General features: G+C 41.7%; 3 protein-coding genes, 3 long non-coding RNA genes and 1 pseudogene across 6 annotated transcripts; 3 read left to right on the plus strand and 4 right to left on the minus strand.

Moving 5' to 3' along the window:
* The first annotated feature begins 39,814 nt into the window (after window positions 1-39,814).
* On the plus strand, window positions 39,815-103,479 carry Fbxo34 (F-box protein 34). The gene is made up of 2 exons (XM_048362039.1): window positions 39,815-39,946; window positions 100,308-103,479. Exon 2 carries the CDS (start codon window positions 100,318-100,320, stop codon window positions 102,448-102,450), a length of 2,133 nt encoding a protein of 710 aa, XP_048217996.1. The 5' UTR covers window positions 39,815-39,946; window positions 100,308-100,317; the 3' UTR covers window positions 102,451-103,479.
* A 5,505-nt stretch (window positions 103,480-108,984) lies between these two features.
* Window positions 108,985-144,524, minus strand: Atg14 (autophagy related 14). Its single transcript, XM_048362045.1, has 10 exons — window positions 144,287-144,524; window positions 128,890-128,952; window positions 128,258-128,300; window positions 125,232-125,313; window positions 121,843-122,080; window positions 118,981-119,210; window positions 117,380-117,497; window positions 116,495-116,585; window positions 116,330-116,415; window positions 108,985-111,163 (listed from the first exon to the last, which is right to left on the minus strand). Exons 1-10 carry the CDS (start codon window positions 144,505-144,507, stop codon window positions 110,857-110,859), a joined length of 1,479 nt encoding a protein of 492 aa, XP_048218002.1. The 5' UTR covers window positions 144,508-144,524; the 3' UTR covers window positions 108,985-110,856.
* LOC125363067 lies at window positions 139,606-140,294 on the minus strand. Its single transcript, XR_007213164.1, has 2 exons — window positions 139,978-140,294; window positions 139,606-139,749 (listed from the first exon to the last, which is right to left on the minus strand). It is a non-coding gene; the product is annotated as an uncharacterized LOC125363067 (long non-coding RNA).
* Window positions 144,525-148,933: 4,409 nt separating the features above from the next.
* Tbpl2 (TATA-box binding protein like 2) lies at window positions 148,934-171,064 on the minus strand. The gene is made up of 7 exons (XM_048362047.1): window positions 171,014-171,064; window positions 166,773-167,212; window positions 166,092-166,179; window positions 162,789-162,880; window positions 159,682-159,849; window positions 156,461-156,555; window positions 148,934-149,144 (listed from the first exon to the last, which is right to left on the minus strand). Exons 1-7 carry the CDS (start codon window positions 171,062-171,064, stop codon window positions 149,068-149,070), a joined length of 1,011 nt encoding a protein of 336 aa, XP_048218004.1. The 3' UTR covers window positions 148,934-149,067.
* Window positions 171,065-205,218: 34,154 nt separating this feature from the next.
* On the plus strand, window positions 205,219-206,137 carry LOC125363112 (annotated as a pseudogene).
* A 17,455-nt stretch (window positions 206,138-223,592) lies between these two features.
* On the minus strand, window positions 223,593-244,722 carry LOC125363398. The gene is made up of 5 exons (XR_007213223.1): window positions 244,584-244,722; window positions 242,786-242,793; window positions 240,593-240,598; window positions 237,740-237,743; window positions 223,593-223,603 (listed from the first exon to the last, which is right to left on the minus strand). It is a non-coding gene; the product is annotated as an uncharacterized LOC125363398 (long non-coding RNA).
* Window positions 244,723-245,400: 678 nt separating this feature from the next.
* Window positions 245,401-252,396, plus strand: LOC125363288. Its single transcript, XR_007213207.1, has 3 exons — window positions 245,401-245,640; window positions 250,507-250,513; window positions 252,384-252,396. It is a non-coding gene; the product is annotated as an uncharacterized LOC125363288 (long non-coding RNA).
* The last annotated feature ends 27,413 nt before the right edge of the window (window positions 252,397-279,809 follow it).

Consider the following 279,809-nt stretch of genomic DNA (forward strand, 5'->3'; position numbering starts at 1 on the left):
ACAAAATTAAGAAGATAAGGGAAGGGGTAGTAGGTGAGGAATGAGTAAGAATTTTGAAAAGGGTGACATTGATCAAGATGTATTGTGTTCATAAGCAGCTTTGTTAAATGGCAACTCCTTTGTACAACTACTAAAAGATAATAAAAGTAAAATATCTTAGGTAGCAGGAACTATACAGTTGTAAGACAGTTGTATTAAAAGAATGTGGAAATGTCTGATGGTTTTTTCTAGGTAAAGCTTGCTAAAAAAAATCAGGCTGGGGCTGGTAATGTGGCCATTGTAAACTTTGGCCTATTGTTGAACACAATAATGAAAGTTTTCAGAGTGAACTCAAGTATTAGCAGTTTTCTTGAACAGTATGAATCGTCATTTAGAATTGTTATTTAGCTTCTTTTAATACATTTAAATATATGGAAGAATAAATCATAAGCATAATTGTATATTGGAACATTATACAAAAGAGTAAAGGAACCACAGCTGTGTGTATTAACAGATATATGTCATAGACACAATGGCGAGTGGTAACTCACAAAGATAAGTGTTTTATTTATTTATTTATTTTATTTTGCCAGTCCTGGGGCTTGGACCCTGGGCCTGAGCACTGTCCCTGGCTTCTTTTTGCTCAAGGCTAGCACTCGGCCACTTTAGCCACAGCGCCACTTCTGGCCGTTTTCTGTATATGGCCGTTCCTGTTGTGGTGCTAGGGAATTGAACCCAGGGCTTCATGTATAAGAGGCACTAGGCCATATTCCCAGCCCAAGTTTTATTTTTTGTATAAAGTTAAAAACTAAGCCACAGCCAGGCATTGGTAGCTCACATCTGTAATCCTAGCTACTACTCAGGAAGCTGTGATTTTGGGATTACAGTTTGCATTTTTTTTTTTTTTTTTTTTGGCCAGTCCTGGGCCTTGAACTCAGGGCCTGAGCACTGTCCCTGGCTTCTTCCCGCTCAAGGCTAGCACTCTGCCACTTGAGCCACAGCGCCACTTCTGGCCGTTTTCTGTATATGTGGTGCTGGGGAATCGAACCTAGGGCCTCGTGTATCCGAGGCAGGCACTCTTGCCACTAGGCTATATCCCCAGCCCCTGGGATTACAGTTTGAAGCCAATTCCTGGCAGTAAAATCCTTGTATCTCCAATTAACCATCAGAAGTAGAATTGTGGCTCAAAGTGGTAGAGTGCTAACCTTGAGCAAAAAGCTCAGGGACAGTGCCCTGGTCCTGAGTTCAAGCCCCAAAACAACAAAAAAAGCCAGATCTCCTGCCTAGCAAGCACAAGGTCTGAGTTTAAATTCCTACCCATTGAACCACCAATCATCGTTGTCATCATTATTATCTCCTTCATCACCACCATCCAGTCATGGTGATACACACTTGTAAACCCAGCAATTAGAGACTGAATCAGGAGGATCAAGAGCACAAGTCATCTTGGGCTACCAAACCAAATAAACAGAGTAAAAATTAAACTAAGTATAAGACTGGTGACTAATCCTAGTTACTCAGGAGGCAATCCAGCAGAGCACAGTCTAAGGTTAGCATTGAAAAAAAAATACAACATCCTATCTGAAAATAAAGTAAACCAAGACTGAGGATGTGGCTCAAGTAGTATAGCACTAGTCTAGCAAATGTGAGGCCCTGTATTCCCGCATACCCCAAAATATGTTTATGAGTACATTCATAGACAGCAAGCCAAAAGAAAAGCTTACATAAATTGTGGAGACTGTCATCAAAGTCAAGTGATAACCACACCTTCCAGGGAAGAGAAACATGCCAGGTAAGGATTTGTAAGCCAACTAAAGTACTGGCATCATTCCACTATAGTACTTAACCTGCATAGTAGTTACACAGGGGTTTGCTTTTTAATTGTTCTTTAAGTATATAAAAAAGGAAGATTAAAAAGGAAAAAGCAGTCAAAAACTATTTTTTTTTTGGTCAGTCAAGGGGCTTGAACTCGGGCCTGGGCACTGTCCCTAAACATTTTTGCTCAACATTAGTGCTCTACCATTTGGAGCCACAGAACCACTTCCAGTTTTCAGGTGATTAATTTGAGATAAGAGTCTCATAGACTTAACTGCCCGGGTTGGCTTTGAACTGTGATCCTCAGATCTCAGCCTCCAGAGTAGCTAGGATTACAGGCGTGAGCCACTGGCTCCCAGCTAATCAGTCATTTTATATTCCAGAAAGCCCAGTGTTTTACCCTCTAGCAAACTAAAAGTAATCACAGGTACCTGGCATCATCTGTAAGATTGCCAGTATATTCAAATTCAGAACTACTGCAAATAATTTCTGAAAAAATGAACATTTTTTTAGGAAATCTTGATGCAATATCTGAGTCTATGCAACATTCAGGTTAATAATCAAAAACATATATCTGAAATTCACATAAAACTGAGTATGAACAGGGTACTGGTGACCCACACCTGTAATCCTAGCTACTCATGACTCTGAGATCTGATGATCATAGTTTGAAGCAAAAAACATAAAAAACTGGGCATGATATATTTTATCTGACAACCCTCATTATGGGTAAGTCACATAGACAGACCCAAGTTACAGTACTACTGGGAATCAGTACCCAGCCAATGCTCAAGGAAAGGGAAGAAGAAGAAGAACTAAACTAATAAATGAACCCAACCCTAGGCTCTTCTTTGAAGGCAGGGAACATGAAGTTTATGAGCTCAAATTATGTATTAACTCTGTGATGTATTGAATAATTTATATCTGCATCTTTTAAAATATAATTTTATTATTAAGGTATTGTACAGAGAAGTTACCATTTCATAAGTCAAGTAATGAGTACATATCTGTTTTTGGACAATGTCACCCCTTCCTTCACTTTACCTTAGCTTCCCTCCCTTCCCTGCCTACAAGTTACATAGATCATTTTCCAGAGTGTATACTGAATAGCATGATTGCATTTATTCACCCTTACTCCCTCTATTTCTGTGCCCCTCTTCCCCCCCTCAAAAAAACCAAAGCAAAAACAAACACTACCACCACCACCAATAACAAAAAAGAGCCATCTTTCCATTTTCTGGATTTCATTTCGATAAATAATATTTCAAATGTTCAGAGAAGTCACCATTGGGTTCCTCCCCTAATGGTATCCTCCTTTAATCTGATTGTGTGGGAAAGCCTGGAGTCCTATATATGTCATCATGTCCAGTTATATTTTATATCTGGTTTCCACATATGTAAGGAAACATGCATCGTTTGTCTCTCTGAGTTTGGCTTATCTCACAATATGATTTGTCCATTTCCCTGCAAATGACATAATCTTATTCTTTCTAATGGGTGAGTAAAATTCCATTGTGCATGTATACTACATTCTATTGATCTACTCATCAGTTGTAGGGCATCTAGGCTGTTTCCATAACTTGGCTATTGTGAATAGTGCAGCAATGAATGTAGATGCACCAGTATCTTTACCATGACTTGTAATGTCCTGACATCTGAATGGATGCCTAGGATTGATAGGACTGGCTTACAATGAAGTTCTAGGTGTTGTTGTTGTTGTTGTTGTTGTTTTGGCCAGTCCTGGGCCTTGGACTCAGGGCCTGAGCACTGTCCCTGACTTCTTCCCGCTCAAGGCTAGCCCTCTGCCACTTGAGCCACAGCGCCGCTTCTGGCCGTTTTCTGTATATGTGGTGCTGGGGAATCGAACCTAGGGCCTCGTGTATCCGAGGCAGGCACTCTTGCCACTAGGCTATATCCCCAGCCCGTAGGTGTTGTTTTTTAAGGAATCTCCAAACCACCTTCCACAGTGGTTTTACTTGCTTGCTTTCCCATCAAGAGTGTAATAGGGTTCCTTTCCTCCACATGACCACCAGGATTTGTTGCTGTTTGAATTTATGGTGTTGGCCAATCTAACAAGAGTGAGATGGAATCTCAAGATTGTTTGGATTTGCATTTCCTTTATGGCCAGGGATGTTGAGTATTTCCTTATATGTTTATTGGCCATTCTTATTTCTGAGAAGTGTCTCTCAAGCTCTTTGGTCAATTTATTGATTCTATCACCATTATTTATCAGCAATATCAGCAAATGTTTAAAAGAGTCATCAGTGTGTCTCCTAATCTATCTTCCACTGCCTTAGCCTTTCTTCCATTCACTTTGGATGATGAAACTGGTTTTCTTTCTTCCTCCCTCCCTTCTTACTTTCTTTCTTTCTGTTGGTCCTGGGTCTTGAACTCAGGCCTTGGGCACTGTCCCTGAGCTGCTTTTTGCTCAAGGATAGCACTTTACCACTTGAGACACAATGCCACTTCTGGCTTTTTCAAACCCAGAGCATCATGCATGCTAGTCAATCACTTTACCACTAAGCCACAAACCCAGCCCCTAACAATGTTCTTTCTACATATAATAATGATTTTCTGATTGAGAGCCAATGATATGGAGTGAAGTTGCAAGTAGCGTGTGTGTGTGTGTGTGTGTGTGTGTGTGTGTGTGTGTGTGTGTGTGTACCAGTACTGAGGCTTAAACTCGGGACCACATGCTTTTGCTTGGCATTTTCACTCAAGGGTGGATGCTCTATCACTTGAGCCATAACTCCGCTGCTAGCTTTCTGATGATTATTTGGAGATAAGAGCCTCACAGAGGCTGGGAATGAGGCTGTGTTTACTGGTAAGGTGCTTGCCTAGCATGCATGATGCCCTGGGTTTGATTCTTCAGTGCCATATAAACAGAAAAAGCTGGAAGTGATGCTGTGGCTCAAGTGGTGGAGTGCCAGCCTTGAGCAAAAGAAGCTCAAGGATAGTGCTCAAGCCAAAAAAAAAAAATCTCACAGACTTTATTGCCCAGACTAGCTTGAATCTCAACAGTTAGGATTAGTGTGAGCCATGATCACCAGGCTAAATAGATTGATTTTGCTGTGTCTTTTTCTTCTACAAATATTCTCTGACAATCTACCATATGCCAGGAACTGACCTAAGCCCCAAAGATAGCACAATGAATGACCCAGACATATAGACTCCTCTTATAGACCCATGGGGACTATAAATTTAGGACAATAGACATAGATACAGATATAGCACTTGAGAGCATTAGCTATCAGTAGTGGTGTCTGCTGTTTCCTGCCTAGGATCCCTCCTTTTGGGAAACTATCCACACCCCTTCTTTGTTAATGTGGTTAGAACTAACACAGAGGCCTATTACTACCATGATGATTGGTTCAAGATTGTTCATACAACCCAATTAGAACTGACAAACCAAAGTTGTTTCTGGGAAACAGAAGCATGCTGACTCAAGGTGACAAGGATTATGTAACCACTGTATTGCTAGAGGGAAGCCATCCAGAACACCAGGGCTGTCAAGCATCAGCATTTACTTGTTTGCAGGATGAAGGTAACACCCAGAAAGAGCATCCTTGTGATACTAGGGAGAGATTCGAGATGAACCTGAAACTACTCAGCTTTCTCAGTTAAATGGAGCCAATACACTCACTAATTTCTTGCATATTCCCAACCTCTAACTTCATTTCCCAAGAGATAACCACTATTATGTTTTTATTTTTTGCATTTTCTTGTCTCTGAGTTTTGAGCCAGGCACAGGTAGGGGGTAGGGGAAAGAGCTGGATGTTGGAGTTACTTATAATCCTAGCTACTCAGAAGGCTGAGATCTGGGGATCACAGTTCAAAGCCAGTCTGGGCAGGAAGTCTGTGAGACTCTTATCTCCAATTAACCACCAGAAAAACTGGAAGTGGTGCTGTGGCTCAAAGTGGTAGAGCCCTAGCCTTGAGCTGAAGAGCTCAGGGACAGCATCAAGGCCCAAAGTTCAAGCCCCAGGATCAACAAAAACAAAACAAAAACAAGAACAAAAAATGTATTGAGAGTGTGGATATATAATCCCCTTCTTTTCTGTGGTACTGGGGACCGAATTTAGAGCATGTTAGGCTGGTGCTCTACCACTTAAGATATTCCCCCAGCCCTGCTTTTTGCTGATTATTTTGAAGATGGATTCTAGACAACTTTTCTGCCTGGGCTGGTTTCTTTTTTTTTTTTGGCCAGTCCTGGGCCTTGGACTCAGGGCCTGAGCACTGTCCCTGGCTTCCTTTTGCTCAAGGCTAGCACTCTGCCACTTGAGCCACAGCGCCACTTCTGGCCGTTTTCTGTATATGTGGTGCTGGGGAATTGAACCCAGGGCCTCATGTATAGGAGGCAAGCTCTCTTGCCACTAGGCCATATCCCCAGCCCCACCTGGGCTGGTTTCAAACTGTGATCCTCTAAATCTCAGCCTCCTGAGTAGCTAGGATTATAGATAACTCTAGCATCCAGCTCTTCCTCCCACTCCTACCCCAGAACTAACTGTTACAAATACAATGGAAGTTTATTGCACACCCACTGATTACATTCATCTCTACTTCTCCCAGTTAACACTGCTACTTAAAGCCAATGTGAATGGGTTTTCCTAGGTCCTTCATATACTTCCTCCTATTTTTTAACTTCCTCCAAGTTTTAACTCTTTCCCTTCATGCTTCAAAAAATAACAACACAACAACAAAAAGAAACAATAATTGTGAACTTCTTTGTGATGTCATTCCAGGATCTACCAGCTTCTTTGAAAAACAGATTAATTTTCCACCATTACAACCACAAAGTTCCTGGGAGAAGCTGTTTACAAATTGTATCAGACTCCAGATTAATGCTGCTAAGAAACAACAGAGAAGGCCTGGGGATATGGCCTAGTGGCAAGAGTGCTTGCCTCCTATACGTGAGGCCCTGGGTTTAATTCCCCAGCACCACATATACAGAAAACGGCCAGAAGTGGCGCTGTGGCTCAAGTGGCAGAGTGCTAGCCTTGAGCAAAAAGAAGCCAGGGACAGTGCTCAGGCCCTGAGTCCAAGCCCCAGGACTGGCCAAAGAAAAAAAAAGAAAAAAGAAACAAAAGAGGAGGAACTGACCTTAAGTGAGGTCACTGATTTACTATTGGAAGGCATCATATAACGTGTTCTAGTCCCAGGAGCAGTTTTATTTTTAAAAGGTGGTATTCTATAACTTTGAAGCTGGTGTCAAAGCTCTCCACATCTGCATCTGCAAGAGGCAATGACAGTGGGGTCTTGGATCTTCAGGTCTGCTTGGACATAAGAATGAAGAAACTTGCCAGGCACTGGTGGCTCATGCCTGTAATACTAGCTACTCAGGAGATCTAAGAGTTGAAGTTTAAAGCCAGCCTAGTAGAAAAGTTGTGAGACCCTTATCTCCAATTAACCATCCAAAAGCCAAAAGTGGACCTGTGGTTTAAATGGTAGAACACTAGTCTTGAGCAAAAAAAGCCCAGAGACAGTGCTCATTCCCTGAGTTCAAGCTACAGGACTGACATACACACAACATTTCTAGAAATTGTACCATAATATGTATATCATCCTATATTTCACCACTGTGATTCAACATGGCTTCAAAGTTTACTCATGTTTATACATATATATGGAATATTCATCTTTACTGAATACTTTTCCACTCATGAATGCATTTTTTCTGCTCTAAAATTAGCAAACATTTAACTTATTTCTCTGGTTAAAAAAATAGTACTGCATTAAACACATATCCATACCTCTGAAATTGTCTCTGCATCTACCAAAGGGCAGCTTCTTAGTTTTCAGGCATGCATACCTCTTTATTGCTCTTCAAAATCATTGCATCATATAGTTTCTCTCTAGCCAGCAGTGAATGTGGTTCATACTTTCCTGACTCTGGGATTTTGTTAGCAGCATAAGTTATCATACTATATAGCTTTATGATTTCATGTTGTAGTGTGTTATCATATTCAGAGGGTTTGTTTTTGTTTTGTTTAGGGTTATAGTCAGTTTTGCTAGTACATGATTATTCCCTCTTAAGTTGCAAATTTTGTTTGGTTGTTTAATTTTACAATGGTGAATTAAAAGAAAATACTGCTAATGGTCCAGAAATTAGGTAATCTTGAAGCAGGATTCTGTGTGTGTGTGTGTGTGTGTGTGTGTGTGTGTGTGTGTGTGTTAGTACTAGGGCTTCATACTCTGGGTCTGTTAGCTTAAAGTGGTTAATTGGAGAAAAGAATCTCAGAGCCTTTCCTGACTAGACTAGCTTTGAAATGCAGTCCTCAGATCTCAGCTTACTGAATAGTGAGGATTACAGGCGTGAGTAACTGCCACTAGGCCAGGATTCTATTTAGATTATACAACATTGGCTGCCAAGTATTAAGAGGGGCCAAAAGCAAAGTCCAATTAAATTCAGAAAACATGTTTTGGAAACTGTGCTAAACAATATATGGGATTACCAGATATTGTTCATGGAAGTTTTTGCTCACTGCACAAAACTGAGTTATCCGAGGGAGCATTAATAACTGTATCAGGTCCAGGATACATAGTTAATGTGGCAGGTCAGATTGACGTTCCTTTCCTCCTATCTTCTTCCTCCTTCTTTGGAAAGTGTTGGCTTTCTCTTATCAGCTCAGTCTTAACAGTGTTAGGAAAATACTATCTGTAGTATAGTTCTGGCTGATTTATTTTTGTAGTGTAAACTTATCCAACACATTAAACTCTGTTATGCCATCCTCAGCTAAAAATAAAAATCCAAACCTGTAAGATAGCCAGATGTGGCATCTGCTGAGTTGTCCCATATAAATAAGGAGTAAATTACAGAGGGAGCAAGGAATGTGGCAGGTGTGATAAATCAGGAATGGCCTCTTGACAGAAGCTGATCATGGGGTTCTTTCTTTGGAAATAATCAAGGGTATTTTCTTATTTTACAAGTCTAACTTAAAAAACATTTTATAACAGTATAAGACCTAATAATAGTTTACTATAGTGTTTCTGGACCATCGGGTTTGCCTGAATAAATTTTTGCCTCAAGATGAGTATTTCTCTAATTCATATATGATATTTCCTTTGAACACAAAAGACAGTTCAGTCTAAATCTACAGAGGAGCAGTCTTCTTCTTCTTCTTCTTTTTTTTTTTTTTGCCAGTGCTGGGCTTGAACTCAGGGCCTGGGTACTGTCCTTCTTTTGCTCAAGGCTAGCACTCTACTACTTGAGCCACAGTGCCACTTCTGGCCACTTCTGGCCTTTTCTGTTTATGTGGTACTGAGGAATTGAACCCAGGACTTCATACATACTAGGCAAGCACTCTACCACTAAGCCACATTCCTAGCTGCCTCATTTTGTTTTTCACTAGCTCATGGTTCTTAGAAGGTGGTGACGTTTTTCAGTCCTTTTAGCTAGATTTTTTTTTTCTATTGTTGTTTTTGCCAGTCCTAGGGCTTGAACTCAGGGCCTGAGAACTGTCCCTGAGCTTCTTTGGCTCAAGGCTAGCACTCTACCACCAGAACCATAGTGCCATTTCTGCCTTTTTCTCTTTATGTGGTTCTGAGACTTGAACCCAGGGCTTCATGCATACTAGGCACACTACCATTAAGTCACATTCCCAGCCCATCAATTGTTTTTAATGCTAGCACTGGCATTTAAACTCTAGGCCTTACTCTTTCCCTTGGCTTTTTTTTTTTTTTTTTTTTTTTTGCTCAAGGCTGGTGCTCTACCATTTATGCCATACTTGCACTTCAGTTTTTTTTGTTTTTTTTTTGGCCAGTCCTGGGCCTTGGACTCAGGGCCCGAGCACCGTCCCTGGCTTCTTCCCGCTCAAGGCTAGCACTCTGCCACTTGAGCCACAGCGCCGCTTCTGGCCGTTTTCTGTATATGTGGTACTGGGGAATCGAACCTAGGGCCTCGTGTATCCGAGGCAGGCACTCTTGCCACTAGGCTATATCCCCAGTCCCCGATGCACTTCAGTTTTTTGCTTGTTAATTGGAAATAGGAGCATCATAGACTTTCCTGCCTGGGCTACTTCTAACCACAATTCTCAGATCTCAGCTTGCGAGTAGGGAGGATTACAGGTGTGAGCCACCAGCACACATTTTATATGCCATCTTTGTTAGCCCATCCACTTTTGAACAGACTGATAAAAGTTTGCAAATGAGTTTTTTAAAGAAGATATGATACCACATGTATCCATTTCGTGGCTGTGTTGACTGATTTTAGAAGGAATGACCTACAATGAGGTCTAAACCCAAAGATCTAGATATAATGAGTAATCAATGACAAAAATAATTTTGACAACAGATACATTAACAAGATCCAAGTATTAGGTAGTTATTCATGCTTATCTCAGCTATTACTCCAAATAAGTAGTGAGTACATACTATCTTTTGTTTTTGTTTGGGGTGGGTCCCTCCTGAGCATACTATCTTTTGAAGGAAAAGAAACCTAATATAGCTCCTCTTTCAGTCCTGAGAAGAGTAATTGCAGGCAATAAGCTTAATGCCTTAAATTGGTTCTATCATCATCTTTGATAGTATATAGAACTGTTAATGGATCTCTTTCACATCTGGAAACTATAAATTAATCTTGTTTAGCAAGATGCTATTTCCTTGCTCACTATTAAACACATAGCAGCTGCTGGTTGGTATTAATCTCTTCCTAATTAAAGAAGCACATGCTACAAAACCATCATTCTGAATGAAATAAATGGTAAGCAATCCATTTACATGATACTTGTCTTATTCTCCAATAAACAACAAATGATGACTTTACAGATGGTCATATAAAATATAACAACAAGTGGAAGAAGATGAGGTTTAGAGGTGGAAGAGTGTCTGGATTGGAGAGCAGCCTCCAACTAGCTGTATGATCTCACCATGTAACAATCTCTCTGACTCTCAGATCTTCATCTGTACACAGCAATTCTAGTTACTTCAGAAGACAGTGATGATGACTTAATGAGATAACATGGGAAATACAAGTGTGTGGTGTGTGTGTGTGTGTGTGTGTGCACTTGGGCTTGAACTCAGGGCTTCAAACACTCCGTTTTTTTCTTTAACCACAGCCAATGCTCTACCACTTGAACCACACCTCTACTTTCAGCTTTTTGCTGGTTAATTAGAAATAAGAGTCTCTTGTCTGCCTGGTCTGGCTTCAGGTTTCAATTCTCAGATCTGAGCCACCAGCACTTGGATTACAGATGTTTGAATCAGCAATATTGCCTTCAAAATATAGAGTTCAATGTGAATAAGTCTCACTGACTAAAGCTAGATATCATATCTGCCATACTCTTTTTTTGCCAGTTCTGGGACTTGAACTCAGGGCCTGGGCACTGTTCCTGAGCTTTTTTTGCTCAAGGCTAGCACTCTACCACTTGAGCCACAGTGACACTTCCTGCTTTTTTCTGTTTATGTGGTGGTAAGGAATCAAACCCAGGGCTTCATGCAGGCTAGGCAAGCACTGTACCACTAAGCCACATTCTCATTCCTGTCATACTGTTTATTCATAATAAATGTTATATTGCCTCCTTTCAATCTCTGATGTTTTATCCTTTATTCCTTATAATCTTCAAGTCAGAATTTGATGATGAGTGTTAGTTATTGACCTCTCAAAGACTCTAATATGACAATGGATAAATTTACAACATTTCAGTTGAAAAATACCCAGAGTAATGGCTAGAATCTTCGACTCTGGGGCTTGAACTCAGAACCTTGCACCCTCATTTGGCTTTTTTTTCACTCCAGACTGGCATTCTACCACTCAAGCCACAACTCCACTTCTTGCTTTTTGCTGGTTAATTTTTTAAAAAAGTTCACTGACTTTTCTCCTGCAAATTTCAAACCATGATCCCCAGATCTCAGTTTCCTTTGAGTAGCTAGGATTACAGGCATGAGCCACCAGTGTCGGCTAGAATCTTAGAGATTTTAAAGAGTCTCAAGGTGTTAAGGTTTGAATAAATTCCCCTCCCCACCTCTTCAAAGTCCATTCACTAAAGGCCTGTGTCGGGTGGCTCTATTAAGAGGTGGCCTTTAAGGCTGGGAATGTGGCTTAGTGGTAGAGTGTTTGCTTAGCATGCATAACCCTGGGTTTGATTCCTCAGCACCACATAAACAGGAAGCCAGAAGTGGTGCTGTGGTGCAAGTGGTTGAGTGCTAGCCTTGAGCAAAAGAAGCTCAGAGAGAGTGCCCAGGCCCTGAGTTCAAGCCCCAGGACTGGCATTTTTTTTTTAAAGTGGCCTTTGAGAGGTGCCTTGTGGGTCTTTGAGGAGGCATTCCCCTCATGGGGATTTGAGGATGGGCCCATCTAGTCTTATCCTTGCTTGCTGACCATGAAAAGTGAGCTGTTCTGCTCTGCCACTCATTCTACCCATAATATGCTACTTCATCCACGTCCCCAAACAAAAGGACAAATTAATTTATCATGAACTGGAACCGCCAAAACTGTGGATCAAAATAGTTCCCAAGTTAATTTCCCCAAGCATTTCATTATCATAAGGAAGCCAGTGCTGAAAAGGATTGTAGAGATCATCCAGCAGCTATACACTAACTCACAGAGTTAATGGGTCCAAAGTTACCTAGCTTTCTAGTGACATATCAAAAGCAGAATCGGCATTTTCCTTTAGCTCACTGCACTTTCCAACACACCCTGCTGCTTCCGTAATATGGTGAGACAAAGACAAGCAGGTTGTGTTGTGGTTTTTTCCCCTCATTTTATCTGATTCCCTGAGGACTAGGATTTTGTCATAATTGTAGACAGAAATAAAATGCAATGAACGGTAAATAATTTTCCCATGATCCTAGGGGCTTATCAGAAGTAGCACTGGAAATGAAATACAGTGCTCTAATTTTAGCTCAAGACGGTTCTCTCATGAGGTCTTTTTTCCCCCCCTGTCAAAATGCCAAACTGTGAACTAAGCAGAAGAGTGGACCCTGTGAAAGCAGAGTTGCTATGGTGGGGTTTCTGGTTCACATGTTAATTCAACCGACAATCTCTGGTTCCTTTTCTAGCATGATGTCACAGTATGTTGTGGAATTAAAATTTCCTCCAAAAGAATAGAAGGAAATAAGTAGAATGGGGTGTTCCTGCCTAAGTCCAAAGCCTGTAATGTTAATTAACTCCAGTGTTTTCACATCTCCCCAGATCTGGAAGGTGCAAAAGCAGATTTTTTGACAGTAAAATGAAAGTTTAGGCAGTTTTCTAAGAGCTGTTAATTTATACATCATTCAGTAGAGTAATAGAGTTTAGCACTTATATGTTCAAGATTTCTTTAAATAACCATTCCTGCCATTTTATTGCTAGAAATTCCTTAATGTGAAAGATACACATTGGACCGCATGGTAGCCAGGAGGTAGAACCCTAGGGAACTATTTTATAAACTTTGCATTTGTTCATGAGACCATTGCTCTTGCTTTCTACAGAGTTTATAGTTTAATTTTGATTCTCTGCCAAAGGTCATTAGTTCTATCTGCTTTCTGTGTTGAGAATAAAATCATTCATTCACTCATGGTCAAGCACTTAGCCAGTGTCAACTACTGTTTTAGGCAGAGTGCTAAATAAAACAATGTTTCCTATTATCATTGATCAGAGAGTGTTATTAAATGATAAATGAGTCAATTCCTAGTGACTCGTGCCTGTAATCCTAGCTACTCAGCAACCTCCCATCCCAGGTCAAGCCCCATTATTGGCACAAAAGTGGTAAATGTAACAGATTGATTCTTTCATTTGCTGCTGTTAGAGATAAACATTATTATTGTTGTTGTTGTTGCTGTTATAAACATTATTATTATTTCTGTGTCTTTAGGAAAGAAAAAATAAATGACGGTAATAGGCACTGGTGGCTCATGCCTATAATCCCAGCTACTCAAGAGGCTGAGATCTGAAGAAGGAAGTTTGAAGTCAACCCTGGCAAGAAAATCTGTGAGACTTTTATCTCCAATTAATCACCAAAAAGGTGAAGAGAAGCTTTTTTAGTTCAAGTGGTAGCAAGCTAGCCACAAAAAACCCTCATGGACCAGGCACACAGAGATTAATCTTAGGTAATGAGAAGCCTCAAATCTCACTTTTAATGTGTTTCTAAAATATGTACCAAATGAAATATTTATCATATTTTTGTAACATTTATTACTAATAACAGTAGCTCTCATCTGTATGTGCATAGTTGTTTACAAAGCACTTAACAACTGTCATCACTATTAATCTTTCCTAGTTCTGGGGAATAGAAGATATGCAAATCATTACAGGTTGTCCAACTATTATAAATGGGAGGCAAACAGAGTTCTTTTAACTCATAATTTATTGTTCCATTTTTATTATTTTATCCCTTTAAATTGGAACTTTACTCTCATTTCGTTTGCTAAATTATAAATGGTCGATCCATGTTCCCAGGTATTTCCCACATCACCTAGCCTGAATCATTCAATCAACTGTAACAGATCACATTTCTTTCTTTTTTTTTTTTTTGCCAGTCCTGGGGCTTGGGACTCAGGGCCTGAGCACTGTCCCTGGCTTCTTTTTGCTCAAGGCTAGCACTCTACCTCTTGAGCCACAGCGCCACTTCTGGCTTTTCCTATATATGTGGTGCTGGGGAATCGAACCCAGGGCTTCATGTATGCAAGGCAAGCACTCTACCACTAGGCCAAATTCCCAGCCTCCAGATCACATTTTTTTAGAGTAGCAGAAAGTGGCGGTTGGCTCCATAAAATTAATTTCTCTTTCATTCATAGTAATAGAATGTTTAGTCAGGAAATGGTCACCCAGGACAAAGTTTATTTCCTAGAATACTTAAGAGTGCAGGTGCGACCATGTGATAAGGATGGGATGTGCAATAGCTGCTGGGACCCTTCCTCCCAATGCTCCCTTCTTCCATGGCCCCTTCTCTAGCTACTTATTATCTGGGGCAGAGACTGTCTCCTGCATGATAGGAACCAGGGTTGTGCACTAAGACTGGACTAACTCAAAAGCCTGCTCATGTTATGGTCTTTTCAAGAAAGTGATCCAACAAGCATCCAGTAATATTTAAGCTCATGTAAACTGGCTTTTCTGTTACTTATATCCAAAGAGGTAATTTTTTAGATTTTGTGTCAGTATCTGGACCCTGTACTCTCTCTTGTTTATTGTTATTATTAATTTCTTTTTGTTCATGACTGGTGCTCTACAACTTAAGCCATACTTCCCATCCTCTAAAATTAGCTTAATTGAAGTACCTTCCAATGACTTCAGCATTATATCAGTGTTCAATAGTGTACGTAAGAGAGGTATAGTGGTACAGGCTTGTAGTCCCAGCTGCTCAGGAGACTGAAGCAGGAAGATAGGCTAAACTGCAAAATTAGAGAATAGTCTAAAAAAAAGGTAGATCAACATATTCAGGGAATATTTTTGACAGATGGTACCAACTTAACAACATTGTTAACACTATTTAACCTATTACTGTGTTGTTTTGCCTTATTTTCAAAACACAAAAGGGTGATTTTGCATAGGTGAAATGGAGGTGTTAAAATTCTAATGAGGTCAATTTTTCTGGAAAGTTGTTTTTTATTGGCCTTTTTTCTTTCCTTTCTCTTTCCTACTCTCTCTTTCTTCTCCTTTACCTTCCTTCTTCCTTACTCCCTTGCTTTCTTGGACAAAGAACATATAACTTCTATTAGGGAGTATTAGATTCCCTTTGTAGATTTCTTATGCCATATCACTTCTCTGACTTTTCTTAGCTTGATTCTGTAGCTACTCCTTCACAGTTCTTTCTTTTTTCTTTCTTTCTTTTTTTTTTCCTAGTCCTGGAGCTTGAACTCAAGGGCCTGGGCACTGTCCTCGCACTTCTTTTTTGCTCAAGGCTAGTGCTCTACCACTTGAGCTACAGGGCCACTTCTGTCTTTTTCTGTTTATGTGGTACTGAGGAATAGAACCCAGGGTTTCATGAATGCTCCTGCCACTAAGACACATTTCCAGTCCTTCACAGTTTTATGTTTTCCCTGGCTTGGGAAAAGTGAGCATGTATGAAAGCATGGCTTATTTTTCATCTTGTTTTTAAATTTTATTTAATTGACAGATAAAATTGTACATATTTCTAGTGTGCTAAATTGGGCTTATATAGATATCCATTTTTGTGATGAGAATACTGAAAATGTACTCTCAGTAATTTTAAAGTGCATAACACATTGTTACTAACTACAGCTACTGGGTTATACAATGGATCTCTGGATTTACTCCTATCTAACTAACATTTTGTTCCTTTTGACCAACATCTTCCCAACTCCCCTCCAGCCTCTACTCTTCACCACTCTACTCTCTGCTTCTATAAGTCTGACTTTTTTAGATCTTGTGTTTCAGTGAGATAGTGTGGCATTTGTCTGTCTGTGATGGCTTATTTCACTTACTGTCCTCCTGGTCCAGCCACATTGTCACAGATATGGACACTTAGCAGTTCATCCCCTGATTTAATCTGTAGTCCTTCTCAGAGGTGCTGCTCATAGTTAACTTTTCAGATTAGATCTCCAACCTCTTCGTGTTTTGGCCTCCATTTCTACCTGCACTAGAAGACACTGTGACCATCTATCTACATGCAGAAAGCCTAACTCCCCAAACCACGTCTCTCACAAGTGTCTATTCTTGACTAAAAGACCATTTCAGCCTCTACATTTCAAAACTTCAAAGTTATCCTTAACCAATATGTAGTTTGCTCTTTCCTTCCCTCTTTCCTTTCCCTCCCTTCCTTCCTTCCTTCCTTCCTTCCTTCCTTCCTTCCTTCCTTCCTTCCTTCCTTCCTTCCTTCCTTCCTTCCTTCTTTCCTTCCTTCCTCCCTCCCTTCCTTTCTTCCTTCCTTCCTTTCTAGCACTTTCTCGCTTTCAGTGCTGGTACTTGGGGCTAGAAATCAGGGCCTGGGTCCTGTCCCTTAGCTTTTTACTCAAGGCTGGTACGCTACCACTTGAGCCACATCTCCCCTTCTGGCTTTTTGTTGGTAAATTGAAGATAAGAGTCTCAGAGAGTTATCTGCCTGTGCTTGTTTCAAATTGTAATCCTCAGATCTCATCTTTCTGAAGACTAGGATTACAGGAGTGAGCCACTAGTGTCTACCTTAGTTTTTTCTTTTGTAATGTTTTCCTCAAGGCCTTTGATAAAACCATTCCTAAGCTTATGTCTGAATTGCCTTTGTTTTCTAACTCTTCTCTTTCTTCCCTTTCAGCTCACTTAATATGTGAATTCTGAAATGTTGCTGTGCTAAGAACTTTTAAAGATTCCTTTAAAACCCTTATCCTGGTGTGTATGGCCTCCCAAATTGGCATTTTACTCAGATCATTAAACCCATCTGTCGCTCCTTCTTGCATCAGCCAATGTACTGTACTAATTTTCCTCCCAAATGCCACATTCCCATCTTACCACACACTTTCACTTTCTAAAATGCTCTCTTTCTCCTCCCTTGTTTAATCTCCTTCACAGCTAAACTCAAGTCCTGTGTCCTCCAATTGGTAGAATCCCTCTCCAACTTCCTTCTCTTCACAGAATCAGATACACTGTTGGCAAACCCTTTAGCAAACCTTCCACCCAGCCAGGGACAGAAACACATACAGGTGTTTAATCTTTTCTGTGAGTGATCTGGTAATTCTACAGATCTCTTAGCTTGAAAGCAGACTGTCTAGAAGTCTCCTCTTTTTTTCCCTTTCCACAGTGACCTCTGCCTCCAGAGTTGGAAACTCCTATCCCATTTGCGGGAACCAAACTATAACAGTTGGCTCAAGAAGCATGGGTCTGCAGATTCTGGAGCAAGGGAGATTTTAAAAGAGACTGTTGGGCACTGGTGGCTCACACCTGTAATCCTAGCTACTCAGGAGGCTGAGATCTAAGGATTGAGGTTTGAAGCCAGGCTGGGCAGGGAAGTTTGTGTGTTATGGGGTTCAAGGGAGGGGATTCCACGTTCCTCCAAGAGTCCATCACTCAGAGACAGTCTCAAGCAAAAAGACAGATTTACTGGGCAAGCAAAAAGTGAACTGACTGGCCAGGAACGCAGCACAGATTTGGGAGTTGAACTGCGACAGTGAAAAGCGGGCTGACCAGCCAGGGACACAGTGTAGACTTGGGAGCTGACACCATGACCCCAAGCAGTCCTCAAATTGGGGTTTATAAAGGTAAAAGCATAGCACAGAGGTAGGGGCTTGACGTCCGGGGTAGAGCATGCAATAAGTTCACAGATGTAGGAAGTTGACACAGGGGGTAGAGCAAATAACAATTAAGCAAGCCATTTACAGAAGCAGAATTTTGGGGTCAGGTTGGTCTAATAATCAAGATGGAGTCAGCTCTACTCCCCCCAACATTTCCTAGCATGTTTCCCTAGTCAGGATTGAGTCAGCTCTACAACATGTGAAACTCTTATCTCCAATAAACTATCTCCCACTCCCGGCAAAAAAAGCGCCAGAATTGGAGCTGTAGTTTTACTAGTAGACCATTAGTCTTGAGAGAAAGAGAGAAAAAAAGACCAAGGACAGTGTCCAGACTCTAAGTCAAGCCCCAGGATCAGCACAAGAAAACAAGTAAGAGAGCTCAAGAGAAGAGAGGAGAGAAAGAGGGAGAGAAGGGAGAGGGGGGAGGGGAGAGACAGAGAGAGAGAGAGAGACAGAGACAGAGAGACAGAGAGACAGAGAGAGATTCTGGCTATAAGGAAGGAAGCTACTCCAGTAAGGGGATGGGGAAAGAGCTGTTGAGGCTTGACGCCAACAGGAGAATTTGGAGGAGTAGAAGTGTTAAAAGGAAACAAAGGAGTCACTCCTGCCTTTCTAGGGCCAAAAGCAAAAGGTTGCTTTGTATCTTCTAGGCCCCTGATCATGACCTACTTATAAGGTCAAGCCATAAGACTACTTGGGAACAACCAGGGAACCAGCTCCTCCTTGTTGAGGAAAGTAGAATGTATCAGTCAGAATGCTGGCTGGAAATGGGCAATGTGCTTTATGAGTTGCATGAGGAATTTAATAAAGGCATTATTTTCAGAGTTATGAGTACCATTAAGGGATCCAACAAAGTCTGCTGAAGTATAGGTCAAGCTAGTGCTACTGTGGGTCTAAAGAGACAATGAAGGAAGTGGTATCACAAGAGACTTATATAGCTGGCAACATGGAGAGACTCCTTGGCAGTAGCTGTGGCCATATTGTAACATAGCCTTGGCCAAAGGCTGCACAGGGTGGTAGGAATACATTTCTGTCTGTTTCCCTCTTCCCATTACCAGTAACAGTGCTTCTCTGGATATTCCCAGTGGGAATTCACAGGAAGGGCTTGTTGGGAACGAATGAAGTGCTTGGATGCAATCTTTCTATGGCACAGGGAATGTCAGAGAAAGAGAAGACCATGAAGCTAAGGTGAGGGGCTGGACTCAGAATACATATCACACTGGGATTGTAATAGGAATTATTCTGTTCTCTGGATCTTGTGGCACTGTGTGTATATGCTTTCATTTTAGTTTTCAACAAGCATCTCTTAAGTGATTTCTGTAAATACTAGATACTTTAGGATAATATACAAATTAGTTAGAAATGGTCCCTCTAAGAGCTTAACTCTAGTCTGCCACCTTTGAACACTTAGAACTGCCTACTCGATATTACTCTTTCCTCTTTTTACTCTCTCATATTATTTTGTTTTTGTAGTACTGGGCTTTGAGCCCTGGGCCTCATGCTTCCTAGGCAGGCAGTCTACTGCGGAGCCACACCAATCAGCCCTGTTTTTTTGCTGGTTATTTTTGAGATAAGGTATCAATTCCTGCCCAGACATGTGTCTGGGCCTGACCTTATGTTAGACTTCCTGTCATAGCTAGCACAACTGATGCATACCATCTTGTCCAGCTCTTAGTTGAGAAGGGATCTTAAGACCTTTTCTACTCAAGTTGGCCTTAAACTTTATTCTCTAGGACCTTGCTATGAGTCCAGATGTGAGCAACCAGTGCTTGGCTGGCATATTCTCTCTGTCTCTCTCTCTGTGTCTGTACCTGTCTGTCTCTGTCTCTCTGTCTCTCTCTTAGTGAATTGGGCATTTCTAGATTATAGGAGCAGATTGACATTCCTGTCATTTTATGTGATGGGAGTTCTGTGTCAGATCTTAGTCCAGATACTGTAGCAAGTCTACTAACACCCCTGGGTCTTATAAATACTGTCTCTAAATTAGATGAGGTTGGTTCTTTGCTGTCTATTCTTAGACTGTCTCCTATTCCTGTAACCCAGCTTTCTCTGCTAGCTGCTAACTCCCTTTATATGTCTCACTTTCAGATCCCTGAAAGGAAAGTAAATTGGGCCAATTTATCCTTCTCAATTCCTATGAGAGTTTTTCTACGAGCCATTTTGAAGGCTTATTTGGGTGTGTGTCAGCAAAAATGACTGGGATTTATATATTTATACTAACAAACACTTTCTCATCAACTTTAAATAAAAATAATCTCCATGATTTAATCTGGAGTTGCTATGGCATCAGGACTTTGCTCCCTGTTCCTCAGTCTTTAGATGTTCTTGCACTTATTCCCCAAGCTCTTGAGGCATGTGTCACACATGTTCTCCTCTGTTGGAAGTTCTGTGGCAATGTCAGGGCCTTGGATCCTATCCAGTACTTAGCCACTTTCAGTTTTTCATTGGCTGGAGGGATGTCCTTGTGAACATGAGAGGCATGTGCTGTTTCTAGCCCAAGTATCTTTATTATTTTATATTTTCCTTAATACCAATACCTTCTTGAGCTTGTATGTGTGTGTATGTGTGTCTGTGCTGGTACCTAGGACTTGAACTCAGGGCTTAGGTGCTGTCATTGAGCTTTTTTGCTCAAGGCTAGTATTCTACTACTTGAGCCACAGCTCCACTTCTTGCTTTTTGGTGGAAATAAGAGTCTCATGGATGTTCTTGCCCAGGCTGGCTTTGAATCTCTATCCTCAGATCCTCCTGAGTTGCTAGGATTACAGGCACCTGGCTTTTTGTGTTTTTCATTTTGGGAACAATATGCAATTTATGAGGGTGCTGTGAATCACAACTCCCCTCCCCCGTGAAGTGTAGGTGAAACCTGAAATATTTTATCTAGAATTCTTGGTTTGGCAAATTTGTGACAAATCCAGTCTGTACCAAGGAGAGACCCCATACTTTTGATCATAGAGTGTCTGGGTGCCTCTGAACACCTAAGCATAAAATCTCTGTCATGAGTGTAGTGACTGTTATCTTTAGAGGAAGTACCAGCCTAAATTTCCTACCTAAATGAAGCTTAGCAGAGTTCAAAACCCTGACAGGGTTGTGATTGTCTTTGTGTTCAATCTGTAGGTGCAAGTTCAGTCTTTAGTGGTCATACCACCTGAGACAATTACGATAGCTGTACATCTGCCTTTCTGCCAAATCTTCTGTACAGTCTTCTATTACTTACCATGGGTCCTCAAAGTAGAAATCCTGCATTCTCAGTATAGAAGAATAAAAGGAACAGTGCAGAGCACACATTTGCAGCAAAGATAGTGGGGTTGTGGAGTAGATGAACTGAAGCAGGAAACAAAAGAAGGAATGGACATCCACACCTGCTGTTGTTCTACATTGTAGGCCAGGCAATCTTTTCCCGACAATGAAGACTTCCAGGAGAGATGCAAACCCTGTGCTAAAATGAGAGACTGGGTGGCTGCCACTGGAGAAGAAATATGTACATGGTGGCCCACATTTGTATCCAGGACTAGTGAGGCCGAGGCAGGAGGATTCTGAGTTCAAGGCCAGCCTGTTCACACGGTGAGTTTGAAGCCAGTACAAGCTATATAGTAAGGCCCTGTTCAAAAAACAAAAATACACGGGGCTGGGGATATAGCCTAGTGGCAAGAGTGCCTGCCTCGGATACACGAGGCCCTAGGTTCGATTCCCCAGTACCACATATACAGAAAACGGCCAGAAGCGGCGCTGTGGCTCAAGTGGCAGAGTGCTAGCCTTGAGCGGGAAGAAGCCAGGGACAGTGCTCAGGCCCTGAGTCCAAGGCCCAGGACTGGCCAAAAAAAACCCAAAAAACAAAAATACAGCTGGGTGCTGGTGGTTCACGCCTGTAATTCTAGCTACTTAGGCTTATAGCTGAGGATTGTGTTTCAAAGCCAACTCAGACAGAAAAGTCCATGAGACTCTTATCTCCAGTTAACCACTAGAAAATTGGAAGTGGTGCTGTGGCTGGAGCTCAAAATGGTTAGCGAACTAGCCTTGAGTAAAAACAGCTCAGTCCCATAACCAAGAAAAAGAAAGTTAGAAAGAAAGAAAAACATAGATTAATAAACTAGGAGCCAGTGGTTCACACCTGTAACTCAAGCAACCAAGAGGTTGAGATCTGAGGATCACAGTTCAAAGCCAGCCTCATTCATGAGACTCTTACCTCTAATTACTCATCAAAAAGCTAAAAGTCGAGCTAAAAGTCGAGCTGAGGCTCAAGTGGTAGGCACCAGACTTGAGAAAAAAGCTAAGGAACAGTGGTCCAGACCCTGAGTTCAAGTCTCAATACCTGGAGGCTTGCATATGTGCATGCGGGCACACGCACGCTTGCACACACACATGCACTCACACAGCTTAATATAGCTGAGCTACTTCTTAAAGAAAAAATAAGCTAAACATATAGTAAATTAACTTATGATGGTACATTAATTGGCAGGCTTTTTTTCTTCTTTTCTCTGGTCCAGAGGCTTGAATTCTGGCCTGGGTGCTGTCGCTGAGTTCCTTTTGCTCAAGGCTATCACTCTACCACTTGACTCATAGCTCCACTTCTGGATTTTTTGGTGCTTACTTGGAGATAAAAGTCTCACAGACTGTCTTTGCCCTGGCTGGCTTCAAATCCCAGTCCTCAGATCTCAGCCTCCTGAGTAACTAGTATTATAGGCATGAGCCACTGGCGCCTGGCAATTGACATGCTTAATGTCTCTATTAGAAGTTTCCAAGTAAATATGACTGTTACTGCAATTATTAAACAAACCCAGGAAGGGAGAGGCCAAAGCTCTGGCAGAAACTTTGAGTTCTTTCAAAATTGCATCAAGGGAAAGAAATGAATTTTCACCAAAAAGCCAATTTAGAGGTAATTTACCCGATAAATATAGTGCAGGATCTTTCCAAAAGCAGACGTAAAGATCAGTCATGCATGTGAAGAACTGAACTTCAATAAAATAGAAACCAAAATTCTTTCAGAACAATTCAAGAGAACTGCTGGCTATTATTAAAACTAGTTTATTCCATGTAAAAGAAAGGCTCGTGGTAATCAGTCATGAATTCTTTTGGCTGAGGGAAATCTTGATAACTTAAGGAGAGAAAAATGCTTGGAAATGATCCTTACGTTCCTGACAATTCCTAGGGAACCCCTGGATGACAGATCCCCAAGGAAGAAGGAACATCCAGCCAAAATTCCATGGAAATCTCATATCCAGTATCCTGACTGGGTTATAGCTTCCTTTTCCCATGCTCCAATCTGCTCAGAGTCCCTGGAAAAGGATCTATCTCGCAGCTCAATCCCATCTTGATTTGGAGCCCCACAAGAGCAAGAGAAACTCTATCCTCATTTGTCACCTGAACTGGGAGCCACTGTTTCAGATCTTCCTTCCCACATCTTCAGTCAGGGGCCAGAGGGGGCAGAAAAGCCCTAAAGCACCGTCTATTTATTGTGTTCTAATCCTCATAAAAAATTTCTTACTGTGGTGTGCTGGAGTGAGCACAGGAGCTGATAAGAGTGGATTATGCGCTCCACTGATTATACACCTCCACTTTGAGCATCCTCATATTAGTAGTTTGAAATGCACCTTAGTGGGCGAGTTCATTACACCACAAACACTATACAAATCAGGGCTTCCCAGCAGAGCTCACAGCCACCAAGAGTCCCTTTACCAGCACACCTTGTCCCTGGGTAGAACAGAACAGAGACCTGTCTCTGGCATGCACTCATTTAAAACAGGTAATAGTGCTTTTCATTTTTGTTTTGTAAGACTTGAAAACCTTTTAGGAAAAAAAAAAGGTTTTGATGACTATTCAGTTCTTTATATAGAGGCTTCATTAATACTAGCAATATGCAATACATTGGTTTTGCAGTGAGGCTTACGGGTCAAGGATTGGAGCTTTGATGGGTGCCCACAGAAAGCACAAGATTGAATGGTATGGGGTTCTCCTTGGGTGTCATGGCTCCCCACATCCTCCTTTCTGGTTAACAAGTGACACTACTTTGTAACTGGTAAGCGTTGGGTTTCTGCACTTTATTTGCTGCAACTCTGTAAGATATGAATCTAACAGAAAAGGAAGATGATAGAAGGATGATTTAGAGGTGAAAAAAGAACTCTGAGGGCTGAGTGGCAGAGCACATGCAAAGCATGTCCAAGGCCCAGGGTTCAATCCTCAGCATGCTTACACAGGCATGTATACATGCCCCCCGCCCCCACTGGCACACATGAACTTTGATATTCTGCCACTTGGCTAATTTTATATATGTTCTTCATAGCATTACACAAGCATTTGCTCCTAGATTTCAAATTCCAGTTGACTTATGAATGCCTGGAATCAGTTATTGTCAATGCAATGGAAACAGAGCAATAATGCCAGGATCAGTGAACACAGAAACCTTGGCTTTGCTCCTTCTGCCTAACGAAATATTATCTGTTCCATACAGCATATTTTACATGTTCACTTAATATTCTGTTTCACAAATGCTTCGAAATAAGTGAAGAAAATAAGGATGAATTTAAGGTTGTTGTTTTTCTTCATATAATTTTTACTGGGTTATTGCTAAATAATTATGGGTAGTATAAAGTAATAATTCAATAACAACTCTTTTTATTAATAACCCAATTATTTAATGACATTAATATTCACAAATAACTTACTTTTTTCAATGATATTCACATCAAAACTCTTTTAAACCTTTCTCTTTTTTTTCTGGTCATGGGGCTTGAACTCAAGGCCTGGGTGCTGTATCTGAGCTCTTTTGCTCAAGACTAGCACTCTACTACCTTGAGACACAGCTCCACTTCCAGTTTTCTTGTGGTTAATCAGAGATAACAGTCTCACAGACTTTCCTGCCCTGGCTGGCTTTAAACCGCCACCCTCAAGTAAAAAATTTTCATTTACTCAGTACATTTATGAAATATATTAAAATTAAGAAATCTAAGTAATTTGGCAAATAACCATGCATTTTACCACTTACATTTTTAAAAAAAGTTAACAGTTTGTCAGCCATATTTGATTCAAATATTTTCTTGGTGTTGGTGGCTTACACCTGTAATCCTAGCTAGTCAGAAGACTGAGATCTGAGAAGAGGTTGGAAGCTAGCCTGGGTAGGAAAGCCCATGAGATTCTTCTCTCCAATTAACTACCAAAAAAGCCAGCAGTGGAGTTGTGGCTCAAGTGGTAGAGCACCAGCTTTGAGCAAAAAAAACCCTGAGGGACAACGTCTAGGCTGAGTTCAAGCCCCGGGAAAGTCACAAACTGAAATGAAAAGAAATAAAATGTATAGATCCTTGCTACACAGGAGGCAGAGATCAAAACTGTTTTGAAAAGCAATTTCAACAGAAAATATGGGGTAACATATGTCTCTCATTCCATCTATATGGGAAGCATAAATAGGGGGTTGAAGTCTAGGTCAAAAAGAGAAGCTATATTGAAAATAACTAGAGCAAAAAAGGGCTGGAGGCACAGCTCAAGCACTAGAGCCCCTACTTAGCAAATGTGAAGACCTGAATTTGATCCTCAGAAACACTAAAAAAAATTACAAACCTATTTGAAGTCTCCTTTGTGCTTCCAATTAAAGTTCTTCCCCCCTTTTGTCCCCTAGGGTAATTTTTATTCTAAAGTTCTTTTAGATCTTTCTCACCCATATCTTTATACTTCTATGCAATTGTAGCTTTGCTTAAATGATACCTAGCACTATGTGTGTTTATGTGTTTTGTTGTGTTTTGAAGATTTTATGTAAATGGTGACATATAATATGTATCATTATGCAATTTGTTTTTTATCACCTGACTCAAATGTTTTCCAAGAATTGTCCATGTTGATATAGTTTGCCCTAGATTATACAGTTTAATTGCTGTTTCCTGTTCCATTCTATAAGTATACTTTCATATAGACACCTTTGTGTGTGTGTGTGTGTGTGTGTGTGTTACTAGGACTTGATTCCAAGGTCATGTATGTGCTTGCCTAGCACCCTACCAGTTGAGTTATGACCCCAGCCCTTTTGCTTGAATTTTGTTTTTGAGAAAAGCCGGCTAACTTTGTCTGGGCTGGCCTTAAACATGATGTCCTCCTTCCTCTGCCTTCTGCATAGCTAGGATTATAGGCATGCACCTACCTTCTCATGTCTCATCTATTTCTGTTTGTCTAGATCTTCCTTTATCTGCTTTTTTCCCTAATAGGGGCACATGTAAGGCACAAAGGGAAATAATTTATATTTTCTTAAGTATAAAAATGACTTTAAAAAAATTTAGTTAGCTAGGCTCTGGTGGATCACTCTTATAATCTTAGCTATTCAGGAGCCTGAGATCTGAGGATCACTGTTCAGAGCCAGGTTAGGCAGGAAAGTCCGCGAGACTCTTATTTCTAGTTAACCACTAGAAAACCTGGATGTAGAGCTATGGCTCAAAATGGTGCTAGCCTTGAGCTGAAAAGCTCAGCGACAGTCTAGTCTGAGTTCAAGCCAAATAGCAAAAATAAAAATAAAAAAAATAAATTAGTTACTTGTCAATCCTCCTCTAGATTTCCATTTGACTGACAAATCTATGACAGGGAATAAACAAGAAGGAAGCTTACAGTGGAATTAAATTTAAAATTAGCATGTTCAATTGCTGCCTAAATGAATATTAAATTGTGCTCTTAAAACAAATAAGGAAACTCATTAAAATACAGCTTCATAATTTATCTTTGACAACAAACGTGAAAATTATATCTCATCCACAATAATAAGGTCTGCTGTGTTCACACATGCCATCAAACTCTCTTGAGAAAGTGGGTGGCTGCTGGTTCATACCTATAATCCCAGCTACTCAGGAGGATAAGATCTGAGGATTGTGGTTCAAAGCCAGCCTGTGCAGGAGAGCCTGTGAGACTCTTATCTCCAAATAACTACCAAAATCCAGAAGTGGGGCTGTGGCTTGAGTGGTAGAGTAGAGTGCTAGCTTTGGGAAAGCTTGGGGCCAGCACTTAAGCCCTGAGTTCAAGCTATAGGACTGACATAAAAAACCAAAAAGAAGCAAAACAAAACAAACGCTTTTCTCGGGAGAGAATTTATAAGTCCATTTACCTATGAAAAGTACCAAGAATACATGAGCCTGTGGAAAGGCCACCAAGAGATACTCTAGCCACAGTCTGGAGACAAGTCTCCTGGCTATGCAGGGAAGGATCATCGATGGTCTTTGGGAAGGGTCATACTCCTTCATTTTGTTTCATTTATGTGAAATCAACAAATGATTTAGTGAAATGGTATCTTCACCTCTGTAGTAAATGATGATGTAGTAAATGATATTGTTATCATGGATCATTCTTCTACTCACTGGGTCATCAAAGCTCACATTGGGAAAGCTGTAGCTCTTCCTGGAGATAAATCATACAGACACACTCTATGTGAAACAGCAAAAGTGGAAACTGAAATGGGGTTCGGGGGGGGGGGCATCCCTCCAAGAATCCACCACTCAAAGACAGTCTTAAGTAAAAAGATGAATTTATTGGGGAAGTTCCAGATGGACCAGCCCCAGGTTTCAGAAAAACATGTAACATAGAACAGGACAGTGGCACAGAGACTTACTTCTGGAGGATTCCCAAGTATCAACAAACCAATTCAGCTCCAATAGAGAGATGAATAGGGATGCCACAGGGGCGACAGACACCAGACTCGAACACGTGGCATGGCATAATGGCGCCTGAGCTGGCCTGCCCCTAAATAGGGTCAGGCCAGGGGGCCTGGTCACTGGAAGCTCTCAGTTCCAAGCATTTGACAGACAGGTTCAGTAACCTATAGGCCATATGCCCACCCCTGTCTCTTGGGATTCAGGAACACCCATTACTTGGGGATGGGGCTTCCCTTCCTGTAGGAATCCAGGCACGCCCATCAAGAATTGGCATGCTGATTCAGGGGGTGTGGGACACTATTGTTTGTAGAGTGAGGGAATCTTCTCAGGCCTCTGAGCTGGGGGGCTGGGGAGATAGTGGAGATGTAGTCAGCTTCTGCCCTCTTTCGCTGGACAGCTCTGACCTCCACATTACAGAAACAAAGCACCATGAACCCAGAGGTCTTAGGCATGACTGATTTGTTGAGGGAGTCAGGGGATAGTGACACAGCAGCAATGGATAAGAACCTATGGCTATAAACCAACCATCGTGCTGCTTTTACTCTGGGTACAACATGAAGAGTGGCCAGAAATGGAAGAGACAAGGAACACCACTTTTACTCACTTTATTCCTTGTATAGCTTCTTGATGGAAGATTAGCTCAGCCAATAATTTTGGAGCTTTCCTCTGTGATGTTCCAACATGGATTTGTTTTTAATCAATGCACAATTTCCTCCTGAAAGCAGAAAATTAAGGCCAGGGTGGGCTAACACTTATAATAGCACAGATGTGAAAGCATATTTAGAGCATTTTGGAGAAGTATTTAATGAACTTAAGAATGGAACTAGTAACCCTATGAATTAATCACACATTAATTTCATTCAGAGGACTAAGAACTAGAGCTTTGGCAGTACTAGAAATAAAACAAAAATGCATGCAACCATGCAAAAGCAGCCCCTATACAGCAGGAAAGGAAGAAACAACTGAGAGAAAGAGAGAAAGGATTCAAACATATGCTTGCTATTCAGACAACATAGTGGCATCATGTACAGACCAACGGGGGTCTTGTTTTTGGCTAATGATAACTATAAAATCAAGCCTATTGGCATAGAGGTAATTAAAAAAAATAAAAACATGGGTCAGGAGGCAATCGTTCATGCCTATAATTATAGCTTCTCAGGAGGCTGAGATCTGAGAATCTTAATTTGAACCAGCCTAGGCAGACAAATCCTTGAAAATACAATTAACCAATTAACCAATAAAAGCCAGAAGTGAAGGTGTGGCTCAAGTGACAGAACACCAGCCATGAGAGGAAAAAGACAAGCCAAGAGTAGGAAGCCTGGAGTTCAAGTTCCAATACTAGTACAAAAAAAACAAACCTAACATAGGAGTTACATTAGAGACACAGGCAGAAGAGAGAAGGAAATAGAAAGCTAGAGAAGTGCAACAGCAGTAAAAGCAGTGAATGGCAGAAGCTAGTGGAGCCACTGACATTAAGGAACACATAATCTGAGTGTGCAATTGTTAGTTCTGAGTCAAGTTCTGAACTCTGAACAAGTGGAAATTGGGGACCAAGCATCTAGTGAATGAACCTTCTGAGAACAAACTATATCAAAAGCATAGCAGGAATAATCAGATGCCTGTACCTGAACCTACATTCTAAGGTCCTCATTATGTACTTTATTTTGTGGGACCAGGGTTTAAATCCAGGGCTTGTGCTTGCCAGACAGGACCATTGTGCCCATGTACATGTAAGGTACATGTGCCTATGTAAGCCATGCCCCCCAGCCCTTTACGCTTTAGGGGGATATTTTTAAATTTTAGATAGGACCTTGGGCTTTTGCCCTCTTGGACTATGATTTTCTTATCTCTACCTCTTTTATAGCTGGGATTACAAATGTGCCTTACCATGCCTAGCCCAGTTATGTACCTTTGAAGGTATGCTTTGGCTTTGTTTGGAAGAAGTGGTGTTTGGAGATAGGCTGTCGGGGTCTCTAGCTGCCCCCCCGCCCCCCCGCCGTGCTCCCCTGACCCGCGGGAGAGACGGGGAAGGCACGCCCCGACCCAGATGAGCCAAGAAAGGAAGGGGTCGGCAGGCTGCCCGCACCCAGCCCTCCCTCACTGGAGGACAATCAGACAGCCTGGGAGTCAAGTCAGCACAAGATCTCATTTATTGGGGAAGCATGTGCCACTAATATAAGCCAAAGGAGCCAATCAGGTCTAAGATTGGCAGGAAGGGAAGGCATGAGCTGTCTGTCAAGGGCGGAAGAGCCGGGGCGTCACAGCCCACAGAACCGCCTCCGGGTTATAACCAAAGACACTTGTAGCAGCTGCGCATTCTTGTTAGGCGCTGCCATCTTAGCCACACATGGCCCCGAGACTGAGAAACAGGCGGGGCCAGCTAGTTGACTTCCGGTGTGCCCCACATCTTCCCCTTTTTGTTTTACTGGGGGGGGGGGGTGGGTAGAGATTGACACTCAAGAGGGAGTCCTGTTACTGTGTGGGGCAGCTGTCCTTGATGGAGCTCCTCAGCGCCCAGCAGCAGGTCGTGTCCTCGGTGTCCTCGGCATTCTTGGGGCGGCCATTTCTGCGCCACGCACTCCCACTGGGGCCCCACAGCCAGTTGACGAGCAGTTGCACATTGTCCTGCGCCAGTGCCCGCAGCACCATTCCGCACCATGCACGCCCTCGTGGGCGCGCTGGCCCCCTGTGGTGCCGCCACTAGCTGCTCACCTGCTGCCAGCATGTGGGAGGCCATGTCCCACACCAGGCCGCTCTTGTTCCAGGGGTGGATACCCTTGAGGCGCGTGAACTCCCTTGCGCTTGCTCCTGGGCCCAGCCGGCCCCCTTTCCTCTTGCCCTTCTGGCTGCTGCTTTTCCTCTTGGTGGCCTCCTCCTGGTCCTCCTCCCGTATCTGCTGGTTGGCAGTTCTGGTGCTGCTCAGGACGCGCAGCAGCTCCAGCTGGCTCTGCTTCTCGGCAGCTTCCGGGCTCTGGGGGCTTGGCCAGCGGCGCTGGGTGTGACAACAGAGGTGGTGGCCAAGAGCCGGCCGCTTCCACTGAGTCACCGCTTCACTGGTCTCCTCTCCTCAGGCCGGGTCGATTCTCCTCTCCATCTCGTTCCTCCGGCCGGCTCCGGTGGGCTCTGCAGCACTCCTCCAGGCAGCCAGGTTCAGCTTTCCACTCTGCTCCTCCAGTCCGTCTTGTTCCACTCTGTCTTCCGCTTCACTCTGCTTCACACCCCTCCTCTCTTCTTCCTTAAACAGTCTTTGTTCATTTTCCTGTCGTCTAAAGCTTAGTGTGAGATTGCCCCATCTTTTCGGGGATACCCTTACCTCAGAACTCGCTTGGCTTGGCTCGACGAATTTCACTTTTAGTGTGAGTTTGCCCCATCTTTTCGGGGATACCCTTACCTCAGGTCATCTAAAGCTTAAACCTATGCTTCCTCATGGCCCCATGTTGGGCGCCATTGTCAGGGTCTCTGGCCCCCCAGCGCTACACCGACCCGCAGGAGAGATGGGGAAAGCATGCCCGGACCCAGACAAGCCAAGATAGGAAAGGGTTGGCAGGCTGCCCGCACCCAGCCCCCCCTCACTGGAGGACAATCAGACGGCCTGGGAAACAAGTCAGTGCAAGATCTCATTTATTAGGGAAGTATGTGCCACTAATATAAGGCACAGGAGCCAATCAGGTCTAAGATTGGCAGGAAGGGGAGGGATGAGCTGTCCATCAAGGGCAGAAGAGCCAGGGCATCACAGCCCACAGAACTGTCTCCGGGTTATAACTAAAGACACTTGTAGCAGCTGTGCGTTGTTAGGTGCCGCCATCTTAGCCACACATGGCCCCAAGACTGAGAAACAGGCAGGCCAGCTAGTTGACTTCCAGGTGTGCCCCACAGCTAACACTTTTTCTTTTGGCAGTACTAAGGACTGAATGAACCCAGAGCCTTGTTCTGAGCACATTCTCTATTACTTGAGCCATGAACCCACCCCTTTTGATTGTATTTTGTTTTGGGAACAGGGTCTCACTCACTTTCCTCAGAACTCATGGTATCAAACTTGTGATCTGCCTGCCTCCACCTCCTTAGGGGTCACATTTCTTTAATAATGTACATAGTACTGTTAATGTCTTGTGCAAGCTCAGCCTTCTTAAGAAGGAGCAGAACATGAGGTATGAAAGATCAATGGAGATTCTCTGACAGATGCCAGATGGAGGTGTATTCAAAGCTAAACCACCATAAATGTGTCCAGGGAAAATACCTGAAGGAAACCCTAATTCTGGTCCAATACTAATTGACAAAAAAAAGTTGTTGGGTTTTTTTTTTTTTTAAGAAAATGCTAATATTTGAGTTCTGTACTTTCTTGAAATGGCTTTGTTATTTCAAAGTGAGACTTGGCATTACGAGCTTCACTATGCTTGGTAAGAAAATGTCAGCTAATCACAAAATTGCATAAGTTGCTGGCTTTTTCAAAGAACTTGATTCTGAGTGAAATCTATTTTTTGGACCATTTTAGCAAGCTGATATGACTAGGTTATTTTATCCAGGCAGCTTCTTTTGCTGGAGTAAATGCCAATGAATTAAGGTGTGTTTAATAACACATGAGAAGATTAAGAGTGGGCTGGCTGTCTCCTGCTAACTAATACTGCAGGGCTCCCCAAATCAAATTTCAATCACTGGAAACTCTAAAGATTTCAAAATGACACATGAGTTTATTCTCATCTATCTCTTTCCTTCCTCTCCCCTCATCCCCACCCCCTCTCTCTTTCTCTTTGGCAGTCCTGGGGCTTGAACTCAGTGCCTGAGCACTGTCCCTGAGCTTCTTTTGCTCAAGGCTAGCACTCTACAACTTGAGCCACAGGGCCACTTCTGGCCTTTTCTGTTTATATGGTACTGAAGAATCAAACTCAGAGCTTCATGCATACTAGGCAAGCACTCTACCGCTAGGCCACATTCCCAGCCCTCCTGCTCATTTATTTAAAAAACACAATGTGTTCATAGGTAAAGCTTCTGTTTTCCACGAGTCCTGTCAACCTCTGGTATCACTGATTCAAGATTATTCTAAAAGCACAGAAAAACAAACTCATTTTTATTAATAGACAATTGTAGAGATATTCCAAAGAAATAGGTCAGTATATATATATATATATATATATATATATATATATATATATATTTTTTTTTTTTTGCCAGTCCTGGGCCTTGAACTCAGGGCCTGAGCACTGTCCCTGGCTTCTTTTTGCTCAAGGCTAGCACTCTACCACTTGAGCCACAGTGCCACTTCTGGCTTTTTCTATATATGTGGTTCTGAGGAATCGAACCTAGGGCTTCATGTATACGAGGCAAGCACTATTGCCACTCAGCCATATTTCCAGCCCCTAGGTCAGTATTTTTCACCTCACGTTTTAATTTCTTCTCAACATATCAAGGTAAAAAGATAAAGTAGATATCACTCAGGGTGTTTTCAGCTACAAAAGATTTTAAGGCCCTAGAAATTATTTAAATAAGAGATTTTATGATTTTGTATGAAAAGAAGTCTCAAGGAATGGTTAGATCAGAATCAATGATGTCATCAAGGGTGTGAGTAACTTCCATCACTAGGCTCTGCCATCATCTTGTGCTTCTCTAGCTAACTCTGCACATGGACCCAAGATTACCGAAGGCTCTTGTTCTAGACATCACCAATTGTAGTCACAATGAAGTCTAATAGCAAAACAATGATTTCTTCCTACCAGTTTCTCTCTCTGTGATTGTTGGTGAATACGATTGTATTTAGGAAAGTTGGTAATATATTTCAATGGAAAATGAATGTCTCCTTTTAAGGGCAATCCTCCTCCCTCTATTATCTCAACAGACTTATTTAATGGCTAGAATTCTATTATGTATCCATGTCAGAGCTCATCATGTATAAGGAGATTTGACTTCACTGTTTACCTTGAGCCAGGTCTCAACTTTGCAATGTTGATATTTTTTGCCTTATTTATTTATTTATTTTTGCCCATCCTGGGCCTTGAACTCAGGGCTTGAGCACTGTCCCTGGCTTCTTTTTGCTCAAGGCTAGCACTCTGCCACTTGAGCCACAGCGCCACTTCTGGCCATTTTCTGTATATGTGGTGCTGGGGAATTGAACCCAGGGCTTCATGTATATGGGGCAAGCACTCTTTGCCACTAGGCCATATCCCCAGCACCTCCCAGCTCATTTTTGTTATTTTTCAGAAAGGGTCATTGAAACAGCCTCAGATCTCTTATCTTCCTACCTTAGGCCTACCTCACATCTGGGATGACAGGCACATACCTCCATGTTAAGCTGGTTCATTGAGATGGGGGTCTTATTAACTTTTTCTGACCTAGCCTTGAGCATCAGTTGTCCCAATCTCCATCCCCTAAGTAGCTGAGAGTTCAGGTGTGAAGTACTATAGCCTGAACAGGTTTCTAACTGGGACAAAAAAGGAAAGCTGCTGGTAGGCACCCAGTAGGCTGTAACACTCTCCACTGCTCCCATTTTATTTCTTGCTGTCTTTCATCAGACAGTCTAGGGATTTTTTTTAGGAGACTGTACTGGGAATTGAATTCAGGGCCTTTCACTCGCTAGGTTTTTTTTGTTTGTTTGTTTGTTTTTGCCAATCCTGGCACTTGAACTCAGGGCCTGAGCACTGTCCCTGGCTTCTTTTTGCTCAAGGCTAGCACTCTGCCAACTTGAGCCACAGTGCCACTTCTGGCCTTTCCTATATATGTGGTGCTGAAGAATCAAACCCAGGGCTTCGTGTATACAAGGCAAGCACTCTTGCCACTAGGCCATATTCCCAGCCTGCGAGGCTGCTTTTTGTATGGGTTATTTTCTAGATAAGGTTTTAGTTTATACCCAGGCTGGCCTGGACCACAATCCTCTTATTTGTACTTATCTACTTCACTGGGGATGACAGGAGCACATGCTATGTTGTTGTTGAGGAGGACTCTTATGAGGTTTGAAGCTCAATTTGGTCTCAAACTGTGATTCTCAACTCTATCTCCTAAGTAGCTAAGATCTAGCTATGAACTTGTTAAAACATATATAAATGTAAAAATGAGTTACCTGGCATTAAGGCAATCAGCAAGCAGAAGGTTTCTGGTTGGCAACAGATATGGTTCCTAGGATCCCTGATAAGATGGATCTGCCCACAAGATATGCTTTCCTGACCTTCAAAGAAAGGTCTGAGATTTATCAAATGACCTTTCAAGTAAGACCCATCAAAAGGGGGCCAATAAAGATGCTGATAAAATTCCTGGGGCAAGATGAGCTGGTAACAGGTCAATAACCAGGCAGTTCAGTCATCAAGCAGAACCCCAACTTAGTGCACACAATGAGGTAAAATGACCCTCTGATGACCTTTTGGCCTATGGTGCTCATGATCTTGGTTTGCTTATTTGCTCTCCATTAGAAGCCTTCACATTAGTGGTCACAGCAAATCTGGGCATGCAGAGATGCATCTCAAGTGTGTAAGCTGTATCTGCAAATCAACTTGTCCATCAAAGTTCTTACCAAACAGAACTACACCTAATTATGACTTGAAATGCCAGCCAAAGCAAGCATTGATGATCTGAAATCTTGCTTGATCTCTCTCTGCTCCCCTGTAGTGTATTTCACTTGCACTCTGATAAACTTTGGAATGTTCTCATTTTGGTTGAATTCATCTCACACAATGAGAAGTTGACTGTCTGGTAATGATACTACCCAATAAATGTCAATCTCTGTATGTGAAGTTATAATATAAATATCTTTGAGATCAGGTGGTGATTTAGAAAATTTAATCAAGGATATTTTGTGCTGAAGCACCAAATCATGATTGGCTGGTAGGCTGAGTTCAGATGTTCCTCCTTTTGGTCATTTCTTGAAAGCCACACCTTGGACTCTGACTTTATTCCTTTCTAATATACAAGACTTTCTACCCTTGTTACTTTTATCAGTCATCCATTGGAAAATAACATTTGTGTCCTGGATTAAATATTTTAATGAGTAAAAGCACCAACATTTTCATTAACTCAATAGTTTTTTTTACTGAGTGCCTATCATGTTCTGGAAATGGGTTTGATGCAGGAAAAATGACAAGGCTGATGTGCTGTACATTGGATAATCAGGGAAGGCTCTCTGAGATGATCTTATAGCTGAGATGGGGAAAATGGACAGAGGGAGAACCAGAAAGAGACATATCTGATAGGCCACCAGAAATAGCTTTGATTCTGAGGAGGTGGCTGAAGAATCAGTTTGGGGATGGTGTATATGTGAGAGGAAGGAGGGGGGTGGAGATATATCTTGTTGCATTTTTTTGTTGTATTTCTGTCCTTGGAATGAAATTGGATTTTATTCTTCCTGTACAATAGTAATTAGAAGGATCTGAGAACCTGTATCTCCCTGAGAATTTTTCCCTCTACTTCTTAAAGCTACATTGCTATTTTGGCTTTTAGTTTCCTAGGAATAATTCTTAGAGCTCTTGGCCCTTTAAGAAGCCCCAGCCTGGGCTGGGGATATGGCCTAGTGGCAAAGAGTGCTTGTATCCTATACATGAGGTCCTGGGTTCAATTCCCCAGCACCATATATACAGAAGTGGCGCTGTGGCTCAAGTGGCAGAGTGGTAGCCTTGAGCAAAAAGAAGCCAGGGACAGTGCTCAGGCCCTGAGTCCAAGCCCCAGGACTGGCAAAAAAAAAAAAAAAAAAAAAAAAAAAAAAAAAAAAAAAGCCCCAGCCTGGGGCTGGGAATATTGCCTAGTGGCAAGAGTGCTTGCCTCATATACATGAAGCCCTGGGTTTGATTCCTCAGCACCACATGTATGGAAAACGGCCAGAAGTGGCGCTGTGGCTCAAGTGGCAGTATGCTAGCCTTGAGCAAAAAGAAGCCAGGGACAGTGCTCCGGCCCTGAGTTTAAGGCCCAGGACTGGCAAAAAAAGAAAGAAAGAAAAAAAAAAAAGCCCCAGCCGGTGTCTCATGCCTGTAATCCTAGCTACTCAGGAGGGCTGAGATCTGAGGATCAGAGTTCAAAGCCAGCCTGGACAGGCAAGTGTGAAAGACTCTTTTCCAATCAACCACCAAAAAACTGGAAGTGGCACTGTGGCTCAAAAACTAGCTTAGAGAAAAAGCTTAGGGACAATTCAGCACATCCTTACTAGTGACAGTTGAATGTTGACATGCATGTTCTCCAGCTGTCACTGGGGACTGGCACTAAGACTGTGGAACCCATCACGAGACCTCCCTGCCAACACCTCCTCTCTCAGAGCTTCAGGTCAGCAAGGTCTGAATCTTGACCTCTGTGACCTTGGGTTAGTAATCTCTCAGGGCCTGTTTTTATCATCTGTTATGTAGGAAACCATCACCTACCTTGCCGGATTGTTGTGAGGGTCACAGTAAGCACTCAATAAGCATTAATATCCTTCACCTTGCCTTGGGATTGGCTCTTCCTCCAAGCCTTCGGACCTGAGACAAAGTACTACCCAGCAATCATATTTTGACGGAACACGATGATGATACCTGTCTTCTCATTGGTTCCCATATGGTCTAGTTGCTTTCTGGTCCTCTCCCTGCCAGCCCATGATGTTCCACACCAGTGTACTGATGTCATGATTCTATACATTCTTCATTTCTATACATTCTAACTCATCTTCCTCATTGCTCCCAGACTCCTAAATATGTGCTCCAAGATCCTTTCTTTCATCACAACTTGCTGTGTCTAACGATTGTCTAAAAACTCATTGCCTTGAGTCTCCTGCATGCAAATAAAGCTTTGTCTAAGTACAAAAAAACAAAAACAAAAGCAAAAAAAGTTTAGGGACAGTGTTCAAGCCAATCTCTGGCTTAAGATCATGTGACTGGTTTCAGGCTCCAGGGTCTATGTCCTTATCTGAAGCATCTCTTGTTCTTACTTTACTGGCTGTGGAGAAACATCAGGGGAAGAGACCTTACTAGGAAGACTGAGAGCAAGATGATCAATTTTTCCTGTCTTCCTTCTATCTCTTGTAACTGCAGGGCATTAGATAGTTCTAAGCATAGAAAATTTTTGGCTCTTGCAGAAAAACCTTTTATAGCAGTTAAAAATGCATCATTCAGCCACTACTCACTGTGTAGTTTTAGAATATCAAACACTGAATTTGGTTTTGGGATACAGGGATAAATAGAACTCAGTCCCCATCCTTTGGAGCTCCCATTCTGAAGGTTATTATAATAAACAATAGCTGATGGCTGGGCATGGTAGCTCATGTACACAATCCCAGCTACTTGGGAGCATCAGTGTTTGAGGCTAAGCAAAAATGAGCCTGAGACCCTATCATAAAGATAAAGGGCAATATCACAGGGCTAGGGGACCTGGAAGCTTCATTATGTTTGCCATGACCTTTTCATGGAGGAGGCTGTCAATCAGACCTGCACACGTTCTTTATTGCCCTTTATGGGAAATGATTACCATACAGCAAGTGGGTTTAAAAAAGAAATTTAAAAGTATTTTAAATACAGTGGTATGTACTTTTGATTTCTGAGGAGACTCTTGACTTTTTGCTTTTAGCAGATTTTCATAGAGGTACAATATATAAAAAACTCACCTAAGAATAACTTTTTCTGGCATTTTCTTGGTTTCAGTACTTACTCAACTTTACCTCCCTCACGATCTCACATTTCCATTATGAGATATGCCCATACTGGCTATGTGGTGGCTTGGTCCTTTGGTTCTTTTCCAGTTGTTCTATTTGTTGTGGTATTTTTACTCCTCAAGGCTGATTAGCTCCTGCCCCGGCTCCCATAGCATAGGGCAATACCCAAAGCTTGAAACATTGACTTTACAGTAGAATGACACCTTTTATTTTTGACACAAAATGTCCATATAGAACCCAGGTTGGCCTTGAACTCTCCATCCCTCTCTCTTTCCTCCACCTCCTAAGTAGCTGGCACACCTGGCTTCAAGGTTTATTCATTTATTGTTTTGTTAATACCGAGGCTTAAACTCAGGGCCTTCAGCTCTTGCTTAGCTGGCCCTCTATGACTTGAACCACATCTGTACTTCTGGCTCTTTGCTGGTTAAATTTGAAATAATAAGTCTCTTGATTTAGCTTACCAGGGCTAGCTTCCCACTACAGTCGTCCAGGTTTCAGCCTTCTGAGTAGTTAGGGTTACAAGTATGTACCACCCACACCAAACTACAGCCTTCTAATTTCTTTATACTAGCAAGAAAGGAGGAAATGTTATGTTCCAGAACAGGAGAATGCAGTAAAATTTCTGTGTCCACGTAAGGTAATTTCTTGGTGTCTTTGCAGTGATTATGAAGCTTATGTAGCAGTGTGAACATATTTAAAGCACATAAAAACAGGATGAAAAATTATGCGCACATAATGATTACATTATAAAATAAGAATCTATGGAGCAAAATGTCTGGAAGAAAATGCACTAAGTGCTAAGCATAGTTGTGTTAGGGCAAAGGATTAAAAAAAATTGTCCTCATGTGGATTTTATTGTCTACTATGGTTCAATTATTTATAATGAAAATGACGATTTTAAAGATAAAAGATAAGGCCCTCTCATTTGAATATATAGTAATAAAAGGTTATCCTATATCATTGTTAACAACCAATAGGCTGCTATCGAAACAGTTTGGGGTTTTTGCCAGTCCTGGGGCTTGAACTCAGGTCCTGAACACTGTCCCTGAGCTTCTTTTACTCATGGCTAGTGCTCTACCACCTGAGCCACAGCACCACTCCTGGCTTTTCTATGTGATACTAAGGACTCAAACCTGGGGCTTCATGCATGTTAGGCAAACGCTCTACCACTAAGCCATATTCCCAGCCCCAGAAGACAGTTTGATCTTATGAACTTTAAAGTTTACTTTCTGATAGTCTCTCCTGCCATAATTTGCTTGTAAAAGAATGACAGGGTTCTTTCTCTGAATGCTTCATTTTACAAATCAGAACTGACTCAGCCTTTCCAAGCTCACAGTGGGAGAACCACCAGACTAGCACTCAAATAGACTAGGATATCTAAATAGCTAATTTCACCCAGCTTCCACCAGCACTGTTACACTTTTGTGGTGTTTGTTGACTGAACCTGGGCGTTACCACCTTTCTTTTTGGCTAGCCTGGGGGTTAGAGTCTTTGTCCTACGGTCCCACCACTAGGGGGTGGGCTGGCGCTCGCCCTGCCCTCCTTCCACTTCTCCTGTTTGCGCTCCCAGCGCCCGGCAGGGGGCGCCGCGGTCCCCTCATCCAGTGGCCCCTCCCCCTGGGCAACCGTCGATTGGGCCGGCGCGTGACGTCACGCCGTTTTAGCCAAACAAATGGGTTTCGGGGCGAGCGTTGGGCTCCGCCGCGCCGCGCCGTGCGCTCCGTCCGCCTCAGCCGTGGGGAGCGACTCGGGCCTGCCGCCGCCGCTTCGGGCTGGTGCAGCCCCGGGCCAGGCCCCACCCGGGCCAGGAGCTCAGGTGGGTCGGGTTCCGGGTTGGGGTAGGACCGGGACGGCAGCGAGGCCCTGCGGGCGGAGGCCACCGTGGCCGCTCCCCGCCCCCTCCGCCGCGGCTGGCGCGGCGCTCCTGGGGCTCGGGGCGGGTGGGGGCGGGGGCCGCCGGCGAGTCCCGGGCTCGGAGCGCCGCGAGCGGCTTCGGAGCCGGGACCTCGCGGCCCGCGCGTCCCGCCGGGCGCTGCCTGCTCGCCCTCCGGCCCGGCCGCCGTGCGCCCCGCGGGACGCCGAGGTCGTGGAGGGGACTGAAGGGCGGGAGCGGGGTGTCGGGGTCCCCAAGGCCGGGGTCGGGATCGCGGATAGGCCGGGAAGCAGTCCCGGCCCTGCGGGCTGAGGCAGTGCGGCCGCGGCGGGGGTCGCGGCGCCTCACGCGCGCCCACCTGGGCTCGGCCACTCGATCCTTCCCTGTCCCGGTGCAGGTGAGCGGGCGCTTGCCCTTCACCTTTCTCGGGGCCAGGCGGGACGCCGGCTCGGAGGCTGCCCCGGAGTCCGGGTGCCGCAAGTGGACTGCGGGCTCGGCCCAGGCAGGCGATGAAGTCATAGTACTGCGGGTCCGCGTGTTTGTGACGTCAGGGGTCTTCTGGAGCGAGCCGTGATGTCATGATAGGCCCCAGGCCGGGACCTTGGCGGTCGGAAGAGCTAGGAGGACCGACCCGAGGTGTGGAAAAAAAGCAAGTTCAGCCTTATATCAACGCCTGGAACCGCGGCGGATTTGAACCGAAAGTTGCTCCGTGATCGGCGCCTTACCATTTTAATATGATTGTTAGGTGCTTTAACGTCCGTTTCAAACTAGCAATTGCTAGTTGAGTTCAAAGACTTTTGATGTGGAAAAATATAAAGCCAAATAGTTTTTTTTTTTCTTGAAAGGGAGGGATTGGTTGGAGGTGTTTGGTGTAAGTGCCTCTCATTTCTGTATGCTAAACTCATAGTTGAATAGCTTGTGATGAGAATTGCTGAAAAAAAATAGGACCAGTTGGAGTGCTGACAATTCAGTTTGCCTTGCTTTTGGGGCCAGATATCTCTTGCTAGCATTTTTAGTAGGGATTGGCAAGAAGTCAGAAGGATATCTCTCACTTATTTTTGTGGGGTTACTGGGGCTTGAACTCAGAACATAGGTGCTGTCCCTTAGCTTTTTGCGCTCAAGGCTAGGGCTCTACTACTTGAGTCACACCTCCACCTCTGGCTTTTTGGTGAATTGGAGATGAGTTTGATCTACTTTATTTCCCAGGCTTCCAGAGTTGCTCGAATTACCGGCATTGAGCCACTGGCACTCTGCTGGGAGCGCATATCTTAAATGAACTATGTATTTTCTTATAAAAAGAGGCTAAATTTGTATTAATCCCAAATTCTTCTTTAATAATGATCTGAGATTTGAAGTTATCGAGATTGTTTCTGCCTCTCTTCCCATGTTACTATGGATAATTGAAGTTCTTTAGTAGTTAGAGCTCAGCAACAAGCCTTTTTCTTGCTTTCTTGGTAAGACTGGACTATAACTTAATATAATAACATATCCCAGGACTGCTTGTTTGAACAGGTAACTAAAATTTTGTCAGTAATGATTTCAAATAAGAATTTACTTTTTTTTTCTTGCTGGTTGGGGGCTTTAACTCAGGGCCTTGGTGCTGTCCCTGAGTTTTTTTTACTTGAGAGTAGCACTCTACCACTTGAGCCACAGCTCCAGTTTTGGCTTTTTTGATGATTCACTGGAGATGAGTCTGAGAGACTTTCCTGCCAGGGCTGGCTTAGTACCCTAATCCTCAGATATCATCCTCCAAGGTAGCTAGGATTATAGGTGCAAGCCGCCAGTAGGCTGGAGTTTACAAAATTTTAAACAGTGATTTGTTTTATCTATGTGTATTGTTTTTCTTCTAAAGCATTCCAGAGTACACCTGAACAGAAGATAGTTACTTGCCAAACCAACTCCTCAGAGTAGCAAGACCTTTGTTAAATTCTCTCTTTAGAATCATGGACATAGACTAGCTCAAAAGGTGATCTGGGGACTGGGATGTAGCTCAGTGACAAAGCACTTGCCTAGCAAGTATGATGACCTAGGTTGATCCTCATTACTCCAAAAGAAGGGAAGGTGGAAAAAAATACAGTTACGAAAAAAAATCTGGCTTAGAATTGAGGCATCATTTCAATTAGTGTTTTCAGCAGGAAGCTTGGATAAAAGTCTGATTTTTTTTTTCCTTACTGACCTTGACTTGTAATAGATTTTTCCCCCTCTAACACTTCTTCCTCTCCATATGCTCTTCAGAGATTTCTAAGTAAAATACTACTTGTCTAGATTTTGCATCATGCAAATGCAAATGGAAATAAAAGCAAATATTCAGGAAATGAAAGCAAAAATTTTTTTTTTTTTTTTTTTTTTTGGAGAGTGGTGATGCTGAGGTTTGAACACAGGGCATCAAGTATGAAGCCAGAACTTTACCACTCAGTAATAGCCCTAGTCCCTTACTGTTGGATTTGCCTGGAAGTTTGGAAGATAGGGCTTTGGGATAAATCTTTGATTTATCAGGGCTTTGATCCTTACCTTAATCATGGGAATTCACAGCTATTGTTCCTTCTACAAATTGTTAGATTGTGATTGGGCTGTGAATATAGCCTAGTTTAGATTGCTTGCCTAGCATGCATGAAGTGCTGAGTTTGATTCCTCAGCACCACATAAATAGAAAAAGCCAGAAGTGGTGCTCTGGCTCAAGTGGTGTAGAGTACTAGCCTTGAGTAAAAAGAAGCCAGGGATAGTGCTCAGTACCTGAGTTCAAGCCCTAGGACTGGCAAAAACAAACAAAACCCCAGTGATTATATAGGGACATGACAAAATTTGACACCTTGAATCTTCAGAAACTGATAGTTAACCAAATTGACATAAAAGTGCTCATATGGGAAGGTATCCATTAAGATGATCTCATGTATTATGTAATGAATTGAAGATATTAAAAGAATACCTATATTAGTCTTTACCAAGTGGCAGCCTTCTGAAGCAGATTCCATGGTACTATAGAAATTAAGTGTATTAGGGGCTGGAATGTGGCTTAGTGGTAGAGTGCTTGCCTAGCATGCATGAAGCCCTGGGTTCGATTCCTCAGTGCTACATAAACAGAAAAAGCCGGAAGTGGTGCTCTGGCCCAAGAGGTGGAACACTAGCCTTGAGCACAGACAGGCTCAGGGACAGAGCCCAGGCCCTGAGTTCAAGCCCTGGTAGGACTGGCAAAAAAAAAAAAAAAGTATTAATATATATAGGAAGAGATGAAAGTCAATCTGAGTTGAAAAACCTATAAATGATGATAATGAAATGCCGGTTCCTTGGCAAGTTCTTTTCTTCTCTATTTTGCTTATAGTTAATAAAATTAAATATTTGCTTATAGAATGAATGTCTTACTGTATTTTGATCTGACTGAAAAACAGTGACAGGTAGTTAAAGAAAGACAGCTTATGTGTATAAGAAGCCATAACTCTTGTGGAACATTTTTATAGTCTGTTTTTACTTTTGGCAGAGGCTTTTCACCCACACTTTGCAGTTTTGGGTCTAGGAAGCAGTTTTTACTTAAAAATGGTTTTATGGAAATTTGAGATAGGGTCTATTTTAAGCTATTTTGTGTTTTTATTCACTTACAGCATTTGAAGGGACTAAATCAGCCAGTTGCTAGTGAGATAGCATCTTTCTGATGGATAAAGGCAAATCTTATGAAGAGTGAGAGAGTTATATTTTAGAAATTCTTTATGATATGTGTGTGTTGGGTCAGTTATTGAGATAATACATGCAGAATTTAGGGGCTGGCCTGTAGCTCAGTGGCAAAGCACTTGCCTAGTGAGTGCAACGTCCTGGGTTCAATCCCCACTAACAAAAAGAAAAGACCAAACAAAAATACGTGTAGAATTTAAAATCTCACTAACGTTTTCCTACTTTGCTTTCTGAACTTATATTCAGCCAGTTTATTTTTTATGGTTTTTTTTTTTTTTTTTTTTTTTGCCAGTCCTGGGCCTTGGACTCAGGGCCTGAGCACTGTCCCTGGCTTCTTCTCGCTCAAGGCTGGCACTCTGCCGCTTGAGCCACAGCGCCGCTTCTGGCGGTTTTCTGTATATGTGGTGCTGGGGAATTGAACCTAGGGCCTCGTGTATCCGAGGCAGGCACTCTTGCCACTAGGCCATATCCCCAGCCCTATTTTTTATGGTTTTGATATTCTGGTAGATTTTAATCTTGTTTTAGTATTTGTTGGTGAGAATAACGGAGAATCATTTTGTGTTACTGTCCAAAATTTGCAGCTGTTTAGAACCAGATACTTGGGGGAAGTTACTGTGGTATAATGAATGCCTTCTTTGTAACTCATGTTTGACAGGAAAATTCAAGTACATAATCATCTGTGTTTTGGAAGCAACAACACAAGCAAAAGCATATTACCTTTAAATGCCTTGAATTCCTATTCTTACCTTTGCCTAATTTTTCTTCTCCCCTTTAGCTTATGCTTATGGTATTTTTGAAGCTGATGGACCTGTTGTCCAGGAGTACAGTAGTAATTAAAATGAGTGTTTCTCGGTGTTAACTGGCAGTGTTAATTATAGTTCCATCTTCTATTTCTCCTTGAGAAGGCACTAGATCTTATTCAACTTCAGAAAACTAGCTTTTTGCATTTTCTATCCATAGCACAATGTAAAGAGTTAACTGCGAAGCTAAGCACTCCGTAAAACATCAGGCACAAGTTCCCTTCATCCAGCAAACACTGGTTAAATATAATTATGCCAGAGACTGTGACACGTGGATGAAATATGTGCTGCAAGTAACATCCCCATGTCATAGAGGGCTTTGGGTCTGAGGTGCTAGAATTAGGTCAAGAAAGTGCATCATTTGTGTTATACCACATTGGCCATATGTTTATCTAAAGGTTAGTTTAAGAGTAATGTTGGAAACTCAGGTAAAAAGAATGATTATAATGGCCCAAGACAAAGGACCTAGGCTCCTAGTATTTGGATTGTCTAGAATGAATAGCGCTTAGTGAGCAAGTAATTTTTTTTTTAAGGTTTTACTATACCTTTATTCTTTGATTGTGAGCAAGTATTTTCTTTGAGGCAAGAAAAAAGTGCTCAAGGCCAGAAGTAGTCTTGAGTAGGCAGTCTAAAATTAGAGATTGAGAGAAGAGGGACAATCAGATATCTATTCCTTTCATTCTCAGGCATTTATGTACCCTTTTAAAAGTGAATCCTTTTTTTAGACTTAAATAACATAAACCTTTCACACCATTCTTTTCTAGTCTTTGCTTGCTTTTTCCAACATTTTACAGTGAAAAGTTTGAATTTCTAATTTTAGGAAATTCTGTAAAATATTTTTCTGAATTCCCTTATCTCATGTTTTTATTGCATTTCAGTGTAAATATACTTTATATCTATATACTTCAGCATGGTTATCACTGTTTCCTTTTTTAAGTGAAATATTTAGTAAAATATACAAGTCTTACACAGTTCCTTTAGTCTGAGCAAGCTCACACATGCATGCAAAACCTATACTTCTATAGAGATAATAGAACAGAGGCTGGGAATGTGGCTTAGTGGTAGAGTGCTTGCCTAGCATGTGTGAAGCCCTGGGTTCGATTCCCCAGTACCATATAAACAATAAAAGCCAGAAGTGGCGCTGGAGCTCAAGTGGTAGAGTGCTAGCCTTGAGCACAGAGTGGCTCAGGGACAGAGCCCAGGCCCTGAGTTCAAACCCCAGGACTGGCCAGAAAAAGAGGTAATAGAACATTACCATCAGCACAGAAAGTTTCTTTATGTGGGTATTTTTGCTTTTTAATCTCCTGCAGTATTACATCTACCAGTTCTTTTGAAACTATTTCAAGGTCCTACTTTGTTAATTGGGTGATGTTTGCTAGATACAAGAATAAAAAAAAAAGATGAGTTGGGTGCCAGTGGCCCATGCCTCTAATCCTAACTACTCAGGAGGCTGAGGTTTTAGGATTGTGATTCCAAGGTAGCCTGGGCAGGAGAAAGTCCTTGAGATTCTTATCTCCAATTGATCACCCAAAATTCAGAAGTGGAGCTATGGTCCAATTGGTAGAACACTAGCCTTGAGTAAAAATCCAGGCCCTGATTTCAAGCCCCTGGACACAAGCACACATACACAAACACACAAAGTAAAAAAAGGAAAAGGTGAACATTAAGAGGCTGTTAGGCTGGGAATGTGGCTTAGTGGTAGAGTGCTTGTCTAGCATGCATGAAGCCCTGGGTTTGATTCCTCAACATCACATAAACAAAAAAAGCCGCAAGTGGTGCTGGGGCTCAAGAGGTAGAGTAAAAAGAAGCCAGGGACAGTACTCAGGCCCTGAGTTCAAGCCCCAGGACTGGCAAAAAACAACATCATAACAACAAGAAAAACCAAAAGAGGCTGTTAGGAAGTGATGGAAATAGTGTCTTTATGTAAAAGGCTCGAGAGAAACCTTGCTTCATCCTGTGAGAAAGCAGTAAGAAGATACTATTTATGAGGAAGGACTCTGAATACTTCATCACCTTGATCTTAAACTTCCAGCACTGAGCAGTAAATGGCAGTTGTTTATAAGTGACCTGGTAAGTCTGAATGAAAAAAGATAGAAAATTATATGTCAGAGGTAGAGTGCTGCTGTAACAAATAGCTAAAAATATGGAAGCAGCTTTGGAACTGGGTAATGGGTAGAAGCTGAAATTGTTGTGGAGTAGGCTACTGTGAGAGGAACCTTAAGGGTTCAGAACGAGGGCTCTGAAAAGAGCTGTGAAGAAAGCCTGGTCTCCTAAGAGATTACCCAAATTGTAGTAGATAGATGGTTGGAAGAAATATAAATTTTAAGGGCCATGCTGATGACATCTCAGATGGAAACGAGGAACCTGTTGTTGGAAACTAGAGGGAAGGCAATTCTTGTAATGTGGTAGGGAACTTTGCTGGATTGTGCTCATGTCTATTCTTTGTGGAAAGAAAAATTTATAAATCATAAAGTAGGCACATTAGACATAAATAATTGGCAGAAATACCCAGCAAAATGTTGAGAGTGCTTATACTTCTCTAGTCCAGAAGCCCTGGGTTGGATTCCTCAGCACCACATACACAGAAAAAGCTGAAGTGGGAGCTGTGGCTCAAGTGGTAGAGTGCTATCTTTGAGCAAAAAGAAGCCAGGGACAGCGCTCAGGCCCTGAGTCCAAGCCCTAGGACTGGCCAAAAAAAAAAAAAAAGACAATTTGTAATCAAAAGGGACTGGGAGCTTAAGGATTTCGAAACATTCTCAGCTGTCCCATATTATGAAGAGTGAAAAAGTGTGTTCAGGCAAAAACACCTAGGGTGTGTCCTGGTGAACTTTGAATAAGGAGATTAGTGTGGGTAGTTGGACACCAGGTACTATACAAGACAGTAACCCCACTGGTTATGTGGGAGATCTTTAGGGCTGCCATGCCCATCACAGGCCAAGAATGCCAGGGCCATGGAGACAGTAGGATTTCATGGTTGTTTCTCACTTTATAGTGTATCACTCTTTAGCCATGCTGACTATGGCTGTGGTGGACCCATGTTGTTACACTGGCCTCTTCCCTGGAGGTTATAGATCTTGACTTTGGCTTTGTGTCTATAGTATGATCTCCAGGGAAGAGTGTATAAACTCAGAGACATTACTACCTCCACCTAGATTTCACAGGATACTCTGGAGAGCTTTAGAGTCCAGGCAGAGATCTGACTCTGGGATAGGCCACCATAGAGAGCCTCCCCTAGGACAATGAACAGTGGAGCCATGGGAGTGCGCTACATCTAAGACCCTGAAGAGCCATCACTAGCAACTTCAGCCTATAAAGGCTGCAGGCATATGACTGACTACCTACTGAGATGTGCCACTTGGGCTCTGCCAGCAAAGCCACGGGAATGAGGCTGTCTGGATCCTGGGAGCTGGAACCCCAGCATAGTGTGTCTGAAAGGCTTAAACTAAGTCAGAAAAGGTTGTTCGGGTGAGACCTGCTATTTTTCCTGCCTCTCCCTTTTGGAATTGTGCCTGACCAACAGTTATATTTTGGAAGTATATAACTTGCTTCATTTCACCAGCTCATGTCTGGAGGGAATTTGTCTCAGGATGAATGGATGAATCATATCTGATTTAGATGGAGACTATGGACTTTAGACTTGAGTTGTTGCTGGGATGAGTTAGACTGTTTAGGACTTTTGAAGGATTGGATGCATTTGGAGTGTGGGAGGACATGAATTTGGGGGGAACCAAGAAGCCTTACTCTGGACTAAGTCAACTTTTTGTTTAAGGAGCCAGAGAAGAGAACTATTTCTTTTCTTTAAAATGTTCAGTTTTGTTGTAAAGGAACAGTAGTAGATGGGTGGTTGGTGTCAGAATCCAAATACTTTGTATTGTTACAATTTTGTGGAAGTACAACTTTTTTTTGGCCAGTCCTGGGGCTTAAACTCAGGGCCTGAGCACTGTCCGTGGTTTCTTTTTGCTCAAGGCTAGCATTCTACCATTTGAGCCACAGAGCCCCTTCTGGCTTTTTCTATATATGTGGTGCTGAGGAATTGAACCCAGGGCTTCATGTATGCGAGGCAAGCATTCTACCACTAGGCTATATTCCCAGCCTGGAAGTACAACTTTTGTGAAAAGCAAATCTTTCAGTTAAATCTTTATCTTGTTTGTATCATTTATTCCAGTTCCTTCAACTCCAGTAGAAGCCTTCTTTATTTTTTGGTGTTCTTTTATTTTCTCATCTTTGTTGGAAGTTTTCAGATCTCAACTAAATTTTGTCCAGGGACAGTGCTAAGGCCCTGAGTGCATGACCCAGGACTGGCAACAAAAACAAAACAAGACGAAAAAAGGAACTTCTTCTATATAAACTGAGGGTTCTGTATCAAAAACATTTATAATGTAGGAAGATATGTCAACTTTGGACTGAATTTACAGATTAAATTGAATGACATTGCAGGAATGACAATGGAGAACTTTCAAACACAGACCCAAGACTAGAGTTGTTGAATCAGAAAGCTGCTGCCACTGTACTTGAGAGTTTTAACTACCTTGGATAGCATTGTCATATTTACTTTGGTCTGCTTCCATATCTTAGGCATATCTGTTTGTCCATACTGAGTGAGGTCCTATGCAACACCTTTGCTTTCATGTGACAACTTGACTAAAATGAATCTGCAGTATACTCAGTTTGTGAGAAATGGAATTAATTTCCCCCAGACTCCCTTAATATGACGAGTAAAGTTAAAGCTTTTTATAGTTTTGTTTATTTGTTTTGTTTTTGTTGCCAGTCCTGGGGCTTGGACTCAGGGCCTGAGCACTGTCCATGGCTTCTTTTTGCTCAAGGCTAGCACTCTACCTCTTGAGCCACAGCGCCACTTCCAGCTTTTTTCTGTATATGTGGTGCTGAGGAATCGAACCCAGGGCTTCATGTATACGAGGCAAGCACTTTACAACTAGGCCATATTCCCAGCCCACTTTTTATAATTTTGTTGCTTCTGTCCAACTGTTTATTCTATCTAGTTTTCTGAGATAGAAGCGAGTGTAATAAACTTATCACTTAAGATTTTTTTAGTGCTACTGAAACAAAACCCATTCACTCACTGGCTAGCAGTATTTGAGATGCTCAAAGGTGAAGTGTGACAGACTTGTGTGATCAGACCTCATTTTTGCTTGCTTCCTTTGTTTAATAAACTCACTGTTACGCTGTTGTTCCTTTTGTGGTCATAGCATTTTTTTTTTTGTCCAGTTGTGGGCCTTGGGCTCAAGGCCTGAGCACTGTCCTGGCTTCTTTTTGCTCAAGGCTAGCACTCTGCCACTTGAGCCACAGTGCCACTTCCAGTTTTTTTCTATATGTGGTGCTGGGGAATCGAACCCAGGGCTTCGCGTATATGAGGTAAGCACTCGTGCCACTAGGCCATATTCCCAGCACCTGGTCATAGCATTTTTTTCATCACTCAAGTCCTGTGTACTCATGCTTCAGAGGGGAAGAAAAGTTATATAGAAGCTGTAGATAGGGCTCTTAAGCATTTTTGTTCCATAGACTCTTTGGCCATCTGAGACCTGTGGGATCCCTTTTCTAAGAAATACTTTTTAAAATTAAATACATAGAACTACAAAGAAAACCAAATACAGTTATACTACACACATACATATATTAATTGTGAGACAGTATTATGTATTGCTTTATAGCATATGTGGAGGCTCACATCTCTAATCCTAGCGATGCAGAAGGCTGAGATTGGGAAGATTCTGGTTCATGGCCAGCCTGGGCAACAGTTCATGAGAATCTTTCTCAACCAGTAGTTAGGCATAGTGGTACACGCCTGTCATCTCATTTCCATTGGGAGACTGATCAGGAGGATCACTGTTCCAGGCTAACCTAGGTATAATAAAAAAGTTAATAGTGGCCAGGTACTGGTGGCTCATGCCTGTAATCCTAGCTACACAGGAGGCTGAGATCTGAGGATCGCAGTTTGAAGCCAGCCCAGGCAGTAAAGTCTGTGAGACTCTTATCTCCAATTAAACAACAAAAGCCAGAAGTGGAACTTTGGCTCAAGTGGTAGAACACTAGCCTTGAGTACAAAAGCTTAGGGAAAGAGAGCTGAGTTCAAGCCCCATCACTAATGCATGAATATCCCTTCCCCCCACCCCCAGAAGCAAAAAAAAAAAAAAAAATTAATAGGACTTTATCTTGGAAGAAGCTGGGCATGGTGTATGTGTCTGTGTCTGTCATTCCACCTACAGCAGGAAGCATAAAATAAGTGTTTGGCTCAGGCTTGGGCAAATATTGAAACCCTCTCTCAAAATAAGCAGCACAGAAATGTCTAGAGGTATACTCAGTGATAGAGTGCCTGCCTAGCAAGCATATGATACTGAGTTGAAATCCTAGTATTGCCAAAACAAGCAAAACCCCAGTTATTGTGAGTAATAATTTCTAAGTGGTAATGAGCATTTTTACTGTCTAGAAGTATCTGCAACCAATAATCTATGATATGAAAATACCTGTGATTTCTACTGATGACAGGATGACAGATAAAGATTGAATTCATAGTTGAGGGAAATACTACTGAATTTCAGTTGGATGTTAGTAAAAGTAATCATACAGTTTTTTTTTCCCCTCATAGGAGTTTAGATATCCAGAATTATATCCATAAGTCCTTAGAGGATCTGTGAGCCTCTCAGTCACCACTAGAAGAGTGGTGCCCTTCTCAGATGCCCAAGAGCTGTCTTCTTGTGTTTCATTGACTTTAGGTTATATTTGCATTTCTGAACTAACCACTAATACCAAAGAAAGAATATGTGCTCTTTCCTTTTTTTTTTAGATCTGAGTTTAGTGTGGAGATTGGGGTCATTCAAACCTAAAAAGCATAATGGGAGATGAAAAGAATCCTAAAGAAAAGTCAAGGGCCAGTGGATACTAATAGAAAATAGCCGGTGTGCTTTGTGTAATCCTTAGTCCATCATCTCCTTTGTTAGTACAGTCAACCACTTGTTAAGTTTCAGTGAACCTTTTCCTGAAATAAGTTTGTTTTTTTTCATTTGGCAGTTCTGAGGTTTGAACTCAAGATCCATCCTTTCCAAGACATGTGCTCTACCACTTGAGCCACTCCCTCAGTCCTTTAGTGAATCTTTGATTTGTTCATTTTCTATGTAACTTCTTTGTTAATACCCTAAGTCTCCAGTGTACACAATCTGGCTTTGTTTATTGGGTTGCAGAAAATAAAATCTATTAAAACTTCAAGTTTTTCATCCTTTTGGTACTTTTCTGAGTATGTTTGAGACACTGCAACAATCGTAGTATATAATTAGGTGATCTTTTCAGCTTTACCTTTTGCTCATTGTATTTCTCCATATTGTCTTTTGTAAGAAACCCACAAAATGTCCATGAACTCTTCAGGTCCTCTACCCTTTTTCCCAACCCCTAGTGTATCCCTAGTGCACCATGAGCTTTTTGGTACTTTTAGATATATGTATATAGTTTATTGCTAATTTTTTATTTGTATTAGCTATATTCTAAACTTTATGTCCCTAAATTGTTCAAAATTGAAGATTAAGGCATGTAATTGAACATCTCTTTTTTTTTTTTTACAGTGCTGGAGATCGAACCCAGGGCCTCATGAAGTTCTTTTTTAGACTTAAAAATTTTTTTTTTGTTGTTTAAAATGGTTTGTTTGATTCTGTAGAAACACTCTTGGGAATATAGAAGAAAATTATTGAGTATCTGTAGTTTTCTGAAGATAAAATTTGTGTTTGATAAGGATGTCTCAAAGGACACATTTGTTTTATTATCCTAGAACCAGGAAAGGCAGTCTTGTTTCCAAAGTAGGGCAAGAGATTTTATTTCAAGTCCAGTCATCAGGATTATTCTCTGGAGGTTCACAACCCTCAGTTACTTTAGCCGTAGGGAATAGGTTTCTGTAGTTGAGGCTGTCATCTTTCCTAGATGAGGAGCTTTGAAATCATTTGTGATATATTAGCTCTTTTGATAAGTAGTAAAATGTATCCCAAGAATAAGTCCAAACAGAGCTTTAACTGTATGTGTTGGTCCTGGGAGGCTTGAACTCAGGGCCTGACTATTTTCCCTGAGTTTTTTTGCTCAAGGCAGGTAGTTATTTACCATTTGAGGCACATCTCTACTTCTGGCTTTTTGGTGGTTAATTGGAGATGAGAGTCTCAAAGACTTTCCTGCCAGTAGGCTGGCTTCTAATTGGCAGTTTTCAGATCTTAGCCTCCTGAGAGGCTAGGATTACAGGTAAGAGCTACCAGTGCCTGGCCTTTTAAAAATTCTTTTCTTCAGTATTTTCTTTGTGTACATTTTATTTAACATGACGATTAGCTTGATAAAGCAGCAGTATGTCAACACTTCGTGTGTGTGTGTGTGTGTGTGTGTGTATGTGTGTGTGTGCATACTCATGCACTCATGTGCTGGCACTGGGGCTTGAACTGAGGGTCTGAGCTTTTTTACTCAAGGCTTAAGCCACTTTGGCTTTTTGATGGTTAATTGGAGGTAAGGGTCTCACAGCCTTTTCTGCCCAGGCTAGCATCTGTTATCCTTGGATATTATACTCCTAGGATTACAAGCATGAACCATTGATGCCCAGCTGTCAATTAGTTTTTGGAATTTTAAGGCTTATTATTTATATGACAGGCTTTATGTTAATGTACTATTGACTTAAGTTACTTTTTTTCCTTAGCATAGCTTTATCCTTTATTAGTGTTTGATTTCATACCGTGTGTCCTTTCCCCCTTTGCTAAATATGAATTGATTGTATAAGTCTAAAGTTTGTTATAGGCAAAATAAATACTGACTTTACTGAAGACATTATACTTTTGTTTGATTAGCTAGTGGGTTATAATTTTTTCTCTAATTAAAATGTAAATTAGGGGCTGGGATGTAGACTGCTGGTAGAGTGCTTGCCTAGCATGCACGAAGCCCTGGGTTCTATTCCTTAGTACCACATAAACAGAAAAAGCCAGAAGTGGTGCTGTGACTAAAGTGGAAGAGTGATAGCCTTGAGCTAAAGAAGCTCAGGGACAGTGGCCACACCCTGAGTTAAAATCCCAGAATTGGCAAAAAAAAAATTTACATTACATTCAAATTGCAGTATATTTAAAATAGTTAATAAACAATAAAATAATAAAATACTTTTATTGTAAAGTTTTCAGTGTGAAAGATTTAGAAGTTTGTTTATTGGTACTGGGGTTTGCCTTTACTCTTCCCTCTCCCTTGGTTTGCTTGCACACTTGGTGCTCTGCCATTTGAGCCATGCCTGTAACCTTGCTTTTTTGTTGATTATTTTAGAGATTGAGTTTTACAGACTTTTCTGATTTGATTGACTTCATACTGTGATCTTTGGATCTCAGCCTCCTGAGTAGCTAGGATTTTAGGTGTCTCATTGGCACCTGCCTTATTTGAAGATCTTGAAATTTAAGTGAAAAACATGTTACTATTTCATTTATGAATCTAAAATATGAATTATAAAAACTTTCTTTGATTTAGAGACAGTTGCTGAATTATGATCTGTTACTTAAGATACCTTTTTTTTAAATCATAGTTTGTTTTTTATTTTGTGTGTCTTTACCTTGTGTATCTTGCTTGAATATTAGCTGTCCTGTTGTACAATGTAAATAATGAAGAGTTGTGAAGCTTAAGGATTCTCTCATGAATAATTAATGGATTCTCCCCTTCCTTTTAAGGGAAATAAAAGGGGATGTACTTCTTATTTTTTTGGGTCAATCGTGAGGCTTGAACTCTGGGCCTGGGCACTGTCCATAAGTTCCTTTTTGCTCAAGGCTGGTGCTTTACCCACAGCTTTACTTTGAGTTTTTGAGTGGTTAATTGGAGATAAGAGTTTCACAGGGACTTTTCTGCCCAGGCTGGCTTTAAACTGGGCTCCTCAGATCTTAGCAGCCTGAGTAGCTAGGATTACAGACTTGAGCCACTAGTGCCCAGCTTCTGCTGCTGCTGCTGCTGCTGCTCTCTTCTTTCCTTTCTCCTCCTCCTCCTCCTTTTCCTTTCTTTTCCTTCCTTCCTTCTTTCCTCCTCTGCCTCGGCCTCTGCCTCCTCCTCCGCCTCCTCCTTCTCTTTCTTCTTCTTCTTGTCCTGGGGCTTGAACTCAAGGCCTGGACACTGTCCCTGAGCCTCTCTATGCTCAGGGATAGTGTTCTTCTACTTGAGCCACAGCACCACTTCCTGCCTTTTCTGTTTATGTGGTACTGAGGAATGGAACCTAGGGCTTCATGTATGCTAGGCAAGCTCTTTACCACCAGGCCACATTCCCAGCCCAGCATATGCTTCTTTGAAAGATACAACTAGCTAGGCCTGATAGCCTTTTCTATAATCCTAGTGATCCCAGCATTTAGGGGGCTGACACAAGGAGAGCCTGAGAGGATCTTGGAGTTCATGAACAGCCTGGGCTACATAGAGAGATCTTGTCTCAAAAAAAAAGATAAGATTGATTTTGGAGATTAAAATCTGTTTGACATTTTACTCGTTGGACTACACAAAATATTAGTTTTATTTTAGTAAAGGTCTTTTCATGAGTCCTGAATGTTTTCAAGTATACTTGTTAAACTAGACATCTGAAACTTTTCTTAGGTTTAATGACTTTGGCTTCAATATACGTAATCCCTTAACTATAATCTAGTTTAAATTCTTAACGTTTTAGACTCTTGAATAAATCTAAAGTGACATTTTGGAGAAACTAGAGAAAAATCTTTAACTTGTTACCTTCTCAATTAAGAAATATTAGTAACTTCCTACCTTTCTACTTGCAGAGCATTTTAGTCTTACAGGTTTTTGAAGAGTCAACAAAGTCAGTTTATTGTTCTTGGCAGCCAGAACCTTAGCTTTATTCCCTTTTAGGAGAAAACCACATGAAGCTTTCGTTAATGAACCTCAGTGTAATTAGTTTTCTTTAAGCAGTCAACCATTTATATTGAATCGCTGTAGTGCAGACATCTTATGCAAAGAAATAAAGCTGTTTTATTTCCTTGTGCATTGTATTTGCTTCCATACTATTATTGTTCACTTACCAAATGGTAATTGTATGCTTTCTTTGAGCCTTCATTTGCACACCGTCTGTTATACTGAAATTCTTTATTATAGAATAACACTGTATTGGAAACTACGGTCTTTGTCCATAAGAGCATTTACTTTGAAAGGATACCGTCTGTGTCTATAGTTCCAGCGGACATGTAGAATAAACATTTTTGAAGTGCTAGTAATTTTGTATGTTATTCTCCAACCCTTTTTGAAGTGATTTAGCTTTGCTTATTATTTAGTTTTTACTTTTAGTACTAGCCCAGGGCTTCATACTTGATTAGTTTCTTATCACTGAGCTATAACTTCTACCCAATTTGATGTTTATGCTACTGTCAAGTGGAAGGTATAAATGATATCTTTATGAGTTTTAGTATCTCACTGTTGATAGCTTAAGAGGTTATTTGTATTTGAGATAGATCATTATTGAAGGTTTCTACTTTATGATTAAGGTGGTCATATTCTGGTGTTGGTGCCAGGAACAGAGCTTGTTGGGGATGTGCAGTGATTATGTGCTTAGTATGTGTAAGTCCTGGGCTTGGCTTATAGCAAAACAAGAACAGCAACTACAAAGAAAAACCCAAAATTATAGGTTTGTTTTGAGGTAAAGGATTTAAAAAATTTATGCAGTATATTTAGAATACTGAAGACATGCTGAATATTTATGCAGTATAATTAGAATCATTATATAGAAATAGGGAATATAAAATTATATATTGCAATTATTCTATGCAAAAGTAAGCAGAGACTTAGGTGGTGCAAAGAGTAGTTTTTGTTTCTGATTCAAGGTCTTTCTCTGTGGTCCAAGCTAACCTCAAGCTCCAGATTCTTCTGTCTTACCCTTCCTAGTTAGTGCTGGGACTATAGGCGTATACTACCATAACTGACACAAGAATAAAATTTTGAGTAATTCTTGTTAATTGAAAAGGATAGTAGGGTTTATAAATGCATATTTTGAAATATTCTTTTATAGAAAATTGTCTATGATCAGTTTCGATACATATTTCAGGTATCATTTCAGTATCTTTTCTGGTTTACAAACTTGAAGTTATTTTGAATTGTACCTCTAGAATACATACTTCTTTTTTTTTAAACAAAAAAAATGAACCTTTTGTACTTGATTCTTTTAATCAGAGAAAAGACTGTTGGCCTATTTGATTTAGTTTGTTGTAGAGCAGATACTGAGAAACGAAAAGATACATACTATATACTTAGAGAAGCAGAAAGATCTGTTCTTTTTGATTAAAATATTTTCTTGCCCTTCAGAAGGCCTGAGTTCTCAGCTCCTTCTCTTTATAGCTTCCCAACTTTTTACTCATTACTCTTTTAATTATTTTCATAATATCTAGTTATTCTTGGGGGTGGGTATTCAGTGCAAGATCATCTCGAATCTATCGTCTAATGAACATTTGTTTTTTGGCAATTAAAGATTAGTACAATTTTGGTCTTCAGATAAATGGGATAATACTGCACTAAAAGTACTTGAAAGACTCTTCATAGATACCAGGCTTTTATTGTTTCTACATGAGTAGAAATCTTTGGAATCTTTGATGTTGTTATTTTTGCGGGGGAGAGGGGTGCCAGTCCTGGAGCTTGAACTAAGAGCCTAGGCCTACGTGCTGTCCCTGAGCTTCTTTTGCTCAAGGTTAGTCCTCTGCTGCTTTTTCTGGGTAATTGGTGATGGAGTCTCATGGACTTTCCTGCCTCAGCTGGCTTTGAACTGCCATTTTTGGATCTCACCCTGCTGAGTAGCTAGAATTACAGGCATGAGCCATTGGGGCCCTGATGTTGCTGTTACTTCCTTTTTTCTTGTTATTTACTTTTAAAAAACAGGCTATATCTGGGCACCAGTGACTTAAGCCTGTAATCTTAGCTACTCAGAAGGCTGAGATCTGAGGATTGGCCTTAAACACCAGGAAGACAGAAGTGGTCCTATGGCTTACTTAAGTGGTAGAGTGCTAGCTAGCCTGAGCAAAAAGCTCAAGGACAGCGCCCACCCCGAGTTTAAGCTCTACTACCCGCACAAGGAAACAAAGAAACCCCAAACAAGCCATGAGCAAAAGTAGTGTCAATGAACCCTTGTGTATCAGTTAGTGTGACACCAACATTTGCCATTATTCTTTGTTCTTGTTTTCATCTTTTGAAAATCAGGAAGCAAATTCTAGGGATCGCCATTTAGTTGTTATCTAAAACTCAAATATATTCAAGCAGTAGTATCGTTTGTAAATAACCTGTTTTTTTATTTATATAGAAATATTTGTATTTTTCAAATGCTCAACTTTTAAAGGAAATTTTAAACACAAAAGCAGATGGAATCCATGAAATAAACTCAGCAGTTATGAACTGTTAACTCATATGGGAGGAAAAAGAATCAGTTCATTCTCATATTTGTTTTGTCTATGCCCCTCCCATATCCCTCCTCTGAATTATTTTCAAGCAAATCCCAGAGTAGATACTATTGCATTTATATTGTTTTTTAAAAAAAATTTTTTTTTTTCCTTTTCAGTACAAGGGCTTGAAGTCAGGGCTTCTCATTCTTGCTTGGCTTTTTCTGCTTAAGGCCTACACTGTAGCACTGGAACTACTTTAGTTAGGTTTCTTCAGCTTTTTTTCTACAGTTAATTGGAGATGAGATTCTCACAGATTTGTCTGCCTGGGTTGGCTTTGAACTATGATCCTCACATTTCATCCTCTTAAATTGCTAAAGTCACTGATGCCTAACTTATACTATATGTATGTGAGTTTTTTGTTGTTGTTGTTTTTTGCCTGTCCTGGACTCAGGGCCTGAGCACTGTCCCTGGCTTCTTTGTTCTCAAAGCTAGCACTCTACCACTTGAGCCACGGTGCCACTTGTGGCCTTTTCTGTTTATGAGGTGCTGAGGAATTGAACCCAGAGCCTCCCAAAACATGGGCTACCATAACCTACCTTCAATATGTTTTTATGTATTCTGTATTTCCTATGAATTAGTGATTGACTGGAGAGGCATACCTAATTTTAGAGTGAATACTACATATGTACAAGGTAAAATTTAAAAATGGTTCAAAAGGCTGTATATTGAGAAGTAATTTTTCCACACTGTACCTTCGGTATCATTCCCTTAGGCATCACTTCCAGGTTTCTGATGGTCAGTTGTAGATTAGAGTCTCATGGCCTTTCCTGCTTGGGTGGCTTTTGAACTGCAATACTCAGATCTCAGCCTCATGAGTAGTTAGGGATACAGGTGTGAGCCACTGGCACCCAGCTAAGGGCACTACTCTTACTAGTGTCCTTCGGCTTGTCTTGAATGAGAAAGCACCTAACACTGTATGGAAGAGAGACATGAATGTTAGTTTTCTAGTAGGCTGATCATAACTAAGTAAACTTACTGGACTCAACATGGGCTCATCCTTGAACAACTTTTCAATAAAAAAGCAGGCAAATGTGCAAATATCATTGGGCACGAGACACAAAGCATTATGCTTCGGAAGATAGCAGCTGTTTTAAACTTTACTCTTTAAAAAATACCCAGAATACAAGATATTCTGTATTTTGTGCTCTTCAAAAAAGGAGATATACAAAAGTGCCTTGATATCAGTACAGAGTTAAAATGTTTCATTTCAAATACTTGTATGGTGCTTCTTTTATTATCTTGAATATATTGGTATGAGTCTTCCCCAACCTTCTTACCTCACTGTTGATTGGCTTTGAACAGTAGACATTACTTGCTGGTTTGTAATATTTCTACCCTTCGTCCATATTTCAACAAAAAGTCTGCGATTCTGGTGACATATCTGTTTAATAGCTTTAAATGTTCTTTTTTTTTTTTAATAAAGCAGCTATAATTATAGATACCAAACGGCACCAGTGGCTCACTCACACTTTGTAATCCTAGCTACTTAGGAGGCTGAGATCCGAAGATTGTGGTTTGAAGCCAGCCCAGGCAGGAAAGTCAGTGAGACTTTTATCTTTGATTAAGCACCACCCCTCCCCCCCCAAAAAAAAACAACACAAAAAACCCCCCAACAAAACCAGAAGTGGAGCTATGGTTTAATAAGTGGTAGGGTAAATAAAGCCTTGAGCAAAAATAAGCTCAGGGACAGCAACCACACACTGAGATCAGGCCCCAGGACCAGAAAAAAAAATTGATAATAAATGACTGTAGGGAAAGATTTGAACCTAAGGTCTGCATGTTTGTTTCAGAAGAACTTTAAGCAATTTACAAATTAATAATAAAATAGCTTTAGGAAGCATTAGTTCTGTAGGCTTTGTGTGTATGAGTGTGCCACTACTGGGGCTTGAACTCAAGGACTTGAATTCTCTACTACTAGAGCCATGCCTCCAGTTCTAGAAGTGCCAATTCTGATTTGAAACTACAGAAAAAATTCAGAATAGCTCTTTATGAAGATAGCTTCCATTTATTATAGTGCTCCCAGTATTTTGTTTAGCACTTTATATCTATGTGTGTTAACATAAAATGTGATTATTGTTGTCATATTGTCATATTATTAGACTTTGGAGGCCTTTCTGTCCACTTATTTCCCTCCCTCTCTCCCTTATAAGATTTCAATGTGCAGCTAAAGTTGAGAACAGTTGACTGAGGAGGAGGTTTTTGGTGCGGCCTTCTAAATGAATATTTGGGCTGTTTGAAGAGAAAATATGGAAAGGGACTTTGCGTACAATGTCTGGTTAGAATTGGCAGTTAGAAGTAGGTTCTGAAGCTCAGTGCAGAGTTTGTGCTAAAGATCAAGTATAGAGGAACTATTGGCAGCTTGATGGTACTAATTATTAGGGCCAGGTGAAATTGCCTTTGGAGAGCTAGCATAATAAAGGTAGTATCTTTAATCCTGGGAACCCTGAAATGTTTGGTGGGTGGGAAGAGGAGAGGAACCAATCTAGTCTGTACAAGAAAGCAAAGGAAATGAGTTATTTCAAAGCCAGTGGAGAAAGGGGCAGGTGATAGGGGTCAGATATATATGCCTGTTATGGCTGGTGCTCAATTTATTAGTATATAAATTTATTAGTATATAAAAATAAATTCTAAGCATATTACACTGTGGTGGCTTAAGGTACACATACACAAATAAAATAGTGGTAATTATAATAAGTTAATCTCCCTCCTTCTGTTAAGTATGAGAGGAAATGTCTCATGAAGTCTTATTTCTTAGATCTGCTCTGTTCAGAGTTTGGTTTCAGTATTGTTAAGCTGGGTGCTGGTGGTTCACATCTGTAATTCTGGCCACTCGGGAAGCTGAGATCTGAGGATTGTGGCTCAAAGCCAGTCCAGCTAGGAAAGCCCATGAGACTCTTACATCAGATTCTGGCAAAAAGCTGGAAGTGAAGCTGTGGCTCAAGTGGTAGAGTTCTATTCTTCAGCAAAAAAGCCCAGGGACAGCACACAGGCCCCTGAAATCAAACCCAGGACCAGTGCGCACACATGCACACACAAAATCAATGGAAAAAATTGTATTAAAAAAAAAGTATTGTAAAGCATTAATGAAAAAAAAAGTATTGTAAAACATCTGTAAACTCAAGTACTTCATCTAGTGTCCAGCCAGCAAACTTACATGTTCATATGGCTGGGTTACTACTGTAGAGGATTGAATAAGCAGAACAATTTCTGCCTGTCCTGGGGCTTGAACTCAGGGCCTGAGCACTGTCCCTGGCTTCTTTTTGCTCAAGGCTAGCCCTCTACCACTTGAGCCACAGTGCCCCTTTCAGCCTTTTCTGTTGCTGAGGAATGGAACTCAGGACTTCAGGCATACTAGGCAAGCACTCTATCATTAAGCCACATTCCCAGCCCATAATAGGCAATTTCTAGGCAAGTATAAGTATATTCTGTGGGACTCTGGGGCCAGGTAATCATATAAACCTCATAAGGTCAGTACAGGCTTTCTCCTTTGTCACTCCAGTTCAGTTCTAGTTACAGGTAGCTATTTAGATATGCCATACACTATCATGTTTTAAAATGCTTATGTATCTGATTTGTCATACTTTCTCCAATTACAGTTCCTTTTATTTATTGTTTCCTGATTATCTAATGCTTCTTCACAGGACTTTGTAGATATAATTACTTTAACTACCATCGTTATCAAAATATTTGTGTGCACATAATTCATCCACTTAAACGTACAGCTCAGTGCCACTCACAGTTGTGTAATTCTCAGGCTAATTAATTTTAGAACATTTGACTAAGTCTTGAGAGCAGTTTTCTATCATGAAGATAAGAAAAATAATTCCTGTACTCACTGACACTGTTTTCAACCCCCAACCTCTAGTGCTAGGTGACAACTACTAAATCTATCTGTATATATTATGTGTATGCCCTGGATATTAATATGTGTTTTGTATACTTATATATGTCATCTTTTAAAAAATAGACATGTTTAATATTTAAAAAAATAGCTTTTTTTTTTGTTTTTACCAAGTAGATTATTTTTTCCATTGGTTGTGGGACTTGAACTCAGGGCCTGGACACTGTGAGCTCTTTAACTCAAAGCTTGCATTCTACTGCTTTGAGCCACAGTGCCACTTCCAGTTTTATGGTAGTTAATTGGAATCTCATGGACTTTCCTGCCTGGGCTGGCTTTGAACCGTGATCCTCAGATTTCAGCTTCCTGAGGAGCTAGGATTATAGATGCAAGCCACCAGCAGATATATATACATATCATATATATATATATACACACTTACATGTATACATAGTTTACATGTAAGTGTGTATATATGTATATATATATTTGTGTGTGTGTGTGTGTGTGCATGTGTGTGTGCATGTGCACTGGTCCTGGGGCTTGAAGGGCTGGATGCTGTCCCTGAGATTTTGTGCTCAAGGCTGGTGCTGTACCATTTGAACCACAGCTCCACTTCTAGCTTTTTGGTAGTTAATTGGAGATAAGAGTCTCACAGACTTTCCTGCCCAGGCTGGCTTCAAACCTTGATCCTCAAATCTTAGCCTCTTGATTAACTAGAATTATCTTTTATATAATAATGTCCTCAATTTTTCACTTAGAATAGTGTTATAAGGTTTATTCATATTGTAGCATGCATCTGTACTACAGTCTTTTTATGACTAATATTCCATTGTATGACTATATCACAATTTGTTTATTATCTCAGAAGATTGAGTCTAGGGCATGATGCATGCATGAATCTTACCAGCTCTATTTGTAAATTGGGTTGTCTTTGTATGACATATATTATAAACATTCTTCATATATTTTGCATATGAGTTTCTTATAAAGTATATGTTTAGAAACTTTTGTTTTCATTAGTGGGCTTTGTTTTAAAACCTGTATTTTATTATTGTAGAGGTGATAATACAGAGGAGTTACAGTTACATGAGTCAGATAATAAGTACAATTATTTTGAACCGTGTCGCCCCTTCCGCTCTCCCACTTTTTCCCTCCCATTCCCACCCACAAGATGTATTGTTCATTTTCCACATAGTGTCCAGTGAGTTCCTCTGTTGTATTTGTTCCACCTTTTCTATTCCCCACCCTTACCCTTCCAAAGACTAGCAAACAAGACAAGAGGAAAAGGTAACAAAAACAGCAGTAATGGCAACAAAAATATTTCTTCTTTTCTTGTAGTTAATTCATCAGACATTATTTCATATGATCATATATGCACATAGCTGTTGAGCCTTTGGGAACTTTTTTTGTTCATTTATGTTTTTTTTTCTCCCTCTTTTTTCTTGATTAAAATGATAAGTTGTGGTGAAGTCTAATGTAACGTAACCTTTTTTCTGTTCTTGTATTATTTATTTATTTATTTTTTGCCAGTCCTGTGGCTTGGACTCAGGGCCTGAACACTGTCCCTGGCTTCTTTTTCTTTTTGCTCAAGGCTAGCACTCTGCCACTTGAGCCACAGTGCAACTTCTGGCCGTTTTCTGTATATGTGATGCTGGGGAATTGAACCCAAGCTTTCATGCATATGAGGCAAGCACTCTTTCCACTAGGCCATATCCCCAGCCCCTGTTCTTGTATTTTTTTATGTGATATAGCTAAGAAGCCATTGCCTGATCCACAGTCATGTTTCTAGGAGGTTTACATTTTATCTCATATGTAGTATGTATATGCCTTTTTCTCTCTCTCTTTCTCTTTGTGTGTGCTTGTCCTGTGGCTTGAACTCACAGTCCCAGCGCTTTTTTGCTTAAGGCTCTGCCACTTGAGCCAGAGCTCCGCTTCCAGCTTTCTTGGTAGTTTATTGGGGATAAGAGTCTCATGGATGACCTTTTTCTACCCAGGCTGGCTTTGAACTGTGATCCTCAGATTTCAGCCTCCTGTGTAGCTGTGATTATAAGTGTGAGCCACTGGCATTAGTTATAATATTTTTCTTTTTGACAGTACTTGGTTCTTTTCTCTTTCCCCAAATCTGGGATTTGAACTGGGTATCTCACACTTTTTGCTCATTAACAGGCGCCCTACCACTTGAGCCAGCTGTACCTCCAAGGAAACCTAAATGGTTCCCTCTCTCCCCCTTTGGCAGTACTTGGGATTTGAGCTCAGAGACCCTTGCTTGCTAGGCAGTCTCTCTGCCCCTTGAGTCACATCCCCAGCAATAACTATTTTCCTGTCTTTCCTGTTAGAGGACAAATATAAGATAGCTGGGGTGATGTTTAGCCTCTTCATTTCTCTTCATTCCAAATTTGAGGAGTGGGAGATACTATTTGTCTTGGTGTGTTTTTCATTATTGAAGTAATAGAGCCTAGATAACTTGATAAAGAAAAAAGTGTTTGAGATCTGAGAATCATGGTTCCATAGCCAATCCAGACAGCCAAATCCAAGAGACTCTTACCTCCAAATAACCAGCATGGAGGTGTGGCTCAAATGGCATAGTGCTAGCCATGATCAGAAAAAATATGCAAGGGCCTAAGGCCTGGGTTCAGGTCTCAGTACAGGCAAAAATTAAAAAAAGTTTACTTAGCTCATAGTAATGCAAGTTCTGGTTAGGACCTCATGGTGGATGACTTTAGAGCATGTGTGAGAGGAAGTGATCATATCTTATGATAGGAACTCATAGAGAGATTCAGGGTTTTGACTTGTTTTATAGTAGCTTTCTCCTAGAGAACTGTCTTAATCTTTCTTTCTGACAAAAAAGTCCTCTAGTAACCTAAAGACTCCCACTAGGGCCCACTACCTCCTAACATAGCCATACTAGGGACCGGCCTTTTAAAACATGAACCCATGGTATATATATCTTTAACCTATATCTAAATCATAGTAATGTTCTGTAATTATTGCTTGTGATTTCAGAAAAATCACCTCGAAACTTTAGTTGTTTGAAAAGGAAAAACAACAATAACAAAAAAACCCTGCCAACAATTATTTGAAGTGCTTGTAACCAAGTATTAAACCCACAAAGTTTTCTAGTAAACACTATCCAGTACTTGCTGAATGCTCCTGGGGAAAGTTGAGTGTATGCTTAATCTTATGTATGAGGCCTTCAATTTGATTTCCAATTTTACCTACTTTAGTTTTTTTATTTTTGGTGGGAGTTACTGTAATTGGCTTTATTACTGGAGTAAATTGGGATCAAGAGACCATGGACCTAGAATCACCCTTTGTAATTCTTCTAAAATAAAACGTACAGAGAAGCCTTATTTAAAAAAAATTTAAGTATTTTTATCCAGCAGTAGTACCAAATGGATTTTAATTCTGTAATTCAGGTTGAGTACAATGTCAACCCCTTCCATTGTTCTCCATCTTTCTTAATTCATCCCTACCCTCAAGTTACTTAGTTCACTTTTTACATGTAATGTACATTGGATATAATGACTGTATTTGCTCACCCTTCCTCTCTCCATTAGTGTGTTCTTCTCAATCCTCCCACCCCCAACATGTTTTAAAATCCTTTGATACTCATTTTGTTAAACAATTCTATTGTTAGTTGTTCAAAAGAATTATACCATTGGACTCCTCCCTTAAGTATAAATAACATCCTTAAATCATTTTGTTGTGTGTATATGCATATAACCCTGTAAATGTTATGTATATTCATATTTTAAATCTAACAAGCCTTATATTGTATTAACTCAGTTTAGTTTGAACAACAGATTTATCTAGCATTAGTAACTCACCTAAAATATAACTCACTTAAAATATAGCAGTGTGTTAGCACTGCAGCTTGAGCCAGGTATCAGAACACATGGCTGTAATACCAGCATTAGGTAGGCTGAGGCAAAAGTATTGTGAGTTTGCATGGGTTATAGTTCAAGATTAGCCTGTGTTATCTTAAAACAATAACAACAACAATAACAAAAAAAACTCCACAGCTGAAATCAAATGATTTAAAACATGAAATTTTTGTTGTTGTTGGTTGTAGGGATTTATTAACTCTGGGCCTGGGCTCTGTCCCCTGAGCCTCTTTGTGCTCAAGGCTAGTGCCCTATGAGCCACAGGGCCACTTCTGTTTTTTGAGTGTAAAACATGAATCTTTAACATGTCAATAATAATCAGGGTGCTGGTGGGTCATGCCTATAATCCTAGCTACTCGGAAAGCTAAGATCTGGAAAATAGCCCTTTGAAACCAGCCTGGGACAGAAAAGCTGTAGTTGTGGCTCATTTGGCAGCATGCTAGCCAAGTTCTGCAGTACCTCCAACCCCTCAAAAGGTATTGTAGGAGGAGGGAAAGTGGGAGAAAATGAAGGAGGGGGTAACAGTTTGACAAGAAATATATTCATTACCTTACTTATGTAACTAATCCCTCTGTATATTACCTTTACAACAAAATAAAATATTATTTTTAAAAACGTAAATTTTTTCTGAATCAGTTTAGTAGTGGGATTTCTCCTAACATATGAATTTTATCCTTCAACTTAAATCAACGACACCTTAGATATAAAGACTTAGGTATATAAGGCTTCATTGATTTGATTTGTAAAGTCATAGTTATCATTGTTGAAGCTATTTTTCATAACTCTTTGAAATATTCTAACATTTTCTTTGAAGCCTATCAACAAAGCATTAACCAAAGTGATTAATTTAGGCTAGAACATTGGCAGGCTACGCTAACAGATAAAGTCTAGTAGTACTGTAGTTGGATGTTTATCAAATGGAGTTTACATTCTAGCTAAAAGGCCTGCCAGTTGTATGTTTATGTATGTAATACATAGTCTTTTTTTCCCATTTAAAAAACAATTTGAGCTTATATTGTATGTTTGAAACTAAGCTATAAAGTTGAGTTATATAAGCACTAAGCTTTCAAAATAATTGCTTAGTGTTGTAGATTTTATTATAATTAGGAAAATGGAGTTAGGAAAACCGTATTGGAAAATAATTTGTTTCCTAAGTAATAAAAGCAGTAGAGTATGTGCCACAAACCAGACATTAAGTTTTATGTTGTTATTTGTTGCCTTCAGTTTCTACTTACATTAAATAATGTTTGTATAGCAGTTTTCTCTAGAGTTTTTCTAGTGTTGTGCTGGTTCTAGGACATGAACTCGAGTATGGGTGCTGTCTCTGAGGTTTTTTGTTGTTTTTTTGCTTAAGGCTAGTGGTCTACTACTTGAGCCATAGCTCCACTTCCAGCTTTTTGATGGATAATTAGAGCTAAGAGTCTTACAGACTTTCCTGTCCAGGCTGGTCTGGAATCTCTAGATCTTAGCCTCCTGAGTAGAATTATAGGAGTGAGCCACCAGTACCTGGCTACCTATATTTTTCTTCTCTCTCTCTCTCTCTCTCTCTCTCTCTCTCTCTCTCTCTCTCTCTCTCTCTTTGTCTCTTTCTCTCTTTTTCTTTTTCTCTCTTTCACCAGTCCTGGGGCTTGAACTCAGGGCCTGGACACTGTCATTGAGCTTCTTTTGTTCAGGGCTAGCACTCTACCACCTGAGCCACATCACTACTACTGGCCTTTTTTGTTTATGTGGTATTGAGGAATTGAAACCAGGGCTTCATGCATGCTAGGCAAGCACTTTACTAAGCTACATTCCCAGTCATTACCTATGTACTTTTAAAGGTTTTTACTGCAGTTGTTTCTGCACAGCAGCCTTTTGGAAATTATAAGGTATCAAATGTAACATTCAGTATATCTATTTTAAGTTTTCAGATTATATGAATAAATGATATGTATAGTCTTTCAAATCTTGGTGCTTAAAAAAGGACTATATTGCTGGGTGCTGGTGGCTCACACTTGTAATCCTAGCTATTCAGGAGGCAGAGACCTGGTTTGAAGCCCATGAGTCAGGAAAGTCTATGAGACTATTAACTTCAGTTAACCACCAAAAAGGTGAAAGTGGAGCCATGGTTCAAGTGGTAGAGCACATCAGCTTTGAGCAAAAAAACACAGCTGGAGGGCTGGGGATATAGCCTAGTGGCAAGAGTGCCTGCCTTGGACACACGAGGCCCTAGGTTCGATTCCCCAGCACCACATATACAGAAAAAAAAATGGCCAGAAGCGGCGCTGTGGCTCAAGTGGCAGAGTGCTAGCCTTGAGCAGGAAGAAGCCAGGGACAGTGCTCAGGCCCTGAGTCCAAGGCCCAGGACTGGCAAAAAAAAAAAACAAAAACCACAGCTGGAATAACTCGCAGGCCCTGAGTTCAAGCCTCAGGACTGTCACAGAAATACAAGGGCCATATTTAGATCTTTGTAAAAGATGACTTTGTTGAATACTGCTTTTATCTTATTTATTTATTTATTTTTGCCAGTCCTTCCTGTTTCCTTTTTGCTCAAGGCTAGCACTCTGCCACTTGAGCCACAGTGCCAATTCTGGCTTTTTCTCTTTATATGGTACTGAGGAATCAAACCCAGGACTTCATGCACGCAGGGCAAGTACTCTGCTGCTAAGCCACATTCCCAGCCCCTGAATACTGCTTTCAAATAGTGAAAAGTTTTATCGTGTGGAGGAAGAGAACTTAGTAGCATTGGCATTAGGAATATTTCCCTATATCCAATTAGCTAAACTCCAAGATTATTTGATATGGTATCTACCCATTTCATTTGACTCCAACCTTTGCTTTCATGAAAGTTAGACTAATTGCTCTGAATTACTATGTATATGTTTTTTGGCACAGCATGAGGTACTCTTAATAACCTTACTATTGTTCCGTTAAACAGCTTGCTCTATGGCTAAGAATAAAAGGGTGTGACAGGAGAGTGACAAAAAATGGTTTTTTCCACCCTTAGTGTTTAGCAAATCTGTTTTGTACTTCTATTCATTTGTGTTCCTGGATTATCTACTATATTCTTTGCATGTTAGTCTTAGTCAACTAGAATATGTTTGCACTTGTTACTAACTTTTTGCATGTCTACAGTTGATCACTTATTTATAGTACATAAATTTATTTGCTTCTTTAAATTCTTCTAAAACAGAATGTCTTCCTAAATTACAGCTTTTGTTAGAGAGCGAATCTCACAATAAGTCACAAATCCATACAATTGATTTAGGTGAAAAAGACATTTGGCTCTTTTCCCCCGAAAGTGCCCAAATTCCTATGATTTCCAGAACTTTGTATGATAATTATAACAAGCAAAAAAATCCATCACCCTAAGTATTTAAGGCCATCTTAATTCTGAAGGGTTTCTGTGACAAGGGAAGAATTTTGTTAAGTAATAGTCAAATTAAAATCCAGGAAAAATGCTCTAAATCTTCATCTGGGTCTTTAATATATTGTAATCAACTGCTCTTTAGTATTTTAGTCTTATTTCTAGTGATTGATTTGGGGGGGGGGTATTGTTATTGGGACTTGAACTTGGGGCCTGGGAGCTGGCTGTGAGCTTTTTAATTCAAGACCAGTACCCTACCTCTTGAGCTGTACCACTGCTCCACTTCTAGCTTTTTGGTGGTTAATTGGAGATAAGCGTCTCACAGACTTTTCTACCTGGACTGGCTTCAAACTACAATCCCCTGATCTTAGCCTCTTGAGTAGCTAGGGTACAGGATTGAGCTATTAACACTCCCTGAATGCTCTGTTTTGAATTACTAAGTTTTTGTCTTGACAGAAAGAGAAAGCCTTTTTTTTTTTTTTTTTTTGTGCCACACTTTAATGTGGTTCTAAATAACTACCAAGTTGATATAGAAGGAGAAAGTAAACATAACACAGAAATCAGAAAACCTTCTTATATTGCTTTAGGAGGTTAGCTCTAGATTTCTTGTTTCCTTTAAGAGAAGTAATACTTAATGACATATATGGAAATCTTATATGGCAGTTTGCGTTTATTTCCATATTTCTGATTCATCAATAGAGAATGAGAGAAAGCAAGCATTTTGCCCAGAATTGCAAACATAACTCATAAGACTCCAAAGCCACTCTTTTTCATTTGCTGTATACATATCTATCATCTTCTTGAAGTGGCCCATTTTTAGAGTTAGATTGTCCTTCAGGAGATCCACTGAATAAAATATTTAACGTTTGGGGTAAGTCAGAACTTAATGATACTTAATGTATACCCAAGTGTAAAAAGTGAGTTCTTACTGAATTCACTCATAAAGGCCTTACAGTGCTTTAATAAATTTGCATATCATATCATGTTTTTTTCCTTAGCTTGATTAAAAAGGTGCACTACTACTATAGTATATTTGCTTGCATACCACTAGGGTTATTTTATAATAAGTATAATTTATAGTATAATTTTCTTCATGTATATCTAATGAAATTGAGGTGCAAGCTGGAACTGTTTTCTTAGCTTGACGTATATATTCTTTTTTACACTGTATCATAAATGTTAAGTTTGAGGATCAGAATAAAATTGTAGTTTAAGCACTATCAATGAATTGAGGGTGAAGATGACTTATGGCAAGAATGTTATCAGTTCCTCTTTAGTTGTCATTCATTTCAGTCTTCATTTTTATGTACTGGGATTGTTTGCTATGCAAATTCTCTGTTACTTGAGATACATTCTCAGTCATCTTTATCTATGAAAACATTCCATGAGGTGTTATACCAATGCTTTTTTAAATGCTCCTCAATGATTATTCTTTGGGGTCCTGGTATTTTAATGGTAAGGCATACAAAACAGTATGCTTTCACTAACCTCTTATGAAATTTAGCATTTCTTTCAGTATTTGAAATACCTGTGACATTGTTGTCAATAGAAATTATGGGTAATTTCTTAGCAAATCATGTTTGCTGAAGACATCTTGAAAAATATGTTGGTCAAAATTTGCAGATTATAGCATTTAATAACTTGTGATTAGGACTTTTTAAATTTAATACATTTTAAAGGAAAAAAGTCACCAAATGCTGTGGCCCATGCCTTTAATCACAGTACTCTGGTGGCTGAGGCGGAAGTATTGCCAGTTCTAGACCAACATGGGCTACATAGTGATACTGTGTGCATGTATGTGCGTGTGCAATATGTGCATGCACATGTGCATGCTTTTTGCTTTATACACTGCCAAAGTTTTAACTTCACAAAAAATGTTAAATCAGGTTGGTTCTGGAAAAAGCTTCTGGACATTTTTATGAGGGGTTGGGGAACTGTGTAGATGGGACCTATGGTTATATCACATTCTTGAGATACTGAGTAAGCTAGATGGAAGCAAAGTGGTGGTGGTAAAATTTTTGTTGTTATTTTTCATTTTTTAGTTATTTTTTTTACTAGTTATTTTCATTTGGATATATATATATATTACATATACACACATATATATGTTTTGCAAGAATTCTTCGTAAGTAGTTACATTGAGGGATGTAGGAAAACACCTTTTATTTGAGGTTATCTGCTGTTGATTTTCCTAAGAAGGACTAGCTTGCCAAGAACAAAAATTACCCACACAACACATGTTCTCCCCAAAATATTTCTGAAACAGAAGGTCTGTTGGGAGGCTGACTGCATTATCTTAAAAATACCAGAGCATTTGCTGCTGAGATTTCTTTTGTGTGCCTGTGACTTGTTTTCTCCCCTCCTACTCTCTTCCCCTTCCTTCATGTCTTTGCCTCTCTTCTCCCTCTTCTTTTTTTCTCCCTTCTGTTTTGAGACTTGAGCTGGCCTTGAATTCTTATGTAGCCTATGCTGTCTTTAAACTGATCCTCCTGCCTCAGCCTCTGGAATGCTGGGATTACAGATATGTTTGGGGTTAGAGGTAAGTACCTTGGTGCAGGCCTATGAGATAAAGTGTGTGTGTGTGTGTGTGTGTCAGTTACTGGGGATCAGTCCAGGGTATAGTGCATGTTAGACAAGTGCTCTTAAGTTGCCTTCCAACTCTTTTATTTATTTATTTTTTTGCTTGCTTGACATGTAGTAGTTCATAGATTAGCTTGGCTATAAAGGAAGTAAATTCTAACACAACGCAGTTTAATTGGAAAGCTAGACCGCTGGAGTTCTCAAATGGTGGTAAGCTTGTTATTTCATTTATAATGCATTTGTCTTTAGTTTGGGTAGGATGGGATTTGCATTCCTGAGTTTCCAGATCTTTATCAGTCAGTATTAGGAGTTTCTGTTTTGAATAGTGGTTATTAGGCAGTTATTTCCTGGGGGAGATTTAGTCACTGTCAGAACCCTTGAATTTAGATTGGAAAAACTCAGGATGGAAAAAGCAAACTGTTTCAAAAAACAACCTACACTGTTTGTGGATGAAGATATTTGAATGAAGTTCCTTGCAGTCATTGAACTTTATAGAAGTCATAAGAGGTTAATATTAGCAATCGAAGATACTGTGTAATGGGGACCCCCCAAGGGAGGGGACCACAATGAAACGGGGTCCGAGGGTGGGGGTTTTGGTGGGTGAGGCTAAGGTCAGTTATATATTAGCTTGGCTCATATTATCAGAAATTGTTAAATTTACTGGTTGCTGTGCCTGTAATCCTAGCTACTCAGGAGGCTGAGACCTGAATGATTGTGGTTCAAAGCCAACCCATGCAGAAAAGTAAAATGCTGGACTAGAGGCATGGCTCGAAGTGATGGAAAGCTGGAAAAAAAAAAAAAAAGAACAAGAGCAACCCCTCCCCCTCGCCCACATAGAAATTGTTAAGACTGGCACCGGTGGCTCATGCCTGTAGTCCTAGCTACTCAGGAGACTGAGATCTGAGTATTGCAATTCAAAGCCACCCCATGCAGGAAAGACCATGAGATCCTTCTCTATCTCCAATTAACCACCAGAAAACTGGAAGTGGTACTGTGCTAGTGGTAGAGTACTAGCCTTGAGCTGAAGGGCACGGAGACAGCTCCCAGGCCCAGAGTTCAAGCCCAGTAACCGACAATAAAATAAATAAAAATTAACTAGGGTTAAAAATAAAATTAATAAAAACAAAACTCATCACTTTTTAATTGTTTCATCACAGTTGGTTATTATGGATAATGAAGTTACTTAAATTCATTTTATTCATAGGGCAAAATATCCTTAATAATGTTACTGTGCATCTCTTCTGAACTCTGTATTTGGCGACATTATTTGGTAGCCTGAAGCAGTCATAAGAATCAGCAAATACTACAAATGACTACAGACTTAACAGGTTAACTGGTGTATATGAGCCGTTTATATGCATAGGGATCACAAGACTGTAAAGTGAATGCCCAGTAGCTCCATGTGATTTGGAACCTTGACATACCCTTCTTCATCTGGGAGTGGGAAGCAGGAAAATACAGGAAAGTTTTGAGTAAGAATAATTGGTTTTTAGGGGAGATGAATGGACCCAGAAAACAGTCTGGACAAGCCTTGCTTGAGTTCTGAGTGTAGTGATACTCCAGTGTCCTTCCTTTTGTAAGTTACTTTTCACAATTTGATAAATTATAGGAAGGAGTTCATATAATTTCATTATTTCTGGAAAAAATTGATTTAGTCAGATAATGAAACTTTGAGAAAGTCTCTTCTGTGGTTTGAGAGAGGGACCAAGTGAAGACTCACACCTTTGTTTTGAGACTGTCTATTCAGCATGTCAAAGGACCAAGTAACTATTGAGGAAGGACAGTTGCCTGTATGAGGAAATGATCAGGGAATTGGGCCAATCCTCCCCCCCTCTTCCCCTTCTACTTCTGTTTCTCAGCTGTTGGGGAATGTTCCCTGATGTTTGCTTTAGTTAGCATTCTGTATTCTTGGGTCTTTGAAACTTTTACTCTCATTCATATGTTTTCTAGCTTCCAACAATTTCTGGCTAAAATGTCCAGTTTTCTTTGTCTTGCTTGCCAGCTCTTAGGGTATGTCTTTTAAAATAAAATCCGAGTGAATGATAAACATAGACCTGTAACCTGTACAAGTCCCAATACTGGGACTTGAACTCAGGGCTTGGGTGCTGTTCTTTAGCTTTTTCACTGAAGTTCAGCTGGCACTCTGCCACTTAAGCTACAGCTGCATTTCTGTCTTTTTTTTTGAAGATTAATTGGAGATACGAGTTTCTCCTCCTTGGGCTGACTTTGAACAGCAATCCTCAGATCTCAACCTCCTAAGTAGCTAGGATTATAGAAATGAGTCAACTGGTATCTAGTTTACTCCACCATCTTTATTCAGAAGTCTAGAATAGAATTCTTACAGAAATAGATAAATAATGTCGACAAGTGGGTTCAAATAGGCTTGGCCAATCTACTTGGTTTGTAAATCATATATAGATGCAGTCAGAAAAAGATTTTACTCAGGGAAGGTAGTGTTCATTTTCATAAAAAGAATAGCCATCAGGGCTGGAATATGGCCTAGTGGCAAGAGTGCTTGCCCCGTATACATGAAGCCCTGGGTTCGATTCCTCAGCACCACATATATAGAAAATGGCCAGAAATGGCGTGTGGCTCAAGTGGCGCAGTGCTAGCCTTCAGCAAAAAGAAGCCAGGGACAGTGCTCAGGCCCTGAGTTCAAGGCCCAGGACTGGCAAAAAAAAGAAAAAAAAAGAAAAGAATAGCCATCTCAGATTGGAACCAGATGACCTGTGGGTTTGAGTATGGGTTTTTTGCTTTTTTTTTTTTTTCTTCTGTTGTGGTTTATTTTGTTTTAATGTGTGGAGTGACAAAGTGACTTGAGTTGATCTACTTTGATCTTGAGGAGAAATAGAATAATGATACTTTATTGTCCCAGATTCTTTAACAGTTCCAATTATCCACGAGTAGCTGGGTTTGATGATGTGGTCATCTCATTTTTTCTGAAGTAGGCATTTGTTATGTCTTCGTGTCTAGCGAGTTTTCTTTTCTTTTTTTTTTTGGCCAGTCCTGGGGCCTGGACTCCATTACTGAGCTACAACCCTACCTTTTATGTTTTTTTTTTTTTTTTTTTTTTTTTTGCTGGTCCTAGGGCTTGAACTCAGGAGCCTGGACTCTGTCCCTGAGCCTCTTTTTGCTCAGGGCTAGTGCTCTACCACTTGAGCCACAGCACCACTTCTGGCTTTTTCTGAGTAGTTTATTGGAGCTAAGAGTCTCATGGACTTTGCTGCCCAGGCTAACTGAATTGTGAACCTCAGATCTTAGCCTTTGGAGGAGATAGGTGTGAGCCACTGGCTCCTGGCTCTGTGTGTTTTTATAGAAGGATGTGTATATTCAAGACAATGACAGTTGTGACTAAAGAAAATGAATAGCTGACATTGGGTGTGTGGTAGATGTAAACTCGTGGATAAAATTAAAATGATTGTAATATTTCTAAAGAGAGTGTACAGGAATATCCAACTGCTAAATTTTATTAAAATGTTTATACAAAACAGGCTTCGGTTTCACTTTTTCAGTCTGTCTTCATGTTTTATGTTCGAGGTTTGTTTTTTCCCAGTTCATGTGGTAAGACCTAGTCTTGACTCTACAGAGGCTAATTGTTGTTTTGTCTTTAGTTCCGTGTAATTTCTAGTGTTTGCCTTAGGAAGACATGATCCAAGAAGGTATATCATGGGGGTTGGGACAGGTCTTCAATATAATTATTTATTTTGGACTAATACTGCATGGCGTCTGAAACAGGATTTTTTTTTTCCTGAAATTTATTCACTTGGAAAATAGCCACGTGAATACAACTGTTAAATCACCTTGAATTGATTATTTGACAGGTCATCTTAAGACAAGACTGTGTCAGAGCCATCTAAATCCTAAGATGACCATGCTTTTCATATTTTCTCCCTTTGAAACCTGTACTTGGGTTAGTGGGCATTTGAAGTAGGAAATCTATAAAGGAAGGTCCTTATGGCATGGTTTGGGGAGAAGTATAGTAGGGATTTTTTTTTCTTTTTCTTTTTTGCTGGGACTTGAACTCAGGGCCTGGGGCACTGTCCCTGAGCTTTTTTGCTCAAGACTAGTCACTTCCAGCTTTTTATGGTGTTCAATTGCAGATAACAGTCTCAAACACTTTCCTGCCTAGGCTGACTTCAAACCATGTTCCTCAAATCTCAGTTTCCTGAGTAGCTAGGATTACAGGTGTGAGCCACCAGTGCCTGACATACATTTAAAAAATACTTAGGCACTGACCTTGTAAAAGTGATTGCCTGCTTGACCTAAATAGTAATTTGGTCAGCTCTAGAGTGGTTGGGATAACTGGTGGCTACTGTTGTACTCTTGCTGATTGGAAAATAAATAGTGAGGGTGAATTTTTGATCAAATTTAGTTAATCAGCATGTGCTTTTTATCTGTCTACAGTACTTAGGAGTCAGAAGTGGGAAGATCATGAATTTGAGGTGAGATCAATCTAGACTACATTGGGAAGAACCTGTCCTAAGTTGGGGGAAAAAGAGGTTTAAGTTGGGAAAGCTTATCATTTTTAATGTATAGTCATAGTTTTTGTTAAAACTTTTGTAAAAACTGGGGTGCTATTGAGATGGCAGATGGCTGTGATAAAAAAGGAACATGTTACCTCTAAAAAGCAACCAATGTAGATTAAGTCATAATTAAAAATATCTATGATTCACTAAAACATTTTTCTTGGATTAACTATTAATGTTATGATAGTTCTCTTTATTCATCTTTTGACCAAACCGAAGAATAAAAAATAGACAAAGGAAATGACCAAGAGTTCCTTTGGAGTTTCTTCAGAGATTTTCATAATGTGAACTTCAAAGAATCTTAAAAATAAGACAGCTACTTACATGAGCAAAGCTGATAAGGACTTTTTGCTTTCTCTTCAATAGAGGCTAGATTTATCACTCAAGAGGAAGAGGCCTTGTTTAGAAAGTTTCAAAGCCTTGGAGTTCAAATCCCAGTAGTCCTTCCCTCCCCCATAGGCTTACATTTAACAGAAATACCAGAGGAAATAATTTTTTAAATTCACATGGTTTGCACTTATACTTATCCTCTTGCCCTCCCTGAAAAGTAACACTTGTCCTTTCTTCCTTATCCCCCTTGCACCCAGGCCCAAAGTAGGCAAATGTGACTTTTCTTGAGTTAGCTAGCAGTTTTTCTAATTGGTCTCATGCTTATCTTTGTGTTAAGGCACAGGAGGTGTTCATCATTTCTTTAGTAGAGAAAATGAATCAATACCTCTTTGTAGATGGATAACCTCTTATAGCCATTCTCTGTAATGCTATGAAGTGATCTTTCTTTGGTGACTCTCAGATACCTGCACTTTTTGCCTCAGACTTCTCCCCATTCTGAAATTGGTTTTGAGGTTTTTAAACTTAACATGTGTACTTGTAATTGGAAATTAAGACAACACTGAAATGGGTGTATCTCTACTGTGCCACTCTAGTACCTAGGTTATTTATTTTATTAATACCCAGCACATTTCTGTATGCATTCAGAGATAACATATACTTTTCAACTTTGGTTGATTTACTGCCAGTAAGTAGTATGCTAAAATATGTTGTCCTAACACTATTGGCATGGGTGAACTATTTATTCAATATGGGAACTAATACTGGTTGACAGTGGTCTATGGTTGTGATGACATTGAAATGACCTCAGTTCTTTCAGTACTGGAGGAGACTAAGCAGGCACAGGAAGCCGAGAAAAAGACTTCTATTGTGAAAAGATAGAGCTTTTTATTAAATGTGATTACACTCCTGAAGAGGTGAGGTGCAGGGAGTGTGGAAAGTCCATCTGCCAGAAATTTATTTGGACTGGAGGCGTGGCTCCAGTGATAGATTTGCCAGCCCTAGCAAGCAAGCCAGAAATGTATTTAGCAAAGCAAAAGAGAAAGACACATTTCAACAGACCAAATGTGGGTATTAAGAACAATAACCTTTAAACCTATCATCAGGTGTATTTATGGTAGAAACAAAGGAAAGGACAGTACACATTCAGACAAGAATGCAGGTCTTGTAGACAGAGGTACTGAGTTGAAACTCATAAACTTTGCTTTAGAATAAGTGCTCTCCTTTGTTTTGGAAACTTAGTACACTTGAGTCATTTTTGATTTGAGATTATCAGTTGGTCTCAGACTGGATTTTGGTCAGATTTAATCTACTAGAGTAGTTGTGACATAGATATCTGTTCTTTTAAAAAAAATTTTTTATTGTCAAGATGCTGTACAGAGGGCTTACAGTTGCACAGGTAAGGTAGTGGAGTACATTTCTTGCCAAACTTGTTACCTCTTCCCTCATTTTACTTCCACCTTCCCTCCTCCCCAAATCCCCTCTCTCCCCTGCCCCCCAAAGTTGTTAGTTTACAACATACTGTCTTGTAAGTATTGCTGTTGGATTGGTTTGCCTTTTGTCTCATCACTTTGATGTTCCTCTTCCCTTCCTATTTCAGACAAACCTATATACAATACCCAGGGTACCAAAACCAAATGTCTGTTCTTGAGCAAGCCTTTAACAAAGGATGATTTTTACCAGATTCTCCTTTCAAGACAGGCTTTCTTTGTATTTTTCTTTCGTAAGCATTTCTATGCTCAGAGTTGCTTTGTTATAATTTTTGTGTATGTTAGTTTTATTGATAAAAAGGGCACAGAAGGTTAAAAACTCAGTATTTCATTATATTGCATAATAAGCTAACCAAACTGGACATGGAGGATAAATTATAAGAACAGATCATTTCACTTATTGTTCTATGACTTTTCTTCAATCAGATTTCTATCTTCCAAATAAGCCTGAAGTATAGTTAGTATACTGGCAAAAATAATAAGAGGCAAACAAGAATAGTGCCAAAGTTAACAGATACCCAAAATCGAAAAACTTCACATAATAATAATTTATCAAAGTAGAACAGCAGGAGAAAGTTACTTCTTTTTTTTTTTTGGCCAGTCCTGGGCCTTGGACTCAGGGCCTGAGCACTGTCCCTGGCTTCTTCCCGCTCAAGGCTAGCACTCTGCCTCTTGAGCCACAGCGCCGCTTCTGGCCGATCTGTTTTTATACCAATACCAGGCTGTTTTTGTTATGGTGGCCCTGTAATAGAGCTTGAAGTCTGGTATTGTGATACCTCCTGCACTGCTTTTTTTTTTTGCCTAGAATTGCTTTGGCTATTCTAGGTTTTTTGCTGTTCCATATGAATTTATGGATTAGTTTCTCTATTTCAGTGAAGAATGTGGCTGGGATTTTGATAGGGATTGCATTGAATTTGTATAACAATTTGGGCAATATGGCCATTTTCACTATATTGATTCTGCCTACCCATGAGCATGGGAGGTCTTTCCATCTCCTTGTGTCTTCTTTGATTTCCCTTATTAGATTTTTATAGTTTTCATTAAATAGGTCCGTCACGTCCTTGGTTAAGTTGATCCCTAGGTACTTTATTCTTTTTTTTTGGCTACTTTAAATGGAATTGTTTCCATAATTTCCTTTTCTGTTTGTATATTGCTGGTGTACAGAAAAGCTGCTGACTTTTGTGGATTGATTTTGTATCCTGCTACTTTGCCAAATTGGTTTATTAGGTGTAGGAGTTTGGGTACTGAGTTTTTTGGGTCCTTCAGATATAAGATCATGTCATCTGCGAATAGGGATAACTTGATTTCTTCCTTGCCGATGTGGATCCCTTTGATGTCCTCCTCTTGCCTTATTGCTATGGCTAGGGATTCCAGCACTATGTTGAAAAGAAGTGGGGAGAGTGGGCATCCTTGTCTTGTTCCTGAGTTTAGGGGGAATGATTTAAGTTTCTCTCCATTTAATATGATATTAGCAGTTGGTCTGTTGTATATGGCTTTTATTGTTTTGAGGAATGTTCCATCTATTCCTGTTCTCTCCAAAGCTTTTAATAGGTATGGATGTTGTATTTTGTCAAAGGCTTTTTGGGCATCGACTGAGATAACAATGTAATTCTTAATTTTAGATCTGTTTATGTGGTGAATTACGTTGATTGATTTACGGATGTTGAACCATCCTTGTGACTGTGGGATGAAGCCTACTTGGTCATGATGTATGATTTTCTTGATCAGTTTCTGGATCCTGTTAGCTAATATTTTATTAAGGAGCTTTGCGTCTGTGTTCATTAGTGATATTGGTCTGTAGTTCTCTTTTTTTGTTGGGTCTTTGCCTGGTTTGGGAATGAGTATGATATTAGCTTAGTAGAATGAGTTTGGGATTTCTCCCTCTGTTTCTATTTTGTGGAAGAGTTTGAGGAGTATTAGCTCATCACTAAAGGTTTTGTAGAATTCGTTGGTGAATCCATCTGGGCCTGGGCTTTTCTTTGTTGGCAGGTTCTTGATTACCTCCTGTATCTCACTGTAAGTTATTGGTTTATTTAGTTGATTTATTTCTTCTTGGTTCAGTTTGGGCAGTTTGTACTTCTCTAAGAATTGATCCATTTCTGTAAAATTATTGTTTTTTGCTGAGTAGAGGTTTTGGAAATAGCTCCTTATGGTTGTTTATCGTGTGTACTTGTTGTATTTTTTCCGGTGGAGTCCTTGATTTTATGTATGTGAGTCTCTTCTCTTCTTTTTTTTTTGTAAGTCTTGCGAGGGGTCTGTCAATTTTATTTATTTTCTCAAAGAACCAGCTTTTAGTCTTATTTATTTGTTGAATGGTCTTTCTATTTTCAATCAGATTTATCTCTTCTTTAATCTTTGTGATCTCTCTCCTCCTGGTCGTTTTAGATTCTGTCATTTCTTGTTTCTCCAGTTGTTTTAAGTTTCATTGTGAGGTTATTCACCTGCTCTGCTTCCATTCTTTTAATGTGAGTGCTGAGGGCAATGATCTTGCCCCTCAGTACTGCCTTAGCTGTGTCCCATAGGTTTCTTTGTGATTGTGGCTTATGAATTCGTTGATTTCATCTTTAATTTGGTCTGTGGCCCAAGTGTTGATAGCAGTGTGGAGTTTAGCCTCCAAGAGTGTGTATAGCCTCCATGGTATCCTTTGTTATTGAGGGTTACCTTTAATCCACTGTGAATCAGATATAATACATGGGATGATGTCAGTACTTTTGTATTTGCTGAGGTCCTTTGTGTGGGCTATGACGTGGTCTATTTTGGAATATGATCCATGGGCTGCTGAAAAGAAGGTGTATTGGGTCTCTGTAGGGTGGAAGATTCTGTATAGGTCTGTCAGATCCATTTGGGATATGGTGTTACTTAGGTCCTCAGCTCCCTTGTTGATCCTCTGGGTGTTGGATCTGTCTCTTGGAGAGAGTGGGGTATTAAGGTCACCCACTATGATTGTGTTTGCGTCTATCTTGTTCTGTAATTCTGTGAGAATTTGCTTGACATATGTAGGGCCTCTTTTGTTTGGTGAGTATACATTTATCACCGTGATGTCTTGATTCTGGATTTTTCCTTGTATTAAAATGTAGTGTCCTTCTTTGTCTTTTTGAGTTGATTTTAATGAAATGTCTAGCTTGTCTGAGATCAGGATGGCTACACCTGCCGTTTTGGAAGGTGCGTTTGCTTGGTAGATCTTGCTCCATCCTTTCATTTGGAGCCTATTTTTGTCTCTTGCTGTAAGGTGGGTCTCTTATAGGCAGCAGATGTCAACTTTTTGTTTGCGGATCCATCCTGCCAGTCTGCTCCTCTTTATCAGAGAGTTTAAACCATTTATATTTAAAGAGATCAAGGATAAGAGTGTTTTTTCTCCTTCCATTTTCTTGTTGGGCTGTTTTTTCCTCTTGTTTTTTTTCTTGTCTTTAGTGAGCTGTTCTTTCTGTTGGGCTTTGGCTATTGTAGTTTCTTTCTGTTTCTGTCTGTGTCTTGTATGATCTCTGTTGGGTGGGGCTCCCCTCTTAGAATTCGCTGTAGGGCTGGTTTGTATTCACATACTCCTTTAGCTCCTCTTTGGTGTGGAAAGATCTGGTTTTCCCTTTGAATGTGAACTCCAATTTCGCTGGATATTTGATCTGAGGTTGCATATTGTTAGCCTGAAGTACTTGGATGGTGTTCTTCCACTCACTTCGTGCTTGGTAAGTTTGTGTGGATAGGTCTGCAGTTACTCGAATCCTCTTCCCATTGTAGAAAATTTCTTTCTTCACTTTGGCTGAATTCAGAATTTGCTCTTTAATCTTGAGATCTGAAGTCTTGAATATTATGTGCCTTGGGGTGGCTTTTCTGGGGTCTGGCCTGCCAGGTGTCCTATAGGCTTCGGTTACCTGGATGGGGTGGGGTCCCTTGTGAGATTGGGGAAGTTTTCTGCAATAACTTTATTGAGAACATGTTTAAGCCCTCTGCTCTGGTATTCGGCTTCTTCTTCTATTCCAATTATGTGCAGATTATATCTCTTGTCTTTGTCCATTAGTTCCTGGATTAGTCTGCCCTGAAGCTTCACTGTTTCTTGGAGTGTGGTCATTTTCTGGTTGTTGTCGGCTGCTTCATCATCCAGGCGAGAGATTCTGGATTCCATATGGTCAATTCTTTGTGTTGTGGATTCAGTTGCGGAGTTTATGGAAGTCAGAGAGCTATTTATGTTTGTCAGATCAGCTCTGATCGTGGAGATTTCTTCCTTTAAGGAGTTGTATTTTAAATCTATTTTTTCATGCATTTCAATTCTCAGGATGTTAAGGTTAACTTCTTTAAAGGAGGCTTGCATTGTATCCATTTTTGCTTCCATTTCTTTCTTGGCTTCCTGGGTGTCCTTCAAGATTTCCGCTCTAAACTCCTGGAATTGTTTTCTGATTTCATTCCTGACGCTTTCCATCATTCCTGTTAACATGGCCTCATTTGCTTTTTTATTCTCCATCTCCTTTTCAGTTGTGCTGCTTTTTGGAGCTGGCAAGTTGGCTTGGTCTTTGATGAACTGTGTTAAGTTTCTTTGTGCTTTGCGCATCTGGAGATCTGTGGATGGCTTCTCAGGTTTGGTTTATAGCTCTGCCCTCCCTCCTGTGTAGGCGCGTCTACCAGAGCAGGTGCTGCGCTGTGGTCCCGCCCACCTGTGCGGGGTACGCCTACCAGAGCGGGTGCTGTCGCCGGGGGCCCTGCCCACCTGTGCGCTGTGTGCCTGCTACAACAGGTGCTGGCGCTGTGGCCCCATCTACTTTAGCGGGGTACGCCACCCAGAGCGAGCCCCGGGTTGTTGGGTTGTTTGCGCCCTCCCGCGAGTCAGTTGTGGGGGGCGGTATGTGTGAGGCCCAGTGGGATCAACTGTCCGGGTGCAGGTTAGCGCCCCCAGACCTTGCCTCCACTGCGAGGGGGGGGTGTGTGATCAGGCCCAGGTGACGCTGCTGTGCTGGTATTACCCACCAGCGCCTGTGATTTTAGTTGTAAGAATCTGCAAGGTCCAGGCGCCTCAGGTGGGGCTTGCACTGCCGGCCGTCCCCCGGCCCCTGTTGGGAAGGGGGCAGGGCCGATTCGGCCAGATCAGGATCCTGTGCGGCCTTGGGGCTGCTCGGCCCTTCCCCTGCTAAACTGACTTCCCAGCGCCTGATGGGAGCTTCCTGCCTGATTTGGGGGTTCTTTGTTCCCTCAGGGTGGGGAGGGGGAGGGAGGGAGATCTAGCTTCTTTGTAGGGCTTGGGTCTCTGATAGCTGGTCTCCCGATTGGGGGGGGGGGGTAATGGGGGACTCACTGATCCTGGATTGTGTGTGGTCCCGCGCAGCCGTTGGTCCTTTGGGGGTGGTGAAGTGTCGTGGTGGCATCCCCGGCTCCCCCCTTCTGCTGCGCTGGGTTCCCCAGCCGCCATCCGTCCGATCCCTGTGTGGAACCGAACTTCTCTTCGCCGCCGTTGTATGTCTTGGTCCGTACCCTCCCTAGTGTCTGTGGGGTCCCGCTGTCCGGATTCAGCGCTCCCGGCAGCCTGTCTCTGGTTTTTCTTATATCTGTTGTCTCTCCATTTTGATGTTCCCCTTCCCTTTCCTAGTTCCAGTAAACATATAAACAATACCCAGGGTACCAAGATCACTAACAGTGTCATCAGGGGTAAAATTCTGGGGAAGAAAGACAAAAGAAAATGACAATTTCACATGCTACATTGAAAATAACAACAAAGATAAACCACTTTTCCCCATAACTTGGAGTTCATTTCACTTAGCATCTTATGTGTTCATAGCTATTGAGTTATTGTGATCTGCTAGGATTATCCTAGACCTGTACTAATTATTCCCACTGAAGGAAACCATAGAGTCTATGTTTCTTTTGGTCTGGCTCACTTCACTTAGTATGATTTTTTTTTCCCAAGTCCTTCCATTTCCTTATGAATGGGTGGGGCAATGTCATTTTTTCTCACAGAGGCATAGAATTCCTGTGTGTGTGTGTGTGTACACATATATACATATACACATACCACATTTTCTTGATCCTATCCTTATATACATCCTGCACCAGAATCTATTCCAAATGGATCAAAGACCTTGAGGTAAAATTAGATGCCCTGAAAACATTGTAGGGAGGAATAAGAGAAGCACTTGGGTTCCTTGGCACAGGATGAAACTTGCTTAATAAAGGCCCAGAAACACAACAAATCAAAGAAAGGTTGGACAAATGGGAATCAACCTGCAGAGATTCTCTGCAATGGCAAAGGACATAGCTTGCAAGATAAATAGGAAGCCCACAGATTGGGAGAACTTCACTGGCCATATAACAGGCAAAGACCTCATATTTAAATATACATAGAACTAAAAAAAAAGTACATTTCCCCAAAACAAATCCTCAAAGAACCAACTTTCCCCTTAATAAGTGGGCTGAAGACCTGAAAAGAGAGTTCTCTGAAGAGGAAATAAGACTGGCCAAGAGACACATGAAGTGCTCAAGACATCACTGGCCATAAAAGAAAGGCAAATCAAAACAACATTGAGGTTTCACCTCATGCCAGTAAGAATGTCCATTATCAAGAAAACTAGTAACAACAGATGCTGGAGGATGTGGTCAAAAGGGAGCCCTACTACACTGTTGGTGGGAGTGTAAACTTGTTCAACCACTCTGGAAAGCAGTATGGAGGTTCCTCAAAAGGTAGAGCTCCCCAATGACCCAGCAGCCCTACTTCTGGGCATCTACCCAAAAGATTACAAGCAAGACCATACCGCCAGCACAACTATGTCATTGCAGTACAATTTGCCATCGATAAAATATGTAGCCAACCCAGTGCCCTTCATTCAGTAGATGAATGGATAAAAAAAATGTACATATACACAATGGAATTCTAAGAATTGATTTTTAAAGGGTCTCCTTGAGTGTGAACTTAGGGTTGTTACCTCTGCATAAGATCCCAGGCTCCAGTGGCTCACACCTATAATTCTTGCTACTCAGAAACAGGTTAGCTTTTATTTTGCTTCTCAGTAATGTTTGATAACCACTGAAGACAACTTTTTGGATAAAAACTTTTTTTTTGGTAATTAATTTATTAAACAAATTTTTTGACAAGGTGTTGTGCAAAAAGGGTACAGTTACATAGTAGGGCAGTGTGTACATTTCTTGTGATATCTTACACCCTGTTTTTCTTTCCCTTCCCTAGGTGAGGTAGACATATATACAATACACAATGTACCAAGAACATGTACAGTAGCCACGTGGCCTACGCCCAAGAAAATTTGCCTGGATAAAAACTTTTAATAGATTGTCTTTTACTTTGGAGGAAAGCATTATTTCATACATAATAAATATTGGTAAACTATTTTGCCAATGTTTTCATAGTGAGAACTTGGTGTACTCATCTAAATTGTTTAACTTGCAGTGTTATGTTTTGAATTTCAGTATATCAGGATATGATGATCTTTGATGTGATGGCTACATTTGTGACTTGCGATCGTGAAGCAAGTTTCATTTAGTTTTTACTTGCTTTTCTGCATAATGATTACAGAATATTGAAAGAAGAACTAATTGTAGTGACATGAGAACCACTAAAGAATTGATGTTCTGGAGAAAGAGGTATCATTTGATGCTGAACTTCCAGATGGAAATGATTTTTGGAACGGAAAGCAGATCTCAAAATGTTTGTGAAAAACAGTATTGTATATTTAAAATATTGCTGACAACTCAAGTGCTGATATGTTTAGAGAAGTGGTGTGTGTGTGTGTGCGTGCGTGCGCGTGCCCTCATCTGTCCACTTCGTGTGCGTGCCCTCATCTGTCTGTCCACTTGTATCCAATAGGCTGTTGGAAAAACAATGTCCCTTTCCCTGACTAGGGAGTAAGATCCTGTTTTGGGAGTGTGCAAAGGAAAATACTGTGTCATGAGACATAAATTCCAGTAGTTAGTTAACCATGATTACCGTTACTCAATTGTTCTAATAGTCCTTTTCTTTAATAAGATTGGTAATAGGAAAGAAAGGGATAGTCTCACTAAAAATATTGTGTGAGGAAATTTTGTATCATATCTTATTGTTAGCATTTTTGCCTTAATACTTCCATCTTCTTGGCTTTTTTTAAAATTAAATTTTGTTGACAAGGTATTGTGTAAAAGGGGTACAGTTACATAATAGGGCAGTGAGTACATTTCTTGTGATATCCTACACCCTCGTTTTTCTTTCCCTTCCCTAGATCAGGTAGGCATATATACAATACCCAGTGTATTGGCTTTGTTTCTTGGTGTGCTATAATTGTGCTATTATTCTAACACTGAATATCAGAGTTTGCCTTGTGATTTTGTTATTGAGGTACTAAGGGTCCTCTTGGGTGTGAACTGCACATAATTTCATTTAAAGCCAGGAAGCTAAGTAGGTTTTCTACTGAATAATTATTAATAAAGTATGTTTGGGCATCCTTTCTCTCTCTCTCCCTCCCCCCCCCCCCCCCCACACACACACATATACACGCACACACAGGGGAAAACATGGTAAGTAGGACATAATATAATTGTGTTTTTTAAAAAAAGTAACAGCCTAATAGGCAAAGTATTCTAGACATTTTCTTGGTATTCTCTTCCTTTCTAGTTTGAGTGTGTAGAATCAATCATCAGTTTTATTAGTGTTGGTACTGCTTTAGGTTTTTGTTGTTTTGTTTTATAACTGTGTAAACATGACCCTAGACAGCTATGTGGGGAAACTTTATAGCCTTTCTCATTGGGACTTAGTGTCAGTGTACTTTAGTATTTAAAGGATATACTTTGGGGCTTTGAAAGTGAGAGTGTAGTTGTGTAACTCACAGCTGAATGGATACCTGTAAGTCTAGATTGTTCTGTCCTAGAAGTTATTGGCAGAATGAAAATCGTTTTTACTCTAGACAGTACTAAATAGCTTTATTATGTGTTTGTTTTTACAAGCTTGGTGAGTAGAATTTTCTTTATAAATCTAATATTCCATAGGCATATTTTCAAGTAAGTTGAATGCTTGAAGCTATTCAAGTCAAGTGACTTTCCAGTTGGCAGAAAATTAGCCAAAAGTGAATGACCATGTCTTGAATGACATTCTCTGTTTCTCTACCTCTGTAAGAAAACAAGGCCCAAGAAGATCAGGAAATGAAAGGTATCCATGTATTGATTAGTCAGATTGCCCATAGGCTAGTTCTTTGACACTGATTCACCCTAAGGAATACTTGCCACTTATTAGATACTGGACTAAGTACTTTTCATATAGGATACGAAAAAGGGTGTCTGTCATCCCAGAGGTGAAGACAAGATCTAATAATGAAATAATTGCTCCAGAAGAGGCGCAGTTCCAGGAATTAAAAGGAGGCACATTGAGCCACTGGGTAGAACATTTTTATTATCCCAGTACTCAGGAAACTGAGGCAGGACAATATTAAATTTTAGGTCAGCCTGTGTAGGTTATTTCAAAACAAAACGAAATAATTCGAGTCTTTAAAAAGAAATGGTAGATGTTAACCATTGTTGTCTTACAGATTTTTTTTTCTTTTTGATTTCTTGTGCATTTATTTCCATTTCTTTTCATCATATTTTGAAGTTACCTTCGAATTTATTTCCTGTTCAATTTTTACTAAGGACTGTAGAGTGAAGAAAGAACTTACATTAGTGCCCTTTGTCTGAACCAGGAAGGAGTATGACTGAGAGGGACTGCCTGGCAGGGACTTAGGATGAATTCCTGCAGGGCTGCCCCACCCAGAGACCCTTGGAATTCCTTTGCCTCACTCTAGTCAGCAAGCAGCCCATTACTGTGTGTACATAATGAATATTTTCAAGACGTGTATTCATCCAGTGTTTTCCAAATGCTTCTCTGTACTTGTTTTTCTTTTCTTTTTTGAAAACCAATAATTATGTAAGAATTTAGCTGTGTACAGAAATACAGAAATAGTAGAATGTTAATTCCAACTTGGCACTCATACAGCTTCACCTTATGGTCATCTTATTTGATCCATATCCCAAGTCATTTCTTCTCCCATATTTTGAAGGCAATCCTTCATCATACCATTTACTGTAAAAATATTTTAGAATGCATCATAAGAAATTATGGCTTCAAAATGTATACACAACCTCATAAGTGGTGTTTGGTGAATAACTTCTGTTCTCTGAAGTCTTTTTTTTTTTTTTTTCTTTTTTTGGCCTGTCCTGCTGCTTGAGCTCTGGGCCTGCATGCTGTCCCTGGGTTCCTTTTTGCTCAAGGCTACCATCTACCACTTGACCACAGCGCCACTTATGGCCTTTTCTGTGATTAACTGGAGATAAGTCTCAAGGACTTTCCTGCCTGGGCTGGTTTCCCATTTCATTCTCAGCCTTCTGAGTAGCAAGGATTATAGGTGTGAGCCACTGGAGCCTGGTTGACCGTAAGTCCTTTTTGACATACAAACGGGGTCCGTGTTTTTCTTGTTTTGAAGAATCTGAGGTTTTTTTAAAAAATTTAATTTTAAAGGTAGTTTCTTGTCATACTTGTTACCCCCTCATTTTTCTTATACCTTCCCACTCCCCCCCAGTTTTTTTTTATTTTAAAATAAGAACCTATTAGGAAATAAAATTTAGAATATTTGATGGCTTTTACTATATTTTGTTTGAATTAATATTCTCTGTGGCATTGATAGCAATGATTAAAATAGTAAATGATTCAGTGTTGATTTTTTTTCATGTTGTAAGGAAACTCAGTTGTGAGAAATAGAGAATCCATCACTGAAAAAGCCAAATTACGAGTCTTTAATGGAGAGCAAGAGGACTGCAGATGGGCTTTCCTCAAAGACCAGCAGCCCCTAATGCAGCTAGCACAAAGCTTATATAAGACAAAACCACACAGGTGTGTGGAATCAAACCCAACAAACGTGTTATACGTAAAGCAAAGCAAACCAGATAAGGACACTTAAACCTAACAGAAAAGCAAATCATCTAGAGAAACAATCAGGGGAAATCAGGCGCCAATTATGTAGGGGAAGCATAGACTGGGTCTCCTTACTTCAGTACTATAATGACTAGTTAGCTGGCTGTTGTCAAATGACTTTAGACTTTAGTTCATCTAGTGAGGGTTGTTTGAAATTACTTATTCTTAGTTATAATTAGGGTTTAGTTTTCATTCAAGTGTACCCTGTGCACTATTTGCTTAATACTGTAAATAGCTGTACTAAAGTCTTGCTTAAGGTTGTCTCGCCTCCCCTCCCTTCCCCAATGCTGAGGATTGGGGAACCTAGGGCCTGCATGTACATGCTAGGCAAGTGTTCTACCACTTGAGCCATTCCTCCAGCCTTTTTCTCTTTTTTACTTTTTTCTGCTTTTTAATTTCACTTAATGTAAAGAACTTCAATTCCTCCCCATCCTTTACTTTAATCTCCCCCCACCCCCACGGTCTTGTATTTTTGCCTGGGGCTTACCAGCAGATCCTCATGGAGCTGGGACGGCAAGTGCCCATCACCACACCTAGCTCGTTGAGATGAGTTCTCAATAACATTTTTCCTCAGGCTGGCTTTGAATGGTGTGGTCTTCCTGATCTCTGCTCTCTAAGAGGAATACAGGTATGAGCCATCATGCCCAATGTTTTCACAGGTGTTTTATTGAGCTGATCAACCACTAGGCCTTCACTACTCTCTGGTTCACCATCTTAAGCTGGTTGCTTTACATAAAATACTTAGGGAGGTGACTTAAGTTTAAAACATACTCTTGAGAAACAAAAGTAGCCTCATATAAACATTAGTAGAAAACCATAAAAAAGGTCCTAGAAGATTGAAAAAGTGCAGCAATTATGAAGTAAAACTTTATGGACTAGAAAACGAACACTAAACTAGAAAACCAAATAGTACTATATTCCAAATTTCCCATCTACAACAAACTCTGGGTAGAGTTGGTCCAGTTTAGAAACTGAGGCCTTTAGTAAATAATACCAAAGATATCTGTACTAATGTAATATTTTAGTACACACATGCTTTAGACTCTGTCACTCCAATTCTAAATCAGGCCTGTAAATGATTTTTCAAATAAAAAATTTCTGAGCAAGGCTCCAAGCTGGAAGAGCAGTAAACTAGCCTGAAAGTAGTCCTTCCTTGGGAAACTTACTGCTATAGGACATGATCCATGCAGTTTCCTGTGTAAAATAGTGACATTCAGTCCACTTTTCTCTTTTGTACAGTTGTCTGAATGTCCCTGTATGCTATATTTTTCCAGGCAATCTCAATTTCAAATGTCTGTTCCATTTTTCAACAGACTTCATTTTTAATGATAAGTCTTTTAGTTAGTACTTTGTAACATGAATCCAACATACCCTTATGAGCTTTACAGGCTGGTTTGTATTAGGAATTTTTTGAAACAATGTCAGTCTTTGCAGACATGTGTCATTTTCTCAGGGCTGCTTATTTTCTTTCATCAGTATATCAAAGCACTTGATAACTGCAGAAAGGTTAAATAACCACTGTATTCTGAATAAAAGAATAAGTTAGGAGATTGTCCAGCAGTATATTATCAGAGCAGTGAACTATTGAATTATTTGAATCATTTCTTGAACTGTCTTAGATTACATAGATTTCATATAGAAATAGCTTTATTTTTTTCTTTTATTTGATGTTAAAACTGTAAGGTTACCGAAAGGAGACTGCCACATGGTTCAGACAGAAAAGAGTTTATGGAGGGAAGAGCAAACTGCCAGTCCACTCACAATGGAGGCATGCAGAGAGAGAAGAGAAAAATTGAGAGGGAATTTACGGTTGAGTGGGATTATGTAGGGAAAGGTGGGAAGGTGTGACCACAGTGGATGCATAAGTGATCTCAGAGCTAGGGCAACCTCTCACTGGCTGAAGGAAGCATAACCAGGCCATTCACCTAAGCAGGTGAGGAAGTGACCTCAGAGCTGGGGTCCTTTGCTGACTCACAGTCAGGTGATTGACAGGTAATTACTGGTTTCTGACAGGTGATTTCTGGTGAGGCTGTGTGCTCTCTTTCAGGCGAGGAAGGAGCTGTTCTCCTGGGCAGACCTAACAAAAACATCAAACTTAAACCTGTGGAGCGCCTTTAGTTTCTTCATTATTAAGGGCTGAGTTGTTGCCCCTCCCCCTGCCCCATCCCTATTTCATCTGTTGAACAAGACTGAATTTATAGAGAAGGCTTTAAAGAGGAAGTGACTGAGTTAAAATCAGGCTGTTACAGCTGGTCTTAATCCAGTCTTGCTCCTAAAAATTTGGGCACAAAGGAACAGAAAGTTCCAGATGTGCTCAAGGGAAAGAACAGGTGGGGACATTGAAAAGGCAGTCATCTACAAGTCAGGCAGACTATACCTGAGGAGTAATCATCTTTGAGATACCTTACTCTTAACAAGAAAGGAATTTTCTGTTGTTTTAAGATGCCTATTCTGTGGTATTTTGTTATGAAGTCCTAGCAAACTGTATACTCATCACAAAGTATCAGTTTAAGGGATAATATAAAGTGTAACAAGTTAAATGCCTCTCTTTGCCTCAGTGTAGTTTTTGGGAGTGACCAAGTATACTTGTATAGCTGAAAGATTTAGTGAAAAATAGAAAATCTAGAAAGATAGTAATATTTATCCTATTTGTACTGGTCTTATTCTTTATTAGTTTATTTTAGTCTACTATTTTCCTCTGGCTGTGTGTTAACAATTTTTCTGTTCTCTGGCATTTCTTGTTCTGTGGAGCTGACATTAGACCAATATCACTATATTCCTTTTTTTTTTTTGGTCCATTGTGGGTCTCAAACTCTGATCCTGGGCGCTGTCTCTGACCTCTCAGCTAGTGCTCTACTGCTTGGGCCACTGCACCACTTCCTGTTTTCTGGTTGGCGATAAGAATCTCATGGACTTTCCTGACCTGGCTGGCTTTGAACCGTGAGCCTCAGATTTCAGCCCTCTGAGTACCAAGGATTACAGGAGTGAGCCACTGAGGGTTACAGGGGTGAGCCACCAGTGCCTGGCTCGCAATATTCTTCAGTGTGTGTTTTGTGTAGAGTCATTCCAATCTTAGTTTCTCTTTTTCTTTTTTGTCTTTGGTTTGAGACTGTGACTTGAACTTAGTATCTGATGCTTTTGCTCATTGGCTAGAGTTCTACCACCAGAGTCACAGTTCATCCCCAATTTTTATTTTTCAGAAAGTCAAATTTGAATGCTTCTAATACCTGCTTCTATTGCTTACGCTGGAAAATTTTAGATTAAGAGATAAGTGAAATAAATGTGTATTTCTCAAGTTTGCCTTGAGTAGTGGTATGGCCTGAGTTAAGGCCCTCTTTTGTTCAGGGCCTAGCACAATGGGGCCTGAACTCACTGTCCCTGAACTCAACTCCTTTTGTTCAAGGCTAGCACTCTACAACTTGAGCCACAGTGCCACTTCTGGCTTTTTCTGTTTATGTGGTATTAAGAAATTGAACCCAAGGCTTCATGCATGCTAGGCAAGCACTCTACCACTAAGCTACATTCCCAGCCCATGTTAAGTATTTGATAATGAGTGAGATTAATTTCAAGCATGGTACCAAAATAAAGGCATCCAAAATTGAACCTTTAGTCTCAGTTCTGCATCTTTTCACTGTTAAAATTTCTTGATCTCCTCTTTTAATTTGGGGATACGCTTGCAAAGGAGCACCCCAACTGCTGCTTTCCTTATTGCTTATAGTATGGTAGGTAAACATTGACTTCTGACTGTATTTGTATCTGGGCTCCATGATAGGCTTTCTTGTGGTCTCTTATTTTTTTTAGTTGCAATGGTTATGTACAGTTACAATTACATACATCAGATAATGAGTACATTTCTTTTTGAACAGTGTCAACTCATCTCTCATTTTCTCCCAGTTTTTCCCCTCCTTTCTTGTGATCTTGACATGCTAGCCCCCTCTGCTTTAATTTCCTCTTCTAAGATTGGAGTTAGTATGAACTTCTTACAGTTTTGTTTGTAGTATGAACTTAAAACAGTGCCTGGCACATAGAAAGCATTTTAGAGATGCTGACACCATTCTTATTCTAGAACAAGACCAAATTATTCTACTCTCACTTGCAACGCTTCACTCTATCTCTATATTGGTTTATTAGATATAAAAACAACTCTCTTTGAGTAACAAAACCTTTACCATAAAGTTTGGCATGCTTGGGCTGGGAATATGGCCTAGTGGTAAAGTGCTCGCCTCGTATACATGAAGCCCTGGGTTCGCTGTGGCTCAAGTGGCAGAGTGCTAGCCTTGAGCAAAAAGAAGCCAGGGATAGTGCTCAGGCCCTGAGATCAAGCCCCAGGACTCCAACAAAAACAAAACCAAACAAAATTTGGCATGCTTACCTTTCTGCTGGTAACACTTGAAAATTAGCACTGCGCCTTTTAGACTCATTGGGCAAGATACATTCAGGTGTAAAAATTTTCACACTGTGCCTCAGCAACTTCTGGAAGTCTTTTCTAAGGACAATATCTTTAGATATAATACTCATGAGGAGAGTAACATTCGCACTTAAACAGATGATGTGTTTAATATATGATATTGTCACATGGAAAATATGCTCAAAAATTCAGCTTGGTTAATGTACAGTAAGATTACAACCATGGGGCTGGGAATGTGGCTTAGCAGTAGAGTGCTTGCCTAGTACGCACAAAGCCCTAGGTTGGATTCCTCAGCACCACATAAATAGAAAAGCTGGAAGTGGTGCTGTGGCTGAAGTGGTAGAGAGTTAGCCTTGAGCAAAAAGCAGACAGGGACAGTGCTCAGGCCCTGAGCGTCCACGCCCCAGAACTGGCCAAAAAAAAAAAAAAAAAAAAAAAAAAAACCCAAAAAAACAAAAAACAAAGAAAGCTTACAACCATGTGAAGTAATACATAGTTAACATCCAGGAATTTTCCTTGGGTAGGATTTAATTAAAAGCTCCTTTGGTCCTGGTGTTTTTTTTTTGTTTGTTTGTTTGTTTGTTTTTGCCTCTTCAGATTTTGGGTATATGTAAAACTGGTCTAAAGGCCCAAATTTTACCCTAAAATTAGAAGTTCTATATACCATGTTACAAGATAAAACCTTGATCTATATCTCTAGGAATTGCAATAGAGTGGCACTCTGGCTCAAGTGGTAGAGCCCTAGCCTTGAGCTGAAGAGCTTAGGGACAGGGCCTAGGCCCAGAGTTCAAGCCCCATGACTAAGGCCCCTCTCCCCCCAAAAAAAAGTTAAAAAAAAAAAAAAAGGAATTTCAATAGAGTCAATTTCTACAGACAGAGATGATGACTTTGGTTTTACAGACATGAAGACAGTCCTTCTGTCTATTCTAGAACAATTCCCTCTAGTTTTATATGAGCTAAGACAAAGCACATATAACACATCAGAATATATTTACCAAATAAAATTACAATTTGGATTCCGTGGTGTCTAATTGTTTTAAAGACAAAATCCTGAACTGTGTGGTCCATTTTTAACCTCACTAAGTTTTCTTGGTGAGCTCTAAAAGCAGGTTTCAAAGCAGGAGGCTTTTGGGCTGGGAATATGGCCTAGTGGCAAGAGTACTCTCCTTATATACATGAAGCCGTTGGTTTGATTCCTCAGCACCACATATATAGAAAACGGCCAGAAGTGGCGCTGTGGCTCAAGTGGCAGAGTGCTAGCCTTGAGCAAAAAGAAGCCAAGGACAGTGCTCAGGCCCTGAGTTCAAGGACCAGGCCAAAAACAAAAGCAGGAGGCGAGCTAGAGGTGTGGCTCAGTTGTAGAATGCCTGCCTCACAAGCCTAAGGCCCTGAGTTCCAATCCCAGAACTGCTAAAACAAAACAAAAACACACCAAACAAAAGCAGGAGGCTTTTTTTTTTACCTTTGTTGGCCACAAGCCTGATATCTTTACTAGTGATAGTTTTCTGAATGGGGTTCTTTGACCAGTGCATGATAGCAATTATTGAATAGCTGTGCATGTAGTCAATATTGTTAAACCCCTCACCCCCAATATTCATGGTTGGCCTTAGAATTTTTCACTCGAGAGAAAACTTTAGGAATTATCTTTCGGTCAAATAGAGCATGCATTAAAGTTCTAATCAGCTTTTTGAAAAACGAGGCATACAGAAGCAATGTTTTTAATCAGCTGGCTGAATATGTTTTGGATACTTTGTTGTCCCATCAAGTTTATCATAAACCCTCCTTTGTTTTCTGGAATGAGCTTTGTCTTTATGATACATGGTTCATACTACAGACAACCTTGAAGCAGGCAAAGCAGGTGCTGAAGCAGGTGCTGCTTTTAAATTTCACTGTGAATTCTGAGGTAAAGTTGTTCCTAAAAGCTATACATGGTTCCAAAGGCTATTCTTCCTACTACTTAGTGTCCATTAACAGAACATAAAGGATTTTTACATGATGTGCTATTAACCACCAAACCTCCTGACACAAATTCCAGGAGTTTCAGGAGAAGGCTTTAGAGAATTTATTATTTTTAAGTAATTGTACAAAAGGGTTACAATTCCATAAGGAGAATTTTTTTTTGAGAATATTCTTTTTTTTGGGGGGGAGGGGTTCGTTGTGGGGTTTGAACTCAGTGCCTGGGCACTGTCCCTGAGCTCTTTTACTCAAGGCTAGCACTCTGCCACTTTGAGCCATAACTCCACTTCTGGAATTTATTTGAACTGTTAATTGGAGATAAGAATCTCACAGGCACTCTTCTGCCAGGGCTGGCTTTGAACCGTGATCCTCAGATCTCAGCCTCCTGAGCATAGCTAAGCTTACATGACCCACAGCCACCTAGTGAGAATATTCTTTTAAAGCTCTGTGTGGTAACATAGACTAGAGGGTGTCTGATGCAAGAGAATTCCTTGAGCCCAGGAATTCAGTGTCAGTCTGGCAACATAGTCTCTTAAGAAAGACAAAGAAAAAGAAAGGAGGTGAACTCTACTGTCTGAAAATTTCATCCTCTAATATTAATCTTGGAACTTTGAGTAAAAACTCACCACAGGGCTGTTTACTGTTGTTTGGCTTGTTTTTTATTAATTAATTAATTAATTTATTTATTTATTTTGAGAGTTGGATGTGTTCTCTCAGTACTTAGATTCTAAGCCTTAGAGGAATATTGGAAGCTTTTCTATGAGAAAGTATCTGTCTGCCTGCCTGTTGCCTGTCTTCCTTCCTGTCTTCCTCTTTTGGTACTAGCATTTGAACTTAGGATATGGTCATTCTGAGGCAGGCATTTACTGTTGTGTTCCCCCTCCCCCTCCCCTCCCTCCTCCCTCCCCCCCCCTCCTCTGCTGTACCTTTGCTTTCCTCACTTTCTTTCCCGAGTTCTTTTCCTGATTCATCTAGCTAGAACACTGTGCTTAGTACCTGTTATAGTCTAGCTGACTTTACAGGTTAAATGCAAACAAAAGTCTTCTCTGTGACATTAGCTGCTTCTTGATGTCTTGTCTGTCAATAGCAAAACCTAAAATAATGTGTGGGGGATGAAAGCAAAGAGAACATATTGTGCAATGCGAAACAGCACACATATTGCTAGTTTAAATTTATTCAAAGACACTGATGAGATAATTATGTGAGAATTTTGTTTTCAACATCCATTTTTTCCATTTCACTTATAGAGGTGTTGAAAGAATATAAAAAATCAGAAAATAGTTGGCACAAAGAGAGAGTGAGTCAGAGTTCCTCTTTTGTTCATTTATATGTCATATTGAAGACTTCTGGGTGGTTCTTTTTGGAACACAGAATATGATAGAAAGCTATTAAAGATGCTACAATACAGAAAGGGGAAGATCTCTACAGATGGTTAGGATATAAACTGCCAAAGGTCAAAAAAAATACCTATTTCAGGGGTTATTTTTTAAAGGGCATTTCATATTAAATGTAAGAGTCACTTCTTACTATATAACCATACCAATGTGTTTTTTTCCTCATAGCTGAGACTAGACTCTAGTTCTTGAAGTGAAGGGTAAGCTTGGGGGCTGGGGATATGGCCTAGTGGCAAGAGAGCTTGCCTCGTATACATGAGGCCCTGGGTTCGATTCCCCAGCACCACATATACAGAAAATGGCCAGAAGTGGCGCTGTGGCTCAAGTGGCAGAGTGCTAGCCTTGAGCAAAAAGGAAGCCAGGGACAGTGCTCAGGCCCTGAGTCCAAGGCCCAGGACTGGCAAAAAAAAAAAAGGGTAAGCTTGATAAACACCTTCATACTTGACAATCAACATTGATACTTGAAGGCACTTACATAGAGGGAGCTACATCGCAAGCATTCGGTAAACGTTGTGGAGCACTGGGGAAGGAACATGCTGTGCCACTGTCTCAGTGAGCCAGGGTGAGGAAACTTACCATGCTTGTTAACATCTTCAGCTGCTAGTTCCTCATTCTTCTAACTTGGGACTTCATCCCGGTCTTTTTGTTTTTAAAATTATTTATTTGGTGCTAGTCCTGGGACTTTAACTCCTGGCCTGGGCACTGTCCCTGAGCTTTGTTGCTCAAGGCTAGCACTCTTATCGCTTCAACCACGGCCTTATTTCTTGATCTGTCATTGCTTAACTGGAGATAAGAGTCTCTTGGATTTAACCAGCCTGGGCTGAGTCAGATCACAGCCTACTGAGTAGCTAGGATTATAGGCCTGAGCTATGGTTTCCCATGAAAATTTTTAATTTTTTTAAAAAGCATACTTCGTCAAGGTGGCTTTATTGTGGTACATGGATTCATACTATGTTCCCTGATGAACTTCATCCTCTTTTTACTGTCTTCCTCTTCTCTTTCTCCTTTTAAAAACAATTCCAGCAGGTTCATTGTTCTATTTTTTTCTTTAAAATTTACTTCATTGTTATTTTGGAGGTGGTATACAGAGAGGTTACATTTACATGAGTCAGGTAGTAAGTGCATTTCCTTTGGTATAGTGTCATCTGTTCCCCCATTCTCTCTTATTCCCTCCCTCCCATCTCCACCCATGAATTGTATAGCTCACTTTCATCAATGTCCTGTCTTCCTCTCCCCTCTCCCCATTTAAAAATAATTCCAGGACTAGGACTATGGCCTAGTAGTAGAGTGCTTGCCCTGAGTTCGATTTCTCAGCACCACATATATAGAAAAAGCCAGAAGTGGTGCTGTGGCTCAACTGGTAGAATGCGAGCCTTGATCAAAAAGAAGCCAGGGACAGTGCTCAGGCCCTGAGTTCAAGTCTCAGGACTAGCCCCCCCCCCAAATATATATATAATATGTATATAAATATAATAATTCTAACAGCTTGCTATGTTTCATTGTTTTATTTGCACATATGTATATATACACGTATATAAAGCATTTGAAACATATTTACTCTGTTTTCTCTCCTCCCTCCTACTGGTACCCATCTGATTTCAGATCTTTAGGGTGACAGGTTTATTTTGTAGCCAGGCATCACTTGAAAATACTCTTAATCCAGGATGTTTTGATGGAGGTGGGCTTTATGTGATCATTGCCTCATCTGTCTTTCAATTCCCCAGTTAACATTTCAGCTCTGACCCTGGGAAGAAGTGACTGGCCCTAGATAAGCTATAATCAGTGATAGGATGGAGACTAAAACAGGAGTCTTTGTTGTGTAATCATATCACATTTCCAGAGTGGCTTTCATCCCCAGTCCAGACCAGGAAAAAAAAACCAAAACTTTTTCTGAACTCATTTAAAATGCTTTTAGAATTAGATTCTATTCTGCATTTAAGATAGTTGCAGTAGGCCAGCTGTGGTTGCTCATGCCTGTCTCATGAAGTGTAAAAGGATTCCAGTTCAAGGCCAGCCTGAACAAGATGTGATCCAGACCCAATCCTAAAGACTAAGCTGGGTGTGGTGGTTCCCATTTGACTATGATGCCTAGGTAGTAGGCAGAGTCTCAGGCTGGAGACCCTATCTGAAAAATAAAGCAAAAAAGGGCTAGAAGCATGGCTTAAGTGATGAGGGTTTGCTAAGCTCGAGGCTCTGATGTAAATTCCCAGTACAAAAAAATAAAGGCAGGAAATTTGATAGGTGCTTATACCCATAGATTATTTAGAAAGTCAAGACTAATAGATGAACAAAGCATATAAGCAAGGCAATGAAAAGTTAGAAATTGGAAGTCAATAGGATTGGAATAATTTAGGAAGAAACACAATAATTGATAGGTAATCAATAAAATGCTAGTATGATAATGACCTGGAAAGGTAGGTGCTTAACCGTGTAAGGCTGGGGTATGGGGCACATACTTAAAATTCTAGCATTCAGGAGGTGGAGGCAGGAGGATCATGGATTCTGTGTGAGGCTCAGCTACACAGTGAAACCTTGTTCAAAACACAAAAACAAATCTATGGGTAATGGAAGAGTTTCTTTTAATACTAAAACTGTCCTCTTTGCTGTGTTAAGTACTTACTGATGAAGTGTTCTAAGTAAGATGAACTTTGTGTAAATGATTCAGTTTAAGAATATACTTATCAGTTTATAAAACTCAGCCCAAATCAATTTTTCTTTATTTCTCTTTCTTTCTTTCTCTTTCTTTCTTTCTTTCTTTCTTTCTTTCTTTCTTTCTTTCTTTCTTTCTTTCTTTCTTTCTTTCTTTCTTTCTCTTTCTTTCTTTCTCTTTCTTTCTTTCTTTTTCTTTCTTTCTTTCTTTTTTTGCTAGTCCTGGGCTTGGATTCAGGGCCTGAGCACTGTCTCTGGCTTCTTTTTGCTCAAGGCTAGCACTCTGCCACTTGAGCCACAGCACCACTTCTGGCCATTTTCTTTTTTTTTTTTTTTTTTTGGCCAGTCCTGGGCCTTGGACTCAGGGCCTGAACACTGTCCCTGGCTTCTTTTTTTTGCTCAAGGCTAGCACTCTGCCACTTGAGCCACAGCACCGCTTCTGGCCGTTTTCTGCATATGTGGTGCTGGGGAATCGAACCTAGGGCCTCGTGTATCCGAGGCAGGCACTCTTGCCACTAGGCTATATCCCCAGCCCCTGGCCATTTTCTATATATGTGGTGCTGGGGAATTGAACCCAGGGCTTCATGTATACAAGGCAAGCACTCTTGCCACTAGGCCATATTCCCCGCCCCGTAATAATCTTTTTTTTGGTTAGTTGTGGAGCTTGAACTGTGGGCCTGAGAGCTCTCCCTGAGCCCTTCAGCTCAAGGCTATCAATTTATTTTCTAGTTGATAACCATGCAAAGTGGTTATTTTCCTTTTGTTATATATACTTCATCTGTGCATTAAAAACTAGCTGAGAGTGTTGCTGACTTAGTAGGAGTCTTAGAAAACTGGTAACTTAAACTTGTCTTTTAAAAAATAACCTTTTCAGGGGCTGGGAATATGGCCTAGTGGCGAGAGTGCTTGCCTCATATACATGAAGCCCTGGGTTCGATTCCTCAGCACCACATATATAGAAAAGGCCAGAGGTGGCGCTGTGGCTCAAGTGGTAGAGTGCTAGCCTTGAGCAAAAAGAAGCCAGGGACAGTGCTCAGGCCCTGAGTCCAAGCCCCAGGACTGGCCAAAAAACAAAACAAACAAACAAAAATAACCTTTTCAGTCAAATAATGTATGTCTCTCCCATAGGGCCTGTGTTATGCACCTAAAGCCATATTGGAAGCTCCAGAAGAAAGAGTGGCCTCTGGAAGTCTGCAGGGATACTCCGAGAACTCCTCTGAGCCACCAAAAGGCTGCCAACGATGAAAAAGACAAAGCTGGCTACATGAAGCCAGGTGTCTTTCCTTCAGCCTCTCTTGGCAAAGCATCATCTCGAACACCATTTGGGGTCCTTTCTCCAAATGTTCTGTGCAGCATGAGTGGGAAGAGCCCTGTAGAGAACAGCTTGAATGTTAAAGCCAGAAAGAATGCACCATCTGCAACAATCCACCAGGGAGAAGGAGGGGAAGGGCCACTTGACATCTGGGCTGTTGTGAAGCCTGGCAACACCAAGGAGAAAATTGCTTTCTTTGCAGCCCACCAGTACAGCAATAGGACAGGATCAATGAAAATCAAAAGCTCCTGGGATATTGATGGGAGAGCCACTAAAAGAAGGAAAAAAACAGGGGATCTTAAAAAAGCCAAGACACAGTTGGAAAGGATGAGAGATGTCAACAGCAAGTGCTACCAGCCAGAGCCATTTGCCTGTGGCATCGAGCACTGTTCTGTGCATTATGTAAATGACAGTGGGGATGGCATCTATACTGGGCGGCCTTTGTCTGTTATACAGATGGTTGCCTTCCTTGAGCAAAGAGCTAGTGCCCTACTAGCTAGCTGTGCAAAAAACTGTAACAATTCTCCTGCCATTGTGAGGTTTTCTGGCCAATCCAGAGGTGTGCCCTCAGCCCCTGAGCCCTTCTCTTCCCCAGGAGCTTGTGAAGAACCCACAGAGAAAGGAAATCCAGAGGTTACTGAGCCACAGAGTGAACCAGTCCGTGTCCTTGACATGGTAGCCAGGCTGGAGTCTGAGTGTCTGAAGCGGCAGAGCCCGCGTGAGCCTGGGAGCCTGTCTCGGAATAACAGCTTCCGTCGAAATGTAGGCAGGGTGTTGCTTGCAAATGGCACTGAGGCTGACGATGGGAAAATCAAGCAAGGCGCCTTGGAGGCACCTGACACTCAGGTGAATCCTGTGCAGTCTGTGGACTGTGGATCCTCAAGAGCTGCTCTTTCTCTCATTGGAGACCCAGCGTGGGATGGTGCTCCTCAGGGCTGCCCCACATTGCCTGCAGGTGTGAATTTCCCCCCGGACAGTGCAGAATTAGAGCCAGCTCAGCAAACCACAATGAAAACCAGTAACAGGTATGATGTGGAAATGACAGATGAACTTGATGGATTGCCTTTTTCTTCTCACACCTGTCTCCAAGCCACTGAATTGCCCACAGATGCTATCGATTGTACAAGCACAGAGCTTGTGCCACTTACTAGCCAAAATCCTGAGCAGAGAACAAAAGAATCTTTGTGCATTAGCATCACTGTGTCCAAGGTGGAGAAAGACCAGCCTTCTCTCTTCAATGCCTGTGAAGAGCCACCTCCAGGGATGTTGTTTTTTTTGCCACCTGGTCAGCACCAGTTAGACTGTTCCCAGGTGAATGAAAGCACAGCACAAGAATCTTTAGAGACCCAGCAGCTTGAAGATACTGCCAATGGTGCCAGGGAAGCTGATCCAAAAGGTGACTCCATGGAGCCCTTCATACCTCCATCCTCTGCGGGGGAAAGTACAGAACCGGTGCTTGAGGCATTCAGTTGGAAGAAGCAGGTATCTCATGACTTTTTGGAGACTAGGTTTAAAATCCAGCAGCTTCTGGAGCCTCAACAGTACATGGCTTGTCTGCCCCACCACATTATGGTCAAAATCTTCAGGTTACTTCCCACCAGGAGTTTAGTGGCTCTTAAATGTACTTGCTGCTATTTCAAGTTTATCATTGAATACTACAACATCAGACCAGCCGATTCTCGCTGGGTTCGAGACCCACGCTATAGAGAGGATCCTTGCAAGCAGTGCAAGAAAAAATATGTGAAAGGGGATGTGTCTCTGTGCCGGTGGCATCCCAAGCCCTATTGCCAGGCATTGCCCTATGGGCCCGGGTACTGGATGTGCTGCCATCGGTCTCAGAAGGGCTTTCCCGGCTGCAAGCTAGGGCTTCACGACAATCACTGGGTCCCTGCCTGCCACAGCTTCAATCGGGCAATCCATAAGAAAGCAAGAGGGAGTGAAACAGAAGAGGAATACTGAAGTCTATGTAAGAGGCAAAAGGCCAATTTTACAAATGCTAAATACTTAAACCATTCAAGTGAGTGTTGCCTCTCAGTCCCCAGTTGAGGGAGTCTGTACTAACTCCCATCAGGACTGCCAAACTCTTACCAGCTGTACAAGAAAACTGGTCTCATAGTTTTACAGAAGAGCCTCACACTTAATCCATGGTGGGATCCCAGTAGCTTGGCTCACTCAGCTGTGAATAAGTTATGCCTGTTTTCCCCATCAAATCCGACCTCAAAGGATGAAGACTTGCCAACGTCAAGGATGTTCTGAGGAGCTCACTGCAGGCAGTTTCTAAGCAGGGACTCCAGAAATGTTCTTAGCACTGGTACCTTATTTGAAGTAAGTGGAAAGGAAATCAAAACCCTTGGATGCAAAGTATGCCTAATAAGTAAAAGCCAGGCACCTTACCTTAGACCTTGTATGCTTGATCCTGTGAGACTGATGTAGTGGTTGGAGATGGATTTCATGCCCTGTGGTGTTTACAGTGTATATAATGGTTGTGTTTTCCTAGGGCTATGAAAGTGCACATTAAACCTGAGCGCCTTTACCTTTAGATGAGTGCTTTGGCCCCTCTGTAAATAATGCGATTAAAATCCAGTTGTATATGATGGACAACTGACTAGACATAATCACCACAATGCAGCTAGGATAGTGTTGCGGCTATAATTGTGTTTTTTATCGTCTCGCCCCCAAATTTGTATATCCTATATAAAATATGAATGTTTTCCAAGTAAACTATGAATGTTTCCTGTATAATATATGAATGTTTCTGAGCAAACGCTCTAAATAGTTAAAAGAGGTTAACCTGTTCAAAGGATACCAAATAATGGTCTAATTGAACAATCTTAAAATCAACATAGAGAACAATCCTGTTATATTTTAGTGATCCGTCAAGAATGAGAGAATATTATATAGTCAGATTATAACACCCTTGTCTTTTATCCTGTCTGGTTACAAAAAGTTTTTGTAAAACTTCAATAAAAATATGCATCTTAAATGGGACCTGAGTTTCGCAAAGTTTTTTTAATGTAATGTTGAGGAAAGTTTCTGTGAATTTTAAGAATTTTTTGAGTTGAGAGGAATAGGAATAAGAGGCTTTCTACTGTCACAGAAAAGAGATAATCTTAACTTACAAGCTTAAAATTTTGCCACCATGTAACACGAGTTTGATGTCTGACAATACCTGTCATAGTTTGTTTGGTGAGGTAATATCTAAGATATACTCATTTAACCATTTTAGAAGTCATTAAGGATTAATCATTTAGAAGTCCTTTAACTATTTTTTTAGGCTTGTGGTTATGTAATGTTTGGTGGTGTTGGAAGGTACTTGGGGCCCAGAAAGCTGCTCTGAATGGGAGAATCCTAACAACTGGGTTGGCTCGAAATCAAGTGTCTGCCAGAAAGCCTTTGTACTATTAAGCATGTTAGCTTTGTAAGCTTCAGGCTGTGAAGGACAGATGGCGAGTGCAGCGTAGATTGGTGAAGGCCTTGAATGGTCCTAAAGGATAAGCTGGACAAGGCAAGATTCAAGTGGATATAGACTGACCTGTGGTTGAGGCAGATGGGAGGTAGTGCCATTTCCAAACTGGAATCTATCTTGTTTATCTTGCCTTCTTTGTGTTTATCTTAGTATTTGCTCCCTCCTCAAAAAGGAGCTATTAGAACTGGTGCTGAGCAAGTCTTCCAGTAATAGGCTCATGCAGTGCTTTGCCACGCTCTCCTTGTAGGCTCATGAGATTTGTGACACAGACTAACAAGAGGCTAACAGTTATATACTTTGCCCAATAAACTTGTCATGACTCATAATTTGGTATTAAAAGAGGCAGGACACATATAAAGGACTCAAAGTTCAGCTGGGCAAGTACAGCATCCCAGAAGTGTTACTTGTCTTTGCCATCATTCTCCATGTACGCAGTGTGGATGCTCAACGTAAACAACTTGGCTCGTTTTCACAAGTCAGCCACTCCTGATCCTGTTATCTTGGGTGACCAAAGCTGTCACTGGGTGAGGTGGTAGGTAGGGCACACTGACAAGAGCACAGGGCACAGTATGTATGGCCAATCCCACTTGGAGCCCTCAGAAACCACTTATCACCCATTTGGAACTTTGTGGCAGGTCCTGGTTTCCAGTACTGGCTTTACGAATTACGAGCTTTGCAGGGCTGGGAATGTGGCTTATTGGTAGAGTGCTTGCCTAGCATGCATGAAGCCCTGGGTTCCATTCCTCAGTATCACATAAACAGAAAAGGCCAGAAGTAGTGCTGTAGCTTAAATGGTAGACTGCTAGCCTTGAGCAAAAAGAAGCTTAGGCACAGAGCCCAGGCCCCGAGTTTAAGCCCCAGGACTGCCCCAAAAAAGCTTTGCAGCTGGGGGCACCAGAGGGCACTCCTTGGCTGGGCTTTGTTTCTAGTGTTGCTAGAGTTTTGCTGCTTGCCTTGGAGGAAGACTTCAGTACCCCCCTAAGTTGGTGGACAATAGCCCATTTTCTTGCTACAGTGCTGTGTTACTTCCCTGCATTGCTGTGGATCAGACTTAAAGGCAGTAACATGGAGTGCAAGTACTCTAGCCTTTCCACCTCAGCCAAAGGAAACAAAACTTCCCTCTTCCACCTTTGCTCATAGGCTGATACACCTGGCTGCTTGCTGTTTTTTCTACTTCTCAGTTCTCAATTATTTGAAAGAAGAATCAACATCTCCCCTGCTCTCCAGATAAGGGAGACCAGAGACCCAAGGAGGGCATGGATTGGAAAGGAACCAAAGGCCAAGATTAAAATGGAGCCAGGTAGTGTATGCTGAGGCAGGATGGTGACTTCAAGGTGACTTCAAGGTCGGCCTGGGTGCCAGCCAACTTGCACTGCTGTGGAACTCACCAGTTGTCTAGCTGGAAGGAGAAGCTTCAGTGTGGGAGAGGGGCATGGAGGAACTTTTCCTCTGGCCGCAGGTGGTCCTACAGAAGGCTCTGTATAGCAAAGATCCCCCTATCACAAGGATTTGCTCTGTAGCTATATCATGTACTTGGTACAGTTTAGGTCGCATTGTTGCCAGTTGTTCCTGGCAGCAGACTGATCATGGTTATGGCATAACCCTAGGAAGGCTTCCCTTCCTAGGTTTTGTCTAATCACCTAGTGACTTTTGATTAATCAGCACCTCCTTACCAACTTTTTTGGACTGGACTTAATCTTTATTTGGGTATTTTCTATGGTTGTAATTGCTATCTTTTTTCTTTTTGTCAGTTATGGGGCTTGAACTCTGGGCCTGGGCACTGTCCCTGAGCTCCTCAGCTCAAGGCTAGTATTCTACCACTTGAGCCACAGTGCCACTTCCTATTTTCTGGTGGTTAGCTGGAGATGAGTCTCACGGATTTTCTTGCCTGGGCTGGCTTTGAACTCAAGCCTCCTGAATAGCTAGGATTACAGGCATGAGGCACCAGTGCCCGGCTCATTCTTAAGGGTGATTTTTTTCTTCCTTCACAGCCTGCTTCACAATCATGAAGTCATTTGGCATCAACCTCTTTTTATACACAGCAGACTGCAACCAGTAAGAGTTGGCATTACCTGTGTGTACATCAGGTGTCATGTTTTGTACAAATGTAGCTCCACTGTGCAGTGGCAGGCACAGATGGAATCGGACTGTTAATACCTATGCATTTCCTTAGGTTCAAATAAGCAAGTGTTGCAATCTGTTGTAAACTGAAGTGCCTCTGGGAAATGTCAGTCCCTTCTACTGGCATACACAGCACTCCTAGGTCTTTGGCCATAGCTGTTTGCCTAGCCTCATGGGAAGAGCAAATACTGTGGTTATGCACCCTTAGGTGATACTGTCAAGTGTATTCATGCCAAACTGGTTGAAGCAGAACCAGAAGCAGTCCTCCCTTCCTAGGTGGCTGGTTTGCTCCTGTTATTTGAAGGGAGCAGACCCATTGGAGTTGGAAAAGAGGAAGAACTGAGGAATAGAGACAGCATCCTTTATGTTGTAACAACCATTAAGTGATGCCCCCCTTCTTAAAAGCAAAACCTGCCTTTGGAGTAAGCAGAGCACAAGCAAGGTTGGGAGCCAAACACGTAAAAGAACTGAACAAAAGGCTGAGCGTGGTGCCGGGACTGCGGCCCCCTGGTACTGGGGAGGCCCAGCGGGGAGGAATTAACCCTGTTGCTGAGCCCACCAGCAGTAGCCCTGGCAATGAATGAGACTGTATGAGAGAGGAGCGGCGGACTTGAGACACGGTATGAAAGCCTGACAAATCGCAAGCAGGAGTAAGGAGTCAGATTTTGTATTAGATTAAGGCTTTCCTTCCTTTGCAGATCCCCAAGAGCTGCTGCAGAGGTTTCTTCTGCTCTGCCTGGGAAAGAAGGAACTGTTGCCTAAATCTTGGTTCCTAGGAGGCCTCAGCCAGGAGCTGCGCTGTCCATCACGGGCCACTAGCCTCAGCTGTCAAAGCACTTGGAAGCTGGATATGCTGTAAAATATGTATATACTAGACAGCCATTTTTTTCAATGTAGAAAAATGTTGAAATACTTGGGATATATTGAATAAAAAATATACAGTACTTTTTTTTTTTTGTGCCAGTCCTGGGGCTTGAACTCGGGGCCTGAGCACTGTCCCTGGCTTTTTTTTTTTTCCCCCTTCAAGGCTAGCACTCTGACACTTGAGCCACAGCGCCACTTCTGGCCGTTTTCTATATATGTGGTGCTGAGGAATCGAACCCAGGGCTTCATGTATATGAGGCAAGCACTCTTGCCACTAGGCCATATTCCTAGCCCCTACACTACACTTTTTAACCTTGCACATGAGGGTTAGTTGACACTGCAATTCTGCTAGTCATTATCGCCCTTACACTAATGTGTCTTCCATCTATTCTTTCAAGAACTTACATGAGGGGCTAGGGATATGGCCTAGTGGCAGAGTGCTAGCCTTGAGCAAAAAGAAGCCAGGGGCAGTGCTCAGGCCCTGAGTCCAAGCCCCAGGACTGGCAAAAACAAAAAAAAATTTACATGAACTCAAATTGGGAGCCACATAGTTAGGTTTCAGCAATGTCCTCATAATTAGGAAAATAAGCTGCTAGGAAAGAGGGTAGCAAAGTGTCTTTAAGTCAGTCACAACACAAAAACCATGAGGAACAGTGATAGGAACCTGACCTAGGTGTTGATTTCCTAGCTGTAGGACTTTTTACTGTCCCCTAGGATTTATCACTCATATAGGCCTAGCCTCCTTCCATCACCTTTACCTAATGTCCTTAATTGTCCTACCAATCTCTCACATTTCTTGTGGGTATGGGTGGAAACTCAGGGCTTCATGTTTGCTTGGCTTGTCTGTGAGTGATCTACTACTTGGTTCACTTTCTAATGGGAGCCAAAGTTTCCACCAGTCCCTTTCCAATAGTTCTGTATCTCACACTTCTTCCTACAAAGAAAGATGCAGAAGTCAATGTGGCTTTTGTTATTTTACCTTTCCGTTCTTTTGTGAGAATTATTCCATTGGTTTCAGGTAAGTCAATATTCTACTTAAAAAAAAAATTCTACTTCATCTATACAACTCTAAGCAAAATGATAATTTTTTTTTCTTGCCAGTCCTGGGCCTTAGGCTCAGGGCCTGAGCACTGTCCCTGGCTTCCTTTTGCGCAAGGCTAGCACTCTGTCACTTGAGCCACAGCGCCACTTCTGGCCATTTTCTGTATATGCGATGCTGAGGAATCGAACCCAGGGCTTCTTGTATAGGAGGCAAGCACTCTTGCCACTTAGGCCATATTCCCATCCCCGATACCTATTTTTTTCTAGTGTAGTCCTGGGGCTTGAACTAATTCTAGCTGCTGTCCCTTTGCTTTTTCACTTGGCTGGTGATTTACCACTGGTCGCGGCTCCACTTCTGGCTTTTTGGTGATTAGTTGGAGATAAAAGTTTCATGGGCTTTCTTGCTCACCAGGATGGTTTCGAACCTCAATCCTCAGATCTTGACCTGAATAGCTAGGATTACATGTGTGAGCTCTTGGTACTCTGTTCTTACCTCTAACCACTGAAAAGCCAAGTAGTAGAGTGCTAGCCTTGAGCAAAAAAAGTTGGAACAGTGCCTTAGGCCCTGAGTTCAAGCCCCACTACTGGCACAAAAAAAGATATACACATTAGCAAAGTACTGTTAAAAGATTTATTGCAATAATACAATTAAAAGTTTAGAAAATGTATAACTCAAACTGGTTTGGAAGTGACATTACAAGAGGAATTCCCTCAACATGACACCACAGAGACACTGTAGGTTTAAAAGCAGGATACTGAATGCCCTTTCCTGAAGTATTCCAACCCTGCCCACCATAGCCCGTGGTGACATACTGTTTTCTCCTTTAAGTTACTTACAGGTGTGCAAAACTTTTCTTAGTTTTATTCCATTACATAAAAATGTAAGACATTTAAAGCAGCCTGTTTGGTGCCGGCGAGATCTTATTAGTACTCCCTTGTTTGAGTTTGAGTCATGTTAAAATGAAAAACATGACCAAGTTCTATGGCTTTATCTTTCTTTCTTTTAAAGAAAAGCAAACCCAGTCTCATTTTTTAGAAAGCTGTTTACATACAGTTCTGGCACCTAAATGAGAGATTTTAATGAGCAGCAAAGAGTAGAAAAAAACAGTGGTTGAAAGATACTCAAGAATATTTACAGGGTTGATCCAGTGCAAAATGATGAAACCCAAAACACCGGCTTGTATCAAAACCACCAAAGGCTTTGAATTTTGACCGGACATAAAGTGCCTCTATCTGATATCAACACCAGCATATACTTCCCCAGCGATCCCTCAATGTTCCGCATCCTTGTCTTGTTACTCCAGCCTCCAGTTTGTGATCTCTGGGTGCTCTTTAGCCTTACCTCACATTCATGGTTTCTACCTTCATCTGGTAGTATCTGTTCATTCCACTTTACCCATTCTATGAATTCCAGCTCAACAACTTCGGGGCTGAGCACTTAGGACAACACCGTGTTCTCCTGTCTCCTCCCTAAGTGAGACACATAAAGCCAGGACTCTGGGACTCCTGACCAGAAAGAAACTCCTCTGCAACTCCACCCAAAACTACCAACACCAAAATCTCCAAGGCAAAGACCATAGAGCACCTCCGACTTGGAGGCAAGGTACCAACTATAATAACTACAGTACGAGAAGCAACTAGGGCATGGTAAACCTCTCAATGATGGATCTGAGGTACAATCATGCTAATCACACTAGGAAGATAGGTAATAATGTTGGGAGTTTTTATAGGATTTCTTTTTGAGTTACTTAGGATTTTTTTGCAGTTATTAAAAATAAAAAAGTACTTACATATTTTATACATGACTCATAGTTTTCTTAAAGATTGTCATTAAGAGAATGACAAGACACGGTGGTTGAAAATAACCTCTTGGTGAGGGAAAGTTCTATATAAAGTTCCCAGGACAGGGGGGAGTGGCCGGCTATAAAGCTGCTCTGCACTCTGCCCGCAGTGTTGGGAGGAGGAGGAGTGGCCTGGAGCAAACACCTGCCACCTACTGAATCCTCCAGGGAGGAACGAGACAGAGCATGCCACTTAGTTCTGGGGCTTTCACTTGAGTCCAGGTGGCATTTAGTTCACACATGGGAATACCCACTCACAGAAATAAGTCCCTGTTCAAAATGCACATGGTGTGGATGGCAGAAAACGATGCAGGCAAGAATGACCTTGATTTTGATTCTCCTCAATATAAGAAATAAGACATTATTGCAGCTAGGGTTTCTTCTATTCGTGGGTACGGGTTCTACAGAAAAACAAAGACAATGGTTTCTTTGGTGTGTGAGGGGAGGAAAACAGGAATGTGATGAGCCGTGACAGAGTGGCACAGATGAAATGTTTTGAAGTACCCCTCCCCTCGACAAAAAGACCACTCTCCACAATGAGACCCAGATCTTGGCTCTAAAACCCTAAGATGACCAAATTATAAAGAAATCAAGCATTTCAAATTGCTGCTGGCTCTCTATACAAAAAACAATGGCAGAAAAATAAACGTAGTTTTTGTCTTTCAAGTCATCATCATCAATCACTTCCTTGTGGCTCAACCAACCCGAAGAGCTACCTTAGTGTCAGGAAGAGACAGCATCATAGGACAACACAGAGTGGGGTCTGTGGGCCTGGTAGAGGGCCCAGGAGGGTTTCTTCCACAGATGCACAGGCCCTTCTCCCACCAGTGCTGCGTGGGCTGGAGGACCTCTGCCCCTCTGCCCAACCATCCCTCACAGGCCACCTGCCTGACAAGAAGAAATGCTCCTCTCCCTGCTTGAAACAACTGACAGTGGTTAACCTCTGTTCCGAGCACTACCGTTCACTACGCGGATGAGGTTACTAACAGCAGAGCTGTTGTGATGCGAATCTGGCAGTTTGAGCCATGCTCACTAACGATGTCCAGTGTAAGCTTTGAACCAGGAGGTCACTGAGGCTGCAGCGGAGGAGATCATCCCACCTGCACTGCTGCTTGAGATGGGCGGAGATGCCTGCGAGCTCTGGCTCTGGGAGACTTCCACAGGCTGGGATGGGATGTCACAAAAGCGGGGGCTTGGCAGGTTCTCCCAGTCTGTGCCCAGGTCCGTTTCCTCATCACTTATGTGCTCATCTCCACTTTCATCTGACTCTCCAGCCACTCCAGGATCCACGAACTCCATGGACTCCTCAAGGTCCGCTTGCACCTCAAAGGGCCCTGACCTGTGCACACAGAAGGGACCATGTTAAGACGATCACCAGGTGCTCCCCCTAACCAGAGGCCAGACGCTGTATTCCCAACACCCTCCCCCTACTCAAAGGGACCCAAGGCACCCAGAGCCAGCACTGCACGATCTCCTGAGGTGCTGCACTCACTGGTGATCTAGAACTGAGGAACTGAGTTTTCTTACCCTAAATAACATCTTCCATCCAACCTGAGAGTAAAATTACATTATAATGCTTTTGCCAAGTCTCTCTGACACAAAACCCATCCAATCTATGCTGGTGGTCCAAGAAGGACTTCCTGTTTTTGTTTTTGCCAGTCCTGGGGCTTGAACTCAGGGCCTGAGCACTGTCCCTGGCTTCTTTTTGTTCAAGGCTACTAGCACTCTACTACTAAATCACAGTGCCACTTCCGGCCTTTTCTATATATGTGGTGCTGAGGAATTGAATGCAGGGCTTCATGTATTCGAGGCACGCCCTCTACCACTAGGCCACATCCCCAGCCCCTAGAACTTCCAATGACAACTGGGACAAAACAGCTACATGATGTACATTCTATGGTATACTGCTCCTTGTAGGATGTGGTAAATGGTATACAAAGAAAACGGGTTCCTTGCCTTCCCCAGGGAATTATAAACTCTTAAGACTCAACAGGATAAATGACCATACATGTTATCAAAACTTCCTTGGACAGCTGTCAATGGCAGGTTCCTCCTACACATCTGAAAATATCAACTTGTAATTGTGTGTGTGTGTGTGTGTGTGTGACACAAATACATGCCAATCCTGAGACTTGAGCTCAAGGCCTGGGCCCCGTCCTTGGCAGTTTTTGCTCAAAGCTTATGCTCTTTCACTGGAGTCACCATTCCACTTGTGGCATTTGGGTAGTTAATTGGAGATGAGTCTCAGACTTTCCTGCTTGGGTTGGCTTTAAAATGCAATCCTCAGATCTCAGCCTCCTGAGTAGCTAGGATTACAGGCATGAGCCACCAGCATCTGGCTTCAATATGTAACTTTTGGGGGCATGTTTGGTACATAGAATAAGCTAGGACTAGTCAGAATATATTCAGATGCAGCAATGCATACTTTTGCACTATGTTTTAGGAGAACTCATCATTTCCTAAAGACCCCTCCTGGACAAGTTCAATAACCCTGTATCAGGCCTCAGTCTATGCCAGCCCCTCAGCACCAGTGTGGGGACCACACAACAAACCTCACACAGGCTGCGCGAGGCCACCCTGGCTGGTCTCCAACTCTCCATCCCCTGCCTTAGCCTGTGTGCTGGGATTACAGGTGTGTGCCACCACTTCTAACTCAGAGTCTTTTCGTTGTCCCCTTTCAAAGGCCTATCAGTAATGGCTTTGGGAGACCAGGGAGCCACCCTGGCTAGCCACTTCTGGCTAAAGGATGGGACCAAGTCCCTGCAACAACTCCTATCTCCTCACTGTGGACCCCAAGATATGCACTGCATGGTCCCTGAGATAAGCACATCTAGCCTTGGCTTATTTCAAGTCTCACTGATAAAGTTTGGGAAAAATAACAGACAGAAATGGGAAGTATTATGTCATCTACTCATCTGTGGGCCAAAGTTCTTCTTGGCTGTTAGAATAAAAGGGCCTCTACTGGCCTCAAGTGCACCTCACCGATGAGCAGCTTCTGGACCACTCAAGGACCTCTCAGTCTTCTGGAATGGCAAGAATCCATGTCTAGGCACTGTTTTTCAGACATGAAGTAAATGGGAAGATGTACAAGGCTTCTCTTCTGGAAAACCTAGCTCTCCCAATGAACAGTTTACATTTTCAAGAGCCCCGGAAGCAGGACTCGCCAGTTCTTTAGGCCTCAGCCTTCCCATAGGCCATCATTCTGAAAAGCCTGGAGGGAGCAGGGCTCTTCCCTTCAAGCTTTCTACCAAACTATTGAACACTGCAGCCCACTCCATAGGTCTGTGAGCCCTGTTTCTGTTATGTTGCTTTTTTCTCCTTTTCCTTGGTTTACTGCAAAGCCATCTTGTCAGATCCTCACCAGCTAGCTCCACTCCCTAATAGGCTCCTTGCCCACCCATCTCAGGAGGAGGGCCATTAACTCACTTCTGTTCCCTGCACTCCTGGCATGCACGAAACACTGGGTTCAATTCCTCAGCACCACATAAACAAAAAAGGCTGGAAGTGGCTGTGGCCCAAGTGGTAGAGTGCTAGCCTTGAGCAGAGAGGCTTAGGGACAGTGCCCAGGTCCTGAGTTCAAGCCCTAGGACTGGCAAAAAAAAAAAAAAAAAAAAAAAAGAAAGAAAAAGAAAAAAGAAAACTAAGCAAATGAAGATGGAAGATTAAAGCAGCAGGTTTTTTTTGTTTTTTTGTTTTTTACAGTTTGGGTTCCTTTCTGAGAGACCACATGAGACCCTTGCAGAGGTCCCTGGGTCTTCCTCCACCCAGTGCCTCTCTCCCTCTCATTATTTCTAGCACACCCCAAGCTAGAGACTGCACACACAACCTGTGAGAGAATTCTCTCTCCCTTAATGGCCTGGGATATAATATTGTTTCCCCAGGTCAGTATGATGGAGTGTCTTCGGGAACCACACAGAGGAAAACCACAAAGCCTTCACCTGCGTGTGAAGATCCTTACGAGGGGCAAATAGACACAGTGCAGCCAGGTGCATATCATGAGATGCCTGCCCAGGCAATATTCCCCAGTGCAGAGCCCATGTGCAGAGCCAGATGACATCAGAAAAACCCAAAGTCAAAGTACTATTAAAGGGGAGAGAGCAAATCAGGCAATGTGGCACATAAATCCCAGTTAATACAAAAGTGGAGGAAGCATTGCCAATTCATGGCCAGCCCAGGAAAAGTTAGAGAACTTACCTCAAAAACAAAATACAAAAGGGCTAGAAGAGTGGTTCAAGTAGTAGAGTGGCCTTCCTAGCCTGAAGTCCTGGATTTGATCTCTGGTACCATAAAGGTGAGGGAGTAGGAGTGTATTTTGGGTTTAAAGAACATATGCTGACAGAGAGACTGATTGGAATATAATGCACATGTGCATGAAAAGTCACAGTGGAACCCCCACTTGTATAATATAAACAAAAACAGGTAATTAAAATAGGGCATTTATGAAGTTTGCTGAAAATCACAAGTGTGGGTAGCAGGTTTAAGATCAATGTTTATTAAATTTGCTGAGGTTGATAACTACTGTGATTAAGAAAACACTTTTAGGAAATATATACCAGGGTATTTAGGAGTAGAGTCAAAAATTATGTAATTTATACTCATAAGGCTCAGCAAAAAAACAATCTATGTTGACAAGTCTGTGTGTGCATTTACGGAAGGAACTGAGCTCCTGAGCCAGTGGTAAGCAAGTGGGGTGAAGTATTAACGACAAGTGAATCCTGGGGTAAAGGGTATGTCTGTCTTTTTACTATTAACTAGAATGAGATTCTAGCCGGACATGATGGCACAACTTGGGACACAGATGCAGGAGAGTCATGGCTGGAAGCTAGCCTAGGCAAAGTCTGTGTGAAGTCCTATCTTCAAAAATAAAGCTAAAAGAAGTGTGTGTGTGTGTGTGTGTGGCGGGGGGGGGGGGGCTCAAGTGGCAGAGCACTTGCTCCATTGGCAATAGTAGCCAGGAGGAGGGATTCTCAATTCTGCTCATCTGAATGGACATATGGGGTCCCACACGGTTTCTTCCGTCCCCTCTGCCTTGATTCTGACTGAAGTGGCTGTGATAAAGGTTTTGAAGCTCTACTTCCTGACCTTCAGCTCTCGAGACCACCAACCCAGATGTGAGCCACAGCCAGCTGTGTACCCTCCATCCAGCAGGGCTGACTGAGTCAAAGGGCTCCAGGACACTTCACCCTAACAAAGAAACCCAGCTCCAGTGTGCAAATGACACTGTCCCCCACGTCCCTTGGTTATTGCCCTTGCTGGCAGTGTCCCCAAGTTTCCATTTCAGAAAAATGGAAATGAGCAACTTCCATCACTTTATGTGAACCTTTGAGTTCTTGGTCTAGTTTTGTAGGTTGTCATTCTGTTATTGCTCTTGTAAGTTATAAAACCTATCATTTAAAAATTAATTTAAATTTAGTTTTGTCATCAAGGTGATGTGCAGGAGGGTTACAGATTCATATGGAAGGGAGTACATTTTTTTTTTTTTTTTGCCAGTCCTGGGGGTTGAACTCAGGACCTGAGCACTGTCCTTGGCTTCTTTTGCTCAAGGCTAGCACTCTACCACTTGAGCCACAGCACCACTTCTGGCCTTTTCTGTTTATGTGGTGCTGAGGAATGGACCCTAGGGCTTTATGCATGCTAGGCAAGCACTCTACCACTAAGCCACACTCCCAGCCTGGTACAGTACATTTCTTGTCATTCTGTTGTTTTTAACTTTGTGTCAAAGATGTGGCAGTTTTTACTAGAGATGTTCAGGTTTTACACAGTAAACTACTTTCTTGACTTTATGGTTTCTGGGTTTTGTAGCTTGCTTGGAAAATCCCTCCCTACCCTATGTCTCTAGAACACTGCCCTTTCTCTTCCTTTATAGTTTAAAAATAAAGTCTTTTGTATTGTCTGTAATTAAGTTTTCTGTATGGAAAGTGATATGGATCCAGCTCCCCCCCCCTCCCTTGAGGAGATCACATATAAAATTATTGGTCTTTGTTGGTACTGACTTCTGTTTTAAAGTCAGTGGTTTTCAAATCAGTTCATTATGTGAACTTCTAATACCTTGCTCTCTAACAAATGGTGAGCAGACTTACCTAGTGATAAAAAGCAATTTGTGAAAAACTGTTCCAGTAGGCAAAGAACACACAGACACAAAAGAAAATGTACAAGAGATAGAGCAGACACTGAGCAGGCAAGGGGAAAAGATGTGGATGATAAGAAATGGTCTTTGGTGTTCAGGGAGAGCAAGGGGCAGCTGGACCCCAAGAACACTGGGTGTTTCTACAGTACTTTAGGTGTTAGACATGTTTAAGAATAACTTTCAGGTATTATTATAAAAAGACCATAAAAGTTGAAATATGATTAGCCACTGTTTCCTTCAGCATGGAACTGTACAACTGTTGTCCTTTGTGGCAAATGTGGGACAGGGCAATACTGGAACCTCTTTGGGAAAACACAACACTCCATAGAGCAGCCACAGAAAGCAACACTTAGGAGGAAGCAGCAACCTCCAGCTTACCTGCCTAGGTGCTCGGAGCTCGAACTGACCAGATACATTAGATTCCTGAGGGTATGAAGTGGTTGTAACTGATCTAAGTTGACATGCTAGAAAAAGGAGAGATTTGATGACTACTTTCAAATATGCAACAAGTTAAAAGTTAGATCACATCACATTTTTCCATACCTGAGAAAAACAAAGGTAAAGGATATTTGTATTCAATTTCTTCACTGCTCGAGTAAATTTCTGTTTGCTGAGATTTTCTCCACAAAATTCACTGTAAGACACATGAGTTGTAAAGTTTTACTTATTCTTTTTTGAGAAATTCTATGTTAAAACATTCATCTTTTTGATGAGGGCAGTATCTGGGACAGCATGATTATGTACGTAGCACACAGCTAGTCTTGAGCTCACAATAATCTTGCCTTAGCCTACCAAGTGCTGGGATTACAGCATGCTTGCTTCCAGCTTTAGGCTCTGAGGCAGAATTCTACCTACATACTGATGAAATGTTAAGTTTAAAATGACAAGTATTTCTACTTCCTAAGTAGTCCTCCCTGTAAAATTTATTCTATAGACATCTTTGCACAATAACTGACAAAGGTGGAAAATCACTCCCTGAAGCATTAGCAAGGGGCGGGGGATGTATGCAGAGGAAAATGCAGCAAAAGAAGTTTGTTTGCAAAGATAGCTGAATTGGCAGAACAATCAGGGGGATGTATCTCTAACTTTTTTTTTTCAATTTTAAGTATTAAGGTTTTTATTAAAAACAACTTCTAATTCACTCATTTCTTATACAAGAGGACCTGAAGTATACTCTGAATATCCTCATTTTTTTCCTTGTCATCCTCTGCCCCCCCGCCCCCCAGCATGAACCCTGTGGTCTCTGGTTTCACAATCAACTGTAAGCTAGTGAATAAAAATTCATCTCTTGAAATTAATTTTAATCTTTTTGTTACACCGCTTTTGGCTTGATAATATTAAAATTCCTGGTTCTCGTCAACTGAAATCAAGAAGAGAGAATGCAATGTTGCAGTTGGTGAAGACGTCACTTCACATTGCATGACTTGCCTGTTGCACAGCTTTCTGGGGAGATTGACGTCAAGTATGTGGGACAGAATGTTGGCGAGCTGAGTGGCATAGCACAGGGCAGCACTAATTGTGTAGGCCGGGTTACTGTTCTCCATGTCTGAAAGGAAAACAACTGTCATACACGAAGTGCCTCTGCCTTCAACAAGAACAAGGTGAGCTAAGACTTGCTTTCATTTCTGTTTTTATCATTTTATTACTGATGGTAGAATTTACTTCTTTCTAGCCAGATATAAGTGGTCCATTGTTTTTGCTAAACAGAATGTAAACAAATGTATCTACACAGGTCAAACAGGCTTAAACAGACCAAATCAGAACCAACTGGACCTGATAACATACTGTCAAAACAGGTAATGCCCAACGTAAGGCAGCTGCAGTGACACCACCAGTAATACCAGCACTTGGGAGGCGGAGGCAGGACAATCTCAAGATCAAGGAAAGCCTAGGCTTCATAGCAAGAGCCTCCCCCAAATCCAAGGGTACAAGATATTGCTCTGTGGTAGAGTGCTTGTAACATGGCAAAACCTGGGTTCTATCATCAGTACCACAGAGAAAAATACACATATGTAAGTAAATGCTCTTAGGAGGCCCTTGCTGACTCCCCAATGGAAAAGTATGTGCTCAATGACTGAGTTAACAATCCTTCTCCAAGAAACTGTAGGGGGCTTAAAGGGCTAACCATTATGGTATTTTAATGTTCATCCTGGACTGCTAAAACAAATACAGTTCAAAAATTTTCAACTAATAAGAGAATTCAAGAAGGTAAACAACTTTCTTAAACAATGAGGTCTTTGTGCTAGGTTTGTCTCTCAAGTGGTAGAACTGCAGTAACACATACACCGACACACTGAGGTCTTTTTCAAGTGATGAATGGATGTATAAAATGTACTGTGCCATACAATGAAATATTACTCAACCACAAAAAAGCAAGGGATTCACAGCTATTCAGAAGGTAAAAATGGGAAGGCTGCAACTCTAGGCCCATGTCAGCAAAAAGAAAGTGAGACTTTATTTCAACAAACCCAAGTAGCCATGCCTGTACCCCGGCTGCAAGGGAGGTGACAGGGATGAGTTTGTGGTTCAGGACCAGCTCCACGCAAAAGCAAGACCCCATCTGAAAAGGTACGAAAAGCAGAGAGAACTGAACATGTGTGTGGCTCAAGAGCTTGTGCTTAAATCCCTATTCAGAAAAAAAAAGTAAAACTAGGCAACAATTTTGTACCATTTTTATTTTAGCAGTCCTACATGAACACTGAAATACCATAATGGCAAAACCCTTTAAACCTCCAAATGTGAGCCTGGTGAAAGCAGATGGAGGTGATGGCCACACATTTATGACCACTTTTTAGCTGTCCAGGAGAGATTTCTAGATGGCTGCCTGGCACTAACAGGCATGCTCCCCGAGTTTCAGCTCGAATTCATGGAATGTGTTTTAGACTATGCAGAAGTGAGGATGTACTAGATGCCAGTAAATTGTTCAGTTTTACCTTGGAAAAAAATGCATGCATGCGTACACATGTATATGTACACACACATATGCACATGTATACACAATGAGTTCTCAGAGAATATTTTGCTCTCACCAGGCCCCTGGGTTGTTTTCTTCTCTTCTACCCAATTGTAGTAGGCAGAGTAGTCCCCGTTGTTGGGGAGGCTAATCCACGGTCCTGTAATGCTAATGCTGGTGTCGCCATTGTGATCATCACAGACCCATCGACCAGAAAGGTAGGTGGTTCTCCGGGCTTCAGCAAGCTTGCTCACAGTGCTGGAGGTCATGGCGCTGTCATTCTCTGAAGATACATCTGCAGGATCTCTAAAAATCAGGAAACACAGATTTCAGGAGACAGGATGTGTAAGGGCCAACAACACTCTTGCCAGACAGGTGAGAACATTAAAAAGTTGCCCATGGGCAAAAGAACTGGAATATATGGACATGTGGTACTATCACAGATGATTATCAAACCTGTTGTGGCACAGAAGCCTACTGTGCATGGGGAATATGGCAGCCAGAGCCTGAAGTATCTGGTTCTCAGATTACATGGCTTCTGACACCTGTTTGCATGCTTAAACATCCCAGCTGGGAGCCAGTGGCTTACACCTGTAATCCTAACTTCTCAGAAGGCTGAGAAGGCAGTTCAAAGCTAGTGTGTGTGTGTGTGTGTGTGTGTGTGTGTGTGTGTGTGTGTGTGTGTGTGAGTGAGAGAGAGAGAGAGAGAGAGAGAGAGAGAGAATGTGTATGCTGGTCCTAGTGTTGAACTTAGGGCCTGGGCTCTGTCCGTGGCTCCTTTTTGCTCAAGGCTAGCTACCACTTGAGCCACAGCACCACTTCTGGCTTTCTCACAGTTTATGTGGTACCGAGGAATCGAACCCAGGGCTTCATGTATGCAAGACAAGTACTCTACCACTAGGCCACATTTCTATGAAAAAAAATCCTTTATATTTCAAAAGAGTAAAAGGTAACACTGTTTTACATTTTCAAGAATTTATTTAAGACCCAAGTCTTCCAGCTAATCTTCCAATTGAAAACTGCCCCACAGATCAAGCAGCTGGCTTCGCTTGCAGCTCATTCTCAGGAGTGCTTCCTTGAGCCAAGTTCCAGAATGCAGCAAGAGGGCTTTATGCACACTTCCTGGCTCCTTGTACAGAACATTAATAAGACATGTACTCAGGAGTCAAGATTTGATCAAGCCATTTTTACTGCTTTACTGAGGACACTAATGAAAGTCACTTACAGAAAAAAAACCTGCTAATGCACAATGGACTCTGCTTTGGTGTCCCTGCCTGCTTTGTGTCAAAGTACCAGAGGGTTTAACTACCCTGGCTTCTCAGCTTCTGGTACTAATGTCCACACAGTGCAATAGGAAGATTGTTGTGACCACAGATATCCTAAAAGGGAAGAGGCCTGGAGACAACACTTTAAGAACTTCTGAGGGGCTGGGGATGGCCTAGTGGCAAGAATGCTTGCTTCGTATACATGAGGCCCTGGGTTCAATTCCCCAGCACCACATATACAGAAAATGGCCAGAAGTGGCGCTGTGGCTCAAGTGGCAGAGTGGTAGCCTTGAGCAAAGAAGAGGCCAGGGACAGTGCTCAGGCCCTGAGTCCAAGCCCCAGGACTGGCAAAAAAAAAAAAAGAACTTCTGAATAACTTTAGTGTGGTGGAGCATGCATGTAATCCCAGCACTCAAGAGACTGAGGCAAAGGGATGCAGGTTTGAGGCTAGCTTGGACTATTCAGTGAGACTGTAATGAGCAAACTCCCAAAACAACTAGATTACAGGGTAGAACAGAAATCCCTCATGAGTAGCCAGGGCAGGTACCAAGGCCCTGAAAGGACAGAACAGTGGACAATACACTGATCTGGTTGTGTGTAAGAAAGTACTATACATGGCACTGGAAAAGCAGTGGGATGCTGGTAGCCAGACTGGGCTGAGTTTGCACTCTGTCCTACCAGTGGTTCTCAATCTCTCTTCCTTCTGCCATAACACATCACCACAACCTAACTCATAGTGGTTCACACAGATAAGTCCTAATTCTAAGCTCAACTTTTTTATTTGTTGGTCCCGGGGCTTGAACTCAGGGCCTAGGTACTGTTCCTGAGCCTCTTTGTGCTTAAGGTTAGCAGCACTCTACCACTTTGAACCACAGTGCCATTTCTGGCTTTTTCTGAATAGTTTATTGGAGATAAGAGTCTCAAAGACTTTCCTGTCCAAGCTGGCTCTGAACTGCAATCCTCAGATCTCAGCTTCCTAAGTAGCTAAGATTATGGGCATGAGCCACTGGGATCCGGCTAAGCTCAATTTCATCTCTCTCACATGCCAAGGAACAAGAAATCTTATTATAGAGATGATGTGATTATGATGAACAGCAAGGTGAGGAAACCCAGTGTTGTCCATCCAGATCCCTGAGGGTTCTTAAGACTAAAATCACAGTATTGTCTCAAAAGCAGCTACTATGATAAATGTCATTACTGGGAAGAGGCTAAGACAACACCTGATGCCCTTCATCTAAGAGACTCTAAATACGAGGTGTTTTCTTACATATTAGCTCATGATCATTCTGTATGGTAGCAATTTTTCAATCTCCACTTAAGGAAGTAAGATTTCTAAGTTCAAGATTGTGTCTCACAAAAGACAACTAATTAGTGACCTAGCTGGCTACTGTGACATGACCTAGCAAATGGTTCTCAACTGGGAGTGTGAATCAGCCAGTCATCAAGCTCTGTGACAGACTTGTCCACAGGACAGGGGGCCCCACCCCTCATCCTGGCTGCCAACCCAACTTTACGCAGAGTGTACTGTTCCCTGAAGCAGATAAGACTTAAGTTTCATTACCAGGAAAACCAATGACCCTAGAATGAGGCCAATAAATGAGGTGCTGACGCACTTAAGAAACAGCACTCGGAACCTGACCCATTCTTAGAGTGGGAAGCCTTGCTTACTGTACCTCACGCCAGTCTTTACTTCATCGATTGGGAAAATGACAGAGGTGAGCTCCAATATACGGGATCGCCGAAGTTCTGCCAGATGTTCATAATGACTTCTTAAGTCAATGGACTTTTTCTCTACCAGGTCACTAAGTCTGCGATTGTGCCTTTGAATCTTCTCCTTTTTCTCTTGGTGCCTTTGTGCTCGACTGTAAAGCTTCTGATTCTTTTCCTTGTTTTTGAGAAGGCCTTCAGAATCTAAGATAAACAAATCATATCCAAAAATGAACTGCACACAGTTTGTGTGTACTGAGGATGCTCCCCCCGCACTGACACCCCAACAAGCATCTCAGTGAGGGTCCATCTTCCAGTTCTAGCACCAGCTTACTTTCCAAAAAGCTCATTAATTTTCATAATCCCTGCTGTAGCGGCTCATGTGGATTTGTCCAAGCCATGATCAAGTCAGATTTTTCTTTTCAGGGCAGTGTCAGTCACCCCATCTGCAAGCAGAGCAGACTACGGACTCAGACATCCTTTTCTCTCTGCTGTCTCCTTACAAATGTAAAAAAATTCAATCATCTTACTGTTGTCTACTTTTGCTTCTTTGAATAAACCTAAGAGGCTGCCACAGATTGACTCTGCAACTACATATAACTTCACTATCTATGCCTTATATCTTTTTTGTAATCTTTATTTTTTCTTATTATAAAGGTGATGTACAAAGGGGTTACAGTTATGTAAGGAAAGAGTACATGTCTTTTTGCACAATGTCACCCCTTCCCTTACTCCCAGCTTTTCCCTTCTAGCCCTACTACAAGTTGTGTAGTTCATTTTCAACATAATGTGTAGTGAGTACCACATCTGCATTTGTTTACCCTCTGTCCCTCCATTTTAGGGCTATAAAATCTTAAATGAAAAGATTCTGGAGAAGCAACTTACCAAGTTCTACCATTGATAATTTTGGGCCCTTTCCTTGAATATATATTTCAATAACATAGTAAAAAAATACTACTGGGTAGCAAATCCATGAGCCTGAAACTTTAAAACTGTCTCCAATACTATGGGTGTAGTCTAGAGGGTAGGAATGAGATTGTATTTGCCTTCTAAAGAACAGAGATGGCAGGTTGCCCATCCAGAGCAGTGCTGCTGTAGCAAGGCCTGACAACCTGCAAATTGTGACTGGCCATGATGAGAGCAGTACAAACTCAGAGTAAGCCGAAACTTTTTCTTCAACATGGTAATAGGACATTGTCATGACAATCAAAGATTCTAGGATTTTCTTTCTAGAATGCTGAATGGTCTGACAACCAATATGATAACTCCAGACATTTGCTAGGGGGTAGGTCTACCTTTTTTTTTTGTTTTGGTCGATCATGGGACTTGAATTTGGCTGTTCCTGAGCTCTTTTGCTCTCAAGTTGAGTACTTTACCACTCTGAGCCACAACTACACTTCTGGTGGTTAACTGGAGTTAAGAGTCTCATTGATTCTCCTGCCTGGGCCATGATCCTCAGATCTCAGCTGCCTGAGTAGCTAGAATTACAGGCATGAGCTACCAGTGCCCAGCTAGGGTCTTAAAGAGGACTTTTTCTCCGTTTCCCACCCCCCCCGCCCCCTGCCGTCTTCCCCCTCCCTCCCTCCACTCCTCCTCTTTTGGACCATGTTGTTTTACTTTCTGTGGCTGCTTTTGTTTGGGGGTTTAGGACCTGTTCAAAATTGCAGATCAAAGCTTTAAATGTGCTTGATGGAGAAATGTGCATGCTCAGCACATTCTGCAAGTTCGGAGGGGTCACAGCTGCTGGCGGCACACCCTGGCTGAACATCATGGGAACGTGCAGAGGGAGGGTGAGCCAATGCTAAGTAAAACCCCTTGCTGCTGCTGCAGCCAAGCCTTGGGAGAACACAAGCAAAACTCCCTGGCTCCTGGAGGCCTGAGTTTCTGAGCACCTGGGGGCCTGCTTCACCAGCTTGGTCATCCTGTGCAACTCCACACGAGCACTTCATTAGGACCATTTCAAAGGAAGATCATACACCATTATATGCCACTATTAAATACTTGCTTCTGGAAGCAACCAGCAGGCAAGAAAGGAATTGCAAGATGATGACTCACTGTAAACTTAAACAATGGGCTTCAGAAATACATGTTTCTAAGATGTCAAACTTCAATTTTTTACAACTGCCTATCTTAAGTATAAGTACTTAAAGGTAATAAAAATGTGTATAGATTAAAATAGGTATGTGATTCACTAAGAAGAAGGCCAGTATTCTGTGCTTTTGGCATGAACTAATGATTATTACAAGTGACTCCCAACTGAGATTGTGCTTCCTGTTAGCTAGGGCAAATGGGAGCAAGTATTCTTCACTTTCTTTGCCATAGTGTTAGGATCAAACCAAGGGATTCTTACAAGCAAAGCACATGTCCTAAGCTGAGCTAGACCGCAGCCCTTCCTAACATTAAAACTGAGAAAGGGAGCAAGTTATCGGAGGCTGCTATAAGTGTATTTATATAAGTTCATTACACAAATATCTTACAAGGACAAAGAAAGCCAAATACAGGTTGAACATCCCTGATAAGAAAATCTGAAACCTGGGGCTGGGAATATGGCCTAGTGGCAAGAGTGCTTGCCTCCTACACATGAAGCTCTCAGTTCAATTCCCCAGCACCACATATATGGAAAACGGCCAGAAGGGGCGCTGTGGCTCAGGTGGCAGAGTGCTAGCCTTGAGCGGGAAGAAGCCAGGGATGGTGCTTAGGCCCTGAGTCCAAGGCCCAGGACTGGCCAAAAAAAAAAAAAGAAAATCTGAAACCTGAAATGCTCTAAAATCCAGAATTCTTGGAGTGTCAACATGCTACCTAAAGTAGAAAATTCCACACCTAGCCTCAAAGGTAACATGCTAAAAATACATTGTATAATTGCCTCCAGGCTATACATATACACAAATGACTTGATATCTTATGTATATGCAAATATTCCAAAGTTTTTTAAAATCCACAATCTAAGGCTCCTGGTTACAAGTAGGTCATATTTCCAACCTGGAGTTAAATTCCAAATCTCTACAGCTTCAACTTCATCTGTTTTTCACTGCCCTTCTATTTTTATTAATCTATGAGCTGGGTGCTGGTGGCTCAGACCTGTAATCCTAGCCACTTAGAAGGCTGAAATCTGAGCATCCTAGTTCAAAGTCAGCCCAGGCAGGAAAGGCTCTGAGATGCCAATCTCCGATTAACCACCAAAAAGCCAGAAGTAGAGCTGTGGCTTAAGGTGTAGAAAGCCAGCTTTAAGTGAAAAAGCTCAGGGACTGGGCTCAGGACCTGAGTTCAAACCCCAATACAGACACAAAGACACAGAAACACACACGTACACATAAGCTCTTAGTCAAGGCTGGCAGGAAGGGGGCAAATTACTTACTCTTCTTCATTTCTTCATTTCCTTTACATATTGTTTGCTTCAGCTGTTCAATCCTCATCTTGCAAGACATTATTTTCCATCTCTGAAAAAAGCAGTAAATATCATATAAATGTTGGTGTTATGATCAAGTAATATTATCTACTCAAGATCACTGCTCATTTTCATATCTACTTTAGAAAACGAGGGAAGAAAAGATTTGATAATTATGTTATAGCTTTTCTACCTATGGTAGACTCCAAAAAGAAAATGTGCTTTTTTTCTGGTTCAATGCAGTAGGTTGCTAGGAAATTAAGGAAGGAAAAGCAAAACTTTCATAGCTCTTTTCCTTGGGTTAATGAGCACAGAGAAAAACGGTGAAGGACATTCTCTAAATTGCTTTGTCCAATACTAGACATACAAGTTTAAAACTTGACTAAATTGACATAAAATTAGTTCTTGACACTACAGCTGAATGTCAACTGGTCACCATCATCCATGGTGGATACAGAACATCAGGGCCATCACAAAGTCTTACAGTGATGCTGCTCTACATTCTTCATGCTCACTGAGGACACACTTGACATCACTATCGTATCTCACTTCACAGAGTAAGCACTACTTGCACAGTAATAAAATTTCCTATACAAGTTGGTGGTTTTTGTTGCTGTTTTTTTGTTTTGCTTTGAACCAGTAGTGGGGCTCCAACTCAGGACCATGTGTTCTTGCTTGACTTTTTCTGCTCAAGGCTGGTGCTCTACTACTTGATACACCTCTACTTCTGGCTTTTTGGTGCTTAACTGGAGATAAGTGTCTCATAGATTTGTCTGCCCCCAAACTGGCTTCAAATTTCCATCTTCAGATTTCATTTTTCAGAGTAGTAATGATTATGAGTGTGAGCTACAAGTACCTAGCCAAAAGACATTTTGTTTTTGGTACATAATCAAAATTATTTTCTGAAATACCTTGAGAAATGCAAATCATGAAGTTGTCTTTGCATATTACCAGGGAATGGTAAAACCAGCCACCCCTAAAAGATGGACAGGAACAAACCTCTTAGTTTACTTAAAACATGATTATTCCTTAATGCCTCTGTAACTGTAGGTAAAGATTTAAAAGAACATTTGAACAGTGTTAATACCTGTCTTCATAGTCTGATAACATATGGTCTTCCTTTTTTTTCCACACTGAAAAAAATATCAACTAGTTGTACAAGAGGAGTTAATTTTGATAACTGTTAAATTAAATTCATTGATTAAATTAAATTTGCTGATAAAATCACTGATGGTAGGGAAGCAACCTCTCCGAGCACCAGATCTATTTAAGGACAGACGGGACGGTCTGATAGGCTTAAAAAAAAAAAACCCAAAAAATAAATAAATACCCTTACTTTCAAAAGGCATTTAAGCATCAACACTGAAATTTTTTGATAGTAGGCCACATTATAGGGGCTTTGAAAAATTTGTTACTAGAACATAGTTTTCTCATATCTACAGCATAAGCAAAATTCATTTTCATTACAAATATGGGTAACAAAAAATTATACATTCTTGTGTTTGAGAAAAAAATGTGACTGTCTGCCTGACTGCTATATATTCACTAGGGGTAATGGTTGTGTGTGCATGCCATGTGCACACACTGCGATGGGAGATGAACACAGGGCCTGGGGAATGATACAATCCCTGCAGCCCCCATATCAGCCTCCAAGGGTAATCTCTTAAAATTAAAATTTGATGAGCATGCTTTCAGATTTTTAGAGTATAAATGCCCAAGTAGAACCTTAATATAGTTTGGCCCACTTTTTGCTTTATTTTTGTTAAAAATTATTACTGACATCTTTTAGACTACATATTTAAAAACTCATCAAAAGAAATTTTACTTGACAGTAACTGCACGTATTTGTGGGCTTCCATGTGACATTTCAACACATTCTTTTTAACAGCTACACAGTACTGTGGGTTTTTATCTCTTCCTGATTGATGACCACATCACATACTACATGAATTACAATATTTGCATAAGATGCGAATAATAGTATTTTCATATTATGTAAATTGTTATGTATATTTACATATTCATTTCACCACCAGGTTGCAGATAGGTCAGCTTCTTTCACCATAAATTTCTGCATTCATGGGCATTTTCTTCAGAAGGAAAACTATTGGACAAACTGTATATGCCTTTACAATGTTTTTCTTTGTTGTTGTTGCTTATTTTGGGGGGTTTCTGACACTTTTTTCTGTATGCGTGTGCGTGTGTGTGTGTGTGTGTGTGTGTACTGGTCCTGGGGCTTGAATTCAAGGCCTGAGGGTTGTCTATGAGCTTTTTTTTTTTTGCTCAAGACTAGCACTCTACCACTTGTTCCACATCTCCACTTACAGCTTTTTGGTGGTTAAGTGGATATGCAGAGTCTCATAAACTTTCCTGTCTGGACTGGCTTCAAACTGCGATCCTCAGATATCAACCTACTGAGTAGCTAATATTACAGGGGGTGAGCTATCAGTGCCTACTGATTATGAGGTTTTGAACTCAGGCCCTGCATCGCTGAAAAAGTGCTCTACCACTTACACCTGGAAGAAGCCTTACATATACTCTATAAAAACAACCACCATCAAATTATCCCCAAATTGAATGCAATGATGGATATTTCCATCAACAAAAAATGTAAATGTTAAGTGTTATCAAACTCTTTGTTTTCAGATTCATATTCATTTTTTCCAGTTTAACTGTAAATTTTTAGCATCTTTAATACACTTTTATGTCATCTGTCAAAATGCTCAATATTCTTTCTTTTAGTATTTTATGCATTTACATTTTACATTCAATCATTAACCCATATGGAGTATGTTTTTTATTAATAATTTTTGCCAAAAAAAGTCATTCCTTTATATTCCTATGCCAACACCAAACTTCCTAATTATCCTTTATAGTTTCACTGCCTGCATATTGGTTTTGGTACTTCAGTGAAACCACAATAAACTCTGATTTTTCATACTCACAAAACCATGTAGCTTCAAGCATTAAAGAATCAAACAATTCTTTGAACTTACCAACTGATCTGTTATCCACTTTCCTTCCACAGCGTTTAATACTCTATATGGGAAAGAGATATAGAAAGTAAGCTCTTAAAATAATAAAAATTCTATGACACTGAAGAGTAGGAAACCAGTGTTTAGTTTACTTATTTATCTCTTTATTTATTATGCCAGTCCTGGGGCTTGACCTCAGGGCCTGAGCACTGTCCCTGGCTTCCTTTTGCTCAAGGCTAGCACTCTACCACTTGAGCCACAACACCATTTCCAGCCTTTTCTGTTTAGGTGGTACTGAGGAATTGAACCCAGAACTTCAAGCATGCTAGGCAAGCACTCTACCACTAAGCCACATTCCCAGCCCTTTTTGAGAGTAAGATTGGCTATGTGCACAGGCTGTTCAAGAGTTCCTGGGTTCAAATGAGCCTTCTATCCCTACCTCCTAAGGCTAGGACTACAACTATTGAAATGAACCTCTATTGAACCCCTATTGTACAACTAATTGATATTTTTTTCAATGTGAAAAAGGAAGACTATATGTTACGCAAACTCAATAATTTTCCAACCCACATATCTGTATAACCTAACAGCAGATTAAACCACAGGGTGACATACAATTTCCACAAATTAGAAAGCAAATTAAAAAAACTCACTCATTCTGAAATTCTTCTTGCTTGCTTTTAAGCTGGCTTAACCGTTCTTTCTTGTCAATAAATCTGGAAGGAAAAAATACTGGTTATTTAAATATTCCTTTCTTTGTTGTTTTTTTTGTTTTTGTTTTTGTTTTTGGCCAGTCCTGGGCCTTGGACTCAGGGCCTGAGCACTGTCCCTGGCTTCTTTTTGCTCAAGGCTAGCACTCTGCCACTTGAGCCACAGCGCCACTTCTGGCCGTTTTCTGTATATGTGGTGCTGGGGAATCGAACCCAGGGCCTCATGTATACAAGGCAAGCACTCTTGCCACTAGGCTATATCCCCAGCTCCAATATTCCTTTCTTGAATTCAGTGAGACCACATAAATTCCCAAGAGCTGATCATTTCTGCACTCAGTGAAAACGTACTGAAAAGTAAACATTCACCTCCCCGCAAATGGAATTTGTTCAGTTATTTTAAGACTAACTTAAAATCTTCAACCTTCCTTCCTTTCTATAGATTCTTCCTTAGCATCCCCATGAAGATTACTTTGTAAAACATGCACCTCAGAATACTAAAGTGAATCTGAATACAAGGACACGGAGGATTCCAATAACTTCAATTGCTGAGCTTAATTGAATCCTGTCCTCCCCTGTAAATCAACTGACAAATTACTTAAAAGTTACCAGAAGGAAGGGGTACCACAGTGCTGATGTTTTTGTGTTACATTTGTTAAACTTCCACAACCTCCTTACTGTCTTCCTGATATTTTATTTTGAGTTTAGTTTGCTTGCTTGCTTTTTCCCTCTTCTTCTCTCCCTCTAGGTCAACATGGTTCTTACTACATCCCCCAGGCAGGTCCTAAACTCAGGATCCTTGTGCCTCAGCCACTCGGATGCTGGGATTATAGGTGTAAATCACAATGCCTGGCTCAATCCACCCACTCCCCTCCCAACACACATGGGGCTTGAACTCAGGTCTTAGCTTGGCACCGTCCCTGAGCTCCTTTTGTTCAAGGCTAGCACTCTACAACTTGAGCCACAGCGCCACTTCGGGCCTTTTCTGTTTATGTGGTACTGAGGAATTGAAACCAAGGCTTCATTCATGCTAGGCAAGCACTCCACCACTAAGCCACCTTCCCAGCCCCTTAATCCTCTTTTTAAAGTTGATTTTAACTAACACATACAAAATATAACAATTATTCTCTCTCTCACACACATACACACACACACTCACATACACACCAGTTATGAACACATATAGATTGTGTAAATGTTTTGGGTTTTTTTTTTGCCAGTTCTGGGCCTTGGACTCAGGGCCTGAGCACTGTCCCTGGCTTCTTTTTGCTCAAGGCTAGCACTCTGCCACTTGAGCCACAGCGCCACTTCTGGCCTTTTTCTATATATGTGGTGCTGAGGAATAGAAACCAGGGCTTCATGTATATGAGGTAAGCACTCTTGCCACGAGGCCATATTCCCAGCCCCTAGATTGCATAAATGTTTTAAATTCAGTTAAATATATCTATCTTTTCAAACATTTTATGGTGAAAACATCCAAACTCCTAGCTTTATGGACCACACCTTACATAATTGCTATCTATAATCATCCTCTACTCAGTACCACACCAGAAGGCCTTGTCTATCCAATTGTAACTCACTTAGTACCTATCCACTGATCAACCTTGCTCTTCCCTCCTTCCCCCTCTTTTCTCTCCCAGCCTCTGGTATCTACTATTCTAAATTACTTCTACTAAACCGTGTGTGTGTGTGTGTGTGTGTGTGTGTGTGTGTGTGTGTGTGTGTGTGTGCATGTGCGTGTGCGCGCGCACGCGCGCCCCAGTACTGAGGCTCTCAAGGCCTGGGTATTATCCCTTAACTTTTTCGCTCAAGGCTAGCTCTCTACCACTTGAACCTCAGCTCCACTTCCAGCTTTTTTCATGGTTACTTACAGCTAAATTTCACAGACTTTCCTTTCCAGACTGGCTGGACCACAGTCCTCAGATCTCAGCCTCCTGAGAAGCTAGGATTACAGGTGTGAGCCACCTTTTTTAAAGACTCTGCATGTAAGATGGTATATCTTTCTGTGCTTGGCTCATTTCCCTTGATATAATGATCTGCAGTTCTACCTACACTGCAAATGTTCCTCTTTGGTAATACAATCATATAACGCCATTTATCTCCCTCTAAGCATTGTTTCACTTGCAGTTTAAAATTTGGGGTAGAGTGTATTTTCATTATCATTTAGTTTGAAGCTAATAAGTTTCCATGAAATTTCTTCTTTGCTCTATACAATAGTTTTAAGTGCAATTGTTTAGTTTCTGCACTACTAGGACATTTCTAGGTAACATGTTACTCTCTTTCACTTTAATTCTGATATAGTCATATAATACTCTTGAGATTTCAGTGTTTTGACTTGAGACTGTTTCAAGATGTTGGATTTGGTCTGCCTCTGCGAAAGTTACACTGTCACTTGAAAAAAATGTGCATTCTACAGCTGCTGAGTGCAGAGGCATAAGTGAGCTAGTTGGCAGTGATGTCAGATCTTCTAGATCTGTTATGTTCCACCAGTACCTAAAATGTGGCTTCGTTGCATTAACAGGGTTTGAGGGATGAGGGAGTATGATTGGTATCATGAACTGATTATCAATTGAGCAAACTGTGGCTATTTTCAAGGGGAGAATAATGCCACAGGGCACAATAACATGGTATGGTGTCCAAGAAAACACTTTTGGTATCCTCTAAATTCCTAGCATAGAATAATATGCTAGGAAAACAAATATAGACACACAGCTGCAAAAATAAAACTGCCAAAGAAGTCTAAGACACTGTTTCTACAACCATTGCATTTGAAACATATCAAGAGATTGACTTGTAAATGGAAGGGAGTATCAGGGAGTAACCTGATAATGATCTTCACTGGAAATGTACAGTATATATTAAACAAAAAAAAAAAGAAAACCATTTCATGTATCACAAAGGTAGTACTAAAAACCAATAGAAAAATAAAAAGCAAGCCAAAGAGTATCATGTGACACAATTACAAAGTTATAAAATGACACCATTCACATTTAAATTTGCAACTCAGCTCCTCAGATGCAGTAATCACATTTTAAGAGCATACTTAGCTAATTGAGTCAGCAGGGCCACAGATACATCTACCACTATAGAAAGTCCTTCTGAATAGCACTACAGTATCCAGTAAGGTGGCAACCACATGAAACAGTATAGGAAAACCCAGAAACCAATCCAGAATGGAGAGAGGCACAGAGATTCGTTAATTATCAGGCATTTTCCATGTGCCTAAAATGCAAGCGTGATCCAGAATACCTAATTAGACATTCTTATGCAGTGGTGCATTCTTGGACATATCACTTGTTATATGCTTCCATTTCCTTGTATCAGAAATTACATAAATGTGGTATTTACTTCAACTCCACAAAGGCAGCATGGTGATTCATCTGTGTTCTGATAAGCTAAAGGAAATGACAAACCCACAAAACTCTCAAACTAGGCAGAAGACTGGAGCAAAAATCTTCAATGCTCTCCTTTCAGATCTGCTAAAAAAACAAATAATGTGGGCTAGGAATGTGGCTTAGTGGTAGAGTGCTTGCCTAGCATGCATGAAGCCCTGGTATCTATTCCTTAGCACCACACAAACAGAAAAAGCTGGAAGGGGCACTGTGGCTCAAGTGGTAGAGTGGGAGCCTTGAGCAAAAAGAAGCCAGGGACAGTGCTCAGGCCTGAAAAATTCAAGCGCAGGACTGAAAAATAATAATTAATAATAATAATAATGTGACTTTGCACTAAAACAAAGTGGAATGAGCGACAACTCTCTCGGGCTGATTCTACTATGCCAGCTGATTGGGGGTGGGTAGGGTGGCTTTGTTAACAAAAACAATAGAAACACACAAACAAAAAGCCCTTAGGAACAAATAAGCAAATGACAGCAGGAATAATAAACCAAAGATAACAGTTCTTGCTGGATCAAATACTTTGTGAGTCATGTTATCCTTCATGAAGGAAATTAAAAATAGGTGGTGCTTACAAAGCTCAACAGCAGATGGATACGCAGGAATGTGGCTGGGTCAGCATGGCACTTGCTCACTCAGGACACTCATCCAGTCTTCGCATTCCCATCCCAATACTCATGCTACCATCCCGTGCTTTCTTAATATGTCTCCCAGCAAGAAGTAGAAAGATAAATAGACAGCCACCACCTTCAGACTGAGCCATACATGTTTCATCTTAAAATAGGTTGGGGGAAGTGGGTGGATCTGTCTCATAAAGCATTTCCATCCCAGAATATACTGGCTCATCTCATTCTTTAATAGGTATATAGAATTTCACTGAATGACCACCACTGCAAAATTTTGGCAATTAGCATTTAAATTTTCTCCAAAATATTTTGTATGATTTATAAGGCCACCAACAGTGAGTGACAGAACCCACATTCTGAGAACCCCCCCCCAAATATTTTATGTTTCTTCTCAGCCTTTATTAATCTTACTATCCTCTCATCATTTTTTTTAAGAGGGCTTAAGCTCAGGGCCTCCAAGGTCTCTCTTAGCTGTTTTTCTCATGGTTGGCACTCTACCACTTGAGCTATGCTTCTAGTTTTTTTGTTTTTTGTTTTTGCTGGTTAATTTGATATTAGAATCCCTTAGATTTGCCTAGGATTTAGAGACTTAAGGAGTCTCAAGTTGATTGTTCAATGTCACAGAGCCAGGATGCAATCGTAACTTGTATTTTACACTAAAGAATGGAGCAACATAGACAGACTAGGCGGGGGAGATGAAGGAGAGGAGGTATTTTTGTAGATACCAATAGGAGAGATCCACAGTGGACAAAAAGAGATCTAGAAACACAGGACGGATGATGATCCAAAGGGACTGGGACCGAAGAATTGTGGGAGGTGAGTCCATAGGGACAGCAGGCAGAGGGAGGTGGATCCAGAGACATGGCTTCATGTTGTGAGGCCACTGCTGTAACAGTGGCCTCTTCCCTTCTTTACTACTAGTTCTACTTTGTGTCTATGACCCCACCATTGAGGACTCTTACCTAAGCACTGGCACCTTGGCTACTATCCCAGCCTGGATGGCCATCCTGGATACTGTGGAAGTGGAGTTCAGGGCCATGCAGGCTCAGGAGACGTGAGGGTTCAAAGTTAACAACCAGTAGTGTTTCAATCAAGCAGCCAGACTCTTCATGCAGAGTCAAGGGCCACTATGACTTCCTGTCACACTGGGTTGGTAACAAGGCAGACATGGAGATCCAGGGCCAGACTCCCATTCTGAAGCGTGCGCGTTCAGTGCCTCCCACCATGTGGCTTACTTCCAGACCTTAGCCAAACCATCAACGCGTATGAGGCCTTGGAGAAGCTGGTGTGAGCCAATGGAAACATCCAAAGCAACAGCTCCCCCACGGCCCACCCAGTGCCCAGGAGGGACAGGAGCCCCCTTTGTGTCCAGCTACAGGTAAGAGGTGACCAGCCACGCTCTTGGGATCCAATGCTACACAGCCTCTGGCCCTGGTGCATCCTCAGTTTCCAATTCTACCTTTCCCAGGACACAGTACACTACACACACCCTCCACTGGCCACTGTCACTGGGTGCCTTCTGCCAACTCCTCCTTTCCCTATCCCAGTCGCTGTGGGGGATGTTTACAGGCAAATAAGACAGGCAAAGGAAAAACAAGTCTTTATCAAAAAGAAAACATAGCACATTAATAGAAAATAGAAACCAAACATTATTTAGGCTGCTCCCTTGTCAGATAAGAATACTGCTGCTTGGTTATAGGGATTAAAGAGAATTTGAAAGAATCAGGCTCAGATGCTTATTTGCACATAATGTAAGCAAGTGTCCCTTCTCTTCATCTTGGTGAGGGGTTTTCATCTTACAACAAAGAATACTGGACCTAACACTGCTTCTGTGAATAAAAAGAGTTTGCTACAGTTATTTTAGACAACTTGCTCTCAATTAAGACATTCTTTAAAAATGAAAATAGAAAATTTCAGTTTTGTTTTCAAGATAATAAATAAACAAAAAAACATAAATATGGTCTCGTCTTGGCATGGAAAATATAAAATATTGAAGACTAGAACCCATCTATATTAGAGATGTCTCTACTGATGGATTTTCATATTTCTGTAATATTTAAGCTAAACATTTAAAAATTTTAAGAGTCATATATAGATTTACCTTTCTAAGAAGCATGCATCCTATTTTAGGGGTTCATTAGTAAAAAATTCAAATGATTGCCAGGCACTCGTGGCTCATACCTATAATCTTAGCTACTCAGGAGGCTGAGATCAGAGGATCACAGTTCAAAGCCATCCCAAGCAGGAAAGTCCATGAAACTCTTATTTCTAGTAAACCAGTAAAAAAAAAAAAAAGCCAGAAGTGGTGCTGTGGCTCAAATAGTAGTGTTAGGGAAAAAAAGTTCAGTGATAGCCCCCATGTCCTGAGTTCAAGCCCCAGCCCCAGCATGTATGCACGCACTCCCCCCTTCAAAATATTTGAATTGAAAATAACTGAATACTTCAGATAGAAAGGCCTTCAAATGTTTAGTAAGACATAAATTGAACTGGAGATTCTATCCCCTAAGTGGAGAACCCACTGAAGTAACCTGTGTGTCAGGATTACAGTGCTGACTTGAGGTAGGTCAGCCTCAAAGGAACTCATGAGCATGTATCAGGAAGATTAAGAGAACCAGGCTTTTAGCTTTAAGACACAAATACAAATTCAACCGAAAAAATAATAATTTAAGGATTAAACTCAAGCTAGAAACTTTTACCGGGCCCAGAATAGATGACCAACTTCTCTTAAAAGACATTAATTAAAATGTCCAATGTCACATCAACTCCTTTTTCATGATCATGAATTCTAAAGCATCCTGCTTCTTTCTGGCAATTTCAAAAAGAAATCCCCCTGCTTTGAGACATGTCATCCCTGCTCTGTCTCACTCACTCAATTGGGTAAGCACTAAGACTGCAGCAAGCATCCATTTCATCATCATATCGATTCAGTAACTTCCCTGTCAGCAGCAAGCCCATGGTTACTTTTCATCACATTTTACTTCCCATGGAGTATTATATGGCTTTGGTGTTTTCTTTATTTTTTAATTTAAATTTCATTTTTAGGTAACACAGATGGTGATGCTTGGGTTTAAACTGAAGACCTTCCATTTACTATGCAGGTGTTTTACCTGTCCCATGAACCTAGGTCTTTTTTGCTTCATTTTTCCAGAAGAATCTTGTGTCTTTGCCTGGGAACAGCCTTGGATCAAGATGTTCCTATGTGCAGACTCTTGAGTGGCTGGGATTATAGACAAGAACTACTGCATCTAGCTAGGTTAGGTGTCTAAAGAGACTTCAGATTATGAAAACTCTTTTGGATTATGACAGAGCTTGAAAGTATGCAGTACAATACCTGATCATGAGGGAGAATCTTTTAAGAATCTTCTGTTGGCTCTATAGAGATTTTTAGAATCTGGCAAAGTGATACATGGAGCTCTCTACAGGTGTGAAGAACCAGGCATCTGAGGAATCCTCACATAAGCCTAGGGTACTAGCTCTATGGGCTCAATCCCAATCCACAGAACACATAGTTCACTAGAGTATGTGACGCTCCACCATATATCCTAATCTGTGTAAAAAAAAAAAAAGGGGGGGGAGGGACGATATTCTTTACTGCTATTGTTACACACACACGATACACATGTAATTCAGATCTGGAAGTGAAGAGAACTAGCATAGCCCAAGAGTATGTCAGCCACAACAAACTTGAAACCAAAGTTTTCTCATCTGTGAAATAAGTTCATAAATCATGAGGTTGAAATAAAGAACAAATGAGACAGCAAATGTGAAAGGTTAATAAATTTGAGAAGTTATGTTAAACATGCCCAGTATTGTTGACTGAAAACAAAAGCTCTGTTCTCTTAGCAAATCTTCATCTGTTGGCAAGATTCTGTTAACAAGCTGCATGGGATGAGAGTTAGGACCATTACTGAAGGCCACAATCAAGCGGTAGTAAGGTGGATACTGTCTAAAGATAAGGTGTCCAGCTACCTGTATGACTTTTGTCCTGCTGAGTGAACTCATAGAGCAGGTTTCTTTTGAATTTCAACCAAGTAAATCTGTTTAGTTTTCTTGTACTTGAGTGTCTAGAATAGTCAATGTACTTATTTACATACAACAAAGAAGTATTAATAACACCAGTCGTCAGTGGGTCATACCTGTAATCCAAGCTACTGAGGGGGCTGAGATCTGAGGATACAAGCACGAAGCTAGACCAAGCAGAAAAGTACATGAGATTCTATCTCCAATTAACCACCAAAAAACCAAAAATGGAGCTGTGGCTCTAATAGCAGAGCACTAGTGTTATGGGGAAAAAAAGCTAAGGGACAGTATCCAGGCCCTGAGTTTAAGCCCTAGAACTGGCACACATGTACACATGTGCATGCACGCATGCACACACACACACACACGCACGCACATCATACACACAATATTAATAAAATGCAGACTCCTTTCTGTTGAGCCAGTAGCTGAGCATTCCAGAGACAAGACTTTTATAGGCCAGTGACTGACAACCAAAGAGATACTGGATTGTGAAAAGAAATATCTGATACTTCTCCAAGTGGTTTGTGCCTTCCCCTTGAAATCTACAGTAACATCTGAATTTCTGCCTGCATTCGTTTCCTGGTCAAAGTGTAATCAGGTACTTTTGTTGTGTTGTTCTTTTATGACAGTCATAGGACTTGAACTCAGGGCCTGGACACTGGCCCTGAGTTAATTTTGCTCACAGCCAGAGCTCTATCTCTTGGGCTACAAGCTCTACTTCCAGCTTTTTGGTGATTAATTGGAGATAAAGAGTCTCATGGACATTCCTGCCCTGGCTGGCTTCAAAATCATGATTCTCAGATCTCAGTCTCCTGAATAGACAGGATTATGGGTGTGAGCCACTGGCATCACGCTAACCATGTACTTTTTGTTTTGTTTTGCCAGTCCTGGTGCTTGAGCTCAGGGCCTGGGCTCTGTCCCTGAGCTTCTTTTTGCTCAAGGCTAGCACTCTACCACTTGAGCCACAGTGCCACTTCCAGCTTTTTCTGTTTATGTGGTATTGAGGAATGGAACTCAGGGCTTCATACACGCTAGGCAAGCATTCTACCACCAAGCCACATTCCCAGCCCTAATTATGTACTTTTAAAAGAAATGCAATAAAGGTAATGTTCCTTCATTACTAAGATATATTTTCAAAAGCTATATACAGATGGTCAAAGAATGTGTCTTTCCAGCTTATTCTAGAAAACCACTGGCTTCTAAACTAGATTTCCCTTGTCTTCAGATCATGCTCCCAGTCTCTTTCCTCCACCTGTCATGTAAACTGGTAACCAGTTACTTCCCAATTATGAGTGGAAAGATTACTCAATCTATTAGCTACCTATTGCATAATTGGGCTATTTTTGGAGTTAGGTAAATATATAATCCAGAAGATTTTGCTTCTTTTTAAATGATCTCTAATTTTTAAATGTCCAGCAGTCCAAGATCCGAAGAAAATTGTGTTGGGGTATTGCTTAATATCATTCCTCCCCTCCATTCCTCAAGGAAAAAGTGGATGAAAAGCAGAGGAAGGTAGGTACTGCTTGGGGATAACAGGCATGAAGATAGCTGAAGAAAGCTGGGTGTGGGTGGGGACAGCCAAGTTACCCCACTGAACCAAGAAATGATACTTTTCAAGTACTCTACCTGCTAAATGCACACTGTCCACAAAGTACATAAAGACTCAATCTTTCTTAGGATTCATAATAAGTCCTTCTTAGGACCTAATTATTATGAAATTTATTGTTTTAATGTATAGTCTTCCTTGAACTACTAAGCTATTAAAGCCCATATTTTCAGTTAGCCTATGACACTCAGTTAATCTATCACGTTCTATATCCTCATAGGCACAGCTAAGTTATTAGCTAATTTACTGAAGATCAGAGGTTTAAACAAGGACTTTCAAACTGTGCTGTAAGATTTTACAGTTTATTTCCAAGTAAATTTCCAGCCAGGCTTTTCTTGATGTGAAGAAGGAAAGAATCCGGAAGGCACATAATACAGTTGTTCTCATGAATAATGAGGACAGTACAAAGCTCACAACCAACCTTTGGCCCATGCAGTCTGGGTAAATCCTTGAGAGCACAAAATTTTCTTCTCTGTAACTTGTAAGAATATTTTATGCATATAATGATCTTCAATGAGAACCCATTAAAAACTGTTTGGCTCTTCAGCCAGGCATGGTGACTCAATCTAGAAAGCCTAACTAGTTGGGAGGCAGAGATCAGGTGATTGGAGGCAAGTTCAGACATAAAAGTTCATGAGACTTCATCTCAACTATGGTGGTGGGTTCCTGTTATCCTCGCTATGGAGGCAGCGCAATGGGTATAGTGGAGCATGCCTTTCATTCTCAGTAACATGGGGAAGCACAAGTAGGAAGGTAGCAATTCAGGCTGACCCAGACACAAATCAAGACTCTACCTTGAAAATAAAGCAAAAGGGGGCTGGAGGCAGAGCCCAAGAGGTAGCATGTTTACTTGGCAAGCTGGAGGCCCTGAGTCCAATTCCCAGTACTATTAAAAGAAAAGAAAAAGAAAAGTATTTGGCTATTAAGACAGTAGTCCTGAGTTAGAACAGATCCTTATATCTTATCAGACCCTGAGCAATGTTCTGGAAACATGGAACACTAACAAGCCCTCTTGTTAAGGCCCAGATGGTTAGGAAGAGGGAAGTAAAAGCTAGCTGAGCAGACCATGGTGGAAGCCCTGATTTCCCAGGCCTTTTTTAGTTCTACATTGTGAATAGTTGGAATATTTATTTCCCACTATAAAATACCTATCTTCTACCTATCTCCTTTTTTTTTTTTTTTTTTTTTTTGCCAGTCCTGGGCCTTAGACTCAGGGCCTGAGCACTGTCCCTGGCTTCTTTTTGCTCAAGGCTAGCACTCTGCCACTTGAACCACAGCACCACTTCTGGCTGTTTTCTGTATATGTGGTGCTGGGGAATTGAACCCAGGGCCTCATGTACACGAGGCAAGCACTCTTGCCACTAGGCCATATTCCCAGCTCCCCTACCTATCTTCTTAAAATTCATCTTACTCCTCAGATTTAGCAAAGAATTTATAATCTCAGATTTGGTTGGCTGGTCAGTTGCAGTGCTGGGGATGAAACTCAGGGCATCACACATGTCAAGTAAATGTTCTACTATGGAGTCCTATCTCCAGCCCTAAGTTTTGAGAGTGGTATTGCCTTTGCATTCCTTCAATAGTATGCCTAAGCCTAGCACTGTTAGCTCACATCTATAATTCTAGCTACTCAGGAGAGTCAGATCTGGCCCCGTTGGAAGCCAGCCCAGGCAGAAAAGTCTTATCTTCAATTAATCAGCAAAAAGATGGAAGTTGAGTTGTGGCTCAAGTGACAGAGCACCAGTCTTGAGTCAAAGAGCCAACTGAGAGCTTGAGGATCTGAGGTCAAGCCCCCGTCCAACAAACACACACACACACACACACACACACACACACACACGCACACACACACACACACGCACACACACAGAGCTTGGGTGCTATCCTGTTGCAGAGGTAGTGATGTGGCGGAACGAAAGTATAAGTCATGCCTTCATGGAACTACATCTTGGATGCAAGTTATTTTCCTCAAGTAAATAACATTACATATCAAGTTTAGTGCCATACATAAAAAGGCAGTGAGTGTTGGGGTCAAGAGGTAGAGCTTATACTGGTGAGGAAAGTCAGGGAGACTATCAAGGGGAAAGATGTTCAAGGCAAAAAGAAAGGCCTAGTGGTGGAAAACTTTAATATGTTTGGGATTTTTTAAAAACAGTTTGCTCTTGGGGAGTGAGCATAGCTTGAGTTTGTTTTTTTATATGTGTGTGTGCTGGTACCAGGGCTAGAACTCAGGGCCTGATGCTCTTGCTCGGTGCTCTTGCTCATCTTTCATTTTGCTGGTTAGCTGGAGATAAGAGTTTCACTGACTTTTCTGCTTGAGCTGGCTCTGAACTGCTATCCTTAGATCTCAGATTACAGGTGTGAGCTACCAGCACCTGGCTTTCCAGCCTATTTTTGAGTGTTTAATATATGCTACACAACATGTGAAAGCAAGCTCTTACATAATCACTATCAGACACTTCTCAAGTTAGATATTCCACCATTTTCAAAAGGAAATAATAAGCACAGGAGAGCTTAAGAAATGTGTTGCAAATCACATTAGCAAGTTGTGGAACTTGGGGTTCAAGTCAATGGAACATGAATCCAGAGCCCATGTTTTTTTTGCTTAATTATTTTGGGGTGCACTACTGGGTTTTGAACTCCAGGCCTCACTCTGCTTGTTTGGCTGGTGCTCTGCCACTTCAGTCACACCTCTAGCCCTGCTTTTTGCTGGTTATTTCTCCCAGACTGTTCTACCTATTTCGGCCTTAAACCTCATTCCTCCATGATCTGTCTTCTGAGTAGCTAGGATTGCAGGTGTGAGTCACTAGTAAGTGGCTGAAGCTCACATTTTAAATTCAGCCTTACAGTGAAAGTTAGAAAGGCAAGTCTCAGGTGACTTCATATGGCCTGGCCAGAAGATTAGATGTGATTTTTTTAATGCAGTGGAAAGACATTGAAAAGTTTAAGTAAAAGACTTAAGACTATGTGACTGGCTTTTTTTTGTTTGTTTTTTACTGGTGCTGCCATGTGAAGGCCAAAGATGGGGCAGGGAGATTACAAGAAGCCAGAGTCAAGATATAAGTTTGATGTCAGAATGAATTAGGCTGGCTGATGAGCTGGACATAGAGAATAAGGGTAAAAAAGGAAAATCTTAAGATAACCCCTAGGTTTCTGGCTTTGGTAACCAGTGTTAGATACTACCATGATAGATGATGTTGGAATGGTCCAAAAACAGACTACACTAAGTGTGTAAAGGAGGAACAGATTCAATTATTCCTTAAATGTTTATTGAGCTTCTACAATGTTAGGATTTAACAGGGTACAAAACAGTTAAGGCCTTGCCCTTCTGGAGTTTCCACCTCTGAAGTGGGAAGAGCACTTTGATAAATAAATCTATAAAAGCACCAGATGGTGATAACTGCTATTTAAGACAATAAAGCAGGTTAAGTAGGAAGGAGATCACTAGTTTAATTGGGAAGTTTGAAAAAGTCTCTAAAGCTTAAGCAGAAGCCTAGGGAAACAGAGGAGATAGTCCTAAGGTTTCTGGGAAAAAAGGTTTCTTTGCAATCAGTAAGGCTGCAAAGACCTTTTGGGCAGAAGTGTTCCTGTACTGACAAGATAGCCAAGGTGGTATAGCTGAATGAGAATATGGGAAAATATAACAAGCCATCAGGTCAGAGGAAGAACAGATAATGCATAAATTTGGCTTTTATACTTTGGGTAAGAGAAAACTGGCTGAAGATCTCAACAGAAGAATGGAAGTATGGCATTACTCTGACTGCAATATGGAAATTAACAGAGTTGAGCAAAAGCAGAAGCCCCAAGGCCCAGCCGATGAACCTCTGGTGAATGGGACCAGATGATGGTGAAAGGCTCTAATTGAGGCGAGGTTTTGAAGAGTATGTGGGATTCGTTGATGAGATTGGACACAACACAGAGTCCTAAAAGAGGAGTCACGGAGAACTAAGATTTTTTTTTGAGTGAACAAGGGAAGGATGATAATGTCATTTACTGAGTTGAAATGAACTGTGAAGAATCCATCTAAAAAAGAATTGAGTATTGTTGGCCATGTTAAAAATGGAGATACCAATTACAAATTCAAGCACAGTCATTGGGTTGTGTTTTTTTTGGGGGGGGGGGGGTCATGGGGCTTGAACTCTGGGCCTGGGCTCTGTCCCTGAGCTTTTCAGCTCAAGTCTAGCACTCTTAACACTTCGGTCATTGCACCACTTACGGTTTCCTGGTGGTTAATTGAAGGTAAGAGTCACTCTGGCTTTGAACCATCCTCAGAACTCAGCCTCCTGAGTAGCTAGGATTTCAGGTGTGAGCCACCAGGATAAATACTGAACAGTCCTCTTTGGAGTTCAAAGATAAGTGGGTTGGATATATAAGTCGGAAATTATTCTATATGATACTTAAATTATGAGAGTAAATCTAGGGGAAAATGTAGGTAAAGGATCCAGAACTGAACCCTTGATAAACTCCCTCATTCTCTCTCCCCCCCACCCCCCTCCCCCTCCTCTCTCTATCTCTCTTTTTGGTCGGTTGTAGGGCTTAAACTTGGGGCCTGGGCCTTGTCCCTGAGCTATTTTGCTCTAGGTTAGTGCTCTACCACTTTGAGCCACAGCACCACTTCCGGTTTTTTGGTGGTTACTTGGAGATAAGAGTCTCTTAGACTTTTTGGCCCCTGGGTTTGAACTGTGATCCTTAGATCTCAGCTTGAGAGGATTAAAGCGTGAGCCACCAGGGGCTGGCTCTAAAAAGATTTTGCTACAAAAAACTCCATCTATGATCTCAAGAATACTAGAACTCAAAACATTTCCAAATCTGTAGGTTGCATAGTAAAGTGCATGTGTATATATATTGGCTGCTTGAGTTTTAACTCTGGGCTCTATGTTAATCTGTGTAGGCACTTACTATGCATTTTCCTAAAAGAAAATTGGGAATAATAACACCAGGTTGTTGTAAAATCACCTTTTTGTTGTAAAATAACTTTTCTGATTAAAAAAGGTGAAGTATCTTACTATCAGTGAAACAAAAATTCAGGGCTGCTCAGGTTTTGAAACAATGCCCCCCAAACGTTCCTAAGTGCAATTCTCTGAACCTTATAAGGAGTTGCAGTCTCAATCTGATTTTTAAAACAAAGCGAAAACACATCCTCAAATTCCTAAAGACTCCAAATAATCTTTGGAGGTAGGGAAAGGGTTTAAAAAAAGGCGTGGGGGGGGCAATCAGATAGTCCTCGTTCACAAGGTCCAAATTACTCTTAACTAGTTATTTGGGTGTCTCCTGGCCCCCTTTCTGGAGATTATGAATGGACTTTCGAAGGCAGAAATAGGTTAAACTAAGCTTTTGAACAAGAGTACTAAAAAGAACTAGGAACCCAACTCTATAGCAGCAACAGGGGAAGTCTCCCCCAGAAAGTCGCTATCTCTTGTACCCAAGAGCACTGAGGGTTCAAACTCCTATCAGGCAGGCGACTAGGGAAACCGCGACCTCCCCTCACCTGGCCTCCCCATTACCTGCCCGCCCTCGCACCCACCCTCGACCCTGTCCTCGCAGGCAGCAAGGCGCCGGCGCAGAGCAGCTCCTCTCCCAGACCCTGCCCTCCAGCGGCCGAGCTCGGGGGCTCGGACACCAGTGCCCGGGCTCCCATCTTTGGCCGCACGGCGGGGGGAGACGTAAAAGAAACAATAGGACCCGGGCGGCCGCCGTACCTCTCCTGGTCGCGGCCGTCGAAGTAAACGAAATCGCCGTTCTGAACACACTTGGCACAGGTCAGCCGCCGGCGGGTGGTGTTACACAGCGGACACCGCTCGACGGCCACGTAGAGCCCCTCCGCGTCGTCCACGGAGTCCACCAGGTCCCGGGCGAGTGGCCGGGGCCCGCAGCCAGGGGCCTCAGGCGCCCGGGCTCCTTTCCCACTGGGAGACGCCATGATGGCTGGAGAGCGGAGCTAGTCACGTGGGATTTTGTTTTCAACCAGGTGCATCCTGGGTGCGAGGGGGGTGAGGGGGCGGGTGGAAACCTGGAGGGCGAGGTCTGGGGAGGGGCGGGGCGGACTTGAAGCGGTTCGAGGCGGAGCCTGAGCGGTGTGGCGGCGGGGCCTATCTCATGGGCGTGGCTTGGGAGGCAGGAGCCTGGGGAGGCTCTGGGCAGGATGGCAGGGGAAATTCTATGTCCCACGAGTTCGCCAAACCAAACATCCACTGCCAGATCAGGCCGCGGCTTCCTGGTGAATGTCTGTATGCAAAAAATAGTAATACGGTGCCCTAAGGCTTCTGAAGAGCAAAACAAATGGGTACAGAAAAAGAGAATTTATTTTCTCTTGCTAAGATGCTTTCAGGCTTGGCTCTACCTAGAGGAAACCCCTTGGATGGGAAGCTGGGTCCTGGAAGTCAGCTGCAGTTTGGCTTCCAGCTGTGTGGTTTGTATCAAATTCCTTAACCCTCTTGGGGCCGTTTTTCTTAATTGTTAATATAATTTGCACAACCTACTTTATCGTCATGAAGATTAAATGGGTTTACTAGTAATCTAAGGCGGGCGCTGGTGGCTCAGGCCTCCAGCTGCTCCAGAGGCTGAGCTCTGAGGATCGCCGCGTAAAGCCTGCTGGAGCCGAAAGCCCAGGAGGCTCCTAAGGCCAATTAACTACCAGAAAACAGGAAGTGGCGCTGTGGCTCAAGTGGTAGAGTGCTAACCTTGAGCACAAATTGCCCAGGGACAGTTCTCGGAGTTTCAAGCCCCAAGCCAACAAAAACAAACAAATGTAATCTAATAGTAAGCCTAATTCTAATAAGTTTAGTAGTAATCTAATTCCTTACCAGTAACTCAGTGAGAGCCCAAACTAACCTGCAAATCAAAGTTGTGTCTTTCCAAAAACTGATGTTTGTTTTGTTTTGGAGAGGGTCTCCCTAAGTATAATCCTTGAGTTTGGGATCTTGCCTCTGCTTCCCAAGTGCTGAGATTACAGGTGTGTACCACTTTGGCCAGCTCTCAAAACTCAATTTTAAATAATCTGAGTCACTTCCTTACCCTGGGCCCCACTTTAAGAATGTTTGAATAAGTACATGGTTACTATTTCCCTTAAAGCTTCTGCACAGACAAAGGGGTAGGTGAGAAAGATTCTATCAGAGTAATTAGTTTTGCCTATGTCTGTAAACTAGGGGGAAAAGAAATGGGTTTGTAGGTCAGTGATTCTCAAGCATTTCTTTAGCCAGACACCAGTTGAATGCTCTCATTTTTTCTAGCTGGGGTTTCTCTCACAGCTGTCTCAGGTGCTAAGTAGTGTTCACCGCCACCACATGCACAAGTGAGAGGCTCTAGTCTATCTACTTGGTGAAGGACATAATCAGGGATTGTGAGAGTTTTGTTGTTTGAGTTTGGTGATGGTGGTGGTACTAGGTTTGAACTCAGGGCCTTGGTGCTTGCTAGGCAGGACCTCTGCCACTTGAACCAAACCTCCAAGCCTCTCTTTGCTTTAGTTCTTTTTCCAGACAGGATCTGTAGCTCTTCCATGTCAACATCTCCTTCATAACTAGAATTGCAGGCGTGTACCAGCACATCTAGCTTGTTAGGATGGGGTCTAGATAACTTTTTGCCTTGGCTGGCCTCAAGTGTGATCACCCACTCTCAGACTCCTGAGTTACTAGGCATATGACATGTCTGGTCTCAAAAGAATCAGTTTTGTTGTTTAAAGGGTTTCAAATATTGCCTTTGTATTTCTGCAGGATCCTTCAGTGCCTGATAATTAATGATTAGGATTATCCATTTACTATATTATATTTTTTACAAATATATATTCACCAGTACTTGGGTCTGAAGTCAGGGTCTTTTGTTGTTCAGCTGGTGTTACCACTCAAGCCATGCTGGTTAGGTTAGAGATGGAGTCTCACAGACTTTCCTGCCTGGGCTGGTCTTGAACTGCAATCTTCCAGATCTCAGTCTCCTGAATAGTTAGGATTATAGGCATGAGCCACTGGTACCTGGCTCCTCAGAACTTTTAAAAGATAAGAGACACACAAACTTCTATCTGTTGTGCCAAGTCGCAAGACCACCACCAAGAAGACCACCGAGACTCAGACATTCCGAAATGCAAAAGCAAGGCAAGGCTTTATTTAAGCGAGCTGCAACTCGGGCCTCGTCCTACCCACCGACACAGCGGAGGTTAGGAGGGAGCCCCGAGCTGCGATTACACAGGGCTTATAAAGGCAAAAAACAAAGTTACAACAATCAGGTGTTCAAGCAAGATTAGGACACAGGTACAAATCTGATTGGCTCAGGGTTCGAGGCACCCCAGGGGTGGTCAGAGTTAAGCATTCCCAGCAGTTAAGAGTTCTAGACCGTCTGGGCCCTAATGGGCTTATCCTGGGTTTGCTCACAGGGCCTGCTTATCTCAGGTTCGTGTGGTAAAGTGGGGTTCACGTGGTAAAATGGGGCCTGACTTCAAAGTCTGGCACTTCACTATCCTGCTAGCTAACAAACAGTATCCAGCTTTTACAGTATTTGATATCTGGATATGCAGTCAACCCTTGGTATTCGTAGATATATGGTTCCAAGGAGACTGCCACAGGAGAAAAACCTATGGATATTCAAGTGTGTAGAGTTCAATGCTGGATTGAAGATGCTTGATTCATCTGCCTGCCCCCCCAATACCACTATCAACTTCCATGCTGCCTTTCAACAAATGTAAGAATTTTTACCTCATAATTTTAGTAAATTCATTTTTACCCTCTTTTTTTGGGCTTCCCTTTTTTTGAGGAAAGCTATTTTCACAAAGTTAATGGCAGAGGTCAACACAATGATTTGATCACAACTGTAAACACAGTTAACAGTGAGAGAGCTTCTTCACATTAACTGAGCCATGTAATACAGGCATGTGAATTAAAATTCTTTGTTTTTGAAATAAGACACTGGTAGTGGGTGCCTAAAATCCTAGCTACTTAGAAAGCTGAGAACTGGAGGGTCACAGTTCAAAGCTACCCTGGGTAGAAAAGTCTCTAGACACCATCTCTAAAATAATCAGCAGACATCCAGGCTAGAGTCTGGTGCTCAGTAACATAGTACCTGCTCAGCAAGCAAGCCAAGTGAACACAGGCCCTGAGTTCAAACCCTAGTATCAGCAAAGAAAAAAAGTTTTAAAATTAATTTTTCTTAGACTGCAATTGGTCTAAATCTTAAGTAGTAAATGGGTGGATAATGCAGGCTTCCTGCATGGCTGGGCATTTTCAGAGAACATGTTGATGTATTACATTATAACAAGAATATATCATTGGGGCTGGGGATATGGCCTAGTGGCAAGAGTGCTTGCCTCATATACATGAAGCCCTGGGTTCAATTCCCCAGCACTGTATATACAGAAAATGGCCAGAAGTGGTGCTGTGGCTCAAGTGGCAGAGTGCTAGCCTTGAGCAAAAAGAATACAGCATTGATGACATACTGTCCAAACAAGGCCTAAAATCTTTCAAATTCTGATATAAATTTAGCTGTTTTTTTTTAAATAGACAAGAGTTACTTGGAACAAGGAATTTTCATTTCTTAGGCATGTTTATTCAAACAAAAGTACCTTATAGTTGTAAGGTTCATCACATGGTTCAGGCAGAAAGGAGTTTATTGGGGGGAAAGCAAACTGCCAGCTGCACACGATGGAGGTGTGGGGAGACAGAGGGGAAGGAAGAAGGGAAAAAAAGAGCAAGAGAGAAAAGGAAAGAGGGGCTGGGAATATGGCCTAGAGGCAAGAGTGCTTGCCTCATGGATATGAGGCCCTGGGTTCGATTCCTCAGCACCACATATACAGAAAATGGCCAGAAGTGGCGCTGTGGCTCAAGTGGCAGAGTGCTAGCCTTGAGCAAAAAAGAAGCCAGGGACAGTGCTCAGGCCCTGAGTTCACAGCCTAGGACTGGCAAAAAAAAAAAAAAAAAAAAAAGGAAAGAGAGCAGGGACCATGTTGAGCAGATTATATAGGAAAAGGTGGGAGATATGGCCAGGTGGATTGGATGTGACCTCAGAGAAGGGGGAGGTAACTGCCTCCAGTGTACCAGTTACCTAGGTAACTCAGGTACTGGGCACAGACTTAAACAGGTGGGGGGCATTTGCATGGAGCCCTCCCAGGTGTGGACCTCATAATAGTAATTCAAGTCAAAATATACTTGGGCGTCTACAAAGAAAGGTAGCAGAGTTCAGCTTTTCTGTGCCGAGCCATGCACATCCAAACCAGTATAATGTGAACTGTTGAATAACATTCTCAGGTCTTTTAATTTTTATTTAATTTTTATTTTTTTGCCAGTTGTGGGGCTTGAACTTAGGGCATGGGCACTGTCTGTGAGCTCTTTGGTCAAGGCTAGCACTCTACCCTTTTGAGTCACAGCTCCACTTTCTGTTTTCTGGCGGCTAATTGTAGATAAGAGTCTCACAGACTTCCTTCTCCTGGCTGGCTTTGAACTGCAATCCTCAGACCTGAGTAGTTAGGATTAGAGGCGTGAGCCGCTAGTGCCTGGCTTGCTCAGGCCTTTTTAAAGCCTTTTAGAATAGGGTAGATGTTTTCAAATGCTTCATAGATCTCAGAACGTTCTTTGGCACCTATAAATACAAATTTATGTAATTTTAGTATAAAAACAATACATAATTTTCCTAACACTAAAATTTCATGTCATTTAAAAATATTAGGAGGGAATCTATACTGGAGTTTAAACTCAGGGGCTGGTACTTGCTGGGCAGGAATTCTATCATTTGTGCTATGCCCCCAGCCCAAAGCTTCGGTTATTATTAAGGTAAGTTCTTACGCTTTTCCTCAGGCTGGCTTCAGACCACAATCCTACCTGTTTCCCACATAACTGGGATTACACAGCTTGTTGCTTGAGATGAGAGCTTCATTGTTTTCCCCAGTCTGGCCTCAACCTGTGATCCTCCCCCCCCCCCCCATCTCTCTCCTCTCATGTAGCTGACTTACAGTGTCAGGTACCTCACTTGGCCTTTTTTTTTTCCTGTGTGAATCAGGTGAAACTTGGAACTCTCAATGCTTCTGCCTTAGCCTCCCTAGCACTGAGATTACAGGTATGCATCATCATACCTAGGTTTCCAGTGTGTTTTAATATAACATCCCTAATAGTATCTGAGAAGTAGCACTTGTTCCCAGTAAAGACTAGTGACTACAGTCATATTCTACTCCTCACCCCTATACACACATCCTTGTTATCTATAGCTACACAGAGTTCAGTGAAAATAGAATGTGATAAATATGACCCCAAGTGACCTCATCAACACCTATGGCCACTGAGCTACCTGCAGAAAGCACTTCCTTTGGTATGAACCAGATTCATCTCTCGTTAACATCTCACTTTCTCAATGCTGGCAGGTTTCCGCAAAACATGTCTATTATAGAGGGTTTTTTTTAACATATGGGAAAGGATTTGAGGGGGAAACGATGTCATCCTTAGGGTCTAAGGTTCGCGGGATCTTTAATTAGGACATAATTGCATAGAGCTTATGGGGCGGGTGGGGGGTAAAACATGAATTAGACAGACTCTACTCTTGAGAAATATCAGTCAGTCTCTCTTCACTTTCGAAGTGTGGAGGGCTTCTCAGAGCCAGGAAACTATTCACTGACATTTGTGTGGGCAAGAAGCAAAGAAAAAAGTTAGGGAAATACAAAACCTTTTAGGTGGGGAGAAATGGAAACCAGCTGAACTCATAGGCTCTCCCTTTAGAGCTACAGAGTCGGAGGAGAAAGCTTCATAAGCACAGGAAATCTGCAAAGTGGTTGTCTGCTCTAACTTCCAGCACTCGTGAAGGGGGAGCTACCAAAAACAGGAGCTGCAGATTTGTGGAACAGCTAAGAATGGGGATTCAGTCAAGTAGAAGCTGTAATCAATTTTTCTTAGAAGAAAATAAGTGATAGCAAGAATGTGGAGATGTAGAAATGCAAAATGGTTTATTCCTGTGGAAGAGAGTTGGGTGGATCCTCAAAAAAAAGTTAAAGAATGACTATATGACCCAGCAATTCTGCTAGGTAAACACCTCATAAAACTGAAAACCAGTACTCAAACAGTACAGACTTTCACTACAGCATTAGTAGCAACAACCAAAGTTTGGGAACAGCCTACATGTCCATCAAATGCACGAATGGAGAAAAATGTGTAGTAGCTACATACAACCAAATATAAATGCATGCTACCATGTGGATGAATCTTAGAAACACACTAGGTGAATCAAGTCAAACACAAAAGGTCATATATGACTAAGAGGTAGAGTGCTTGCCTAGTATGCATGAAACCCTGGGTTCAATTCCTCCACATAAACCGAAAAAGCCAGAAGTACCACTATGGCTTAGGTGGTAGAGTGTTAGCCTTGAACAAAAGAAGCTCAGAGGCAATGCCCATTTCTATGAACTACTCCTAAATAGGTGAATCTAATTGAAACTTGGTGACAAGAAGCTGGGAGGAGGGGGGAGCTAGGAATGTGGCTTAGTGGTAGCATGCTTGGCTAGCATGCATGAAGCCCTGGGTTCAATTCTTCAGCACCACATAAACAGAAAAGGCCAGAAGTGGCACTCTAGCTCAAAGGCAGAGTGCTAGCTTTCACTAAAAAAGCTCAGGGGCAGTGCCCTGGTCCTGAGTTCAAGCCCCAGGACTGACAAGGAAGAAAGAAATAAACAACAAACAAGGAGCTGGTATGTGTGTGTGGGGGGGTAGAGATGGGAAGATGCTTAATGATAGATGGATTTATTTTGCAGCTATGAAAATGTTTTATAACTAGACAAGAATAGAAATATGTCCACATCACTGCCTTATATATGAAACTGTAACCCCTGTGTACTTCACTTTGACAATAAAGGGGAAAAAAGAAAAAAGAAAAAGAAAAAAAAAGAAATATGTCCACATAACTGTGAATGCCCTAATGCTATAGCCCTAAATAATGGTTAGATTTATATTCTGTGAATTTCACCTCAAAAATTTTAAGTTAAAAGAATCCAAGAGAAAGTACTTATAAGGTTTAGGGCTGGGGATATGGCCTAGTGGCAAGAGAAAGTACTTATAAGGTTTAATTTTTCTCTTTGAGAGATGAACAGAGTACCCGCTGTGGTCCCCCAGCCTGGAAGATGAGGACTGGGGGCAGGGAGAGGGGGCGGTAAATACTGACAGATGAGAGAAATTCTAGACCTGGGGGGTAGGAAAAGGCCCTCAAGTCTCAGCAAGTTTTGGGTTCAGTGCTAAAGTTTTTGTGTCTGAAAAAACTGGTTTTGGGCTGGGCACCAGTGGTTAATACCTATAATCCTAGCTACTCAGGAGGCTGGGATCTGAGGATCATGGTTCAAATCCAGCCTGACTAGGAACATCCATGTGACTCTTGTCTCCAACTAACTACCAAAAAGCCAGAAATGGAGCTGAAGGGACAGTGCCCAGGCCCCGAGTTTAAACCCCAGTGCCAGCACACACAAGTGTGAATGCATGTATGCATTCACGCGCACACTTAATAAAGTCCCATGTGGTGCCAGACTCCCATTAGATGACTGGGGCTTCTTAAGCAAAGCTTACAGGCTGGAGTGATGGCCACTTTGGGGAATAGGCATCTTTCTCAACCTTGGTGACAGAAGTGGAAAAGCGGTGGCCCAGCGCACTGGAGAAAGGGTTGGCTGTGAAGTCAAATGCTGCCACACCAGCTCTACCACTAATCAGCTCTGAAATAATAGGCACATTACCCAGCCTTTGAGTTTCAGTTTCTTTGTCCATAAAGTAAGGACAAAATAAGGCTGGCTCTCTACCACAGGAGCCACACCTTCGCTTCTGGCTTTTGGGTGGTTAACTGGAGATAAAAGTTTCTAGTGGGAAGGTGGGAGAAAAATGAAGTAACAAGCTTGACAAGAAATGTACTCACTACTTTACATATGTAATTGTAACCCCTCTGTACATCACCTTGACAATTATTTATTTTTTGCCAGTCCTGGGACTTGGACTCAGGGCCTGAGCACTGACCCTGGCTTCTTTTTGCTCAAGGCTAGCACTCTACCTCTTGAGCCACAGCGCCACTTCCCGCTTTTTCTGTTTATGTGATGCTGAGGAATTGAAACCAGGGCTACGTTGTGCATGCAAGGCAAGCACTTTACCATTAAGCCACATTCCCAGCCCAATTAATTTTTTTAAAGCTGTCTTCAAACCACTATCCTCCAATCTCAGCCTCCTGAGTAACTAGGATTATAGGCATGAGCCACTGGAGCCCAGCTAGAGAGCTTTTTATTTTAATTTCAGGTAAGTAGGAAAGCTGATCTCAATTAAGGATACTTAAACCATTGGTACAAACTTGGAATGAACTTGGCTTTTGCACTTTTAAAAAGAAGACTGATTTACGACAATATACACAGCATTTATGTCAGTGTCCTTCCAGAGGTCTTGAAAAGATTGTTCCCTTAAGTGGAGTAATATCTATCTCCAGTACCTTTGCTATTCCATTAACTCTGCAGGCCTTATCCCCTTCCTTTACAACATGTAAAAATAAATGTCACATCAGTCACTCAGGGGTCTTAATTATTCTAGATTCTATACTGGGGGCATGTGAAGAAATTGTAGTTTTGCTCTGCTGAAAATATCCCTGGGTTCCAGACAGGCTTATTGTATTTTGAAGATGTATCAGTTAATTCTTAGAGAAAACAAGCCAAACTACCCTACTGAGAGATATAAAATAATTTTGCATATTCCATTCTGCTAGATGCTGAGTTGAAAACTATCCATTTTTCTCAAATTACTCCTGGTAGTTAGAAAAATCTACTTTTAGATGGGATGAGATTGTGAGAAATTCTAAAGGATCTTTGGGAGAAACAGCATTCAAGCCAGGCACTGGTGGCTCACACCTGTGTTCCTAGCTACTCAGGAGGCTGAGATCTGAGGATCATGGCTTTAAGCCAGCCCAAGCAGTAAAGTCCTTGAAAGTCTTTTTTTTTTTTTTTGCCAGTCCTGGAGCTTGGGTTTAGGGCCCGAGCACTGTCTCTGGCTTCTTTTTGCTCAAGACTAACACTCTACCACTTGAGCCACAGCGCCACTTCTGGCCTTTTCCCAGGGCTTCATGTATATGAGGCAAGCACTCTTGCCACTAGGCCATATTCCCAGCCCCCCTTGAAACTCTTGATCTCCTATAAACCAGCAAAGTGCCAGACTGGAGGTATGGCTCAGCAGTAGAGTGTCAGTCATAGGTAAGAAAGCCAAGCAAGAGCTCAAGGCCCTGAGTTCACGTCTTGGTACAAACACAAAGAAAAAGAAAAAGAAAAAACAAAACAAAACAAAAAATGGAGGAGCCAGGAAGTTAAAAGTGAAGCAACGAGGGGGAAATGGACCTCTCAGTTATACAAGGAAAACCACAATAGGATTATAATAGGATGGTCCCAGCACAAAGGCAGAACTAGAGGTCAGGCCCACATATAAAAACATAGGTCAAAAGGCAGCATCATAAGCCAGATGCTAGTGGCTCACACCTGTACTGCTAGACACTCAGGAAGCTAAGATCTGAGGATCATGGTTCAAAGCCAGTCCAGATCCCTGTGAGACTCTTATCTCCAACTAAGCACTCAAAAACCAGAAGTGGCACTGTGGCTCAAGTGTTGGAGTGCTAGCCATGAATGCAGTGAGGCTCAGGGAAAGCAGTCAGGCCCTGAGTTCAAGCTCTAGAACCAACAACAATAACAAAAAAAGGCAGGGGCTGGGAAATATGGCCTAGTGGTAGAGTGCTTGCCTCCTATACATGAAGCTCTAGGTTTAATTCCTCAGCACCATATACACAGAAAAATCCAGAAGTGGTGCTGTGGCTCAAGTGGTAGAGTGCTAGACTGGAGCAAAAAGAAGCTCAGGCCCTGAGTTCAAGCCAAAGACTGGTTAAAAAAAAAAAAAGGCAGCATCATGAATTAATGAGGGAGAGAATAGTAGTGTCAGTTGGCTGGCTTCTGGGAGGGTGAGAGATCAAGTTAGCTCAGGCCATATAAACCTGGCCTTCATTTTGGTAGAAAAGAGTAAATTGTACAAAATAGACAAAAATATCAAATGTTAATAGAATGACATGGAAAATCATTTCCCTTCAAGGTTAAAAAAAACTTTTATAAACATTGTAAAAAAGGAAGCCAACTGGAAAAAGTCACAAATATAGCAAAGAATAATTATGGTGCTTTCATATAAATCTCTAGGGAAAAAACTAGTAAAAACTAAATAGACAAAGGATAAGTTATGTGCACACTATGTATAAGAGATAAAATGCTATTTATTGATTATGTTGTAAAGGTATTTGATTTCTATCTATATCTGATTGCCAAGAATTTAAATCAGGGCGGTCATTTTCACTTGTATAAGGTTTTTTTTTTTTAAATGCTGCTGAGGGTTGGGTAAGATATTTAGATATATTGCTAAAAGGAACATATGATTCTTTAGAAGAATTTGGCAATTTATACTAAGAACCTTGAAAACAGTTACAACTTTAAACAAAAGTTTCATTTCTGAGCATCCACACTTATTCTCCAGAAATAAAAATAGCCAAATATTTGTGCTATTTATAAATAGCAAACAAAAAAAAAACCTGTACATATCTGACAATGGAAGAATAAGTGTGTCTCAGTAAGTTACTGGAAAAGGGTCAGGAAACAAAGGCCCCTGACAAAAGCCAGCCTGAACACTGTTGCTGCTAGCCTGTGATCCAGTAATGATTTTTATTTCTATTTATTTATTGATTGATTGATTGATTGTCCTGGGGCTTGAGCTCAGAGTCTGAGTGCTGTCCCTGAGCTCCCCCATCCCAAGACTAATGCTCTACCACTTGAGCCACAATACCACTTCCAGTGTTTTCTGAGTGGTTTATTGGAAATAAGAGTCTCATGGACGTTCTTGCCAAAGCTGGCTTCGAACCATTAGCCTCAGATCTCAGCTTTCTGACTAGCTAGGATTACAGACATGAGCCACCTGTGCTTGGCTTGATTTTTATGTTTTTAACTGGCTGGTGAGGGGATGGGAATTTAAAAGACACTATTATATGATATACCTATATGTACACACACACAAACACACACATTCTTCTATGTAAAGTTCATAGCTGCTTTTATACCACACTGACAGTTCAGTGGTCTCAACAGAGACCCTAGGGCATACAAAGTGTAAATCGTGGCCCCACTTGGCACTCAACCTCTCTTAGAATGTGTGTCACCCTGAAAAATCTCTGAAGAGTTTTTTTTTTTGCCAGTCCTGGGCCTTGGACTCAAGGCCTGAGCACTGTCCCTGGCTTCTTTTTGCTCAAGGCTAGCACTCTGCCACTTGAGCCACAGCACCACTTCTGGCCATTTTCTATATATGTGGTGCTGGGGAATTGAACCCAGGGCTTCATGTATATGAGGCAAGCGCTCTTGCCACTAGGCCATATCCCCAGCCCCTCTGAAGAGTTTTGTAACAGAGTTAAGGTGTATGCATTATAACAGGCCATAAAAAAGACAGTATGTTGGGCTGGGAATATGGCCTAGTGGTCCTGGGTTCAATTCCCCAGCACCACATATACAGAAAATGGCCAGAAGTGGTGCTGTGGCTCAAGCGGCAGAGTGCTAGCCTTGAGCAAAACGAAGCCAGGGACAGTGCTCAGGCCCTGAGTCCAAGCCCCAGGACTGGCCAAAAAAAAAAAAGAGTATGCAAAGATGACTTGCTCTCTCTCTCTCTCTCTCGCTCTCTCTCTGTGTGTGTGTGTGTGTGTGTGTGTGTAAAGTAGCATAAAAGATGAAAAAGTCACACTGTTTTGGGACCTATGGGTAATATTATATTCCTTTCTCCTATTCACTTTTCCAGGGTTGCATAATAGCAAGATTTATAGTAAACAAAACTATTTAAAAGGAAAAGCAAAACATGCACATAGCTATTGAACTTTATAAAGATCAGATAACTTACCTGTCAACACAACTTTCCCAGATACAAAGATAAGCAACACAATTCGTGGCTTTACCATTCTATAAATAAGGCCAGGAAACAGTTCAGGTTCATAACTGTTAAAACACAAAAGGAAAATGTTTTAAATAGCTCTGTTCATCTACTTTCCCAAAACATTGAAGAATGTGTGTATGTGTGTGCCCTCAGGACAATAACTCCCATATATGGAAATATATAGTTTTAGTTTTATGAAACTGTCTTACTACGTAACTCAGACTAGTCTTGAACTTGCTGTATAACCCAGCTGGCACCAAACTTGATCCTCCTGTCTTTGCCTACCAAGTGCTAGGATTATAAGCACGTACCACCATGCCCAATACATATAGTATATTAAAGTTGCATAACAATTGCATATGCTAGGCAAGTACTTTCTATGAGACTCATACAGCAGCCAAAAACAGAATTTTGGATTTTATTTTTTGTTTTCAAGACATCCAAGGTGAAGAGAAACTGAGGTTAACTGAGGTAACTTAGCACATTAGATTTAATGTATTAAGATCCCATTGGTTACATGCTATCCATCTTTCAGAATGTCAAAGGAAAGCTGGTGAGATGATGTGGCTCTTCTCAAAATAAGGCTAATGGAGAACAGACAGGAAGAAATCTGAGGGAAGGAACACTTTTGTGCATATGACTGCTCAGATCATGTGGGGAAGCTTCATTCTGGCCCACCTCACTGCAGCAGATGTGAAACCTCTGGTACCTGGGAAGTGCATCCTAGCAGTGAGGGGCCATGAAGGATATGGAGTGGCTGCCATGTTCCAGTACTCCCGGAACACCATTCTGCCTTCCAGCAGAAAGCCTGCCAAGACTTCCACCAAATATCCACCTCCAGACAGAGGGCAGACCTTGATATCAGCTGGCACCCTGGAGAAACCGTCACAATGATGAGATCCAAGCCAAGAAAATGTCTTCGAACTCAGACAGAGCCCTTTAATATATGTAGTAAGAGTTGGTTCTGAAAAAGGTAGGCTGGAAGCCCATGATTTCAGAGTCTAGAGGGTTCCAAGTATTCAGATACTCTCAAAAATGAGGAGTTTGTCCTGGTGCTAGTTCCTCACACGTGTAATCCTAGCTACTCAGGAGGCTGAGGATTTCAGTTTGAAGCCAGCCTGGGCAGGAAAGTCTGAAACTCTTATCTCCACTAAACTACCAAACAACAACTGGAAGTGGAGCTGTGGACTAAGTGGTAGAGTGCTAGATTTGGGGTTGGGGGGCGGTGTCGGTCATGGGGCTTGAACTCTTGGCTCAACCACTTGAGCCACAGTGCCACTTCTGGTTTTCTGGTAAGGAGGTAAGAGTCTCGTGGATTTTCCTGCCTGGGCTGGCTTCAAACCACAATCCTCAGATTTCAGCCTCCTGAGTAGTTAGTATTACAGGCATGAGCCACCAGTGCCCAGTTAGAGTGCTAGCTTTGAGCAAAAGAAGCCCAGGGACGAGCCCAGGTCCTGAGTTCAAGCCCCAGGACACACTCATTCTCTCTCTTTCTCTCTCTCTCTCTTTCTCTCTCTTCTCTCTCTCTCTCTCTCTCTCTCTCTCTCACACACACACACACAGAGGGTTTGCTGTGAAGCTCCAAGTTAGATCACACTGAATGAAAAAAAAAAAAAGAATCCTACACTCCTACACTGAAGAAAGAAAAATATACCTAACTCGGCAATATATTATTTTACACAAGGAAGTAAGGAACTTCCTGGCCAGCTCAGACTTTTGAAAAGTGTTGTATATGGTAGGCACCCAATAAGCAAATCAATGAATATAGGATATATCCATATCTACACCTATATCTCTGTATACTATGAGAGGTGGGAGGTATAGCCCAGGTGGTAGCATGCCTGCCTAGCAAGGGTGAGACCTTTAATCTCAGAATAAAATATTAAGCCAAGGGAAAAAAATACCAACAAAACCCCCAGGAAGAGGTGTGACTCAAGAGTATTAATCGAGTGAAAAAAATCCAATCACAGGGCCTGTGTTCAAGCCCCAGTACTGGCACACACATACACAAAAACATAAAATTAAGCTGGGTGCTGTTGGCTCATGCCTGTAATCCTAGCTACTCAGGAAGCTGAGAGCTGAGTATCGAGATTCAAAGCCAGCCCAGGCAGGAAAATATGTCTTATCTCCAATTAACCACTAGAAAACCAGAAGTAGCACTGTGGCTCAAGTGGTAGAGTACTAGCCTTGAGCTGAAGAGCTCAGGGAAGGACAGTACGCAGGCCCAGAGTTCAAGCCTCACAACTGACAAAAACAAAACTATTAAAGGAAAGTGACCATTAAGGAAAGTCTGTCTCCTTGGCCACAGAATGGTTGCTCACTAGCTAGGACAAGATAGAACATTCAATGGAAATAAGGCCTTAAGCACAAGAGAATTAAAATGAATATAAGAGCACCTGTACTTCTACACTGAGTCCAGTGTTGAGCCAAGACATAGTGCTGACCCTTTAAGCCCTAGCACTCTTGTTTGAGGAGAAATTAGGTGGGAAGAAGCAGGAAGGCAAGTTAGGAATAGGAATATGAAAAATATGATGTCAGTTTACAGCCACACACACCCCCACTAAGACCCTCCCCAATGCAACCAAACAGGACAGATAGATAGCTTTCATCTTCTCTCTAGCCCTTTCTCAGCTCACAGCGATCAGCCTTGTCCTACTTACTTAGTCCAGTCCTACTCCCCATCACTTTTGCTAAGGCCATTATTAAAGCCAGGTATGCTTATTTTCTAAGTCTAGAAATCAACGGGTCTTGACACTTAGGCCTCGGGCCAGCATACTGACCTCACCTGTGAGCTTTTTAGTTGAGTGATTTTGTGTGTTCCAGTACTGGGGCTTGAACTTACGGCCTCACACTTGCTAGACAGGTGCTCAACCACTTGAACCACACCCGCAGCCCATCTATGATCTTTGTAGGACTGCAGCAAAGTGGTGATGTAGTACAGTCAGAAGTATGGGTTTCCTAAATTGGTCACTCACACAACACAAGTGTTTGAACCACTCTTTTTATCGACCAAGCCCACACAGTAATTCTAGAGGAGTCAAAACCTGTATCTTAACCCTTTTGCCTCCTGTGCCTCCATGAATCTCTTCTGTAAGTAATTGCTTTCCCAAAATATACCTGTATAAGCAGCCTGTAATGTAACTGCAATACCTTAGCAAATGCAAATTCCAGCTTGATAGCTGTCATACCTGCTGAACTGCCGATGGGTCAGAACTAAACCCTCCAGCCTGATGGGAAATCTCACGTCACAGCTTCCAACCATGTTCTGAATTTTGAAGTCCAGGAACCTGGCAGGGAACCCAAGCTTCTGTACCACACGAGCATACTTTCTTGCGGCAAGTCGAGACTGCTCTTCACTAGGGAGGGGCAAGCAGGGTTGATTAAAGATGTCTTAGTCACCAAATTCCTTTCTACTTTATGCTGTATTCACATGAGACACTTTTGTGGGTATTTGTGCATGTGTGTGTGTGTGTGTTCCAGGAACTGGGTTTGAACTCAGGGCTGAGTCCGCTGGTGCTCTACTACCTGAGCCATGTCCCCAGCTTGGCTGGTTAACTGGAGATAGTCTCATGGACTTTGCTGCCTGTGTAGCTTCAAACCATGATGCTCAAGATCTCAGCCTCATGAATAAGATTACAGGTGCCCAGTTACACTGCACATTTTTTTTACTAGTTTTATTATTGTACCATGTCCATATTGCAATATATCCATGAAACTATAGGCTCTGTGAGAAGGACTTACCTTCTATACCTCTATCCCCGCATGTAGTCAAAGGTCTGGTATAATGTACAGTTGTTAAACTGATTTATAAATGACCTTGATTTGTCTTTCTTTGGGGGATACTGTGGAATTCAGAGCTTTCCCTTTCCCAGGAAGATGCTCTACATCTCTGCTTTGTCACTTTTCACTTCTTTTGTTTGTGCTAAAATTTTCTTTGATAAGAATCATTCCACTGATTTTCAAAACATGGCCTTGGGTCTTCAGCAGCACCTGAACACTACTTAGAAAGGCTAAGACCCACGTCCCACCATGGATACAGAGATTCCTAGGTTGAGGACCAGCAAATTAAGGCCAGCAAGCCCACTAGGTGCTTTAGATGCTCACTCAAGTCTAGAAATCATCTGGTCTAAAAGTGTGTGTGCTGTGCTATTTACATGAGAATGATAAAATAAGGACAAATATAGTCAGGTGCTCCTCTCTCCCCTCTCCCTTCCCCTTCCTCTCCCCTCCCTCTCCCCTCCCTCTTCCCTCTCTCTCATCTCTCTGTGTATGTGAGAGTCCTGGGCTTGAACTCAGGGCTTGGGTGCTATCCTTGAGGTTATTTTTTTTTTTTTGTTCAAGGCTACTGCTCTACCACCTGAACCACAACTTAATTTCCAGCTTTTTTGGTGCTTACTTGAAGATACGAGTCTCATGGATATTCCTGCCCTGGCTGGCTTTGAACTATGATCCTCAGATCTCAGACTCCTGTGTAGCTAGGACTATAGGCATAAGCCGCAGGAGTTGAGCAATAAATAGCCTTTTGATATTGTAGTAGCAGTGTGATAGGGTCTTACTATGCAGCCAAGCTGACCTTGAACTCATGATCTTATATTGAAATAAAATTATAAACCTGAGCCATCCAATTCATTTAAATTAAATTTATATTTCAGTCCATTGTATGAGCCATCTTTTCTCAGTGTTCAGTAGCTACATGTGACAAGTATAGAACATTTTCATTATCCAGAGAAAGCTCTAGATGAATCACAATGTCAATTATCCTTCCCCAATTCAAAGCAGGACTTGACAAAGACTACCAAACATATGGAATCCATATTTATATAATTTTGTGCAAGGGGAATACCCTCCTAGCATGAAATGTAGAAACCATAAAGGGAAAAAATAAATACACTATAAACAAACATGTTGAAGCTGTGTTTTTAAAAGTCAGCACAAAAAATTATAAATAGTAATCTGGGAAGATATTTACAGTATAGAATGGTTATAAAAACACTCAAATGCAAAGCCTATTAACAAAAGACAAATACCTCCACAGAATATTGAGCAAAAGCAGTTTACATACCTATGAAGGGATATTGAATCTCACTAGCAAAATGAGGAAATGTAAATTAAAACAATGTAACTTTTGCCAACCACTTCAGTAGATATAAATAGGAATACTGACAGCCAGAGTACACAGGAGAAAATGAATGCTTGGCACATCTCTAGGCAAGAAGCACTTGGCCCAGCATTTCAGAAAGACGACTTGCTGTCCATCTTCCAGTACTTACAAGGAGAGCAGCTCTTCTGCTAGCTTTACAGGGAAATAACACACATCAGCTCAGGGCTTCCCCTGCAGGAGGTCCAGAAAAGCCAAAGCTTTTCAGGTACCCCTGGAACTAATGCTCTAGAAATGTCTACTAGAAACTTCTACCCACTTGTTTGCAATGAGGAAAGCCACAATAATGGCTAGTCCTGTAGGCTTAGAATATTCCTTGTCATTACTATAGCTTTAAAAAATACACCTTGACGACCTGGTGATGAGAGGAAAAGAATGGAGAGAGCGAGGGAAGGGGTGACTTTATTCAAAAAAGAAATGCACCCTTTACCTGATCTTTACCCGACTTGTGCAACTAACTCCTCTGTATATCACCTTTACATTAACAGAAAAAATTTAAGATAAAAATAAAGCAAGTACAGTAAAAATGCATCTTGAAAACAAATTCTAATTTAGTTAAGTTTCTTTAGAAGGGAAGACTGTTAAGGATATGGGCATATTCAATACAACAAGACTAGGTAACTGTTTGCCAAAGAAAAATATTTTATGTCTAACATATCTAAATTATAAACATATGCAGGATCACATGCATATCTGCACAAACAAATCAACTGAAGTATGGTGTAGGTTTGGGAGTATTCCAGTGGTATAACCTTTGAAAGACTAGCATACAGTTTAACAAAATGAGTACTAAGAAGCTGGGGCTTGTGGTGTCAAGAAGTGGGTCAAGGAGAGGGAGGGCAGATGAATGGAGAGAGGAAGAGTGGGCTATGTAGTCATGATATCCAATGTAGATTATGAAAATGAAAATAGGTTGAAATGGGGGAGAACTAGATAGGGAGTGACACAGATCAATATGCATTGTAGTAAACTCACAAGTGGAAATGAAACACTTTTGTACAACTAAAGATACAAAAAATTGAATTTAAAAGAAAAACACTTTTATATCTACTATTATGCCATGTTCCCCCAGATGCAATGCTTCCTCGATTGACATGGTGCACCATGCCTCTGAGAAGGGTGATAGGTTTCTCCTACCTTCTGGCTCCAGTGCAGACCATTTTCCCAGAACTAAATACAAGGGCTGTTGTCCTGGGTTCTCGGATCCTCATTATGACAGCAGCAAACCTCTGCACACAGAAGCCAAGAGGAGAATTAGCTTCTGCTAGGAGCTAACACCAGCCCCATTGAAAAGTTGGGCTGCATGTGAAAATAATCTTGAAGAAAGTGAGATTGGATGGGAGAAAGCCAATAAATGTCTGAGTGTGTTTCCTCCCCACCTTCAGATGGAATATGATTGTAAAATGTACTTTAAAAGCCAGATAAAAAATAGTAACAGGTAAATTTTCACATCCTATCTACAACGGTTATATGTTTTCCCTCATGTATGTTCATGACAGTATTAACTTGAGTCCATTGTCCTTAGTGCACAAGGAAATGAAGTAGTTAAACTCCCAAAGTTATACAGGAAATGGCAGATATGATGTAAAACCGTAACTAATTAGACTTGCATTAACATATTTCCTTCTTTCCCAGAGATCTTTGAAAAAACAATCACAAGAAATACAATGAGTCTGGCATGGTGGCATATAGTTGTAATCCTGGTACTAGGGAGGCTGGGGCAGGAGGATTGAAATTTTGAGGCCAGCCTAGATCATATAGCCAGACTGTGTCTCAAAAATGAACAAAACTGGGCTGGGGATATGGCCTAGTGGCAAGTGTGCTTGCCTCGTATACATGAAGCCCTGGGTTCGATTCCCCAGCACCACGTATACAGAAAACAGCCAGAAGTGGCGCTGTGGCTCAAGAGGCAGAGTGCTAACCTTGAGCAAAAAGAAGCCAGGGACAGCGCTCAGGCCCTGAGTCCAAGGCCCAGGACTGGCCAAAAAAAAAAAAAAAAAAAAATGAACAAAACTATTAGGCACCAGTGGCTCACACCTGGAATCCTCTCTCCTGAGTAGGAGGCTGAGATCTGAGTAACACAGTTCAAAGCCAGCCCAGGCAGGGAAGTCCCTATGAGACTCTTATCTCCAATTAATTACTGAAAAACTAGAAGTGAAGCTGTGGCTCAGAGTGGTAGAGCACTAGCCTTGAGCAAAAGAGCTCATGGACAGAGCCCAGGCCCTGAGTTCAAGCTCCATGATCAACAAAACAACAAAAAACTAACAAAACCAAAACAAACCAAGAGCTAGGTGTGATGTCTCACCCCTATAATTCCAGCTACTTGAGAGGATCAAAATTCAAGGCCACCCCAGGCCAAAAAATAGCTTGAGAGACCTCCTTCCCCATTTCAACCAATAAAAGTTCAACCTTGTGATACTTCTGTGCAATCCCAGCCATAGGCGAAAAATAAAAGATGGAGTCCAGACAGCCCAGGTATAAATGTAAGACTATACTAACTAAAGCACAAAGGGCATGGCTCCAGCACCTGTTAGGCAACAAAAAATAGAAAAGAATATGTAGAATGAAGGACAGGCATGTTGACGCTGGAGGAAAAGGTGCAAGGATGGTTGGTTATAGGCCAGATAGGTCTGCCTTCCAAGTGATGTGAATGCATTGGAGTTGAGACTGCTAGCCTGTATTCTGCCATATCCTTAAATCACCTGCTGGTCCCACTGCTCCCACACAGACACCCTCCTCTAACTCTCTCTCTCTAGGAGGCTGGGAATGAGTCCCATGCAAAGCTCTATCTTTCAGACTGGGGCTACTTCTCCACATCATAGACCACACTAAGGCATCAGATAATTTCAGATGTGAAGTGTTAACTGAGGGCCTCAGAGCCCTCAGCTAGCACTACACAGGACAGACCAAGTCCTCTTAGTGAATTTCGGGTGTTTACTGAAAGCTAGCCCTCTCATCTGGTGTATATTCTATTAAATCCTTAAGATAGCTTGAGTGCCAAGCCAGAATTTCTTTCGTTGTTGAGATAGATTCTTGATTCTCTTTCACCACAAAATTGAGAGGAGACTGGAAGACAATGAAGAAAAATATTATACTTAAGGTGCTGATGGTTTAATAATGTGATCATTCACTGCTGTAAGTCTAAGCATTCTACATCATTACTTTATTTCTGCCCATATCATAGCCAGCATTATGCAACAGAAAAAAATAACTTTCAGGTAAAATGTCCTGGTTGTCAGCAGGGACATCACCACAACATCAAAAACAAATCCTTAAATGCTTACAAGGCCTCTACTTTCTATTATGGTGGCTTTTCTCACTGGATTCCCTTGTACAGACCTGGAAAATCTGTGTTGATGAAGTTGCCAAATCCAATTCCCTTAGGTAAACAGGTCATCAGAAACAAGATGCCTGCCTTTGGCAAGACACAAAGATTAGATCTTATAAAACTTTGAGGATAGGAAATCCTTGAGTCTTACATTAGTAACTAGAAGCATGGACTTCATACTTTGGACACTTTTGCTTTCTCAAATAATTCTTTCTCAAAGAATCTATAAATGGAAAAACACACAAGTGTCGGCTTAATGAGATGTTTAGAAATATTTCCATAAATAAGATAGAATTGCAAGCAAGCTAGTGTCCCAAATGGCTGAAACTAAATGAGCTGAAACTATTTTTGAATAACAAGGACAAGATCTTAATTTCAGGAACTATTCTATTACTGCTTTATTCAGCACAGAAAGTGAGATTATAACTTCTAAAGAGAAAGTGAGAGAGAGAGAGAGAGAGAGAGAGAGAGAGAGAGAGAGAGAGAGTGTGTGTGTGTGTGTACACAGGCCAATCCTGGGGACTGAAATCAGGGTCTGGGCACTGTTCCTGTGCTTCTTTGCTCAAGACTAGCTTCTACTTTTTGGTGGTTAGTTGGAGATAGGAGTCTCAGGAAATTTCCTGGCTGGTCTGGCTTCCAACCTTGTTCCTTACTTAGATCTCAGCCTTCTGGGTAGCTAGGACTACAGGTGTGAACCACTGATGTTTGGTAATAGTTCACCTTTTTGAGTTGCCAAAGCTTTTCACTAAAAAAAAAATGTTTTTAGAGCCAGGTGTCAGTGGGTCATATCTGTAATCCTGGATGCTCAGAGGAGTTTGAGATCTGAGGATCAGTCTGAAGACAGCCCAGGCAGAAAAGTCCAAGAGATTTCATCTTCAATTTACCAGCAAAATGTTGCATTGAAGACAGCTCAAGTGATAGAGCTCCAACATGAGCAGAAAAGCCTAGAGACAGTGAAGCAAGAATGAGACCTTCATTTCTTGCCCTGATACCAGGACAAAAAGAAAAAAAAACATTTTTAATGAAAAAAAATGAGTCAATCCCATAATCATATGAAGGAAATAAATTATTAAGGGAAGGTAATAGTTGAAAGGAATACTGAGAAATCTTACCTTTGGGTTATATTCTGCATTTTTGGCATGCAAAGCTATTTTCTTCAGATCCAGTTTACAAGCCAGATTTACAGTGGAAACTATGTTCCTGAAGAAATAAGTCCACTTCAGACATTTCATCAGATAGAAACAATAAAATGACAAAAATAACTGATTAACTTCCCCATTTCTAAAGCTATACCTTACTAACTTCCTGGGGATAAATTCTCTATACATTTCAATGTGAAATACATAACATGGCCCCAGCATTTAAAAAAATCATATAAAATAAATTCTCTAAACTTCTTTAAAAACTATGCCTCAAAATAGGAACCATAAAACAATAAAAAAAAATAGAAACCATGATGCCAAATCAATTTGCAAATTGAATTCAATTTCACATTTTTACGTTGTCTGTGTTTACCCCCACCCTAACCGCAATTTTCAGTAAGTAAAGTCTTTTGGCATAGATAATGCAATCCTTCAAGAATGTATCTATTAATCTGATACTATCTCTTTGGGGAAACAAAAATAAAGTGTTTCATGTTGTAGATAATAAAACCATCTGAGGCTGGAATCCATTAAGAATTGATAAAGAACAATGAACTCTGAATTTCTCTACTATTATCCTGAAGTGACACGTTTATGAATATAACATGTGTACCCAGAAGCATCATTGAATTTAAAAACAAACATACTTACTGTAGTTGAGGTACAATTCCAGAACTTTCTGAAACAGGGTTCATTGGTTCCATGGGAGCTATGGAGGCCAGAGGGGAGGCATCCGAGTTTCGTTTCTCAGGAGAGGGTTGGAGCTGGTCAGCATCACTTGGTGGACTACTGCTACTTAAGCCTGGCCCAGCACCCTCGTCACTGGGTAATGGCAACCCATTTTGTGGACTTGGAGTTTTGCAATTTTCTTCAACTTCACGTTTGTTTTTAATGATAGTCTGGTCTTTATTTTCTTGGGTGAATTCATCTGGTAGGAAGCTAAGATCCACAGATGAGAAATCACCAGATGGTTCTTTGTTTTCTCTAAGATGTGAATTAAATTCATGTCCTGGATTGGGTGGATCGACTCCATACACGTCATAAGGTATGGCTGAGTTGAATAGAGGAGATACGGGCGGGGCAAGGTCATCCTAGGCAATTCCCCCCAAACAAACAAAACACAATGAAACAGTACATTACACCAAAGGGATATCACTATATTACTTTCTACAAAGTACCTGTAAGGCTCTACTAAAGAGTTATAGCACACTTAACAGAAACAGAAAAATATATCTTAAAATGAAGGAAAAGTGTTTACCACAATTTTTACAGTAAGTTGCCATTCTCCAAATCCAAATTGGTACTAGAAGCAATTGAATGACTATGCTCTAAATTGTGTACAGAATTTGATGTACTACTTAAGTTATAAACTTCATTGGGCTTATTTATAGAAGTTTGGGGTGGGGAGGTGAGGGGCTGTCACTGGGGCTTCAACTCAAGGCTGTAAGTTCTCACTTGTCTGTTTGGCTCAAGGATAATGCTCTATCTGCTTGAGCCATGCCTCCAGTTCTGGCTTTACGTTGGTTAATTGGGACTCTCCTGCCTAGGCTAACTTCAAACCTTGATCTTCAGATCTCAGCCTCCTGAGTAGCTAGGATTGTAGGGATAAGCCACCAGTTCCCAGCTTAAATGAGTTTTAAAATTTTATATTGTTTTTGTTCTTAGTATTGGGTATGGAATCCAAGACTTTGTGCTTGTTAGGCACTCTACTACTTTAACTAGCCCCTCAATCTTTTCACTTTTATTTTGTTTCTGAGATAGTTTCTTGCTATCTTTGCTTAGGCTGAACTTGAACTTGTGATCTTCCTGCCAACAGAGTAGCTGTTAAATTCCTGTTTTAAAGAATATATAATATGTGGAGCTTGAGATACAGTCTTAAGTGCTAATCAACACTCACTAAAGACTTGGCATTATTTTTTCTAATCAAAGGTGATGCAAGAAAACATTCTAGTCACAAAAATTTACAATAGGGAAAAAAGCTATAGAGAATTAAATGCTAAAAATAGTTTAAATCAGTGCATTGTGTTTCCAATGTAAGAAAGCTGCTCAGTTATCATTTCCCAGCCACTGAGTGAATTAGCATGCACCTGAAGGAAGCAGCTGGTGTGAAAAAAAGGTCATGGCTTTTATTACCAATAAAATTCTATTATCTTGGGGGGCTGGGAATATGGCCTACTGGCAAAGTGCTCATCTCATATACATGAAACCCTGGGTTCAATTCCTCAGCACCACATACATAGAAAAAAGCTGGAAGTGGCGCTGTGGCTCAAGAGGTAGAGTGCTAGCCTTGAGCAAAAAGAAGCCAGGGACAGTGCTCAGGCCCTGAGTCCAAGCACCAGGACTGCCCCCCCAAAAAAAAAATCCATTATCTTGGTTCATACATTACCACCTATGTCTCATAAGCTGAAGGTCTAAGTTCCAGATATTGAGCCCTGAGTGCAGGATAACCGGGTCCCTTAGACTAAGCGTTCATGCACACATGGCGTTTCATCCTCTGGGTGTAAAAGCCACCTCAGCTAACACAGAATCTGACTGGACCCTACTGAACTGCTCTGTTATCACAAATCCAGCAGGTGGCAGGGGTGACCAGTTGTTCAAAGAAAATACTTGGACACATGAAGCTACTCTCTTGAACTAAGACTTTTGACCTCTATTTTGTTCAGAATTATTAGCCCCCGTCTCTCCTCAGCCCATCCACCCAGCTTGGGGGTAAGAAAAGGGAGACAATGGGCTTCAGTTCCTCACAGAGCTTTCTTTGCAATGTCTTGTTTTGCTGGAGAGGCTCTCATCAGTCAATTGACACTAAAGCACTAATTATGTCAACAATCCCAGCTTAGTTCTTTCCATCACAGCATTTTCTCAGGGGATGAAGCACTCTCGCCAGGGAACTATACTTGAACAAGGACTTGAAGGCAATGGCGTGATGGTGAGTAATGTTTCGTGGTGATGGAACCTCTCCAGCCCCCTTTTCCAGTTCACCTGTGGAACCCAATAGAAGTGAGTCCATGGTGTCTGTGTCCTCACAGCTGAAGAAATTGTTCCCCAGCTTTTACGAAACTGTCAATGTGTGCTTCCCAGAACCTTTCCTGACAGGGTTCTCTGCTGGATTAAGTGCTGTGGAATGTCACCAACTGCACCTCAGTGCTGATTTTGCCAACAAATAGATAAATATTGCCTACTGATTGGAAGCCAGCCAGAGCAGACAAATCTGTGAAGACTCTTATCTCTGATTAAACAGGAAAAAGCTAGAATTGGAGATGTGGCTCAAGTGGTAGAGTGGGGGCAAGTAAAAGGGAAGGCTTGAGTTCAAACCCCAGTACCCTCACAAAAAATAAAAATTAGTCTTTACCCCCAAATAAACTGCTCTTTTTTGTTTTGTTTCTTGCCAGTCCTGGGCCTTGGATTCAGGGCCTGAGCACTGTCCCTGGCTTCTTTTTGCTCAAGGCTAGCACTCTGCCACTTGAGCCACAGCGCCACTTCTGGCCATTTTCTATATATGTGGTGCTGGGGAATCGAACCCAGGGCTTCATGTATACGAGGGCAAGCGCTCTTGCCACTAGGCCATATTCCCAGCCAAATAAATTGCTCTTTGACTTACAGCTATCTTCCCTTCTATTCTATAATACTTAACTAGATTACTCTTTTTTAAAATCTTAAGAACGGGGGCTGGGGATATGGCCTAGTGGCAAGAGAGCTTGCCTCGTATACATGAGGCCCTGGGTTCGATTCCCCAGCACCACATATACAGAAAATGGCCAGAAGTGGCGCTGTGGCTCAAGTGGCAGAGTGCTAGCCTTGAGCAAAAGGAAGCCAGGGACAGTGCTCAGGCCCTGAGTCCAAGGCCCAGGACTGGCCAAAAAAACAAAAACAAACAAAAATCTTAAGAACGGAATGTGTAATATTGATCAAGGCAGATTGCACTTATAACTTGACAAGTTGAATTGGAACTCCTTTACTTTTAACAAATTTAAAAGTAAATCTCACAGGGAAAAATATTCTTAAAAATGATCAAGGCTTATGGATCTCAGTGAGGAAAGAAACTAGGAAATGTTCTCATCTTGTTCTTCAGGAATATTTGTATATATTTTGGTCAATTGTCAAATAAATACCCTTTACTTGATTAAAAAAAAATGAACAAGGCTGAGGCAGGAAGATGGCTTGAGTCCAGGTTAGGGACCAGGCTCTGCAACAAACTCCAAGAAAACAAAATCCTGACAATTAAATGAAATAAGCAAGGGTGTAACTGAGGATTGTACTCAGGACCTTGTACTTGCCAGGCAGGCCTCTGCCACTTAAGCCCTTTTGGTTTTCCTTGTTTTTAGAATACAGTATCTCATTTGTGCCACGACTGTGATCCTCTTAATCTCAGCCTCGAGTAGATAGAATAGCAGGAATAAGCCATTCTTGCTCAGCTCCAACTCACGTTTATAGGAACACCACAACCCCCAACTCTTCCAAGTGACATGCTCATGTCTTTGGCCCTCAGAGGCACTCATCCCTTTAATGTCCAACAACACAGCTACTTGGAACAGGAGACAACTTTGCCTTTAACAAAGCAGCAACTCCCTGGAACCAGAGATGGCTGCAGAAAGCACAGGGACCTAACTGCGTTTGTGTTTCTTTAGGGAACCTGCATTGGCAGGCAGTGTAATATAGGCCGAGGGCCTTGCTCTGAATACATACGAGACCACTGTCTAGCTCTGGCTGGAAATTTCTCCTCTAGAAGCTTCCCTAATCACCCGCAAGGCCTGGATAACCAAGTCTGCCCAGGAAGGTGGCTTGAGTTTTAAAAGAGAGAACGAGGGACACGCAGTGTGGCACACAGGCCTTGCCGCTATGCCACGGGTCCAGGCCCCTGGTGCCAGGACAGCGGGCGCAGCTTCCAGGCTCACCTGGGCGGCACAGGGGTCCAGGTAGAACTCGAGGTACGTCTCCTCCTCCATGGGCGGAGGTTCTTCCGTTGGGGAGCTGGAGGAGCGAGGTACTACAGAGCCTATTTATCAGCCAAGCGAGGTGGGCGGGGCGGGGTGGGGCGGGTCCAGTCCCCAGACCTAGGATTGAAGAGATCCTGGGAGCCGCCCTGGCCCCGTGCAATCACCACACTGCCCACACCTGAGCAGCACCTGGGCCTGCAAAGGCCGTTCGCTTCAGGGCTTGCAATGCTGACTTTGCCTCCAGAAGAAGTCCCTGGTGCAAGTGTCATAAAGTGAGCGCAGTGGACAGTGAGAAAAATAAAAGATCCTGGGAAAGCGCGGAATTTGAGGCACCAAAGCTAATCAGGTGAAGGTGTGTGTGTGTGTGTGTGTGTGTGTGTGTGTGTGTGTGTGTGTGTCCATGTCCTGATCACTCAGGGCCTAGCAACTGTCCCCTAGCTTTTTTGCTCAGTGCTGACACTGTATCATACGAACCACTGCTCCACTTCCGGCTTTTTAGGAGGTTAACTGGAGATAAGCATCTCACCGACTTTCCTGAGATCCTCAGGCCTCAGCCTCCTGGATAGCTAGGATTACAGGGGGAGCCACCAGCAACCAACAGGTGTAGTATTTTTATGCTATTATTTTTCACCTTCAAACCTGAGATGGTTTTTCACTAATTACAGCAGCCTTTCCTAAAGCCACATCTAGAAAGAACTGTGTGGCTCTGTATTTATGGTTCGGGCCACTCCAGAAGGTAAACCCAAATTGGCAGTCAGGGTTTCTCTTGCTTGAAATGATCGTTTCACTTTTCAGTGCCTCAGCTTTTGTAAAAACTTAACGGTGCTATAAATATAATTGGCACTTTATGTAAGAGATTTCAAAATGTGCACAGAGACATACACATAAGATATGTCTTTCATATTTGACTATTGTTTAAGAACAGAAATGCTGGTTATTCATCTTTGCATCTGTGTACCACACCCATCCATTCAGTAATAGTTGGTGGGTAAAACTGCCCTCAGAAAGGAACATGGGAGAAATACTATGGTAGAGATATGCTCTAAGAATCAGATCACAGAAGAAATCTCATTTCTAATCAAGAAGAAAGACGCTACAAGGGATGGGAATGTGACTTAGTGGTCAAATGCTTGCCTAGCATGCATGAATCCATGGGTTCAATTCCTCAGCACTACATAAGCAGAAAAAGCTGGAAGTGGTGCTGTGCTCAAGTGGTAGAGTGCTAGCCTTGAGCAGAAGAAGCTCAGGGACAGTGCCTAGACTCCGAGTTCAAGCCCCAAGACTGGCAAAAAAAAGAAAAGAAAAGAAAAGAAAGGAGCTACAAGTGGTGCCCCACACCTGTAATCTGAGGTAGTTAGAAAGCAGAAATTGGGAGCATTATGGTTCAAAGCAATCTAAGCAAAAAAAAAAAAAAGTGAGACCATCATCTAAACCAGCAAATATCAGGGCAAGGTGGTGGCCTGTCATCCCAGCTATATAGAAGCATAAATAGAAAGATTAAAATCCAAGATGGCAGGACAAAAAATAGAGAGACAGAGGGAGCTTATTTGAAAAAATAACAAAAGCAAAAAGGGCATGGCTCAAGTAGTAGAGTGTTTTGAAAGCACCAGGTTCTGAGTTCAAACTCAATATTGCCCTACTCCCTTCCCCCCAAATAAAAAGAAACATTTTGATAAAGCTAGAATTTGATATAATGATATGTAACTTAATGATTAAGATGCAGTAAGATATTATATGGAAAAAAAGGTTTAGCACAGACTCCGACCTAGTAGCTTAATAACAATTGGGGTTTTCTTGTTGTTGTTATTAGTTGTAGGGCTTGAACTCTGGGCCTGGGTGCTGTTCCTGAACTCTTCAGTTCCAAGGCTAGCACTCTACCACTTGAGCCACAGTGCCACTTCCAGTTTTTGAGTGGTTAATTGGAGATAAGAGTCCCATGGAACTTTCTGCCTAGGCTGGCTTTGAACTGTGTTCATTAGATCTCAGCCTCCTGAGTAGCTAGTATCACAGGCATGAGCGACTGATGCTGGCTACAATTGAATATTAATTATGCTATTAGACTGCTGTGAACTGAACTGTGCTCCCCCTAAAAATCATAGATCAAAGCCCTAATCATCATGACTGGTATTGAAAGAACAGGAGGCTTGGACATGCAGAGACACTGAGATTGTGCATGTACAGAGCTAAAGGATGTGTAAGTGCTCAAAAAGAAGGCAGAAAGCAGTTAAGGAGAGAGCCCTCAGGAGAAATCAACCCTGCTGACATCTGGATTCTGTGCACCCAACCTCCAGAACTGAGGGTAAAGAAGTCTCCATTGTTTAAGTCACCCAGCGTGTGGTATTTTCTTATGGCAGTCCAAGCTTATTGAAGCAGACTTAGAATGTGTCTCATCACGGTAGGCACATTGCTGAGAGAGCACAAATCCTCTACTCTGCTATGCAGAAACATCTTCTCTCAGCTATTTAAACACTGATCGAGGAGCTCCTGTGATTTTTTTTTTTGTTGCAGATATAATTAAGGCTCCGTTGTTCGAAAGAGAGATTATCCAGGTGAAGCCTGACCTAATCCTTGGAGCCCTAAGGACTGGCTGTTTGGGAGGGAGATTTCAAGCAGGAAGTAAATTTGTCATGAGAAAGATTCTTTCACTGCTGGTTTTGGAAATGGGTGGGGCATGTAGGTAAGCTCTGGGATCTGGGAGTGAACCACCTTGACTGCTAGCAATCCTACAGTGACAAGAAACTGAATTTAAATTATGAAGAAGCTTGGAAATGGATTCTTCCCAGAGCCTCCAGAAAGACCAATTTGTGGACATTTTTTTTTTGCTGCTGGAGTTGTTTAGCTCATGGCAATTGTACAAAATACTGGGCTTTATTGTGACATTTTCATACATAGAGAGTTTATACTCTCATCATATTTAGCCCACATTCCTACACTTACACCCTTTTTTCTGCTCCTCTTCTTCTTTGCAATGTCTTTTCATATCATCCTCTTTTTCTAGATTGCACATATAGAGAAAACGTGGTTCACTTTGCTTAACATGATGGTCTCCGGTTTCATTCATTCCCTTGCATATGACATGATTTTATTCTTTATGGCTGAATAAGACTCCATTGGGTATTTATACCACCTTTGTTTTTCCATTTACTCTTCGATGGACACCAAGAATGATCCTGATCTTGCCTATCATAAATAGTGCCATGATAAATGTGGCCATGTAGGCATCTTTATTGTATGCTGTTTTTGTTTCATCCTCACTTTAAGTAGGTGGTGTTGGTTTTTTTTTTTTTTTTTTTTTTGGCCAGTCCTGGGCCTTGGACTCAGGGCCTAAGCACTGTCCCTGGCTTCTTCCCGCTCAAGGCTAGCACTCTGCCACTTGAGCCACAGTGCCGCTTCTGGCCGTTTTCTGTATATGTGGTGCTGGGGAATCGAACCTAGGGCCTCGTGTATCCGAGGCAGGCACTCTTGCCACTAGGCTATATCCCCAGCCCTGGTGTTGGTTTTTGAACTAAGGGCTTCGTGCTTGCTAGAAAGGTGCTCCATTGCTTAAGCCACTCCCCCATCCCTTTTTGCTCTGGTTAGTTTTGAGATTTTCCTGGATCTCTGTTCTCCTATTTACATGTTCTCTAAGGTTCTATAGCAAAATGATAGCAATGTACCACCCTGCCCATTATTTTCTGTTGAAATAGAATCTCTCAATACTTGTGTGTGTGCGCGCACACGTGTGCATGTGCATGCACACGTGTGCACACATATGCGCTCAAGCTAGTCTATCGGGAATGTTAGTTTTTCCAATTTGTGTTTCCATGTAGCAAATCGAATGTTACAGATGTAAATTGCTGGCACCTGGAGTTACTGGAGTTTTGAACTCTTAGCCTGAAGCTTGCTAGACACTTAATCTACCAATGGAACTATGCCTCTAGCCATGTGTACTTTTTTTTTTTTTTTTGCCAGTCCTGGGGCTTGAACTCAGGGCTTGGGCACTGTCCCTGGCTTCTTTTGCTCAAGGCTAGCACTCTACCACTTGATCTACAGTGCTACTTTGTGCTTTTTCTGGTTATGTGGTGCCCAGAGCCCAGAGCTTCATATGTGCTAGGCAAGCACTCTACCACTAAGCTACATTCCCAGCCCCCATGTATACTTCTTTTAACTTTTTTGGATATGCACCCTGGAGTGTTAGCTATTTGGGGATGTGGGAGGGGGGGTTAACTGTACTGATTTCTGTAGTAGCTGCCCTAATTTGTATTCTTGCTAACAATGTATTTGCTCCACCTCCATCTCATCCTCACCAGTATCTACTGTTGTTTGTTTTATTGATGTTTGAGCATTTGACTGGGTGAGAAGAAAACTCAATGTCATTATGAATCACATATCCCTGATCTGATGGCTAAAGATACTGAACATTTTTTCATGCAATTAGAAAGGCCAATCTTTGATTCTAGCTTTGTAAGGCCCTGATCTATGAACCTGGTGACCCTATCCCAGACTTTAGGCCTAAACAACCATGAGTTTGCCCATTGATGGTACGTTAAGCTGTTTTCTTCAACTGTGTCCCAAGCACTATCCTAAGTGCTTTTCACACAGTAACTCATTTACATGTCATGGCAGACCTAGGAGATAAGTTTAAGTTTCCCTGTCTCCTTCCTCCCTCGTGTTGAAGATTGAATCTATTGTCCCTATGCCTTCTAGGGAAGCATTCTACCACTAAGCTACATCCCCAGACAGTAAGTATGCTTGCTTTGTACCCTTGAATGTGCTGAGCTTCTAAGAGATTAAATGGCTTGTCGTAGGTGATGGGGCTCCTATTCAGAATAACTGCTTCTGGGACATGCTGTGTATAGTTCCTCCCAAGCACCAGTGTCTCACACCATTAATCCTTGCTACTCAGAAGGCTGACATCTGAGGATTGCAGTTCAAAGCCAGCCCAGGCAGGAAAACTTCCTTAGACTCTTATCTTTAAAAAAAAAAGAGAGAGAGCCAGAGGTAGAGGTGTAGGTCAAGTGGTAGAACCCTAGCCTTGAATGGAAAAAGCTAAAAGATGGCACCTGGGCACTATGTTCAAGCCTTACTGCTGGAACAAAATAAACAAAAAAAAGAACAAAATTCATAATGTGCTTGTTACCTGTTTTTAGGAATTTATAATATTTCATACTCTGGAAAAATGAAGAAAAAGAAAATAAAAATGCATCCAAAAGTGTTCCATTTATTCCTTCTTAAAATAATATTGTAAAGATTAAATGGATGAATGTGTAAGCATTTGCCACACGCTTATATGTATGAGGTATTAGTAATTTATTTGTTCTTTTACTTATTGTTGTTAACAAATTTAAGTGAATAATGATGACTCAGGTGTAGCATGTCTATGAGTCTTTCAGAGAGTTCAGCTCTATGGAAAATGGGCCTTCACCTCATAAGAAAACCCTTCCTTCATGACAGAAAATAAGATGAGTCACATTCCACACCAAATGTAAGTTTTTAAATAAAACGAAGCATTGATTGCCTGTGACTAGCTGTTTTGTAGACTGTTAATCTAATTTGCCAATTTCTGCTTGAGAATGAGAAATCATTTAGGAGCCAATGGCTTTCTCCCAGCTCTCAAACAATTATAAAAGGCTTGCAAGTCCACGGCCCCGGGCCTCAGCCTCTCAAGTGCCATCACCACCTTGCTGGTGGCATTAGTTCCTCACTGGGTACAACATTATAGTCAGATAGGAGCAGTGACTTTGTTCCATGGCATTGCAGGGTAATTATATTGAATCATTAGGTGTCATGTGTTTAAAAATCCTACAAGAGATGATTTTGACTCTTTTGTCAGAAAGGAATAATCAGTGTTGGAGGAGAGAAATATGCCCATTACCCTGACTTGTTAATTATGCAGTACATGCATAGATCAAAGTACTATATTGTATTGGATAAATCTGCACAATTAGATGTCAAAAATAAAACAAAGGACCACAAAAAAGAAAAATGGAGATGGAGCTCTTCGGGATTGAAAAATGTTGAGAAAGACTTTTTATTAGCAGGGCGCTCTTTCCTGTCCATGAAGGGGCTACCTTCTGGTCAGAGCAGTGTTTGGATCCAGGACAGGAAGAGGTGCCTGCATACCTTAGTTTTTTTAAAAATAATAATTACTTATTTATTGTCAAAGTGATATACAGAGGGGTTACTGTTTCATATGTTAGGCCATGGGTACATTTCTTGTACTATGTTACCTCCTCCCTCACTCTCCCCTCCCCCTCAATTTTTTTTTAAAGATGGTTATTTCTTCATGGTGCAAGGCCAAAAGGTATTTCCAGAAACACATAGGATTACTGTATCTGTTAATGTGAACATATTTGTGCATTTTATACAAGGAGGGCCAACTGACAGGAATTAAACTGAGAGCCCTTGTGGCACAATCAGTACTCCAAGCACCGTAATGGGTGTTAATGTGAGGAGCAACTTTGCTGCCTAGGAAATAACTGAAAAGCAGGAATCTGCATCAGGCCATATTAGGGGTGTGGGGGGAGGAGGTGGATATTTTTTAATTTGGATTCAATTTTTGCTTGTTGCAGCCTTCTCTTTTTCTTACAAGCCTTAGACATGATTGTGATTAATGTCTGTTTTGAGCCATCAGTTTCCAGAGAGGGATTTTATAACACAAGAATACTGAGGTGGTTTTGAGCATTGCACAAAGGTTTTCTCTAGATCAAAATTCAATGAATTCTAGTTCTTGAAATCAAAATAACCCCCAGTAATTCATTCTACCTTTTTGGTAGACATGGGAGTGCACAAAGAGGCGGGCATCTGTGAAGGAACCAAGGCTCGCTCTCCACATTCTTTGCCCCCACCCCTGTCTTTTGAAAATCCTGATTCATAATGGCACCTAGTTCATCCCTAATACTGCTAGACCTTCAAGCACCACTGGACAGGACAAGGGCTACTACGTTCTGGCTGTTAAGAAGACTTGCTGTATTTTAACTTCATGTAAAATTAAAGGTAAGAATTAAAATTTCCCAAGTTCCTTTTTCTTTTTTTTGAAGAAGCCTTATTATTATTATTTTCTGACCATCTCCCATCAGAGCTCCTACAATAAAGAATGCATGAATTTTCAAAGTGTCTTATAACTGAGAAGTGCTATTTGTAAGCCTAGGGGCTTGACAGTTGTTACATGAAGAGAGAAGCAGATCAGACAGCATGGATTCTGGGTAGGAGAGAGTTGTTTTTACCACTTCTAACACTTCCACAGAAGTCTGATCCCAGACAAAAGTCACCTGCCCTGACAGATCGGGTTTTACGTTTATTTGGGAATATATGGAGAATGATTTCAGCTCCTGTTTGTACTTTGTGCATACCTCACTGAAAAACGAATCTTTAGGAGTCTGAGGTGTTGTTTAATATAGAGCACTGGCCAAAAAAGATTCTGGATTTGATTTCAGCACTGTGGGAAAACATTCTTAGTACATGCCTAAACTTGCATGCTGTATAATTAGAGAGAAGTTGAGAATGACATTCTTCACACAGGCTTTTCTCTGCAAGAATTAATATTTAAAATTTTAGTCTGAGTAGACATTTTCTAGGAACTTGAAGCACACCTGTATTTGTTTATTTAGTGCTAACCCTGGGGTTTTAATTCAGGGCCTTGGCACTGTCCCTTAAGTGCTCAAGGCTGGCACTTTACCACACCTCCATTTCTGGCTTTTTACTGACTAATTAGAGAAAGAGTCTAATGGGCTTTCCAGCTTGGGCTACCTTTGAGATCTCAGCCTCAGATCTCAGCCTCCTGAGTAGCTACGATTACAGGTGTGAGCCACTAGTGCCCTCAGTTCCAACAGTGAAAATCTGCAAGAGGACTTCAGAGTGAAACAGCCACATGGAGCACTGGCGCTTTATAAGGCAGTGGTGGTGGTGGTTATGATGTGTGTAAGGAAGGAATGGTTCTACCATTAAAAGCTTCCACCACTCTCTAGAGGCCCGGGAGAGGCAGCAACCTTTCAAATGGGTGTGAATGATTCCCACCAGCCTCTGTTGTGTCATAAGTGTGGATTCAACCAGACTGTGCTTTTCTTTTGGATTAGTTGGGGAGTGTCCTGTGCTGAGAGCAGGCAGTCCCCGTGACTCCTATTTTCTGCCCTGTCTCAGGACTCCTGCGGTCCCAGGATGTAGCTCTCCTGAGAGGAAAGGTGAGCTCAGGGCATCCTGTGAACATCGTGTGGACATGCCCAATGCTCCAGTCTCTGTAGTCAGTGGTCACTGTGGGCCCTCCTTACTGGTATCTCAGGAGGTAGAGCAAGGACATGAACTCACATGCAAAGATGAACTAGGCTCACCATATTACCTCTGATGGGAATCTGGATTTGGAAAAACATGGGGAATTCAAGCTGGTTACCAGTAGCACTCAGTTTATCCAAGATTGTGACCTATGAAGAAAGGCTGGGGAGGCATGGTGAACCATGAGTAAGGAAGGAATGCAGGTCAGTGAGGAAAAGAGAGTAGATCAGATTCATGGAGTAGATCAGATTCATAGATCAGATTCTCTCTCCATTGGGCACTGTCATCACTGCCAGGATCAAGGGTGGCACAGGTCTCAATAACACTGAGGATCTGGAGAGGTGCTACCAACACCCGGAGCTTCCCCTGGACTCCAGTGGAGTATGAAGCCAGCAGCTCTGCAGTGAGCTTGAACATCTGAAGCAGAAAAAGAAAGACCTGCAGGGTCAACTGAGGAAATAGAACGAGCTCAGGAAGATGGCCTGTGTGCAGGAAGCACTGAAAACAGAGCTGAAGCTCCACAAGCTAGCAATACAGATGTTGATTTTAGAAATTCTATTTACAATCTGCTCTGCCAAACATGCGGCAGGTGAGCAATGAAAGAGAACTGGAGCACAAAGGTCTTGCCAGCTGCCTACAGGCTGCACAGCAGCAAGTCATAGAGCTGGAGATGACACTGGCTGCAGTCTCCACAATGCAGAATGAGACTGACAAGAACAACCTAGAGTTCATGAAGGCCCTGGATCCCATGAAGCTACAGCCCCAGGAAAAGGCTGGAAGCTATGACAGGAGTGGGAAGAGATGGAAAGACAACTAGATGGCATGAAGGAGTTGGTGACAGGATTAAAGTTAGAGAGAGACAACTTTGCAGAGGACTTGAGGTAGAGAGCTTCACATGGAAGGATGAGGTCCAACAGCTCTTGGAGCAGATGAGCCAACTGAGGAGAAAGAGCAAGGAGTGAGGCAGGTGTTGGCCAGCAGAGCTGCTGCCCTCACCGCCCCCTGCAGGGCCATCTCAAGCTGGGCAGCAGCTGCACACTCAGGCCTCGCAGATGCAGACGGAACCTGGAGGAACAACTTCATATCCAAGTACAGGAAATCCAGAGAATCAGTCTCCAGAACCTGGAGCAGCAGGGGCAGCTGTGGATACTGCAGAAGGAGGCCGAGGAGTGGAATCAGCGTGCTAAGGATCGGCAGAAGATCCTCAAGACAATGGAAAGGGAACAAACCTTCCTTAGGCTGAGGTGAGAAGGAGAAAGTCACAGAGCAGCAGGTGAAACATCTGCAGGAGAGACTGGAGCAGCTGGAGCAGCTGGAGGAAGTTAGGAGAACTGAAAGAGACAGCTGAGTTAAAGAGCCAAATGACTCAGAATCTGCAGGCGCTGTATGACCAGTACCTGGCCCAGCTGCAGGGGCTCAGAGCCACCTGGGAAGAACACAGGGCCTCCAGTGAGCAGCTGACCTCCAAGGAGGACGCCCTGCCCAGCACCTGCAGAGGCAGACCCAGCTACTGGAACAGCTGAAGGGGGAGCAGGTGTAGAGCAAGCTGGGGGACCAGAAGATCTGCTTGGGAGCAACCAGGCATGAGAATGAGCAGCTGCAGGCTCAGCTGAGCTTTGTGACTTTCCTAGGGAAAGGTGAAGGAGTGAACAAGGAAGAAAGGGTGAGGAAGTGACTCCTCCTGGTGTGGCTGTTCCAGAGGACAAGGAAAACCCACAAGCCATGTGTGATTTTTTTTTCACCTCCAAGCATTCTTCCTTGCTGTTTCAAAGATGGTGAAGCTCAGATAGCAGCTGCAGAAGCAGCAGGCTTGCTGGGGTCTCCTGGCTAACCTGGCAGCCCAGTGCCAAGTAAAGCTGGAGCACTAGGCCCTCTTCCCCAAGATCTGGAACAATGGCATGTCTGGACACATAGGCCCCCAAGAAGAAGCTGAAAATCTGCTTCATCCACAACCTGCCCTACAAGGTGGACTTCCAGAATGAAGTGTATGTCCTCCAACATTGAAGCAGCCAGCTGTCAGCATACATACACACCACTGACGAGTCCCTAGTTTTCTCTAAAGAACAGATGTTAGTCCTGGATAAGCTGTGTCAGGAGAAAGTTGAGTGTGTCAACTGGCTGTCCCAGGAAAAGAGCGAGAAGACGAAGGAGCTGCAGGAGCTGCTGTTGCATCTTGCAGGTGAAGGCACCAAGTGCCAGGACAAGATGCTGGCGGCTGCCCAGACCCCTGCTGCTGAGAGCACCTCAGAGCTCTTGGGCCTGCAAGAGGTGGGGAGCGGCTACAAGGTTTTGAAGAGATGCAACAAGATGACAACGTGGAGCCTGCCCAAGGAGAAGCTGAGGTGCCTGGGCCCTTTGAGAGCCCCGTTACAGAGCATGTTGTGCTGCTTCTCCCTGATATCCAACCTAACGCTGAGCCCTGAGCCCTGTCTTGATTTCTTCTACAAGACTGATGCAAATGATGAGTTTGGGATACTATCTAAAGACCTGGGCTAGTAATATCTTCTTTGTTTTTGTAGTTTATTATTTAAACAAATTTTTTTGACAAGGTGTTGTGCAAAAGGGGTACAGTTACATAGTAGGGCAAGTAGTATCTTCTAAAAGGTATTTTGGAGCATGACAGCTAGGTGGCCTTCTCTAATTATAATGGGGTGGGGGTGGGAAGGGGTAATTGTAGGGCAGGCTGCTGTGAGTCAGCACATCTACCCAGTTCCTCAGCAAAGCCCCATGGCCACTGACTCACTCTTTTGCCTGCCCCTCCCCTGCCCCCTCTCTTCCCTTTGCAGAAGCTCCTTAGAGCTGAGAAGTCCAGTGTGAATAAGCAAATATAATTGCCATCATGACAAATCAGTAAATGATGTTCTTTACCAAAAGGAATTCTGCTTTAGTTATACTGTGTTTACTCAGAAGGGCACTGGGTGAAAACCTCCAACTGTGCCTCGTATAAGTCTTAAGGCATGACTGCTGCTAGAAATGTCTTTTAAAAGACTATGACAGGAGACTCCACCTCCCGAGAAGACCTGAACATGTTTACTGCTCTCTTCCCAACATTTCCAAACAGAACAGAACTCTGTGCTGACTTTCAAGAATACTGTCATCTTTCCTTGTCATGTGTCTACCCATCCATTATTCTGTGTCAGACACTTATTTTATTTGATAGTGGTACTGGGTTTTGAAATCAGGGCCTCTTGCTCTTGCTTAGCCTTTAACATTTTTCTTTTAAACTGAAGGCTGGTGCTCTACTACCTGAGCCATACCTCCACTTCTGGTTGTTGTTTTTTTTCTAGTTAATTGGAGGTAAGAGTCTTTTGAGTTTGTCTGCCCAGGCTGAGTACAAACCTTGATCCTCAGATCTCAGCCTCCTGAGTAGCTAGGATTACAGGTGGGAGCCACAAGTGCCACTTAGAACACACAGATGCCCCCTTTAAGCAATTTATGATATAGTTGGGAAGATAAGTAACAATAGGCACAGATAACTGTTATGCCAAGTCGCAAGAAGACCACCAAGAAGGCCTCTGAGACTCAGACGTTCCAAAATGCAAAAGCAAGGCAAGGCTTTATTCAGGCGAGCTGCAACTCGGGCCTCGTCCTACCCACCAACACAGCAGAGGTTAGGAGGAAGCCCCGAGCTGCGAATGCACAGGGCTTATAAAGGCAAAAAACAAAGTTACAGCCATCAGGTGTTCAAGTAAGACAAAAAACAAAGTTACAGCAATCAGGTGTTCAAGCAAGCAAGATTAGGACACGGGTACAAATCTGATTGGCTCAGGGCTTGAGGCATTCTGGGGGCAGTTAGAGTTAAGCATTCCCAGCGGTTAGAGTTCTTGACCTGCTGGGCCCTAATAAGCTTGTCCTGGGTTTGCTCACAGGGCCTGCTTATCTCAGGTTCACGTGGTAAAGTGGGGTTTGCGTGGTAAAGTGGGGCCTACTTCAAAGTCTGGCACTTCATTTCCCCCTTTTCTCTTTGGTACCTTGGGAGCCAATCATGGCTCCATTCTGTCCATTTCAATGGCTTGCATGTCTAGGGGATGATATAGAGATAAGGTATGGGCCAGCCCAGAGCAGAAGTATTGACTCTAGTAGACCCAGGGCCACGAGCTTTGCCTCCTGTGCCCCAGTATTCCCAAGAAGACTTGGAGTGGATAAAGAAAATTTCCATGGCCCACAAACCCTGGACAGAGAAGGAAACAATGACTGGTGGAAAACTTGTGAAGGGAAACTTATCTTGCCACAAGGGCTGGGTAAGGGGATCCTTGAGAGAATCCACTGAGCTTCTCACATGGGAACCCGAAGAATGCAGGACTTGCTCTGACACTCCAAAGTGAAAATTAGACAAGGAGATCAACTTATTGAAGATATTGTTAAAAATTGTAAGGCCTGTCAGCTCACCAATGCCTCCAATCAACAAGTTACTAAAGGAGCTCGCCTCCGTGGGGATAGGCCAGGCTTGTATTGGGAAGTAGATTTCACAGAAATTAAACCTGGAAAATTTGGATACAAATATTTGCTAGTTTTTGTAGACACCTTTTCAGGATGGGTTGAAGCTTATCCAACAAAGCATGAGACCGCGAATGTAGTGGCTAAGAAGATCCTGGAAGAAATCCTACCCAGGTATGGCTTTCCATCCACCACTGGGTCGGACAACGGACCGGCCTTCATCTCAAAAGTAAGTCGGGGAATAGCCGCTGCACTGGGGATGGATTGGAAATTGCATTGTGCTTATAGACCCCAGAGTTCAGGACAGGTAGAGAGAATGAATCGAACTCTATCAGCTTGGCTTTACTCCTTTTGAAATAATGTACGGTACCCCCCGGCCATTATCCCTAGCCTTCAGACTGAATTGCTTGCTGATTTGGATGATACTGAATTTTTGTGTAAACTTGATTATTTGCAGCTCATGCACAAGAATATGTGGCCCCAACTTAAGGCATTATATGATTCCGCTTCTGTCCCTACCCCCCATTTATTCAGACCAGGGGACTGGGTCTTCTTCCGGAGGCATAACCCCAAATCCTTAGAACCACTGTGGAAGGGACCCTACGTGGTGCTACTGACTACTCCCACTGCCCTCAAGGTAGACAGCATCACCACGGGTCCATTGCTCCCACGCCAGGCCAGCTGACCCCTTTGCCCTGGACGAAGACTACCGCGGTGGAACATGGGAGGTCTCCAAGCACCTGACTCAGCCGCTTCGCCTTCGCCTCAAGAAAAGAAAGTTAGACTGAATATTGTTATAATTTTCTTTTTGCCTTCTTTCCTTGATACCCTGGCTAATGTTGATGTTATTTTGGCAGCTCACTCCTAAGTGGGATGACCCCCTTATTTTAGCAACTAGCAGGAGTCTTGTAAAGTCCCATGCAAGCAAGAAGGCATTGGTAGTTTTGGGCTTGCTCAGGAATACGGGTATAGCCACCCGACCCTTAGAGCACAGCTGAGAAGTTTACCATTCTATGTAATATTTGTTGCTGACATTTGGACCTTAAACCCTATACAGCTAATAGTAAAAGGCTACACTGCTGTAGCTCAAAAAGAAGTCTGTATAGCTGTATAGCTGAAAGTTAATTTCCTGTTTGAAGTAATCCTGCAGTCCCTTGGTAAAGTAGACTAAGGTTATAGGTTTCTGGCCAGGTAAGGTCAACGCCCCTCAGTCAGCCTGAAGAAGCTACAGAAGATGTATGGTCTTCACCCATCAGCCCCCCTTTAAAACCAAGGGACGAGAGTTGTTTTGGGGCCCTATTGGCCCATGCCTAATCTCTATATCATCCCCTAGACATGCAAGCCATTGAAATGGACAGAATGGAGCCATGATTGGCTCCCAAGGTACCAAAGAGAAAAGGGGGAAATGAAGTGCCAGACTTTGAAGTAGGCCCCACTTTACCACGCAAACCCCACTTTACCACGTGAACCTGAGATAAGCAGGCCCTGTGAGCAAACCCAGGACAAGCTTATTAGGGCCCAGCAGGTCAAGAACTCTAACCGCTGGGAATGCTTAACTCTAACTGCCCCCAGAATGCCTCAAGCCCTGAGCCAATCAGATTTGTACCCGTGTCCTAATCTTGCTTGCTTGAACACCTGATTGCTGTAACTTTGTTTTTTGTCTTGCTTGAACACCTGATGGCTGTATCTTTGTTTTTTGCCTTCATAAGCCCTGTGCATTCGCAGCTCGGGGCTTCCTCCTAACCTCTGCTGTGTTGGTGGGTAGGACGAGGCCCGAGTTGCAGCTCGCCTGAATAAAGCCTTGCCTTGCTTTTGCATTTTGGAACGTCTGAGTCTCAGAGGCCTTCTTGGTGGTCTTCTTGCAACTTGGCATAACAATAACAATATTAGGTATTGATTGATGATTTACTATGTCCAAACACTTCTTGAAGTCCTTAAGTTCTTGTTTTAAATTAAAGCAATGCCACAAACAGATAGGATTATCTTCTCCATTTCAAAGATGAGGAAACTGGGGCCTGGGGAAGTCAGGCAACTTGCTTACACACAGATCACAAAGTGAATTCAAGAAGTGTCTTGGCAGGTTGCAGGAGGGAATGATAGCTTTCTGTGGCTACACAGCAAGGCCTTCACAGAGGAGGCAGCCATAGAGTGATAAAGAATAAAATAGGTACTGGGGATATGGCCTAGTGGCAAGAGTGCTTGCCTCCTATACATGAGGCCCTGGGTTCAATTCCCCAGTACCACATATACAGAAAATGGCCAGAAGTGGCGCTGTGGCTCAAGTGGCAGAGTGCTAGCCTTGAGCAAAAAGAAGCCAGGGACAGTGCTTGGGCCTGAGCCCAAGTCCCAGGACTGGCAAAAAAAAAAAAAAAAAAAAAAAAAAAAGAATAAAATAGGATGAATTATGGTTCTCCAAAAGACATGTCCACTTACAAGCTATGGGTGTGACATTACCTGGAAAGAAGATGGAAGTTGAACATGGTGGCTCACACCTATAATCCCAGTTACTGAGGAGGCAGAGTTGTGGTGGGTCAGGGTTTGAAAGATTAGTGAGTCCCCCCTCCCATCTTAACCAATGAGCCAGGCATGGTAGTTCAATTTTGTTATCCCACCTATGCAGAAGGCATAGAGGAGAATTGCAGTTCAGGCCAGCCATTGGCAAAATGCAAGCCCCTATTAGAAAAATAATGAAGTAAAAAGGGAGGTGAGGTGGGGCTCCTGTGGTAGACCACCTGCCTAGCTAGCTTAAGGCCCTGAGTTGAAATGTCAGAACCACTGGGGGAACAAAGATCCCCAAGATGAGTTAGTTCAAACATGAACCTTAGGATAGGCCCTAAATCTAGTCCCAGCTGCAGAGTTAGATTTTCAGCACTATTTAAATAAAGAGAAGTCCACCTGAAACAGAGGCAGAGATTGGCAGCTCTAAGCCAAGTATCTCTAAGTGTTGGAGCAGCCACCAGAACCTGAGGGAATAGCATAGACTATATGCCTATGCAGAAGGATACTGGCAGGGAATGAGCTGTTTAAAGATGGAGCTCCTGTTTTACAGGGCCTTGTCAGGTGAGAAAAAAAAATCTATCTAGATTTTGATGCGTCACCAGGTATTTGATGAGTTGTATATTTAAAAAATTAAGGTGGCCCCGAACTAGCTGGAGGTAATATGAGCCTGAATGAAGGCAGAGATAGTAAGAAAATATCTTGTAGGCATCCAAGAGTCTTGGCAATCAATAGATTCTCCATCGGACTTGATAAGTAGCTTGATTCATAATTTACCTGTTTTTTGTGGTCATGTGTTTGTCTTCCAGGGAGCCTAACACTCTATATGAGCCACTCCAAGGCATTTGGCTTCCTGTCAAGGTAGATTATTAACTTCTGGTTTCCTGGCAGTTGGTGTGTGCTCTGTGCTTTCTTGAATCTTAGGAACTATTCTTTTGCCTTCTCTGCTCCAGCTCCTCTGGAATGCTACAACCTTTAGAAATGTTCTGTCCCCCCACAATGATCTTTGATGCTGCCTTGTCTTAGCCAGGGCAGGGCAGAAGGCAGGGCTTCAGGACCACCGTGGTGGCCTCGTTGCAGTCTCATTATAGATCTTTTCTTATCATCAGATGCTATGCGTGGTGTAGTGGTGTAATTGATCAAGTGGTGACATCCAAAATGAATGCAAACCTTGGTGTCCTGTAAGAAGTTGGATATTCCCGTTGCCTGGAGACCCTTTAATGTGATCTGAGCCTTCATGCCTCATTAGCATCACATTCTACTGGTACCAACCAGAGGGTGTACCCAAACCCTGTGGACCCTCTTGGCTCTGATTTTTCTGATGTGAGACTAGTGGAAGGCAGGGAGGAAGAAGTGGTATTTTCCCAGGACTTATGCCAGGTGGCAGGCAAGGTAGCACGTGTCTTGTTTAATCTTCACCTCAGAAGTTTGAGGCAGGTATTGTTGTCATTTTACACAAAATAATCACATCACTGCACAAGGTCACACAGAGTAGAGCTACCAGGATCCATTCTGGGAATCCTAAGATATCACTGTCTCCTGCCCATGAGATTTTTTTTCAGGGATATTAAAGTGACTGCATTTGGGCTTTGACATATGGGCAAGATGTGGCTGGTGTGCACTAAGTTTTGGCTTTATTCCTTATTTTGTACCATCATGTCCTCTCTGATCCTTCAGCATGAGGCACTGACTTGTCATTTCTGGACATCATTTGAGGACTCTCCAGGTTGATATACTTGTTCCTTTACTTACCTACAGGCACAAAAGTGGAGTTTACTGAGATAAAAAGTAGAGTATAGCCAGGTGCCATGTAGCTCATGCCTGTAATCCTAATTACTCAGGAAGCTGAGATCTAAAGATTGAGGTTTGAAACCAGCCAGGGCAAGAAAGTCTGGAAGATACTTATTTCCCATTAACCATCAAAAATCTGGAAGAGGAGCTGTGGCTCAGGTGATAGCCTTGAGCACAAAAGCTAAGGGATAATGCCTGGCCCTGAGTTTAAGCCTTAGTATGGTCACACACACACACACACACACACACACGACTTTATATAGAAAGGGAGTTTGGAATGGGAAATCCATTGAGGTCCTCCAAGAAGTAGCCTTTATGCTTTACTAATTCCCCTCTTACTCCTGCATACAATTGGTCCTGAGGGCTTGTACATAGATTTGGGTCCTTCATTGGTCTCTTCCACTGGACATGAGCATGGAAGTTAAGTCTGATTGGTCATGCCTGGTTATGCACAAGGCATTGCCTCAACTATGAAGGTAGGATTTTGAATGGGAACCCAGGGCATTATAGAAAGAAGAAGTACTATTTTGAACAGGAGCTCAAGGCATTATGGGAACAAGAAGTGCCATGATGGGCTACATGTTGTCTGCCATGTGTTATGTCTGCCATTTTCTATCCCTACTTACTTTCTCTCACTTGTATTCACCTGGGTATTGCATTGGTTTGGGGGAAAGGAAATGATTTTAATACAGAGCAGAGAATGGGACCGCCTGAGGAACCTGTGATGTGAGGGCCTTAGTTCTCATCTCCAACTCAACTCATTATCCTCAGGACCCCAAGCCTACCCTCCTGAAGCCTTTGCCCATGCTGTTTTAATGCCACCTCCTCTGGCTTAATACCAGAATTCATTTCTCCCTCTGTCTCAGATCTTAGCTTATTTCCTCCATTAAGCTTTAGGGTAGGTTTTTGCGGTGTTTTTTTTGTTTGTTTGTTTTGTTTTATCAGTTGTGGGGCTTGAACTCAGGGGCCTGGACACTGTCCCTGGCTAGCTCTACCACTTGAGCCACGCATGACTTTCTGGTTTTTGAGTGATTAATTAGAGATAAGAGTCTCACAGGGACTTTTCTGCCTGGGCTGGCTTCAAATCGTGATCCTCAGATCTCAGCCTCCCGAATAGCTAGGATTATAGGCATGAGTCTCTGGCACCTGGCATCCATTACACTTTTCCTCTATTGAGTTTTCTTTTCCAAATACGGCAGCCACTTGGCTGGTGTGGCCATCATCTTCAGCCCTTATATTCAAGGTCTGTGCATTGTCTCTTCAGTAGATTATAGTTTCTTAGAAGAGGAGCATGTGGTCCTCTGATCCCAAGAAGTTAGCCAGAGTGCTGACCCACAACTGACCCTACACAGTGATTCAGTTCCATCTTTTGGGTCCATGTAGTCAGAAGAGTAGAATTAAAAGGGCTATCATTTTGTATACAAGAAAAACAAATAAAATTGCAGAAGAAAGTATATATGCCAAGGTTGGGGCATGGATATTTCTGGGTGGTAAGCTTATTCATGGATTTCATTTCTTTGAACTTTTGCTATTGTCCAGTTTTCTTTCTTTCTTTATTTTTGCCAGTCCTGGGGCTTGGACTCAGGGCCTGAACACTGTCCCTGATTTCTTTTTGTTCAAGGCTAGCACTTTTCCACTTGAGCCACAGTACCATTTATGGCTTTTTCTGTGTATGTGGTGCTGAGGAACTGATCCCAGGGCTTCATACATGTAAGGTAAGCACTCTACCACTAGGCCATATTCCCAGCCTGCTTTCCAGTTTTCTATAATAAACATTTACATTTTACATTAAAAATAGGTGTTTTATAAAATTGCCTGTTTCTTTTATAGGAAAGAAAGTCCCATTTTCCCCATTTCTTAATGCCTCTAGAGAGATGGGTTTTGATTTAACCATGGACTTAAAAATCAAGAGTCTATAAGCTCTTATGTGTTCTGAGCTCTTATGTGTTACTGAGAAATTCTTCAAACTCATTGCTTTGGGGTTTTCATCTAGAAACCTGGCTAAGTGATAAAGAAATATTCTTCATTCTCTTTCTTCCTGTAGAGCCACTGGGCATTGACCATAGGAATGCTGCAAAATTACTTGAAAGGATCTGATAAAAGATTATAAACTTAGGTAATAGATAACACAAGTTATTTGCCCTTTTACTCCAGTAATTCAGTTTGGTAAATCACTTTTGTGACACAAATCATCATTTAAAGCTTATTAGCTCAAAATTACCATCCCAGAAGCTGGGAGATGGGAACTCACACCTATAATCCTAGCTACTCAGGAGACTGAGATCTGAGGATCATGGTTCAAAGCCAGCCCAGACAGGAAAGTCTATGGGAGTCTTATCTCCAATTATCCACCTGAAAACCAGAAGTGGCATGGTGGTTCTAAGTGGTAGGGCACTAGCCTTGAGCAAAAGAGTTCAGGGACAGTGCCCACACCCTAAATTCAAGCCCCATAACTAACAAATAAAAAAAAAAAGACCATCACAGCAGTTTCAAAATTACCAGCACTATTGGTGTTTTATGCATGAAATTCTAGCTACTCAGGAGTCTGAGATATGGAGATATGGAAACCAAGGTACAAAATCTTCTCAGGAAGGAAAATTGTATGACTCTTGTATTACCACCAAAAAACAGGAAGTGAAGATGTGGCTCGAGTGGTAGAATAAAAAAATGAATGAAAAAACTAAAGGACACTTCTCAGTCCTTGAGTTCACTCCCCGGTACCAGCACACGCACACATATACAATTGCCATCTAACCTGGTGCTGGTGGCTCACACCTGTAATTCTAGCTACTCAAAAGGCTGAGATTTGAGGTTCACAGTTCAAAGCTAGTCGGGGCAGGAAAGTCCATGAGATGCTCATCTCTAATTAACCATGAGAAAACCAGAAGTGGTGCAGTGGCTCAAAGTGGTAGAGCACTAGCTTTGAGAGAAAAAGCTCAGGGACAGTTCCCAGGCTTGAAGTTCAAGCCCCACGGCTAACAGAACAAACAAATAAACATCCAAAGAGTATTGGGAGATACATATTTCGGATGCAAAATATTCTTCCTGGATAACATACAGGGAGGCAGCATAGTACTAGGCTTGGGGAATGGACATTGGTATCCCTTGCTAGATGCTTGTGTGTAGCCCAAATGCTTAATATCTCTGAGCCTCAGTCTTCCCATCTGCAAAATGAGGCTATTAAAAGCAACTACCTGAAGAGAGAATAAAAGATTTAGTTCATTGTCTAGCTCTACCAGAGCTAGATTTTATAGAGTCATAGATACACTTTACAACATAGATTATCTCACTCCATGTGTTAAAAAAAGCAAACTTTCACTTTCCCTGCCTTGTGTTCTGTGTGAATAAAGTATAAATTCATGATCCTGGAATTTAAAAGAAAGAAACAAACACAAAACCTCTTCAATTTCCAAATGACATCTCTGGGCTCTGGAAGATGCCGTATCATGGTTCCATTCCAATCATTGTTACCATTCCAATGGTAAATTCTGTGGGAAATGGCATTTCCCAATTTTCTACCTTTGAAATTCCTTCCCAGGTCGCCTTTGAATGGGTCACCCTTCATCTGCTAAGGCAGTTTTTCTTCTTAGCCCAACAGGGGCAGCACTTCATTCCACCTTGCCCTATATTTCACTGTTGACCCTCTCGGGATTGCAGGCTCTCTTGAGGAGTGCAAGGCAGTTCATTCCCATTAACTACTATGATATGCAGCCCTAAAGCCCTCTATGCCCACTATGCTTATTATAATTGCTATCAGAGAGCAATCTGCATTAGCTCCAGAAAGCAATGGACTTGCTCTTTCCTTCCTTTTACCTGGTATCTATCTCAGCAAAAGCAGGCACAGGGTCCCTGTTTGGCTAAACTTCCTTAAGCAGCCTCTTGGCTGAAGAGAATATAGAAATCAGTCCCAAATGAAGTGCAGACATCACATCAGAGGCAGGCCAGGGCTTCTTCATTGTCTGAGTCAGCAGCCATTAAGCCAGCTCATCTCTTCCTTTACTTCCAAAGCCTGCAAGCAGCCAAGTCATTATTACTGCATGGAGAATCGGAAGCAGCACCTTAAGGACAGAGCAGCCTGGATTGTGATGGGGGCTGCTTCTGTCAAGAGGAGGCAGTGAGCCATTTGCCCTCTGTCTCTCATTACTTATACTATTGCATAAAGGTGAACCAGAAACCCACTTGACATTATGGGAAATGTGAGCCAGATGTCAGCTTCCAACTGTTTCTTTCTTTTTTATAATTTATTTATTACTTAAACAAAATTTTTTTGACAAGGTGTTGTGCAAAAGGGGTACAGTTACATAGTAGGGCAGTATGTACATTTCTTGTGCTATCTTACACCCTGTTTTTCTTTCCCTTCCCTAGGTCAGATAGACATATATACAATACACAATGCACCAAGAACATAGACAGTAGCCACGTGGCCTACGCCAAAGAAAATTCGCCTAGGGCTTTAAATGTAATGTCTACAATAGACAATATGTCAACAATAGTCTTATATGTACGTACATACATAGCTTTTGAGCTATTGTGATCCACTGAGAGGTCAATTTTTGACCTTTAAATGTTGAGTAGTTGTTTGGTTTTAGTTACATAATGTAGGGTCGCTGACCCAAACCTGTGGGAAATACCATTTGATAAGAGGTTTTTGGGGGGCTGGGGATATGGCCTAGTGGCAAGAGTGCTTGCCTTGATAAGAGGTTTTTGGTTTCACATACCTAGTCTCTACTGTCTCCCCCTCCCCCCACCTTAACAGTCATATATCAAGGAGATCATGCCCCTTTGTTTTCTGTGTTCTAGGCTTGTATCGCTCAACATTATTTGTTCAAGTTCTTGACCATTTCCCTGTGAATAACAATATTTCACCATTTCTAATCGCTATGTAGTATTCCATTGTGCATAGGTACCATATTTTTTGGATCCATTCATCTGTGGAGGGGCATCTGGGTTGTTTCCATATTTTGGCTATTGTGAATTGTGCAGCGATAAACATGGAAGTGCAAATGTCTTTTTGGTATCTTGGGACCTGTTGTACAGGATAGATGCCTAGGAGTAGTATGGCTGGGTCATAGGGTAGGTCTATGTTGAGCTTTTTGAGGAACCTCCATACTGTTCTCCAAAGTGGTTGTACTAATTTGCACTCCCACCAACAATGGAGAAGAGTTCCTCTTTCCCAGCACCCCCTCCAGCATTTGTTGTTGCCTGAGTTCAGAGTATAGGCCATTCTAACTGGAGTGAGGTGGTATCTCAGGGTTGTTTTTATTTGCATTTTCTTTACTGCCAGGGATGTTGAACATTTCCTCAAATGTTTCTTTGCCATTTTTATCTCTTCTCTTGTGAAGTCTCTCTTTAGCTCCTTTGCCCATTTCATAATTGGTTTACTGGGCTTGGAGGGGTTTAGTTTTTTGAGTTCTCTGTAGATGACAGATATTAGACCTTTGTCTGTTGCTGTGCTGGTAAAGATCCTTTCCCATATGGTTGGCTGTCTTTCTAGTTTGGTGTCTATGTCCTTAGCTGTGCAGAAACTTTTTAATTTGTAGTAGTCCCATTTGTCGAGTCTCTCCCCTATCTGTTCTGCCCCTGGGACTCTATTCAGGAAGTTCCTTCCTGTACCTATACGTTCTAGCGTCTTTCCTACTCTGTCCTTCAGTAGTTTCAAGGATTCAGGTCTGATGTTGAGGTCCTTGATCCATTTTGAGTTGCTCTTGGTGCATGGTGATAGGCTAGGGTCTACTTTGAGTTTTCTGAATATGGCTGCCCAGTTTTCCCAGCACCAGTAGTTGAAGAGGCTCTGCTTATTCCATTGTATGTCTTTAGCTCCTTTGTCGAATATCAGCTGACTGTAAGAGTGCAGTTTTATTTCCGGGTCTTCAATTCTAATCCATTGGTCTTCAGGTCTGTTTTTATGCCAATACCAGGCTGTTTTTGTTATGATGGCTCTATAGTAGAGCTTTAAGTCTGGTATTGTGATACCTCCTGTGCTGCTTTTTTTGCCTAGAATTGCTTTGGCTATTCTAGGTCTTTTGCTGTTCCATATGAATTTATGGGTTGCTTTCTCTATTTCAGTGAAGAATGTAGTTGGGATCTTGATGGGGATTGCATTGAATTTGTATAACAATTTGGGCAATATGGCCATTTTCACTATATTGATTCTGCCTACCATGAGCATGGGAGGTCTTTCCATCTCCTTGTGTCTTCTTTGATTTCCCTTATTAGATTTTTATAGTTTTCATTAAATAGGTCTGTCACGTCCTTGGTTAGGTTGATCCCTAGGTACTTTATTCTTTTTTTGGCTACTTTAAATGGAATTATTTCCATAATTTCCTTTTCTGCTTGTACATTGCTGGTGTACAGAAAAGCTGCTGACTTTAGTGGATTGATTTTTTTTTTATAAATAAAGTTTTATTGGCACACAGCCACTCCCACTTTGCATGGTTTCTGTGGCTGCAGCTTTGGGGCTGTGGGTGCCGAGTTGAAATGTTGCTGGCTAAGCTCAAACTTCTGTGTGGCCTTCCAGGAAAGCGCTCGCCAATGTCTTTGTTGATAGATGCTGTCACAGCCAGGAGGGCTGGCCTCACCACCACTTGGGCTGGCTGCAGGTGGGAGAGCAGGTGAGCCATCAGCCTGGGTGCTGCTTACAGCTTCACTTACCATGGCCTTTCCCTGGGCAGCCATGTGGACATCTGGCTAAAACCCAGTGTTTGCATGTCACAAGGGCCAACTGTCAAACGAATATGGCTAGAAGCGGCTTCTGCCCCAGCAGGATGGGACAGCAGTTCCCTGGCCCTGGTTTCCACGACAGCAGTCCTCACAGCCCAGGGCCCATGTGGACCTTCACAGTCACGGGTGCTCAAGCTATGGGTCAGGTACCACAACTCGAACCTTAGAGATGAGACTGGTGCGCTGGCATTGCAGCCGGAAGTGTGTGCTCTGTTAGGAGAAGATGCCCAGAGCTGCTGGGCTCTCACTGCCCCAAGAGCAGAAGGATGGAAACAAACAGGTGCCAGACTGACCGGTGGAACACAGACACTGGCTGTCTCCAGTCACATGCTTGACTCATTTTTACTCTTGGTGGGGGGGAGACCATGGGGTCGTAGAACACACATCCAGGAGCAGGAGCCACAGACAGTCTCTCCGCAACTCCTGGGGACCCCATACCCACCTCCTGGATTGATTTTGTATCCTGCTACTTTGCCAAAATGGTTTATTAGGTGTAGGAGTTTGGGGACTGAGTTTTTTGGGTCCTTCAGATATAAGATCATGTCATCTGCGAATAGGGATAGCTTGATTTCTTCCTTGCCGATGTGGATCCTTTTGATGTCCTCCTCTTGCTTTATTGCTATGGCTAGGAATTCCAGCACTATGTTGAAAAGAAGTGGGGAGAGTGGGCATCCTTGTCTTGTTCCTGAGTTTAGAGGTAATGATTTTAGTTTCTCCCCATTTAATACGATATTAGCAGTTGGTCTGTTGTATATGGCTTTTATTATTTTGAGGAATGTTCCATCTATTCCTGTTTTCTCCAGAGCTTTTAATAAGTATGGATGTTGTATTTTGTCAAAAGCTTTTTGGGCATTGACTGAGATAACAATGTGATTCTCGATTTTAGTTCTGTTGATGTGGTGAATTACATTGATTGATTTACGGATGATGAACCATCCTTGTGACTGTGGGATGAAGCCTACTTGGTCATGATGTATAATTTTCTTGATCATTTTCTGGATCCTGTTAGCTAATATTTTATTGAGGAGCTTTGCATCTGTGTTCATTAGTGATATTGGTCTGTAGTTCTCTTTTTTTGTTGGGTCTTTGCCTGGTTTGGGGATGAGTATAATATTAACTTCATAGAATGAGTTTGGGATTTCTCCCTCTGTTTCTATTTTGCGGAAGAGTTTGAGGAGTATTGGAATTAGCTCCTCACTAAAGGTTTTATAGAATTCGTTGGTGAATCCATCTGGGCCTGGGCTTTTCTTTGTTGGGAGGCTCTTGGTTACCCCCTGCATCTTGCTGTAAGTGATTGGTTTATTTAGTTGATTTATTTCTTCTTGGTTCAGTTTGGGCAGTTTATACTTCTCTAAGAATTGATCCATTTCTGTAAAATTATTGTTTTTTAGTGAGTAGAGGTTCTGGAAATAGTTCCTTATGATTGTTTGAATATTGTGTGTATTTGTTGTAATTTTTCCGGTGGAGTCCCTGATTTTACGGATACGAGTCTCTTCTCTTTTTTTTGTAAGTCTTGCGAGGGGCCTGTCAATTTTATTTATTTTGTCAAAGAACCAGCTTTTAGTCTTATTTATTTGTTGAATGGTCTTTCTATTTTCAATCAGATTTATCTCTTCTTTGATCTTTGTGATCTCTCTCCTCCTAGTCATTTTATATTTGATCATTTCTTGTTTCTCCAGTTGTTTTAGTTTCATTGTGAGGTTATTCACCTGCTCTGCTTCCATTCTTTTAATGTGAGTGCTGAGGGTAATGATCTTGCCCCTCAGTACTGCCTTAGTTGTATCCAATAGGTTTCTTTGTGTGATGTATTTTCATTGTCATTGTGGCTTATGAATTCGTTGATTTCATCCTTAATTTGGTCTGTGGCCCACGTGTTAGATAACAGTGAGGAGTTTAGCCTCCAAGAGTGTGTATAGCCTCTGTGGTAACTGTTGTTATTGAGGGTTACCTTTATTCCACTGTGGTCAGATATAATACATGGAATGACATCTATACTTTTGTATTTGCTGAGGTTCTTTGTGTGGGCAATGACATCGTCTGTTTTGGAGTATGATCCATGGGCTGCTGAGAAGAAGGTATATTGGGTCTCTGTAGGGTGGAAGGTTCTGTATAGATCTGTCAGATCCATTTGGGATATGGTGTTACTTAGGTCCTCAGTTCCCTTGCTAATCCTCTGGGTGTTGGATCTGTCTCTTGGAGAGAGTGGGGTATTAAAGTCACCCACTATGATTGTGTTTGGGTCTATCTTGTTCTGTAGTTCTGTGAGAATTTGCTTGACATAGGTAGGGCCTCTTTTGTTCGGTGAGTATACATTTATCACTGTGATGTCTTGATTCTGGATTTTTTCTTGTATTAAAATGTAGTTTCCTTCTTTGTCTTTTTGAGTTTATTTTAATGAGAAGTCCAGCTTGTCTGAGATCAGGATTGCTACTCCTGCCATTTTGGTAGGTGCGTTTGCTTGGAAGATCTTGCTCCATCCTTTCATTCAGAGCCTGTTTTTGTCCCTTGCTGTAAGGTGGGTCTCTTGTAGACAACAGATGGCAACTTTTTGTTTGCGGATCCACTCTTCCAGTCTGCTCCTCTTTATCGGAGAGTTTATACCGTTTATATTCAAAGAGATCAAGGATAAGAGTATTTTTTTCCCTTTCCATTTTCCTGTTAGGCTGTTTTTCCTCTCTCTCTCTTTTTTTTTTTTTTTTTTTGTCTTTAATGAGCTGCTCTTTCTGTTGGGCTCTGGCTATTATAGTTTCTTTCTGTTTCTGTCTGTGTGTCCTGTACGATTTCTGTTGGGTGGGATTCCCCTCTTAGAATTTGCTGTAAGGCTAGTTTTTTATTCACATACTCCTTTAGATCCTCTTTGCTGTGGAAAGATCTGGTTTTTCCCTCGAATATGAACCCTAACTTCGCTGGGTATCTGATTCTAGGTTGGCAATTGTTGGCCTGTAGGACTTGGATTGTGTTCTTCCACTCTCTTCGTGTGTGGTAGGTTTGTGTGGGGAGGTCTGCTGTTATTTGGATCCTTTTCCCGTTGTAATAAATCTTTCTTCGCTTTGGCTGCATTCAAAATTTGCTCTTTATTCTTGAGATCTGAAGTCTTGATTATTATATGCCTGGGCGAGGATTTTCTAGGGTCTGGTTTCCCAGGTGTCCTATAGGCTTCAGTTACCTGGGTGAGGTCCCTTGTGAGATTGGGGAAGTTTTCTGCAATAATTTTATTGAAAATATGTTGAAGCCCTTTGCTCTGGTATTTGGCTCCTTCTTCTACTCCAATTATGCCCAGACTATATCTCTTGTCTTTGTCCACTAGCTCCTGGATTAGTCTGCCCTGAAGCTTTACCGTTTCTTGGAGTGTGGTAATTTTCTGGTCCTTATCGGCTGAATCATCGTCCAAGAGAGAGATTCTGGCTTCAATATGGTCAGTTCTTTGTGCTGTGGATTCAAGTTTGGAGTTTATGGATGCCAGGGAGCTATTTATGGTTGCCAGATCAGCTCTGATCATGGAAATTTCTTCCTTTAAAGAGTTGTATTTTAAATCTATTTTTTCATGCATTTTGCTTCTCAGGGTGTTAAGGTCTTCTTTAACAGAGGTTTGCACTGTATCCCTTTTTGCTTCCATTTCTTTCTTGGTTTCCTGGAGGTCCTTCAAGAGTTCCATTCTAAACTCCTGGAATTGTTCTCTGAATTTGTTCCTGAGGCTTTCCATCATTTCTGCTATCATAGTCTCAGTTGTTTTTTATTCTCTATCTCCTCTTCGGTCGTACTGCTTTTCGGAGCTGGCGAGTTGGCTTGCCCTTTGATGTAATTTGCACATCTGGAGACCTGTAGGTAGCTTCCTTGGGTTGGCTTTGTGCTGGTTTCTGCTCGTCTGTCAGTGGGAGACTTGTTTGTGACCTGGCTCTGGGTTTGAGTTTGGCTGTTGAATCTTACTGCCCAATAGGTGAGAGTGACCATCTTGGTTGTTGCTGAGGTGGTCACCCTCCCTGCCCTTGGGGGTGGGTAGGTTCTGTGTCTTTCTCTGCAGGATAGTGACTTGCTGCTGTGTTGTGCTGACCCTAGTGTGCTCCTGATGGGGGTTTGCGGGTTGCTGATTCAGCGTGGCGTGGAGGCTTTTCTCTTCTTTGGTTCTTTTTTCCACTGGGTACCTTGGTCAGAGGAGCTCACCTCTCAGATTGAGATTTGCTGCTGAGAGGCAGCTTGCCCCCCTGTGCGGAATGCGCCTACCGTGGGCGCTGCCACTGGGGGGGCCCTTCCCACCTGTGTGGCGCGCGCCTATCAGAGCAGGCACTGCCGTTGAGGGGCCCTGCCCACCTGTGTGAAGTACACCTATCAGAGCGGATGTTGCAGCTTGCCTGCTTGTGCGCTCCTGCAGGGGGTTGGGGAGACGATCCTCCTGCTGGAGGACTAGCATACTGGCCCACACTGGCCCTCCAGGGGGCACGTGCATGTGCACTCTAGTGCTTCCTTTGGGGACGTGTTGTCCCAAGTTGTTGGAGAGTGCTTTTGCCCTCTCGTGACTTTGCTGTGGGGGACGGTATGGGTGGGCCCCGGTGGAATCAAGTGTCCAGGCACGGGTTGGTGCCCATAGTCTCTGCGCCTCCGCTGTGAGGGGTGTGTGTGATCGGGCCCAGATGTCCCTGCTGGGCTGGTATTGTACACCCGAAGCCTATGACTGTTGTTCAAAAAGACCACGAGGACCAGGTGCCTCAGGTGGGTTTCCAATGCCTACCAGTCCCTGGGCCCCTGCTGGGGAGGGGGCGGGGCCGGTGTGGCCAGGTTCTGGCTCCTCTGCTGGGGGTTTGGGGAGGGGATGCCTTGGCGCTGCTCCTTTGTTCCCTCGGGATAGGGAGGGGAAGGGAGGGAGCTCTAGTTTCTTTGTAGGTTTTGGGTCTCTGCTAGAGCTGGTCTCCTGTTTTGGGGGGGGGTAATGGGGAACTTACTGGTCCTGGATTGTGTGTATGTCCCACGTTGCTGTGGGTTTTTCGGGGCTGGGTGCTGGGGTGTGGCGATCGGTCGTTTGGTGGTGGCGGTCCCCGCTCTCCCCATCTGCGCCGCCCAGTTCCCAGCTGCTTGGTCCCTGCCACTGCCTGGCCATTTGTTCCCGTGCCACAGTCTGTCTCGGTCCGTCTGCGCTCTGTCTGGGGCCCGTGGAGCTCCTGTTGTCTAGGCTCTGCACTCCTGGCGTGACTTTTCGGCTGTTGGTTCTCTGGTGGCTGAAGGTCTGTGGCCCCGCTTGCTGGCACTGGGTCCCCTTTTCCAGCCTGGCCCTGTTTGGGCCAGGGTCGGCAGGTGGTGGGGGGGTACCCCGGAGATTTTCCGGTTCTGTGCAGGTTATAGGCTCTTCTTTTTTTTTTTTTTTTTTTTTTAAATTTTCTGTGTTTCTCTGTTGCTTCTGTTGTTGGGTTGTTGGGTTGCTGGGTTCTTGATGGGGTGTTGGGTGCTGGAGTTCCCAGCTTGCTATTCAGTTGGAGCGAGTTGGGGTACCTCCCTACTGTGGCGGCGCCATCTTCCCTCTCCCGATAAATTGTTTTCTTAAGAAATATCAGGGCTATGGGTCAGTAATAGAGTGCCTGATTTAGCATGAATAAGGCCCTGGGTTCAGCTTCCAGCACTGAAAAAAAAGATGCATGTATTCAAAATTGTATTGGAAATACACTACTTAGGCAAGGAATGAGCAGTCTGGTGCTGGTAGCTCATGCCTATAATCCCAGCAACTTTAGGAGGCTGAGATCTGAGGATCCCAATTCAAAACTAGCCTGGGTGGGAAAGTCTGTGAGACTTTTATCTCTCTTATCTCCAATTAACCACCAAAAAGCCAAAAGTAGAGCTGTGGCTCAAGTGGTAGAGGGCTAGCCTTGAGCAAAAAAAAAACAAAAAAACTGTCAGGGACAGTGCCCAGGTCTTGAATTCAAGCCCCAAGGCTAGTACGAGAGAGACAGAGAGAGAGAGAGAGAGAGAGAGAGAGAGAGAGAGAGAGAGAGAGAGGGCCCAGCTGTTTCTAACTTCTCCAGCTTGCTGCACTCATCGAGTCCTTTGTGATTTAGGAAGAGTGGTCTCAAGTCCCCATCCCTATACAGTAGGGAACCTAGCAACTTTTCAAAAGGCTCTGAGAACTCCTGCTGGTAGGGCATGGAAAGGGGCCACTATCTCTGTCTCTGTACCACTGTCTTCTAGGGTCTCCACTCAGCCTCTGCCTCCTGTGCATCTTCTTCCTTGGCATATCCTATATATTACTGGGCTCCCTGCCAGCCAGCTTCCTAGGACTGCTATAACAAAGGAATACAAAGAAACAGGAATGTATCATCTCATTTTCTCAGGGTTTCTGGAAGCAATTGAGATGGAGGTGGTAGCAGAGCTGTACTGAATCCCATTTTTGGATCCAACTGTCATTCTGTAAACAATAAAGCCACATAACTGGCTGGGCTCTAGTGGCTCACACTTGTAGTCCTAGCCAATCAGGAGACTAAGATCTGAGGATCCCAGTTCAAAGCCAGCCCAGGCAGAAAAAGCCATGAGTCTCTTATCTCCAAGTAACCAGCAAAAACCCAGAAAGTGGAGACATGGCTCAAGTGGTAGAGCATCATTCTTAAGTGAAACAAAAACTAAGGGACAGCACCAAGGCCCTGAGTTCAAGCACCAGTATACACACACACACACACACACACACACACACTCTCTCTCTCTCTCTCTCTCTCTCTCTCACACACGTGTGTGCATGCTTCAAAGAGAGGTATACTAAGATTGAGACTGAAAATTTCTGGGTAGAGTTTATTGGTGGGTTTCATTTCTTTGAATTCCTTGAACTTTTGCTCTGGGGCAGGATCTGGTCCAGGCCTTTCCTCTAGCTTCTGGTAGTTCTCTGGCTTGTGGTGATATAGTTCTAACCTTCATGTAAGGGTCTGGGCATAATTTACCCCATTACAGGACAACAGTCATATATTGGAATAGAATACTACCCTGCTTCTGCATGGCCTCCTCTTACCTACAACTGTAACAGCCCTTTTTCCAAGCAAAGTCACATTCTGAGATACAAATGGATCTTGAGGGGACATAGTTCAATTCATAACTGTGTGTGAATTAGGGTGAGAGGTATTATATTTTATGCAACCATACATTTAAATGTTACAGCTCTTCAAGGTCCTCTGCCACCTATCCTGTTGGGGGTAGGGGAAGTTTCCCATGACATGTCTTTCCTGTGATATGTTGTCTCTGTGCTACATCTTGCCCATGCTCTGTCTTCCTTGTAGCATATTTTCCCCATGGTATATCTTGCTCCTGACCTATCTTCTCTGTGGTGTATCTTCCCCATGGCCTCCTACCATGTTGCTGGATCCTTCTCACTTTCTTTTTTTGTTCCTCCCTAGCCAATTCCCATCATTACTGTGCATTTCTGATAGAAAATGGTTTAACGATTTTCTTCCTGTAAACCATCAAGACTTGGCCTCAAGGGCCCCTTAATAACTAAAAAGTCCATTAGAAATGTTTCAACAAAGACAGTTCTTGGATTGAAGAGAGATTTGGTGGTTAGATTTGACAGTAGCATTTTGCTTTTCTCCCTTTATCAGTAAGTAAAATGATATTGCTTATCAATCTAAATGTTTTGTGACTAGTTTCTATTTCTGGGTGCATATAAGACATAAGGCTTCCTATATAAATATAGATAAAGCCTAGAAATAGTAGCAAGTCAGGCTGTGCCACATAGGCTGAGCTAATCACATCTCCTTATACTAAAAGGCACTGATTTCTGCCAGGGAAGAGGATAGCTTTAGAACCTTCTACAGACTAGATTCAGGTTGTCATTATGAGCTCATTAGAGTTGACATGAGGGACGAAACCAATTTGCCACACTTTCCTAGAACTTTGAAGGAGTGGTGATTACTTCTATTTCTGATTATGCATAGTTATTACGTTTTGGAACTGAGTAGAATGTTGAGAATGTGATTTCTTTATCAGTCAGAGTAGGCGGGGTTTTGCTGTGGTGACAAATGATCCCCAAATCTTGGTAACCAGTATTAGAAGAAATTATTTGTCATGACACTTGTCCTTTCCGGATGAGCTAAAGCTCTGCTCTGTGTTACTTTCACTCAGGCTGACAGAGCAGCCTCTCCCTGTGATGCTGCTAGTTTTATGACACATCAGTCCTGGCTCCTAAAGCTTCTGCTTTTCAATGACCCACGTCACTTTGCTCACATTTTACTGGCCCAGCATCCTATCTAGGAGGTGGTAAAGATAATTCTCCTACAGGGAGGAGCAGCAGCATTCATCCAGTCCACATTACATCCACACTTCCTTTTCATTATTGTTCTTCAGTAGTGGAATGAAGAAAAGAAAAATGAAAACCTTTTCTATTTATCAATGGTTAATGATGTCTCTTTACTCCTCTTAATATACCTGGCAGAATTCTTATTATGAGGCTAAAAAAATAGAAACACATATTTGATGGGTTTAACATCAGAACCTTTGTTCTTCAATGTCTTTTCTAAAGCAGGGACATAATTAGGTTTAGCAGAAAGCTGCTTAATGGTCAAAATGGGGTGCATGAATACAGACTAAGATGGTCTGGTGGCTAAATCCTGACCCTAATTATCTAACACACCCATTGATTTTGTTTGCCTTCACAGAAAAGGAAGATAAAGCTAACAGTATTAGCCTAAAAACATGTGTCCCTTTTAAGCTTTTTACATTCGGTAAATTTGATAAGAAATAATCTTTTCATTTTGAAATGTATCAAAACAGGTATTTTTGAAAAGATCACATGCTGTTCTAATTATTCTCTTTGTTCTGCCAGTGTAAGAGTTTCAACATATGATATACAGAGTAGAGTTGCCGAGTGCCATTTGGGAAAACTCTGCTTACAAGATCATTAATAGATATTATACTAAAAAATGATTTAGTAGTTAAAGGGCTCAAGGTGCTCAAGTGCTTAGTGAAACACTTTGATGCAATAAGAGTCTGAAGCTTTAAAATGCATATTTTGTGCATGAGACATTGTAAGGTAATATTCTTCAGAATACACTTTAGAAAATGCTCGTTCACAGCTTTTAAACTCTTTTTTTGTTTTTGCTAGTCCTGGGGCTTGAACTCAGGGCCTGAGCACTGTCTCTGGCTTCTTTTTGCTCAAGGCACTCTACCACTTGAGCCACAGCTCTACTTCCATATGGTTAATTGGAGATAAGAGTCTGATGGACTTTTCTGCCAGGGCTGGCTTTGAATGGCAATTCCTAGATCTCAGTTCCCTGAGTTGCTAAGATTACATGCATGAACCACCACTGCCCAGCTCACTATAACTTTTTCTTTTTTGGTGCCAGTCCTGGGGCTTGAACTCAGAGCCTGGGCACTATCCCTGAGCTCCATTTTGTTCAAGGCTAGCATTCTACCACTTGAGCTACGGTGCCACTTCTGGCTTTTTCTGTGATTAATTGGAGATGAGTTTCACAGACTTTCCCACCCAGGCTGACTTTAAACTAAATCCTCAGGGGCTGGGAATATGGCCTACCGGCAAGAGTGCTTGCCTCGTATACATGGAGCCCTACGTTCGATTCTCTAGCACCACATATGTAGAAAATGGCCAGAAGTGGTGCTGTGGCCCAAGTGGCAGAGTGCTATCCTTGAGCAAAAAGAAGCCAGGGACAGTGCTCAGGCCCTGAGTCCAAGGCCCAGGACTGGCCAAAAAAAAAAAGTTAAACTAGGATCCTCAGATCTCAGCCTCCTGAATAGCTAGGATTATAAGCATGAGCCACCAGTGCCAGCAGACACTGTAAGTTTTAATTCACTTTTCTGTATATCCATGATACTGTGAGTTTCTTGAGATAAATGTCCTACAAACTCGTGGTCTGATAGAAAATATTCCAAAATGTTTATTGAATTAATGTGCAATAATACTATAGAACACTGAAGAAATAAAATTTGCAAATTATAGGTAATACTAAAAGTAATGTAAAGAACCTATTATGAATTACAGTATATTAAAATTAAAATTGAATCACAATGATCCTTCCATCACCATTTTATATAGGGTATATTAATAATAATTAATCTTGAAATTTAGTCTACACATTACAGACTATCATAAAGGCTGTAATAGATATCTCTCAGGCACCTTAATATAATTTTGCCAGATGGGAGCATATTTGAGATTATAATTATGTGCAGAGAAGTTAGTGCTGGGCAGCGAAGAAGTAGAGATAATGAGGATGATAATGAGGATGATAAACTTTAATATCTAATGCTGAGCCTTGACTTTATGCTCTTCATGAGCTAAGTCATTTAATTCTCACAATGGCACCATGAGGATGATCTTATTGTCATCTCCATTTGCAGATGAAACTAAGGCTTCTAAAGCTTAAGTCTCTCTTGGCCACCGTTACACTCACCGTTGTACCTCAGGTACCTGGTATGTAAGGCTTGCTATTGTTTGGATGTGGTTTGTCACTCTTGTGTTAGAAGTTTGGTCTCGAATCGCGAGATCACTTTCTTAAGATGGCGGCTGCTAAAGACGGTGGTGTGGTAGAAGAAGTGACTTCAGGGTCCGGACGACGGCTTCACTTGGGGATTCCTGAAGCTGTGTTTGTAAAGATGTAGATTCCTTCATGAAACAGCCTGGGAACGAGACTGCAGACACAGTACTAAAGAAGCTGGATGAACAATATCAGAAATATAAATTTATGGAACTCAACCTTGCTCAAAAGAAAAGGAGATTGAAAAGTCAGATTCCTGAAATAAAGCAGACTTTAGAAATTCTAAAATACATGCAGAAGAAAAAAGAGTCCCCGGATTCAATGGAGACCAGACTTTTATTGGCAGATAACCTGTACTGCAAAGCTTCGGTTCCTCCTACTGATAAAGTGTGTCTGTGGTTGGGGGCTAATGTAATGCTTGAATATGATATTGATGAAGCTCAGGCATTGTTGGAAAAGAATTTATCTACTGCTACAAAGAATCTTGATTCTCTTGAGGAAGATCTTGACTTTCTTCGAGATCAATTTACTACTACTGAAGTCAATATGGCCAGGGTTTATAATTGGGATGTAAAAAGAAGAAACAAAGATGATTCTACCAAGAGCAAAGCATAATGCTGACAACGAAAAATTATGCTATGGAAGGCTGAATGCTGGGCACTAGCAGTGTACTTTTTCTTTATTAATTGATGTTACTCTCATTTTATATGGTTAACTATTTTAGAGTTAGGAACTACAGTTTCATTATTTGTAAACTTGTTTTTCTTTAATACTTACAGGACATTATGTTACTCCCTGTTGTGTTGTCAATTCTATAAATGGGGTTTCATGAGTTACTACCTAACTAATAACTACTATTGTTCTGTACTATTGAGACAACACTTTTAACCCCAAATAGGTGCATAATGTCTTTGTGATGCCAATACAAAGGAGATCTTGGCCAATCAAAGATAATATTACACATTTGAAATGCATAGCTGAATCTGTATTTTTTAAGAAACAGTTCTCCAAATCATCTTGAACAGGAATATTTGGATAAATGTAAATCTGAAATGGTTGAAAAGAGTTGTGAGCTTTTTCATTCATAAAACTGCATAGGAAAAAAAAAGCTGTAGAAAGCCAATGATTAATACTGTGGCAAAAGTATTGGATGATATCAAACCCTGGTAAAAATACAAATGTGTTATTCCCTCTCCATGTAATAAAAATATACTAGTACAATATTTTTGTACTTGTATTTCCTGTTATTAAAGCAATGGTATTGAAAAAAAAAAAAAAAAGAAGTTTGGTCTCCAGTGTGGTGATGTGAGAGGTGAAGGAACCTTTAAGAGGTGGAGCCTAGTAGAAGGCATTTTTAGGTCATTGGGAAGCACACTCTCAGAAAGGACTAACTGTAGTTCTGATGAGACCTCTCCCTTGAGAGTGGGTTGTCATAAAAAGAGAAATCCTAGCCTCCGAATCTCTCTGGCTTCTGTTTCACCATGTGAACTGTCTTTCTTGCATATGTTCTCAGATGATGCCATCCATCATGTTGTGATGCAGCCCACGGTGCCCTTACCTGAGTCCAAGCAGGAGGTGCTGCCCTGTCTCAACTTTCGGCCTCCAAAACTGGGAGCTGAAGAAATCTCTTTTCTCAAAACTCAGCTTCTGGTAGTTAGGTCTAATAATAGAAAATGACTATACTGAGTTTATGTTTAATCTCTTTAAGGTTCTTAACTTTATTCTACTGTAGAGGAGATACACCCTTCTTTTAGCTTGCCCCATATCTGTATTTTCTTATCGTTTGGAAAATTCCCTTTCATCTGATCTGGATAGGAGACAGCTGCTTTGCCTGCAGAAAGTACAGATATTCACTTCCCAGCTCCCTTGTATTTTGGTCTGGACATATCGAAGTTCGCCAGTCAGGTATACTCTCCAAAGAGTCATTGCAGCAAGATCATGTGAATTCAAAACCACCAGGTGTAGCAGGGCTAGAGATGCTGGGTCATAAGCTACAGTTTCAGAGCTTGGCAGTGGCAACAGACCCAACATTACCTTGGGTGTTTTTGGTGAGGTATATTTTAAGATTGCTTATATAGATTTGTCAGCAGTTATATGAAGTACTACACTAGGACTTAATACAGTCGTTGTCATAGTTATCCCAGCTTTCTTTCTTAAAAGACCCAAGTTGTATTGAGATAATTGAATGCACATATGATTGTACAATTTGCAAATGCCCATTATGTCGCTGTTGTAGTCAAGGTCATCTATGTATCCAACCATCTCATAAAGCTTTCCCAGGGTCAGCTTTGGGTATGTGTGGTAAGAATGCTTGACTCTTACATTTTCAGGTGCATATTACTAGTGGTTAGCTTCATTGCTACAATAAAATACTAGCTTACACATATATAAGTTTTTAGTTCTTTTCTCTGCAAATATATTACATACCGGAGCCAAATTAGGGATTAGAAAACATTATGATTTAAGTTAGACAGAGCTTCAATACTGTGTCTAAATTGCACAGAGACATAATTCAAGCCCATATAGTCTGTCTCGGGACTTCATACCTTCAGTGACTTTCTACCTTTAGAATCCTTTCTTTTGATGCCACCTTCCTCTTAGGTGCATGTATTATCATCAAGGATTGGTTTTGTTTTCCTAAATGGTTTTCCAAGGAGAGCTTGCAGTTGTGTTATGTTGAACCAGGCCTCTTTGTGGAGAGTGACTTTTTTTTTTTTTTTGTATCCACATATGAAGAACTGATTTTCAGAATATAAATTCCTTCCTCACAGAACTTTCTTAGGCACTGTTCTGTCTTCTAGAATAGATGAATTTGTGGTGAAGTCTAAAGGCCACCTGATTTCTCTCTTCTGTGTAAGTTTTTGCCTTTTGCTTTGGGTATGCTTTTACTTTTTTTCTAAATTGGTTCTTTTTCCTTCATTTGATTTTATCTTGGTTTGGTTATTTTATCTCAGTGTTTCCTGAAATATTATGTTATCTTTGTCCCGAAACTGAAGTCTTTATTTTGGGATAGTTTTTTCTGTAACTTTTTTGAAAAACTTCTTTAAAAAAAAAATTGCAGTATTTATTTTGAGGAAAATGTATCTGAAAAACACATTATACTTAATTTTTTTAAGTACAATGATTATATAATTGGGATCCAAAACAACAATTATTTATTAATCATTGTTGCTGTTGGTTGTTGGGCTTGAACTCAATACCTGGGTGTTATTTCTGAGTTTCTTTTGCTAAAGGCTAGCACAGTACCATTTTGAGCCACAACTCCACTTCTGGTTTTCTGGTGGCCTGTTGGTGATACAGGCTCACATTTCATATTATTGTTACATCTTCTTTTTTTTCCTTATTTATTGTCAAAATGATGTACAGAGAGGTTAGTTTCATACATTAGGCCTTGGGTACATTTCTTGTACTGTTTGTTACCTCCTCCCTCATTCCCCCCTTTCCTTTCCCCCTTTCCCTCTCCTCCCATGAGTTGTTCAGTTGGTTTACACCAAATGGTTTTGCAAGTATTGCTTTTGTAGTCATTTGTCTTTTTATCGTTTGTCTCTCGATTTTGATATTCCCTTTCCCTTTCCTAGTTCTAATACCAGTATATACTGTTTCCAGTGTACTCAGATAAGATACAGTGATAGTGTGGGTACAACCACAGGAAGGGGATACAAGAGGATCAATAAGAAAAGAAGCTACGTTTCACATGGCATGTTGAAAGTAATTATAACAGTGATATAACAGTCGTTTCCACAACATGGAGTTCGTTTCACTTAGCATCATCTTATGCACCTTATGAGTACATAAGGGCATTGTTATTAGGCTCTTGTGATCCTCTGCGCTGGCTAGCCTAAACTTGTGCTAATTATTCCCTATGAGGGAAACCATAGAGTCCATGTTTCTTTGGGTCTGACTCACTTCACTTAGCATAATTTTTTCCAAGTTCTTCCGTTTCCATATGAATGAGGCAATATCATTCTTTCTGATAGAGGCATAAAATTCCATTGTGTATATGTACCACATTTTCCTGATCCATTCGTCTACTGAGGGGCATCTGGGTTGGTTCCAAATTCTAGCTATGACAAATTGTGCTGCGATGAACATTGTTGTGCTGGTGGCTTTAATGTGTTCTTATTTGTAGTCTTTTGGGTAGATGCCCAAAAGTGGGGCTGCTGGGTCATAGGGGAGCTCTATGTTTAGCCTTCTGAGGAATCTCCATAATGCTTTCCAGAGTGGCTGAACCAGTTTACATTCCCACCAACAATGAAGTAGGGTTCCCTTTTGGCCACATCCCCTCCAACATTTGTTATTGTTAGTTTTCTTGATAAAGGATATTCTTACTGGGGTGAGGTGGAATCTCAATGTTGCTTTGATTTGCATTTCTTTTATGGCCAGTGATGTAGAGCACTTTTTCATATGTCTCTTGGCCATTCTCACTTCCTCATCAGAGAAGTCTCTTTTTAAGTCTTTAGCCTACTTTTTGAGGGGGCTGTTGGTTCTTTGCAGTTTTGTTTTGAAGGAATTTGATTTTTTTTAGTTTTGCATATATTTTAGATATGAGGCCTTTGTCCATTGTATGGTCGGTAAAGATCTTTTCCCAATCTGTGGGCTTTCTGTTTATCTTGTGAGCTATGTCCTTTGCCCTGCAGAAGCTCTGCAGTTTCATGCAGTCCCATTTGTCCAATCTTTCTTTGATTTGTAGCACTTCTGGGTCGTTGTTAAGGAATTTCTGTCCTGTGCCAAGGAGTCCAAGTGTTTTTCTTACTCCTTCTTTTAGTGTTTTCAGGGTATCTGTTTTAATTTCGAGGTCTTTGATCCATTTGGAATTGATTTTGGTACAGGGTGATATATAAGGATCTAGTTTTAGTTTGTTGCAGGTGTTGAACCAGTTTTGCCAGCACCATTTGTTAAAGAGGCTCTCTTTCTTCCATCCTATTTTTTTTAGCTCCTTTATCAAAGATTAAGTAGGCATAGTTCTGTGGGATCCTTTCTGGGTCTTCAATTCGGTTCCATCGTCTTCAGGCCTGTTCTGGTGCCAATACCAAGCTGTTTTTATTATTATAGCTTTATAATACAGCTTGAAGTTGGGTATTGTAATTCCTCCAGCACTGTTCTTTCTGCTTAGGATTGTTTTTGCTATTCTGGGTCTTTTATTGTTCTATGTGAATTTCTGGATTGCTTCCTCTATTTCATTTAAAAATGGTGTTGGGATATTAATGGGTATTGCATTGAATTTGTAGATAGCCTTTGGTAATATTGCCATTTTGACTATATGAATCCTCCCAATCTAGGAGCATGGGAGGTTTTTCCATTTCCTTAGTTCTGCCTTAATTTCGTTTTTCATGTTTTTAAAGTTCTCATCATAGAGGTCTTTCACTTCTTTGGTTAAGGTTATTCCTAGGTATTTTATGTTTTGGGGGGCTATTGCAAAAGGAGTTGCTTTCCTGATTTCGGCCTGGGTCTTCAGGTCATTAGCATATCGAAAGGCCATTGATTTTTGAGGGTTTATTTTATATCCTGCTCCTTTGCGAAAGTTTTGGATCAGCTCTAGTAGCTTGGGAGTAGAGTCTATGGGTTTTTTTAGGTATAGGATCATGTCATCTGCAAAGAGAGAAAGTTTAACTTCATCTTTTCCTATTTGGATCCCCTTTATGTTTTCTTATTGCCTAATTGCTCTGGCTAGGAATTCTAGTACTATGCTGAAAGGAGGGGAGAGGGCAGACATCCCTGTCTTTCTCCTGATTTTAAAGGGAATAGCTTTAGCTTTTCTACATTTAGAATTATGCTTGCTGTTGGTTTGTCATAGACTGCCTTTATTATATTCAGGAGTGTTCCCTGGAATCCTAATTTTTCCAGGGCTTTTATCATAAATGGGTGCTGGATTTTATTGAACGCCTTATATGCATCCAGAGATATAACCATGTGATTCTTTACCTTGCTCCGGTTGGTGTGGTGGATTATATATTAATTGACTTGTTGATATTGAACCAATTTTGCATCCCTGAGATGAATACAGTTTGATCATGGTGTATGATTTTCTTTATGACCTGTTGAAGTCAATTAGCCAGAATTTTGTTGAGAATTTTTGCATCAATGTTCATCAGGGAAATCTTGGTTGAATTCCATAAACATTTGAATTTCTGTTCTAATTTCTTCAATGACCCACTGATGGTTCCGCAGTGTGTTGTTTAGTCTCCATGAATTGTAGGATTTTCTGTGGTGGCTGTTTGAGTTGAGCTCTAATTTTATTCCATTGTGGTCTGAGAGAATGCAGGGAATGATTTTGATACCTCTGAATTTGTATAGATTTTCTTTGTGCCCTAAGATGTGATCTATTTTGGAGAATGTTCCATGTACTGCTGAAAAGAATGTGTATTCTGGTGTTGCTGGATGGAATATTCTGTAGATGTCAGTTAAGTCTAGTTGGACTATGCAGTTGTTTAGTTCTGTGGTTTCTTTGTTCAGTTTTTGGCGTGTTGATCTGTCCAGTGGTGACAGTGGAGTGTTAAAGTCTCCAACTATCAATATGTTTGGGTCTATGAGTGTTTTTAGAGTCAGTAGTGTTTGTTTGATGAAGTTGGGTGCTCCTGTATTTGGTGTGTAGTTATTTGGGATTGTTATATCCTGCTGTAGGAGAGTTCCCTTTACTAGTATGTAGTAACCTTCTTTGTTTCTTCTTACCATTTTTAATTTGAAGTCAATTTTGTCTGATACTAGGATTGCAACTCCAGCCTGCCGATGGGGGCCATTTGCTTGGTAGATTTTATTCCAGCCTTTCACTTTTAGAAGATGTTTGCTTTTGCTGGATAGATGTGTCTCTTGGAGGCAGCAGAAAGATGGATTTTGATCCAACTTATGAGCCTATGTCATTTGATTGGAGAATTAAGTCTATTAATGTTGAGAGTTAGGATTGAGAGATGATCGTTAGTTCCTTTCATTATAGCTATCTTGTTAAGAGCTGTGTCTTCCCAATTCTTGGTCTACTATTCTGGTTTTCTATTTAGGGTTCATTCTCTGTCTGTATTGTGACCTTGATTATTTTCCCTCTGTAGTACATCCTTGAGGATTTTCTGTAAAGCTGGTTTGGTGGAGATACATTGTTTCAGTTTTTCCTTACTGTGGAAGACTTTTATTTGACCTTTGGCTATGAATGAGAGTTTAGCTGGGTACAGTATTCTTGGTTGATATTTATTTTTATTTAGGGTTTGGCATACCTCATTCCAGGCTCTTCTTGCTTTCATGGTCTCTACTGAGAAGTCTGGGGGTAATTCTGATTAGTTTTCCTTTATATGTGATTATTTTCTTCTCCCTAACAGCTTTAAGGATTCTTTCCTTGGACTCTATTGATTCTATTTTGATCACAATGTGTCAGTGGGATGTCCTATTCTGGTCTGGTCAGTTTGGGGTTCTAAATGCTTCTTGTATCTGGATAGGCCTATCCTTCTGGATATTTGGGAAGTTCTCAGCTAATATTCTATTAAATAGGTTACCTATTCCATTAACTTCTTTCTCTAGGTTTCCTCAATACCTATAAGCCTTAATTTGGGCTTCCTGATTGTATCTTGGAACTCCTGGAGTGATCTGTTTTGTCAATTGGATTGGTTTTGTATTGTTTTTTGATCTTTCTCCATAGATTCTAGGAATCTTCAGTTCCTGAGATTCGATCCTCTGCTTCATCTAGTCTGGACTGTAGCCTAGCTACTTGATTTCAAATCTCTTTTCCTTCTGACTGGTCTTTCTTGATGATTTCCATGTCTTTGCTATAATTTTATCTTAGGTCCTGCATGGACTTCTTTACTTCATTAATTTGGTTCTGAGTGCTATCTCTCAAGTCTTTTAGCTGGGTAGCTATCTTTTCATTTGACTCTTGAAGTTCATTTATCTTTCTATTTGTGGAGGCCATGAAATTCTCTATTAATTTTTGGTTCACCTCCTCACACTCTAGAATAGTTGACTGAAGAGATACAAACTTTTCATTTAACATTTTTATCAGTAAACGTTGTAAGCATTTTGAGGGTTCTCTTCTAGGTCTTTGATTGACTGCTCTGCTTCCTGCTTGTTTTGAGTGGGAGATGAGACTCCATTGTTTGCCATCTTTCTTGTGCTTCTTCTGCCCATTTGGATTGGGAATGCCAATCTACAAGCACCTGTGAATACTGTTTAAGACCCAAAGGAGACTTTACCAAGCACTGTTGTGTAAATCTTAGAAGTTCACAATTATATATAGATACCTTCCCTCTCTTTTTTGTATATAAAATCAGATTTGATGTCCCTAAATAATACAATTTCAGGGCCGGGAATATGGCCTAGTGCCAAGAGTGCTTGCCTTGTATACATGAAGCCCTGGGTTCAATTCCCTAGCACCACATATATGGAAAACAGCCAGAAGTGGCGCTGTGGCTCAAGTGTCAGAGTGCTAGCCTTGAGCAAAAGGAAGCAGGGACAGTGCTCAGGCCTTGAGTTCAAGACCCATGGCTGGCAAAAAAAAAAAAAGAGTACAATTTCAATATAACAACCAACCCTTAGTCCTGTATTCAGTAGTTACTTATTTACCATTACAACCCTATGAGCAATTTTTGTTCTTATATTAAGTTTTTTATGGACTGGTTGGATTTCTCTATGAACCCCTTTGATTCACTGGCATTGAACAGGGATACTCTCTATCCAATAACCAGGGGTCAATAGAGTCTGGAGGTCCTGGAAGTAAATCAGGAGGGTAAGTTAGGGGTAGTGAAGAGAATAGAGTAAAATGTATGGGGGGGTGATGATTTTGGTTTAGTTTCAGTGAAGTGGAAATGTGGAGAAGAGTAGAATCGGTAGAACAAGGTTAAAATGATAGACAATGGAGAGTCAGTAGAAAAGAGTGAAGGTGTTCATCATAGGAAAGTAATTTTAAAGAAAGAGAATGTGAAGAAAAAATATTGGAAAACAAACACAAAACGCAAAAAAAAAAAAATTACCCAAAAAAAGAAAAACAAAATAAAACAAAGAAATAAAAATTGAAAACAAAAAATGAACGACATCTCAAAAATGAAAAATAAAAATAAAAAAGTTTAAATAATGTTAAAAAAAAAAAAAAAAGGATTCCTCCTTGTATGGGTGGGCTTTCTCCAGTCTCTGGTTTACTTGCAATGGTCTGCAGTCTATTTTCTTGCTGGTTGGCTGGTTTGACTTGCTTTCAGTTTGCAGGGGGTGGATCTGCTCTGACCTGCCTCCCCTGTTAGTTAAATCCTGGGGCTCTGTGGTTCGCACAGCTTGCAGGTAGGACTGGGTGTCCTTTTTAGATGGGGGACGCTGAACAGTCTTGGGAACTGTGGCTCCTCTGGTCTGCTGTGGGGCCGCTGCCTTTAATGCCTGGCTTTGAATAAGCTGCAGCCTCAGCAGGGCGGGCACCTGTGGCCTGGTTTACCTGACAGAGAGTCGCTAGCTGGGGAAGTTCCTCCCTCCTGGGTGGGGAGACCTCCTGGGCAGAGCTGGCTGTGGAATTCAGCTCCGTTTCCGGCTGGGAATTGGGCTTCCTCTTTGATGGGACCGTTTATCTGTCTCGGGAACTGTTTACTCTCCTGTCTGGTTGTTCCATGCCACCGGTAGCTGCTTGCTGCTTTTGGTTTGAATTTAGAAATTCCAGCTGCTGGCGAGTTGGCAGCCGCAGCGTCCAAGGGGTGCGCAGGGCGAGGCACCTCTGGCTGAGTTCACCTGAGTCTGAGTCTCAGGCTGGGGGCCAGCCTCCTCCCTGAGCAGGGGTCGTTCTCCTGGGCGGAGCTGGCTCTCACTGGTCAGTCCTTCTTGCCCTTTTCAAAGATGACCCCTTTGTTCTTGCTTTCCCCAGGCCTGCTTTAGTTCCAGTCTGGTCTGACCCTATGCCAGTGTCAAAGATGGCACTTTGCGGGCTGGGGATATGGCCTAGTGGCAAGAGTGCTTGCATCGTATACATGAGGCCCTGGGTTCGATTCCCCAGCACCACATATACAGAAAATGGCCAGAAGTGGCGCTGTGGCTCAAGTGTCAGAGTGCTAGCCTTGAGCAAGAAGAAGCCAGGGACAGTGCTCAGGCCCTGAGTCCAAGCCCCAGGACTGGCCAAAAAAATAAAAAAAATTTTTAAAAAAGATGGCACTTTGCTCTGGCAGTGGGGGAACAGCTAGCTTTCAGAAGCTGCTCTGTGGGCACGAGTGAGAATGTCTTTTGTGGGGTGCTCACGCTTTCTCTGTGGTTTCGGCCCATCTGTGCTCAGCCTGTGATCCGCGTGTGTCTGGCACCATCTGAAGGATTTCTTCCTCATCATGGCTCTGTGCTTTAGGTGCGTGGAATGCCAGGTGCTGTGCTGGCGCCAGCAGTGGCGTGGTGGCAGGGCATCGCCCAGGGCTCAAATCTGTGTTTTTAGGCCAGCAAAGTCAATTTTTCCTTCCTGGCCAGAATCCCTGTACTGTTATAACTTACTTGGGCTGTCTTTCTAGGAGCAAAAGTTTCTCTGGAGTGGGAAAACTGCAATGTTGGAGGGAGCTTAGATAGGGCTCTGCTGCTCCTCCACCATCTTCCTGGAAGTCTTCTGAAAAACTTCTTTTAAAAATCCATTTTTTCTATTCTTCTTTCCTATAACACAATACCAACCATGTATGTTAGGCTGCCTTTGACTTCTACCTCTATCATCTTCTCTAATGTTGTTGACATCACTGTCATTCCCAATTTCTTTCTGCTTTAAATCATGTTTTTCTACTTTTATTTCCTCTGTAGTGTTTTCTTATAATGTTTTATATTTATATTCCATTATTTATTTTCCCCTGAGCTCCACTGGCTTGTGTATTATTCTTAAAAAAAATTTTTTTTTGTCAATCATGGGCCTTGAACTCAAGGCCTGGTTGCTGTCCTTGAGCTTTTGTACTCAAGGCTAGCACTCTACCACTTTGAGCCTCTGGTGGTAAATTGAAGATAAGAGGTTCATAGCCTTTTTCTGCCCAAGCTGGCTTTGAACCATGATTCTCAGATCTCAGTCTCCTGAGTAGCTAAGATTATAGGCATGAGCCACCTATACCTAGCAGTTTTTTAAAATTTTGTTGAATTTCTGTTTTTAAATATTTTTAACTTCTGTTTTCTTGTATAATTTCTCTTTTGTATGTACTCTTTCTGTATTTTTGCTATATTTCTTCTTCTTCTCCTCCTCCTCCTCCTCCTCCTCCTCCTCCTCCTCCTCCTCCTCCTCCTCCACCTCCTCCTCCTCCTCCTCCTCCTCCTCCTCCTCCTCCTCCTCCTCCTCCTCCTCCTCCTCCTCCTCCTCCTCCTCCTTGTACATATGGTTCACTTCTGATGAAAATCGAAGGAGATGAGTGAGGAAAGGAGGAGAAGATCAAAGTTGAATAGTCTCTAGAAGGACACAGGAGGATTCTACTGTTAATGTTATCTTTAAAGTTCTAGGTGAATTTCCTGTGGCATACCCTACGTGGTTACTGTGTATAATTTTGGTACACTGGATATTGTATATATGCTTATCTGATCTAGGGAAGGGAAAGAAAAATGAGGGTGTAAGATATCACAAGAAATGTATTCACTGCCTTAATATGTAACTGTATCCCCTTTGCACAACCCCTTGTCAATAAAATTTAATTAAAAAAAAAGTTGAATAGTCTCTAGTTTTCTAGTTAAGGATTTTTACCGAAAACCCTAAGTGATCACTGGAAAAACCCTCTTAACTCTTTCATCAGCTGTAAGACCAAGTTGTGAACAATGGAAGTTATATGGCCATCTCTCTTCCAGCTACACCTGCCACTTTGCAGAACTGATGTCTCACGACAGGCATGGTGTCTGTGTAGACATGCTTGTAGCCATTTGCCTTGAGCAAACTGAACAAGTTTTGCTCAACTTGACATGCTCATAGCCATTTTCAAAATTAACCACCATGATCACCCTGAGCAACCCTCGTCAGGCTTCTCTGTGTAATTTCCCAGCATACTATAAATAGACAAAACCATTAAAGTGGTAGGAGGACCTCTATGACTAGATGCTGAGCACTGTCGCTGGCTTCTTTTTGCTCAAGGCTAGCACTCTACCACTTGAGCCACAGTGCCACTTCTGGCTTTTTCTATCTGTGTGGTACTGAGGAATTGAACCCAGGGCTTCCTGTATAGGAGGTGAGCACTTTACCACTAGGCCATATTCCCAGCCCCTTGGGGCTGGTTCTTATGCACTGGGACTTGGTTGTTTAAAAAAACCCACTTCTTCTGTGCTTTCCTCATGTTTCTGGATCTTGATTTTTTTTCTTTTAATTTTTTTGCTGATCATGAGGCTTGAACACAGGTTCTGGGCTCTGTCCCAGAGCAGTTTTGCTCAAGGCTAGTGTTCTACCACTTTGAACCATAGCTCTACTTCAGTTTTCTGGTGGTTAATTGGATATAATAGTCTCCTGGACTTTGAACCATGATCCTCAGATCTGAGCCTCCTAAATGGCTAGGATTACAGGCTTAAGTCACCAGTGCCTGGTCTAGATCTTGATCTTTAAAACAGATACTTATTTAAAACTCTCATATCATCTCAGAAATACTTATATCTGCCTGAGAGCTAAGGCTCTTTGTGTTCACCATCCTTTCTGTTCAACTTTGAAAGCACTTGACAGATGTTTCTGATAGGCGTTGTCTTATAGTTGCAGTATTTCTTTGTTCCACTGAAGATAAAGAATCTTACAAAATCATATTGAAACACCATCTCATTCCAGTTAGAACAGCTGTCAAGAGGATGAACAACAGCAAATGCTTGTGAGGATAGAATTGGGCTTATCGAAAAATAAAATAGAACTATCATATGATCCTTGTATACCACTCGGGTATAATTAAAGGGCTATTCCTAAAGGCATATACCTAAAGGAATCAAAGTCATCACACAGTAGAGATACTTGCACACCCACGTCTTTCCTGGGAAGTTTGCTCTCACCAAGCTATAGAATTGGCCTAGATGCCCCTCAGCACTTGAATAGATCAAAGAAATACGGTGTAGATACACATGGAGTTTAATCCAGGCACAAAGAAGAGCACAACTATGTTATTTGATGGAAAATAGATAGAACTTAGAGATCATCATGTTAGGTAAAATAAGCCCTATTCAGTAATACAAATATCACATGATTTTTCTCAGGTAGAATTTAAATTTAAAAAAGGCATAAAAGCAGAAGGGAGATGCTTTGGGAAGAGAAAGGAGACCAGCAGAAGGGAAGGGGTAAAACGAGGGATATGGATGTGTGTGAATATACATTATAATGTACATTGTATATGTAGGTGAAAATGTAATAATATAATGAATCCTTTATGCTAGGATATAAACTATGTCCACTTAAATATTATATAATATGACTGCATGTAATCCTTCCTTTCCTAGCATTAGTCCTAGTCTTTGGATTGATATGCTCCCCTCCCCTGTTTTTATTTACTTATTTTTTGAAGTACTAGGAATAGAACTCATGGCCTCATGTTGGGTTTGACCAACTGGCTGTTTTTTAGGTTCTTCTATTATATTTCTTCCTTCTTCTATATTGAACTCTTTCAAAGGAAATCATTATTAGCACAGCCCTTGCTTAAGGAACAGATTCTGTTGGGGACAGCTGTGCCTGTAAGAGGCCACAGTTGGCTTTAGCTTGTCCCCTCCCCTTCAGTCTGTAACAGGAAAAGAAGCCCCCGCCCCTGGGGGGGCAAACACGTGTGTGCCATCATGGCGGGGACTTCTACAGAGACCCGTTCAACCATCAAGGTGTCTCCCTGATGTCTCTCTTCCCGCCACCGCTCCTGACACGTGAGGGGACCGGGAGGAGGGGAGGCTTCAGCAACCTTTCCTCAATTTAGCGTAATCCATGAGAGTATGCTTTTGCCTTCTGCTGGTGGAAGACAAGGCCGAGTGCTCTTCATAGTTTTGGGGTTCAGGCATTTTCCCCGGGAGATAGGGGAAAAGGGATCCTTGAGGTCCCAACAAGATTCTGCCTCATTTCCTTGAGTATAGAACATAAATGTACAATTCCTTTGCCAGAAAATTTGCTTACATATTTATTATATCCATATAGACTCTGATATTTATTTTATTCTTTGAGCTATAATAGAATACTTGTATTTTGTTGCTCAGAGAGCTGCAGCTTTGGACACTGGGAATTCTTTCCTTTGGCTGAGTCACTCTGGCTTGCACCAGTGTCTGTGTGTGTGTGTGTGTGTGTGTGTGTGTGTGTGTGTGTGTGGCATCTTACCACAAGATACTTCAGTCTTGTCATGTATTTTCTGCTCTTCCCTTAAGAGCTGATATTTCTCCAGGGAGCCTTGGATCATTTTTTGAAGAATGGTATTAAAACCAAGTTCTTAGATCTAGATTTACTCATTCCTACTGGATTATCAGTGCTTATGATCTACTCAACACACAGAGGAGCTGAAGGAAATGTGACTACTAAATGTTATGTATTCTGGATGGTACTTCCAAATAGAAAAAAAGAAATGAAGTTAAGCACCAGTGGCTCACACTTGTAATCCCAGAAGACTGAGATCTGGAAGATCAAAGTTTAAGGCCAGCCTATGCAGAAAATTTGCTAGAGTCCAACTCTGAAATAACAAGCAAACAGTAGGACTGGAGATGTGGCTCAAGTAGTAGGGTGCTGGCAGAGCAAGCAAGCTGAGTAAGAATGAGGCCCTGAGTTAAAACCCTAGTACTGGGCTGGGGATATAGCCTAGTGGCAAGAGTGCCTGCCTCGAATACACGAGGCCCTAGGTTCGATTCCCCAGCACCACATATACGGAAAACGGCCAGAAGCGGCGCTGTGGCTCAAGTGGCGGAGTGCTAGCCTTGAGCGGGAAGAAGCCAGGGACGGTGCTCAGGCCCTGAGTCCAAGTCCCAGGACTGGCCAAAAAAAAAAACAAAAAAACAAAAAAACCCTAGTACTGGCAAAAATAGGTGGGTAGGTAGATAGGTAGGAAGATAGATGGATGGATGGATAGATGGATGGACGGACAGACAGGCAGGCAGACAGACAGACAGAACTAGAAACACAATCTCATGATGTAGCTCAAGCTTGAACTCATGATCGTCTGCCTGCCTCAGCCTCCTGAGTACTGGGATTACAGTAGTGCTCTACCATGCTTAAGAGTCATTTTTCCTCTGTTCTCTTGGAGTAAAGCACTGCCTACATGGGAGTTTGGTGCAACCTATTTTGTTTGAATACCATTCTTGTGAGTTACCTACCTAGTGTTGATTTCAGAATTCTGTCTCCTGTTAGATAATATTATGTCTCAGAGTTTGGGGACATAATGTGAATCATCGGCTTTTTAGGATTAGAAGACCAGGATCATCCAGCACTTTTCACTAGTACAGTATGTCACAATATGCCCAGGGATGATTTATACCCTATACCCATCAGCAATTTCCTCCTACTGTGATATGCTAGTGTGTATAGCTAATAGTAACTGCCTTCCACCTTGTGTGCCACTATTACCATGTGCTACACTAAAGCCACTGACAAAGGATTTTGCCCCTAGCCTTTTCTGTCTTTTCTGTAAATGTGATTCTTATCAATCACCTTGCAACTATTGTTCAGTAATATCATGACATGCTTATTTTTAGAAAGACCCCTCCCTAAGAATGAGTGATAATCATTGCTCCAATCTAGCAGCAAACATCTTTCTCTGTTTTATTTTTTGACCGAGTCTTAAGCATATAGCCCAGTCTGGCTTTCAACTCACAATCCCCCATCTTATCTCCTGAGTGCTGGGAATACAGGCATGTGTCACTATGTCCTGCTAGAAGCAAATTTCATTGTTTTTGTGTTGGAGAAGATTATTTTCTTTTTGTGTTGGAATAGAGCAGATGATCAGTTCACCATAGTAGTCTCTGGGCTATACAAAGGATTCAATGGTATATCACCATTTGACATATTGAGGCCGATAGCACACTGAAAACTAGAGTGTAAACTGAGGAACAATTTCAAAGATGAATGATATTTCCTGTTTTCATCTTTGATTGCATGTGGCAAATTGGTATATGCTCAGGCTGACTTGTCCCGGCATGAAGAGACTCATGTTCTGTTTGCTTGGATTACTGTTCGTTTTTTTCTTGCATTTGTGTTGTTCTCAATTATAGTGTTCATATGATTGCTTTTATTAATGCTGTCACACTTCAGTGAGACACTTTTGAGCTACCGTTTCATTTTTGTGATCTGTAGATAAAGTGCAATAGAATAATTTCAAAGATGCTTTTTCTGCACATAGATATAAACACCATTTAAGTTGTATTAAAAGATGCCTTTTCAGATAAATTATACTATTGATTGAAAGTAGGCTGAAGCAAACTAAATCAAAGTAGTCCTTATAACAAATTTACAACTTTTAAGAACACAGTGCACAATGCTTATTATGCATGAAGTGGGTTCAAAGGAACATTATATTTAATTATACAAGTACATCTCACATTTGTAAATGTTTGTGTAGCTTTTTATTAGGTTTGGCTTAGGGTTTTAAAGTATGGTCAATTTCAGACATCAGAAATTTTGACTCTGCATGAAGGTATGTTAACACTGGTATTTAAGAGTCAATAGAGGGCTGGGAATATGGCCTAGTGGCAAAAGTGTTTGCCTCGTATACATGAAACCCTGGGTTTGATTCCCAAGCACCACATATATAGAAAACGGCCAGAAGTTGTGCTGTGGTTCAAGTGGCAGAGTGCTAGCCTTGAGCAAAAGGAAGCCAGGGACAGTGCTCAGGCCCTGAGTCCAGGACTGGAAAAAAAAAATCAAGAGTCAATAGATGGGGCTGGGAATGCGGCTTAGTGGTAGAGTGCTTGCCAAGCATGAAGCCCTGGGTTTAATTCCTCAGTACTGCATAAACAGAAAAAGCTGGAATGGCACTATGGCTCAAGTGGTTTAGTGTTAGCCTTGAGCAAAAGATGCTCAGGAATAGTGCCCAGGCCCTGAACTCAAGCCCCAGGACTGGTCAAAAGAAAAGAAAAGAAAAAACAGTCAATAGATGTCTAATAGCTTTAGTCTTTCTGTTTCTGCTCTATCCTATGTGGCAGTCCCTGGAGCATGTGCAGTGTGGCCAGTGAGCCTGAACTTCGCATTTTACTTAATGTTGATTTATTTAAATGTAAGTAGTATTTAAATGTAAGTAAGACAGCACAGAGTTAGGTAGATCTTAAAACTTTCTCTCATACCTATAGAATGGTCAGGAATTATAAAGCTAGAACAAACATTTCCCCATCAGTTTAGATTTTTAACCAGAGAGCTTTAAACTAATATAGAACACCTATCACCCAGGTCTAGTGAAATGGCTCTGGTCAGAAATTGAAACAATGAGAGGGGATGGCTAGCTGCTGACATGCAAATAAAAATGGATTGGGGCCAAGACAACTTGGATGTTTTCCAGGGATGTGTTTTATTATCCCTGTGAGTATGAGGGGAGTGCCAGGAAAGGCAGGTGGGGGCGGGGGAGAGGGAGAAAGAGAGAGGAGAGGGAGAGGAAGGGAAGGAAAGAGGAAGGAGAGAAGGAGAGGGAAAGGGAGAGTAAGAGAGTGAGAGGATGTGTGTGAGTATGAGAGAGAGAGAGAGAGAGAAAGAATCTTTCCAAGACATGGGCCAACAGGACTTCTTGGAGTAATGAGGGCCCTGCGGAGAAGCTCTGAAAGTATCACCAGGTTTGAATCACTAGGTGTTGTTACCACATTTACACTTTTTGGGGGGGTAGTCTTGCCATTTGTACTCTGTATTCTACACTTCCTAAGCAAGTGCTCTTATCACTCCCCCCTGCTTTAGATAGGATCTTGAACTTTTCCCCAGGTTCTCCTCACACTGTGGTCATCCCACCTCTGCCTCCAGTACCTTAACCTGATAGTTGGTTTTTATTTTATTTTTTTTTTGTGCCAGTCTTGGGGCTGGATCAAGGCCTGGGTGTTTTCCTGATCTTTTTTTTTTTTTGCTTAAAGCTAACACTCTACCACTTCTCTACTTCTGGCTTTCTTGGTGCTTAACTGGAGAAAAGAGTCCCATGGACTTTCCTGCCCATGCTGGCTTCAAACTAGGATGCTCAGATCTAGGATTACCGGTAGAGCCACCAGTTCCTGGCCTGATAGATTATTTTTCTTCCTAATATTTTATTTTAGAGCAGTTTTGAGAACAATTATAAAGTAGTATAAAGAATTCCCATATACTCCATACTCAACCTCTTATTAATATCTTCCTTTGTCATATTTGTTATGACCAATGAACCAATATTGCCACAGTACTATTGATGAAGTACATATGCTATTCAGATTTTTACTATTTATTTAATGTTCCAGAATCCTACCTGGGGCACTCTATTACATTTAGCCTTAGGCTCCTTTGGCTGTAGTCCTTGATTTTGATGGTCATGACAGTTTTGAGGAGTACTGGTCCTATAGTAGTAGTAGTAGCTAGGATTACAGTCAAGAGCCACTGATACGCAGCTCATCCTTTCCTTTTTAGTATCTTCTCTGGTATAGCTCATTTGATGATAGACAAGAGACCTCCAAACCTTGCTTCTCTGGGGATTCTCTCTTTGATCTTGTGTCAAAGAGAAAGCCTGCTTGGGGCTTTGATGATAAAAGCTTTGCAAGCTGTACATTTCCTCTTGGAACTTGCCTCTGCTGGTTGCAGTGTTTGTGTTAAACAGTGCCTACGAACCATTGTAGGCTACTTCCTCTTGTTTATGTTTTGTAATTCATAAAAGTATAGTCTTTTTTCTTTATTGTCATTACCTTTAATTTCTGAGTTAGAGCTGATTTACTTTGGAAATGTTTGACTTTGTTTTGACAAGCAACTTCTAATTTCTTTTCTCCTTCCTTGAATTTGTTTTTGGTGGTCATCCAATAAATCTGCTGAGTAGCTGTGAAGGTTTTCAAAAACAATTTACCTTAAGCCTTTGAAATCCTATTGGGAAAATATGGTAGGGCTGTCCTTGACCCTTCCTTGACCTCCACATAAGTGTTGCTATCACAGAAGAAGGACAGAAATTGTATTTCTTTCTACTCACTGATGTTTGTGTTCAAGACACTGCTTTAATGTGGCCATGCTCCCCCATGCTTGCGTGAAAGGCACCTGCCCCTCTGTTTATCGTGAGCAATACAGGTGTATCTCTCCTGACACAGGCTCCCCTCCCCTTTTCCTGCACAAGTTGTCTTTCAGCCAGTTTATTTTCTTGCTACAGTTTGACTGTACTCATCTCTGGCATGGAACTCTTAAGTTTATATGGACCAACTTCTTTGTTTCTTTTCTTATTTTAAACAACTCAAGGAAAGACCAATTACTTATTAGCAGGTCTAACCAAGTTTGATTTTTTTTTGTTTCGTGTTTGTTTGTTCATTAACTCATTTATTCATAAATTCAATAAACCTCTGTAGAAAATCTGCTTTGGAGAAATGTTAGTGGTAGGGAGACAATAATGAAGGCAGATGGCTCATCGATCCTAAGGAATCTAGGTTTTGTTTGGAAAAAGACACATTAAATATAATCATGAGCTTAACAATGAAGCTGCAGTCAGTGGTAGACTGAGTAGAGGATGGTTTAAACACTGTAGCTTGAATTCAGGTTTGTGAGAATACATTCTGTGATGCTTTCATGATGACAAGATCATCTAACAGCATTTCTCAAAGCATGTCCTCATTGACAAGTGCTGTATGATGTATGCACATGTTACACACATGTACATTCAAAAGGAAAGAGGTACAATTATAGTTAGTTTACTTTGGGGATCAGGAACCTGGGGGAAAAAGGTTACAAAAGCTTCCTTAAAGAAGTGATTTCCAGACTGAAGGCTAAGAGGGATTGTTTAGACAAGATGGAAAGGAGGAGCTTTATACAATGAACCCATGTGTGGAGTGGAGTCTTCTGGCTTTCCTTTAGCCTGGAAGAGCTTATTCATTCCAATGTATTGAGAGCTGTTCATGCCAGAAATAAAAACTTGTATAAGGAAAAATGGTATAATAAGCTTTTTTTTTTTTTTTTTTTTTTTTTTTTGCCAGTCCTGGGCCTTGGACTCAGGGCCTGAGCACTGTCCCTGGCTTCTTCTCGCTCAAGGCTAGCACTCTGCCACTTGAGCCACAGCACCACTTCTGGCGGTTTTCTGTATATGTGGTGCTGGGGAATCGAACCTAGGGCCTCGTGTATCCGAGGCAGGCACTCTTGCCACTAGGCCATATCCCCAGCCCATAATAAGCTTTTTATATATTTGTAGTACTAGGGATTGAAGCCAAGGCCTTTTGTTAGTTGAGCAAGTCCCTTGAGTCATGTCCCTAGTCCTTTTTATTTATATTTTATTTTTGAGATAGTATCTTACTCTTATAGCCCTGGATGACCTGAAACTGTGAACCTTTTACCTCTGCCTCTTTTGTAGCTGGGATTACAGGCATGAGCAACTACACTTGGCTATGAAATATTCTTTAAGATATAGGGAAATAGTTTTATTTTATGTTTTGAGATAATTTCTGCCTCTAGAGTTCATTTTTCCTCTTTATTTTAGTTGTTAATTGAGAAAACATTGGAACTCAGGCAATGGTGGCTCACACCTATACTCCTAGCTACTCAAGGGGCAGATAGTAGAAGGTTTGAGGACAGCTAGGGCATAAATTCAAGACTCCCATCTCAATTAATGGCTAGATATGGTACATGTGTGTATCTCATCCTGGCCTTGTGGGAATCATAGTCCAGGATGTCCCAGACAAGACCCTACTTGAAAAATGACAAAAGCATAAAAGAGCTGGGATCATGGCTCAAGTGGTAGAGTTCCTTTTTTTTTTTCTGGTCCTGGGGCTTGGGCTCAGGGCCTGAGCACTGTCCCTGGCTTCTTTTTGCTCAAGGCTAACACTTTACCACTTGAGCCACAGCACCATGTCCAGCCTTTTCTGTTTATGTAGTGCTGAGGAATCGAATCTAGGGCTTCAGCCCCGACAGAGTTCCTATCTAGCAAGTACATGGTGTATTTAAGCCCCAGTATGGGAAAAAAAAAAACAAAACAAACAACCCTACCTAATAAGAACATTAAATATAGAGAAACAGATTATGAGTTGCCCCCAAAAGATCATAATGTTGAACTTATCAACAGTCCTTCCTGAGTATCAAATTCTTGACTGTTACAGGATAAGATGAGATATTGTTTAAGGCTTCTTTCTACTTCAAGTTTTCACAAAAACTAACTTCCACATTTACCTCTGAGAAATAATTCTAGCAGCATTATTACTTGAAATGTTTTGCCCAAAATATTCAAAAGAATTACTTCTGTGAATACAGTTTTGAATTATATGAGGGTGTTTACAAAAATCTTTTTTTCTGAATAATTACTTACTGTCAAAGTGATATAAAGAGAGGTTACAGTTTCATATGTAAGGCAGTGGGTACATTTCTTGTACAATTTGTTAACTACTTCCTCACTCCTCCCCCCCCCAAAAAAAACCTTAATTATCAGTAATTGTCTTGTCATTTATTTTATATCAATTCACCAAATATACTATGCTTTGAGATAGAAATTTGTGCTCAAGGAGCACTCAATCTATCAGGTAGTTACTCTACTAACTGTAATCAGCTCAATGGGTAATTATGTATATGAATTTGTGTTTGAATCTGTTTCTGTTTAAGTTCCAAGCTTTAAAACTGTAATTTGGAACTAGAAAGAAAACTTTAGTACAGATGTTAGATTTTTTTGTGTTGGTCTGGGACTTGAACTCAGAACCTAGGTGCTATCCCTTAGCTTTTTTCACTCTAGGCTGGCACTGCTATCACTTGAGTCATACCTCTAGTTCTGGCTTTTTTTTTTTTTTTTTTGTAATTAGAAATCAGAGTCTCGTGGACTTTTCTGCTTAAGCTGGCTTTGGACTACAATCCTCAGATCTGAGCCTCCTGAGTAGCTAGGATTATAAGCAAGAACCATCAGCACCCAGTCTGGCCACATGTCTATAATGTATCTCTATGGACTACACCTGCCATTGGATAGAATAAGAGGCTTTCTTTAAATATGAGGATACTGCCGAGTACTGGTGGCTCACACCTAGCAACTCAGGAGGCTGAGATCTGAAGACTGTGGTTCAAAGCCAGCCTGGGTAGAAAAGTCTGTGAGACTCTTATCTCTAATTAACCACCAGAAAACTGGAAGTGACACTGTGGCTCCAACTGGTAAAGCACTAGCCTTGAGCAAAAGAGCTCAAGGACATCTGGCTCTAAGTTCAAGCCTCAACCACAACAACAAAAGATGAGGACATAGGAAACAAAAACCCTACTATTCTCATGTGTTTCAAAGGAATAATGAATCTAGCAACTATTGAGGTGAAAGATAGGACTGAAATACTGTTTTCATCAGTTATTTGTTATATAATTGTAGTTTCACTGTCTGAAAATGGAGTAAGAATTCTTCGGTCCACATACAAGTAGACCTTGTTGAGTAGATGGTCCACTTGTTTATTGATATTTCTGGGGCTGGAGTGGAGAGAAGCCAAAATCTGCACTGAAAAGTAATAAAGATCTTAGCTAGAGGTTACTAAGGGAAAAAATAACTACATACCATACAAACAAGGTTCTTTAAAATGGATCTTTTTTAAATTTTATTTATTTATTAATTTATTATTATGTTTTTGTTGGCAGTCCTGGGGCGTAGACTCAGGGCCTGAGCACTGTCCCCGGCTTCTTTTTTGCTCAAGGCTAGCACTCTATCTCTTGAGCCACAGCGCCACTTCCAGCTTTATTTCATATATGTGGTGCTGAGGAATCGAACCCAGGGCTTCATGTATACAAGGAGAGCACTTTACCGCTAGGCCATATTCCCAGCCCCTTTAATTTACTTATTAATTAAACAAAATTTTTTTGACAAGATGTTGTGCAAAAAGGGTACGGTTACATAGTAAGGCAGTGTGTACATTTCTTGTGATATCTTACACCCTGTTTTTCTTTCCCTTCCCTAGGTCAGGCAGACATATATACAATACACAATGCACCAAGAACATGTACAGTAGCCACGTGGCGCACACCAAAGAAAATTCGCCTAGTGCTTTAAATGTAATGTCGACATTAAACAATATTTTAAAACGGATCTTTAAACATGGTTACTTTCCCGGAGATTTCAGTTTTCATATACAATTAGGACAAAGACAAGGTACTACAATAGAATCCCAAAATGCAGTGGTATAAAACAAAACAAAACAAAACAAAAAACCAGTAACTGTTGGTGGCTCACTTCTGTAATCCCTGCTACTCAGGAGGCTGAGAGCGAGGATCACGGTTCAAAGCCAGCCCTGACGTTTTTCTCCAATTAACCATTAAAAAGCTGGAAATGAAGGTATGGATCAAATGGTAGAGTATTAATCTTGATCCAAAAAAAAAGGAAAAAAAGTGGTTTGTGATTTTGTTTTGTTCCTTCCCTCCTTCCTCCCCCCCTCCCCCACCTTTCCTACCTCTCCCAGCTGATCAACAGGCCGTTTTCAACTTTCTCATTCAAAAGCTAGGTTCTATCTGAAGCAGCATTCTGCATTTACCTCAACTACATAATTAAAGCAGATGGGCAGTGGAGGCATGGTTCAAGTGGTAGAGGATCTGCCTCATAAGCTTGAGTTTGAATCACAGTACTGCCAAAAAATGAAAATAAAAATGCAGATGGAGTCCAGGTGGAAGCAAAGGAGGAAGAAAGTAGAGGAGGCACAGCTGGGTACTTAAAGACCCAGGCTTATAATGCACATGACTGAGCCTAATATAGGGGTTTGAAAATTGACCACAGCTCTTCCCTCTGTTACACAACCAAGCCCTTTGCAATGTGACATAACAGCTTCTCCTATGAAAAGGACATACTTCCTCTGTAATGTCTTTCCCTTTCCTCTCTTCATCTTCCTGGCTGGACCTGTGTTGTGTTCATGCCAGACAAATGAGGCAGAGGTGATGTAGCAATTCACAGACTAGACCTTAAAGGTCTTCTACTCTCTTTCGTAGAATCCAGATTTCATGTGAACAAGTGAAAGAGTCCATGTGAATAACCGTAACCAGCTTACCAGAGGATGAGACCACGTGGAGCAGAGCCACCACCCTGAGCCCCGTCCACATCAATGATTCATAGAATTGTGAGCTAAGTGGTTCTTTGTCACAGGTTGGGGTTTCTGGGAAGCAGATGCTGAGACAGGAGTTAGGAATGAAAAATACCTGTGAAAGAGAAAAAAGGAAGGAAACTGTAGAGGCAAGAGATCAGGATATTCCAGACAAGTTTCTGTTAGTCCTGCTTGGCCTTCCAAAGCAATGACTGCCCGTTAAAGAATGTACAGGATAAAAAGGTACTATCTTTTTTGTTGTTGTTGTTAATCTTTCTTTCTTGTTGCTAGGATCATGGCACAGGCACCTAAAACAAAAGATAGATTAACAAGAGAAAAGCCTACACATTTATTGAATATGATTTTTTTGTGCTAGAAAAGTTTTTGGAACTGAAGACGCAAAGAAACAGAAAATGTGTCTTTACTGAAGTTTGACACAGTAGCAGACAGTCATGGAGAGAAGTAGAATTAGACGAAGTGGAAATAATAGTAATGGGTAGGAACTTAGCAAGACCCATTGATTGTCTTCTCTAACCCTGTGTCTTCAGAGATAATGACATTCAGGTTCAGTGAGGGCTTTAAACTTGCTAAGCAAGCCCTCTACAGGTTGAGCAATGTCCCTGTTGTTTTTTTGTTTTTGTTTTTGTTTTTTGTTTGAATTCTAGAGCTTGCATTTTCCTCTCAAGGCCAGATTTTTGCTGGTTAATACAAATTTCTCAGATTGGTCTGCCCCGACTTGAGAGTCTAATGCAAACAATTTCCCTCTTTTGGGTCAGATTACCTGAGTTTGAAACCTCTTGCCATTCACTGGCTGCGTGACCTGAGGCTATTCTCAGTTCCTGAGAGTCTCTAAGTATTCCTCCCTTATAATGCTTGCACCTGGGCTTTTTTGAGGCTTAATTGAGATAGAACATGTGGAGGGGATTTTTAAATTGTTAAGTACTTAACGGGTATAAGTTATTTTTAAATAAAATCTAACAAGCTCTTGCTTCAAACCTGATATACTAATTCTTCCCTTGGGACAGTCTGTCTAGTAATTAAAGTCAGTTTAGGAGCTTCTATGCATTCTTCACATAATTTGAGCTAGTTCCAGCTGGTTTGTAGAATTAATTGGTGACATTTCCTGTGCCAGAGGTACCTTTGAATTTTTCTTGCTGTATAAGTAGTGAAACTTACACAGCTTAGTAACTTGTCTTTCTTCAAGATATTTTGAAAAAAATAAATGTTATCTTTTGGGGTCTAAAAATAAAAGGAAATGATTATCATGTAGGTGAAAAATCATAACATAATTATGCAATGAAGAGGTTGATTTTTAGTTTGGAGTGCTACAATTTGGTTAGAAAATTTGGGTAGAGAATAGAGAACCAGTCTAGGAGAGAGCAAGGCCTAGGAGTAGTTCTGTGATTATTCTTTAGGTTCACTGTAAAACATTGTTTTGTTGGATATCACATATATTTACTGCAGGGAAATTGAAAGATATAAATTTTAAAAATCCCCAATCCACCACTTCTGGTACTTAGTTATCTATTGTTTATTTTGTGTGCAGTTCCCCACTGCTGTGTGCTGTCTTACCTCAGACATCGCATGACGTGCAGGTTCTATGTGTTTGGAATTCAGCCAGGGGATGGTGGAATGCCTGCTCTATGATGTTGGGGCCTCCACTGGCCGGACAACCAGCAGGAAGCCATAGATTGGGGGTGGGAGGCCTCTGGTAGTCTCTGTACTCAAAGGTCTTCCAAGTGAGTTGGGATGATCTCCGCTGGCATTTGTGCCAGAGTCATTGGGCCTCACCAGGAGATTTGGGCTAAGTTTTGAGAAATATTATTCCACAGGAGACTTCCAGAGACCAAGTATTCCAATGAACCACCTCTACTTTCAGCCCTTTGCTGACTAATTGGAGATAAGAACCTCCAAACTTTTCTGCCCTGGCTAGCTTTGAATCTTGATTCTCAGATCTCAGCCTCCTGCGTAGCTAGGATTACAGGTGTGAGCCACCAACACCAGACAAACATTGAGATCTTTACCCATCTTTATTTAAATATGTAATTAATCATGTTTCTCTCTTGTTTTATTCTTTAGGAATGCATAGTACTTTATTTGTGTTTGGCCATACCCCAGTTTACTTACCCAGTTATCCCACTGGTGATAATTAACTCTTGCCATGTTTTAAGTCCAATTGATTGACATGCACATGTAGTAAAGTTCACCTTTCTGAGTGGAAAGCTCTATAAATTGTAGAAAGTATATAGTCAGGGAACCAGTATGAAGTGTAGAATAGGTTTGCAGACTGATCTCTTATCTCCAGCCCCCAATCACCACTGATCTGTTTTTGTCTCTCAAGTTTGCCTTTTCTAAATGGCTAAGTTAATGCAGTTAGACATATGTAGTCTTTGGAGTCTGATTTCTTTCACTGAGTACAATGCAAGAGATTTATTCATGTCATTGCTGATAACAGTGTGTGGTTTCTTTTTGTTAATGATCGATATACCGTTGCATAGATTTGCCAGTTTTCACCCCTGTAAGACATTGGGTTATTCACAGCTTGGGGTGATGATACATAAATATGCTAGTATTAGGTGCTGGCTGCTTTATAGACATGGGGGTTGAATTTGGGGTCTCGGTACTCTCTGTTAGCTTTTATGTTCAAAGCTGGTGTTTTACACTTCAGACATACCTACCCTTCCATGTTTTTGTTTAGTTGGAGATAGAAGTCTCATGGCTTTTCTGCCTAGGGTTGACTTTAAACCTAATACTCAGATCTCAGTCTCCTGAGTAGCTATGATATGGGCATGAGCCCTCTGAGCTATCTCATTGGATTTTATTTGAGCCACTCTGATAGGTGTGTATAGTTTTTGTCTTCTATAAACAGTGTGACAATGAATGTCTGTATACACACATCCTTTGTGATTACGTGTGCATATACCTGCAAGTATAACTGAGTAGTCTTAGTGGTGGTTCAAATGGATAGGAAAAGTAATCTGATCAAGTATTGTTTAAATACCCTTCTCAGATGGTGGCACCACATGTACCACTTCCTAACAATTTCAGTAGGTGTTTTTACATGAAATTTTAGATGATTGCTGTGTATCTACTTTCCATTGTTTGGGTTGTATTGGGGAGGACTTCAGATGTTCAGGACAGAGCCTTCTTGAGTCTCAAAATGGATATTAGTCTTTGCTTGATTACCACTACTAATGACTGTGTTGCTTGTCTCCCTCTTGTTAACATAGAGTGCTTTCCTCCACAGGGCTCAAAGGGGCCACCTATGGAATTTAGTTAATCCTCATAAATCTCCTTCAGATGCTAGCCAGAAATTCAGGCACTCTGGTTGTTTGTTTGTTGGATTTTTTTTTTTGATGAATAACTTTCATTTTTTTAGAGCAGTTGTAGGTGCATGACAAAGTCAGTGGAAAGTAGAGTCCTCATGTACCCCACATCCTTTGGGCTCCCTTCCACGTATCCCCATGTCTCACCAGAATGGTGCATTTGTCACAACTGATGAATCAACACTGACACCTCATTATCTTTTGGTCGATGTGGGATGACACGTATCATTGTAGCACCATACAAAGCACTTTCACTGCCCTAAAAACCCTTACTGTGCACCCCCAACCTCCACCAACCTTTGATCTTTTTACTTTTTACTGTCTTCATGGTTTTGGGTTTTCAAAGAATGTCACATCGTTCTGTCCATAGCATTTTGAGACTGAGTTTTTTTCTTTCAGGAAAACATTTTTAAATTTCTTCCATGTCCTGCATGGCTTGATAGTCCGTTTTTTCTTCTTAGAACCAAATACTATTCCATTGTTTAGATATGTGGCATCTTACTTATTCATTTGCCTATTGTGTTAGTCAGCTTTCTGTTATGGCAGTAAATAAGGCAATAAACTTAAGAAGGAAAGATTTATTTTGACTCACGTTTTTTGAAGGTTTCGGTCTCTAACAGCGTTAAACATGTAGTAGGCTGTGTATTCATATGTGATAATGAAATAAATGAGTGAATAAATAATTGGGGTTCTGCATCACTGAGATATTGGCAAGATCTTAAGGCAGCCATGGCTAGAAGTTTGCCTTGGTCCTGGGCTATTTCTCTTCTCTACTGTCTTTGGACCTGTCTATGCATCCTTGTGCCAAGTGATGACTGCATTGCTTTCTATTATCAGGAACATACGCCCTCATTGCAAAGAATCCTTGCTTCCTCTGTCTGAAATTGCTCAAAGTGCAGCTTTAAAGTACAACATATCTAAAAATTGTCTTCTCATGGCTGTAGTTATAAAGCATGTGGGTCTTATTCTGTGAAATCCTGCTATAGCTGCCAGGAAATGCCTCTGCATGCTGCCATCAAGTGCCTTCTGTAAGCGCCTGGGTATCTGGGAGTGCTTTAAGAGGAAGAGAATGACTCCATTCTCAGACTTCTGTGGAGGTCTCTCCATCCTCCTCCCTCTGCTTGGGAGACATTCATCTTCATTGTCACCTTAGTTTTGGGGCTGGCTGGGTGAAAAATAAAAGATATTGTTTTGTAGGGGTTGCTATTTATCCAAGCCAGGTGTGTTTGTATGTGTATATGTGCATGTACATGCACATGTGTATATTGCATTAGGTAGTCAGATAATAGAACATACTCATATATTAGAATATATATTCTGATTAAGTCTCATTACTATTATTGAGGGTAAATAATTGGGAAAATGTGTCTAAAACAGATGAGATATATAATGTTCAGTACATACATGAACAATGTTCAACGTGAACAATTATTTGGAAAATACAATCCAAATCACAATGAGAGATTACTTCACACTCATTAGAATGGCTGTTATTAGAAAAGAAAGGCAAAAAAGAATTGGCATGATGTAGACAAATTAGAATCCTGTACATTACTCATAGGAATACAAAATATTTTGGCTACTGTTAAAAAGATTATGAGGCTAATTGATACAAGGAAGATGTTGCAAATAATTTATTTTATAAATCTTAAAAGAGATGTGATTTAAAGTCTTTATCTTTTCTTGTCCTTTTCTCCTGAACACTTAGATCCAAGTGACCAATGTAATGGCTTAAAAGTCTATAATTGTTAAGTGATTGATCACAGATGAAAAGATTAGTATCTACTGTTTACCACCATATTAAATAGAAGTGACCATGTATATTAACTTGCTTGAAGACATCTTTGACAAAAGAAGCAATACCTGTCATTTGTAAATTTTCTTGTTCTAAAGAAAGCCGTTATGTTCTATAGATATAAATTATGTAAATAAAAGTTATGTTATACCAAAAAAGATTATGAAGGTTTTTCAAATTAAATATAGAACTGCTAGATATAAAACCTCCACTTCTGGGTATACTCTAAATAATTGAAATCAGGAACTCAGATATTAAATATACTTAGGTTCATAACAGCATTATTCATAGTAGCTAAAAGGTACAATCCACCTAAGTGTTCACTGAGGGATGAAAAGTATAAATAAAGCATAATAAATACATACAAAATGTAAAATCTGAATACTCTGCAAAAAATTAGAAAATTTAGATTTATACTTGCATACTTGTGTTTCCTGATTTATAGCCCATCCCTGTACAAGCTTTCCTAGTTGTTTATGTACTTTATACTTATTGAAGTTTAACTTTTCAAATGCTAAGCTGTTTATTTACTCCTGGTTATCAAGTGTTAGCAGTGATCAACTATGAAATGTAAACATACCTAAGAAACTATCAGCTATTACCCATAATTTCACTTTCCTTTTTGTTTTCTCTTTAGCCATGGAAAGAATTTATCAAGTAGAATTACTACGTTGTGGAAGTGGTTTTATTCTGGAAACAAGGACCAGTACTGTAAGGCCCCAGTTATTTTTTCTTAATTCCCGAATCCTTTTTTTCACTCACAAGGTTACTAGAATATAACTGGATCAATAAACATGCCTGGTTCTAAAATGAAAAGTTGTGATAAAGCAGTGGTTGAAATGAAGACTATAGCGGTGATGCAAAAGATTAAACCTACATTCAGAAAAATGTAAAAATGCAAAGCAAGATACGAAGATGACTATAGTTTACAACGGAATAAATGTTGCATCAGAAATTACAATTTGTTATGTTTTGGGAGATGTAAATAAAGTCTTGCTCTTTTGTTTTACTGTTATGCTTGTGATCATGTGTACAAATCCTGATACAGTCATTAACTATCTTCACCTTAATGTCTGAGAGTCTCAAAAAATCAACACAAGTTTTATTAAGGTAGCCTTTTTTTTTTGTCTTGTGCCATTCCTGAGGCTTGAATTGAGGGCTTGGGTACTGTTCCTGAGCTTTTTTGCTCAAGGCTAACATGCTACCACTCGAGCCACAGCTCCACTTCCAGCTTTTTGGTGATTAGTCCGAGATAAGAGTCTCACAGAAGCCAGATGCCAGTGGCTCATCCTGTAACCCTAGCTACTCAGGAGACTGAGATCTGAAGATCATGGTTCGAAGTCAGCCTGAGTAGGAAAGTCCATGAGACTTTTATCTCCAAAAAATACCCAGAAAAATCTAGAAGTTGCACTGTGGCTCTAATGTATGATATATGTCATACATTAGAATGTATTATATAATCATATATACATAGTATACATGATAGTATACATAGTATACTATCATAGTATACATGATATATATCAAAATAAGAATATAAAAATGCAAAAAAGATGCATACGTTTCTTCCATCCAAGTACTAACCAGGCCCGACCCTGCTTAGCTTCCAAGATCAGACGAGATTGGGGACATTCAGTGTGGTATGGCCATAGACAGACACATACATTTCTATCTAATTTATCTCCACGTCTAAAATCAAAGTGAAGTAGCAATAAATACAGACTTAGCATTTGTCAAGCTCTTTTCTAAGTATTTAGTGTGTATTATTTTACTCCTTTCAACACCGACAATGAGAGTTTCCACAATTACCTCCAATTACAGCTGAGGAAGTAAAGCCAGAACAGGGTCAAGGAATTTTCCAGATGTCACACAGTAAGTTGTGAAGGCAAATCAAATTCAGGCCAACCAGAGAGACTGCCCCTTAATCTCTGCCCCTCTCATCCTATCACAGCAGCATGTAAGACCTCACTAAGAAAATACTTGCCCTTCCCCCTTCCCCCTTCCCCCAGGGCCAAGGAGACAGCTAACTGAAGGTAGTCCACTACTGCATAGCTCTCACCTTCTCTCTTTGACAAGCTCTGACCTTTGAGAAGGCCTGAGGCCTCTGAGTAGGGAGGAATAGATTTGTCCAAATTGCCTATGATTGGACTCAGACTGTTAAGCATTGATGTGTGCCCAGCATGAGCACACTTTGGCATAAGCTTAATTTTTAAATTACAGTGTGAGCATTTAATTTTATATTGGCTGATACACAGTAAATGAAGCAAGGGGATGCCAGCTGGTTTCCAGAGAGACAGGAAACTTGAAAGTCGACAAAGTCATTTCTTCCTCCCATTTGTTGAAGTATACAGGTGATCAGCCCTGACATGCCATTTGAATACCTCCATCTCTGGAGGACAGGTGAGGCAGGAGAGAGAGCTTTGTGGAAGCCAGGAAATGCTATGGACATTTGCCATGGGGAGATAATGGTTATTTCTATGTTATGCTGTGATTTCAGGGTTTCTCATCCCAATCAATGAGGCACAGGGAAATGAGCCCAGTTATCATATTGTAGGGTACCTTACCTGACAGGTGCCATCACTGGTGAAAGAGACAGCTCTGTTTGTTGTGCTAATGTTGAAAAGTGGTAGGAATTAAGAACTTAAATGAAAAGGTTCTGCACTAAGAGTTGCTATGCTTTTGAGAACATGGCTAACATTATTAAACAAATAAGAACTCAATGTTAATTATCTGTAAAAATTACATGCTTATTTTTTTTCTGCAAAGGACACACAACTAAGGCATTCAAATCCTACCAAGTTTTACAGGTAAAATGCAGCAGAATTTGGTATGAAATGGAGAAAATCAAATGTCAAAGTTAAAACTTCTCTGTCAGATAGGCCAATAATTCTCAGAGATCAGTTGTTTAGAATGAGGAATCAAGGGGATATGGCCTAGTGGCAAGAGTGCCTGCCTCATATACATGAGGCTCTGGGTTCGATTCCCCAGCACCACATATACAGAAAATGGCCAGAAGTGGTGCTGTGGCTCAAGTGGCAGAGTGCTGGCCTTGAGCAAAAAGAAGCCAGGGACAGTGCTCAGGCCCTGAGTCCAAGCCCCAGGACTGGCAAAAAAAAGAATGAGGAATCAACCACTGGCTTAGGAGGTCTTCTCTTTTCCTTTTTTTTTTTTTTTTTTTTTTTGCTAGTCCTGGGCCTTGGACTCAGGGCCTGAGCACTGTCCCTGGCTTCTCTTTGCTCAAGGCTAGCACTCTGCCACTTGAGTCACAGCGCCACTTCTGGCCATTTTCTGTATATGTGGTGCTGGGGAATCGAACCCAGGGCTTCAAGTATACGAGGCAAGCGCTCTTGCCACTAGGCCGTATTCCCAGCCCTCTCTTTTACTTTTGAATTCTCAAAAGTTAAAGATAATTGACACCTCTTCCCATGTAATAGTAAGACATCTTGAGAAAGACAGCTCTCTATTTTACTTTAAGCTTTAAAAAAATGTTATGTTTAGGTAGATCCAGATCATTTCTGCTGTTTTTGTTATTGTTAAATGCTAAAACACTGAGAAATGCTGAAATTGATACTTGCACTGTAAAAGAAAATTCATAAATATAGGTGATGAAACTGTTAACGATGAAGAAGGCTGGGTTTCAGGACACAAAATACTTATGAGGCTAAGACTCACATGTTAACTGTGTTTAAGTACTGTCATCAGAAAAGGGTGGAGGTTTCAATCTCTGGGTGGACATCTAAATCACTTTCCCATAAGTGACTGCCACAGTACAGGTCACAAGCAGCCATTTAATGACGCTGACTGGGTGAGTCAACTATGGGTGATTTCCTGGCATGGGTCTCAGTAGAAACCTGTTCCCTTCTACAAGCAGGACATGTCTTATATCTATATTATAACAAAGAATATTCTTAAAGCATTTAGGTTGCTGGTTTGTGAATCAAAATATTATTGGGAACAGAAAATATATGGTTGATTAAATATCTTCCTACTTAAGAAAATTTGGTATTTCTCCAGGTTTTCAATTGTTATCAAGTTTCTTTGCTATCTTCACACCCTTACTTTAGGTCATGAAAATGGTGCTTCTGTATATGTGGAAGGTGTACCAACATTAACAACACATTCAGCTATTTCCCAGCATGGTCCCCCCAGCTTTCTACTTTCTATGAAAATCAGAGATCCACACATGCAAAGCACTACGGGGGTCCCCCAAGAAGGAAAGTCTCACAAGGTGGCAGTTTTAAAAAAGGATTTACTTTAACATAGCAGGATAAAGTAGGGATAAGTACAAAAAGAGAACATTTCTTGCTCCCCGCCCAGGAAATGGGAGTAAAGGATTCAATATGCTGGCTCCTATCTGTAGACTCGATACTTTTTTAAATTAATTAATTAATTAATTGTCAAAGTGATGTACAGAGGGGTTACGGTTTCATATGTAAGGCAGTGAGTACATTTCTTATCCAACTTGTTACTTCCTCCCTCATTTTTCTCCCACCTTCCCCTTCCTTCCCCCCATGAGTTATACGATTGGTTAACAACATATTGTTTTCTAAGTATTGCTGTTGCATTGGTTCATCTTTTACCCTTTATCTCTCCATTTTAATGTTCTCCTTCCCTTCCCTAGTTCTGATAAATGTATTTACAATATCCAGGGTACCGAAATAAGTAACAATGACATCGGGGTAAAACCCTAGGGAAGAAAGACAAAAGAAAAAGGCATAATTTCACATGGTACATTGAACATACAATAATGATAAGCTACTTATTTCCATAACTTGGAGTTCATTTTGCTTAGCATCATCTTATGTGTTCATATATACATAGCTATTGAGCTATTGTGATCTTCCACTAGGACTATCCTAGACATTTATTAATTATTACCAATGAGGGAAACCATAGAGTCTATGTTTCTTTGTGTCTGGCTCACTTCACTTTGTATGATTTTTTTCCAAGTCTTTCTATTTTCTTAATTTCTAAGCAAGGAAAATCATGGGGCTATGTCTAACGACCACTAATTCCGAAAGATTTTCTTTTTTTAAAAATTTTCTCCAGACATATTTCACATGGTCATAACTTTATGATTTTATTTTATACTACTCATTAATCAAGAGGGATTAAATCTATCTTGTCAACTGATCTGTTTTAAATAGTGACTCTTCAATGACTACTCCTTGTTGAGTTAATCCTTTGAGTTTGTGATCAGCTGCCAAGAATACCTTATTAAAGCTGACTTTTATCTGGTTAACTTTGTTGAGAAACTCTACCTGTGCTCACACAGCCAGTAGAAACTGCTCTGGTAATGATGTAATATTGAGTGTACTTTAGAATTTAGCATTTGGGGCTGGGAATATGGCCTAGTGGCAAAAGTGCTTGCCTCTTATACATGAAGCCCTGGGTTCGATTCCCCAGCACCACATATATAGAAAATGTCTAGAAGTGGTGCTGTGGCTCAAGCGGCAGAGTATCCTTGAGCAAAAAGAAGCCAGAGACAGTGCTCAGGCCCTGAGTCCAAGCCCAGGACTGGCAAAAAAAAGAGAAAAAAAATAGAATTTAGTATTTATATACTTTATTCTCAATAAATGTATACCTGGTTTCAGATCGTTGGAAGTGAGGTGTTTTAGCAATTCTTTAATAGCTTTTATTTCCAACTACTGGAGATTGAAAAAAGAATCCCATTGTTCACTAAGTCTGAGTTGCAGCAATTATGCAGACAATACCATAATTAATCACACAGTATTTACTTCTCCTAAAAAGATAACTGTTGACCCAAATAACTTGTATTATCCATCTTAAAATTGACACATAACTGGAATTTCTAGAATATAGAGTGTCCAAGTAAGTCAGAATTTTCAGTAATCAGTGAAATCTGTTAATATGTCTTGCATATTAAATAGGACATTTTAATATAAAAAATTATTGTTTGTCTGAAGTTCTATTTTAACCAGTTGTTATGTTTTTTTTTATTTGCCAAATCTGGCAATCCTAAAATGAATGTATCACATTGTGATAAATAATAGAATTCATAGTAAAGGTAACCAAACACTCTTAAAATAGGAAAAATAAAGAAGAAATGTGACTTCTCTTCTAACAGTGTGGAAAACTAGACAGCCTGAACTGTCTTGAACCAATCATACACACTAGATAAGATATTTTTTCCTCTAAGTGTTGCTGAGCTGTCAAGAATGTAAGCAACTTTAAAAGCTCAAAAGTAAAGGGAAAATGAGAATCTGAGTTGTAAATTGAGCAATTTTTTTTCTCCAAGGACAACAACTAAATCCTGGTGACCTTGAGCCTCAGATCTTATGGGCTGTGGGTGTGGGGGCAGGAGATGAAACACAGGGCCCATAATTGGTAGAAAGTCCAATAGGAACCACTTGCAGGTACCTTGAGCCTAGAAGACTAAGTCATTAGTTTAAGAGTAAACAACATACCTCACAAAATAGGATCATTTAAAAACAACAATGATTTGTCTGGCACTGGAAAGAATATCAGGGTCATACCAGGTCAGCCTGTTACTGGAGAGAAGGGGCAAACATCTCAGATTTCCCAAGGATTCACATTCACAAGCCAGTCTTCATGAAAGTTTGTAGTCCAAAGTTATATTACTTATATATCTTGAAAACCTCAGGTCAAAATTATTTTAAATGATCCATGTTACTAATTACATCAAATCCTTAGCTCAAGCAAATACAACCCCTTACTAAGGAAACCTCTCTCTGTGAAGCATGGTGGCTTATGTCCATAATTCCAGTAATGGGAGGTAGTGATCAGGAGGGTTATGGTTTGGGGTCTGGCGGGTCCTGTCCATAATCCCAGTAATTTGGGATGCAATGATCCCGAGGATTGCACTTTGAGGCAGCTTGGGCAAAAAGATAGTGAAACCTCCATCTCAACCTATTAGCTCAGTGAGATAATACCTGCTTGTGGTCTTAGCTAGGGTAGAAGGACTAAGTAGGAGGATAGTAGTTGAGATGGACCAGGCATAAACATAAGATTGCATATAAAAAAAATAGCTAACGAGCTGGGTGCTGGTAGCTCACATCTGTAATGTTAGCTACTACAGAGGCTTAGATGTGAGGATCCCAGTTCAAAGGCAGCTTGGCAGGAAACTTCATGAGATTATTTTTGTTGTTGTTGTTGTTACCAGTCCTGGGGCTTGAACTCGGGGCCTGAGCACTGTCCCTGGCTTCTTTTTAGCTCAAGGCTAGTGTAATGGGTCCTCCTCCAAGGGAGGGGACCACAATGTAATGGGGTCCGAGGGTGGGGGGGAATCCCTCATCCCTCCAAGAGTCCACTACTCAGAGACAGTTTCAAGTAAAAAGATGGATTTATTGGGGAAGTAAAAAGTATACTGACCGGCCAGTGCTGCAGCCCAGACTGGGGAGCTGGGACCACGTGCCCTGGGCCACCCTCAGGGTCGGGTTATAAAGGCAAACACCACACGCAGGTGGCCAATGAGGTTACAATACTTACAGAGGCATGCCAGGTCACACGCAGGTGGCCAATGGAGTTACAATCTGCCTATAGCAACTGAACCAACCTATCATGTTAGTTAGGCTTGGCGCATGGATTTGGCAGGGCTCACATGATGTAAGTGGATACGCCTACTCAGGGGAGGGCACAGCTTTAACCTTGAATGTTCTACTACTCAGGTGGTCAAGCAGTTTACACAATCTTATCACAGCGAAGGGGAACTTCCCTGGATAGGGTGGGGGAGATCTTAGTGAAGATGGAGTGGGCTTCTGCTCTCTTTAATCTGAGATGGAGTCAATCTGACATGCCTCTACAGCCAATGATGGCGCTGGCCAGATCTGACCTCCATATTACAGCTAGTACTCTACCACTTGAGCCACAGAACCACTTCTGGCTTTTTCTATATATGTGGTGCTCAGGAATTGAACCCAGGGCTCCATGTATGTGAGGCAAGTACTTTACCACTGTTAGGTCCTCTCCCTGAGGGCTCCATGTAGATACCCCCACCTCATTAAGTCTCCACCTGGGTAACCTGTAGACCTGGAGGCAGTTACCTCCCTTTTCCCTGAGGTCACATCCTAATCCACCTGGCCACACCCCTTGCCCCTGCCCTAGATATAAGGCAGGGCTGGGTGGGGGTCGCTTTCTCTCTCTCCCTTCTCTCGGGCCATGGATCATCTCGGCCACAGGCCAGCAGTTCAGTAATAAACTTTCTCTCCTGCCTGAATACCGCGTGGCGTTCTCCTTTACCGGCTACCTACTTTAAAACCTAACAACCTCTAAGCCATATTCGTATCTCCAATTAGTCAACAAAGATCTGGAAGTGGAGCTGTGGTCCATGAAGTAGAGTGGGGGTTCGCTACAATGAAACAGGGTTCCCCCCAAGGGAGGGGATTCCTGGTTCCCCCAAGAGTCCACCACACAGTCTCCAGCTACAAGGTGACAAAAAGACAGTTTTATTGGGGAAGTAAAAAGTGAACAAAAAGTGAACCGACAGGCCTTGGTCGCAGCCCGGACTCGGGAGCCGAAACTGCCAACCACGTGTGGAGCCCAGACTCGGGAGCTGGGCTTGTACACACCTGGGCGGCCCAGACTCGGGAGCTGGGACCGCCCCCGTGTGGCCTTCCAGCCTGGTTATAAGGCAAACATCACAGACAAACTTGTCACACGCAGGTGACCAATGAAGATACAACACTTACAGAGCATGCTAGGCCGCACGCAGGTGGCCAATAGAGTTACAGTCTGTCTCATAATATTCATTTGAACTAACCTATCATTCTAGTTAGAATTGACGCATGGATTTGGCGGGGCTCACATGATGCAGGCGGATATGCCTATTCATAGCTGGTTTCCTTGAAGCTCCCAAGCCTCAGGTGGTTAATCTACATAACTTATCATAATAAAGAGGAGGACACAGGTTCCCTTGAAGCTCCCAGGCCTCAGGTAGTCAATCTACATAGTAAAGGGAGCTTCCCTGAATAGGGTGGGGGAGGGCTTAGTGGAGATGGAGTTGGCTTCTGCTCTAATCTGAGCTGGAGTCAACCTGAAGTCCCTCCACAGCTATTGATGGCACTGGGCAGATCTGGCCTCCCCACTACATTCCCCCGTTTTTTTCTTGTACATGAAAATCAAATCATTGATTTCTCTAAGAGCTTTTTGCCTAGACTGTAACATGGTTTCATCCACAGGTTTCTGGGGAGAGCAAGCATGATACAAGAGCCAGTGTGATGTCACTGCTGCTCTTAGGCTTGTACCCAGAAAGAACCTGGTCATCTATGAGGTCCACCCCCAGGACAGCTACAGGTGTTCTCACCTGTTTTAAGTCTCCATCCAGTTACCTAGGTAACTGGCATACCTCCTCTGAGGTCGCACCCTAGTTCATCTGGACACCCTAATACACTTGGATACACCTCCCACTCCAAGCATTTCCTGGGAGTGACTCTGTAGCCTGCCACGCATGTTTTTCTCAACTCCAGTTAACTTAGAGGAGTGGGAAGGTTACCACAGGAAGAATGTCTCCCCAGTATCTTAGATTTACTACCCACTATCACAGATGACTGGCAAGTTCCTGCCCAGTAGAAAGACATGGGCATTTAGAAAGGCATGCTTATAAACCATTCTTTTAGGACCTCCCGGCTCCAGTTAACTTTTGATAGGCCAAACACAGGTGACTCTGAGATCTGACACTGTCTCTGCCATCCAAGCAGTGGCTTGCTGCCTCTGGATGCTCCATTTGTCCCAGGAGTGACTTTTCCACTCAGAGGTAAATGCACCTTTGGCATTTCTCTTGGTCCGTCACTGGACTTGGACTCAGGGCTTGAGTGCTGTCCCTCAGCTCTCCAGCTCAAGACTAGCACTCTACCACTTTGAGCCTCAAAGCAACTCACAGCTCTGTTCCCAGCACTCTGCTGGCTGAGTAGAGACGAAGACTCTCACAGGGACCTTTCTCTGCCCGGGCTGGCTTTGAACCGCAGATTTCAGATCAGTGAGTCATATAAGAGGCCACTTTACTCCAATTAAAGCAACAAGGTGGTCCACACAGAAATAGTTTTTAAGTATGCTCTTACCTGGAACTTGCTAAGGAATCACCTGTCCTGTGTGGGTCTGTTGAAAACTGTTACAAAAATGCCTATAGACAGACTGGAAATGCATTTTTGATTTTAAAGTCTTTTCCTCAGTTCCTCTTTTGACAATGTAATAAACCTCCAAAAATTTGGTAATGCTCAAACTCCGAGTTCCATCTTAAACTCGTCCATTCTTACTCTTTATCAAAGTCACAAGAATATTACTAGTTCAAATGTTTTACAAATGTCCATTTTAGTGGGTCATCACCAGATTGCACCACCTTCCACTTGTCCTCCTTGGTCAGGTTAGCTGCTTTGACGTGGGAAGCGTGGATCCAGGTCCTTAGGCCATCTACCTTGACAGCAGTCGGAGCGGTCAGGACTACAGTGTAGGGGCCTTTCCAGCGAGGCTCCAAGGACTCAGTCTTATGTCGCCTTACCCACACCACCTGTCCTGGCACAAAAGGGTGTAAGGCTGGGGCATCTTTAGGCAGCTTCTCATGAGCGGCCTTGATCTGGGAATAAAGTTCACTTTGGATTCTCTGCAGGGCCTGTAAGGACTGTAACAAATGTTGGTTAGACAATTCAGCTATGGCTTCAGAACCAAGCTTAGGGCATAAGGGAGGAGGCCTCCCGAACATTATCTCATAAGGTGTGATGCCCTTAAAGTATGGTGTACAGCGCACCCACAGAAGGGCAAATGGTAGGAGGGCCGTCCAGTTTTCGCCAGTCTCAAGGGTCAATTTGGTTAAGGTCTCCTTTAGAGTTCTATTCATCCTCTCTACCTGACCTGAACTTTGGGGATGATAGGCACAATGTAATTTCCAATTAATCCCCAATGACTTACCCAAAAGCTGGGTTACCTGAGAGATGAAAGCAGGGCCATTGTCCGAGCCTATGGCCACTGGGAGTCCAAACCTGGGAATTATCTCCTCTAGCAGCTTCTTCGTTACAGTCTGCGCTGTTTCCCACTTGGTTGGGAAAGCTTCTGTCCATCCTGAAAAGGTGTCTACAAAAACTAGCAGGTACTTACATCCATACTTGCCTGTTTTTACCTCAGTAAAGTCTACCTCCCAATAGGCTCCTGGCACCGTTCCTCTTTCCCTCCTTCCTTTGACAGCTACTCCACCAGCAGCATTTGTCCTCTGGCATGGCACACACCGGCTGGTAATATCCTCTAGCATTTTGTCCATTTCAGGTATATAGTAGAACCGGCGGATTAATTCCGCTAGCTTGCTCTTTCCTAGATGGGTTCCCTGGTGTATTTGCTTAATGAGAGTCTGTCCTAATGCTCGTGGAAGAATAATTCTTCCACTGTGAGTCTGTTTCCAGTTTCCCTTTTCACTTACATTGTGAAGAGACTGGAGAAACTTTTGATCTTCAGAAGAATACTGGGGCTTCTCTGGGAGGGCTGGCGTTGGGAGAAGGGCTAATGCCATCGGGCCCCTATCTCTTGTAGCCACTTCCCGTGCAGCCTCATCCGCTCTCCGGTTCCCCTTTGCTTCCTCTGAGTTTCCCTTCTGATGTCCTTGGCAGTGCATTACAGCAACTGCCTTTGGCAACCATATGGCCCGAAGTAGGCCTAATATCTGTTCTTTGTTTTTGATGGTTTTGCCTTCTGCTGTCAGCAGCCCGCGCTCCTTATAAATGGCCCCGTGTACATGTACAGTGGCAAATGCATACCTGCTGTCCGTATAGATGTTGACCTTCTTGTCCTTTCCCAGCGTCAGAGCTTGGGTTAGGGCAATGAGCTCAGCTTTTTGCGCTGAGGTGCTCACTGGTAACGGCTCAGCCCAGATGACCTGGTCCCCTTCCACGACCGCTGCTCCCGCTAGCCTTACTCCGTCCATCACGTAGCTGCTCCCATCGGTGAACATGGTCTTTTCCGCGTCTGGTAGCGGGACATCTGTGAGGTCTGGTCGAATGCTGTGGACATGGGCCACAACCTCCGCACAGTCGTGCAGCACTGTCTGATCAGTGTCTGGCAGCAGGGTAGTAGGGTTGAGGGCTGTGGAAGCTCGGAAAGTCACTTTAGGCTGATTGAGCAACAGGGCCTGGTACTGTGTTAGCCCGGCATTGGACATCCACCGGTCCGGGGGGCTTTGCAACAAGTTACTTTTGTCCTTTGGTTGGTCATCGGCCCTAAGGCCTGCTTTAAAACTGACATATCTGCTCCAGTGTCCACTAAGAATCTGACTGGTTTTCCCTCCACTTTTAGAGTTACCCTAGGCTCTGGGAGGGGAGAGCCCCGACTCTGTCAATCATCCAAGGCCAGTGTTTTGGTTTCCCTTCTCTCTGAGCATTCTCCTCTCCAATGCCCTTTCCTCTTGCAGTAGCTGCACTGATCCTTCTCTAACATCCACGCTCTTTCCCTACTTTTACTTCTACTTCTCCATAGTCTCCTCTCACGGGGCTCAGAGCCTGTTTTCCTCTTCTGTTCCTCTTGGGAGATAGCAAAAATCTTAGCCAGTTTCCTAACCTGTCTCTCTTCTGCAGAATCCCTGTTGTCAAAAACTCTGATGGCAATCTCCACTAACTCTGACAAATTTTTTCCTTCAAACCCTTCAATCTTCTGAATCTTTCTTCTAATGTCTGGAGCTGCTTGTCCCACAAATGCTACATTAATCGCCTTTTTATTTTCCTCAGCCTCTGGGTCTATAGGAGTATAAGTACGGTAAGCATCAAGAAGCCTTTCTAAATAGGCTGCTGGGGACTCATCCATTCCCTGTCTTACTTCCCCTACTTTAGACAAGTTCATAGGGCGCTTTCCAGCAGCCCGGAGACCACCCAGAATAGTCTGGCGATAAACCTTTAGCCGCTCCCTACCTGCTGATGAATTCGGGTTCCAGTCCGGATTCCGGGAGGGCAGGGCTTCCTCTATCTCAAGGGGGTCTTCCGATGGCCTGCCGTTGTTTCCTGGGACCAGCTTCTTGGCTTCCCGGAGAATCCTGTCTTTCTCCTCAGTGGTGAAGAGGATGTCCAGGAGTTGCTGGATATCGGCCCAGGTGGGTCGATGAGTCATAAAGAGAGTTTCTAACAAAGAGGTTAGTGCCTGAGGCTTCTTTGAGAAGGGAGGGTTCTGTTGTTTCCAATTTAATAGATCATTAGAAGCAAAGGGGACATGAACCTCATAAGGGTGAGCCTGGCCCTCTTCAGGGGGTCCCACCTGTCTAAGTGGGAGTGCAGCAGGGGGAGGAAGGGGATCCCTACTTTGGTGGGCTGAGGGGCGAGTCTCTCTCCTGTCCCTTCCTCCAGCCTCCCCATATGAAGAGCCAGAGCGAGTATGGGATGGACTCAAGAGGACTTGATCTGACTCCCTGAGGGAGAGGTCAATAGGCACCCTATGGCGGACGCGCGGGGGGATTGAGTGGGGTGTGAGCAAGATATCCTCCTCCTCCTCCTCCTCCGGCGGGAGAGGCAGCATGCCCTTCAGCTGTTTAGGAAGCAGCGGCGGCCGTGATTTCAAAGCCAAAACAGTGGAGGTATTCTCGGGAGGCAAAAGGGGTTTCAGCCACTCTGGAGGTTCCTCTATTAAATAGCGCCATGCTACGATGTAGGGAACCTGGTCCAGATATTCTCGGTCGCTGACAATCATTGCCTGGGATTCATAAACAAGTGAGAGATTAAAGGTGCCTTCTGGGGGCCACCCAGTACCGAGGGTGGGCCATACCAGCTGGCAGAAAGTAGTCAGTTTTCCAGGGAAGACACAATCACCAGATAACTTTGCTCTCTTCTCAAAATCTTTAAAATGTTCTAAGATCAGGTTTAGGGGGAGTTTCTCAGCAGAAGCCACTTGTCGTCCCATATTTTCCTGTAAAACACATCTGATAGCAACAATTACCAAAAGCAAAACCAAGAACAGACACAGGTAGAGGAGCAGTTCCTCAGTGGATTTTGGTCGTTCCATGCTTCCCTGTAGAGGAAAGTCAATCATAGCACTAGCAAACAGGAGTAGGAGTGTGAACAAACACAGATAGACAAGACCACTTGCCGAACAGGGAACAAGGTCAGAATTGCTGATTTTTTTACAAAATTTATACATGTCCTCCCCAATGAGGACTTCCAGAAGGGAGTCAAGGCGTCCCTTGACCACCCCGGCCTTAGAGAGCTCTGCTGCGTCCAGCTTCTCTCTGTCTTAGGCCTACAGACGGTGCACCTTCAGATTCAGACGGGCCCACTCGGCAGCCCCACAGACGGCCTTCACGGCCAGTGCACTCATGCAGACGGCCCTTACAGCCAGTGCACTTACAGACGGGCCCACTCGGCAGCCCCACAGACGGCCTTCACGGCCAGTGCACTCATGCAGACGGCCTTTACAGCCAGTGCACTTACAGACGGGCCCACTCGGCAGCCCCACAGACGGCCTTCACGGCCAGTGCACTCATGCAGACGGCCCTTACAGCCAGTGCACTTACAGACGGGCCCACTCGGCAGCCCCACAGACGGCCTCTACGGCCAGTGCACTCATGCAGACGGCCTTTACAGCCAGTGCACTTACAGACGGGCCCACTCGGCAGCCCCACAGACGGCCTTCACGGCCAGTGCACTCATGCAGACGGCCCTTACAGCCAGTGCACTTACAGATGGGCCCACTCGGCAGCCCCACAGACGGCCTCTACGGCCAGTGCACTCATGCAGACGGCCTTTACAGCCAGTGCACTTACAGACGGGCCCACTCGGCAGCCCCACAGACGGCCTCCACGGCCAGTGCACTCATGCAGACGGCCCTTACAGCCAGTGCACTTACAGACGGGCCCACTCGGCAGCCCCACAGACGGCCTCCACGGCCAGTGCACTCATGCAGACGGCCTTTACAGCCAGTGCACTCTTACAGACGGGCCCACTCGGCAGCCCCACAGACGGCCTCCACGGCCAGTGCACTCATGCAGACGGCCCTTACAGCCAGTGCACTTACAGACGGGCCCACTCGGCAGCCCCACAGACGGCCTCCACGGCCAGTGCACTCATGCAGACGGCCCTTACAGCCAGTGCACTTACAGACGGGCCCACTCGGCAGCCCCACAGACGGCCTCCACGGCCAGTGCACTCATGCAGACGGCCTTTACAGCCAGTGCACTCTACGAATGGGCCCACTTCGGCGGCCCTAAAAACGGGCCTGCTCAGGCAGCCCTACACATACCTCATTCCTCCGGAGGTTCCTTTTCTTCACCTGGGCGTCTTCCCCAACAAAATATTGTGGTTAAGGACTCTTCCCGGCCAATGCACCAATATGAAGTAGAGTGGGGGTTCGCTACAATGAAACAGGGTTCCCCCCAAGGGAAGGGATTCCTGGTTCTCCCAAGAGTCCACCACACAGTCTCCAGCTACAAGGTGACAAAAAGACAGTTTTATTGGGGAAGTAAAAAGTGAACAAAAAGTGAACCGACAGGCCTTGGTCGCAGCCCGGACTCGGGAGCCGAAACTGCCAACCACGTGTGGAGCCCAGACTCGGGAGCTGGGCTTGTACACACCTGGGCGGCCCAGACTCGGGAGCTGGGACCGCCCCCGTGTGGCCTTCCAGCCTGGTTATAAGGCAAACATCACAGACAAACTTGTCACACGCAGGTGACCAATGAAGATACAACACTTACAGAGCATGCTAGGCCGCACGCAGGTGGCCAATAGAGTTACAGTCTGTCTCATAATATTCATTTGAACTAACCTATCATTCTAGTTAGAATTGACGCATGGATTTGGCGGGGCTCACATGATGCAGGCGGATATGCCTATTCATAGCTGGTTTCCTTGAAGCTCCCAAGCCTCAGGTGGTTAATCTACATAACTTATCATAATAAAGAGGAGGACACAGGTTCCCTTGAAGCTCCCAGGCCTCAGGTAGTCAATCTACATAGTAAAGGGAGCTTCCCTGAATAGGGTGGGGGAGGGCTTAGTGGAGATGGAGTTGGCTTCTGCTCTAATCTGAGCTGGAGTCAACCTGAAGTCCCTCCACAGCTATTGATGGCACTGGGCAGATCTGGCCTCCCCACTACAGTCCAAATGGTAGAAAAGTAGCCTTGAGCACAAAAGCACAAGGAAGCACCCAGCCCCGAGTTCAAGCTACAGGACAAACCAACAAATAACAAAAAAAAAGCAACCTAAAGAAAAAAGTTTGGATGTGTATCTCAAGTGGCAGAGGAGAAAGCACAAGGCTCCAAGTTCAAATGCTGGCACCTCCAACCAACAACTAACCAACCTTTTTAACCCAAATCTGAATAAATTTTCAATTGAAAAGATCATCACAAATATAAATTTGTGAACAAACAATATCCCCAAATACAAAGGAACCAAAATATCATGTTAGGAGCCAACATAAACAACAGATTACATCACTGGATTTATAAATATGACTGATATTGCCAGATATGATTTTATTCTATTCTTTTTTAAAATTTTAATTTATTTATTAATTGAACACAAATTTTTTTGGCAAGGTGTTGTGCAAAAAGGGTACAGTGTGTACATTTCTTGTGATATCTTACGCCCCTATTCTTTTTGTGTATATGTGTTGGGGTCAGCTGTGCCTTTAAGAGGCCACAGCTGGCCTTAGCCTATCCCCTCTTCTTCCGCTTTTAACAGGAAGAGAAGCCCCAGCCCCTGGGGCAAGCACGTGTGCAATGGCGGGTGTGGGGGGGACCCCAGAAACCCAATCCTTGGGGGGCTGGGCCTCCGCCCACAAGGGAAGTCCCCTGACATCACTTGATGGACAGGCCCCTGTGGCCAACCTGTTGTCCCTCTCTTGTGCCCGCCCTTCGGGGTATATCTGTCGCCTCCTCATTTGAATAAATTAGACGTCCTAGAGGCTCTCCGAGACCACTGCGCGCTCGTGTCTTTCCTTGGGCTGGCGAGCATGGGGTTTCGCAACCACACGTTAACCAAGGCTCACCCCGGGACCCCGCTTCCGCGTCTAAACCCTACCGGCCGGGGGGACGTGAGAGAGTGAGTATGGATCCCACACGGAAGAGATAGATAAGCCCAGGACCCCTCCCCATGTGGATGGGGAGGGGTAGAGAGAAGCCAGGCATATATGTGTGTGCCAGTCCTGCAGCTTGAACTCAGAGCCTGTGCACTGTCTCTGAGCTTTTTTTCTCAAGGCTAGCACTCTGCCATTTGAGCCACAGCTCCACTTCTGGCTTTTTGGTGGTTAATTGTAGAGAAGAGTTTCATGGGGTTGGGTTTGAACCACAATATCCTTAGACCTCAAAGTCCTGAGTAGCAGGGATTACAGGTGTGAGCACTGGTACCTGGCTTCTCCTCCTCCTCCTTCTTCTCTCTCTCTCTCTCTCTCTTTCTCTCTTTCTCTTTGTATATGTTGGTTCTGGGGCTTGAACTCAGAGCTTCGTATTCTCACTTGGCTTTTTAGTTCAAAGCTGGTGTTCTACGACTTGAGCTATACCTCTACTTCCAGCCTTTTGCTAGTTAACTGGAGATAAGCATCTCCCAGATTTTTCTGCCTGGACTAGCTTTGAACTGTGACCCTCAGATCTCAGCCTCCTGAGTAGCTAGGATTACAGGTGTGAGCCACCACCACCTGGCTATGTTTATCATTCTTTTTACTCAATCATATGTTATTTCAAATTTGTCTCAGAAACACCTTTTAACTTAAACTTGGATCCAAAAGTATAGTCTTTCCTCAGCATAGGAAAAGAGATTCCAGCAGCCCGACAGCCAGAGATGAGGGCCTGGAGGGCCATGGAGATGGCTGGGCTAGAGGTGACAGGGGCTCAGTGGCTGTGAAGACAGCAGGAATGGGGAGGTCATAAGAGGTGGGAAGTGGTGACAGTTGGTCGTGGAATGTGGGAGAGAGGCAATCAAATGACTCCCATTGTCTGGCTTATGTTACTGAGTGGGTGGCGAGCCCAATCTCAGAGAAAGGGAATGCAGGAGAAACAACAGGTCTGATGGGGCTGTGGTGCAACCGTTCAGTTCCAGACATGTGCAGTCTGAGGTCCTTCCAGGAAGAAAGGCACAATCTACAACCTGACATTCGGGATGAGGGATGGAGACGTTCAATTTGGTTATCAATAGCATTTGGGAGAAGCCACAAACCTAAATGAGACTGTAAATCTCATTTTAGAAATGTAATCATTAAAATACCTTCTAATGGAAGAAGAGCTCAGGTATGGAGAATATCATTCAAAAGTTAAGATATCAATCCTGAATTTTGTCTTTTGCATTTGAGACTTTTACAAAGAGTAACCTACTTCTGAAAAATTATATTCTGTGGTCTGGAATGTATCACCCTAACCCCTCATGTCAAATCACTGTTAGAAAACCAAGCTGCTGTTGATAACCGAGAAAAATCCTCAGAGATCCACCTATGAATGAGATGTAGTTTCTAGACAGGTTCAGCCAGGCTCCTGGGAGAGGGGCCTGCATGCTAACTGTGAAGAGCTCAGACTGCTAACAGGACAGGCACAGAAGTGGCTAGGACCAGCTCCTGGACAGCAGCTGTGATCTGGCATCACAGAGCAGGCTGCTTCTGCCTCACTATTTTCCTCTACTGGGACTGCACGTAAGTTACTTGTTTGCCTCAGTGTTCTTATTTGTAAAATGAGGATAAGTGCACTATCCCCATTGGGGGCAGTTTGTGAGTTAGTTTATGCCAAATACTTTAGTATCTGGTATTCTAGTGTAAGTATTCCTTGAAAGTGAGTTACTATAACATGTGTTACTAAGAATGACAGGCATATTGATAAGGATAGAAATGGTGCTCACAAGGGTACTGGAGTAGCATTTCTGCTGTTTTTACTAACTAAAATATTTTAATAATGTTGGGGGTGCATGTACACACATGTGCACACTGGGACTTAAACTTAGGATATCTTACATTCACTTGGCTTTTTCACTCAAAGCTTGGGTTCTACCACTTGATGCATACCTCTCTCCACTTCTGGCTTTTTGGTGGTTAGATATAAGAATGTTATCGACTTTCCTGCCCTGGCTGTCTTCTAACCAAGATCCTTAGATCTCAGCCTCCTGAGTAGCTAAGATTACAGGAATGAGCCATCATTGTCCAGCTTTCTAATAATTACTTTTTAGTTTTTCAGTTAGCATACATTGGTTATATAGGGGGGTTATATTATAATATTTCCACTCACATATACAATGTATTTTAATCAACCCTGTCCTCTCTGTTACTCTTCCTTTCCCCCCTTTCCTCTCTTCCTAAAACAATGTCAACAGGTTTTATTGCAGTATTATCAGACAAGCAAGCTATCTACAATGATCATTTGATTCACCCTCCTTGTTAACCCAACCTAGTCCCCTGTCCCTCCCCCAACAGATTCTCTTCCTCTTTCCCCATCTAATGATATTTGTGTGTGGGCACATGTGCATATTTTGTGTGTGTGTGTGTGTGTGTGTGTGTGTGTGTGTCCGTGTTCTAGTACCAACCTTGAATTCAACTTCTGCTTTTGCTCAGCTTTCTTGCTCACAGCTAGCACTCTATCACTTAAGCCATACTTCCAGTCCAGCATTTTGATAGTTAATTGGAGATAGAGTCCCACAGACTTTTCTGCTTGGATTGGCTTTTAATCTTGATCCTTCTGAGTAACTAAGAGTACAGGTATGAATCATCAATGTCCAGCTAATGATACTTTAAAAAGAATAAAATTCTATATTTGTTTCCTTTGTCCTGACTTTAGTCTTCCCAGCCTTCCTTTGCTCTTGTACTTGCTTGTTACAGGGCATTCTTCTGTAGCTATTGGAGATAGAAAACCTGTTATGTGCCCCAATGGCTTGTGAGAATTTTGGTATTTAGTAAAAAGTAAATTCTTATTAAAATTACTGTCTAGGTGCCTCAACAAATCTGACCATACCCAATTTCTGGTAGTTCCAGAGACAATATTTCATTGGTTAAGAGTCTTGTTCTTAGCAAAGTCATTTTGTTGGATTTCAGGTCTATGCATGCCCTAAAGATTTACTTCTGTGGATTTTTTGAGTTACAAATGTCATGTTACACCCAGCTCTTTGAAGCTAAAATTCCCTGTATTGCTGTAATACACACAGATTATTAGCCTCAACAGACTCATAAAAATTAAAAGAACATATGTACATTATAGACATACTTCTAACCAGCTTTACTAATAACCTCATGCTAACCATGAATGTGGGGTATGTTTTATGAAGACTGTTGGCTCATTTTTTTTTTTTTTTTGGCCAGTCCTGGGGCTTGGACTCTGGGCCTGAGCACTGTCCCTGGCTTCTTTTTGCTCAAGGCCAGCACTCTGCCACTTGAGCCACAGCGCCACTTCTGGCCATTTTCTGTATATGTGGTGCTGGGGAATCGAACCCAGGGCCTCATATATATGAGGCAGGCACTCTTGCCACTAGGCCATATCCCCAGCCCTGGCTCATTTTGATACTTAGAATTTCTATCAGAACTGGAATAGAAGTCCTATTACCCATTCTTGATCCTGTGTGTCCCACTTGCTGTCTCTTCAGTACTACTATTTAACAATAGCCTTTAAATAACATAGGTACTATTTCTAGCCCTCAAAAGAATAGTTTAGGGGCTGGTAATATGGCCTAGTGGCAAGAGTGCTCGCCTCATATACATGAAGCCCTGGGTTCGATTCCTCAGCACCACATATATAGAAAATGACCAGAAGTGGCGCTGTGGCTCAAGTGGCAGAGTGCTAGCCTTGAGCAAAAAGAAGCCAAGGAGGGGCTGGGAATATGGCCTAGTGGCAAGAGTGCTTGCCTCGTATACATGAGGCCCTGGGTTCGATTCCCCAGCACCACATATACAGAAAACGGCCAGAAGTGGTGCTGTGGCTCAAGTGGCAGAGTGCTAGCCTTGAGCAAAAAGAAGCCAGGGACAGTGCTCAGGCCCTGAGTCCAAGGCCCAGGACTGGCCAAAAAAAACAAACAAACAACAACAACAAAAAGAAGCCAGGGACAGTGCTCAGGCCCTGAGTTCAAGGCCCAGGACTGGCAAAAAAAAAAAAAAGAGAGAATTTGGGAAGAATTATGGGAAGAGAGAACTGTTTTGAATCTTGATCATCATAGTGGTTTGTACATGATTTGTCAAACATCATAAAAGTATATGCTCAGAGAGTAAATTTTTACTTGTATGTACATTTAAAAATAAAATATTAAAAATAGCCTAAGCTTTAGCAGCCATGAAAAATAAGGAAGTGTTAAACTTCAAAGGTCACAACACAAGTCCCTGGCCCTAACAGGTAATGGGTTTTAGCTCAGACCAGTCTACCAGAGAAGCTAACACTTTGTTGGCTGACAATTTTATAATCCAGAAGAGCAAAATTGAGAGCATTTTTGTGTGTGGGTATGGAAGACTGCAGAGAGAATACAAAGACTTCACACTGGAAAGAAGGGAGGATGAGAGGAAGGAAGGGAAGGGAAAGGAGAAGAGGCGAGGTAAGAAAAGGGGAGAAGAAGGGAAGGGAGAAGACAAGAGAGAAAAAGAGAAGAGGGGAAGGAGGAGAGAGGGGGATGCAATGGGAAGAGAGAGGAGAAAGGAGAGTGTCATTTTTGGCGCAGCTGCTAAGACAGGCCTGAATTAGTATCATGCATTGAAGAGAATAAGCTTCTTCAAAATCTGTCTCTAAGAGGGCTGGTAACAGGGATTGAACTCAGGGCTTCTTTTGCTCAAGGGAGTGGTCCCTCGGCTTCTTTTTTCTGTTATTTGTGACACAACTCCACAACTGGCTTTTTGGTGGTTGACTGGAGAAAGGAACCTCATGGACTTTCCTTCCCGGGGTTGGCTTCAAATTGCCATCCTCAGATCTTTGCCTCCTGCGTGGCTAGGATTATAGATGTGAAGCAGCAGTGCTCAGCCAAGATGAATTTTAAATAACCTCAGATTGATAATCTTTGCAGAAGGCCCTGATTTTGAGAAAGGGATCTTGTGAGGGCTTTCCCTCTGAGGAGCAGTGGCTGTGTCCCTTGGAACGGCTCCCTGCAGCTGTGGTCAGGAGGTGTGTGACTCTGCTAGGCTGCAGTGGCCTCCTTCCCTGTGCTGCTTCCTCTATGGTTGTGTTCACAAGGCAATAAGTTGAGTGGAGTCTGGTCTTTCTGCCATACAGGATTGTTAAGGAGAGGCAGGTTTAACATTGGAGGATGACTTGTAAAAATGATCATTCAATTTCCAAATATTGTAAATATTCAATAGTATTGAACAACAGCAGCTCTAGATTCCTGCAAGAGTTTGATATCCCCTGGCAGCAGTTCATACACAGGAGGGCTTCCTGGGGACAATTCTAAGTTCTACAGCAACACGAATCTCTAGGCCAGTTGATACTTACCTTGATGGCCTAATCCAGAGAGATTGGACAGGAATGCACTATGGGCTCAGGGACTTGCTCCTACCTCTGTACTTCTTAAGACTGGCCCAGCCTTCATCTCCACAGTCCTCTAGAAAAGACAAGCCTTTTAGCAGGTTCCCATTTGTTCATCTGGGCAAGATAGAGAATGGAACCCAAATAAATATTGCATTGCATTTGCATTACATTAAAGGATGTGCTTGTATTCTGAGGTATTTAGATGTTTGTTATTCCAAAACTTGTATCTTGAGTTGGGCATAGCGGCACAGGCCTGTAGTCCCAGCACTGAGGAGGCTGAGTGGGAAGACTGTGAGTTCTAGGCCATTCTGAGCTCTATAGTAAGATCCTGTCTCAAAAATAAATGGAACAAGACAAGGATGCCCACTCTCCCCACTTCTTTTCAACATAGTGCTGGATTCCATATCAATAGCAATAAAGCAAGAGGAGGACATCAAAGGGATCCAAATCAACAAGGAAGAAATCAAGCTATCCCTATTCGCAGATGACATGATTTTATATCTGAAGGACCCAAAAAACTCAGTCCCCAAACTCCTACACCTAATAAACCATTTTAGCAAAGTAGCAGGATACAAAATCAATCCACAAAAGTCAGAAGCTTTTCTGTATACCAGCAATGTACAAGCAGAAAAGGAAACTATGGAAATAATACCATTTACAATAGCTTAAAAAAAAGAATAAGTTACCTAGGGGTCAACCTAACCAAAGACGTGAAGGACTTATTTAATGAGAACTATAAAAATCTAAAAAGGGAAATCAAAGAGGACACAAGGAGATGGAAAGACCTCCCATGCTCATGGGTAGGCAGAATCAATATAGTGAAAATGGCCATATTGCCCGAATTGTTATACAAATTCAATGCAATCCCCATCAAGATCCCAGCTACATTCTTCACTGAAATAGAGAAAGCAACCCATAAATTCATATGGAACAGCAAAAGACCTAGAAAAGCCAAAGCAATTCTAGGCAAAAAAAGCAGTGCAGGAGGTATCACAATACCAGACTTCAAGCTCTATTATAGAGCCATCATAACAAAAACAGCCTGGTATTGGTATAAAAACAGACCTGAAGACCAATGGAATAGAATTGAAGACCCAGAAATAAAACTGCACTCTTACTGATATTCGACAAAGGAGCTAAAGACATACAATGGAATAAGCAGAGCCTCTTCAACTACTGGTGCTGGGAAAACTGGGCAGCCATATGCAGAAAACTCAAAGTAGACCCTAGCCTATCACCATGCACCAAGAGCAACTCAAAATGGATCACGGACCTCAACATCAGACCTGAATCCTTGAAACTACTGAAGGACAGAGTAGGAAAGACGCTAGAACTTATAGGTACAGGAAGGAACTTCCTGAATAGAGTCCCAGGGGCACAACAGATAGGGGAGAGACTCAACAAATGGGACTACTACAAAATAAAAAGTTTCTGCACAGCTAAAGACAAAGCCCCCAAACTAGAAAGACAGCCAACCATATGGGAAAGGATCTTTACCAGCACAGCAACAGACAAAGGTCTAATATCTGTCATCTACAGAGAACTCAAAAAACTAAACCCCTCCAAGCCCAGTAAACCAATTATGAAATGGGCAAAGGAGCTAAAGAGAGACTTCACAAGAGAAGAGATAAAAATGGCAAAGAAACATATGAGGAAATGTTCAACATCCCTGGCAGTAAAGGAAATGCAAATAAAAACAACCCTGAGATACCACCTCACTCCAGTTAGAATGGCCTATACTCTGAACTCAGGCAACAACAAATGCTGGAGGGGGTGCTGGGAAAGAGGAACTCTTCTTCATTGTTGGTGGGAGTGCAAATTAGTACAACCACTTTGGAGAACAGTATGGAGGTTCCTCAAAAAGCTCAACATAGACCTACCCTATTGACCCAGCCATACCACTCCTAGGCATCTATCCTAAACAACAAGTCTCAAGATATCAAAAAGACATCTGCACTTCCATGTTTATCGCTGCACAATTCACAACAGCCAAAATATGGAAACAACCCAGATGCCCCTCCACAGATGAATGGATCCAAAAATATGGTAGCTATACACAATGGAATGCTACATAGCGATTAGAAATGGTGAAATATTGGTATTCACAGGGAAATGTTCAGAACTTGAACAAATAATGTTGAGTGAGACAAGCCTAGAACACAGAAAACAAAGGGGCATGATCTCCTTGATATATGACTGTGAAGGTGGGGGGAGGGAGAGACAGTAGAGACCAGGTCTGCGAAACCAAAAACTTCTTGTCAAATGGTATTTCCCACAGGTTTGGGTCAGCAACCCTAAATTATGTAGCTAAAACCAAACAACTACTCAACATGTAAAGGTCAAAAATAGACCTCTCAGTGGATCACAATAGCTCAAAAGCTATGTATGTATGTTCATATAAGACAAGGATAAGCAAACTCTATTGTTGACGTTATATTTAAAGTCCTAGGTGAATTTCCTTTGGTGTAGGCCACGTGGCTACTGTATATGTTTTTGGTACACTGTGTATTGTATATATGTCTACCTGAACTAGGGCAGGGAAAGAAAAACAGGCTGTAAGATATCACAAGAAATGTACACCCTGCCCTATTATGTAACTGTACCCCTTTTGCACAACACCTTGTCAAAAATTTTTTAAATTAATAAATAAATTAAAAATAAATAAATAAATGAGTACAATCACACAAAACCTATATCTTGAGATTCATTCTATTTGACAGCAAGGCAAAAGCAGATCAATTATTTGTGAAGTCAGAAGTCACTCTGAGGAGAAAGTTGTCATTTTAAGATGTGGTCCTGAGCCTGCAAACCTCAGATGTATCTCTTATTCTTCTCCAGAGGCCACCTTCCTGGGCATGTCTACCAATTGGACTGTAGCTGGATTTGACCAATGGGAATTGGTGGGAGACAGAATGATAATCCCCCAGAGATATCCACTGCCTCATCCCGAACTGGTGGACTAATTCTCATCATTTGAATCCTTAAAAGTAAAGAGCTTCTATGGGCTAGGAGCATGGCTCAAGTGTTAGAGCTCCAGCCTTGGAATCATGAGGCTCTGAGTTCAAACCATAGACAGATAGATAGATAGACAGAGAGAGATAGAGAGAGATAAAGAGAAAGGGCAGAAGAGAGATCTGAAGCATGAAAAATACTTTATCTGCCATGGTTGGCTTTGAAAATGGACTAGGAGAGCCATAGGCCAGGACTTGTGGGTAGGCTCTACAATCATTGTTGTTGGTACTCAAATTGATTCTTGCATGGTGCTAAATTCTGCCAGCAATGAGTTTGAGAGCAGATTCAGCCTGAGAGCCAACAAAACAGGAATGTAGCTCAGCCAGTGCCTTGCTTTGACCTTTTGAGATTGTAAATTAAGAACCCGGCTGAGCCACACTACACTTGCTCTTCCCTGTGGAGAGCAGTTCCTGGGGTTCAGTAATATCAGTTTTCCCTGTTGTCCCTCTAACCCGAGGATCCTAAAAGCTTCCTGTTAGATATGTTGCTAATGGCTGGGATTCCTTCCATTCCTGGAGGGTCATCTCAGTTGCTTCTAACTCCTGTGATAGCAGTTCAGTGTGGAAAATTCCCTCTACCTTAAATCATTTGAGTGAGTTCAACGTCCTGATTTCACTCTATATGATTAATAGAGTACAAATCTTGCAGTGTCTTGGTGGTAAATTGGAAAAGGGATCAATCATTCCTTAATTCAACAAAAATCACCGGTGGTAAACAAGGTCTTTGTACTCAATGAGAGTCACATTCCAGTCTAGCAAGCAGGATTTTAATTAGTAGTTAAAACAAAGTGTTGATAATTACGATAAGAACAGGGACCAATGAGGACATAAAGCAGAGAGTTCTTAAACTGACCTAGGGATAAGGGAAGGCCATAAAGAGGAGTATATGTAGGATTAACCAGATCATGCAAAAATGTGACTAGTAAGGCTAGGAAAGGGGGAGGGTTTGCTAAAAAGAGCAAAAGGAGCCTGTTTTATCCTGCTTGAAATTCTAATTGTTTCATTAAAAAGTGTTTCCCTAGATTCTGAGCCTCCAGGGACAGGTTTTGAATAAACACAAGGAATTGGCTGGGCTACAGTAAACTCATAGCCTTAAACAGTGTCTGGGTTTTGTCCATGGAAAAGGAATGATCAAGGAAAGGTTAATAGCACCTTTAAGTATTCTTAAATTTCGTTGGAGTGCCTGATCCAGTGCCTGTTCCTCATCGCCTCCCACCTGCCCACTGGAGGCTCCTGCAGAGGCTTGTTCCCAGCTCAGAGTAGCCGGGGCAGGCCTGCAGCACAAGTCTGCCCAAGCACATCAGAGAAGGACTTTCTACAGGAAACTCTGTTTTCCCAGGGAAAGAAGCCAGTCCTGACATGGTTTTCCTGCCCTGAACTGGATAGCCTATCTGACATGGCAACATGGTAAGTTTAAAAGCCTTCACGGTAAAGCCAGCAAGGGCCTTTCCTAAATCCTGCTACTCCTTAGAAGCCTTAAACTAGCACTTGAGTGTCTAAATTATCTGTATACATGAAAGAGAAGACATATAATATTTTCTTTTATTGTATCTGTCAATTAAAATAAATGACAGTATAAATGAGGTTCTGAGGGCAGTCTACTGCCACAAAAACTAGAGAAACAGACAGACAGACAGACTGACAACTTAGCCTATCAGAAACCTCTGTGGGAGCCAGTTCTGGCGAGGGACATTGTTGGATTGATAAACTGATGGAAACTCAGCATGACTCCTCTGTGAGCTCAAAATGCCAGGGAAGCAGTTATAGAGAACTTTCCATCTCTCTGAGAGTTTGACCTCCAGTTACTGTACCAGGGCCTTGTGATAAGTATTAGAAAAAAAAATCCCCTGTCCCCAAAGGAGCCCCTTTGAACTACATCCAGAGGATTTGCTTCTTAGCAAGATCGGTCTCTGGAGAAATGGTACCGGAACCTAGCTTGCTGGGTAGGAAAGGGTAATGTCTTCTTCAAGTGCTCTGACCTTTCTGTTCACCTACAGTGTGAAGGGGAGACCTAGAAGCACAGGGGTAGCTTGCCATCCAGGGAGTCTGGCTTATCACAGGACTGACACTTGCTGGTTGCCAGTGGCTCATGCCTATAATCCTAGCTACTCAGGAGGCTGAGATCTAAGGACCATGGTTCAAAGCCAGCCTGGGCAGAAAAGTCTGTGAGACTATCTCCAATTAGCCACCAGAAAACCAGAAGTGGAGCTGTGGTTCAAATGGTAGAGTGCTAGCCTTTAGCTAAAGAGCTCAGGGACAGTTCCCAGACCCAGAGTTCAAGCACCACAACCAACAAACACACACACACACACACACACACACACACAGATGCATGAGGGTTGTAACACTCTCTTCCCCACTAAACCACTGGCACCCGTTTTGGTTGTTATTTTGTTTGTTTGTTTTTGGGTTTTCTTTGCAGTTTCTTTACTAGTGCTGCATCATGTGCATGTATTCATAAATACTAGCCCTCCTACAAAAGATAAAGAGATTGCACCAACATCAAGAACCATGTTCAGATATATCAGGGATGTTGGAATGACCAGACCAGCATGATTAATATGCTCAGAGCTTCAATGATGAAAGTAGACAAGTTGCAAGAATCAGTGAATAATGTATGCAGAGAGATGAGAATTCTGAAAAAGATTTGCTACAGATCAAAGACACTGTAATTGAAATGGAAAGTGCCTTAGTTGGACTCAAAAGGAGATGGGACATGACGGAGGAAAGAAGAGTCAAGGTTGTGGCTAACACAATAAAACCTTATAGCAGAATAAAGAAAGGCTGGAGAAAAGAGAGGAAAGAATATCCAATAATGGAAAGCATAATGTATACATACTGGGACTATGAGAAGGAGAAGAAACCCTGTATTAGTAGCAATAATGATGGAGAATATCCCCAAATTAATATCGAACATCAAACTACAGGTCAGAGAACATTAAGCAACACAAAGGCCAAAGAAAAGCAAATACAAATACCTTCCTCAAAACGCAAAGCCCAAAGGCCTGTAACTAGACATATATTCAAATTTTCAACAAAGATAAAGAAAAAAATCTTAAAAGAAAATACATAACAAAATCTTTCCTAGAGAGGAACAAAGATGATTATATATGACTTCTCAGTATCCATGCAAATGGTGAAGAGAACTAAGTGAAATAATTTAAATAACTGAGATTCAACAGAATCAAACTAGTCAAACAATATAGCAGTGATAAGAGAGTAGACAAAGAGATCATGAAAGTAGAGAAAACAATTTAACTTAAATATGGACAAAGACACCTCATCAATGAATATACACAGATGAAAAGTAAACATATGAAATACATTCAAAAGTGCATGTCATTGGGAATTGCAAAGTAGAATAAGATATTATACATTTGTTAGAATGACCAAATTCCAAAATATTGGCACCATCAATGCTGGCAAGGTCATGGAGTAGCAGGAGCTTTCATTTATTGCAGTGTAGGATGCAAAATGGTCCAATCAGTTTGGAAGTTGGTCTAGCCATTGTTTGTAAAACTAAACATACTTTTTGCCATATGATCTGGCATTCATAGTCCTTATAAATTGTTTCTGAAATTTCCCATTTAATGGCACAAAGTAAATATCACATATTTATCCAGATGAGCTGAGAACTTATATACAAAAGCCTGTACACAGGTAATTATAGCACTTAAATTCATAATTTGCAAAACTCAGACATAACTAAAATTAACCTTCAGTAGGTGAGTGGATCTGCAGTCCATTCCGACAATGGAATACTATTCAGCGCTAAAAAGAAAAGAGCTGATGATTCTTGCCTGTAATCCCTAGCTACTCAGGACACAGATCTACAGGCTCTTGGCTGAAACCCAGCCCCAACAGAAAAGCCAGATGTGGCTCAAGTAGAAGAGCACCAGCTGTGCACAAACTTATTGAGCAAGTATGAGGCTCTGACTTCAGGCCCTAATGTAGGCAAAGTTAAATGGATTAACTAAAAAAATTTAAACATTTTTTAAATAGAAAAATGCTATTAAACTGTGAAAAGACATGAAGGAAACTAATTCATATTCTCAAGTGATAAAAGTAAATCTGAACAGGCTACCTACTGTGATTTCAAGTAGGTGACATTCTGGAAAAGGCAAAATTATGGAGACAGTAAAAAAGACTTAATAGTTTCTAAGGGTTTTGAGGAGGAAGGGATAATCGGCAGAGTTTAAAGGATTTTAGTGCAGTGAAATTATTATGATTCTACAACAGTACGTACATGCTCTTGTAAATTTTTCAAAACCCATAGAATGAATAAGTGAAGCCTTCTGGTAACTATGGACTTTGAGCAACATGATTTTAACAAATGTACTATTTGTTGTTGTTGTTGTTGTTATTGACAGAGTCCCACTATGTAGCTTGAGTGTCAATTCTCAGCCTCCCTATGCACTATGTGTTAGTCTTGTAAGAACCATCTTGTGTTGGGCACTGGTAGCTCATGATTGTAATCCTAGCTACTCAAGAGGCTGAGATCTGAGGATCATGGCTTAAAGCCAGTCCAGGCAGGAAAGTCTGCAAAACTCTTACTCAAATTAACTACCAAAAAGCTAAAAGTGGAGGTCTAGTTTGTGTGGTAGAGTGCTAGCCTTGAGCAAAGAAGCTCAGGGACAGTGCCCAGGCCCTCAGTTCAAGGAAGGAAGGAAGGAAAGAAAGAAGGAAGCAAGGAAGCAAGGAAGGAAGGAAGCAAGGAAGGAAAGGAGGGAGGGAAGAAAAAGAAAACAAAAGAAGAAGAGGGAAAGGAAAGGAAGGAAGGAAAGAAGGAAGGAAGGAAGGAAGGAAGGAAGGAAGGAAGGAAGGAAGGAAGGAAGGAAGGAAGGAAGGGACATTTTTTGGTATAAGATTCTGATAATTGGGAAGGCTGTATGTGGACAGGAACGGGGGTATGTGGGAACTCTGCACTTTCACTCAATTTTTCTATGCCCTCCAAAACTGCTCTGAAAAATAGTTTAATGATTTTCAACAATTATGTGTGTATTTTAGTGACAAGCCAGTGTAGGAAGTGATGTTTTCACCCATCATTGAAACCCAGGCCAAACTATATGAGTTTTCAGAGGTCCACACTGGTAGCTGACTTAATTGGACTTGTATAGCAAATTGAATGCAGCATCTTTTTCATGCATTATTGAGAAATACACAGAATAAAAAAATGCTTTCCTTGCTACAATAAATAAATAATGTACCCAGCCGGTATCCTTATCAATTTAACATAGAACTGTTAATCTAACCATTAAAAATCATGTAATTTAATACAAGAAGATATTTATTTAAAGATATTCAAGCTGTACATGGTGGCAACTGCCTCTAATCCCAGCATCATGGGAGTCTAAGGCAAAGGGATCATGAGTTTGAGGCCAGCCTGGGCTATATAAGGAAGCCTTGTCTCAAAAAGTAATACAAATGAAGATGCTCACCTCCGCGTTGTGCATAGTAATTTTTTTTTAAAAAAGGAGTTATATAAAAGCAAATGCATTCACCTTTCCACAATGAAAAGTATTATGTTCCTGTTTTTGTCATGCAAAAATGTTTATTCCATGCTATTGCATGAAAACAGCAAGTTTTAAAACCTGCTAGGTGCATGCAGGTGGCCTATACGCTTAGCTACTTAGGAGGCTTGGATCTAGAGGACTCTAGTTCAAAGCTAGCCAGGACAGAAAAGTCCATGAGACTCTGACTCCAATTAACCAGCAAATAACCAGTATGGAGGCGTGGCTCAAGTGGTAGAGTATTGTGACCTCTACCACTTTAAGCTATGAGTGAGAAAACAGAGTCAGCAGGAGGCTTTGAGTTTAAGGGCTGGTTTTAAAAACAAAACAAAACAAAAACATCCCCCTACAAAAATATGTATCATATAACAGTCCTAGATACTAGGATTTCGAATAATTGTGAGTTCCCAGTGTATTACCTCTTAGTTCCACATTCGTGCTTCATTGTTTGCTTTGCAAAAATAGAACCAAACTCTTTGTATGGTTTGCCTTTGCCAGTTGGCACATGTGTTGAAATTTATCAGCGCTGGGATCTGGAGCTGTACTGTAAAAGGAGGGGTTTCTTCCTGGACAAACATGCTGTCTTGGCAGGCAGGCACCTGTGATCAGAAGCTTGCTCAACACCCTGACCTGTTGGTTGGTTTTCTAGCAGAATGCCCCCATGATCCACCACCCTGGGCCAGCTTTCTCTAGCATCTCTAGAACAGTTTTGACAGCATAGCATCCCAGCCACTTCTCTGACAGCTGTTAAGGTACTAGAGGCTCCTCAATGAGGTCTCGCTGTGTGCCCTATGAGGGGTGGGGATTCTTAAGTTATATGGCTGTTCCTTCTACCTGCCATTCTTGTGGTTTTTAAAAAAAAATTTATTTACCTACTAGTTGACTCTGACTTTCTGTTCCTCTGTTATAATGTTATATGGTTATATATAGTTATATTATAGTTATTATATAGTTATATATAGTTATAACTCTGTTATATTTTCTTTTTTTCTGGCAATGAGGCTTGAACTTAGGGCCTCTTGGCTTCTGGCTTGCTTGTCTTTCTTGCTTTGCTGACACTCTACCAACGTGTAGCATGCTTCCAGCCTGGTTGTTTACTGGTTAAAGGGAGATGGAGTCTCATGGACTTTTCTGCCCAAGCTGGTCTTGAACCTCAATCTTCCAGATCTCAGCCTCCTGAGTAGCTAGAATTATAGGTGTGAGCCACCAGTACCTGGAAAGTTAGACCTCTTTATTTTAAATTCTTCAAGCTCAAAACAAAGCAAAAAAAGAAAAAAAAAAACCAGTATCCCAAACAAAAAATTACCCATAACCCTGATCTCCCTGTATAACTTCCATTTACTACATTTACTTTAAGTCTATTTTGTTGTGTGCATATGTGTGTGTGAATTTGTTGTATATGTATATCCAGATAAGATCACATATTATACATTTTATATATATACATATATACATACACACACAAAAGAAAAACACACAGATTGTTTTAAGGAGTTTTTCTTCTGCATCAATAGTTGGAGTGTTTATATAGTATTTCACATAGGACATATACTTTAAATTGTTAAAATCCACCCCCCACACCCCAATTTGGATCACTCAGGTTATTTCCAATGGTATGCTGTTACAAACAATGCTCCAGTGAGCCTCTTAGTATCTGATAGCTCATGTTTATTCCTCCAGATTCCTTTTCTCTTTCTTCTCCAACCTCTGAGCTCCACTCTCCTTTAGGAATTCGTTTCACATCAGCTTCTCCATTTGCTAGCCCACAGGAGGAGGGAGGGAAAGACAAGGGTGAGTGGGAGTCTTAGTCCTGGGTTTTCTCCTGTGAGGTCTCCAGGAGATGGACATGGTCCTACACTGAAGGGCTTTGCTCTCAAGATAGCTACCTCTACCCTCCTATATATACAGGAGCTCACTCCCAAGACTTTATGCATATTAGACAAATACTCTACCACTGGGCTTCACCCTATCTTCTCCCTTTCTTCTGGGCCTAAGGAAGGATGGTGACATCTCTGCTGTAGGCTGCTGGTACCCCTGTGGGTATCATTCTTATCATTTTTCTACAACTCCTCTACACCTTTGTGAAAAAATGCACTTGAATTATCTTATTAGAATGTGACAGCTACTCTCTGACTGATAGAGCTTTTGTATATAAGTGCCCACGTGAATTTCAATTCTGTTCAAGGAAATTCATAGATGGAGAATTTGCTAAGACACTGAGTATGTATGTATATATGTATGTATATGTATGTATTTATGTATGTATGTATTTATGTCAGCCCTGGAGCTTGAATTCAGAGCTTGGGCTCTGTCCTTGAGTTATTTTGCTCAAGGCTAGTGCTTTACTACTTGAGCCACAGATAGCTGCACTGCCAACTTTTTGTGGTTAATTGGAGATAAGAGTCTCACAGACATTCCTGCCTGGGCTGGCTTTGAACCATGATCATCAAATCTCAGCCTTCTTTTATTTTTGGCCAGTCCTGGGCCTTGGTCTCAGGGCTTCATTTTTGCTCAAGGCTAGCACTCTGTCACTTGAGCCACAGCGCCACTTCTGGCCATTTTCTATATATGTGGTGCTGGGGAATCGAACCCAGGGCTTCATGTATATGAGGCAAGCACTCTTGCCACTAGGCCATATTCCCAGCCCCAAATCTCAGCTTTCTGAGTAGCTAGGATTACAGGAGTAAGCCACCAGCACCCAGCTGAGTAGGTTTGTTTTTAAAATGCATGATGCACATTTGGGCATTCATTTTAGATGGATTGTCTATTATCTTGACTTTATAGAGAGTTTCCCTATGAAGAATGTGTAATCTGTATTCTACATCCAACCAGATGAGAATATACTTAAAGATTTAATGTGGAGGGGTTGGAAGTGTGGTGGAAGTTAGGTGTTAGAGTGCCAGCAAATAGTGTCAGATAATAAGTTCAAGTCTCCATCTTCGACAAGAAAAGGATTTAATGTGGAGAAAGAAATTGATAAAGAATAGAACCCACCATTTACTTTGATCTTTATTAAAGCTATAGAGTTGTCCAAATGTCTGGGTTTTAAAGCCAATATACTTTGTAAAGGAGAACTATTATCACTAGTAAGATGCATTAGAAAGTGGACTAAAGTGATAAAAAAAAAAATCCAGTCAGCTGAGGCTGCTTTCTAGAGCAGAATAAATCAGCCTTCCGCATGTCAGTTGTGATCTGAGCTTTCTGACATATCAACCATCAAAGTCCTAATGCAAGTAGCCACATCCTTAAATTTGTTTTCACTTTTTGATTGAATGCAGACTCAATTGATGGTGATTTCCATATGTGAGCTTTTTTTTCTTTTTGAGATGATAAAATACTTGAGTCAACTATGTCTGTGCTGAATATTTTCTGCAAACTCAAGGAGGGGGACAAGGAATATTGTTTTATATAGGAATTCAGTATTTTTCTAAATCAGAATTATTAGCAATTTTTGTTTATTTGTTTTGTTTTTGTTGCCAGTCCTGGGGCATGAACTCAGGGCCTGAGCACTGTCCCTGGCTTCTTTTTGCTCAAGGCTAGCACTCTGCCACTTGAGCCACAGTGCCACTTCCGGCTTTTTTCTATATATGTGGTGCTGAGGAATCGAACCCAGGGCTTCATGTATATGAGGCGAGCACTTTACCACTTGGCCATATTCCCAGCCCCTAGCAATTTAATATGCTAAATCAAGTTCATCTTATTTGAATATTTATCTGGCCACATTCTCCTGGTAGAAATACATATGACAAAATTCCAGAAAGTACTGGGTGGGAGCAGGACAAACATCTGATCAAGTTGATGCTGTGTCTCCTATGTCCTTTCTATTGTGTCCTTCTGACATGGGAGATGTACATGAGAATGGCTGTGTAGGCCAAGCAGTGGTGGCTCAGGCCTGTAATCCTAGCTATGCAGGAGGCTGAGATCTGAGGATCATGGCTTGGTCCTAGCCCAGGCAGAAAAGCCCACAATTAACTGCCAAAAAGAAGTGAAGATATAGCTCAAGTAGTAGAACACCAGGTTTGAGTGAAAAAAGGAGGAAGGAAGGAAGGAAGGAAAGAAGGAAAGAAGGAAGGAAGGAAGGAAGCAAGGAAGGAAGGAAGGAAGGAAGGAAGGAAGGGAAGGAAGAGAGAGAGAGAGAAAGCAAGAAAGAGAAAGCAAGCAAGCAAGTCTGTCTAGGTATCTGCTTTCCTAGGTACATAGGTTTCTTATTGTTTTCATAGAAGCCCAGCCCTGAGGGCAAAGGGGTTTTCAAACCACCATGACAAGGCTTACCACAAAGATAATGGATCATTGTCCACAGTGCCTGGAGCATTGCTGGCATTCAGCAAGTATTGATTGAAGGAATAAATGAAGTTTCAACCTAAGCATAGTAAGCACAATAAGCAGAAAAACAGCAATAGCCAACCCAGAGCTCTTAATGTGACTGGGCATTGTTCTAATTGCTTCACCTACATCAACTCATTCATCCTTGAAATGGTCATAGGAATTATGTAAAGAAGCCAAGGCAGACTCCTGACTTCTGATTCAAAAGCCTGCAGATGGAATCACTTCTCCCTGCAGCCCAATCATGAAATCAAGGGTGCTTTTTAACTTCCTAGAGAAAGAGCTGGGCCTTTGATGGCCATGGATATTGCATGTGGTTTCAGAACAGATTTCAGCAGTGACATTAATCTATGATACTTAAGATCACTTACAAATCCTGGGCAACATCCTGGTATATGGCCAGCCCTCTGGCATTCCTATTTGGCACATTTTGCAGGACTGATCATGTGATAAAGACAGCTAACAGCAACAATTGCTGGGTGATGAATGGCTAGAAGTAGGGCAGCTCAAAGCATGACAGGGGAAAAGAAATGCAATCAGGAAATGCTGACCTGGAACTTGGAACGGGTAAGTGAGACTGTGATGGATGGATGGCAGCAGCTGCACGTCCAGAACATTGGCACACACAGTCTGCAAAAACATTGCTTCATTTGAATCGAAATGGGCAGCTCAGGAGGCACAAACAGTGACCAAAGCCACATACCAAAATGCAAACCTTTCATTAATCTTTCCATCTACACTTACACTTTCCAATAAGGTGAACAACTCATTGCTGTTTATCATCATATTTATTTTTTTTGTGCCAATACCGAGGCTTGAACTCAGGGCCTGGGCATTGTCCCTTAGCTCCAGGCTGCACTTTACCATTTGAATCATGCCTCTACTTCTAGCTTTTTGGTGGCTTTTCCTGCCTGGGCTTCTTTGGAACTTTAATCCTAACATCTAGCCACTGGCACACAACAGCATTATTTTTCAATATGACAAGGAGCCATGATATAATATTCAATGCTTGGCCTATGAAACTAGGAAAATTGAAGGGAGGGGCTGGGTTGAGATGACTAGAAGGATGGGAGAGAAGGATGAAAGGGGTGACATCAATCAAGAGGTATTGTACTTATAAACTGAATGGCTACCCTTTTGTACAACTAAAGATATAAAAATATCTATATGTTATATAATAAATTATATATGTATATATTGTGATATAGGCCTCTGAGTCCATCCATTATGGGATTTCTGATAAAAACAGAAGGGAGCAGTTGCAAACTGAGATTTAGTGCATATATCTGAGCCAATCTGTGAACAAAGTCTCCTATTTAATTTTTTTGACATACATGCCAGCTCTGGAATGTATGGAAGTGCTCATAAGCATGGGCAGGGCATTGTTGGGTCTCCTTTATTTCACATCTCCAAGTCTATTGTGCTTATAGCCTGGGTCATCTGAGATACAGCCTCTTGATGTCAGGAGACAATGTGGTTATGTAACATTGGGTTATCAACATTGGACCCACTTACCCAAGTTGCCAAAGGAAGGCACTTCATAGGTCTGTACTTTTTTTTTTTTTTTGGCCAGTCCTGGGCCTTGGACTCAGGGCCTGAGCACTGTCCCTGGCTTCTTTTTGCTTAAGGTGCTATAGCACTCTGCCCCTTGAGCCACAGCACCACTTCTGGCCGTTTTCTGTATATGTGGTGCTGGGGAATCGAACCCAGGGCCTCATGTACACAAGGCAAGCACTCTTGCCACTAGGCCATATCTCCAGCCCCCTGTACTTTTTTTTAATTCCAAACTTCAAGTGAGACTTAGAATGGATGATTAATGTGAGGAAAAGAGAATGTAATTCAATTTTAAGATTCTTAAGGATTGTCATAAAGTCAACCTCTGAAATGAAATTGTTATTCAAGTCACAGCATCTTCACATTTATGAAAGTAATTCTAGATCTAAGTGCAGAAGTTTTTTTTTTTCTTTCTTAATTTCCTTTCTAAATAAGGTCCCATCAGTTCCTAGATGATTTACTGTGGACCTGGTAATTTATATAATCATATGATTAAAGACTTGGGAGAAATGTCAAAGATGAGTTAGTAAAACCCCTTGGTTTACAGAGCATAATTGAGTAGAGGATTAAGTGACTCCTCGAACATTATCTGAGGAGTGGCAAAACCCAGAGCTAGAGAGAATAACTTTTGTCTATTGTTGGTTGACTTCTTCTGGTTACTTTCTGTCCTTAGGGAGGAGAGTGACATGTGTGCCTGGCTTGCTTTACCTCTATTTCCTTCCTGTTCCCCTCCAGGGCTCTTTGCCTGTAAGAATAAACTGGGCTCTGACCTGCCCCTCAGGAAATTCCAGTTCATTTGATCAGTTCTGAAGTCCACACTTTGACCTTCAGCTGCCTCAAAATTGTGTTAAGTTTTCATATCATTCAGAACCAGAATGTGGAAGAAGAATGCTAGGGGGACCATCTCAAGAGTCCATCCAGCACCTTAATTGGTTTCTTTCTACATCACAATTCCCTTCTACTGTATTGTCAATGCTCCCTGCAGCCTTCCAGAAGGAAGATGGTAGTAGTTATCATGGTATTGGGGTGGAAGCAGGATGTGCCTTCATTCTCATTCTCTCTCTCTCTCTCTCTCTCTCTCTCTCTCTCTCTCTCTGGTGTGTGTGTGTGTGTGTGTGTGTGTGTGTGTGTGTGCTTGAACTCAGGGCCTATGTGCTGTCCCTTAGCTTTTTGCCAATTTACGCTACAGCTCTATTTCCAGCTTTTGTCTGGTTAACTGGAGATAAGAGTATCACAGACTTTTCTTCCCAGGCTGGCTTTGAACCATGATCCTCAGATCTCAGACTCTTGAATTACCAGGATTATAGCAGTGAACCACAGGCACCTGGTTTCATTTAATATAACTTTAAAAACTTAAAATTTTTTGACAGTCCTGAGGTTTGAACTCAGGGCCTGGGCACTGTCCCTGAGCTTCTTTTGCTTAAGGCTAGCATTCTACCACTGGAGCCACAGTGCCACTTTCAGCTTTTTCTGTGTATGTGGTGCTGAGGAATGGAACCCAGGGCTTCATGCATGCTAGGCAAGCACTCTACCATTAAGCCACATTCCCAGCCCAGAAAATTTTTTTTTTTTTTTTTGCCAGTCCTGGGCCTTGGACTCAGGGCCTGAGCACTGTCCCTGGCTTCTTCCCGCTCAAGGCTAGCACTCTGCCACTTGAGCCACAGCGCCGCTTCTGGCCGTTTTCTGTATATGTGGTGCTGGGGAATCGAACCTAGGGCCTCGTGTATCCGAGGCAGGCACTCTTGCCGCTAGGCTATATCCCCAGCCCCAGAAAAAATTTTTTATTGTGGCAAAATATATACAACATGACATTGGCTATATAGCCATTTTAAAGTGTACTATGGAGCAATCATGACTTCCCAGTTCCAGAACTTTCATTCAGATAGCCGACTCATACCTACTAAGTGGTGACTCTCCATTCCCCTTTCTCACTGCCCCTGACAACCTTGTCTCTGCTTTTATCTCTATGAGTTCATTATTCTGGCTATTTCACATAAGGGGTGTTATGTACTATATCATCTTTGTGTCTGGTTTCTTTCCCTAGGCCAATATTTTCAAGTATCTCCTAGATTATAACTCAGTTTAATACTTTATTCTTTTTATGGCTGACTACTATTCCATTTCCTGGATGTACTATGTTTGTCAGTTCATTTCTTCTACCTTTTGGTGAATAAGCAATGTTGAAGTCTTTTATACAGACTTTAACCCCCTCCACAGGGGAGAAGCTATGATCTAATCACTTTTTTTTTTTTTTGCCAGTCCTGGGCCTTGGACTCAGGGCCTGAGCACTGTCCCTGGCTTCTTTTTGCTCAAGGCTAGCACTCTGCCACTTGAGCCACAGCGCCACTTCTGGCCATTTTCTATATATGTGGTGCTGGGGAATCGAACCCAGGGCTTCATGTATACAAGGCGAGCGCTCTTGCCACTAGGCCATATCCCCAGCCCCATCTAATCACTTTTTAAAGGCCCTACCACTTGATAACTTGCATTGAGGACTAAGTTTCAACCTGGAGAGGACACAACCACTCAAGCCATATCAACTCTATACAACGTTAACTCCAAATGAGTCAAAGACCTAAGTGTAAGAGGTAAAGAAAGGAAACTCAGGAGAACACATAGGGACAAATTTTCGTGACTGCATTTAGCAATCGTTTCTTAGATGGGATAGTAAAGCACAAGTAACATAAGAAAAAGTAAGTTACTTGAACTCCATCAAAATTGAAAAGTGGTATACATGGAACTATACTAATAAAAGAATAAAAAGACCATCCACAGAGTAGGAGGAAATACAAGAAAATCATATACCTAATAAGAGTTCAGTGTTCAGGATGGAAAGAACTCTTCAAATGAAAATGAGCAAACAACTAAAATGTATTTTTCTTCAGAGCTAATAGACGAATGGCCAAGAAACACATGGAAAGATGCTTAACATCATTAAAGAAAAATGCAACTCAAAACTACAGTGAGATACAACTTCATACCTATTAAGGTGGATGTTATTAAAAGGGAAAAAAACACCAGAAAATGTTGCTGAGGATACAGAGAAATTAGAGACCTTATGCATTTCTGTCAGGGATGTAAAACTATAAATGCAGTGTGGAAAGCATTTTTAGTACCTCAAAAAATTCAACATAGGAGTACTGTATAGTACAGCAAAAATTCTGAGTCTCTATTTACCTCCAAAGGATTGAAATCAGGGACTCAAAATATGTGGACGAAGATTCATGGGGCATTTGGCTTTTTTACTCTTCTGCCTACTTACTTGCCTTTTCTCTGGTCCTCGTGGGAAATGAACCTAGAGCTCCACGCTTGCCAGGCAAGCGCTCTAGAACAGAGAAACATACTCAGTTGGGACAAGAATGTCTTTATTTTTGTCTTTGTTTTCTTTAAGCAATATTTTATGGTTTTTTTTTAATAGTATGGTGTTTTTCATCTTCCTGACTTAAATTTATGTTTGAGGTGGTTTTTTTTTTTTTTGCCTTTAAAATCAAATGTTCTTCTTGATTGGGTAGTGCTAATGTATGGAAATATAGATTCTTTTTTTTTTTTTTTTTTTTTTGCTGGTCCTGGGGCTTGAACTTCGGGCCTGAGCTCTGTCCCTGACCCTTCTGTGCTCATGGATAGCACTTTACCACTTGAGCCACAACACGACTTCTGGCTTTTTTTTTCTTCTGAGTAGTTTATTGGTAATAAGAGTCTTACTGTGGGAGAAAAATGAGGGAGGGTGTAACAAGTTTGTCAAGAAATGTACTCACTACCTTACATATGTAACTGTAACCCCTCTGTACATCACCTTGACAATAAAATTAAATTTAGAAATAAGAGGCTCACTGACTTTCCAACCCAGGCTAGCTTTGAACTGGGATCTTCAGATCTCAGCCTCCTGAGTAGCTAGGATTCTTGTGCCCAGTGATATAGCTACTTTTTAATGTTGATTTTGTGTCCTGCCAATTTGCTGAATTCATTTATTCTTCCTAGGTTTTTTGTGTGGATTTTATATGATTTTCTGTTTATAAGTTTATGTCATCTGTGAACAGACAGAACTTGTCTTCTTTTCCATTTTGGGCTATTACCTTCATCACCACTGCTGAGGTGGGGAGAGATACATTTCAAAGGTAAGAAACATCACACAGTTCTCCTATCATGTTTCTGTGGCCCTTTTCCCATTTCAGGACAAGTCTTTGACTATCTTCCAGTATTCTGGGAAAGTTGATTCTGAAGGGTTCCCTAACTCTCTTGTGTTTCGGTGGAGGAATGACTCCACTATTTCTTAGTCTACCATTTTTACTGACTTCATGACAGCACAATATACTCAGGATCAATCATGTTGTTGACTGTCAGAAGTTCATTTCTTATTGCTAAATAGTGTTCTATCATATTAACATATCACACATTGTATCTCCATATCCATTGATGGATATTTGTTGTTTCCAGATTGCTGTGTTTGTGTGTTCACAGGTTTTGATGATAATAAGTAACAGTACTGTAAGCCTTTGTGGAGATATATATGCTTATTTATCTTTAATTAACTTATCAATGAGATTGTAAATTTTATACGATTATAGGTTGTTCCCTTCAAAGTCATATACTGAAGCCCTGATCACTAGTACTTCATAATGTGGTTATAACTGGAGGGAAGGCCTTATAAAAATTATTCAGTTAATGGACGGGTAGGAATGGCTTTAGAAGGAACCAAGACTGCTGATACTTTGATCTTGGACTTCTAGCCTACAGAAATGTGAGAAAATAAATTTCTATTTATCAGATACCTGGACTATGCTATCTTGTGATAGCAGCCCTACTATATTTAATATATGTTTAGTGTTATAAGAAATTATCAATATTTTCCAAAGTGACTATGCACTTTTCATTCTCACCAACAATGTATGATGCATCCTTCTGCAGTTCTTTGTATGCTTGTAGACATTTGGTATCATCAGAAAATTTAACATTAGTCATTATGCTAGGTATACAGTAAGATTTAATTGTGTCCTAAATTTCTTTAATGACTTAATAATGTTAAGCATCTTTTATTTTTATGTGCTACTCAATTTGGTTTTAATTTGGAATTTTCCGATAGTGATATTGCTGAATGCTTTTTGTTTGTAAAGAACCTGTTCAAATATTTTGCTCATTGTGGCTGATGCCTGTAATCCTAGCTACTCAGGAGGCTGAGATCTCGGGATCCAGGTTTGGAGCCAGTCTGGGCAGGAAAGTCTGCAAGATTCTTATCTCCAATTAACCACCAAAAAGCTGGAAGTGGAGCTGTGGTTCAAGTGGTAGAGCACCAGCTTTGAGTAAAAAAAAGCTAAAGGATATCATCCAGGCCTTGAGTTCAAGCCCCAGTATTGGTGTGCACACACACACATTTGTTTTTAGATATAGCCTTTCCCTCTTGACAAGCTAACCACAAAAGGACTAATGAACTGGCAGGTTTTCTAAGCATACTGATTACTCCTTGGTTAGTATTTAAAATCACAGCTAACTGTTTCTATGAATCCTGCTGTTCTTCATTACTGCCCTAGAAAAATCAGAGAATGGGGATTCACAAGAACTTAACACAAGGGGCTGGGAATATGGCCTAGTGGCAAGAGTGCTTGCTTTGTATACATGAAGCCCTGGGTTCAATTCCCCAGCACCACATATACAGAAAATGGCCAGAAGTGCTGCTGTGGCTCAAGTGGCCGAGTGCTAGCCTTGAGCAAAAAGAAGCCATGGATAGTGCTCAGGCCTTGAGTCCAAGCCCCAGGACTGGCAAAAAAAAAGAACTTAACACTAGACCAGTGATATATTTACAGCATTGTTTGAGAGTAGTACCCATGGAGGTTTTGTGGGAGGTCATTGTCCTATTCAAGTTGTTTCTACAATGAAACGAGATGAATCTTAATCTTGGATTCTTGTGTGTTCTACTCTGTGGTTGGTGCTATTAGCTGAATCCATCTGGAAGCAGATCTTCCCACAATCACAGATGCCATTAACAAGGCACAATAGAAAATAAGAATGATTCACAATACTTAGAAGACCAAGGTCTCATTGAATAATGAGATTTGATGAAATCCAAAGTTTTGAGAACCAGAGTTCACTCCTCTTGTCCAAGCAAAAATCAATTACAGGAATAAGTGTGCAAGTGTAAATTTTGGTCACTTGAGAAAATGAACACATGAAATGAAAACAAAGATAATAAGCAATTGCAAATGAACATGAAAATACTTGAGTTTGGATTTGATGGTGCCTGTGATCCCTTCCAGAATGAACCAAATTCCCATAGTGCTTGAGAGAATTTACAAAGCAGTAAATCACCAAGGCTCCCATTATTTACACACTCCTAGAAAATACTGGAAAGCATGAATAAAGAAGAAAAATGACCTGAAGTGTGTGGTATTTGGCCCTTTCCCTTCAAATTGCCAAGGAAGCATTGCCCTGTCCTCGAAGCCATCTAAGCCCCTACTCCAAGCCCCAAAGATGATGTGTGGGTATTGAGGTGAGATAATGAAGGGGAAGACCTATTTTTCAGTCATTTGTCTCTGGAATAGGGAAGAAGTTTTAGTATCATCAAGTTTATGTTTTGTGAGGTAGGGATAGATTCTGCCAGGCATAAGTAAGATCTACTCTAAAGAAAACTGAGTGTTTTAAATGTTCCAGGTTAAGTAGTGGAGTGCATGACTGTCTCAGGTTGTCCTGGACATGATTTGGTGATAAAGCTGAGAAGGTCTCATGTACATTGGTATAACCAGGCTACCCCCATTTATGGCAGAATGAAACAATGGTCAGATCTCCTTGCTGGTGGAGATCCCTGACTCCAATTAGAAGAGTACATCTCCTCTCTGTTGTTCAGTGACTTGAGAAACACAAAATGATCAGATGGAAGTCCCAAGTTTCTGTTCAGATAGTTTGTCTCTTGACGGAAAACCTTCTCTTTTGGAGCTGAGACATCTAAATCTGCAGAGATCAGAAGCATTTTTTTCCCCTCAAATGTATGGTTCTGTACCATCATGAGAGGAGCCACTCCTGCTTCTTAGTTTCTGCATCTATGCATCCTATCTACACCTTGGTAGCTGACTGAGAATGCCTTTTGTATCTCCTAGGACAGCACTCTAGTTTTCCAAAGCATTGTCTCTGTCTCTCACTTGTTACCCAAACTTTGACTGTAGAACCAACCATTCTATAATGCCAGCTGCTTCTGCAGCCCATGGCCTTCCTCTTTTTGCTCAGAAACGAGTTCTCTGATCAGAGGCCATGTTGTCAGAAAAGCCATTTGGGTGAGGAGCCTAAAGAACAGAGAAGCCTTCTAGAAACAATCAATGGTGTCACATATGACAAAGAAGTTATACCAGATAAACTCTGAGACACTGCCCTGACATTAGCTGCAGGGATGTCATTGGTGACTTTAGGAAATGCATTTCAGAATGCATTTGTTAGTGTAGGAGCAGACTGTTGAAGTATGGAAGGGAGTGAGTAGTGAGAAACCCCACTCAGGTAAGTGCTTCATATCCCAACAATCAAACTATGTCCAGAAATCTAGCTTTGTAGGGAATGAGATAGCCAGATATCTGGACTCTGAAGGAACTTCTGAAGAATTTTGCTATTTAAGTGGAGAGAGTGCTCATTGTACAAGAGAGAAAGAGGAGGGGGGTATGAGCGAAGAGAAATATTGATTGAAGACACAGGCAAAAGGGCACTGCTGATGGAGTGAGGTCTCTCAGGAGGCCAAGAGGGCTGACAGCCAGAGCTCTGTGTCATGAGACTTGGCATCCAGAGAAATTATACTGAAGCCTGCACAGAATACTGATTTGTAACCCAGCTGGGAATCTACTTACTTTGTCCTCACAAATCTAACATTTCCCAAACAATACACAGAAGTAACAAAATGTGTTTTTAAAAAAATTGTTGAACCAGGTCAAAAGAAGTTGGTAAGTTGAAGACATGGTCAGAAGTAACTGGAACAAAACCCACAAAGGATAATTTCAAGGTTGTCATCCCACAGGGAGGAAAATCACTGAGCAAGGCCTAGCTAGAATCTAAGCACTACTGCTAAGGGGCTGTATACTAGTCAGCCAGTAGAAGCATGGTTTAAATCATCAGCACCATTCTAGACAGCAGGAAAAAAAAAATTAAAAGGATGGTTTATCTTAAAACACCTAAATGGTGTTGTGAACATTGCACACACTTGCTGACTTGAATGGATTTGATTTGTTGCGATGGATTTGCCCTCACCAGGTCAAATTCTTGTAGTGTTATCTGGGTAGCAGTGTGATGCTTTATGCTGATAGACATACATTATCTTGCCAATTAGGCAAGATGTTGAGAGCATCCTTCATTTAAGCTATATGGGCTGGCCAGAGTGAGGTCTGGTAGGGAGTGGTGGAGGAAGGGAAGAGTCTATCTATCTATCTATCTATCTATCTATCTATCTATCCATCCAATCTACCTGCCTGCCCGCCCACCCATCTGTCAATCATATATAGCACTAAGCAGATTGAATATGAATAGAATTTTATTTATTTGTTTTGTTTTTGTTGCCAGTCCTGGGGTGTGGACTCAGGACCTGAGCGGTGTCCCTGGCTTGTTTTTGCTCAAGCCTAGCACTCTACCTCTTGAGCCACAGCACCACTTTCAGCTTTTTTGTATGTATGTGGTGCTGAGGAATTGAACCCAGGGCATCATGTATACGAGGCGAGTACTTTACCACTAGGCCATATTCCCAGCCCATGAATAGAATTTTGTGTTTAGGCTTTATTGAGGAGCTAAGAT

The sequence above is a fragment of the Perognathus longimembris genome, chromosome 14, assembly GCF_023159225.1.
Source record: "Perognathus longimembris pacificus isolate PPM17 chromosome 14, ASM2315922v1, whole genome shotgun sequence".
NCBI lineage: Eukaryota > Metazoa > Chordata > Mammalia > Rodentia > Heteromyidae > Perognathus > Perognathus longimembris.

Bases quoted from the DNA above. Each gene is read 5' to 3' on its own strand.
- Atg14 (XM_048362045.1), bottom strand. From the start codon at position 144,507: ATGGCGTCTCCCAGTGGGAAAGGAGCCCGGGCGCCTGAGGCCCCTGGC. The intron at 128,953-144,286 runs GTACGGCGGCCG...TTTTCCTTCCAG, and splicing joins GACGGCCGCGACCAGGAGAG to ATTTATTGACAAGAAAGAAC. The intron at 111,164-116,329 runs GTAAGCTGGAGG...CTGTGTGCACAG, and splicing joins AGCTCCGAGCACCTAGGCAG to GTCAGGGCCCTTTGAGGTGC.
- Fbxo34 (XM_048362039.1), top strand. From the start codon at position 100,318: ATGCACCTAAAGCCATATTGGAAGCTCCAGAAGAAAGAGTGGCCTCTG.
- Tbpl2 (XM_048362047.1), bottom strand. From the start codon at position 171,064: ATGGAGGAGGAGACGTACCTCGAGTTCTACCTGGACCCCTGTGCCGCC. The intron at 166,180-166,772 runs GTAAGTATGTTT...TTATTTCTTCAG, and splicing joins GGAATTGTACCTCAACTACA to GAACATAGTTTCCACTGTAA. The intron at 159,850-162,788 runs GTAGGAGAAACC...GCCCCTCCCTAG, and splicing joins GTCTGCACTGGAGCCAGAAG to TGAAGAGCAGTCTCGACTTG.